The sequence below is a fragment of the Astatotilapia calliptera genome, chromosome 9 (assembly GCF_900246225.1).
Source record: "Astatotilapia calliptera chromosome 9, fAstCal1.2, whole genome shotgun sequence".
NCBI classification, from domain to species: domain Eukaryota; kingdom Metazoa; phylum Chordata; class Actinopteri; order Cichliformes; family Cichlidae; genus Astatotilapia; species Astatotilapia calliptera.
The window spans coordinates 20,929,726-21,166,912 of NC_039310.1; the positions used below are offsets into that span (position 1 = coordinate 20,929,726).

Below are 237,187 nucleotides of genomic sequence, written 5' to 3' on the forward strand. Positions count from 1 at the left end.
GCTGCTACACACCCTCTTAAACCAGTAAGGCTGTAATTAGTTTTCAAACGCTGCTTATGAATTTTGGTTTTATTTTGTTGAAAATAAATAACAACAGGGTATAAAATGTCATGTGTTGTTGTTCATCTGAAGTTGTATTTACCTTATTTTAAAAACTGCTAGTGCTAGCTCACTACATCAAGGTATGTAAAACCTTAGACGTGACAGAGGGCGTACTCTCTTTTCAACATGACTGTAGAGTTGATTAGCTTTATAATCTGGTCAGAAACAAAAGGCATGAATCTGGGCTGCAAAATCAGTGTTAATGCTAGTAAATGCAATATTTTCTGCTTTGATCACAACTTTGCTTGACTAATCTGACCACGTAGGTGTCAGAATAACTGCAAAGTGTGGAAAGTTTTCTTTGCAAATATTAGCAGGAAAAAGCTGATTCAACACCCAGAGGCTGGTGAGATGAAGATAAGTCTGAGACAAAATACGTACAAGACAAGCCCAGCATGTCAGAAAAGTGGTCTTGATTCGGGCTTCAGCTCTGGCAGGTAACTCCGAGTAAACAGTTTTCGGTTTGATTGGCAGGTTATTGTTGAGTCTGCGGGGGTGCTGAGGAAGGCCGAGCCTTCTCTCAGGACGTAGCCTCACTTCCCTCGCTCAGAGGCGCTCAGGAGGAGAGCAGCACGCCTTTTAACTTTTTTTTAAATTTGTGCTGTGTTTGTAAAGGCCACATTCCCTGTGCTGGGCTGTGACTTGTGTTATTCTTCCTGTGCTGTTTGCCCTACTCTCAGCTGGAAGGACAGGAAAACCTGATCTGGAAAACTACTTCATGTATGTCATCGGTGATTACAGGACGGCAGCATCCGCCTGTGCCTGGTACTGGCAGCCTCATGCCCAGGTCTTCGGGACCGGGTCAGGCCTGAATAATACCGTCCCATGGGGACGATACTGCGCAACCTTCCTTGCTCAAGGCCTCACTTGTCCTTTCATGCAAGGAACTCTATGTGACCATGCAGCCCTGTTGGCGCTCTTCCTGTGGAGAAACTGGAAAGGAAGCTCCACCAGGCCACCTGAGGTGGCAAGAAACCTCTCCAACTTTCAATTTCTTGCTTTTTTCCGTTTAGTTAAAGCAAGCAGTTACACAAGATAACAGACTCTGCTCAAGCACAAGTCGTGCATTTATAACCTGACTTTGTCAGAGCATTTAACTTCTAAGTAGCAGATCATTTAGGTGCAAATGGCAGCTATGCAAGCAACCAAAACTTAAAAATGACAATTTAATTTCAACAGTAAATTTCATAAAAGCTGATGACTGCAACTAAAAGCAAAGACTGGTTGCTTTACCCCGTTATGCATCATAGCTATCACCATGTGTGCTAATGCTAGCTACCGTGGTTAGCAAAGTGAATCCACACGTGCTACTTCAGTGGTAAAAAAGTCTACAATAGTACTCATTAACTCACTCAAATAAACTAAACCACAGAATTTTCTGGAAAGCGTTAGCACTGTTAGCACAACAAACTGTACAAAAAGCCACTAACTTTGCATACAGCATTAAGAGGTTCCTTTTAGTGACTCACATCAGTCAAAGTTACCATTCCTCTGTTTAATGTCAAAGGGATGACTGTTAAAGAAAAAATAGCCTTCATATAATGAAGAGCTAATAGAGCTCAAAATATTTTTTAAAAATGCACTGTTAAAATAATTAATTTCTACCAGTTTCTAAAAGGTCTTCTTTGCTTATTTTATCCTTCTAGCACGCACTGCCCAAACATACAAGAGTGTTTGCTATCAGATTGGGGCAGTGTCCAAAGCATTTGACACAACTGGTGTATGGATTAATGAGTCAGCTGCAGACAAAAGTGAAGTGAACATAAAAACCCGTGTCGTTCATTGCCTGACAGTGAAACTGCCAACAAGTCATTAGTCAGCAAGTGGAAAATATGTCTGCTAATTCTTTGTCTTGAGACAGCACAACCAAAATGTATAAAATACATTATTTAGTCTAAATGACCCAAAACTCAACAGCAAAGTGTTTACAGAGGTCAGAGGAGAAAGTTTCATATAGATTTCTACAGCACCACAAGTCTTTTTGCACCCAGAGTTATTTCCATCTGGAAAGCTGTCAGACAAACTAATTCTTACTATCACATTGAGAATGTTAACATTGGAGTCTATGGAGTTTGACCCCCTTTGGAGATGGCCTCGACTGGACACTATAATGAAGGTTAACACTTGATTAAACCAAGTGAAATTTATGTGATATTTTTTAGGGTTAACCCTAAAACCTAACCCCCCTAACCTAACCTCTAAAACCATGTTAATGAAAGAGAGGATTGCTTGATAGCTGATAAAATACAATAAAACATGTAACACTCGCTTAAAAAAGTATCAGACGTCAACACCTACCTCAAAACTGTACTTAGGAGCATTGCTTTAGTCAACATGCTTACTTATGTTGCATGAAAAACAACAATAGGATAATGCTTTTAGTTCGTATTACTTTTCACATGAGATCAGGTGGTGTTTCCTTTGATGTTGCAGGGTAAAAAAAAGGAAAAGCACCTTTAGATCAGCCTTATTTCTGGCATGAGACACATATTCTAATGTCTGATCCCCTTTTCATTGCTTCCTCTTTCCTCCGCTGCCGCTTTCCCAGGCAGCGGACCCAGAAGAGCAATGCAGGGGGGATCAGGAATGACAAGGCAGTCCGGCCTCCCATTGTACATGAGCGTTTACTCAGCATGGGAGAGCAAGGACAGTGAGCCTACAGGAATACAATAGCCTCATATTTATTTACTGCTTAGTGGCAGCCTGGGAGACTCCTCCCAACCCCCACAAGTTGCTGATAGCAACTTTACAGTAATAGACCACTAATAAATACATCAGAGGGCAAGTAGAGGCTAGACTCTCTGGCTCTGCCCTGAATGTGGAAGACTTCAGAGTTATAAAATACAGAGTTGTGAAGAAAACTGAGGCATATTTCTCATTGAATTATCTTCTCATTGAATAAATTGTGACTCAAAAAAAGCATGTGTTGGTCTTTGTACTTTTGGAAAGATGATGATGCTGCCGCCTCCACCGCCTTTGTGCGCTTTTTACTGCTGAAAATATGGTAATATAGTCTTAACTTGATTAACCAGTTTATCGTTTGAGGAAGTTTCTTATTTATGCACTTAAACGGACAAAAGGCCTCTGCATGTGCATTTTACTGCAATAGATAGAGAGATATATAGATAGATGTCTTTTATGTATTTAGTTATGTGCATTTGAAAAAAAGAAGAAAGATTAAAAGGGTTTAAGCTCAATCTAACCTGAAGTGTAATGCATGTGAGTTCCAGGAGAGGGCTCCCCTCTGTTGTGCTGACCTTCCCAATAGGACTCAACAAACCAAATGTAAAACAGAGAAGCAGAGCTGCTGATCTCAGAGAACAAAAAGACATTTTACTTAAATGTGTTTTCCATGAAAACTCTGCATAATTGTGCTGATGTGAATCCAATCCATCATCTTTGGACCGAAGGTGAAAAATCAAAGATCACATTCAGCCGAGCTGCTGTTTTCAAACACAGCCTGACAGATGCTTGACCCTCGCTTACATTTGTCTCATCCCGTGTTTTAATCTGACTGAAAAATGCCTGTAAATCGACCAAACCGGCTTCCACTATCTGACCTACATGACCGCGACCCGAGCCTAAAAAAAAATTAATTTTGTGAGAGGCATTATGAGAGTGTGATTTATTGGTTGCCTTGTGGGTGTAATTGTGAGAGCAGAGCTGATGCTGAGTGGCTTTGATGCCACGTCCGCTCCCCTCCTCCAATCCCTTAGCTTCAGAGATTAACTCAGTCACTGGATTAAAATCTCAAAATAGAGAAATCCTTTTTAGATGAACAGGTTGATTAAAAATGAGAAAAGATGAGCGCGTGGTTGACCTGTACGGCCGATATTCTCACCTGGGAGTTCTCAAATTAAAGCTTAGCAAGTTTGCTGATTTAAAACCCAAACGTTTCAAGACGCGTCGTTTTTACTTGCAGGTGAAATCCTGTTTGACCTGAAGGCAAATGAAAGGTTTTCTCTTTATCTTTAGGTTAGCCTTATTTATCTCTCACTCAGAGCTGATAATGAATTATGTGCAGAGTTCTGTGGTATCACAACTTTTACTCAAAATAACCGTTTAACCTTTTGAGAAATACACTGGTGAGCTTTCTTTCTAAGAGTAAAATGAACACAAAGCTACATTCACCAGTAGCTTAGCACCAAGGCCAGAAACAAGCAGAAAATTCTTGTCTCTGTCCAAAGGTAGCAAAATGCACCTACGAGCACCTCTAAAGCTCTCGAACAGTGAAAACCATATTTAAAAAAATAGAAGTGAAAGATGAAGTCACGCATTGCTTTGTGAAATCCTGTTTTAATGATATGGCCTTTGAAATTTCACTTTTTCTGGTGCTACAGTGCTGTCTTGAAGTCTTGAACTACCTCTTATGTCTTTATATTTTGCAAAGAAAATGGGAAATAATTGCAATTTATAGAAATATGTGCAAACATTCATGGAAATACAATATAACAGGCAAAAGCTGTGTTTGTACAATTCTAATTAGCTGGAAAGTTAATATGTGGTATGACCAGCTTTATTCTTCAACACAGTCTGAACTCTCTTAGTCAGCTTTCTTGTTATTTATTTAGGTAGTCTTCAGGAATAGTTCTCCAGGCTTTTTAAAGGACATTCAAAGCTCTTCTTTGGATGTTGGCTCCTTTTTGTTCTGTTCTCTGTCAAGATGATTCCAGACTACTGCTTCAATAATGTTGAGGTCTGGAGTCTGAGTCTTTTTTTAATCCAGGTATGCTTTTACTGCAGGGTCAGTTTGTTTGGGATCATTGTCATGCTGAAAAATGACACTGATATTGCATAGCAGATCAAAATCTAACTATTTTCACAAAATCTGCAACACTGCTGGCTTAAATACAGACGTAAACCATGACAGAGCCTCCTCCGTGTTCTGCAGACGGCTGTACAGACTCATGTTGTGCCTCTCTCCTGACCTCCTTCTTGCATTTTAATGGTGGTTTAAAACTAACAAAAATTCAAATTTGGATTCATCACGCCATAACCTGCTGCAGCTGATTTTCAGTCCAGTTCTTGTGTAATTTGGCATACCTCAGCCTTTTCTTCCTGTTTCCTTTCTTAAGAATGGGCTTCTTGACAGCCACCCTTCCACTGAAGGGTGTAGAGAAATCCACCAAAGTGCCAGATGCGTCTCACGTGGCCCGCTCTTTTCTGAATTTTTTTCATATTTCTCCAGAGCATGACATTCAGATACTGTTCATATGCTGTAAATAGTTTTTATGCCTACCACTTTTTCCTTCCTTGGTCCTCTTCTTGTCCAGTTTCCACAATTTTCTTAACACCAGACTTGACACCATTCTGAGATATGTCAAGTGTTCGACTCTCAGCTCTTTGAGAATCATTTGTTTGTACAAAAATACAGTTTTATGCCTCTCAAACTGGGTTATCTTTGGCATTTTTCATAGAGTCAACTAAAGAAATTTTTCTTTGCTAAGTTGTGTTAAAATGAAATGAAAAAAAAAGAGTGATTACAGTAAAAGGACATGTTCATGCTGCACATATTTTGAAGCATGATCATGCATATAATACAAACTGCATGCCTGCTCAAGCACATTTCAGTTTCAGAAACACTTGAGAGCTCTGATTTTAGGAAAAGCTGCAGGATAACATTGTATGTTTTCATATTGCTGGGTCTGGTGCTAACAGACAAAAGCCTGATGCTTGATATCGTCATCATTGTGTGGCCTGTTTGATTGCGGGAAGCAGGTGTATGTTAACGTGGCCTTTCAGACCAAATTTAGTCATCCACTCACTTCCCCCTGGACCCCAGGTTCCCTTTGCATTTCCTAGCAGAGCACAGCTCAGAGAAACAGTGCAGAGAAAATACACCACATAGCACTGTTTCTTTTTCTTTCTTTACTTTTTCCCCACTGCTCTGCTCCCTTTTCCTACATCTCTCATTGCCCTCATCCTCCATCTCCACAGCTCCCCTCTCTCCTTCCAGACCTAAGCTCTCTTCCTTCCTGCCCTCTCACAGCTTCCTGCTCCGGCTCTTATCACTCCAGAAAACGTGACACAGTCTCAGCCCAGTCAAACCAACGCTAACCTCTGTAATCCCCCTTTTTCCTTGGCCATCACTGCCTTAAATGGAAGTGATCCAGCCCTGGTGGGGACTAGCTGCTTACAAGGGGGTGATAGGATGTCATAGAGGCCCCTTTCACCCACCTGGGCCAAATCTGTTAATGGACTTAATTACTATAAACAATATAGTCCCTACTTCACAGCCTACAGAGGAACAATAAATCTGAAGTGGCCAGGCGTGTTTTTATTTATGTATTTATTTATCTGAGAGGAAGCCGTGGGCACGCAGGGACATTATCAACTCATTCTCCTCCAAGGGGTTTTCCTCTGAGCTGAGGAAATTCTCCGCTTTGATTTACTTTGAGACAAAATCTGGGACGTGGAAGTCAGGGACAGAAGATCTTCCAAGGCCATGGAGTCCACTTTTGGAGGGAAAAATACGAAAAAACATATTTGAGATGACGCATATTTAAATTTGTTTGAAAAACAACATTAATTCGTAGCATTCATCAAAGTAAAAGATTGCACTAACTAACCTATGTATCAGACTAGGTTTGGTATATTTCCTGCATTAAATCTCAGATTCAAGCAGCCTATCCCAGTTTATAGGAGCATCTTGAGTAATCTTATGTGAATTGCTGCATTTGTTATTATTCTGTGACAGTGCTGCCAGATAGGGGCCTGCTAAGGCATGATAGAGTCCTTGTTTTTGTAAGGCCACAAGGCCATCTGATAAGCCTTCATGCTGCACAGCCTGCGACGATAACACATGTTTTGGATGGTATCAGGCCAAAAGAGCTGAACCTGCTGCTGCACAGAATGCAACAATAACTGCAAAGTTCAAAGTCCACTTCATGAGTACTGATCAGAATATGTGGATGCAATTTTTCAACTGCAAATAGAGTCCTCTTGGGTCTCCATTGTTCCACGCGCTGCAGCATGTCAGCGCAGGTAGCAGGCTTTTGTTCGAATGCAGTCAGTGATGATATCAGGAGGGACTTTCCCCGAGTTTCCTGATGCAACTTTTTCCCAGGTTATCTAATCGAAGTATTCACAGGGAGGCTAATCGGCTGACATGCAATGCTAAAATGTGCTTTAGCTTTGTTTTTATGTAACAGCATCTACCACATAGCATCACTGTTAACCTTATGGCGAGTCTTAGCTTACAGATGACGCACATCGGGGCGGTAAATATGACGCTGGTGCATGCAACCGGTTAGCTTAGCTATGCAACTATAAACAAGTGGAACCAGCTAGCCCGATGCTGTATAAAGGTAATAAAATGCATAGTGTGTTTATATGATGTTTCCTTCGCCCACACCAAACCACAGCAAGCTGTGGTTTTAAGTTGACTGGCTGCTGGCTGTGCATGTTACAAATCAATGTGAAGTGTTCACAGGTTGCTCTTCAGTAGGCTACGTAACCCACCGCAAAACCTCGCATTGTGCACACTATCATGTTAAGTTACTGATCTTTAGAGGTCCTAACAGGTGGGTTGTGTTACCTTTGGACCAAGCTAGGGTAGCTGTTTTCTGCCACCAGATGCTGCCAGTGGTTTCATACTCTCTGCACAAGTCTAACCTTTTAACATTCACCAATTTAGGATAGAAAGTGAAGTTTTCAAAGGCTCGCCCAACTGGATGAGTGAACTGGATAGTCAAGGCCAATGTCCACTCCTGTGTTTCCCTCAAATGTTTAAATAAGAGATTAAGAACGTCTGACTCATAGGTTCAAAGTCTAAGATTAAAATGTAGAAAACAGTTTTAGCATCAACTGTTTTTTGGGTTGGTTTTTTTTTTTACTTGAGAATAACTCCTAATCCTCTGGTTTGGCTGTAAATCCAGTTTGATTTGGGTTTAAGCATTTAAATCAAGTGGTTAGAGTTAGGATAATCCAGTGGCTCATATTTGGGTCTAATTTTGAGTGAATTTTGCTTAAAGATGACATTCGAGTTAAGTGTTTGGCACAAAGACGGCTAGTCCTTTGAAATCATTGGTCGAGAGTAGAACAGTTCACTTGGGGTGAGGTTAAAGTCAGATTTTGATAGTCATTTTAAACTCCAGGTTGTCAGGTTTAGCCATTAAAACATAACTTTAGGTTCAGGTTAACTTTCACCCTTTTACATAATTAGGCATAACCAAATTAAAAAGTTAAGAAAGGGTGTTATCTTTTATTTAAAAGATAAGATCTTGTAATTTCTGAAAACAGTGTTTATTTAGTGTGTGGCTAAAGCTTAACTTAACCTCAAATGGGTCAGAGGGCAAACTGGGGCTGCAGCTCCTCTTTGGTGCCTTATAACCTCAGTGAGCAGATATTGATGATCCAGACCATTGTGTGTAAATGAACAGAGGAGATAATCTTGATCAGGTGATTTCAGACTCTGAGAGGTTTAGTCAAACACCGGAGCTCCTTGAAGTTTAAGATAGGCCAGATATGTGAGATAATGAGCTGGTAAAGTGATCTCATGACGTAGTTTTCACAGTGACGTGCGTGGGTAAAACAGACAGGTTTCACTGTGAAGATGCGTTCCTGGAACATGTTAATATCAGCCCTCTCGATAAGGAACATTTTTAAAAAGGTGAAGGCAAAGTTTTCACACCTGAGGCTGATTTTTATTCCACTGACACCCATCCATCTGCCTCGTGATTGTTAATTAGGAAGACAGGGCATTAATTTGACAGGAGGATTGAGCTTGAGAAGAGAGGGTGGGTGGGTACGCTTTCAACCCGAAGAAACAATTTCACAGAAAATATGTGTGAATCCGATTAAAAGGTGGGCAGACTCTTCCTCTCAGTGACACTTGTTTCTATACAGCGTTAGTGTAAAGGGAACAACGCAGGGAGGAAGCACTCACACACACAGTGCATTTCCTCCATAAAACCACAGCTGTGCAAAAACAACACGAGGCGCATTCCTCTGCCATTTCTGTCGCTTTTGCACAATAAAACACAACAAGGTCTGCACATTATTGTAGCTTCTGGTATGTCTGAAGTAAAGCTGATTGGGAGCTCATTTCTGTGCATAAAATCTGCATCATTGACCGTTCAGCGACAGCATGCTTACATCAGTAACGGACATTTAAAGATCAAAGCTGATGTGGGAAAGCAGTTTCAAGGAGCTCTCAACCGCGGTCCATTAAAGGAGAAGTTGCAAAGTCTGTGAGGAAGTTCCAGGCATGACTTTTGGAGTATTTGTTCTGTAATCTCCAGAAATGTCATTATTATTTCACAGCAAGAGACACACTATGAAAAGTCCCCCATTAAAAAAAAAGTCTTATGATTTTGTTTCCACCACAGCTCAGGATTTTCTCTTATCTTCTGTTTCTGAAGTTCCCTGCGTACCTCTATTGATCCAGATTCCTACTGGCTGCGATGCCACTGATCACACATGCTATTATTGATTGACTTTGGCCACGCTGGACCAACATGGCGTCCTGTTAGCACCTCGGGGGTATCAGCATTGTTGTTCCGCGGTGACGCTTTAGCGCCTCAACAAGGCAAAGGCCACACATGAAAGGATCGGGAGTGTTTGAGCGACTGAGGAATCAATTCACGCTCTGATTGTCATGTACAAAGGCCTCACTGTCTCCTTTCTTCCCTCATTTCCAAAATCTGGAGAGTCTAGAGAGTCCGATCAGTAATTAACTAATCAGCTTTCATTATAAAGACGCTGATTTCAGAGTTTCGATGATATTCTTATTTAGATTTATCGGAGAATGAAAGAGCAGCGTCTTCAAACTGCATCGTCACGTCTCTGCAAAACAGATTAGATGAATTGAGGGACTTCTACTGGCGGTGGGGTCAAATGCAGGTCAAGTTGCAGGGAGTAGTATTTATGTGGCCGGTGGCTGTCAGGAAAACAATAATGTGGCCTGAACATAATCTATCATTTGTTTTTTCACCAATAGTTACAAAGCAGTTCCTTATTTTGCCACACAAAGACTACAGTCAGTGTGGGGTTTATGTAAGTGTTGAAAATGACAAACAGCTCTTTGGGTGTTTGGGTATTGTTGGCACAGGAGTGGACTAGTTATTGTTTCGGAGCATTTCTAGATTCAATTAATCCGGAAAAATTCTTTATTATACAGCTAAACTTCTTTTTATCGTGTGGTTCAAGTTTGTAATAAGTGGATGAAAAATAAAGGTTATTTCAGGTACACGGTCATGTGCCAAGGACAAAAAGAAAAGACGGACCCAAAATAGACGAATCTTATCAGTTTGGGAATGGTCATAGCACCAGTGGAAACAATGCAGTGGCAAGATGGGAGCTGAGCTTGACCCTAATAATGCGACTGGTCTGTCATGAAAACCTGGAGAACAGGAAGCCCGCCGTACCCCCTGTCTTCTTGGATAAAGTCATAAAAATGATAAACACTGGTTTCAATTAGACTCGGTCGGGACAATGAGCTGCACCGCTGGTGGGGAGGATTTGGGCTGGGCCAGTAAAAGTGAAGAGATGAAAGCGTCCGCTCTCCCGTGTGCCTGACCCAGCTTTTTCGTCTCAGTGAGGAAACCTGGGTTTTCCCTTTCCCCTCTTGCTAATTGTAATTCATCCATCAATCATGACATTTTATTAATAGATTTTTCTGGGATAACAAAGTGGGAATGCAGTACTTTAAAAATAAGGAAACGTCACCCGGAGAGCAAAGGGTGCCTTGAAGTTAAATGTATGTAAGTACAATAAACTGCTTGCTAGGGCATGCTTAAGTGTCTGGTTTTAATAGAAAATACAGGAGAACTTTATAATAATCAGCTCGCCGGGTTAATGATGTGTCGATCTTCAGATAAAAGTGTTTCTTCAAGAGCTGTAACATCAGTTACAGCTTTTATATTTGTACTGTTCACATGTTGGAAACCAGTTAGATCGTCATGCTGTGCATTACAGCAATGAATCGCTGTGGCTTCCTAAGATGTCGGCATGGAGATTCACCTTAGCATCCTGACTTTTTGGTGTTAGTAGTGTGGATGAGGTCATCACTGACACGTTCTTGTCTGCAGTTAAGGCTCTGTCCACAAGTACATGGCGCAGGTATTTCTGAAAACTCTGTGTTTTTTGGCCTTTCGTCCACATTTTCAGAAACTCACAGAAAACAAGAGGGTTTTCTCTCACAATGTCAACGGTTTGTGCTATGTTTAAGGAGTTCTCTTTCCAACATGTATTTGTTTCAAGCGATGGATGGATGAACCACGATTAAAACACTATAAATGAACTGCAAGTATTTCTAGATGCAGTTCAACAAGATGTTTTTATTCCTGGGGAGAAGATCAGGTAAGGAGACCAAATATGAAACTAACAATACAATTAACAATATATGTAAGGGTGTGTCTTGGTTAAAAGAGCAATAATTAAGGAAATGTTGTTGATAAATTGTAAGAAAATGGACTGTAGTTTAGCTTAGCTTCTATGTTTGAACAGAGAAGCTAGTTCAGAAGCAAAGGATAACTCCTCTGGTTACAGAAATATTTTTTAGAAGCCAACAGGAAACTGAGTCTTTGGCTTCTTTTACTTGTGTCTTTGGTAAACATTTTCCTGGTGCATTTATGGTCTCAAGTCTTTTGAAACAACGCATGATGTTTATTTTGTCAAATTACAGTTAAACTGAAGATTTAGAAGATAAACCGTCCACTACGTGATTGACAAGTCACTCCATTATGACTGTGCAGTGTCCCTCAGTCCCTTGCTTGTCAAATTTGATGACAGCCAACATGAAACCCATTGATATAAAGTTCATCAACCTTGATGCTAAAGGATATCCAGTGAGTTAAAGTGATGCACGGGTCTGCGTGTGGTAAGAGTTACAGTATTTTTCCCTTTTCTTTGCGTGTAAAGGTACCATGTAGAAAGGTGAATTTTACCACTTTTGCCAGGATGATGCATTCATTTACTAGTCTTCCCACGTTTGCAGCCCCTCCTCCAAAGACTCATAAAATATCCTTGATATTACAGCGTTGCATTGCTGCATCCTCTAAGTGGCCTGAGTGAAACTTCAGCTCTATGGATGTTCTCAGGAAAGAGACTTTGATTATTTTACTTGTTGCTTCCGCTTTATTGTTGGCTGACCCCTGGCAGTGCGCAAACCCAGAGGTCACCTCAACTTGTGGCGAACAGTTTCCAAACATCCTCGTGTTAGCATGACTAAAAGCATATTTAAGATTTGTCTTGGACGCAGACTTCAGTTTTGTAAAACATACAGAGAAAGAGGGCGAGACGAGAAGATAAGGCGGATGTGCTCATCTCCAAACTGAGCGGCAGAGACAAACAAGAAATAGTTTTATCATTAGAGCATCTTCATGAGGCAGGAGGTGGGTGGAGGCAGGGTGGCGAAGATATCAAAATGTCCCCTTTTCTAAACGTGGAATGAACTGGCCAATAAACACAAAAAGGGGCTGAGTAGATTCCCACCTGATTCCCAGCAGATCCCTGACAGATTAACGCCTCCAGAACAATGAGACGAGAGCGTAGACGGCTTCCTCTGTGTCCCCCCTCTTGTCTGGGGCAGACAACATCCCTGCGCTACCCTTTCAGTGTGGTTAGAGTGTGTGCTCACGGGCAAGGAAACTTTCCCAGCAATCCCCAGAGGGAGGGGGAAGACTATACCACCAATAACACACAAAACATCTGTGTGTGCATGTGACAGAGACGCAACATTTAAGACAACGTGATCGTTTTCTCTCTCTCTCTTTTTTTGCGTCATTTGCCATAATTTCAAGTCCCCAATTTCTGTAACCAACAGTCTTGCTTAGCGGATTCTGGAAAAAACATGAACCAACACAGACTCTCACATCCTTCATGTGCGCATAATTTAACCACCATAGCCTGTGGATGATCTCTCATATCTACTATCTCACATGCGGGGTGATTTTCAGGCTACTACAGAGCAACCAGCAGCACAGCACGAGCTTTGAATAAGTGGAACTGCGCTTTTTATTGACACAGTCCCGTGTCTGGTCCTCAGCAGGCTTCTGTAGTTTGACAGGTGACAAGAGGAAGGACTAAAGTTGAAATGTTCCAGCTTCAGGAAAAAGTGTGATTTCTATTTACAGATTCAATCTCTGACTTTTGTCTCCACCTTTCTCCCTCACACACCTGTTACGTGCTTGCTTCCTTAACCCCCACACTCCCTCTTTAGCTAAAGAGCTCTTCCCCCCCCCCATCCTGAAACACCTCCTGCACCCCCGAGCAGGTGTTGGAGGAAGTCATAGCCTAATCAGACAATCTAAACAGTCGCTATCACGCAGCTGATAACAACAGGTGTCTGTACACTAGTGAAGAGGTCCAACGCTGAATGGCTTCCAATTTATTTTCTATCTTTAACAAAGCTTCAATAACCAGACACTAAACATTTACAGCCCGAAAGTGTGATACACGATCGAAACCAACTCTAATTTCAGTATTATTTATTTCCTGTTACATGATCTATTACATTGTTTAATCACTGGACAGAAATTTAAATTAGAACAACATTTTTAAAGCCGGTCCACAATAATGAAAATAATTTGTTGTTTTGCTGGTGGAGACTAAACTCCTGAGTGTAAAGGACTGCTTTTCCCTTAAACTCACACTTTATTACATCCCAATAAAGTAATGCATAATTCCTGAAACCAAAGAAAATCTAAAAAATTAAAATAAAGAATATAAACAGATTAGAGGCATAGACTGTATATAAAAGATGGCCATATCCACCTACACTACCAGCTGGTTAGTGAAATAATTTCTGTGATTTCTTGAATATTTTGGCCATGACCATCTTTCTCGTTTGTGACACTGTATGGTAGTACTCACATTAAACACACCCTCCATTATCATCTATTTTAGATGGGATTCTAACCCTAACCATAATTTACAACCTCAACATCATGTGGTGATTAATAAGACTTGAAACTAGTGGTTGAAACCATTAGCACATCAGGACAGTGTTTACTGGTGCCCAATTTTTTTCTTTCTTTTGTCTCACCCAACTTAGCCATTAAGCTCAATCCAAGTCCACATGCATAAGGGTATTTTATAAAATACCTTATGATATTTATAAAATATCTTTGTCTAAATGAAAACACAAAACATCATGTTAACTGCCCAGAGCATGCTAACGCAACAGGTGGTGATACATACCTAACAACATAAAAAAGTCTACACTGTTTTATGCAGTTAGGCCAAAATGTATATAAAACGCTATGACTACCAAAATAGCTGTGTACGTGTGAACAGGGAATCAGTCCCAAAAGCTACTGCCATCTTTTCTATACAGTCTGTGATAAAATACAAACTTCACAAGCAGCATGTCAGTTGTTTGTTTCGTTGTTGTTTTTTTAAGAAAGCACATTCATTATGATAACTTCCATTCATCCATCCGTTGTCTTCCACTCATAAGTGTTGCAGTGGGCTGGACCCTATCCCAGGTACCACAGGGCAAGAGGCAGTGTACACCCTGGACAGGTGGCCAGGTAACTTTAAAAAAGGTAATGATTCCTCCTTCGTACATTCATCCAACACTCTGCGCATGGATGAATGGATTTAAAACTCCCATTTCAGGGATTTTTTTTAGTTATATTATATTCTTATAAACTTTTAGGCGTAAGCTATGAGTTGTGAATATCTCCAGTCCCCGAGCAACAAGACAGCATCCCAGCTTTACAAACCAGCTCGAGTTTCCCACTCTTTCTAAGTACAAAATAGGTAACCAATAATCCCGTCTCCTCTTTGCTTGCTTCTCCCTGTTAATTTAAGTATCATAGCATGCTGCTAATACATATGCTAAACATACAGCTGTGGTGACTCTGAAACAGACCCTAAGAAGCAGCTCCACACAGGGGTATACAGGTAAGGCGGAGAAGATCATCTGTATTTTGAGGTCAGACTTAATATATGGTACACTCTGGAGATGTGTGACGTGTGAGACTAGCATATGTCTTAAAGTAAAACATCTGATTCAAAAGAGTTTGCATAATGATCTGAATTGCCTGGTAAAACTGCCCTCTATGTAACTATCTATCTATATAATTAGTTAAGTTAAGTTAAGTTAATTAAGTGGTAATGTGGTTTTATACGGAGGCAATATGTCCTTCTTTTTTTACAGCTTTTTGCCTTTATTTGCTAAAAATGTTTTTTTGTTTTTTTTAAGTTAATGCAAGTTTAAGTTTACATATGCAACAATGGATGACAAGCCATATATATATGTCTATGTTCTTAGGCATCATAAATGAATGATTTAATTGTATTCATCCCACTAGTGGAATAGGCAGAACCCGGACAAAGCTGTTTTTTCTTTCTTTATAAACTTTCTTGTAGGCAGACATTTTTCACATTTGAAGAGCTTAAAGTAGTCAATGTTTGGCACATTTTGTGCAATATGTGTGTTAAGCAGGTTTCAAAACCATTGTCAATCAGTTGATGTAGTTTTCCAGTCCACTCACCCATTTATGGCCATATTCTTTATAAGGATAGGGCAGAATATCTAGAACACTTGCTGCTAATTACCAGAGCATTGTTTAAACTTTGTGGCCTGTGCAGCTCCAGCGGCTCAGGGGATCAGCGTGGAGTGCTAACATATATATACCTTCCGTTCCTGTGATTTAAACTAACACTCCTGCCTCGCCGCTCAGCACAAAGGAGCCAGCAAACACATTGTGCAATTCCCAAGAAAGCCACCCACAGACATTTATACAGCAAGACTGGCGACCAGCAGCTCAACTGCGTTTCAGAACTCACTTGGAAGGCGGACAGTTTGTGCTGCTACGCCAAGGACAGGAAGTGCTTGCAGAGGGACAGGAAGTGCTCACCGCTGCAGTAGCCGAGGCTGGAACTGAGATAATGCCATTGTGTAAGCAAGCCAAGTGACCTCTCCCTGAGCGCAGAGTCCAGAGGCTGGCGTCGAGAGCCCTGGCCCCCACCCAGCCCCAGACTCCCCAGGCACGGGGTGGGGGACTTGGTGGAGGGACTGGGGGAGGAATGGAAGGAGGAGGGGGGGGTATGAGGCGTGTCACCTCCACATTCCCCCCCCACCATCCCAACACCGACAACACCACCTCCCCTCCTCTGGGTTGACTCTGAACCTCACCTTGTAGAGGAAATGTGGCTACGACTCCAGACTTTATGACTTCTCCCATCAAAAGCCAGGATTTTTCACTCCCACACAGAGAGAGAGGCCGTCAGGGCACACTCATACCCCACGCCCATATCAACACACGCATTCACAGAGACACACAGGCAACCACCACACACACAGCGTCCCTCTTTCTCTTTTCTCTTAGGAACGGAGGGGGAAAACCCTATCAGGTCATCAGCGGTAAAATAGACGATGACAGTATTATAGTCCAGATCCTGTCCCATGCAGCTCCCAGCTGGACCTCCATCCAAAACACCCTCCTACTAACCCCTAGAGGGTCACCCAGCATGCTCCGGAGTACTACTGGTGTCTGCTCGGGGCATGAAAAGGTTGCATAAGCATCTGTCATATTTCTGTCAGCCCCTTTTGACATGTCAGAGAGGCCGTAGACCACAACAAGATGGGAATGGTCTGAGAAAAGACGGAGCTGACAGTTTGGGGTCTGCTGGCTCTGATAAGAAATCCCGTGGCCTGGGGGTGATGTTTGGATTTCTGACCACAAACATGGGCTTCATTCTCTGAGAGATAAACACACCATGTCTGGATATTTCAGGTGCAACAGGTTGCTTTAACCTTTGCCTCTGCACCATTACCCAGGTCTGAGTCGGTTGCACCAAAAAACAACAAAAAAACATTTTTGCACAATTCAATAGCGTCTGTGTGTGTGTGTGTGTGTGTGTGTGTGTGTGTGTGTGTGTGTGTGTGTGTGTGTGTGTGTGTGTGTGTGTGTGTGTGTGTGTGTGTGTGTGCATGTCATGCGAGTTTATAAAGTTTATATTTGACTACTGGCTGATGTCATCTCCATATCCGAAGAGAAGCTTGCCAAAGGTTTAACCTCCAGCTCAGTATGAGACTTCAAGTCACAAGGAAAGGGCAAATATAGAAAGCAAAAATATTCTTTGCATAGTAAAATCAGGTTTATCTTTAATTTTAAAACTCATACAAAGTATAATAGAGAGCAAAATGACAGGAATGAGCACCTAATGAGATGAAAGTAATTATTAGACGTGATATTTGAGATATTGCAGATTAAAAGTTCCTTGCGATGTTGAAAAGGGTGCAGTATAATCGCTGGGAATGAAATTAAAAAGCCCTTTAATAAGGCTGCCAAGCAAGCACGTTCTCAAGTGGATGGATCGAAGGGATGTGATTAAGAGAGTTTTGAGACCTCAGTTTAATCAATCAGCTGTTTGCTGACATCGAAGCCCAGACCCTCGGTGTGTCTACAGCAGGAGAAACTTGACTTTTTGAACATCGGGGTGCTGAGAGAGAAGCTGCAGCGCTCCAGTATCACAACACTTTGTGGTTTTAATGTTTATTTCACCCCCCCCCCCCCCCCCCCCCGTCTTTTGTCCAGCGCGTCTTATTATGCTGCTCTCAAAGAAAGTTTGCATCGAGACAGCCGCGCGTAAAAGTTGCTAATGACGGAGCTATTAAGTCCATTAGATTGCAAGAGCCTCTAACGCAGTTTGGGAGCCAATACACAGATTGGTGATGAGGTATTGGTGTCTGACGCAAGAGCGAGGTGAGAATAACAACGCGACCGGCGCGCGTGGCTCTGCCTCTCCGTTTATTGTGGATTTAAAAGTTTTTTTGTTTAGTTTCAAGTCTTTTTAATCCAAACGCATAAATCCAAATGCAAAGTCTGACAATGTTGCACTAATGGCAGGATACGTGTTTAAATTCATTGCAGAATTCAACATCTAGCTGCACATGACTTTCTGCACCTATTTGAAATACCGCTGCTTCCCCCCTCCTCCCCCTTTGAAGGATGTCACCACACCAAACAAGGGTCGTGGGCGTGCTCTGAACTTTTTTACACCTTTGTAGTAGTGGGCACTCCCTCCACACGGCGATTGGCTGCTTCTGCGTTTATAGCGCACCGACATTCACGCTCTCTGCTGAGTAGTCGGTATCTTTCGGTCCATGCGGCTTCTAAGAGACGCTAATGGATGTGACTAATTATTTTTCATTCCACTCTGAAAGCAAGGCGCATTTGATTTTTCTTTGATTTGTTAAAAAAAACAAAAACTTATTATTAAGAATTTATTACTTGTCGTGTGTTGTCGCCTCTGCGAGCTGTCCGGTGGCTCTCTCCAATCCTCCCAGCTGGACAGAGATGAGTAGTCCCGATGCGGGTTACGCCAGCGACGATCAGACCCAGGGAAGGTGTACGCTGTCAGTCATGATGCCTGGAATGGGACACTGCCAGTGGGCCGACCCTCTCAGTCCTCTTGGGGACTCAAAAGTGAAAAACGAGCCGTGCGCGTCCAGCTCCGGCAGCCAGAATCGCGGGAAAAGCGAACCTCGGATCCGACGGCCCATGAATGCGTTTATGGTCTGGGCAAAGGATGAGCGCAAGAGACTGGCGCAGCAAAACCCGGACCTGCACAACGCAGAGCTGAGCAAAATGCTGGGTAAGGGCGTTCATACTTTTCTAAACAACTGTATTTGTCACATCTGTGCAGTCACGCTTTTATTTTCCACTGATTTTCAGTCTTTACGTGATTGCATTTTTACTGTTATGTCAATTTTATTCTCAGATAAATGTAAATAGTCCTTTCCCAGCAGATGACGTGACGTTTTTAAAAGTTACTCTTGTCTGAGTTGGCTGTAGGTGTAACCTCAAAAACCTGTCCCAGTCCCCTAAAATGGCAACAGGCTATTTTTGTGTGCATCACCAGACTGCACACGATATCTGCTGACATATCACTGATGTGTACTCTCTTCTTGACCTGCAGGAAAATCATGGAAATCGCTTCCTATAACAGAAAAGCAGCCTTTTGTGGAAGAGGCAGAGCGGCTGCGGGTCCAGCACATGCAGGACCACCCCAACTACAAGTACCGGCCCCGGCGGCGGAAGCAGGTGAAGAGGATTAAGAGGCTGGACTCTGGCTTTCTGGTCCATGGCGTGTCAGATCACACGGCCTCATTGATGCCCGGGGAGAACAGGGTGGGTGTGGATAGCCTTGGCATTGGCTACCATGAGCACGGCTTCCAGGTTCCTCCACAGCCGCTCAGTCACTACCGTGATGCTCAGGCTCTTGGAGGCCCCTCTTATGAAACCTACAGCCTGCCCACACCTGACACCTCTCCCCTGGACGCTGTGGAGTCAGAGTCCATGTTCTTTCCCCCCCAATCACAAGAGGATTGTCACATGATGCCTGCATACTCTTACCAGTCACAAGCTGCAGAATTTCAGCCCCAGGACCCCCTCTCCAACCACCACAGCAACGCCATCGTGCACCGACACCCAGCCTCGGCTCAAGAGCAGCCCCCTCAGCTCCCCCCTTCGTACATGGGGTGCCCCAACCCTTTAGCCATGTATTACCCTCACCACTGCAATCCCAGTCACACCAAACGGCACCCCGGTGGAGCAGGACAGCTCTCCCCACCTCCTGACGCTCACCCTCACTCAGCAGACAGCGTGGAGCAGATGCACCACTCTGACCTGATCGGTGAGGTAGACCGCAGCGAGTTCGAGCAGTATTTGAGTTCCTCTTCAGCGCGTGCGGACATGACAGGCTTGCCGTACGGGTCACACGAGGCAGGCATGCAAGGACCTGAAAGCCTCATATCATCGGTGCTGTCAGACGCCAGCACAGCTGTGTATTACTGTAGCTACAACAACTCCTAACCTCCTGCCCGGCCTGTTACCCTGCAACAAGGACACATGCTCTGACCTCAAATCTCTGTAGCTAAATCTGAACAAAAAATGTTTGGTTTTTTTACTGAAGCAGGAGGTTTAGGAGATTTAAACCCAGCTTTGTACTGTACAAGAACAGTTAATAAAGCCATTGAGGATTTTAGTAGGAACACTGGCTTGAACTTTTCTCTTCCTCTCTCGCAGGGATATGAAGTCATTTTGTGATGATAAATATTGTACAGTCACTATTTTAAAGTTTATGTATATACTGAATGTTTTTTTTATACTTTTGCACTTTTAAGAAATAAATGTTTGCAAATAGTCTTGTTCTCTCGCGTATTATTTTGTCTATATTCTTAAATTCAGAATGACATTTGATGAAATGCATCGGATTTCATATTTTAATTTTATATTGGGGTATGTTTTATTTCATAAATATGTCAATATTTAGTTATAAAAATATTATAGCACAAATTCACCTTTTTATGCAGCCCAGCCTTATTCCTTATTATGTGGTTGTTTGTTTTTCCGACTTCCACACGGAGCTGAACGCGTTCCCAGCAGAAACGGTTGCTCACCTGGAAGCAGGGCAGCGGAGGGCTGCGACCCGGCTTCCTGGCCCGGACACAGTGGAGGCAATCTCAGTGCCTGTGTTACACATGGCGCCTTGTTTTCGCAGCATGGGAGAGCAGTTTATGCTCCGGATATCCTGTCTGTAAATGATTTAGTCTTTTCTGATTAATGGTAGGGGCCATTAAAATTACGTGTGGACAACTACACGTCTTTTGAACAATGGTGACCATTTATTTTTGCGTGTTTAACAACAGAGCATTAGGTATACGCTTCAATATCCATCCTCCAGCTATGCTTAATAACATGGCAGTGACATCAGGCGTTATTTCTGTGGGTATACCGAACGGCGATGATATATTTATCCACTAATGCCCGTCTGTCGCTTTGACATGAATCAAACTTATCGGGCTAAAATCTTTAAGAGATCAACCCAGACCTTGAGGGTAATTTGATGTATTTATAACACAGCAAGAGTCCCATTTTATAAATAGAGGTTTTTCCTATTTTAAAAGGAAGAGGTTCTTCTCTCAGGGGTCAATCACCCTGACCTCACGAGCCATTTTTAGCACTTCAGAGGAAACATGGTCCTGAGGTGTGTATATGTATTCGTACACTTTGTTCCCTCTGAATGTTCTAAGTATTCTCTTATGCAGAAACAGATGTTGGGCTCAGGGTAAATACTGACGCTCTTCCCACAGTTCGCTACGTGTTTTGCTTTCCCTTCTGTCACCCAAACCCGACGTATCTACCTCCAGGCCGTGCAGGAGAATCCAGCGTAATGGCTCTGAATGTGTTTAAATTCAGTCTGCAGCTGAGTGGCAGGTTTATCCTCCCTGTCGTTACCGCTAATAGGTGCATAACAACAGGCTCAGGCCACGATCCCCGAGGCATCAGCACAGTGGGTGGGGGTCACCTGCGCGGACTTAGGGAGAGGCAGACCCCCCACGTCAACCGTGATATTATCTCATTACGATAATTGACCCGGGCTAATTGACGAGGAAGAGCTCAACAAGGAAATCTGACAATTCAGACAGATGTGGGAGGTGTTGGATAAAATTATGTACATGTTGGAGATATGATGGAAACTTTTAATCAGTTATTTGATTGATTTCTTTTGTTTATATTTCTTTTTCATTTATAATTGAATCAAATTCACTTAAAAACAGCTTGAAAAACATTCTGCTTTTTATATAAAAAAACAACATTTATAAAAACGTAAAATTTCTCAGCAGTAGAATGTAGATGTTGTAATTTTATTTCTGGTCTTATGTTTTTTGTTTTGTTGGTTTTATTGGATGTGACACAGGTGGTGATTGGTATCCTGAAAAGCACTGTATAAGTACATGTAATTACTTACTAATGTAAAAGACTTAATTATTATTTGCTTTTGTATTTAACAAGCTAGATACAGTTTATGGTGTTAAGAGGCCATTCAGTTCAAATTTATTTATATAGCCCCAAATCACAACAACAGTCACCAAAGGCATTTTATATTGTGAGGTAGACCCCACAATAACACAAACATGCATTTCTTAATATAATATTTTATACTATACAACTGGTTGTTTTCATATTGTCCCACATATAAGAAAGAAGAGCATCTATTTAATGTTTTTCAGCCTATTTATAACAGTGATGTTTGTACCTGAAATGTTTTCAGGTAAAAGCAAGAAATTCTGTCAGAGCAAAGAGAGCACAGCTCAAAGCTCAGGAAATCAGGGCTTTCATGATGTTCCCACTGCAGCAGTAGTGTGCACGTGTGTGTGTGTGTGTGTGTGTGTGTGTGTGTGTGTGTGTGTGTGTGTGTGTGTGTGTGTGTGTGTGTGTGTGTGTGTGTGAGGTTTTTTGTGTACCCGTGTGTCCTGGGGCTTCGCTGCCAGGCAGTGCGCAGGGAGCCACTCAGAGATTACAGCAGCACGACGGGCTGCATTAACACAGCAGCACTTAATCATGGCACTGCCCTAATCTCATCTCAGGTAGCTGCCTTTCGCAAACACACAGACAAATACGGCCTCGTGTAGCCGCAAAGGAGACAGCTGCAGTTTGATTCAACAAACCGGCACCGTCGGCTGTATTTGACCTCCGAGAGGTTTTAGCAGATATTATTATGTCACCACAGCAGTGCGTGATTATGCTCAATAAACAGCAAACGCACAGTATAGATAATACAGCTCACCTGAGGAGCTGGCTCCAGGTGCAAGCACTTATCCCTAATTGAGTTCTCGCTCTTAACATTATACCATTCAGTAACAAGGAGAGCAAATAAAAAGCCATGTCACGTGAATGTCCCGAATATGATTTTACTATAAAGAAAAAATAAAAAGCTAATAGTTTATCAACTATTATATAAAAGTATTTTTTCCATAAAGTTATTTTATTAAGGTTATAGTGAGAAATAATCCATTCATTGTATTTATTTTAAAACAATTTCACTGCAGCTTGGTTTGACTTTTTTCAGCAGCTTATAGAATAGACTAGAATACCTTTTATAGTAACTATACAAATATACAATGAGATTTATGCAAAAAGGCTGCAGAAGACCTGGACTTTCTGATATTTTACCAGCATTTGCAGCATAAGTATTGCCCAAGGAGACTTTTCACAACCTGCCAAATTGGTTCTCATTAAGACCTTACAAACCACCTAAAATAAATAAGTATTTGATCTTGATTTGACTGTTGTAATAGGTTTAATTCAGGTGTCAATCATCCCAAACGCTGCGACTCGGTGCTTAACAACTGCATATCCCCCATGTTGGTTTCTTTACACTGGCTACCAGGCAGTTTTAGAATTGATTTTAAGATTTCACTGTTTGCTTTTAGGGCATTGCATAGGTTGGCGCCTCCTTACTTCTCTGATCTCTTAACTTTGTACACTCCCACTAGATCCCTGAAGTCTGCTGAGCCAAAAAACATAAAGGAGATCAGGCCTTTAGGTACACCTGAACTAACTCTTCACATCAGCTTTTAAGCCAGGCACGACTTTACGTGTGTGGTTTTACTGAAGTTTTCTCGTTTTGTGCTTTGATTTTTAAAATCTCTCTCATTGTTTTGTATGAATTTATTGTTTTAGCTGTACAACACCGACAACAATAGATGCTGCTTTTTTTAAAATGCTTGTAAACAATAAAGTAATCAAGTAATTAAAGTTATTATATTCAAGTTGTGTACTAAAATACTGTCCTATTAGGTCTTAATACCATTCATACAGAAAAAAACGAAACTGTGGCTCAAAATAACGTGAGGATCTGCTGTGTTTCGCTGACATTTTTCAATGTTGGTCCAACAAAACAAGGAATTTGATTACATCAATTTGTGCTACAACTCACAATGGTACAGTCTCACTATTTCCTGGCATTTTCTATTCTAAACAGTTAATCGGTCAATTGTATGAAGACTGATCAGCATGAAAATGACGCACAAATAAATTAAATCATATATGCATATGACACGAGGTTAGATTTCAACATGGTTTTACATCTGTAACTGACTTTGAAATGGGTTCAGTTTCAACACAAGTGTGACGCAGTAACGCACATAAATCAAAACTCTGTGTGCAAACTATTGAAAGTCTGGGTTTCAGAGAGAGCGACAGATAGGGGCTGCAAACTGATTAAGTCATTGATAGTAGATTGCAAATACAGCATGCGAGACAGCTGCAGGAGAGGGTGTGTCCTTTGTCTAAAGCAGGGCTGGTTGTTCATAATCCCAGGCATATGCTATCCCTCTCAGGCCTGATCGCTTTTATGGTCTCTGCCTGTCACACCATCGTCCAGTTGTGTTCCCACTATATATAGTTTCACAGATACAGTCAATCTCCACTCAATGCTGTGACCTAAAAAGCTTTCTTTTTTTTCTCTATGACGACAAAGTCAGATGTAAGCAATTTGTTTGTGATTTAATTAATTGAACAGGTATTCTGTGATAAATAATTACTGACTTGAAGTCTTTTTAATTGCATGGTTGCAAGGCAATGTTAACATGTTTCACAGGAAGGTGTTTTGTTTTATATAAATTAGTTAAAAGTTCAACTGCATGATTTTTGCTTCGTGCAAAAAAAGCTGGACATTTAGAGAAATTAAAACAATCACAAAATGTGATGCATAATACATTCATTCATTTTATATTACATACATTATGTAATTTCAAACACCAACAGGCCAATAGAAGGAGTATAGTAATATTTACGAGACATGAAGATGCTGCATGCAGGTATAAAAGTATTGGTGCTCAACCTAGCTTCAAAGCAGAGGTGGCCTACATACGTAAAGTGTTTTGTTTTGGTTGGTTTCTTAAAAAGGTGTTTCAAAAGAGAGTAAAAAATATGCAGAAATGATAAAGTGTTGCAGCAGAAATAAGTAAGATAAGGCCAACAGAAGCTAGGTCTGATAGTGCTGATTATAAAGTTGTGGTTTGGTGCCAGAGAACATTTTTCAAACTGGCTAGCACATTTGTTTCACAGTCAGGAATTGACTCAGGGAGCTGAATCAACTCCAGGCCTCTCCTGATCAGCTCAGCACTCACTGTTCTTTTGTCTGAATCCCCTTGTGGCATTCAGGACAATTTTTAGCTCATGTCCAGGCGGGTAGTGAGTATAAGATGACTACATCAGCAGTCAGTTTCCTCTCGGCTGTGTTTTTTCTTTGGGAGGCTAAAAGGTGTTGGCAGAGTGTTCAGCCACACTTTGCTTTCTTTAAGTTTTGTGTCCTCTTGTTACAGGATTCCCTGCTGGCTCCTTTCTTGAGAAACAAGTAAGGAAAGTGAGCAATGATGAACAAAGAACATTGTGTAATATGATTAGTCATTAATGAGTAACTTCAATTTGATGCCAGCGTTGAGAAGAAGTGAATGCAAAATCCAAATAATGTGGAAAATTACAACATGAATTTCAAATACACTTTAAAAGCAAAGTGAAAAGTTGAAAGGGCAAAAATGTATGAAATGTAGATAAAATACAATGGATATCCTAAAATATCGTCATGGAAAAGCTAAATAGTGTCAGTCTTATTTATATCATACAGTTCATTAAATGTAAACTCAATGTGCTTACCATAAAAGATAAAAACACTTAAAAAAAACTGTGTAGCTCTACAAGAGCTTAAAGCTTTGAAAACAATAAAATAAAATACAAGTTAACTGACATGCGCAAACTTACACTTCTTGGCCATTCGTTTTTGCTTAAAAGCCCAGATAAAAATCATAAAGTTATGTAGCTGAAATGTACTCAGTGAACAATTTACTGAAATCATTTGCTTAATTTAAGTGGTTTAATAGCTAAAAGTATTTAACAGACAAATACTAACAAATTAGATAATTATTTGGTTAGCTTAATTAGCTAGCTACAACTAACATGTTTATGGTAAAACAGATTTTTTTTAAAACATTTAATGTAATTGCTAGCTTATGGCAATTAACAAGTGACTGAAACAATTAGCAAAAGGTAATCATAAAGTACAACATTTAATGAAATATAATTAAAAGCAGCAGGCTATGTAAATGCAGATTAATAGTTCAGGAAAAGTAACCGAAAAATGAGGACTAAATGTTTGAAACAGAATCTAAAAACTGCTGAAATAAATAATAATTTCTGAAAGAAAAACCTGAAAAAATACAAAAACTTTCAGTTGCAGATGAAATAGCAAACCTAACAGCAGAAATACTTACTTAAATATAAGAAATTAGCCCTTAGCTAAAAACAACAGAAATGGTTTAAAAATAACTTAGCTAAGGATTAATAATAGTTAGGCCTTAGCTAAACAGTTTAAGCAGATAGCTAAAAGACAATGAAGAAGTAAATAAGTAAATAAAGAAAAACTGATGAAATAGGTTAAGTAACTGATTTATAGTTAAAACCAACAGAAGCTAGGTCATGGATTGTGAGTATGAAAAGACACTTGAGTAAAAATTGAGTAAACAGCTAAAAGAAACTGAAATAAACAGTGACATGAATCTTTCAGATCCTACAACAAACTGATTTAATAACATCCAAAATACTGCAGCTCAAGATAAACGTGGGTCATTGTCTGTAGCTCTGTTTTTTTTCTTTCTTTCTTTCAATCATTGAATCTTCAGAGAGCACCTGTCCCCACTTCCTCGTTCCGATGACTTCTGTTTGCTCCATCCATGAAAGATTGGCTGGGAACATCCTCTATCCGAGAGGAAACCATGCTCTGTGAAATTCACACCACTGGACCCATTTTGGGAATCACCGGTAGGACTTCCTAAAAAATAAAAATACATAAAAATATAGTCTAAATAAAGGGAGGAGAGGGCAGAGTGTCATGACCCAGGTCACCTGCCTTTGTTGTCGCATTGTTTTTGTGTGTGAATGAGTGTGTCTTTGAGTGTATGTCTGAGCTGCTGAAACTGGGGTGTTGTACAATTTATGAGATGTTTTTGTTGTTTGTGCATTTATCTTAGATTTTACCCACATTCAAGTCAACTTTACCTTCCTAGAAAACTGAAACTTGAGCTCAGTATCTCTTTTAATCAGTTGTTTCAGTTTGATAAGTGATTACAGGACAGTTTTAATGCTAACCTCTCGATATGAAATAAAAATACTGCATTCAGAATAAGGCAGCCTGCTAAATTAGGTAATTATTTTTGATGGCTTTCCAATAGTTTTCATTATAAAGACCTAACGTCTCAAGTGAGGCCTTGGGAAACTTTTGGAAAAAAGTTTTGATATTATATTTTGAGATAAACATTTTAATAAACTGCAGCACAACATTGTCTAGACATTGTTTGGTGTTTTTCTTTCAATAACACTGTGAGTCTGAAGGTTGTCTCTTACACAGGAAGCGTATTTGCGCTAGTGATATTGGATTATGAACTTCAAACAAACATCAAACACATTTCCACTGAAATAGCAAACAGCCCACTTCCAGTTCCTCAGGAGCTCATTCCTCCACCTGAAGGCCCTGTCTCCTCCACAGCAGGCCCCATCTGTTAGTGACGATGTGCTGCGTTCATATATTTTAACATATTTTGGTATTTAAAATCTTTTTTAAAATTCAACAGGTTTTTAATATTTGAATGCTGTTAGAGAGTGGTTGGCGTTTTCTGGAGGCTGTAAAGAAGCCATCTGTGTTGTTGGTTGTAGCCACCAGGGGTCAGCTGAGTGCTGGGCTACGTGAAGCTCACTGTTCAGCCTTTACCAAGTGTGTGTCTTTAAAACACATACTCTTACAATAATGTGGCAAGTTCAATATCCAAGCACAAAAACATCTAAGATAACATTATATGATTAAAGTTTAATATTAATGTTGTGATGTAATTAGGCAGGTATAACACTGTATGTATGTAAACTAAAAATAAATGTAAAACACATTGGCATATTGATTAAAATACTATATAAAGACGCTGTATATATAGTGGGGAAAGTTTTTTTGTTATATACTATATAACAAAATACTTCAAAATACTTATCTTGCATTTATACTGATTGTTACTAAACATATATGTAATATTTTTTAAAAAAACACCATTCCTTCAAAAGACATTTACCCATGTAAGGCCTGAATGATGGTATTGGTCGTCCCATAAGAATGTAACTGGTGATAGTAGATACCAAAGCATATGATTCACATAACTTTTTTATATCCATCAAAACACTCAGTGACCCTCTGTGACTCATGTAAGCGGTCATCCTGGAATAAACCACTCCTATCCGGATAGAAGTGTTTCATAGGATAAAGTTGATCACAATTTCCAAAGCTCTTAACGCTAGGGCTAAATAATGCCGTTTTTCTTTTAATTTATCCTGTCTCTTTAAATGTATCTGATGTACTTTAAACAGTAAGTTTAACTGCACAGTATACCTGATCAAAAATGTTGTAACTCGTGAAAAAATCAAACATTTAGCGATTTCTCTGTTAACATTGTTGTAAATGCAGAACATTGTAAAGCAGGGGTCTCAACTTGTGGCCCGGGGGCCACTTGTGGCCCACGTCACCCCTACTTGGCCTGTGTATTAACGGGAATAAATATAATGCAGTTACTTTTTGTGTTAGGAAGGATTTGTTTGTTGTTGAGTGCAATTTTAAAATAAGTTCTAAAGCATTTAATATAAGGGCAGTATGTGCAGAGAGCACAAACGTGTTGAGGGATTGGCTGTGTTAGTTCAGTCAGTTATTTGTAAAGAAAACAAGTTTCACTAGCAGTCAAAAGCTAATGTGTATAGTTATGTCTGCATTTTTATTTTGTTAAATATGAACAAAATTATAGCAGAAGTGCTGCCACGTGTCTGGCCTGGAAGAGAGAGCACCAGTTTGTTTATTTGGTAGTTCAGTGAAAGGCTTCAGTTAGAAAAAAATTGTGTTCATGTTTGCAGTTTTGCCTTTTCATACAATGTTTTAAATTTTCAAAAAACAAACAAAACACTACAGTTTTGGACATGTTTGTGGGTGTTTTCTTGTTTGTTTGTTTTTGTACTACTTAAAGACTAAAGTGGCCCTCACATAAGATGACAGTGCCAGCAGTGGTCCACAGCACATTTAAGTTTGAGACCCCTGTTGTAAAGTAAAAGGCTGATAATTTAGCCAGTCAGTGTGAGATTACCGCAGAGTGCGTGGGAAAAAGCATAGTGTGTGGTTAGTTGGGAGCACGTGAGCCTGCAGTGGATGCAGGTGAGGTGGGATAGCTGGGTAATCCCGGACAGAAGCCCTGCAGTGATGATGCACGGCCTGGTATGTTAAGCTCCAGCTCTGCTTTTGCTTTCAGCATTTCTTGCAACACACCATTGAAATAACTTATTTTAACACCACGAGTCAAAATAAACGTGACAACAAAAATTATAATTACATAACTACGATATCTAGCATGCACACGATCACACGCTAAAATGTTTTGCTGCACATAAATTTTAAGTTACAGCAAATATTTTAAATTCATGAAGACACAAAGGTTACTTGAATGTTTTGATTATAGTGTAATTTTTAATATACAGATAATGTGCTGATTTTTAAAATAGATTTTTTTATGCATGCTAAACAAACAATAATATAATATAATATAATATAATATAATATAATAAATAATATATTCATAAAAATACATTATTTTAAAATCTTTAAAACACAAGGACCAGAACCTGGACATCTCAGCCTACCTGCCCACCCCATATTTTAAAAAGAAAAAAATAGACTCTGAAAATAAAAATTAAAAAAAGGCAGCATGATGTTAGACAAATGGCTTTAGTGAGTCTGCATATGTGCCCCCCTCCTGATTTCTTTGTTATTTGCATACTTGTCCATATTTTATGTTTCAGATCATCAAGCAAATTTTAACCAAATATAACAAGCGAAAATACAAAATTCAGTTATTAATGGAGAAAAACGCTATCTATAGCTACCTGATCTTATGTGAAAAAGTAAAATCCCAATCATGAATCAAGAAATCACTTAAGTAGACCCTGTCTGACAAAGTGAAGCAGGCTAAAAGATTCAAAAACCAACACATCGTGGCACATCACCGACTCATCCAGGAGGTCCCAAAAGACCTCAGAGCAACATCTAAAGACCTGCAGGCCTCTCTTGCTTCAGTTAAGGTCAGAGTTCATGATTCGACAATCAGAAAGAGACTGGGGGGAAATGGCATGACTCATCTCACATTTACCAGAAAACATCTGGATGATCTGCAAGACTTTTAGGAAAATATTCTGTGACCTGATGAGACAAAAACACATTTTTTTTGGAAGGTTTGAGTCCCGTTACATCTGGTGTAAAACTAACAGAGCATTTCATAAAAAGAACATCAAGCCAACAGTCAGACATAGTGGTGGTAAGGTAATGGTCTGGGACTGCTTTGCTGCTTCATGAATTCTGCTTATTCCCAGAAAATGCTGAAGAAGAAGTTCAGGACTCGAAGCTCAAGCACACTTTGGTTATGAACATACCAGCAAGTCCACTTCTCAATCATACACACGCACACACAAAAAATGTAATAAAAAAAAAAGGTTTCAGTGTGGCCCAGTCAAAGTCTGGACTTAAATCAGATTGGGATGCTTTGGCACAACCTTAAACAGGCTGTTCATGCTGGAAAACCCTCCAGTGTGGCTGAATTACACGCAAAATTCCCCCACAGTGAAGTGAAAAACAGGGCCAGATAAATTTGGGAATCATTTTCTTCCTTTAATAAATAAAATCACCATTTAAAAACGGCATTTTGTATTTAATTATTTATTCAGTTAGCTGGTCAGTTTGACTGTCTGAAAGGCATGATGAGGACATCTGATAAAATCTTCACATTGTATTGTGTTACATTAAATGCAATGTTGTCTGTTTCCTGTGTTCTGAAAGTATAGATTTAACGACTTGCACAATAAAATTATTCTGCATTAAATATAAAACATTTTAATTTCTGATCATACTAGAGTCAGTAATTATTTGAGAAGTCTTACCTGATTAATCATTATTCATCTTTTTTGTTACAGAGGTCTTATCGAGTGATCATAATTAGCTTTTTATAGCAACTCAGAAACATGCAGCGATGTACGTGTGTGTGTTTGTGTGCACACATGTCCAGGCTGCTTCTATTTACTACCTCATGACATACTGTGCTGGCCGCACCATGTTTTGTACAGCTAAAAGGAGGAATTAATAGGGATCCCTGACTGCATACATGGCATCACACTCTTTATTTAGTGCTACAAACAGCTCGGGCCATCTGGATGTGCTGGTCTGAGCAAATAGTTGATGGAAATGTGGAGCAAAGCCTTTTGAATATTGCATAATTTCTATATCTGACATCACCATTTCCTGGTTTTGTCCTGTTTCCTTGAGCATTGGGAAGATTGTAAAAATCAGATGGGGGGCTGCGGCTGTAAACATATGGAAAAGCAGAGGATTGTTGTATAGTGTATTGTTTCAAGTTTCAAACTGCAGTGATAATCATTTAGAGTTTCCTCTGGCAACTGTTATCTGCCTATTTGTTGTGTGAAAATGTCTGCTGCACGTTCAGATAAAAAAGACCACTGATCATTAAAAAGAAAATCTGTTAGCTCAGATTTATGTGTTTAGATTGACTAAACTCCACAATAAGACAGAGCATTTTAAACTAGCCTGACTGTCAGAGAGGACGAACCGATGGCACGCCTTGTTCTTTTGGAAATTCTGACTATGAGAACAAGCCTGTAATTTCTTTCAGTTCACCATTCAGCAGCTGAAATGAAAAGAGAAGTTGAGTTTCACGCTCAAGCAGAAGTACAGTGTGTGATTTAAATATGAGTTAACCAAATTCTGCTCAACAGCTGCTTATTTACAAGTATTCAGGGTGAAAGGACCCACAACAACCACAACATAGAAAAGGGAAACTGTCAATAGCAATGCAGAACAACCCAACTGTATAGAGGAAGATGGGCCTACTTAAGTTGCTTAGATTTAAAGATATACAGATGAAATAATGTTTCCAATTAGCACCCAATTTACTGCTTTCATACAAGAGCTTAAGAGAGAAAAACCTCATACAAATACAAATATTAAAATAATCCCCAAGTGAAGGCAAGAGCTGATTTCAAGAAACAATGAGTGCATGAAAAAGTATTTTGGGTCATTTTTCTCTCACACGCACACAATAGACACGATCTCGGCTGAAATTGATTGAGGCGGTAACCTGTTTGTGAACCCTGAACATCAGGAGCACTGATCTTTAACAGTCCACAGAGACAAGTCAAACAGTGGGCGACTTGGATTCACCACATCCTTTTGTTGTCAGGTTCAGAGAAAGTCAAGGCCAACTCAATAAGTCTTTATCTTGGTTTTGGTGTGTGTGTGTGGGTTAAAGTGTGTGTAAGTCATGCATAAAAGAGTAGAAATAATGACTACGTGCACATTCCTGTGTATATGCCCGCTGGTAATAATGTGCATAAGTGCACGTGTGTCTATTGTAGGCGTGCAGTACATGTGCCGCTCGCAGCGTCTGGAAACTCCATTTGAGTGGCGGTCAGGATGCCAGTGTCTCAAACAGGGAGGCCGCCTGTCTCGCCCTCTCCACTCAGCCCTGCCGCTCAGTGACTGACCCTTAATCAGAGGAAGGTTGTCCAATGCGAGCACAGACGGATAAATCACTCCTCACCCTGGGCTGCTATCTGGGTCGTGTGTAGCCAGGGTGTCCCGTCAGCGGACTGGCCCTCAGCCCGGGCCCTCCAAAGCTAATAGCCATGCGGCACTGAGCCCTTTGGTGAGGAGGACCCTGCCTGCCACTGTCCTCCGGGGAATAATAGTCCACATTCTGTGCATATCAGTGTTTATATTTCTGTTGAAAGGCTTGGATGCTGATATAGTGTAGCCTCACAATCTGGGGACACTGCAAAGACACTGTCCACTGAACATTTTCTTATCCGCCATTGTATATTGTCTTTATTTCCTTATTTAATACTTTTTCCCTTCACACTGGCTCCCTCTTTGTAATACTGGAAAGAAACTTTGTTTATATAGTTATATTTACACTCTGCTGCTCAGATGAAAGATAAAGTCTGAGCTATTTATGTGCTGAACCAGTGTACGTAAATTTCCCCATTCAAGTAATGTGCACCCACTGGACACTTCATTAGGTACAACTGTTTCATTTATGGAAATAGTCCAATAGATTAATCAGCTGATCACATGGCAGCAACTCAGTGTATTTAGGCATTTAGACATGCTTAAGACGAACTTCTGAAGTTGAAACTGAGCATCAGAATAGGGAAGAAAGATAATTTAGGTGATTTTGAATGTGAAATGGTTGTTGGTGCCAGACAGGCTGGTCTGAGTATCAGCCGAGATGTACCGGGATTTTCTCGCACCACCAGCTTCACGGTTTACAGAGAATGGGTTGAAAACCCAAAAATATCCAGTGAGCGGCAGTTCTCTGGATGAAAATGCCTTGTTGATGTCAGATTAGAGGCGAATGGTTAGACTGCTTTGAGCTCACAGGGAGGCAACAGTAACTCAGATAGCCACTTGTTACAACCAAGCATGCAGAAGGGCATCTTTGGACATGGAGCACATCAAACCTTGAAGCAGCAGAAGACCTCATCACTCCTGCCAGCTAATAACAGGAAACATTTTCTGGTCTGATCTATCTCAGTTTCTACTGCATCATGTGGATGGTCCGAATTGGGTGTAAACAGCAGGATACATCCTGCCTTTTGTCAGTGGTTTAGGCTGGTGGTGGTGATACAATGGTATGGGAGATATTTCTTGGCACACTTTGGGGTCCTTAATGCCAGCCAAGCATCATTTAAATGCCAAAGCCTACCTGAACACTGTTGCTGATCGTGTCCGTCCCTTTATCTCAACAGTGCGCCCATCCTCTGATGGGTGCTTCCAGGTTTCTTGAACATGACAGTGAGTTCACTGCAAAGATGTACCTAATATAGTGTCCAGTGAGCTATAAGGCTAATGCTAATCCAAAGAGCTAATCCCCTAGTTTAACAGTTAACAAGATAGGCTGTTGCATAGCACCAGTACACGCCCATATCAGCCTTATTAACTGTTATTGGCCTTTTGAATAATAAGATGAGGTTTACATGAGAGATAGAGATGCTTTGCATTAAGTCAGTTTTCCACTGGTCATGATTTCAAACCACACTGATGAAAAACTGGAAGATATAACAAGACAAAGATTTCTGCTTTCTTGTCACAATAAAAGGAAAGTAGAATTATGATGAACTGTAATATAAAAATGCACATTTTCAGTTAATAGAAACAACCTGTGCTTTTGATTTCTTACAGAAAAGCAGTGTGTTAAAAAAAATGCGTAGTTACCGCTAAATAGGATTTTTGTTTGTTTTTATAATTAAAGGTGATGCTGTTGAAAGGAAAGAAAAAGATTCCAGCCATGAAATTATCGTGCACACCCTGCAAGCTTTTTACTGTAATTACCAAGAATGTTGGTGAGTTTGAGTACAACCTAATTGAATAATGGTGATATCAGTGAACGAGGGGGGTGCGGAGTGATTTACCGCACCGAAGAGTGTGCTTATCTCTCCCTCTGTCCTATGCAGGAAACACTGGGATGTCACCAGGCAGATTAAAAGCTTGGCACAGCTGATAGGGAGTGCTCAAAATGGACGGGGTGGGGACCTCTGACTGCTGTGCGAGGGGTTTCGGAGGGGTCGGGACGGGCGGTGGTGTGACCTTACGAGTCCTGTTTGGCACGGATTCATTCAAAATCTGGGAATTCCACTGGAAGTTGGGAGGGGTGAAATAGATATAACATCATGCGGCTTGAATGGAATTTTGAATAGTAAGCACATTTTTCTGTAAACGTCTGCCAAGCCACATTTTTTTAGTTAAACCAATCGACGCCAAGAGGAGGAAAATGGAATTCATCAACTTTGTCACACATGTTTAAAACTTCTGTAGGAATAGCGCGCCCGCATGGATGCAAGAAAAGTTAAAAGAGGTCATAGTTGCGGGTTCGGTTGCACGACTTTAATTTGGAGCGAATGTTTCTGGTTAGAGTGCAGCTGTATCATTGTTAATTGAATTTCTGACAGCTGCAGTGCCGGCAGGAGTTCCACAACTTACAAAGGCTAAACAGAGAGCATCGCATTTTATTTTAAGTCATAACACAAAGCCCAAATGTGGCTCAACATCAGAGGAAAACTATTATTATTTTCTGTGTAGTAGGGCCTGATGGAGGCTGGCAGAGGCTCTTGAATTGAGGCAATATAGGCAGACTGAAGAGAGGTGTTTGATGGAAACACGGGGAGACAGATCTGGAGGAACAGCTGCACGAGAGACGCTGGGCCAAATATAGAAAGGGGACAAGGGCCAAAACATATCCCACATTTTTTCCCATTAACAGCATAGGTTTGAATCTAACTTGGCGCCAATTAGTTGCAGTATAGGCGCACGGGCTTTAAATATAGAGCATGGCAAAGGGTGGCAATACACCCGGAACGCAGAGACAGATGTCTTCGTCATGGCAGCCTGTGATTTCACGTGAAGGAAAAACAACAGTATTCATGTCACCAGCTGGTTTGTTCTGACTGTGACGTGGAAGGTTATGTGACAAATGGAGCTTCAGAGAACTGTTGCTATTACCTGCCGCGCTCCGTTAAGTGCAGAGCTTCGGCTCAAGACTATTTTCAGTCCGATTCGTGCGTGTTTGGCGGGATCCGCACTGCTCTATCAGTGTAACCAGACTGTTTTTAACCCTCGCTCTCCGTTTCAGCCTATGCTTGTCTCTTATCTCTCTGCAGTGAAGGGCTGGAATGAGGGGCATGCAGGCTTCGGGCCTACCTGTTTACGCTGAGGGCTTCCTCCATTGTTCGCCCCCTGCTTCCTTTGAAGGATTTTTCACATTTTTGTGCTCGTTGTTGTTTTGGGAACAGGTCATGGGCTGAGATCATGGGAGCCTCCTGTGGCATTCCTGAATCCCTGTCTGGTCGGGGCTCGGCAGGAATTCTTTCCTACAGCACATATCGTGTGTTTCGTACACACCTGAGATATTTTTACAGCAGTAAAGTAAACAGTGCGACAGAGTGTCATCACTTTATCCTTTTGTACTAAGCTGAAACCCGATAACTTTTGTGTATTCCTTTGATTCCTTCACTTCAGCCCCAGGTTTACTGTGGAATTAAGTCATCCTTGCACACTAATCCCTTTCACTACAGAAATAGATTCAGTTCAGCCCATTTTTGGTAACTGTTATGCAACTCGTGATCGTTCATGGTTAAGGATATTCGTGACTGGCTAATGCCTGCAGTAATACCTTTTAACCTGATCTACAACTGGAGTCCATTACCCTTCTAAACCTAATTGTATTTCTGGAACAAACACTATTTTTGTTTAGTAAAGTCCTAAAAGTCTGCGAGTGTTTGTCATTGTACTTTTATGTGTCATGTAGTGCATTTGTTCTGCTCAGAAAGGCTCAAAACAAAGACAAAACTAACCTCTATTATAAATTATAAAGCAGTCATGAGATTTCTCAAGGAAAAAAGGTGCATGTTTACCCATTTCATTAAAAACAAGTGATCGTCTCTGTGGGTCCTGAGAATGGAGAGTCCCTTAATCCTTATTACTTAAAGAGGTCTTCAATGAGATTACAACCCTGCACAAATATTGTGGACATCAGTGGACCATCTGTTGCCACTTGTGAAGAAAACCAAACATTTTAACCTGTCTAACCTCATAATTCAACTTCAAATATGAGTACAAACACTCTGAATGTTGAAATGGTGGTGGGGAAAACCAAAGTTTTTCAGATTTTCTTCAGCCGCTTGCAAAATTTTCCCAGGTGAAGACGCACATGCATGACGTGTAATTACATTTCAACTTAAAACACATAGTTAATAAACCTGAGATCTTTCTGACTACTTCTTTAACCTGTTGTGACACCCCCACGTTTCTCTGTGACACACCTTTCTGGAGAGGATTTTCGAGCGCTGCACCTGCACCTGCAGCGCAGATTAACTCTGAGCAAAGATTAAGCAAATTAACTATGATGGAGTCTCCCGAAATACACTGTTACTGTGCAGTCAGTTGAACAGCAGTTGAACAGCAGTCACAATGTAGAGCACGGAATAACATTTCATGGATCCTCTTAAAAACATTTGGGACTTTTGTGATGCCAAAGAAGGTGAGTTCCCACTGAAATCATACAATTGTTTATTTGTTTTTACTTACTGAGCTATTGTTTAACCTATTTACTTACTCAGGTGTAGTGTGTTTATGCTTGTAGTGTTTGTAACACCATAAAAATCCTAACAGATTATGTACCGATAGCATATATATACTTTGTCCATTCTGAAAATGCTTTTTTAAAAATCTATTTATAGTCTGCTCCAACTAACTTTACTATCAATAATAAATTAAATAGCTTAAATGGCACCGTAAATTTTTTAAAAAGGAAACTTGAACATTACATGTAACTGTGGCATGTTTACGTATATGCTCAAAGTAAAACTGGTAAGAGGGAATTTATTGTGAAATATTTCTGTCACTTATGCGCCGCTAAGCCAGGTAATCAGAAGCAGACGCCACGCAACTGGCTGGTTTCCCAAAAGTTAGATCATGTTACCTGATGGCAGCAGTTGAGCAAAGTAAACAACATATGCTCAGAAGACGTCATTCAGCTGTTTGCCTCGAACATGGTGTTAAGTTGTTTGTGTCGTTGCAAAAATCCCACGAGGTACAGTCATCTTTAATACAAATTCATGAAGCAGCTTTATAAAATACACCCTGAATGCAGGATAGCTGTATTTAAGATTCAGAGAAGAAAAAGGTCAAGTAGGTGTTCGCAAAGTACGAGAAAACCTGTCTAAATGGACAAAAAGCATTTGATTGTCAACGAACAATAGCTCCCAAAATTAGAGGAAGAATAATTATTAATATACTTAAATGTTAATTTAATGTACATCTGATATAAATAACTGGAAATGGTTAATTCAATGAAAAGAAAAAAAGACATATGAAGTTGATTCACAAAGAAGACCGAGTGTTGTTTGTTTGCGCGAAGATGCTTTTGACACATCAGCAGGAAACTACAGTGGGGCCTCACTCCCAGTGTCTCACATTTAGATGTGTGTTCAGGACGTATTGGAGTCATGGGTACTTAATGGTGTCATTTTTTAATGTGCAGGGTTAACTTTGTAATTGATTGTATATTAACTCTGACTGCAAACAGTCACACAGGCCTAGAGACCAGTTGGAGACCATCTGGTAACCTCCAGTCAGGAGGAGAAAATGTGTATTCACCAAATGGTTGGGAGTTGTAGACAGAGTTCATGGCAGTAAGTGGGAAATCAATTCAGGAAACCCTTTTTTCACATAGGCTTAGAGAACACTCGGTGTCCCTCCAGTAATCACTGGCTACGAGGGAAAACCAGTTGGCAAGTGGTTGCTGGGTGTCATGAAACTGGTTGCAAAGAGTTATAATCTGATTAGCTCAGAGACTAAGAGCGTTTGCAGACAAGTCAGTGTCTTCCATTCAAACTGCCAGCAACTGGGACAATTTTTCACCAACCACTCACTAAATACATATTTTTGTCTAGCACCGTAGATTGTCAGGGGGTCAATGTGGGTCTTGAGGTCTGTGTGACTGAGGTCTAACTTAACCAAGTAGTTCTGGTCCCAAAACCTAAAGAAACAGCAAGCACACAAAAAAAAGAAACCAACAAAACAAGTGAAAATTAATTAAATGCAAAAACAAAGACCAGCATCCTGTTGGCTGGCAGTTATATCCCCGCAGCCAATCCTGCTTTCATATATCGACATTGTTGCTGTATGACTATGGCAAGTGTGTCACAGCACCAGCAAAATGAATACCTTATGTCTATCTCAGAAACAGCAGCAGTGCAGTGTTTGACACCACAGAAACCACTTTAAAGAGTCCAATGGATGTTCAACATACATGGACTTTATATAGAAACTCTGAGCGGGGAGAGCCAAGGGAAGAATTCCAGTCACACTCTGCCAACATCAAAATCTAAGGTGTTTCATATTTTCATATTTCATGTGTAGTAAATTTGGGCTGCTTCTGAGCAATAACTCAACACTAGAGGAGCTTTTTGTACCAAAAGGCAACAATCAAAACCAGTCAAACACAACAGTAAAGGAAAATCCGTTGTTCTTGCTGAACTTCTGTTCCTCTCTTTCTCTCCTCTCACAGCCAATCAGCGATGATGAATGAGGCAGGACTTCGGAACGCCCTCCCTGACCAGTCATCGGGGAGTGGGCAAACTTTTGCCACCTCACGCCACCCAAGCGTCATTGACCCTGTCTTATCAAAGAGGGTCTGTTTCTACAAGAGCGGAGATCCTCAGTTCAATGGTTTGCGCCTTGTCATCAACAACCGCACCTTTAAGACCTTTGATGCACTCTTGGACAGTCTCTCCAAGAAGGTGCCCCTGCCGTTTGGGGTGAGGAACATCACCACTCCTCGGGGGATTCATGCAGTCAAATCTTTGGATGAACTTAAGGATGGGAAATCCTACATTTGCTCCGATAGCCGTAAGGTAAAGCCCATCAATCTGGCACTGGCCAGGAAGAAGCTGCCACCCTGGTACCACGCCAGACCGGTTAGCTCTCACCGTCGGACTATTCAGCAGGGTCGGTTTTTCCCAGGCCAGAGCATCCACAAACAGGAGCCAGTGCTTATTCGCACACCCAAGAGCCTACTGGTTTTCCGCAATGGGGACCCCTCTGTAAAACACACTGTGGTGCTTCACAAGAAGACTTCTCCAAGTTACGAGGCTATCCTGGAATATATCTCAGAGCTCATGCAGTTCCATGTGGTGAAATTACACACTCCTGATGGCAGACGTGTGAGTGTTCTCCTCTGTCAGTGCAACACATAGAAAAAGGATTTAAAAATTAATGAATATTCACAAAACATTTCCTCTAATTGGAAACAAATTAGTATCATTGTTGAATAGATTACACTTCCCATAAGAGACTGATTTAACCTTGGCATAAAATACCTGTCGCATGAGGAGAGAAAGTGTTAAGCTTCTTTGGCCACTCACCCTAATACCCAGAAAGGCCTTCTGGGATACTGCACTGTAAGGCTTTAGGTCAAGGAGCTAATACAATCAGAACCTGAGGGTGATTCACAAATAATAATTAGAAAATAATACTTTTTTCTAGTTATGCATGCAATTTGTGTTATTAAAATCAAGATTATTTGAAAGGACTAACTTCTTTATCTCTTGTCTGCTGCAGGTTGACGGTGTTCCAGGCTTGATATTGTGCTCTGGAACTGTGGTAGCTGTGGGCAGGGAGCCATTCAGGCCTGCAAACTACAGTGCACAGAAATCTCCATCTCCAACATGGCGGCGTACCAAGCAAATGAGTCTCAAGAGGCAAAAGGCTTTGAATCGTAAGTTTATATTCCAATAAACATTTTTTAATTAATTTTTTAAAGGTTTTTAAGACTAAATTATCGTATTTACATGAGGAGAATACATTGCAGGCACGATTCGAAGAGTAGCGTCAGTTCAGCAGACCTCTTTTCATATGACATAATCAGTGCGTCTGGAGTAATCTACCTGGCCTCATGGGATAAAGTTTGGAGAAGTGCTGAGGCAACGCTATGTACATAATACTGTAGATGACCTACATACACAGTCACTGGGTTGGCTGGCTAGTCTGCTTGATGAGCAGCACTCATATCATCTTTCTAATTTTCCTTTTGCTCTTTCTCTTCTCCCTTCATGCTTCTCGGGTGTCCTCTCGTCTTCAATCCTTGGATATTTCGACTCTTTTTTTTTTTTGCCTGACTCCTTGAAAAGGTAAAAAGAAGTCAAGGAATTTTTCCTCGTCATCTGAGAGGTACATCGTTCATCAGATCCACAACACCATCGCAGAGAGTTCCTGTGATATACGCAGCAACCCCACAAACTCTGTTGAGTTGGAGTCAAATCGCATCCTGGAGTCTGTAGCAGAGACAGATGGCAATGAAGCTGAAGGGCAGGACTACATGCTGCCCAGCGACGACAATATTGAGAAGTCCTTCCAGGTGAATCAGGACGGCAGCATGACGGTGGAGATGAAGGTGAGGTTGACAATTAAGGAAGAGGAAGCCATCCACTGGACCACCACCCTGACACGCTCAAGCGTGACCAGCCAGCATAATGCGAGCTCTTTACCGGAGACTGAGGCAGAGCTGGACATCTGCTCGCCTAAATCAAACTCACTGGATTTACAGAGTCTTGCTGCCACTGTCGACACCAAGTGGAACAAGGACAAAACTCAAGACAACAATGACGATGATCCACCATCGCTCGGTAATGGAGCTTTAAGTGAGAGCGGTAAGGAAGAGGAGATCGTCAAAAACCACTCAGATGCATTGTCCTCTGGGAGAGCTCCAACACCAGGATACAAGAAAATTAGCAAAAAGCAAGCCTCTGTGGAGAGTATCATATCAGTTACAGAAGATGGGATTCAGCAAGGAACTATTGGCTCTTATTCCTACAGTGAGCAGACAGGAAATGGAACAATGACAGAGCAGTATTGCATGGCCAAGCAGAGCAGCACTAGACCGGTGCCCAAACCAAGAAGACTCAGCTCTGTTGATGTCAACAGTAAAAATGTTTCTGGATTTAAATCTGCAGAAATGAGTGAGATCGTGCAGAGTGAATCCAGCGGAGAGGAGGTGACTGAGACAGTCATGCACATATATGAACAGCAAACATGCCAGGACAATTTCCTTGCAAATGTTTGTGCACACACTACTACGACTGTTGGAAGGCCACCTACTTCAGAAACAGGGCAGATGTCATCGAATAATAAATTTGAATCAGAACTCTGCAGACCGTCAACTGCATCCGAGTCCATTAGTATCTGGAAGAGTGAAAGTATGTCAGTAAAGTTGCAGCACAATGGTGGAGGAAAAAATAGACAGCAGCAGTTCCAAAATCCCAGAAAAATCCAAACAAAGACCCATCAAAAAGGCGCCAGCATGGATAAGAGGGCATCCTCAAAGCCCAAGGTGGTTCGGAGGCTCGCAACACCACGAAAAAGACTAAAACAGAATACTGCAGAGGCAACGGAAGCACATAAAAAAGTAAAAGCTTTCTCCAGTGCCGGATACATTAGGAGGATTTATGGAAACAAAATGAAGTCATCGAAAAACCTTAAAAAGAGACCAGCACAAAACAGGGACAGAGGTGTTACAGCAAAGAGCTCAGAAGTGTCAGATGAGACAACAAGAAGCACGGACAAAGATTCAAATGTGCAATCAGTATTAAAAAAATCCATAGAGAGAGTTTGTTTTGATACAAGCCAGATGAATGTTTCTCCCAATGAAGTCAGCCAGATACGGGGAATACTAACACGGCAGACATCGATGCATGTGGAGAAAAGGAGCGAAAACGAGCCCGATGATATTAATGGAAGCGTGTTGCCTGCTTTTAACACCTCCAGCGCTGTTACAAATGAATATGTAGAAAGCTGGCTGCAGAAAGCCCACCTCAACCACCCGTCTCACCTGCATGAGGAACGTCAAAAACTGGAAGCAGAAAATGGCAAGTATAAAGAGCCTAAAAATAAGCATGACCTGATCGATGTGGCAGAAGATGTAAAGTGTTCGGAAATACAAATGTGTCAAACTTCAGAACCTCCACCAGAGAGTTCACTGGCAACATCTGTCAAACTTAGAGTCCAGTCTTTTGAAAACAAATCGAGTCCACCCGTCGAGAAAGCTACAGCCAGGCAGCAACTTCATCATTCTCCAAGCACAAAAAACACAGGAAACCAGAAGAACGAATCCCAAAAAGAAGAAATAAACCATCCTGTGCCACCAAGTGATAAGATCTCAACAGAAACACTGTTAGACAGTGAAGTGGAAAATAAATCAAGCTCAGTCCGGATCTCGTTCCAAAAAGCAACGCCACTTAATACGCTTTCAATGGAGCTACCACCGCCACCTCCTCCTGCTGAAAGCACAGAGCTATCAAACACTGAATACTGCACGGAAGATGCGTTATTAGTGAACAGCAGCCCATTATACAGGCTCTCATCAGTGAGCAGTGAAGGGACAGATAATAATCCATTACCCATCAGTCCTACGTCATTTAAAGATGACACAACAGCATTGCTCTCAAGAACACCCTCTATTAAAAGGGCCCCTTTGGTCAGTAATCTGTCTCTTGAAAGGAAAATGTCAGTGAGAAAGGCTTCTGTTGATAAATATGCTTTAAGCAGTGAGGCCACTCCAGAGAAGACCACATCATTTACTGAGAACAACACTGTGGGAGGTGATGGCATCTGTTCAACACCATCGCAGCGATCAATCGAAGCCCAACTAGAACCGGCACACTGGTCAGGTCTGACGAGCTGCCCGTCGTGTGGTAATTCTGTGTCCCCATCTAGTTTAACATCTGATGAGAGGCTGTCATCGCCCAGTATCTCATCAAATGATGCATCAGTGCCAAGTAATACCCCATTTAAAGTGAGAGAAATGAGTAAAGAAACTCAAAAAGAGACATCAACACCTAAGATCCTGGTGAAAAAAGCAAAAGCAAAAACCAGCCCATCTCCAGAGAGGAAGTTCGAAAACCGCCCCGTGGATAAAACTCTGTCTCCAAACATCAGACCACAAAAACATGCAGCTTCAGATGGCAGCCCCTCCACTGAGAGAAAGCAGACTAATAAACCAAAACTGCAAAAGAGACTCTCTCCATATTCCCAGTCTCTGGACATGGCGTCGCCGCCTGTCAAACACAAGTCAGGTAGAAAGTTGCTCTCCAAAGATCTCTCCTCTGACAACCCATCAGAGCAAACAACTATAAGACAAACGACAACATCAATCCTAAGAAAAAATCACCAGACACCACAGTCACTAAATTCAAAAGCCGAACTGGATAAAATGCTGACCTCTGTCACTTTCATGCCACTGGAAGCGGACCAGTGTATTGAAAAGAACGAGACAGAAGGTGAAGCAGCAGATCAAGAGAACCCTGTGACAAACATGCAAATAATAAAGCCATCAAACACTGCAAAGCAGCCAAGCATGAAACCAGTCCTTGAAAAGATTTGCTACTCAATCAAGTCAATAAGACAGATGACTCAAAACAAACGTCCATCCTGTCTGGAAAAGTCCAACAGCTTGCCAGACTTCTCCTCCCACGTAGCGTCTACGTTTGGCTCCTCATCTAAAGCTCTCCTCGCTTTCTTGGCTGTCATGACCCTCCAGGAAGGGCTTACAAACTTGAATAGGAATGAGCTGAACGCAAACAGCGTCAGCTGTGCGGAGGCTTTAAAAATGATCGATTCGCTCAAAGAAATTGCCGGAATCGAGGATTCCCACAGATTACAGACGAGTTTGTCAAATTTGCAAAAAACGGCCTCAAAGCAGCTCCTGCAGAGCTGGAAGGGATTTCAGGAACTCAGTGACAAATGCAAAAGCCGCAGCTCAACGCCAAATGGTTCAGAGGCAGAACTCCTAACTGGAGAGAACCCCGAACAAGAGCGTGTCGCTGAAGAAAACATTATTGACGAGATCATGGATAACCTCGATGTACCGGAGAAGCTGAAGGAGGAACTGGCTTCTCTTTCATTAAGTCCAAAAAGTGAATCTGACATTACAGAGTCGTCACCTAAAGATAGCAGTAAAGAAATTGCTGATCATTTCTTCAAAGAGAAAGCCGCCACTGTTTTGGATTCCACACCAGATGATAAAGTGGATGTGGATGTAAGGTCCATCATTAAGCAAACACAACAATCTGGAGCAGACAAATCTCACCTGATGGCAGAGGAAGCAAAGGACAAACCGACAATCCCAACCACTAAAGACAATGATCCACCAGCTAACCCTACTGTTACTGAAGAAAAGTGGCTTCACAGTAAAGCATCGATGCTACAAGAGAACAAGGAGGACTTGCAGTCATGTCAGGACACATCAAGGGAGAATATCATCAAAGTAGAAGTCGGGAGTAAGAAAAATTTCAAGAAGGACTCAGGTGCAGATGATGAAGGGCAGAAAAAGAACTCAAGTGCCAGTAAAGAATTAGCAGAAAGAGGGAGTTGTAAGCAAAGTGTGATCAGTTCAGATGCAGGTGAGCTGAAGAGCTCAGGGGACGAGTCGGAAACTTCATGTGAGGAGATCAAACACGAGAGTATCGAGGGTGAAGACCTGTCCAAACCTGAAAGTCCCTCTGAAGAGGAAGATAGCAAGCTACCAAGCCCCAGCCAATACGTGGAACTAAATGTAAGAGAGGAGAAAAGCATAACCAGCCAAGACAGAGAAAATCGGACAAAGGTCACGTGTACCGAGATGAGCAAAGGTGACTCGTCTGCCCCTGTGTGTCAGCCCAGCTCTGAGAAGGAACACCCGAGCCAAACATACAGCATGGGACTGACGGATGAAAGCACCGGAAACTCAGACATGGATGAGCCATCTTCAGAGGAAGAGCAGCCAGAGGTTGATAGCAAGAAGCTGCAAGTTATTGTTGAAGAAAGCACTGAGGAAGAGCAGGAGGACATGGAGGCGAAACAGCTTTGTGACCTTCCAGATGATCGCGAGCAAAAGAAAAGAGCTTCATCGTCTTTAACAGCTTTGATTGAAGAGCCAAATGAAGACAAGGTTAGCTCAGAAGATGAGGACCCTTACATTGAGGAGACATATATTTATGACAGGACAAACAGTGAGAGCACGCATAGCAATTTAATAGAAAATCAGACTTTAGAAAAAGAGAGTTGTGGGTTTAATGCAGACGATGATAGCGGGAACGATCACAACAGCTTTGAAGAGCACGCAGATGAAGAGGAGCCGAAGGTCCAAGAGGAAAAAATCACCAGCTCAATTGAAGAGTTAAGTTACTATGAAAAAGAGTCCAGCTCAGAGGAGGAAAATGCTCATGTGGACAGATATAAAGGAGAAACTGTAACCGACCAAGCAGCTCCTGCACTGGCAACACAGTCTGAAGGCACTACCTCTGAAAAGTCTGTGGAGAAGGTCCAGTCTGAAGAAATGATTTCCCAGTCAGTTGCAGAGAGAGTAATTCTTCTAGAAAAGCGAGTTGCTGATGCAGAGAAAAGAAAAAGCACAACAAAAAGTTCTGCAGTCAGATTTTACTCGCAAAAAGAGGCCCCTCAGGACTCAGGCGACGAGGATTCACCCTGTGAATCACCCACATCTCAGGTGACTCTCTGCACCCGATCAGCTCCCCAGTCGTCATTATCCTTCAGCTACGACTCCAGTGGCGTTATAACCACCGAGCCCGAAGGCAGCAGGGTCAGATCCATCAGGGAGATGTTCTTAGCCAGGAGCGCCACCAACATCCAGCAAACTCGTTTCCCAATTCCTCACACATCAGAGCTGGCTGAGCTAAGAGCCGAGACCTCCGTCAGTGGTGGATATCAATCTCAGACTTCAAGCGAACTGTCGAGTGGGGAAGATGATTCGGCGCGGAAATCCATCACTAAAGGCTTCGTGAGGAGGACAATCGAAAGGCTTTACGGCAAGAAGGATGCTAATACTGCTGAGGAAGCAAGTGAAAGGCCCCCATCTGAGCCAAAGCAGGAGAAAAATGGACAGTCGGGCATCCTCGCTTCCTTCCACACAGCCCGATCCAAAGCAATGTCTGAGCTCTCATACTTCTACTCCACAAATGCCCTCGACACCTTAAGCGAAGCGACGAGATGCATCGCTTTTAATGCACAGGTCGGGCCCGGCGACAGCATTCCCATTGATAACGGACGCTGGCTGCTTAGAGACAACACCCTCATCCGAAAGTCTGTTTCAGATCCAATTGGAATCAACAAATCTTTTACAAACACTCCTGAAGGCAAAGGAGCGTTTGAGGACACAGAGGAGAAAAGTCCCTATTCTCTGTTCGCCACAAAACCTGAACCAGAAGAAGACAAGACCAAACTGCTTTCCGGGAAGTGCACCTACTTTTCTTTGCCCCACGGCAGCGAGTCGGACATATATCAGGACGAGCTGAGCACGGTGAGCAAAAGCAGCGCATATGACGACAGCATCACAGAGGAAAAGGACAGCTCAGAAGACACCAAGACGTGGGCCGAGAGGAACGGCATGCTGCCTGCTGACTTTAAGATGATGGACAACAAAGTGCACCCAATGATGGAGCCTCAACCTGAAGGCGAAGTTGTAGTGGTGGTGCAGCCTGGAAAAGCTCAGGGTGTCGTTAATAGAAGGCTCCCGGAGCAGGACGTATTAGATGTACTGTACAATTTTTGTGGACAGCATTGTCCTTTACTGTAAAAGGGGCAGCTTTTTTTCACATAATCACAGAATATGGACGAAACAAGTGTTCATTATTAGGCCACAGTGAGAAATATTTTCTTTGGTGCCTACTTTTTTGCTGTTGCCATAGCTTTGGCATAATACACTATCATATGTCAAGTCTTTTGAGCCAATGCCAAGTGTGTAACAATGCGTCACAGATGCACAAGCTAGCGGATTAACCCTTTTCAACCCTTGCATTTGCCCGTGTGTAACAAGACCTTGTGCTTCGACTTGTCTTTTTATATTGCTTGTTCAGTACACAGAAAAAACAGTTTGATACATCAAGTGTATATTTGCCATTTTACACTCCAGAGCAGCTCTTCTCACCCTATAGGTTGCCTGTCAAAACAAGCACTCAGAGCATTACTGTAATCTCGTTTTAAAACTCTAAACACTTTAAGTCCCAAGCAGATGTCAGGCAACCCCGCAGAGTGAACAGGTCAGTTTGTGGCCTGGAACTCAAATTCTGTACTATACATATTGTATCAGTTGACTACAGTGTAAATAGGACCTTTCCTGGTTTTCGCTTAGTATCCATAGCTTAATGCATATTTGCAATAACCTGGTTTCTATCATTAGGACAAACTGTGTTATGGTTTACGATGTGGCAGCTGTGATGTTTCTGTCTTTTAAAATTGACATTTAAGAATTAAAAGTATGTGTTTCCAAATGTTCGTCTTCTATTTTTCACTTCTTTTACACTAAACTGAGTCCAGATTATTTTTATAGATCCTGGGTGATTAATGTCTTGGAGATTAGCCTTTTTTGGTGAGTAAAAGTGTAAAGGCCGAGGTGGGCGTCGTGTTACAGACACCTCAAGAAGCTCAGCTCGCTTGTTTTCTCTTGCTGATTAGCATCAGCAGATTTCTGAAGAGGAGCGGAGACCTCTGTTTTCTCACTCTGTTTGAGGAAGCATTTGTGTTGTTCTAAGGCTGTTTTGTTTCTCAGAAGTTGCCATCGAGCTGGCCCGTGTTGTGACAGGAGCGTCTAGGAATGCGCTAAGAGGGGAGTGTTTACATGTGCAACTACAAAGAGAAAACACGGCAGCCAGACATTTCCCACAATTTGAGACGATTTAAGACTATCTTTTCTGCTGAAGTTGATTTTTACATCAAAGCAAAGAAGGGTAAAAATCCTTCGACTATCACCGAACACAGATGCACCAGGACGATGATCACTAGATGGCATTACTCATTAAAAAAAACAGGGTCACGGGCAATTAAAGCAGACCTAGTATGCTGATTTACAGCTACGTATATTTATTTTCAATCTTAGTATAGTAGCTTTGCATGATTCACTATTGAAAATAATCCTTGTTTATCTTATACTAAGCTCAGATCACGGTCTGTACCTCCTTAAACTTTATGTTTGAACAGCAAGTGGGTGGGGCTTCTGTGCCTGAGATGACCACATTAGGGACATCCACACTCGCTGACATCGCTGAGAGTCGAGTCAGAAAAAAACGGTCTAAAACTGAGTGATTACGACATTAAGCCTAAACTGTTGGTTCAAAGCGAGTATTTGCACATACAATCAATCAACTTGAACATGCTGTTCAACTGTTTGTTAAGCTAAATGTCTGTTAGAGGTCAGAGGAGAATGGCCAGACTGCTCTGAGCTGACAGGAAGGAAACAATAACTCAAACACTTATTACAAGCAAGTTATGCAGAAGAGCATCTCAGAAGGACTGCAGCGGCAGAAGACCACACTCTGGAAACTGACTATACAAACAGTCTAACCAAAATCAGAAAAAGGGTTTCTGGTCTTAGGAGTTTTCATTAGGATCAGAATTTGACATAAAAATAAAAGCATGGATCCACCCCGCCTTCCAGTAACATTTCAGGCTGCTGATGGTGTGAGGATGTGGGACTTTTAATAGCAACTGGGCATCACCAAATCACCACAGAATTGCTGCTGACCATGTCCATTTGACCACAGTGTTCCCATCTTCTCATGGCTGCTTCCATGTCACAAAATTCAAATGATCACAAACATATTTCTTGAACATGACTCTTAATCAAGAGCTTGCTGAATTAAAATGGACCAAAATCTCTGAGGAATGTCGTTGATTCTAAGCCACAAAGAATTGAGGCAAAAGACTGGTAAGATGTACCCAATAAAATGGCCAGCGAGTGTATACTGACCTCGTTATTTGAAACTCTTTTAATATCAGAAGCCATGACTATAACAGCATTTACATGACAGAAAATTAGGAAAAATCCATACAAGGTCAAAAGCAGCTAATCAGAAACACCAAAAATGTTTTACATTTTACTTTTATTTAAATAAATATTTACATAACAGCTTCGTATAAATCAAATGTCTTTTTCTTACACAACCACATCGTTCTAAAATCAACCGCTTTAACAAGGAGGAAGAAGAAAATAAGAGGTGGATTACGATGATACTGTTAATCTGAAGAGAGGCGGGTTAATCTAAACCCCTCATGTTGATCACTGAGCAAATATCCCTGTTTTCAATCATAAAGGCTGAACCTGGTTGATATTTACCTTCACTCAAACACCATTTAACACGTGACACTTAAGAACTTGCCCATCTTTCATTATAAATCTTGTTATACTATGCATAAATCTACATGATAATTTGATATACATTTTAATTCATTGTTACTAAGGAATAGGAAGATGATAATCTACACTATTGGAATAAAAAAAACAAAGCCAGATGCTACTTAAGAAGAACATGTGGCTAAAAAAGTAAAGAAAATAAATCAACAACTTAAGTCACACATGATTCATTCAGGCACAAACAAAGCAAAAGACAGCCTTGGTGAAATTTAAAGACACCACTCATACAGTTTAGGCTATAACGCCTCGCTAAACGGTGTACAGTATATGGCTCGGCTTGAGGGAAAAAAAGTCAGGTAATGTGATCTCAGAAGCACACAAATAATGCCCAAGCTACAGTTCTAACCCACATCTCTCTAATCAAGGTGTCGAAATTGTTTCTGAAATACTACAATAAAAACATGACAGTGAAATCAAAGTGTAGGAAACACAGCTTAACCCCTCAAAAGAAATTGTGCAGTTGTGCCCTTCAGGGATTATCGACGTCGCTTAAACACATCTGGAGACAACGGCAGCTTAACACACTCCACTACAGGAAACGGGTGTAAAAATGACAAAAACCGACTGAGGAACAAACTTGCAAATAACCATTTGTTTAATGCAGCAGGTTGATGGTTACGCTTCACGAGGATTCAAAAGATAAAACGATAAAATGCTCTTTGTTTTCTATTGCTGTCAGGTCATGCATGTAAACTCTATTCTCCTAATAAAACCAATTGTTTACTTAAAAATGTATAAAGAAAATACTCTTTTTCTTCAAAATACTATGCGGGGAAGGATTAAAGGGTGAAATATCATGTTTCAACAACACCTCGTTGTTTTCATCCTGAGATTTGAACCAATGTGTAACCCCTCCGAGGAGGTTTTTCTTTTTAAAACACACGTGAAGATTCAGTGTTTGGTGAGGATGTCCCACTGGTCGGTGAGCGTCTCAGATGAAGCCATCGTTACGGTATCCGAAGACCGTCATACTGCTTGGGTTTTGGGTTGGTGCGAGCGTGTCCCGCTCACAAAGTTATAAACCAAAAACTGGGAAGTGCCAAAATAATGCGTGGCGAAGAGTTTCCCGTCGGGAGTGGGGTCGGAGAAGGCGATCTCATCTTTGCTCAGGTATGAACCGTATATGAAATTATTCCTGTGCATAAAAACAAACAAATACGAGTTGCATTAATATGACTTTGATTGTGTGTGTGTGTGTGTGTGTGTGTGTGTGTGTGTGTGTGTGTGTGTGATGATGACGATGAAATGACTGGCGGTTTGCAGCCGTACTGACCGGAGGCACTCGAGCATGCGCGAAGCGATGCCCTGACGTCTCATCACGCTGACCACCCAGATGCGACTGATGCCGCAGATGGCAGGCTCTGGCGTTGTGGAGCAGCACCAAGCTCTCTGACGTTCAAACATCAACTTCTCTCCCTCCGAACCCTCTGGCATGGGCTCTTCAATCACCCTGTACCCCTGTGAGCATGCACAATCCTCAGTAAACGTCACAGAATAAACGGACACTTACTGATAGCAGCGGTCGAACATCTGTTTATTGTATTATATCCATTTGGTCTGTCTAAATGCTCAGATACCTTAAAACTGTTACATGAGGAAGAAAGAAAGATTAGAAACACAAAACGCAATATTTTAGTTCATATTTTAAGCTATTTTAAACATCTGTATCAGCCAAGAATTTCATTTATCCCAATTTTTACATGATGATCATTCACAAATGTGCTCATCATCATCTCTTACCTCTTGTATGTGCTCAGCTATGAGACACCCAGCCACTTTCTTGTCATTAGAGATAAAGAGGAAGGTTTTGGTCTTTGAGGGACACTTGGTCTCCACCTGCTGGAAGCCGAGGTCATTGTCCACCATCTCCCGGATCTCCTCAACCTGAGGAACAGATTATTGTACATCCAAGAATCAGTATGCTAATGCAGGGATGATAAATATTGGAGCATATCTAAGGATACAGTCCAAGTGAGACTTGAGCACTTTTTTTTTTTTTTTCAAAGGCAGGGCAGACTTGGAGTATTGGTGTCACATTTACAAATGCAAGCTGAAAAACTGAGATACCCGGTTTTAAATTTCAGGAAAATATAACGAGCTAATCCAGATCCAGGCATTCTTGTGATGTGCTTTTCAGCCTTAGCAGAGGTTATGCAGTCTGTCTGCTCACATTTCAGCTGTTTACAGCTCTTTAAATTATTAAGTGCATAAGGGTGAATTCTCTGCTCAGACTCAGACAAACGCAGCAAAGTTGGCTGCTTACGTCACACAGAGACCCACAAACATGAATGAGCATTTTACTTGCTGAAGACAAAAACTGAGCGATGAAAGACCCTACAACAGTAAATAGCTTCAGTAAAAGCTTTGAGTTTCAGACCTTAGGCCCGAGCCACACAGGCCTAGAGACTGGCAAGGGATTCCCAGGTAACTGCTCGTTGCTAGCGGAAAAAAATTACCCAATCAGTTGGCGAGTTGTTGAAGGCTATTGCTGAATGAAATGCAAACACTCACCAAAAACTCACTAAAAAAGAAAAGAAAACATCCACCTTCAAAGCAAAGCCTTCACCCTTTAAAATATATTGGTTGCACCTCGACCCAACTAGAAAGAATGGCCCAGGACAGAAATCTCTTGAGATCTACCTGTGGCACCCCATACCCTGGGAGGGGTGGCGGGCAATAGTAGTAGTAGTAAATTACGACTTTTACTTTGAAGGGGAACATTCTCTGTTTCTGGTTTGTGTCCCACTTTCTCAAGTTTAACTTCAGCTTAGTGCTCAGTTATCAATTTGCAGGCAAGTCAACGTCTTCCTGTGTGATACTGCAAATGTTGGTATTGAACCAATACTAAGTAAATACAGAGCCAATACTAGCGATACCAATACTGATACTATTAACTTAACAAAGCAGCTTATGTAAGGAACAGCAATGTGTCGCGATTTATGAGTCGAATCATCACTAATTTATAAATTCTGAACACATTTTAATGGCCACTAAATTGCTGTGATTTTTACTTTCCAAAGTACAAGCCACTTAGTAATACACACCTTTCAGTTTTTCATGCATTTTGAAACAGTTTGGTGTTTTTTTAGAAATGTAGAATTTAAATGCCTTCTGTTCTTTAAATGTGCTATAGGCTAGGGATGGGTATCGAAAACCGGTTCTTGTTGAGAACCGGTTCCACTGTTTCAATTCCTTGCAATTTTTTGCCATTTTTGCAAACGATTCCCTTATCGATTCCAGTCGCCCCAAATGACGTCACCACATTGCGGAGCGTCATTTACCTGGCAGGAAACATGGCGGCTCAAACGCTAAAAAGTTTGGTTATACTTTACGAGAACGGATTACAACAGGGCGCCTTGCAATACTTGCAAAGTAGATATTTCATTTAAGGGAGGAAACACTACGAATATGCAAAAGCATTTCCTCACAAAACACGTGATGACCTTAAATGAATGTCATGTTTTTAATTCCGCTCCGGACTCGTGAATCTCAACCCAGCAGCAGCGGTAACGTTTGCACGTCCTCTCCCTTTAATGCAGCAGGTAAATCATCAACTAACAGTGCATATTATGTTAGCGCGATCTGCCTTATTACAAAACCTGCCATTACTGTGCATTTAGGTGACCATGATGAGAGAGACAGAGTCTGGCTGGCTCAGATGCTGGCAGTTCTCGCTGCAGTCTGCCGGTAGCGTCTCCTTTCAGGCCAGGATAGACGAATGTCACCGAGCAGTGACTAAGTTTGTGGTAAAAGGCTTGCACCCATTTGCCACAGCAGATGCCCCCGATTTTCGGTAAGTGAATGTGTTTAATTGTAGGCAGGGACATTACTGGATATTCTTGTGTAATTGCCACAGAACAATTTATGTTAAACTTTGTTATTGCTACAGAAGAATATTTATTTTATTATTTTACATTTCCAACTTTTTTTCATGGGGACCCTGTGACACCCCATTGAAGAGCCATAGGCTGGATCTCTTAAGACCTCACTGTTGGGTTTGTAAGGCCATGCTACTCCTAAATTTCTATCTTGTTCAAAGAGAAGATATAAAACAAAGTTCTAAGCTAATCGACCTTAGTCGATTAGCTTAGAACTTTGTCTGAAACTCCTTTTTAAAAAAAAGAATCGATAAAGAATCGAATCGTTAAACAGAATCGAAAATGGAATCGGAATCGTGTAAATCTTGTCAATACCCATCCCTACTATAGGCTATAAATAAAATTTTAGTGCATGCTTGAGGTTTGTGTTTTTTCCATTTCCCCCAAAAATAATTTAACGCAATGCAGTGTGACACATACTGAACTTAGAGAGTGGAAACAAAATATCGATCATATCGTGCTAGTATCGATCTGATACCAATACCAGTGTTGGGATCGACACTATCAACACATTTGGATTGACCTGCCCACCTCTAGTGATCATGGGAATCTACTAGCAAGCAAAGCAATTGCAAGATTTTTGGTGCAGTACCTTCTTTGCAACACAAAGCAACCACTTGGCAACATGTCAGGGAATACACATTTTTCCCTAGTAGAGAAAAGTACCTATTGTTACCTTTTGCTAGGCCCGTGTGACTGCTACCTCAGACAGTCACTCCCTGCAAAGGATTCTCAAAAGAGTATTTTATTTAAATGTATTTATACTTATTATTCTGTTACACTTGAGGAGGTTGTTGCAACCTGTAGAATTACAGCAGTCTGTAATTCAACTGCATGCTGGCTATTTCATGTTAACTCGGTGGCAGTAAAAGACGGAGCCAAAAAATATAAAAACTGGGAACTTCTTGTTTTGGGGACCTAACTATCAATCCAGACATATAAGCCCTGAAGAGTTCACGCTAGCAAACGCTGGTGTAAACATACCTTCTTCAGAGCATATTTGGGATCATCTGGCAGGACGAGAATGATCTTGCCATCTGGAAACTCAGACAAAATCCTCTCCTTTTTCCAACCCTGACAAAAAAAAGGAAAGCAAAAAGAATAGAAAATATTTAATTATGTCATCTAAATGTCCTAAGTAGGTATTAATCCATTTTCTATATGCAGTCACTCCCAATCTTGGACAATTTTGGCAAATAGGCGCAAAACATTCCAGGTAATAAATCTTCTTATAAGCCGACAGAATCATTTGACGTAAACCAAATAAAATTACATTTTCAATTTAACTTTATTTACTGTCTCTTCTGCCACCAGAAAAGTCAGTAAGAATAAATCACACTTGAACTGAATAAACAAAGAGCTGTGCTGACCTACTTTTCTAGAGGTGGGAAGTTAGAAAATGTCCAACGGGCAATCCTAAGGAGGAATCTTATCAAATACCTGCAGTCTTGCTCACTGTAGTGCAGCATAGAGTGGAAGACGAGGGTCAAGACTCCCTTTATCAAGAATCCTCAGTTGTCCCTGCACTGCATTGTATATTTTTTGTAAACCATATCTATAAATTTGTTGGCATTTATTGCTCTGATCCAGGGAGTCAGTTTAACAGGCATAGGCATGTGACTTTCCCTCACCACATATTTGACGGCGCTGATGAACTGGTTGTGAAACAGCAAATGCTGAGATTCATCCTCGGGGTTGGCAGCAGAGTAGAGCATCCCACACACACTGCAGGCCACTGCTCCAAAATGCTTCTGTCCTGCATCCTGCGAGAACAAAGCAAAGCAATAAGCTCACTCTCAAGAATTCAATTTCACTTAGTTTTCCAGAGTGACAGAACACAGAAAGAACCCAACTTATGATCCATGTTTTCCATTGCAAAAGCGCAGGATTTAAAATGAGGTCAGAGGAAACTATCTCGTTCACTCACAATAACTGTTTGGGTGCCATCTTTGTCAGCCTCCTTTAGCTTCTTGACTTCTTTTTGCAGGCAAGCTTCGGAGAGAGGAGCCCCGCCATCCTGTGGCTTCACAGCTTTGCTGCGATTCAAAAACACATCGGGTTACTGAAGGTTTCAACCGCTAAGAAGCAAAAAACCCAAAATAAAACATGTCAAACAACTTTAGAAAAGCTTCTTACTCTTGACAAGGCTTTCCTGGTGTCTGCTCTGCTTCCTTCAAGCTTTCTGCTTTACTCTCTGGAGAAAGATCAACGTATAAAAGAAAGGATTTTACACAGCAACATAATTATACACACATTTAAGAAGGTTGTTGACAAAATACAATAAAAAAAAAAAAAACTTAAAATATAAATTCCTAATTTACTTAAACAACATATTGAGAGTAAAATAAATAAATAAATAACATTTAGCGCTGATCTTGGAAAAGTTAATGCTTTGAAACATTAGTCAAAGATCCAAGACTGGACTTATATGACAACATGTGCTGCACTCGCGGTTAACTGATGAAAGAAGCTGAAATCTGAGGTGGACATAGTTTTATTGCCGTTTTTACCCTTTAAAGGAACGTGACCTTGTGGGTAACCTGTTCAGGTCCAGTGTTCGGCGATGTGAGACATAACACTACCAGCACAAAGCTGCAGACGCAACTAAGTGCACGCTGACAGGGGTGCTTACCTTAATGTAATCAGTATTTAGAGGCCTGAATTTCAACCTAACAGCTATCCAAACACTGCATGTTGTGTTTGCTGTCCTATAAGCAGGCAGATAAGAACCACGTTTATGCAACAGTGTCGGCCTGCCAGGAAGAATAAGCTGGTTAAAGATGAGAGATGTGAATTTCACTTTTTTAAAACATTTCTATGCATTTATTTTGATTAAGGTGAAGTAAGAAACAACCTAAAAGAGCAGGATTTAAAATGTGTGTTGCTTGCCTCATTATTTTGATAAATTATTCTAGTCTATGGCCTAATTCAAATCTGAATGATAAAAATTAACTTTTTTTTCTCATAAAAAATTGTGGATCGTACACTGGTAGTGCAGCCCTCTACCATAACTGAAAATACAGACTCTCTGGATGCTTGATCCAGATTAACTGGAGGTATTTTCAAGAAACCAAGATGATGCCTCCCAACTTTTCTTTTTTCCATTTCACATGTATTTGTGAAGCTTATGTTTTCTATTTTTCCTCAAAATAATAAAGAGTCTGAATCTGAATTAATCACGTCTACGTTGGGACACTTCTGGTAGCACTTTCAGGCAAACCTCTCCATGACTTTTTGAGTAATCCTGCTAGCAGACACTGGCACAGACAGGTAGACAATCTGGACGAGCTGATGGAGGTAAATCTGAGTCAGGATTGCAATTAATATACACAGATACCTGTAAGCTTGTCAGACACTTTGGCGCTCTCTTCAGGTGGAGCTGATGAAAGTGGATGAGCTGCATTCTGTGTATGAAAGAAAAAAGGTAAGTAACATGTACAGCGCCTGTGACACTGATCATAGAATAATTTATTTCTGACTTACCTTGCACTTGTCGTTTTCTTTACATGCGGGATCTGTGGGTCTCTGAGGCACTGAAATTGCACCAGCCTTAGAGGCAGCAGGCTTCATCCCAGATGTGGCTGCAACAGCAGGCCGAGCTGCAGGTGAAGCAGATGGTTTCAGCTGTGTTAGATTTGCATCGGCACCTGCAGTCTTCAGCTGAGGTGAAACAGAAGCTGCAGGCTTGGACTGAGCTGGAGCTGAAACAACTTTAGACTGAGTTGCAGTCGGGACTGGAGACTTTAACGGAGCATTCGCTGAAGAAGCAAGTTTGGATGAAGCTGCAGTTGCAGCTGTGGCCTTAGACTGTGTTGCTGGTGCAACAGCTGGGTTTAACTGTGCGGGCTTTAACTGAGCTGGAGCTGCAACAGAGGGCTTTGACTGACCTGAGATCTGCCCAGCAGGCTTGGTCTGAGCTTTGAGTTTTGCCTGGTTGGCAAGTTGCGCTGTGAGCGTGGGCTTTGATAGTAGAGTGGGTTTAGGCTGAGCCGAAGGGTTTGACTGGAGGCCGGGTGGTTTCGGCTTTGCTGGTAATGGGTCATCATCCAGCTCAAAATCGTCAGGAGAATATTTCGGCCTGGGTCTGTATGGCTTGTACTCAACTTCCATTTTCAGTTTCTGAGCATTAAGTCCGTTGGGCATGGGAGGTGGTATTGCTGGGAGGGTTCTCTTGGTTCCTGATCTTGTGACTTTTGGCGCGGGCTCTGGAGTAGCTGCTGCTTTAGTAGTCTGAGCCTTGCTTTGCCGTGTAGTTCTACGGTTTTCAGTACTAGGAGGCTCCGTTTTAGAGGCTTCAGGTTTGCCAGTTTCAGTTTTAGGGGGTTCAGTTTTAGGAGTTTCAGTTATCGTTGGTTGTTTTTTGGAGGTTTCAGCTTTAGTGGGTTCAGTTTTAGTGGGTTCAGTTTTAGATGGTTCAGTTTTAGCCAGCTCAGCCTTAGGCTCATTCTTGGGAGCTTCTGCCTTCGGTGTAGCAGGTTTGCTAGATGCAGAAGGACTCAGTTGGGAGGTTGCTGGACTGGCTGCAGGTTGAGGAGGAGGTGTGGTAACAGGGCTCACTGGAAAAAGAGAGGCAGCAGAAAAAGGTGCCTGCCAATCCATGTCTGAGAACATCTGATTTGCTTGGTCAGACTTTAGTTTCTTCACACGTGCCCACGACATTTTCTCTCTCTGCAGCTCGACCTGTCTGAGTCTTTGATATCGAGTCAGCTTCTTTTTCTCGTGGACTTTCAGCGGCACTGAAATCTGCGTGATGAAGAAACGTCTCTTTGGAGGCTCGGCGGAAGGCTGAGTTTCAGCTGAATCAGCCGTTGAGGGCTGGGCTGGGGGGGCCTCAGGAGCAGGGGTCACCGAAGGAGGGGCGCATCCCTCTGGTCCAGCAGGAGTTGGGACATTAACCGTGTTGGCATCTTGCGTGTTAACAGGCGGGCGTTCCTTCTTGCTGGCTTCACTCTTGGCTGCTGCTGCTGCCGCTTGTTTTTCTTCTTCTATCCTCTTCAGCAGCATGCTGTCTGTGGCAATGTCCTCTGCGATCTCCTGACACAGGGCTAAGAGATTCAGCTGCTGCCTATTTGCACTTCTCTTAGCTGCCGCAGCCTTCTGCTCAGCCAGAGCTGCGAGGCGAGCTTTGGTTCTCGCTTGCGTGTTCATTTCTTGTTTCTTGGGTTTTTCTGGCTCTTGAGCTTTCTTTTCCTCTTCGGTCTTTTCAGCTGTGCTGTTTTGCTTCATGTCAGGCCCACTAGTGTTACATATGTACTTCTCATTCACCTTTTCCTCAGGCAGGCCTGCCTCGGCTGTTTCTTGTGGCTTTTCTACTACTGCAATGTCACTGTCTTCATCATTCTCTTCCTCCACCACTATAATCTCATGTCCGATCTCGATGTCCTCTAGAATCTGCACTTCTTGTATGTCCAGGTTATCTTGAGCATCCTCTATCACCACTACATTAATGTCTTCAATCAGGCTTTGGGGTTCAGAGTCATGGGAGGTATTCATGTCCACCATGTGAGATGACTGGTGGTCAGAAGGCTGAATAACCTGAACGTCTTCCTCCACAGGTGAAATGTTTGTCTCCTGCTCTGCTACCTCCCCTGAACTAGCCGCCGCTTCAGTAAACACAGTTTGCTCGGAACCATTTAAAGTCCTCTCACTCTCCGCCTTCTCCTCCATCGACTCACTTTCTGGATTCACCTGCTCTGAAAGAGAGGCCGCCAGACCTGATTCGGTTGCAGCTTGAGTGACGATATCAAAGTGAATTTCACTCTGTGGGACTGGCTCTAAAATCACATATTCCTCAGATGCACCACCTGGTACCTCAAATTCAGTGGAGGATGTAGTCGTTGTTGGTGGAGTTGTTGTTGTTACCGTGACGCCCGCAGCTTCCTGAACGCCAGCATCGTGCTGCACCTGCTCAGAAAACTCAGTGGCTCTGATGCACTCTGAAATGCCATTTCCTTCACTTTTCACTGTCATTTCACTCTTCACTTCTGCAGCATCTCCTGACCCTCCATCTGCCACGCTCATGTCACTGCCAGAACTGATCGGTGCAACTTCTTTCACATCCACGGTAGCGTTAATCTGCTCCAACTGTGCTGGCTGCGCTTGTACTTCCATTTCAACCCCTGCCTGGCTGTCTGGGACACAAATTTCCTCCTTAGCAACTTCATTTACCAGCTGCATGCCACCAATTTCTCTGTTGTCTTCATTACTGGAAAAGTTTGTTTCCATCTGTTGAGCCTCTGTGCATTGTATATCTAATATAGAAACGGCATCGTGCTTCTCTGCTGCCGCTGCAGACACATCACGATCATCATTACTCTCTGGGCTACTAATGGGCTCGTACACTATCTGGTTTTCATGGGGCCCGACCGCTGACTGATTAACCATCTCAATCTGCTCCTCAGAAGGCTGAATTACGACATTGTTGTTGTCGGTTTGCCCACAAACAAAAAGCATTACTTCGCTGCTATCCGCTCCTCCTCCTTCAATGTTACCAACAGATCCGTCAGCCTTGACCTCATTAAACATTTGGCTCCCCGTTTCCTCTTCTAACACTGAAGCTTCCCTTTCTGTTGATTCACTTGTTATATCCACGTCAGCACGAGGCCCTCTCTGTTTCTGAATTTCTAATAAGGCTGTAGTGTCTTCATTTATTTCCTCAGTAACATTACTTTGCTGTTTTGTTAGATAAGGACTCCCTTCTGCAGTAGTTTCTAAAATGTTAACACATTCAGAAGCAGGCTCTTCCTCATTTCTAGTCTCACAGCGTGCAGACATAAGATCTTCCTGAACGTCACCGACCTCCTGATTTCCATCGTTGTGTACTTCAACGTCAGATCTTTCTTCTCCTGATTCTGTTGTCTGCACTTCCATTTCTCCTTGATTCTCAACAGCGCTTAAGCTTTCCTCGTTAACCTCGACATCCTTTTCCTCGCACTCTGTCCCGGTCAAATCTTTTTCCACTTCAGTGTCTGTAGTGAGTTCGCTGACCTCTTGACCTCTCTGATTTTGTTTATTTGTCAGATAAGTAATCTTCTCTGGTGCTTCTACTGTCTGTATTTCCATTTCTCCTGGACTCTCAGTAACACTGACACATTCAGCATCGACCTTGTCATCCTTTTCTTCAGTATTAATGAAATCTTTACCTGCCTCAGTGTCTGTTTTGAGCTCAGTGGTCTCCTGATCTTTCTTACTTTGTGTTTCTGGCACATTCTTTAGATCAGAAACCTCCTCCGGTGTTTCTGTTGTCTGCACTTCCACTTTTCTTTGACTCTCAGCAGCAATGACACAGTCGGCCTTAACCTTATCATCCTCCTCTTCACTCAGAGCATTAATAAAGTCTTTCTCTACTGTAGTGTTTATAGTCAGTTCACTGACCTCCTGACCTTTCTGGTTTGGGTTATTTGTTGGCTCAGATGTCTCCTTTGGTGCTTCTGTTGCCTCCATTTCCACCTGACTCTCAGCAGCAGTGACACAATGTGCTTTGTTGGGGTGATTTGTGGGATTCCTTAATCCTTTGTGGACTTCTTTAGATATGTCTCCCGTAGGTTCAGCGGCTTCCTGTATCTCCTGGCTGTGTGCTGAAATAGAAATATCTGCTATTAATGTATCCTGCTTTTTGTTTTCATTCTCTGCACCAGTAACAGGCTCTGTATGTACGTCTGTGCTCCGTTCACAGACATCTTTGCTCGTCTGATTTTGTATTTCCGCTGCAGGTGTGCTAGAAATCTCCTCTGATGCAGCTGCAGACTCCATGTCGACTTCATTTAGGCTGTTTTCACTTTGTATTTCCACTGAAATCTCTTGTGTCGATTTAGCCTGCTCTTCCATTTCAATTTCTCTCTCTGGGACAGCGACGGGCTGCGTATATGAATCTTCTGTGTGTTCACTGACATCCTGACTCTTCTGCTTATGCGTTTCTGCTGCTGGTGGGATACAAAGCTCTTCTGATGTTGTTGTGGTCTCCATCTCCACTTCAGATAGACTTTTGCCGCATTGTACTTCCACTGAAATCTCTGCCTCTGATATCGATGGAGCCTCTTTTTCCATTTCATTTTCATTCTCCGAGACACTGATGGGCTGCATGAGTATGTCTGTGTTATGTTCAATGACATCCTGGCCCTTTATTTCCAATGCAGGTATGCTAGCAACCTCCTCTGGTGTTTTCTGCTCCGCATCCACTTCATTTTGACTTTGCACCAGCTGGATTTCCACTGAGGTGGATTCTTTAGGGGAGTCTGGTGTTGATGTCACTGACTGTGTATGTACATCTGTGCTATATTCTGTGATAACCTTGCTTATCTGACTTTGGATTTCCACTGCAGGTATCTTAGAAACCTCCTCTGAAGGTGCTGCAGACTCCATACCCACTTCACTCTGAATTTTCTCACTTTGTGCTTCCACTGAAGGGACCACTTCGGAAATCTCTGGTGTGGTTTTAGCCTTTTCTTCTTTTTTGTTTTCATTTTCTGCAACAGTCACAGAGTCGATCTGCATGCCTGCACCATCTTCACAGACATCCTGACTCGTCTGGGTTTCTGTTTCCACTGCAGATGTGTCAGAAACCTCCTCTGATGTTGTTGCAGTTTCCATCTCAACTTCATTTTGACTTTTCTCACTCTGTAATTCCATCATAGAGGCATGTCCGGTAAATTCTATTGGCGATTTAGGCTGATCTTCTGTTTTGTTTTCGTTCTTAGGGACAGTCACAGACTCTGTATAAACTGTGTCTGTAATATGTGCACCAACATCCTGATTCTCCTGGTTTTGTATTTGCGCTGCAGGTATGTTAGAAACCTCCTCTGATGTTGCTGCAGACTCCATCTCCACTACTTCTGGACTTTTCTCACTGTGCACTTCCACTGAATGAGCTGCTTCAGAAATCTCTGGAGTTAGTGTCACACATTTATCTTCATTCTGCACAGTTTGGAAATTTTCAATCATTGAGTCTTCTGTAATCTCTTTAGGGATGTCGTCTGTATTGCATTCATTGATTTCATGATTTTTGTGACTTTGTATTCCTGCTCCAGGTGCAATGTCAGAACTCGTCCCCAATGTGGTCTGTAGCTCCACTTCTGTTTGACTTCTCTGGATTTCCACTGAAGCGGATGGATATGAAACCTCCATTGTTAATTTTGTCTGCATTTCCACAGATTGCACATTTTCAACAATTTGATCCATGTGTGATTCAGCTGTGGTAGATTCACTGTCCACCTGGCTCATCTGATGCGTTTGCTCAATGTTACAGATCTCCACTGATGTGGTTTCAGCCTCTACATCGTCTGGTGTTTCCATTCGTTTTTCCACAGCAGCAACACATTCAGCTTCTTTGCTGCTCTCATAGTTTGCAGTCCTCAGATCTTCCTGAACTTTGTCACTCGTGGCTTCGCCGTCTGGCCTCTCCTGGTTTTGTACTTCCACTTTAGCTGCTGGATTACTAACCTCCAAAGCTGATAAGCTCTGTGTTTGTATTTTCTCTTGGCTCTCAGACCCATCAGCACATTCAAAGGTTTTAATGTTGTCAGATTTATCATCCATAACATGAACCTCTGTGGATTCGGCTGTAGTAGCGTTGCAGATTTCCTGGGTCTCAAGAATTTGCACTTCTGTATTAGAAACTTCTGAAATCACTATGTTCTGTGTTTCTATTTTAGTTTCAGTTTCAGCTCCACTACTATGTCCAAAGCTCACAGAGTGTTTGTCTTCCATAATTCTACAGTTTTCTCCCACATGATCCTCATGAAAGTTTGTAGATATGTCTGCAATAGGTTCAGGAGCATCCTGTTTTTCCTGTCTTTGTATTTCCACTACAGAAATCTCCTCTGATGCTGCTGCAGTCAGTATATCCATGTTGATCTGGCTGCTTGCTGCAGTGACACAAATCATGCTCGTGTCTCCTTCTGTGCTCTCAGAATCTTCTTTAACTCCATCATCAGGCTTTTCTGCAGTGTTGTCAAAAAGTCTGTGGTTCTCCTGATTTTGCAGATCTACGCTAGGTGCTATCTGACCGTCTGGAACTGTAAAACATTCGGAAATCACTTCTCTTTGAACAGCCTCGCAATCAGGAGTCAATATTTCAGTGCAGCTGTCAGTCATCACACAGTCATGGCTCAGTTGTCTCTCAACCAAACCTCCAGGACAAGAGACGACCTGAGTCAACTGGAAGTCAGCTTCTTTTCCATCGCTTTCTTGAAGATCTTCCTCAGACCTTATGACTATTGTTTCCACATCAACACACGTGTCGGTAACTGCAATTGGCACGTCATCCTGCGTGTCTACAAGATTTGATTCCCCGTCGGAAGTAGCGAGAGCTCTGACAATGTCTGCTTGAGTCTCATTCTCTGGAATACCACTTTCCACAAGCAGCTGTTCTGATGCAGAGTTGAATTCGTTACTAAGGGCTGCAGATATGGTGGCAGATTCAGTTGATCCCTTAGCTGTACACTGAACACTCAATTTATTCTCTCCAGAAACAAACTGTGTGGTTTCATTTGTTTTAGTTTCAGTTCTCAGACTCTCTGACATGCAAGACTGTTTTTCATCTTTACACTTTGGATCCACCTCTCCAGCAGCCAAACTTAGTGTTTCCATTGATGATGGTAGTGTTTTATCATCTAAATCCTTTTGAACGAACTCTTCCTCATCCTTCTTTTCAGCCTCGGATATGAGATGGTCTGAAATGTCTCTTGATGATGCTGGTGTTTCATTATCTACACCCTTTTGGCTTTCTACATTTTGTAATTCTTTATGTTTACTTTCATTAGCTGAAGACTCAAATTTGGTGTCTGTTACAGAGACCGTAGTTTCCTTTGACACCTCCTGTGGTGCAATAGCTGATATTTGTGGTCTCTCTTGCTCAGTAAAAGATTCTGCAGATTCTTTTTTAATGTTCTCATTTGCCTCATCTGTAGTTTCAAGACATGGTGAATCTGTGAATATACCATAATTGTGGTCCATCTGTATGGGGTCCTTAGGTGGAGAAGATAAACCTTGACTCGTATCCTCGGAGACAGAAGGAGACTCTTCCGTCTTTCGTTTGGCTTTGACTCGATTTGAGTATTTTCTGATGCAGCGGGCCTTGTCTTCATCATCCCTTTCTCTGAAGAAGTCAGCCTTACTACCATCACTACTCAACTCGTCAGAGTCCATGGAGGCAGTTCGCTTCAGGGAGGTTTTGGAGTTCGCTTTCGGTGAGGGAGCTTCTCCACAGGAGGCACTTGTGGCTTTCTGGAGCTTGGCTTTTTTGACAGGTGGGTCAGGGGAAGTTTTGCTGGAATCCTTCAGAGGCGAGCTCTGTTTGGGGGACTTGGCTAGTTTATGTCCCCCTTCCGGTGAAGCACAGAGTTTTTTCTTAGTCCGTGGGGCTGCTGTCTTTTCTTTCATATTTCCTGTGTTGTTATGTGACTGATTATTGGCGGCTGGTACAGTTTTGGATGGCGCAGCCTCTCCGTCCTCATCCAACTTCCTTATCTTGGACTGCGAGTCTGGAGGAGCCGATCCTCTCTTTGAGGCCGGCATTCTGCAAAATATTTCACAAAAACATGATAAAGCTGAGGCGAGGACTTACAAGGAAAATAATCCTGTAGTTACAAAGTAATTCACTTTTTTTTCCAGCATCATGGATTTTCTCAGTAAAATGGGAACACCTCCTTTCTTGGAAATGATAAGCAATGATAAGGTAATTATAAGCAAATCCATCAACTATTACCTATTTCTTCCACAAGCAACAAAGCTGGCTAACGTTTGACATAAACAGTGATAAATCGTAAACTAGGAGGCTAACGAGTCACACAATGTACGATCTACTTTCACGCACTAATTCCCCATCTACGCGCCTTATTTCATTAGCTGTCTGGCAGCCAGCAGGTTTTACTGTCACTCGGAGTTCATCAGACACTCAGAAATGGTCAGTTAGCTAGCTGAGCGTGGCTAGCGTGCTAGCTGGAAGTCCACAGTGATGGAAGCTAACAGCTAACAGCTAACAGCTAGCAGCAGCAGCAGCCAACTCGCAACAAATGAGCGAACCGAGCCTCGCTGCTCCAAATCAGCCTAAAGAGCGGCGGGACACACCGAACACAGCCCCCACACAGTAGTCCTCACGATACTAAAGTCAGCGAACAGGTAAAGCACGGCATTCGTCCATGAAACTCACTTTGATGTTTTCTTTTTCAACAACAGCTGTTTTTTTCTTTTTTTTTCCGTGAATAAAAATTAACTGTACTTCCGGAGGGAAACGGCGGATATGACGTAGAAGCACTCATTGCGCCCGCAAAATCGAGATTTGTAGTTTTTGAAGAGGAAAATTTAATCACCCAATTCAGTCACAGCTTTAAAACGGTTTCTACTGATACTGATAATTACAGTCTAATTATTATTATTATTATTACTATTATTATTTACCGAACGTACACACAACATAAATAATGACTCAAGTGCACACATATATATTTACATATATATATTTATACTGTTTACACTGTATTTGAAACTCTATTTTTGTGTTTTGCGAATATTCTTTTCGTTGGACTGAACGGGAGAGCATAATGGGAGAGCATATTCTGATGCTTGTTCAGAAATTCTTATAATGAATGATGATTTAAAAAATCTCTACTGTGGCATATAATTTCTTGAAATACGTATTTAATTCTAATGATCATTTAAATGAGAGTGGATACTAAGGAAGAAGAAAGGGACTTGTATCAATTCGAAAGGATGTGCAGCATGTTCGTGTTATTAAGGACAGAAATGGAAATATACAAACATATGAAGAAAGTGTGCAGAGAAGTAGGAAGTATTACTTTGAGGAGCTAATGAAGGAAGAAAATCAAAGAGAGAGAAGAATGGCTTGAGGACAGTTTGTGAAACAGGAAGTGCAGAAGATTAGTAGGGAGGAAGTTAGGACAGCTGAGAGGATGAAAAGTGGAAAGGCAGTTGGTCCAGATGACAAACCTGTGGCGGTATCAAGATGTCTGGGAGATAGCCCGGTGCATTTTTAATTCAGTTGTTTAATGCAATCTTGAAGAGTGAGATGAGAATTGAGAACACCTTTAGTGTGCTGGTACTGGTTTTTAAGAACAAAAGTGAAGTGCTGAAGTTTGCTAAAGTTTATGAGCCGATAACATTTTAAACTCTACTTTTCAATTCAACTCTATTTATATAGTGCCAAATCACAAAAGCACTCAGCTCAAGGCCTTTCAGCAAGCACTTGGTGACAGTGGGAAATAAAAACTCCCTTTTAATAGGAAGAAACCTCCTGTAGAATCAGGCTCGGGGAGTGGCAGCCATCTTCTACCTTTGAATACATTTCTACCCAATTAGCTTGAAGTGGATTTTAACAAAGATGTGTATAATTATCAGACACAAACCACAAACTGCTTTAATTCCATTTTAATTTTCATACAGGTTATCACACACACAACAGAAGCAAGCAGACGTAAATGTACAGAGACAGTCAAACATAAATATTTATGATTTTTGCAAGTTTAGAGTAGAGTGACTGAAGGGAAGTAATATTTATTGACCAATGCGCTGAGTTGACATGAGAGTTCAGTAATAAGACTCTAAGTACACCGTTTATTACTTTTTCATCTCAAGTATTCCGCTTCCCGGCCCTCGTCTCTTCGCACTGCAGATGTTACAAAACTGCAACCCGGGAATCTGAGACAGGAAAGAGCGAAAAGTTACAGGAAGTCATATTTGAGCTTCTCAGATAAAATACCCCAGCACCAATGTGTAAAGAGTGATACAGCATATAGAGATGTCACTTACTGTTCCTGAAGATGGCAAACACTCCTTATGAAACATGTGCCTGCAGTGGAACACCACCACGTTGAAGGTTTTGGCCATGTCTGAAACACACGTTGCAAAAATTGGCAAAGAAGAGTTTTCAAATGCAATACAACATTAAAAACAGATGAATACACCTACATTACATGACTCACCTGAGGGTAAAATTGTAGCATGACATGACTCACAAATGTTCTCCTCTGAAAAGAAAAGCAGCAACGTTCTTAAGAGTCCAGTTTAATATAGCTAATCTCAAAAGGAGCTGCACGAACACCAAAGCGCACCCACCATCAACCCTGACGCCTCTCATCTGTGTTCGATGCATCTTCTGGAGCAGGGAGAGGGAGTCGGCCACCAGGATCTTTTTGCAGCCTTCCCTTAAAAGAATCTTAGAAACAAGAAATCAAACGAGCTGTCAACAAACAGGATAAGAGGTACAGAAATCGGTGAATTGAGCAATTTAAAACCACCCTCGAATGAGGTCAAATTAAATTCTAACAGTATAGTCATATGAAAAAGAACATACATCTTTACTGAATTAAGAAGATGAGAGAGCAGCCAGGTGCTGTTAATCAAACTCACTTGATTAACTGATCATCAGTGAGTGTGAGCATATCTATAGAAGCAGAAGTTTGAGCAGTTTGCCGGTCTGGAGCATTCAGGTGTGTTAATGCTTAATGTAAGTTAATGCCAAGGAGGAAAGACATCAACAATCATGACCTTAAAGTTCAGTGTTGGAAGGTTTATAAACCAATTTCCAAAAGATTTGAGATTCATCATTCTACTGTTAGTGGAAAACATTCATCACAGCTGCTAATCTCCCCAGGACTGGACGTCCCAGCAAATTCGCTCCACAGAGCACATAGAAATAGCAAAAAACCCAATATCTACATCTTAGACTCTACGGGCCTCTGTTAGCGTGTTAAATGGGCACGCCACATGGGCACGCCACATGGGCACCTTGCAGTCATTGTTTGACCATGAACTAATCTGTAAACCAAAGTATTCCAGAGTCAAATGTGAGGCCAACTGTCTGACAGCTGAAGCTCAACTGGAACTGGGTCATGCAACACGACAATGAACCCAAGCACAGCAGCAAATCTACAAGAGAATGGCTGAAAAAGAAGAGGATCAAGGTGTTGCATTGGCCCACTCAAAGCCCAGACCTCAAGCTGACTGACATGCTGCAGTGAGTCCCTAAAAGAGCTCTACATAAACAAATGCCCACAAAATTTAATGAACTGAACAGCGCTGTAAAGAAGAGTGGGTCAAAATTCAAGCACAATGATGTGAGAGACTGGTAAAGTTAAACAGAAAACAATTACTTCAACTTATTGATGTTAAAGGTGGTTCTACAGGCTGTACTTATTCACAGCACTGCAGTCAGACAGTTTATTAAAACCTCCAATGACTACACCTGCAACTTAACTCAAACATATTTAAAATGTCTCTCTGGTTTTATATCTCTTTATACTCTGTATATGTCCCTTGATCTTAGAACCAACTATATTATTGAAAAGAACTGTCTTTTAAGCTTTAAATGATCGATAGGATCTTAAATCACGATTGCCCTACCAAGGGGTCTAATCCGGACTAGTGATTGGCTTTTGCAGAGTTTAAAGTTGAGGAGGACATACTGTAGTTTGCACCAAGAAGCATTGTGATGCGAGTTGTCAAGAATAGATTGCATTCTTTTCAGAACTACTTTCAGCTTTCCATACCACACCAAAGTAAGATGGGTAAGCCAAGGAGTTGTGGCAATGTATTTCTTTGAGAAAGCAGACTGACAAAATGTGGACAAACAGAAGAACTGTTGAAATTTCCTTCACTTATTTCTTAAGATATTAAAGCATATGTCCTTTATCTTATAAACGGCCCAGTAAATTTGAAATGGGCTGAAGGGTGTGGAAAAAATTTCAAGCTAATCTCCGGGACGCATGTCTGACCTGTAGATTGTAGTCATGAAGGATTTTCACGAGGGAATCTCTGAGGTTTGGGATCTCCATGCCTTCCTTTATGCGTCGGATGAGCAGAATAGGATCAACATGAGTGCCGATATTATTGAGGAGACCGGTGATGAATGCTGGAGTAAATAAAGTAAAAAGCAAGAGATAACTAAAGTTCAGATTTATTGATGCACAGGTTTACCATGACTGACTCGATAGGAGATTTGGTGACATACGTGGTTTGTCAATAGAGTAAGAGATGAGATCATCCCACAGCTCTGCGTCATCCTGGTCTTTAGCAAACTCTATGGCTTTGTCAACATCTGCCAGCTCCTCCATGATCATCTGCAAGGCTCGTCTACAGTTTCCCATCCTGCCTGAGAGAAACATGTCTGATTAGCTTCTTCCTTATCTTTTCAAATGAGAGTACGAATCTTAATCCTTAATCAACACTTACTGAGCAGGAAAACTGTCTCCTCCACAAAGTTTCTCTGCTGGCAAATCTCAAGAGCCTAAGGAGGTCAACAAAATGACTTATGTTACCCAACTTCACTTCTAAAGACGAGAATTTATGATTGGATGACATGTACCTTTTCAAGAGGGCAGTGGGTGCTATCTCTCAGGAAAGGTAGCAGATTTGGCCGGTCGTATTCGGCATATAGGCCTATCTGTCTCTCGTGGTACTTCTGGCCTTTGTGGTGGTCCCGTTTGAACAGTTTGTGGAGGTACTGTGGGCAAAAGGCTGGTCAAACTCCCTGCATTATAACATCTGTTTTGAATTCAGTAACCTAAGGTGCTCAAATATAACTCACCACATGCAGAAGTTCAGGTCTGTCTGCTAGTTCTTCCACCACCTTGTCTATCTGTTGGAGTCAAAACAAAATCCATCACTTAGAATCATCTGTTTAAATCAGGAAGATAAAGAAGATTCAAAGAATTCAGGGGTACTTACTGATATCTTGTCTTCATTATCGAGAAGCATGTCAACAGCTTTCTGACAACATGAAGTCATACAGTTTAAATGGTTTAAATGTATAAGAACAACATCTATAAGTAACAAATGAAGGGGAAATCAGTCGGTGATGACTTTTTACCTCTTTGTCAAAGTCCATGAGGAGTACGATCTTGTCCTCGATGGAAGAGAAAAGGTTGTGTTTGTGGATCAGCTGGTAAACATCTTTGTGCCTCAGTCTCAGGTAGATTTCTAAGGCTCTGTCGTATCGCTGGTCGTAGGTGTACCTGAAACAGCATCGAACACCAGCAACTCACAACAAATTTAACATGATATTTGAAATCCCCATATACCAGTATCATTTCCTAAATGTTGCCAATATAAACAAAGGCAGTCGAAATTTAAGCAAAGTGTTAAAGATGAAAGACATTTTTTTTTAAATTTCACCTTATTTGACCTTGAAGAAGAGGTCAGAGGTCCAAATATATCATTCTATATACTATATGTTATTAATACAAAAAGTAAGAAATATAGAATATAGTTTTAAATAGCTCTGTATAGCCTTATGATCACTTTGACCTTCAGATCAACCTTGAAGAACAGGTCAGAGGTCAAAAGTGATGTTTTAAAGACGTTTTTAAGATTTAAAATATCATGTCATGTCAAATCTTCATATGGTACTTTGTATATGTTGAGAAAACACAGCACAGGTGTAACCATAGCAGTTTCTAAGTTATATTAATGGATTGTTGACATTACCGCAATCTACACCCTTACAAAGTTTTATGAGAATTCATTGTGTTTACAGACTGAATGACACGCATGGAATCGCTCCTAAAAACTTAGCCTCCGTGCCGTAATATTCAATATTCAATATTCAAGTAATATTCAAGTTAAGACCACTCACAACTCAGCCAACGTGGTGAGCAGCGTGCTGTTGGTGGGATCCCTCTTCAGGTGATCGGTGACAGCCTGAACGATGGCCATGTTATTATAAAGATCTCCCGGCCATTCCCGGATCAGGGTGGCAAAACCCTTTACAGAAAAAAGCAGCACGCACTATCAGCCGTCGTACGTTCATCACGCCAAGACTGCACACGGGTGGGGGTGTAACTTACCTCATAGTCAGTTTTCAGGAATTCATGAAGGATCATTTCATAAATGGCCGGCCTGAGACGCAGATCTCCTCTTGGCAAATACTGACTGATGGCCTGAAACATGACAGAAGTGGCACCACATACAGCATAAGAGACACAACTTTCCACAGGGCAAGCGTCGCACTTCATTGCAACGTTATAACCACTTTAGTGATGCCTTCAAAGCACAGCCGTTAAAACCTACCTTGAGCTGTCCAATGGTCTTGAACCTGTACACTTCATTCTCCCACAGTTCCATGTTTTTCCCCAGGACCTTTTGACACTTTCTGAATAAAAGTAAATAAATAAATACATTTAAATTAAAAACAAAACACTTGAATCATTTAAATGATAAAAAGAAGATTCTGATTTTTACATTTGGTCTTTTGAAGAGAAAGCATAAGTGGTCCAATTATATGAATAAAGATACAACATTTTAGTTTGTAATACTTCAAGCTCTAAGTCAAAGGTCAGGGTCACACAAATTAGGAAAAAGCGTTATGTTCTATGGGATCACCTCCAAATTTTAGAGCAGTCACTGAGGGACTTAAGCACTTTCTTTGGTTGAGCTCCTAAAACATTATCTTGTTCTTTACATATCTCATGCCAACACTGCTCACCTGCAAACATGCAGGACTTACCTCGCAGCGCTGTCATAGTCTCTCGTGTTCACCAAGTGGTTGATGTATTCCATTCCAATCTTCTGAACGTCGTGCCTCTTAATGTTTTTGAAGCTAATCTCCGCGGCCATCAGTGCCTCCTGATGTCATGGTTAAAAGCGCAGTAACAGGACACAAAATCAAACTCTGACCTTGCAGCCGTTAACCTTTAGCAACCCTCATGAAATTCAACAACACAAACCTCGTATTTCTTCTTTTGGACCAGCCAATCAATATGGTCGTCCTGGTCTCGCTCCTTTGCCACAACGATGTCTTTGGGACTGATGATATAGAAGAGTGACTCTCCCTCTGAATGCTCTGTTGATGAAAATACATTTATTCCTCTGCGTACTCCCACATTACAGCTGACATTTGATAATCGATGCATAATGAAATCAGGCTGCAGTAAAAGGCAGCGTGACATTTCTCTGGGAGCAGATTTTACAGTCTCACCGAGGCGGTAGTCTCTGCACTCATTGTCCTGGAAGTTGCGCACCGTCAGCGCGTCTGAAGAGATCTCCTCACAGCTCTCGGGGAGAGGCTGGATGATGTCGAGACGAGGCCGCGCACATAACTCCTCATCCTGCGAACATATGTAATGATTTTATATCTGACTTAGGTTTTTGAACACCTACACATTTGTTGTGCACACTTTTGCAGACTTTCAGCTTTAATTTAAGGGTTTAACAAAAACTTTTGCATTAATTGTTTAGAAATTACAGCTATTCTTATACAATCAACAGTAATTGTAAAACAAAAATTATAATTTTAAAAATTTGGATTGTTTTTAACACCTGGGTAAAAATCCTTTGTAGTCAAAGACTAAAAAAAAAAAGAAGGGTTACTTTTGCAGTTTGCTTTGGACCGCTGTCCATTTTCAATATGAAGTTCTCTCCAATCAGTTTTGCAGCATTTGAATGAATCTGAGTATAGAGTGTTGTCCTGCACACCTCACAATTCATCCTGCTACTTCTATCAGCAGTCACATCATCAATAAACACTAGTGCCCTGGTTCCACTGGCAGTCATACATGCCTATGCCATAACACCGCCTCCACCGTGTTGGACAGATGATCTGGTATCTGGTATCATGAGTTGTTTCTCTTCCCATCATTCTGGTAAAAGTTCATTTTGATTTCATACCTCCATTTCTTTTTCATGACTCTTTTAGATATTTTCCAAAAAGTCTAATCTGGCCTTCTTCTTGAGTGTAACCAGTGGTTTGCACCTTGTTGTAAACACACTATATTTACATTCATGAAGGCATCTCTTGATGGTAGACCATGACAACGACACATTCATTGCCTTGAGAGTGTTTCCGACATGGTTACATGTCGCAAAGTTCTTTTTCATAACCATAGAAATAACTTATCATCAACGTCTTCTTTGGTCTCTCAGCCTTTTGGTGCTGCTCAGCCGGACAGTGGATTCCTTCTTTTTAAGAATGAACCAGATTGAATTTAGTTATTCCTAAGGTTTTTGCTTTTTAGCCTAATGATGACCACTTTGGCACATCTTTGGACTTCATATTGAGAATTCCACTAAAAAGATACCACATAAAAGTTCAACGCTTGGAATCAACTACAGATCTTTTATCTGCTTAATTTCTCATGGAGTGATGAGGGGTACAGGCCTCACCTGGCAATGAAACTCGCTGTCACTCTGAAAATTAGGTACTATGAATAAAACAGTAATACAACCTTTCTGGAAAACCCACTGATTTAAAGCTTAAAGTATGCACTTCCATCTTGAGTGTTGAATTTACAATCCAGTGTCATAGACAGATGCAAAGATGCACAAAAAATGCCTAACACCTTATTGACTTTCTTGTATGTTAAAAGAAAAAATATTGTTACCATTTGATCAGAGTTTTCCTTCACAAAGAACAGAGTGACCAGCTGATCTGCCAGTGGTGCCAACCCACAGATGAAAAACTCGGTCTCAAAAGCAGAAACTAAAAGAAACAAAATATCAACAATCCACATTTAAAGAAAGTGAGTGAGAACAAGGTGAAATATTTCTTCCCTTTAATGCCTCACATTTTTGTGTAGTTATACGCAAGTGTCCTTCTGTTTTCATACATCGATTGAACTTAAAAGGATACGTGCATAACGCAGCCTTTAGCTTTACAACTACTAAAGTAAGCAACTATTAAACTTTTTTGTTTCTCAGTTAAAGACTTTAGAAAGCAGAAAAAGGAGATGAAATGCATTTATTTCATTGAATTGTTTTTCCATCTTAAAAGTATGCACAGACTGAACCTGAGCGCCATTTCAATTTATCTAAAGCCATCTGAACAACAGGACCCTTTCTTCTTGCAGCACTGCCTTCTTCTGCAGTTGACGTGGTAGAAATTTCCCATAATATCATATTTACATCTATACTTTGTGCCCCGATCAGCCCCAAGCTTTAAAACCAAGCCACTCCCAAAAAGTTTTTGCAGTGTGAGCCTTTGTCTTGCCAGAGGAGCATGAACTGCAATTTAAGTTTTCAGGCCTTGGGAAACAACGTCATTCACATTCCCTGAATTTTTACAATCATCACTATATAAACTGAAACAAAAAGCCCCACAGAAGTACCTAAAATTCCATTTTCAATTCAATTAAGTTTAATTTATATAACGCTAATTCACTGCAGTCATCTCAAGGCGCTTAACATTACCAAGGACGCCAAGAGAGGGCTCTTTAATTCAGCATTTGGGCCATGTTAATAAAAAAAATTGATTTACAAAGAGATGACAAAAGAACCGAGAAGATAAAACTGAAGAGAGGCTGCTGCCATCGGAGAAGTATTGCCATGAGAGTGTTTTTGGTCTGCAACAACGCTGAGCTGAGAGGTATGTGTTAAAGTACGATGCACATAAATGCCAGAAGTTTTCCTCAGAAGCACAATCAATAATATAGGATTAACTAGGATGATCAATATCGTAACCACACGATTTCAACGATATGTAAAATTAGAGCTAAATTACGAGGCACAGAGGACGTTTGCAATCTCTAACTTATGTAAAAATATTACTCAGTGCACAGATTTCATTAACTCTGTGACTCAGAGTGTGCACATTTTTCAGTGGTCTCATATGTGGAAGACGAAATGGGGTGCTCTGTACCTATTTCCACATAGCGGCTGGGCAGGTCTCTCATTTCAGTTGGATTTCGCTCTTTCACAACACAAATCTGAAGAGAAATAAGAAGATTAGACTGAACGCACGCCACAGCCGGCGCCTGTGATTAATATTAACACGAGCAGGAAACAAAGCAAACCTTAATGGAAGAACCCCAGCCGACAATGAGAGTGGTGTTGTCCTTCCAGCACAGGCTGCACGGGTACATGTCGGGCCTCAAACTCACATTATCCCTCAACACATTGGTGATCCTCTGCTTTGTGCTGATGTCATATATTTTTACTCCCTGAAGGTAAACAAGCAGCATTTTTACATACGAAGCTGTGCATACAGAAGGATCGGGGTTTGCTTAACTGTCGCGGAGATCTCACCACATTGTTGGCCCATGCAATCAGGTTAGCTCTCCATTTGATATTAGTGATTGTTCCCTCGCCCTCATGTAGAACTGAAGTCTTCCAGCGATTCAGCCAGTTTCTCTCATACAGAAGGAGCTTGAAGGGGGGAAAAAAGTAAGGACATTTAATTCAAGGGTGCAATATTACACCCCAGCCTACAGAGGGCAGTAGATGAACAGTGTATTATACTGGAACAAGCAGTTAGGAAGCTATGTCTGATAAAATCATGAAGTAAAGCCCTATTTTCCTCCACATGTGCAGACTTAATCCCACTTTGGAGCATTTAAGCACAAAGAAAATAAAGATGGATGGCTCAACGTGAGTCAACCTGAGGGAGAAGCTTCACCAGCTCTACTGGTGGACGAAAACATTAAACATCCACATGGCCGAGATCATTTGTGAAGATGGTGTTGAAAATATGAGGCATTACAGTTTTGATTTAATACATAAGTTTTCTTCGTCCCACTCCTTTTTCAGGCAATTTTTGTTTTTTGTTTTGTACATTTTATGTTCAATATAGGTATTTGTTGTGCCTGAAAATGAACAAATAACCAAATGAATGAATGAATGAATCCTTCTCATCATAACATGGATACACGGCACTAACATAAGCTGCCGTGGATAACAATTTAAGATACACGAATAAGTAAGTTCATTACTTTTTGCGTGCACCATCTTTACTCTTGTGCCGTCTCGAAAAAGCTGTGAAAGCTCCGAGAGAGCTTTGAGTGATGTGCGTGGCTTGTGTGCTTTTAACCACAATGCAATGTGGCATTGACAGCCCTGAGAGCTATTTCATGAATTAAAGCTTAAGTTAAGTTTTCAGGCCTTGCACCGCACCTTCTGTGGAGGACAAAGTCGTTCACATTCCCTGCATTGTTGCGGTTCTCACTATATAAAGTGATACAAAAAGCCCCCCAAAAGTGCATATTATTACCAAGGCGGCCGGGAGAAATTTGTATAGGCTCTTTAATTCAACATTTGGCCTATGTTAATAAACAGTTTGCTCGACAAAAAGATGATATGACAAAAGAACTGGGGAAACAAAATTGAATTTCCTTTGACAGAATGTGGCTCCCGTTGAGGGGTATTGATTTTCATCACAGGCAACTTGTGGAGGCCTTCACAACTTGGAACTGAGAGAAATCAGTGCCAATTGAAAGAAAATAGCAAAGTAACAATAACAATGGAGTTTTGTGGTAAAAGTTTTTCCTCGCCCCTGTTGTATAAATGTCAGCACACTTTATTTATAGGTGGTTTGTGCAATGGCGCCACATCGGTGCAGCTTGTAGTAGTGTAATAGGCAAGCGCTAGTAGGTAGCTGTTTTTACCTCAAAGATGAAGAAAAAAAACAGAAAATGACAAATCTAATGTCTAATATGCTTTTCACCTTCCGCGATGACATACCCAGCGGAGGCAACTTCCAGAGAGAGATCACCATATGTGCCTGGAAATCCTAAGACTATGTACCCTCTTGATAATGACATCTATTTGCTGTGCTTGTGAAGCATTGCCTTTCAAACACTGTTGAGCGAACAGCACTTTGTGAAAATGGGCAGCTCTCCCGAGAGCACTCCAGCGAAAAGACAGAAAAGTAAGAGCCTTTCACACCAGACAAAGGCCTGCGCGTCGCCCTCAGCCGAGCCAAAGCGAGACAGTGTGCAGGATTCGGTTTCACCCGGACACAATCAGGACGCATTATTGCGGCAGGAAATGTCTTGAAAATGGCGGTTTTAAAAAAATAAAACCCCAAAAAAACAAAACAAAAGTGGGTGTAACAAGCGCACAAGCAAAAAGTACTACTCAAACCTACCTTGTTGCCCCCGGTGACAAACTGCTTATAGTTGGATCTGGTGAACTGAGGGTGTAATGCGACCACCTGTGAAGAACGTTTAACAGTTTAGAAGAGCGAAATCTATTCATTCTATTTTCCATCCTATAACACTGCAAGTCTGCAGAAAAACTTACTTTGATGGGACAGTCAAAGTTCTCGTGGAAGCCCTCTCTTGTGTAGAGGCCGAATACTTGAACCTGGAACAGAGACGGTGCAGCAGAACAGCAAGCAAAGGTGAATAACTCAAAATTTCTCCTTTAATTGCTGCCTCTGCAACTATCAGAGGCCAGCGGGGGAAAGTGTGGTCAGAAAAGACTTTTGATTGGCTCCCTACTTCTCCGCTGGGTCACCAATTAGTGGGGCCAGTTGATTCTTCGAACCCTGCAGGGTTTACAGCAGAAATCCTAATCGTGGACTGACCACAGCCTCAGTTGGCTACAGTAGCCTTTAATGTACCATTAGAGTACATGACGCCCACTTTTCCTCTACCTGAAGCCCCCCCACCACCACCAAAAAAAGATGGGGAAATAATATAAAACTCTGACGCTATCTCATCTCTTGAACCGCAGCAGTGGTTAAGGATTAAGTTAGATTTCAAAGGATTATCAGCCAGCTGAATTGGTGAGGGCAAACAATTGCTATAGCATTGATTTTAATTGTCTGCTCCACTTTTTTTGCGCGACAAGATCTTGTTTTTGCCACCAGAGTGCTGGAAGCAGGGGGAGGGCGATATCAGAAAGCATATCTTGACTGCAAAATCCATGAAGGATGGTGGTAATGATGAGAAGAGACAAGATAACAGCAAGGTGGAGAACATGGAGAGGGTATCCATAGATGGGCTGATGGCTGACTGACAGCTCAACGGATCTGAGTGCAATCCTTCCCTCCCACCCCTCCCCACGCTTCAAAATTGTTACAAGCTTTTTATAAATTCCCGCATCATGAAAAAAATATGGGGCTTATGTGTAGATATGGAGAAGATAAAACTCCAGGTTAATGCACCGAGTGCGGAGGAAGTGCCGTCTAAAAATTCGCTGCTAGTTCCAAATCATTATGATAAAGTTTCAGGCTGATAAGGCGAGTTTATATGAATCAGAGGATGAATTATGAAAGATGAGAAGCACTGATTGGTGATTTCATTTTTTGCTGCAGGCCCAGAGATCACTAGCCAGCGGTGATGAGTGGAGAGATCTCACCTTCCCATCCTCGGAGCAGATGCCCACATGCTCTCCACTTTCATCCAGACTGATCTGGTTGATCTTCACTGAACTCTGCGGAGACACAATATCACGGCATCGTTTTTTTAAAGAGGTGGGCGAGTATCATAGTGGATGGCCAAATGTTGCTAGCTGACATTTTACCCCAACTAAGTGAAATGCCAGGAAAAAGAAAAAAAGGCAATGGATGCATGGTCCCATATGTGTCAATGCATAGAGAGTGCATTAATACTGAAAATGTTAGGGGTCCCTCTGCTGCAGATGCTTTTAAATTTAGGGCTCTTAAGATAAAAGGATCAACTAAATGGCATAAATTACAGCAAATGTTACTTTAAAAACGTCCCTAAAGTGAGGACGGTGCCTCAGTGTAGACTTGAAGAGGAAAGAAGTTGTTTTGCTTATCATAGATTTCCAATTTTTCCAAAGCAGTTGCTTCAGCTATTTGGTAATCATATTAAATCCAACAGCTAGAGCACAGCTGTGTCTCTCCTGTTCTGTGAAACAACCTCACTGTTTCGGGTTATGATTTTTTTTAAAAACTGGCAGTAAGTTTCTCTGGTAAGTAGCACTTGAATCAACATGCTCAGCAGGCGCACGACATTTGGAAACACGAGTGCAGGTACAGTAATGTAAACCCACTCCTCCCTGCCTACCAAATCAGCCCTGATTACTGAGTTTTTGTTTTTTGTTTTGTTTGGGGGGGTTTTTTTGGTTTTGTTTTTTTGACTTGTAAATTAAATTATTGTTCAGAGTTCATTCCCTCCAGATCAGTGGAAGTAATGTAGTAAAATAGTAGGAGTAAATTAGAGAGAGGCAAGCTCATTTCTGGGTGTGAAATCTTCCTTCAGGGTACTACGTGAAATCTCAAAATATCTCCTTTTGCTTCCACATGGGATCTAAACTGTATTATTTTGTCTGCAGGGCCCGAGTTAACACTGTTGACTGTTAGGTATTTTTTTCAGGAATATAAAAGTTTCATCAGCCAGGAGGAGAATTGCATTTTTACAATGAAAAAACAAAAACAAAAACCTCTTTGGGTATCTGATCAGCCAGTTGTGGTTTGCGACTCAGTGTTTACCTTTATTATGATTCCATACATACTCCACTTAGACCTTTAATGATTTAACAGCAGTATCAGTCTTGACCACAGCACTGTCTGTCTCACTACTAAAGCTTTCTGCGTCATTCATATAACAAAATACAGTTTAAGAAGACAGCAGAACTAAAAACAATGGCTAAAAATGGGGTTGCAAAAATCTATGTTATCCAGTCGTAAGCTTCCTCGAGCTGTGACCTCAGTAAACACTTTCTTGATGAGTTTGTGGTCTAATTTGTCAGTTTCCTATCTTATTTGTGTAGCTTGCCATCACCAGTGTGTGAATGTGTGTGTGAGTGGGTGGATGACTGGTTGTGTAAAGCGCTTTGGGGTCCTTAGGGACTAGTAAAGCGCTATACAAATACAGGCCATTTACCATTTATTTATTAGCTAATGATGTTCTTTGGTAAACTCTGGCTCCTTTTAGAGTCAAGAATGATAACAAAGCATGACGTGCTTATTTTGTTATTAACAAGTGTGCAGGGTACTTGATTGCTCTGGAATATCCATGTTTCTTTCATGTTTTAAAAAGCTAAAGGAAAATTTATAGTGCTGCTTTGAATTACTAATGCTGATGTCTCTTACATATTGATGTGTGCTGGTGTGCATGACTCAGGAGTGAAACTGAACTGAGCATGTTGGAGCTAATACATCTTAAACAGCAGCTACTAAAATGTTGGAGCTCCAACAGGTTAGGAAATGCATGGAGGAATGAAGACTTCAGTCTAAACACATACTCTCAGAGCTCGTAATAAAACAACTGTCTACACTGGCAGGAAAGTAGCTATTTTATAAATAATAATAATGATAATAATGGATTGGATTTATATAGCACTTTTCATGGCACCTTACAATGCCACTATTCATTCACTCTCACATTCACACACTGGTGGAGGCAGCTACGGTTGTAGCCACAGCTGCCCTGGGGCAGACTGACAGAAGCGAGGCTGCCATTTTGCGCCATCGGCCCCTCTGGCCAACACCAGTAGGCGGTAGGGTACAGAGACCAGGACAGAGAGCCCGGGAATCGAACCGGCGACCTTCCGGTTACAGATACGCTTCCCAACCCCCTGAGCCACGGTCGCCCCTAGTTTTTTTTAACTTTATTTTAACATGTTTGTTTTTTGGCTCAATTCTTTATTTCATGTGTTTAATATGTCTTGGAGTAAAAGTAGAATTGAATTCCAAGTACAGCAGATGAGTATCACTTTGATTTTACAGGTATTTAGTTACACAAGAAAGTAAATTCAGATTTCTAACTGATGACATCACTGGATGAAAGGTTAAAGTTACAGAAATCTCAGCGTTATTAAAACGTTTCCTCTCGGGACCATGACTGCCAACTGATAAACAAATAGAACAACAATATAATGTAGTTAGTAACATAAACAGCAGACTCTCATTGCATCCACTGAGCTAACAAGGCTAAAAAGTGTTTTAAATTAAAGTAATTGGTTAATGTAACCCAAAGCATTTTAATGTACTCACAATCTCAAACTTCTGAGTAATATTTCCTTGGATGTCCAACAGGAAGACCTTTCCAAAATGAGTACCTAAGGCAAGAAACTGAAAGGAGACAAATGTAATGTAAATTAAACCAGAAGACACCTGAAATCAATTCCAGATTTTCCAGAAAAAAAAAAATCTTGTGTTTATGACGGCTGTGGGAGAGGATAAAAAAAATATTTCCTGGATCTGCAGTGGCATGGGCAAAGTGGGGATTGGGTGGGCTTGGAGGCAAAACTGTGAAATTGCAGGGGGTGGAAAAGCCCTATTTATTAAAGCAGACAGTGTGAAATGGCATTTTTTTCCCCTCAAATTAAAATGCTTAAGCATAATAAATGCACTGTACATCTGACTTCTTCCCATGCAACCCAATCACCTCCCTGCCCAGCACAAGGCTATTATTTCTACTGAGCAGCAACTGGTTTCCGTGTCTTGTGCTTCGGCAGAAGCGCACGTGTGCATATGTATGTGTGCGTGCGAGTGTGTACACGAGTCCACTGGGACAAAAAAATTATAGAAACCGGGGGCTTTGGCATTAGATTAAGTGTGTGTTCTTCCACCCCAGCCCCTGCTCCATGCCCTCCTCCTAATCCCCCTCCCTTCTAGACCAGCATGTGGATGTGCGGCGAGGCCAGCATGCTTCAGTGCAGTCTATAATGAAATGCTTATATTTACAGGCACAGCTGAGCATGTCAGACAGAGCCCCTGCAATCTCCCCAAATAAAATAACCAAAAATAAATAAATAAAGGGTTCAACCTTGTGAGGCGGAGCGACTTTTAAAGGGATTTATCAGAATGGAATTGTTCAAATGAAATTCCGATTCAGACACTTAAAATATGAGGCAACATAAGGCAGTATGTGCTGTCGGTGGCTTTTAGGGTTGTGGGAGTTTGCCACAGAAGAGGAGGGTGGGGGAGGGTAGTGGTGGTGTGACCACACAGGTAGCTGGATGGCAAAAAGTACATAAGCATAGAAATCCCAAGAAGAAAGACAAGTCAGATCAAATTTTAATTTTCAGCAAAGCAGTCTCTCTCTCTGTGGCACAGTTGCTGTTTTTAGGTTAAAAGAAGGAAAAAAGGGGGAACAGAATCCTCAAAGTACAAACAAATACACGAACATCAATAGTGGTTAATAAAACATCAGGTGAGGAGACATAACTGGGTATGACTTTTGCTCTGCTCAGGCGTGCAAGTGTGCCGCTGGTGCCACGATGATTAACCATCTCGCCGAGAGTGGCCCTCTTAAAAAACAAAGGGAGACGAGGAGCAAAAAATATGTAAGAGTGGGAATAAAAAGAGGAGAAGACAATGGTGCCTGATGCCTTCTGATTCACCTCCCTGAGAGGGAAAAGCAGGGGAAGGTGAGAAAATAATGGGTCTGCCTTTACAGATTCAACAGAAGGGAAGAAATCCACCTTTGAAGCTGACGTCTCTCAAATGTGTACCTAAACAATGTGAAATGTCTGCGCGAGATGGGTGAACCTGACACGGAAATGCCCCTGCGGGTGGTGGATCATAACCTCTACCTTGTCATGGACGGTCATACAGCTGGCTGCATCGTTCTGGAGAATTTCTGTCATCCCGTTGGAGAGCCTCTCATACTTCAGCTTGGGCTCCTCCTCACTGTCCTCCTCCTGGTGAAGAAAGCAGTCTCTTAATGATATTTTCCAACCGCTATTCTTGTTCCCTAAAACCCCCCAAATCATCACTGCAGTGAAAAGAAATATGCAAAATCTCCACCCAACCTGATGTTGTATATTAAAATCAGATTTTTATGAAACACGTGCTACAAAATATGACAAAAATCCCTATTTGTCCAACGTTACATCTTAAAGGTGCCTTATTTAGTTTTTGACCACTAGGGGCTCTATGGAGCAACATTTTTACACGCGAGTCCCTGATTTGCATCTTTTTTTATGCAAGCACACAAAAGGGTATAAAAAGATGTGCACCACAATACCAACAGACATAAAGACCATTTTACACCATTTTTATCCTTTTTGACAGAAAACAAATGCAGTGATGTGTGAACTAAGATAACAGAGGAGAAACACATCATTACTCTAGAAGACAAATTGAGCTTGTTTTTATGAGAAACAGTGAATGTCACTGTTACAAAAACAATCAAGAGGGCACCAAAAATGGTTAAATACTTGTTTTGGTTATAGTGATATGACTAATGTAAGCAAAATCACTTGAAGGTCAGTGAATTTACCTGTGCTTCTCAGAAGATACAAATAAAATAATAGATATCATAGTCTGTACATAGGCTGCAAGTCACCTGCCAACACAATTTGAAATGAATTTTATAAAGCAGTTTATGTTTAAGTAAATGAAATAATAATTTTGCTTTTATTTTCACCACGGTATTTAAATGGGCATTGAGAATCATTTAATACATTTGGTATTGGAACTACTCAATTTCTGGTATTGTGACATCCCTGCTTAATGTTTTTCTAAACTGATTAGAATTGGAGTTTATCACTTATCACACTTATCATAATGAAGTACTAACAGCCGATCAACAAATTGCTGCAAATTATTAGTTTTTGCATGAATTCCTAATAGCTGAACGAGACGATGATTACGTGGAAACACATTCATCTTCATTCAATTTGAAAATAATAAAATATTCATTTAAAATAGAGATGCACCGATATTCTTTCCCACACATCATTATCTCACTATAATCACATAATCATCTTATTATCATTATATGCCACTTCAAGCCAAATAGGGTTATATTAACCTAACCCTTAAAAGACACTGAGATAAAGAGTTGAATGATGTTTTTTTTTAGTTATTATAAAGAGCATTTCCTTTTATTCCTTTTCCCTTGGTACAATTGGAGGAATAAATAACAACAAAATGACACAAACACCCAAAATTTCTATTGTAGCCCAATCAGGTTTTTTTTTTTTACTTTGAATTATTATTCTGTTCATCAAAAGTGAGAAAACAGTTAAAAATATGACAACACTATAACAACAGCTATTTCAATCACTGAATTACATTATACTTAATGATGAAATGATGAATAAGATCCTCACATTGGAGAACCTAAAAGCAGACAAAATTGTCAAATGTTTGGCAGTTTTGCTTTAACCGATCTAATTTAATTCACTGCTATTTATCCATTTCTAATATGCAGGTAATGCACAAATTTACTGTATAAGCATAACTGGGATTCCTTTCAGCAGCATTTATTGCAGCTTTCAGTCTCCAATAACTGTGATTAATCCATTTTTGAAGCCTGTGTACATGAACATATGTGTATAGAGGGATGTATGCACAAAGACAAAATTTCCATCACCTTGCATGAAATGCTTGATAAAACAATAAAAGCAACATCTTTTCATGACACTGTTCATCCCCAGTGAAATACATGAATTTATAGTCTTTTCATAAAGCAAACTTAAGGTATTATACTGTGTTACACTTTCCAGCCTGAGTCAACATTTGCGGCCAGTCACAGCCTGAATATTACTCATAATTCAGTTTATAACCAATGCTGCACAGTCTGTGGCTGCCCAGAGGGTGCATCAACTCAAAACATTGTCTGCCATTATGTGCTACTGGGTTGGAGGTGGGGGACAATAGCGTGGAAAAAATGTTATTTTCAAAAACAATCCTTTCCCACTCAACAACGCCATATCTAGGCTATTTCCTGTGTATTCTGGTTGTGAGATTTCTGATGCGAGGGCATTTGTCACGGGTTTCAAAGGCGTATCAAACAACAAAGGCAAACTTCATCCCCACAGAGAAACTACCCATTTTAAAACTTTTGCCATCTCTTGTAAGTTGCTCTTTGTTTTGTCAACTACTCAGCTGGCCTTGATGTTGTAACCATTTTTGCCATTTTCTTTTAGTATTGGCTGTTAAAATAGAGCATGAAGGGAAACATTCAGCTTTAAATATACTGCACAGCGAGGACCACACTAGTTGGAGAAACGAAGGCGTGTACCCAGTATTATTAAGACAAACAACAAATCATCATGTGTCATAAACACAGTTTACACACAGGTGGCAAAGTAAGGGAAAGATCAACACATAGTATATATAAAAATTATATTAATCACATGCTGCAGCCTTTAAAGTCAACTCAACACAGCAGGCCATACACAGTGCTCTCCACCAAGATTGTCAAACCACCTCACTGAGTATTTCTGCTTCTAGGCATTGTGCTTGATCATAAATTATGATAGAAAAGACGCACTGCTACAGGTTTTTCGTTATCATTTTTTGCATGTTAACAACAATAAATAATTAATAACAGTAATCAACTGGGTATATTAAAAGATTACGTAACATATCGCTCACTTCCCACATTTCTTATTGCGAGGACTGACCTTTAATACAAAACAAATTCAATCCATTATTACAGAAAACAGCCACATGCATTATTAACACGGCTGGTTATTAGGTTCACACTGATCCACTGAATGATTCAGTTTATTTAAAATAATGCAAACAATATTCAAACCGAAGTCACTCATTTGCTGTTTGTTTTGTTTCTTTCCGGTTGATTAAGAAGGGAACGAATATCACTAAAAGAAGATTTTTGACCAAACAGTTTCAGGACAAGGTGCTTATGACACACTGTTACACAGTAATAACAGTTTTACAACTGTCATATATAAACTATCAATTTACATTTAAAAATATGATCTTCGATGAATTATGGCATTCAGAAACGTAGCATTTAGACACAAACTAATGAGCTATACATGTCACACCTGGGCATGTACAGGATAAAATACACAAAGTTAACATTATCATGTACCCTAGTTAAGCACACCTTGTATGTTTCAGTGCTTGCGTGGGTTCCTGCCTATATCAAACAAAATCAAGAGTCTGGTAATAATTTTTTTCCATCATTATATTTGCTTGTTTCAGTCCACTTGGGTGGATTAAAGCCATTTCTTTACAGCTCTGAAACCAATGTTTTCTAACTTTGCCCATTTGTTTGCAGGACTGTTCTTGTTTTTAAATAACTGGAGATCATACCTTTATCCTGATCATAACATCAGTGGCAGTTTTATACTGCCCACGATCCCAAATTCAGTAATAGACTTGTCAAATTCATACATCATCATTTCCTGTCAGTCTCGCAACCTGCAGTATATTAACAGTGGCTGTCTTGATGTCATTATCAACATCTATATTGAACTTAACTGCATTTATGAATTTCAATCCTAGCACGCATGCTGGTGGCACTCCCACCAAACTCCTGATTTGCATGGGTCGTGTCCAAAGACCTACGTTTATGAAACCAGCATATAACATGCTATAAAAACTTTGCTTAAATTGTTTTCCCAGCTGACATCAGCTTGGTCCTTTGTCCATAAAATGAAAGTGTGTTCATAATGCTGTTTAACAAATTAGCTTTTAGATTTTGGTACTCAAAGTGAACTTCTAGTGTTGAGGTTAAATTATTGAAAATTGCTAAAATGAATTTAATTAATTTGCTTTTTCTTTTCCAACAGTAGCACAAAGACATCATCAATTATTGACACTTGAGGGTGTGAATGATTATGTTGTTCCCATTTATTCTTTCTGGAATTAAAAGATCGCAGTCTAGGCTTACAGAAGCGTTGCTTCTGCCTGATTCTGTTCAGTCACTACATGGTGCAGAGATCCTGATTTATTGTGTGCTGTTTACACTGTCTGTGCAATATGTGATGACTGAATAAAACTAAACTAAGCTAAAATATGCATTAAACCATTTCATTTGCTTCTAAAGGAGTGGCAGAATCATGTAGAGCACTTAGAGCCTTATAGTGGTCCAGCAAGTTGCTAAAAATACAATGCACGATGTCTTTTCTTCCATTTATTACCCTTCATTCTCTACCTTTTATGTGCTTTCGGGACCACAAAAGTACATTTTTTGACAGGCTTTTATGGAACTCACCCTTTCGTTTTTCAGCTGCTGGGGTTTCTTTTGATTTGTAACCATTTTTGCCATATTCTCCATCTACTGACAGCTGAGCTAAATGAGACTCCTCGTGTCATCATCTAGCTTAATGTTCAAGGTTCAAGCAAGACTCGCCCATTTGTCTGCTTTTAAGGGGAACGCTGTAGCTGTTAAATCTAACCATGTTAGTCTGTTTGAGGCAGAAAGAGGGGGAAATTGGTGCAATCAGTCAACTAATATGTTGCTTAAATCTATCGTTTTAAGGGTTTGATCCGCTGAGCATACTAAAAAGCACTTACAAATCAGGCTTATTATTGTATTATGTTATTACAAATTAGACTAATCTAACCAAATCATGACGTTGATGAAGAGAATGCCTCTGACTTTCCAGAGCCACTGCTCAGACAGATTGTTACCCTGCTCATCTCTTCTGTTAGTAGAGTGTAGAGCAAACAGCCCCTCGCTGCCTTCATCTAGCGAGGCTGCTGTCAAGCTGGTAACAACAGCAGCCAGCTACAGTATATTGCAATATTGTAAGCAAATAATCACCTGTTTGCAGCAGCCACTCAGAGGAGACTTGCAATCCCACAGTCCAGTGAGTGTTTGTCCATGACTACTGAACACATGGTGCACAGACAGACCACTATTTACAAGTCTGGTTTATTTTCTTGAGAAAAAAAAGTAGTAGCTTGAGAAAGGTGCAGGTGTCCAAAATGCAGCATATATCTTATATATGATTCCATCCTCTGCTACCGATGAAGAAAAATTCTCCTTCCTGTCAGCGTGATGTGTAATGTTATATTTTATTCAGCCCATGTGAGATCCTCCGAAGCACAGGTGTACTGTAACATGCCAGAGTTCAGTCATAATATTGATGGATCTGGAAAGCTATATGTAATTCATGAGTGTTTGACACCTCTCAGAACCTGACAAAGATCCTTTAGGGATCAAGCTGTGCTGATAAAGGCTATGTTATGTATTACAGCCCCTTCAGTAGGCAGAGATTTCAAAAAGCATCCAAACCTGACAGAAATATGAACACTTCTGTCACTGACAGTATATTATTGGTGATGCATGTCTACACTGACATACTGGTGCAACTGCATGACACATTCAAGTCCATTTTTTCCAGTTATTATTATTTTTAAATATATATCAAGATTTCTTAAAATAAATTCATCTTAGATGAGCTAAAATGATGAGGTATTTTTGATTCTTACCTCAGACTCATCTGTGGTTTCCTCACTTGGATGTCTGACCTAAAAGCAGAAAAATGTTGGGTTGCTTTAAAAAAATATATTAATGTTAAAGCTTGGTTTCAAAGGCCATGACTATTTATTTAGAGATTAAATATATACCAAACAACTGCAAAGCTAAATTAGCACCTAAAATGTTAGCTTTCCAAGCAGAGAATGGCTTGATGAGAAGCTAAATCAAATGAAACCACAGCAGACAGCTCTCACAGGCACACTTTGAATGCATTTTTGATGTAAGTGCGTTTAAAACAGAAACATTTAGCTAGCTAGCTTTAGCATTTTGAGCTTACCTGCTCCTCCACTTCCGCCATTGTGATATTATTTAGCGATATATCCAAAGGTAACAGCTATAATACTTTAACAAATATTTTTTAAAATATCCGTTAAATCTCCGCTAAAGGTTCGTTTCGTCTCAGAAACACCCGCTGTTACGTGACAGCAAAGTGATGTTTGTTGTCGAAACCTGCTTCCAGTCATAAGCTAAATCACATGACTTGAATTCGAGTATCAAGGCGTTATGGGTAATGAAGTCATTCAGATAGAGAAACGACAACGCGGATACTCCGACAGAATAAAAGGAGACGATTATTTAAAAAACGATGCCAGGTGACAGTTCATATGTTTTTCGTGGCAAATACTTGTAGCAAGTTTTATTGGGTTTTAACAATCCAAGTGTCTCTTTTCTTAAGTGTCAGACGGCAAACTTGTGAAGAAAATGTCTTTTTTTTCAGTTGAAGCTAACAGTCTTGAAACTGCAGCCAAATAACCCGCAGTAAAGCTAGGTATAACCATAAAGCACATCTTCACTGACAACATTAATAGACCAACCTTAAAAATTTGAACGGTCGCCAGATACAATAAATTAACCTGGACTAAAAGTCCTCCAAACTTTCCCCAAGGGGGATGATAAAAAGGCTGATTTCTGCTGTCATTAAAAGGTATTCAAATAAGAGGCTAAAAGGAGCCAGCTAAATCCACCCCCTTGTATACAGCTGAGTATTTTAATTTGTTGTATTAATTGTCTGAAACATATCAGTGGCAAATAGTGTAGTTTTTCCCTAGAGGAGAAATTTATATCATTTATAGTAAATAATAAAAATAGCTCCAAACAGCAGAAACATGCTACTTTTGCTTAAGGTCCATCAATACTATTACTTATAATTAAGTAGTTTTTACAAAAGTAATGTCTGAAGTAATTATGAGTATCATTACAAGAATTGTTAGGCAAAAATATTTACTGTACACATTGTCCCCTTTTATATTGATTATTTACTGCCACTAGCCAGATATACAGAAGAATGTGAGGTAAAATACACAAAATGTTCTTCTAATAATTGAGCACTAAATGAAGCAATAATCTCAAAATGATAACTTACAAGACTTTAAATTCATTCACAATCTCTCTTTGTCTTAATTAAGACAATTTGAATAAAACAGGACAAACAACACTAACTGAAATGATTAAGACTATTCGATTTAAGTATGTCCAGATTTGTCTGAACGTAGTGGCTAAATTAACCCTTCAGCTATTGTTTGAGTCCCCTGGTTTCAGAAGAATATTAAATTATAATTATATATATTTTGATACTTTAAATATGCATTTTACTGCCAAGACTGCATTGAAGATTCAAGACACTTTATTATCATTAAGCAAACATAACGAAATCAGGTAATACTTGCTAAGATGGTGAAAAAAAGCTTAGATAAAATAAACATTTTACATAAATACATAATATAAATATTATAAATATAAAATACAACATTTACTGACAAGCATTAAAGAGTAAAAAGTATTGGGACTTAATATTGCATGGTTGGACTGAACATGAGTTATTTATTTACAGGCTGTGCATCTGTCTGTGTAATGTATATGCCTTAGGGTTGTAATTGTGTGAAGCTGAGCAGTACAAAAGTGCACTTTACATGAGTTATTTTACATATTATAAAATGTACACAGTGAGGTATGTCCCGAGTTATGGGATGTGGAATTGGGTAGTGGAATATTGCACATGAGGGTTGTACATAATTACTGTCACATGGTGTTTAGCAGTGTTACAGTTGTAGGAAGGAAGCTAAATATGTATATGGGTGCATCTTTACTCTTGATGGTAAAGAATATGAATACTTTGTCCACTTGGTAATAAGCAGTAATTGCATCCAGATTGTGCGTTATTATGATGAGAAATAGCAGCTGAAAGTATTTATTGTGCCTCTTTTTGAAGTAAAATCTGTGGTAGATTTATATACAATTAAAAGTACAGTACTTTTCTGAGGTTGTTTCCTATGCCTGCCTTAATAAAGGAATGTGCATTCACTAATAAAGCAAACACAGTCAGCAAGACTTCCAGTAATAATTAGGCTATTTGTTTTATATATTTGCAGACTTCTCTGAACATGGTGGCTTCGGATATTGGTCGACTCGCCCGGTCCTCCGTCACTCTGCTGACAGCTGCTTGCCTGAGTCCAGATGAATGCCAAAGGTATGATTTGCCTCTTCTTTATTGAGATTGTCTCACACCCCTGTCTTGCCTCATCCATCCTCAGGAGAATCCTAATGCACTGATACCAAGGGGGAATAATTTTTTTTTCTTTACAATCTGCTTAGCAATGATTTATTGATTGCGGCTTCCACCCTCACAGAGAATTACCGATCCTTTTTGGGAAATCAGATTTTCACACCTTTCATGAGTGTGTATGTGGCGCAGGTCTCCAGAGACAGTGTGAGGGGAAACTGACTTTGAGGAGCAGCAGTGTGTGAATCTCTGCGGTGTCGCTCCTCTGCTGCTGCCAGTGGTACGCCCAATGGATGGCCCTGTGATTCTCTGTTTCTCTCTCCATCTCTCTCTCTATAGTTTTGCATTATTTATCACTCGATAAATACAGTATCCAAGCTTGATTTGTTTTCATTCCCTTTCAAACCTCCAAAACATATGCTTTGCCCGCTCTCCCATCATGCAACATGCAAGAGCCCCATCTAAAGTTTAAGCACCTCATGGACAAAAAAGTAAAATAGTAAAAACAACCCTCGCCCTCATAGGAGGAGTCAGATTAGTGCACCGAAAGCTTTGATGCTCCAGAATGTCAGCTCGGTGGATCGATCCAGCAGAAAACACACACACACACACACACACACCTGACCAATCAGAGGCGTCTATCTGTTGTGGACCTGCTGGGCACTGTGGTTTACAAGCTTCAAAGAGCTCCTTTTAATACACTGCTTTGATAGCCCTCAGCCTTCACTGACCCGCCGACCGTCCGCTGGGGAGCGTTTTAGCTTTAGTGGAGGAGAGAGGGATAACTGTTGATCATATTAACGAGCGCGAAAAGAAAAATCATCTCAAGTCTCAGATATTTACACCCCTGACCCCACGAGTCCCGATAACAGTCTGTTAGATCAGCTGCAGATAAAATAATACAAATTGGCTGCATTTTTCCGAGAGTAATTTAACACTATTAACAGCACTTGTTGAGATTTAGATGCACAAAGGCATGAAGTGAAAGCATAGACAGAAGAACAGTTTGGTTAATAACCCTAAGGGGGAGACAAATCATCACCTAACAAACCACATTACACATCTCCATATGCTCGGCCATCACAGCACATCCACATATTCATAAAATATATAATGATCGCTTCAAAAAGTGTCGATACATTATTTCAGTGTAGACATTATATGTTTCATTTAAGGTGGAAAATAAAATGATTTACAAAATGTTAAAGAAACCTTATTTTAATCTTAAAGCAGATGAATACTCGCCGATATCAGGCGTTATTAATCTGAGCGTATGTGTCTGTTTGCATTACACAGGTCCAAAGAAAAATCAGATACTTAAAGTATTTACGTGCCTTTTACGTCACTCATAGCAGCAAATGAAGCTGTTGTGTGTGATTTCTCAGAGATTGGAGAACATTTGTCACCTCGGAAAGTCGTGTTAACTTACAGAGCGAGCTGATGGTTTGACGTTACATTAATGTTTAAGGACAAAGAAAGCATGAAAGAGAATTTTGTCTTTCGGGTGGATTATAAACCTCATTCTGTCGTGCGTTTTTCAGAGCAGGCTGGTGTGCTGCAGCCTGTCCCAGGTTGAAATCACCCTGCATATGCCTCCAGTATGTTGGAGATCATTTGAAGCTATTGAACTGTGCTTTAATTCCACACCTAATAATTACTCTAAACATGTTTTAACCTCTTGAATATTCTTCGTAATGCTGCTCAATAAAGTGTTTTGTAATTTTTTAAGTAGCGTGTGCCCATTGTTCAAACATAATATTTAGATTTTATACTTTTCTGGTTCAACTAATCCCAAATAGCTAGGAGAAATTAAAAATGCATCCCAAACAAGAGCTCGGGTCTCAGGAGGTTAAATATTTATATATGTACAAAATTAACCATAGTTGTTAAAGTTTCAACAGACTGTGTGGTTCTTTTGCACTTTTCTTCCACAATGCAACTTTTAAAAAAACAAAGAAGCTTCAGAAGATTACAGAATATTTAATCTCCAGGGTTTTTTCAGTCTCACTTCATAAGGCTGGTTTTGTGAGAGAAAAGTTTGTTTTGAGACATGTGGCTGCCACTAATGATCATTTTCATCATCAGTTTATCTCTAATATCTCTAACTTATTTCCTTTAATATTAAAATAATCATTAATTGCAAGGAAATACTGAGTGGTCCCACAGTGGGGTATATTACACGTTCACCTAATAAGTGAAAGAGACCCAGTTTAATCCCAGGAGGAGACACAAACCTCTTTGGTGTTGTGACAGGAAGAGCATCCGGCGTAAAAAGGAGCTACCTCTGTGGTGACCCCTAGCTTTTTAAATACATGCACATGTTGAACATTTGAAATGTCTCAGAATCTGTGTATAGCAAACAAAAGGATACAATTCTTACATTTAAAAATTCTGATCAGCAAATTTTTGCTGAACTAATCAAACTAATCTACCATCAGACAGCTGCTTTTCAAATGGACTTTCTACCTTTGTTTATGTCATTACACAGTAACTATGTAACATCTTTTTTGTTCAGTTTTAATTTGACACTATTCCTGTTTCTGAAACATCTTCATTTGTTGCTTTTTTCCGCTGTTGATAAGAAAATAATGCGGTTTTGGAGTCACATATAATTTGGTATACTTTAAAACTACCGGAGATCATTTATTAATATAAAATGATGCCATGACAGTTACACAGGGTGTTATTTATTGATCTTTTCTTTCTTTGTGAACCAGGAGTGTTCACCTTGAGTGTTCGATCACATGCTGAAGACCGCCACCCAGTGACGTCTCACACTGGAACGGCACTGGTAAAACCACCAGCTCTAAGCTTGGATATCTGATGACACTCGGGACGCTCTGCTAACCACCGATTCTCCACCCACTGAGGGCTTTTGGTGAGCGTGAGGCGAAGAGCAGGGCATCAAGTGCTTTTTCTTGTTTCTGCGACCTGTTCCCGAGCCGAGGCCAGACTGGGTGAGGAGACAAACCTTCTCCAGTCTGTCCATGTCTGCTCTTGCCATCAGTAGCTCACGTTATTGCTAATCACAGGTCTCAGAGCTACTTATAATAATGAAGATAATCCGTTACATCCTTAGAAGCAGCAATGCAATTTCTGATGTCAACTTTTTAAATATCCCTTTTTTTATTACGTATTATTGTAACAAGATTAGCGTTATCTCATTACTCACTCAGCTTAAACGAGTCAAAAACATGCACTTTGGTTGGAGTGACTGCAATAAAGCAAAGCTGGCTGTTTTGAAGTAATTAACAGCTGTGTGAGATGGTGAGAGATGTGTTGCCCCCTTATCCTGGAGCCTCAGAGGCCAGGGGAAGATTAGAGCTCTGATCTCATTCCCAGCACTTGTTTGGAGTCTGTCAGGAAGAGAAATGCCAGCATTAGAGAGGTAGCGCCACACTCCTGATATGATGAAATAAGGAGAAAAAGGGAAAGGGAAAAAGATGGAGGGATGGACAGAAAGGACCCTGCCCTTCTCTGAAGTGTCAGTAGCTTGTTTATTCTATTTTTCATCGTAGCTGCTGGGGCAAAGATTCCCATTTTTCCTTTTATTCCCCCCCCCCCCCCCCCCCCCCCCACCTCCTAACAAAAACCACTGCTCTCATTTTTTATAGGTCTTGCAAACTCTCATGCCCCAGTGAAAATTACATTGTGAAACGGTAGAAATTTCAGGGCTGCCTGTGCTCTCCGCTGTCCCTCTGAGCTTTCAAACAGTCAACAGACTGTGAAGAATAAATAATAAAAAACTATTGATTATTTTGATGACTGCAAGATTCAATTAGGTATTAATTTTGCCCTCCAGTGGACCTATCAAGCAACTCAAAGGAGAGGAGCTAGGAGGTGGAGGTTGGGGGGGTGGACCCACATGCATGCAGAGTGTGGCCAAGCTCAGACAGAGGGGAAAATGTGTTTACCTCGGCGGGCCGAGAGGTGCATTGATGCGCAGTGTCCCACATTTAAGTGCTGCACAAATGAAGCCCTGATGACTAGTGACATTGTTACCGGGGATATGAGTATTGACCAGTCGGCTCACGTTTTTTTAACAGCCTAAACTACCCCTATTGATTAACATTTTCATAGATTATCATGTGTCATATCAAAGAGGGCAGATTCTCGTGATGAGCACATTAAAAAGGCCCCTCTGGGTAGGAATTCATTGACCACCCTAATAGACGTTGTGGGGGTTGCTGATGGGTGCAGGGGGCGAGATAAGGCTCACCCTTCTTTTTCTTTTTTTCCTTTTCTGCGCCTGTATGAGCCGCATGGTCACCTGTCCTTTGCTCAGACGTATTTAGGTTGTACTCGATTCATAAATAAGAAAGAAGGCCGTAGTCCTGCTGCTCCGTGTCTGCGCCTCAGAGCCTGAGGTGGGATGAACGCTGTCTGAGGAGCTTTCCAGTGCGAAGACACAAGGAGGAAGGGACAGAGAGGGAGGGAGAGAGTGTGTGTGTGTGTGTGAACAAGAGAGGGAGAGAGAGGGAGGGAGGAGGTGACATCTCCAGGGTTTGTCTTAGGAAGCTACCTCAGGCTTGAACCTGTGGTGGCCATTCAAATGCAGGAAGGTTGAGGAGGCTGCTTCTGGTTCAGTAGAAAGCATGCAATAGCCAGTCCCTGTGCTGTGGTGGTTTTAGCAGGTTTTAGCTGCTGCTTTGACTCTTTTCAACATTTGGACTTTCATTAAACACTTTTTCCCATCTTTTCTGCTGGAGCTTTGTCTTGGTAAGAGAAGTTTTTCCTTTTTAAGAAAGTTTTCCATAAAATGAAAACAAAAAACAGACTTAAATAGGCGCAAGTGCTGCTGCTAAATTATGTATTTTTAGCACACTGTGTATTTTCCTCAGTTTAGGCTAATACTTTAATCGCGTCACGTTGATGCTTCTCATTCTTGTTTTGAAGTGTTGACAAAAGAAAAAGAAAAGATAATAATTGGGATAAAAATTTGGGAACATCGGCGACTTCATCTCTTGTTTAGATCAGGCCTTAAGTTCACGTTGTCCCACTCTGCTGCGCGGTGTCACCCTTAATCTCATCTGTTGTCGCAAACTATGTGAAAATTGATATAATCAGCGGTGTGTACTGTCGCTCATATGTTCCTTTTAGATGTAGAATTAGATTTATTTCATTTATTTATCAGCGCACAGTCCATGGACCTCTTTGTAGACTGCTGTCAGCTTAGTGTTTGCTGAAGATGAGGCACATGTCAGGTAGTAATGAGCCCTTGGAGATGGATGTATCACTGTTTTAGGACTGCAGGGTATAATGGCAAAGCCACGCGATCCGTAACAGTTCTTCACCAGGCAGCAGCCGGCAGTATCAGCGGGGTAGCACCAGCCTCAGATAAAAGAGAGAGCTGGAGAGGGAGGGAGCAGGAGAGAGAGGGAGAGTGATGAGTGAGCCATAGAAAGGAGAAGCTGGGTAGAGAGAGAGTGAGTAGAGGCATAGAGAAGGAGCCGGTGAGGGTGAGACCACGAAGCACATCTAACCAGGGGCATTTTCTCTTTTTTTCCCCCCCCCTCTCCTCCCTGTTTCCCACCTGGGCTTTCAGCTCCCTCCAGGATCCGATGATTACAGGGCAGCTGAGCAAGCCGCTGCTCTCCCTGCGCAGCGACATGAGCGTGGCAGAACTCCGGGCGGACGACAAAGCGGCCACCCCAGACAGCGATCTGAACGACGAGCCCCTGCTCCTGCCCTCCGAGGCCACGGACAGAGAGGGCACTCCCAACAAGCTTTACGGTAAGTCAACTTACACCTCACGTCCGTCCGTTCTCCTCCACAAAGCTGCTGGATGAGGTCTGGGTGAGAACTGGTACAAGCAGAGGGCTTCCAGTGCTGGGACAGGTGTCAGCAGCGGCAAACTAAGTGCAGCAACGAGCAAGTGCTTAGATTTGTTAATGGTTAAATTAGTGTTAATAGAATTCATTCACCTACAGACTTCAGAAAATGTGCACAAGTATTTAAGCTGCAGTATATTTTTATTTTATTGCATGTTAGTCCTGAATAAGTTATGATTGGAGGGAAAAAGTATTTAATATTGTTGTGTATTTTATGAAAGCAGCATTTTATGGGTCTCTTCTATTATAAAGTCAATTAAAAAGTTGATCTCAAACTGACTAATTTTTTCCAGTTAGAATATTTTTTGCTTTCACTCCAACTTCACATCTCTGAGAGTGTCTGATAATGTAATACAGTTCATCTTTAATCTAAATGGAGAAACTCTTGATTATTTATAATTTAAACAATGATGAATTTTATGCAACTGATCCTAATTATAACATGCATTCTTCCCAAAATTATTGTATTAATTCTTAGCACATCACATATAAAATCTAGCATCTGCATAATTGCTGAGACCTCTATTTTTTTTAATGCTGCTTGTTTTTAGTCTAGAAGTTGGGAATTGTGTTCAAAATTAGACAATTTCTCAGTCAGCATGCTCATTATTTCTGCAGTTATCTCATTAATTGAGTGTTGAGACTGTTTGGGCTGTGTTTAGATAAGTGTGTGCTTTTAAAAAAAAAACTCAATCACCAAGCCTCGTCATAAATCAATAAGCATAATGACAGAAATAATCATTTTAGCTAGTTTTCTAATTATAATTTGTAATGAAAAAATGAAAATTAGCTCTAAACGTTTGTTTTTCATCATTGCTTTTATTATCTGAATATTTGAAGATCTATTATTATTTTTTCTGTCACACAGAGGCAAATTGAGATTACAGAATTCAATGAGAATTATGTACTTTTATCCATATTTGTGAGTTTTATCCATCTTCACATATTAAATTATTATATTATGGAGTTTATTTATTCTGCTTGATTCTTTTTTTGCAAAAGACCTTTTAAAATGTTCTAGAAAGACATCTGAAGGATTTAAAAAGCTGATTATGTCATCATCTTAGCATTTGACCTTTTTATCTTTATTTTAATATTAGTTTATTATATTCTTTCTTTTTCCTTTTTCTTGATGTGGAAGAAAGCAAGTGACAAAATTCTCCTCTAATGGCTTCAGATGTTGGCACTGAATATGTATTCAAACTTCTCCTCAGCTTTTGATGGTCTGGAAGTTAGGCTGTCTCTGTATTTGTGGAAGTGGGTTTTGTGTGTGAGTGATTTTGATATGTAATTGCTTTTTCTGGTGCAGTAAACAGTGCAACTTTTTTTAATAAGAGGCGTTAATATGTTGAATATGTGCGTCTCTATCTGAATGTGTGTGTGTGAGTGTTGGAGGGGGGTGTGGAAGAAAGTATAGCAGCATGCCTATAGAGTGATGTGGCCAAATATTTGTGAATGAAGCAAAATATGAATTTAGAGGAGGGCGAGCCAAATTTTACTCTCAGACCCAATCTGAGAGAGTTCGGTTGTCTTTTAAATCCTTATTTCAAGAATAACCCGAGGCTAGTCTTCTAAACAAGGACTGCGTTCTGCAGGATTTGTCTCAAAAGTGTTGCAATTTGGTTTAATAAGCATCAAGTTTCTCCTTTTTTCTTCCTTTCTGATCAGTTCTGAGTCCTCTCACTGCTTTTTATTTGTCTTTTTCTCTCACGTGTGTACACCAAAATATAAGCAGATGCATTGCTAGTTTTTTTTTTTTTATATTTATTTGATGCTATTAATTTGCTTTGTTAATGGAGCAAATGCTTAGAAAAACATGCATAGATCCAGTAATTCCTGGAGCACTGCTTGATGTTTGCTGACGGTCTGTCATCATCGGACATGTGTCTAGTCGGAGCCGCTCTTCTTTAACTTGTGAATTTCGAGGAGACGTTTCCTCTCTGCCCGGTGGCAGAGCCCTGGGCTGTGCCAGCAGCAGGTTGAGTTTGGGAACCGCTGCCCACACGACCTGTCAGGGAATGGCGAGGAGAAGTGGCGTAGTCATGTCCTCTGCTGTGAGGGAGAAAGTGGAAAGAGTGGGGGTGAGGGTAGGGGTGAGGGGTTGGAGAGGAAGAAGAGAATCAGCATCTTTCTTTCTTGAAACGCTTCAGGACTGAAAAGGAAAGGCATGGTGTGGTGGTAATTTATGCTCCTGCAAATGTAACTTTTTGGTATTTTTTAGTTTTTAAGTAATTCTTTTTTGGTATTTGCCATTAAGATTCATAACAACATCTCTGATGCTTCTCCCAAGTCATCTTAGTCTAACACGTGTGCCCAGAAAGGTTTAAATAAACTAGACTGTTTAACTTAATTCCTTAAAAGGTGACAAATTTGACCAATTTTGAGTGGATGAATAGTTTAAAGAGAGAAAGATCTTCACCAGTAATTAACAACTACAGCTTTTGTTGTCATTATGAGCTACATTTGCTTATACCCGTGTTTGCAGGGAACTCTCGTGGCTGCAGAGAGATTGTATTATGTATTATGTATTATGATTATAAATGCTCCAACCTTGAGACAGGCCTTTAAACTCAGCCTTATATTTTCCAATGCTTTTCTTTATGTGTTTCAACTCTGTGTGGCGAGGAAGCGAGATAATGGCATACTTTCATTCCTCACATTCACAAGAAGAAAATACGACTTTGTTCTGTTTTACGCCTCTTATTTTGAAAAAATCCCTGACAGAATTGCTCCAGTTTTTTGATTGACAGACGTGCACGAATAGACGGCGCACTAATAGTTTCAAGGGAATGTAAATCATGTTGAGACTTCATTTGTTCCCCTGTAATTTAACCGAGTCTTTCGATTCATGATTCAAACAGTTTGAAATATAGTGACAGACTCCAGGTTATACAAGATATTTTTTTTTGTTTGTTTGCTGTTTTTTGGGGGGGTGGGGGGGGGGGGAGGACTGTTGATAGCAAACAGCTTTTGCTGAGTATCAATATTAATGAGCGTCTGCACTGAGATGTGGTTACATGTGCCATTTATGTGTTTTTATATTTGTAAGGACGACAAAAAGCTAACTTTTCTTTCCCGTAGGCCTCGTGTATGACTTTTTCATTGTAGCCTTAATAGTGTTTAAAAGAGTTTGTGCCAGAAGAAGTCAGGGGGAGACAATGACAGTAGCGGTCATGTTTGTCTACAGTAAATTGTCCATCTTCTACACCCACCACATGCTTACTGCAGTTGTGAAAGGGTCGTTCTCCTCCTAAAAGCTTGCCTGTGCAAATAGTCTTCCACTTCAGGTAACAGGGGCTACGAGGCACCACAAACATCCTGCTGCCTTGTATTTATTCCAAGTAGAAGTGGACATTAGGTGGGAAAGCTGTGGTTAGTAGGGCAAGCAATCTTTTTTTTTTTTCCAGAGGACGAGATGGTGTTGGATGCGTACAGTTTCTGTCTTCTCTTCTCAAGCAAATCTCCCCCTTTCAGACATCAACAGACAAGATAATAAGACACTCAGAGCACAATTCGGTATTATATTCAGCAACCAAAGGCTCATCTCTTGTCAGTTTGCATTTACTCTCCCAAGGATGTGACGCTTCTATCATCATGCTGTCAAAGAGAGCCAGGCTGGAACGACAGGAGCACTCATTTCATACACTTACTGTCTACATGAAATGGTCTGCACTTATACGGATTCTGGCAAAATGGTGGAACATTTTCACAAAGGTCACCTAGAGGCACGCCCCCCTCCCCAAAAGAACAAAACGAATCTTCATTGATTCCCAGCGCTGGAGGTCATTCGGAACAGAAAGTCCAACCCGAACGGTACGTCTGCTGTAACGCTCCAGCGTGCTGTTGGGTGTTTTCGTTCCCATCTATAATCAGATTGGACTCTGGATTACTGATGCTAATTTCATCTGGACTAAAGTCCGACCACTAGTGGACTTTTGAAAAATGTGATTTTCATAGAAACATTTCTTTAAATGTATATTGAGAAAGGAAAATCATAGTATACTTCAGTATACTTTAGTTAGACAGTGGCATTGTTGGATAACTAGAATCAGCAAATCTGTGATAAATCACTTGGGCTCTATTCTGTACAGTTTAACACTTATACTCAAAAACATCAACCAAAACAAAACAGTCTCAGCTAACTGAAAGAGGTCCAATCTGCTCGATTAACAACACTGGCCATCATAACTGAGGGTAACCTTCTTATGTTAAAAAAGACTTTAATAAGGTCAGTGTGAAGCAGCCTATAGTCAAGTGTTGATCCCAGCAAGGGATGATTTAGGAATAATCCCAAACTAGAGTAGGGAATTCACATCCAGCTTGGTTATGGTTGCAGCTGTTGCTGCTACTTGCAGACACAGGAAACACAGGAAGTTGTTACTTTGTCTTATAAAACATACTGAACGGTGCCATTTCTGATATGTTCACTTTTAAAGTAAAAAGGAAGAACATCGTAATTTCTCCTTGAGATGTTTTCCCATTCTAGTCGCTGAGCTGTAATTTGGACGCCTATTTCCAAAAATAACATTTACACTTTAAAAAAAAATGAAGCCACACTCGAAGCTTCTTTGACAGGGCGTCAAGTCAGGTAGGAGGCAAATATGAGTAAACATTTAGTAAATGCAATGAAATTAAATTAAGCATGAAAATATTTTAAAAAGGATGTTTTTCTTCCGGAACACTTTTTCTGCTTATTTACAGCATCACGGGTAAACATATCGATTTGATGTAATTTCATTTTAACTACTTTTTAAAGAATTTTAATGTATCTGTTATCTCCAAGAAACTCAAAGAAAGCATCTCACAGTTCTCTGATTCATGTTTTCCATCCATAGAGCCCCTCAGACAAATCTAATTTGAATCCAGGAAAGAAATCATATCCACTGATTATTGATTTGTGTCATTACAGATATTGTAGTACTCCTATTTTAATCACATTTTGCAAACCAAAGGTTTCATCAGATTTTCTCTTTAACCTTTTCATGATGTTAGCTTCACATATTTTGAGTTTGACGATATTTTACCCCAAATTCATAATTTTACTTGATTGTTAAATGCTTGTAATTGTCACTGAAATTGAAGTTGGCATTTTGAAATGTATTTTAGGTCCTTTTGATGGAAAAGTGTTTCTCAGTGTAGTGGACATGTGAAAATATGACAATTAAAACGAATAAATAGCGAGCAGAGGTGAATCCTCTTCAAGAATTCTTAGAAAACAACCCAGAATAATGTTTTCAACTGGATTTGTAGATTGGACCTTGTTTCTCTGAATGCTTCCATACTTGGTGATAGATATATTTTGCAGCTATGAGACAAAACAACTGTGTTGTGTAAAAAAATCTCTTTCATGCACACATATAATCACACAAAGGGGCGTGCACAAGCGCACACTGCTCGAGGCACGGGTTCTTATTATTTTTGTGTAATCAGCTTAGCGAGCGGGATGCATGGTGTGAAAGGCAGCTTGCTGATGCAGAGAGCCTCGTAACGTTGTGTGGTGAGGTTAAGTAATAAAGTGGCGCAAACCCGCCGTTGAATGGGCCACGCTGAGTAAATAAGAGTGGATAAAGGAGGCCGACAGGGAACAAGTCTCTCCCCGGGAGGTGGATCTCATTATGGGGATTTCAGCTGTCTGCGCAAACTCTAAAACAAGCTTAATGCATGCCTGTAAAGCAGGTGTAATACATTGGCTAATGTGCCCGCAGAGCCCGTGGCTAGCGCAACACAATCAGTGCATGGCGAGGAGGACAGGGAGGGAGGATGAGCGCAAGGCGGACTTCTTGTTTTTGCTACGAGCAGCAGCAAAGGTCATCACGTTTCTGATGCTTGTTTATGCAGAAATGACTTTGAGCAAAATGTAGAACTTCAAAATATCTGCCAGTTTAATTCTTCCCCATTCTTTGTTGGCTTAAAGTTGAGAAGATTGACTAGATTACAAGATCTATAGGTGGGCATCTGGGGAGAAAACAAATTGAATTTGAGTATGCATTTATTTTAGTTATCCACGTTCTTTAAGTTGGCAAATAATTTTCAAAAAAACAAAACAAACCATGCATGTGTTGCATCCACTCCATAACCAATATCTCTAAGCCTTTCATGTAGAGCTAACAAAGAGGCATCACATCTCCTGGCACGGACACGGTTTGTGTTGTTGAGATGTAATTGAAGCTGCAAGGGTCACATTTTCGGAATAGAAATTACAGTCTTGTCTTTGACTTGTGTGGCGTGAACTAGAGATGCATCCCAGAGCCCCTGTGTCCTTCACAAGCCTTTATTATTTATAACGCTCGCTCTTTGAGCAATGACCAGTACTAATGCATAACCTTCTGTCCTTCTGGCTGATTCGCTTCCTTTGAAACCAAAGATTGAGGCAGGAGAAGTGGGTGTATGGTGGATGAGGCAGGGGTGTGGGCGGGCGAAGGGGGAGAGCTAGTATAGGGCAGTGGAGATCCAGGCTATCGAGAAGTTATTATGTTTTTTTTCCTTTATATCTGAGGATGAGGAATAACACTGTGATGCTTCTTTCCTCCAGAACAGAGTTATGGACTTCAAAGCAATACTATTTCCTGACGTCCCTCCTTCCACTATTTGTCTGCTCCACCAGAATAATGTGCTGGGAGTGGTGGGCTGGGGTGGGGTGCCTTTTAGCTGTATGATTATTTGCTTGTTTCCACCTGTACCCACTCAGCTCTGTAAATATGGCCACAACAGGGCAATACAGTAAGAACTAATACTTTGGCCAGATAAACTCATTTCTAGATAAACTCCGTTTAGCTCAGGTTCAGTGGAGGTAAGATATACTTTTGTGCAGCCCGTATCACCTGATGTTATCCTGTGGTGATTGAGCCTGTGCTGCAGCGCTGCTGTGATCCATTGTTATTATACCTCTATGACAGAAGAAACGGGTGAGGAGTGGGGGAGGAGGAGAGGAGGCATTGAGGGGCAAGGGGTAGAAAGTGGGACATAGGCAGCATTAGCGCCAGATAGCCTGGGGGGCCGAGGCTGATGTGTCAGGCATGACATGTGGGTGTCTAGCCCCCCACACGTGCACACACAACTCATACACACCACGCTGGATTGGGCTCGCACCCCACCGGCTACTTCTATATGTCCTGCAGTTTACCAGATGCAGGTTTAAAAAAACAAAAGCCTCCTCTTAACCCGATCGTAGTGTGAAGATACAAGTTTGAAGCTCTTTAAGTGGGATGCATCAAAGTTTTTGTTATTTACTGCCCTCAGTTTACTTTAAAGTCAAAGACAAGGCTGCAGCTAAAAGTTGCTTCCAGTTGCTAATTTATTGGTGTAAAATCATCAGCAAATAGTAAAAAAGGAGTCATCACAGAAATTAAGGTTTAAATCTCTTGTTTTGTTCAACCAGTGACTTAAAATCCAGATTTATTCGTTTCACATGATAAAAAAAACAAAGAGAAGCTGAAATAGTTCGCAATAAACAGCTCAAGTCTCTATTTATTTATTGCAATTTTTTTGCTTTAAAATGTTTTTAGCTTTACTTTAAGAGCTGTAGGTTTACTATGTGGGTTTGTCTATAAAAACAAAGTAGAGTGGTATGATACTGAGTGCAAGGAAGGCCTTTTTTCATCACTGGCTTGCAGGCTGCAGGCGGGAGAATCCTATTTACAGCAAATATCATTTAAGTAATTTAAGAGGAGGAGCAATAGTGAAGCAGGCATCTCCTAAAAGGCTTACAGCTCTCTAAGACTAGTCTTCATCGCAGCGTCCCTCCTTTACTGATGGCCTTAAAAGGATGAAGAATAATTTAGATTGTTATTTGCCTCTTTCAACCCTGAGCTAATCAGGTTGACATTGCTTTGGGAATGAGGAGGACGCTCCATAACAGATGTGCTCATGTGCAAAGTGTCCCAAGTCCCCTGTGAGGATGCAACACAAAAGCCCTCTTTTCCCCTTCTTTTTCTTCTCCTCCTCCTCCTCCTCTTCCCTTCTCCTGCTTCCTCTCGTCATCACACCATCTCTCCTTCTTGACCTTTGAAATGGGCATTGCCTCTTCTCACCAATTTACCTCCCTCTGGTCCCTCTTGTGCTTGTGCCGCTTCCATCCCCACTCCAGCATCAAGGAAGAGACAGGTAAGAGCCGAAGCAGAGCACTCTCATGTCAGAGAGCCTTTTGGTGAAGACCTGTGGCCATGAGTGAGAGCGTAAGTGTTGGCGCACATGACCCTCGCTGCTTTAAGCATTGTTTACATGCATATTCCTCACCCGTTCATCACAAACTGCAGGCTTTCTTCTACAAACTGAAGTGCACTGTTTTCTGTTGTTTTCATACATAACCTGTCGCCTTCGTTTTTCATCCACTTCCTCTTTGTCTGTCCTTCGAGATCTTCCTCATCTGCTTCTGGCTTAAACATGGCCTCAGAACAAGTCGCAGAACTGCTGAGGTGTAAAATCCTTTCTGTTTGGCACCACCTCCGACGTAATTCCCTAACTCCATAATTCCACTTTGTGCCAGAATAACGAATGAGGTAGATTTTTTTTCTCCCCTGTAAGGTCTCCGCCCTTGCGCGATGAGGAATCAGGCTTTAATGCGGGAGGCCCGGAGAGATTGCCGTGGCCTCTTCTCCCTCTTGCCCCTCGCTGTGCTCTTAATTAAGGAAATGACAGCTCTCCTAGCGGCAGCAGTAGCCATAATGTAGCTAATAGTGTTACCGGCAGACACTCAAAAGTCAGTCCCTGGTGATTTTCTATCCCCAGAAACACTATTGACCTATCCCTTGCAGCTTCTCCACCCCAGCCTCTAAACAGAGTATTACTTCCCTGCAGGTCCAGAGGGAGCCATCTGACTAAGAGCACCTGGAGTTATTGGCAGAAGATTATGCCCTGTGTTATTGTTGAGGGCTTTGGTGGGAGTAATGAAACACTGAGCTAAATCACTGGTGATTTTGGCTCTCTTGCATTCTACAAGGAGTTAAGTAAATCACTATAAAGCTCGCACTGCATATTACAGGCTGCTCTCTTCTATAAAGCACTGTGCCTTGGGTGTAACATTACTTTTTAGACTTTATTCCACGCTGCTTGAGATAGAAAAATGAAAGTGAAATGGTCTGTCTCTCTCGGCTCTCAGCGCAATGCCACATCAACTTTCCAAGTGGTATTAACAAAATCAATGGTCAAACAATCTGGGACAATTGGTTGTGTATTGATGGAATTAAACCTTGTGTATGATGTGGCTTGTTGTCTATTCGCGCTCATCCTTTACGCTCCGACAGCCCGCATATCCCCGTCCAACATAAATGCTCCAAGTCAGCAGCGCAACACACTTTTGATGATGAAAACCGTATTATAGTGTCGCGTGTTGTCGCAGCGCCGCAGCAGCTCCGCTCAGCAAACAATTAAGGACATAATTAACTTTTAATCTTCACTCTTTTTTTTTTTTTTTTTTTTAAATGTGAAATTATTTTCCATGGATTAGATTTCAGTGGAAAAATGATTGACAACATCTTAATAGCAAACACACGCACTCAGCCAGACATTTTCAAAAGGACCATTATAAAAATGGGGGCCGGCTATTCATTCTGAAGAGCCTGAATCGTTACCGGGCTTCTCGTACATTTGACAACTTACATAATGCATTTCCACTAAAATAGCTTAAGTGTTAAAGCTTCTTTTATGGGCAAAAATTGATTCATAAATGCACTGAGGCGAAAGCTAACGTGAACACAAAGCTTTCAATAACACCCACTTTATACAGACTGTCAATGTGTGAAGCGGTTGCATTAGACAAGGTGGCGTGCTGATTGCTTTATGAAATCCAGGCTAATTGTTTTGTGGTGCAGTCCTTGGGGCTCGCTGCATTAAGACAGGCCGAATGAAGTCAAATAAATATAGCTCTTTGCCCCCCTGCCACCCTCCCTCCCTCAGCACCCACGTAGCCCTGAGAGGCCTTCTGCCTTGTGTGGCATTGAAAGTCACTCTCCAGTGGCCACTTTGGTGATCAATGAGAGAGAATTTATATAGTGGTGGATATTGGCAATATTTCCATGGCATAACTCACATCCAGCTGCACTCAGTGCTCTGTAAGAAACATAATTATTCCGCTTACATTTTTTTAAAAGAGCGAATTTGCTCTGATGTTCCCGTCATGTCACCGTCAGAAAGAGTTTGAATTTAATAAAGACTGCTTCGTGTAAGCAGTCAAGGCCACGAAGCCATGCATGTATGTACATTTGTGGGCTAAAGGGTGCTTTTGTTCCTCCAGATGAAGCTGTATTTTAAAGGCACTTTGCGCAGTTACAACGGCAATTAAAGCTGCTTAGGAATTCATAAAGTAAAAAAGGAGATGTACCCTGAATGTCCTAGATAAATGTAAAGCTATGCTGAATGCACGACGCTTGTTCTTTCATCCGTTTGGCCTCTTCTTTCATCTCTCCTCACATCAATACATCCATTCATTCCATTTTATCCATTGTGTGACCTGTGTATAATCACGGCATCAAAGGCGTTTCTTTTCAGTAAAGGTTTGATCGAGATATACTCTATTTTTCCTCTTCTGTATGCAGCATTAGTCTCCATCTGGAAATACATTTAAGAATCATTCACGTTGGACAAGAAGATTTTTTAAATTTATTTATTTATTTATTTTAGGGAAAGAAAAGCCAAACGTGTACGTGAGATTTTAGTAATAAAGAAGAATTGAAGATTGACTCCCCGGGTATTTCTTCTGTCAGCTATTTAATTTAGTTAAAGAAATTACACAAATCCTTTGGGGGGAGATGTGCATGTGTATTTATTTATTATCGATTTCTTCCCCAGCGATAAACATGTTAACGTTACAGATATTTGCAAGGGGGATGAAGCTTTCTAAGTTATTGTGAAATGATGCAATGAAAGGCATCAACGAATCGTTATTCATTAAGTCTCCCGCACTGTTTATCAGATAGAATCTATTATTCACAACCAGTATCTTAACTACAGTCATCAGCCCCACTCTCTGGAGCTTATAGGTGATTTTATAAAGTGTTGTTCTTTCATTATTAGATGAATATCCTCATTTTGCTAATTGACTTTGTTATGATGGTAATTGGATAATTCACTGGCGGAGAAGTTGCTCAGTAGCACTACTGGGTGTGTTATTGTTATCACAGCGTGGCAGCTGCATTTAGAGAATTGCTTTGAGATGCTTGGAAAGTTTGAGTTGCAGTAAATGAAAATAAGGCCGTTTCAAGTCTAGAGGAAGGAAAATTGCTTTCATTTGATAAGGTTCAAACTGAGAATTAACTGCTTGGAGACAATACGGCTAATGACATCCAGTGCAACAATTTATGGTCCTGTAATATTTATTCTCTGCTTTTCCAAATAAATAACAGCAGATTATGACGGCTTTTGTAGTATCTCTGCTTTTTATTGACTGTAATACAGCCACAAAGTATTTCCTGTATGTTCAGACTGATCTTAATTCCAGATACTGAGTGCACAGGGTGGGGCCGGGCACGGCATGATCTGTAATGGGTGAAATAATTGGTGAAAAGAGACTGGCTTGTCAAAAAAGCCACTGCGTCGCGAGGTTGATAAGCGAGAGGATGTGGACCTTTATCGGGAAGCAGGGCCAGCCAGCCAGAGGTAGAAACCAGCTAGAAAAGCAGGCTCCCCCTTGGGCTTTCACATCAACCATCAAATGCTTGAGGTTCATTTGTTGGGTCATGCCATTCACCAATTATTTGGATTTTATGCAAAGATGAAATGATTTTAGTTGGCGGAGGAGAGTTTTAAAATGTACTGCATAAATATACTTGACAGGCAATAAGATCTTGCTGGCAAGGCTATTGAATAGTACGTTTTGTATGAGGCTTTTATAAAAGTACTAGAAACCACTGCATGCCCAGTATATTTAACAAAAAACGAAAGGCCGTGAATAAAAAGACACAATGCATCAGGGATGTATTCTTTATTTAAAAGCTGTGATATTCCATTGAAGAAAATCAATTTTTGGAGTGGAAATGTGATTAATTTTTTTTTTTCAATTCATTGCCGACATTGTGCAGTTTAGCAAGGTTTTGTGGCCTTCAAAACCATTTCCACATGATTGGTTTGATTTCATCTACCATTATATTCAGGGGAAGACTTGTTTTATGAGGAATAAAGTGCATTTAAAGAGATGTGTTAACTTTTTGGGAGGCCTTTTGTATCTTACATTCAAAACATGGTCGGGTTTATTAAATTCCACATGACATGTAACCTCTTTTTGTGTACATCTGAAATAAGTAAGTCAGTTTTATTGTGCCTGTAAATTTACTTGGTAACTATGAGTAATAGAAGTATGAAAACCTTTCAATTTTAAAGCTCATCAAAAAAACAGGAACATTTTAGTCTATTGAGAGTCTACAAAAAAAAGTATTTTTCTTTCTTTCCACCACAGGTTGTCCAGTCCAGTAGCATTGCAACATATTCAACACATAGTTCAGCTTTCAGATGTTGGTTAAATTATGCAGACACACAGCTCTTAAGTCTGTTTAAGGATCAGCAGAATAGCAAGACTCATTCAGTTTTCTCATAACAAACAACAGCTGCTAGCAGGGCAATATCAGAATATCAGATTTTCTCTTGTAGCCAAAAGACTGCATGAAAACAACATTTTCCTCAGATGAGTCACCTTTAATGTTGTTTATTGTCTATTTGCTTTCATTTCTGCAAGTGATTCACACTCATAATACGAGTGTAGGGAGAGATTCTGTGAGTATAACAGTGCATAAGAGCAATAATTATCATAACTGTATTGTTAACATCAAATCACCATTTAATTTTCTAATATCATGGTTATTGTCACTTCTGGTATAACACAAGCCCGCTGACTGATGCCTGTCCAGAGAAATATGACACATTTGTGGACAAATTGACAAAGTGTCTACGACCCTCAAAGTTAAACGGTCTCTTTTGGGGTGGAGATACAAGTTTTATATTGTCTAGCCAATAAAAAGAGGCAAAACTGGAAGTGACAGATTTTAAAATGTTTAGATTTTCTTTGGGAGAGGATTAGATGCTCAGGTTAAGTGTTTTGGAGACAAAGTTAGAGACAGAGGATTCATGGATGTAGGGAAGGAGTACATGCAGAGAGTTGATGTGACCGAAGGCGATGCTTGGGATATAGAGAGATGGAGGCAAAGGGAAAGGGAGCAGCCAAATGAAGAAGAAGATCCAATGAGATGTCAAGATGAGGAAAAATATCATTTTCACAGGAAACATGAAGCAGGTGGTCAATGTTTGGTTTGCGGGGCTCTAAATGACCTTCAAACCAGCCAGCTAGCAAAACCTGGTTGCTTTGGAAGCATGGTAACTGTCTCTCATGGTACCATGGCTGCTGGCTCGGTCCAGGATTTGTTCAAAAAACAGCAGTTTACCCGCAACATCCTGAGTGCAAATGAAATATATAAAATCAAAAGTTTATTTATTCAAAAGATTATTCTTTAAGAAAAATATACTTCCATATACTTCCAGATTCCATATTTTTGGCATAAATATGTTTTTGAGTGTAGAAAAATAAAGTACTGCTTATACAAAGTAAATATTTTCTTCATGCTCAGCATATAATTGTAAGCACAAGACTGGATTTTATTATGAATTAGCCACAAAACTTAAAATGCATAGCGTTAGCGAGCACTTACACCTAAGTTCATCCAAAAAGAAAACATCAAACATAACATCAACATTATCTTTTTTTGTATTTCTCCACTGTGGACAATGTGAAATATTGCAGGAAGTGACACAGCCACAGTGCAACAAAGGGCAATTATTGCCACATGTCTTTATTTTTAAAAAAAAAGACACCGTCTTTGACATAATGTGACATATTTGTGACTAAAAATAAGCAGCTGTCAGTTCACGGTGAAGCTTTTTCAGGCCTTTATTTAGAAAAATCAGACTTGAAAAGAAGTGAGCCATTTCGCCTCATTGAGATAGGGTGGGTACAGTTGTTCAGATCTAATGAGAAACCTAAGCAGACATCAGTTTTGAATCAAATATTGCTGAACCCTAACTGATGCATGATAGCATGAGGCATCTAGTTTGTCCCAAAAGTGTCTGCTTCAACTCAAAAAGATGAGCAGAAAAAAATAATATGAATACAGAAATCTCTCAGGTGAAATCCACAGAGCTGATTTAACTTTGGCAGAGAAAGGAAGTTCTCACATACACTCCAACCCGTAAGTTGCAAAATAAGAAAATTCATGACATGGTTTTCATGACCTGTAGACTAATTTATAAGACACTTTTAATTTTAAAAAATCATGTATTAATTATCTGCACACATGGTACTCAGAGGAAGCGCGCACATTTTCCATAGTTTTTAGAAACTACTAAACTAAACTTTGTAAAAAGAGACAAAAAAAAAATGTCCTTTACATACAAATCAATCAGAGCTGAAAAGGAAAGGACAGGATGTCACGCTGATGACATTTTTTTCTTCAAATTATTATACAATGTAAAAAAGAAAAAGAAAAATCCTCTAAGAAACCATCACTTGATCACTCTCCAAATAGAACTCGCAAATACCTCGAATAAGAGCTTGAAGGTCAATCAGAGGCAGCTTTGTTCACTCAGGTTAAGGTTAATATAATAAAACGTGCCATCAATAAGATTAATCTATGAGTAGAAATCTACTGTATTGACAGGAAGACTGTAAAAAAGTGAGGGACCTTGTTTGTAATAGTTTTGCAAGATTACATTTCTGCAGCGCTACACGTTCACTTTAACCAACTTATTCAAAACACATTAATCCTCTGAACCATGAAACTGCTTCTTTTCAACTCTCATATTTGAAGTCTTCTCATGAAAATCAATAGAAGGTTACTGTGTGTGTTGGGCCTTGTTTATCAGGTGTTTGTCAGCTTCTTTGATGTTTTTTTTAAGATCGTGTAATTGTAAAATCCGCACTTCTTGCTGCACTTTATCCTGATTTTTACTGCAGAGTCTTTCGTTCGTTTTTTTTTTCTTTTTAAATCACCAGAGTCGGATAGTAAATATTTAGGATCATTTAAGATTTTTCAAGAAGTGCCCTTAAGACTTTGTGTCAATATTAAGGCATCACATGATCTCCATATCATCAGGGTCAAAGGGTGAGGGTCAAATCAGCCTTTTGGACCTTTTAGAGCAGTCCACACTCAGAGGACTGCTGGGAGATTCTCTCAGATAGGGATTGCTTTGATAACCAATCATCGGTGCCCTTTATTTTCCCTGCAGCCATCAGCAAGCTTATTATCATGTCCCTGTCTGCTCCGCTCCACTCTGCCCTCATAGCAAACAGGTCTAATTGTGTCTCATGGCTGCAGGCCCAGAGCAGGGGGGGTGGTGGTGGGTTTAGATGAGTGATACTCAGTGATGTAAATGGCTGAATAATGTGGCCCCTGCATTTGTGGTGGAGCTCTATCTCTCAGCGGTAATCTAGGCCATCGGGGACCCGCCAGTATGCATCATCCCCCATCAATGAGCCTCTCCGCTGGTTGGTAATTTATTCAGTGCTACAGCGGTTATTGATAAAGCACTTAAATACAAATTCCACCCCCCCTCTTTCCCCAGCTGCCCTCTTCTGTTCTGTACGAGACTCTATGTTGTAACATCGCAGTGCACCGTGTGCTGTGCATTTATCTACTTATCCAGCCTGCCTCTATCTCAGGTGGATTTCATTTTTGTTTCTTTGTTTTGTTCCCTTTTTCTTTGGACTCTGCTACATGGCTCTCTCTGCCTGTTGCTCTTTCAGGAGCTCGTGACGGATCGGTTCAATCTGACGCCAGCAGCAGTCCCTCCGAGCAGAGTCAGCTGGGCCAGACTCACCCAGCATACCCAATGGGTCCACAGGTGAGTGAGAAGATACACAAAAATCTGAACACAGGCTTGATGAAAACCTTTATTATCTTAAAAGTTAAAGACATTTACACAGTGCAAGCTGGGATACTCAGCTAAAAAAGTTGGATTTCTCATAAAGCTGACAGACTGTAGGTAAGATTTAATTAAAGGAAAACTAATAAGATATTAGACAAATAAAAGTAAAGGCATTTGCACTTTTCTGGCATTTGGTGAAGTAGTATCAGGAAATACGCTGACAAAAATAAAGGTAAACGAGGCTCTTCAAATGCACAAAGAACATATAAACCCCCCCCCCCCCCCCCCGAGAACCTTCCTTCAAATGTTAATTGTTCTTGAAATCATCCAGTTTAATTAAATAATCCAGACACAATGCCTTAAAAAAATAGAGATCTTTAGTTATTGTTTGCTAAGAATTAAACGCTCAAATGTCTCCCCCATCTTGACTGTTTCATTAGTTTTCACTGACTGACTGCACTTTAATTAAATATTATAAAGAATTAGGCATGAAGCATATGTATGGTACCTTAGATAACTTACAGAAGTACAGAAAAAAAACTCCCCATTTCTTCTAGTTAGATGCTGAAGGCTTTATTTTTGCTGTATTTACAACTGCGGTGCCAAATTTCCAACCAGTTCTATACATTTCCACTCATTTTTTTTTTGCCACTGGTGCTGATGATGTCAGAGGCTGTAGGAGGAGCTGCTGCAAGAAATTCATTAACAGTTTGAAAGATGAAGCCTAAAACTTCTGCTACATAATGCTGTGTACTGTTCAGTTCTCAAGCCTGTTCTCAAAAGGAACCATCTCAGTGGATAAGAGATAACTCTACGTCCTTGACAGCTTTAATTAGACTCAGAGTCTCTAAAAATGATCCTTTTTTAAATTAATTGATCTATTTTCTTTGTATTTTTAGTAAGCGGGACAATTTCCGTGGCCCAATAATGTCTTTCTATCTATTTTATAAGGCACGCTTTTATTTTCTTAAGTATACCAACTTTCATCAGAGTCACGGGTCTTCTAGTTATGTGTACTCGGATTACACACCCAGATTGAGATTGAGTCTTAGGCTACGTTCACACTGCAGGTCTTAATGCTCAATTCCGATTTTTTGATCAAATCCGATTTTTTTGTCTGCTCGTTCACACTACAAATAAAATGCGACAGCAAACGCGCTCTAGTGTGAACGCTCAAAGCGGCCCGCATGCGCAAAAGAAGATGTCACACACAACGCGCTCTGTTTAGACCCAGAGCAAACTATATTGTTTGACTGATGGCCCTTAATATAAAGACTTTGGACTTTACGTTTCCCAATTTTTGCTTTAAGTTATTTTGTTATCTACATAATAATGTAGATAACCTAATAATGATCCTTATTGCTGTTTTAGAGAGGAGCGGTGCTTCAAAGGATAGTTGCAGATTTCTGTAAGAGTCTGCAGATTATGCAGTACAAATAAAATGTTCACGTTTCTCCAACGTTGTCTTCCCAACAGTTTCACTGACATCTACACGGGATGGCCAGGAAGCGTTCGCGATGTCTTCTCAGGCGCTTCTCCAGCGCTGATAATTGACGTCTGTCTTGTATCAGTGACGTAAAAGACGGATTTAATGCGACTTGACCATTCACACAGCAGTCGCTTTCTGAAACATCGGATATATATCGGATTCAGTACCACATACAAAAGTGACCCAGATCGGATTTGAAAATATCGAATTTGTGCCGTTCACACTGTCATAGCATGATCGGATATGGGTCACATAGGGTCAAAAAAATCGGATTTGATGCGCTTTCGCCTGCAGTGTGAACGTAGCCTTATTATCTCAATGCATGTGATGACTGAAACACGCCTGAGCTGAATCCTCTGAATTCTTTTCAGCAAAATTATGAAATTGTGAAGTATTTAATCAGCACACATCATCTTCAAATGTTATTGAGTTGTGGCACTAATGAGCTGACAATACAGGGCCTGTCAAAACAACGTTGGGAGCAAAGAGCCTGAGCCTGCAGCCTTGTTAATAGCTCAATCAGGCATTGTCCTATTTGATTGGATTTATTGGCCTGGTGGCTCTGCGATGTTTAATGAACATCTATCTCATTAGCGTTGCTCAATGTCACCGCTCAACACACATGCACACTCGCAGAGTGTCAGGTTTCCTCCACCAGCTTTAATAAGGCCATTCTCCCTGCACTCAGTGTTAGTCAATGACAGTCAGTCCTCATCAGGAGAGACAAAAGAGGAAACATGAGACATTGGGAGAGCAATTCAGGTCTGTTGGGAAGGTTTGCAGGGTGAGGAATCTCGAGTGAAAGACTCAGTCTGCGTAAGTGGCGATAAAAAATGTCCTTAATTAAAAGCGCCGTTCTGATAACATACCCTCCCTGGTCAAATCTGCTGTTTTACTATTAGATAAGAAATAAACAGAAGAATAAACAGGGGAAAGAAAGCTTCTCAAGCAGGCAGCAGTTACAGTCTGAGCCTCAGCAGGCGGCTCTCAACAGTCACCATCTAATATATTAATGCTGTCAGTACAGTCTCTGTGAAGCTAACACTTTTCAGAAACAAAGGCGCTCCGCATGCCATACCCAATTCTCTTGTTCCAGGATCAATATGTTTTGATAGATTCTCGCTCCAGAGCCGGATATTGTTCGAACAACCATTATCCGATGGTAGTTTACCCAACATGAATCTACCTTCCTTCTGTTTCCCACTCGCAGTTAGGATGACAAAAGTCTGCTATCTGGGTGATTATGGGCAATTTCTCAGTGCCAGAGCTGCCAAGCAGATAGAAGGGCCTATTCTCCCCTGATGGGCAGAGAGGCTGGGTACCACATCGAGTCCTGAGTGGGGCTGCTTCCCCTTCCAGAGCTGAACACACACACCCGGTCCGTGCGCCTGTGCGGCCCCTGGGAGACCACTTCTCAACACTCAGCTGTCAGGTCTGCCAAGCACTGTACAGCAGCTTTCCAGCAGCACCTATGGAGAAGACGAGTGAGAGGATCAGGTGAAAAGGCAGAGGGTGAACTGCCTGTAAAATCCGGATAAGCGACGCAGGGGATTCGCTCGCTGCGTGGCTGCAAAGCTGAGCTAATTATGTTCTCGCTAACTTCTTTCTCATCTCAGATTTTGACACGCACATATGCAGCCCTCGCACGGCAGATGAAGATCATAATCAGGCTTAAACTGGCGCAACAAACAGCCTAAACACCCAGAGCTCACTCGTGCTTTAAAGAATCTCCACAGTGCTTTCTCTTCAGCGCTGCCTCTGTGCCTAACAGCTGTCTGCTTCTCCAGAGCTGCCAGTAATGATAAATAAATCAGGGCTACATCTGATAATTGCAGAATTGTCTTTTAATGTTATTCCCTTCCATGTGAGGCTGTCTTTACTGTCAAGCCTGGCAATCTCATTTTGTTTGATTCAGAGATGAAATGTTCAAAGAGCGTCTTTGATTATGCGCCGCTTCGATTTGAGATTAAATTGAGTTAAAAAACTGAGATTAAACACGTGTCACTTGCAGCTAACAAACGCGTCGCCTTTGTTAGTGTCCTTTGAGGATTCTTTGAGCTCCCGAATTATTAATTCATTTTTTAAAGTTAATGGCAAATGTCATTTCGAATGCTGTCAGAAGCGTCAGTTTGTCATATGCTATGCACTGTTGCTGCGTATCAAAGCAAATGTTGAGAAAGAGGAATCCTTTACAGCGTGCGTGTGAAAACTCCTGCCAGCAGCGTTCACCTCTACAAGCTTTTCTCTTTTTTTTTATCCTTTTAACGGCTCAGAAACACAAACTGGTGTTCATTTGTCTCTTAGTGCGGATATTTTAGCCATGCTTTTTGGCTTTAAACCAACGTGACCTTGTACCTCTTAAACTGCGATCACATGTACGTCGGAGTGGGAGCGGGCGTTATGCACCACACAAGGTTATCACAGTGACACGCCTGTCACCTATGAGCACCAGGCTCGAGAGCAGGGTGGGCCCGCTTCACACCAGTCAGCTCGTTCTGCATCCTGTGCAAGCTGCAGACACACCATGCAAAACACAAGCAGATAGCTGACAATTGGAGTTAAAGCTTTGTGAACTTAAAGTCGCACCACAGCGCGCCCAGACTCACCTACTAATGTCCAAAGCAGCCTGCTTTGTTGGGGACACAACACAAAGTGACAACGCGCTTTTATTATTTGACTCCCAAACAACTCAAATTCCACGTTTAAATGTTCTCAGTCCAATTTTAATCAATGATTAATGACAATAAATGCAAATTAATGTGTAATTTTGTGTGTATTCGTAGAGCCATGGCACAAACCTTCCTACTTTGGGCTCAAAACTCTCAACGATAAATGTGTAGGTGTATTTTTCCCAGCCCCACTTCCTCGGAAAATACATGAAGAGAGCTTCAAGTGTGCAAAATATCTCAGAGCGATACTTGTGATAACTTATCTTTTCTTCTATGGGTATGACTGCAGCGATTCCACTTTAACTAATATGAATGAATGGATACATGAAGAGACGAGAGTGATGTGTTATAGCACTCATCAAAAGGGCAAAGTACTGCTACGTTATAAAAAAAAAAGACTGTGTATTTCAAGCACATTATTCCGTGGTACCAGGGATTTGTTCAGTGGGATGAAACATGAATCACTGCATTTCTGTGAAAGGAAAAAAATCACAGCTCTTTCACAAAGATGGGGTTTGATTTCTGTCAGTACCAACAGCAGTGTGTTTTGACTGTCAGTCTGTGACACAGCAGAGCAGCACAGCTTTCAGCTGCAAAACAGCTGCATTCATCAGAACACACTGATTGGTTATGAAGTCAAGAAACATCTGCTGCACTTGTCTCCATTAAGCATGTCAGGATTTTAAAATAGCCCGTATGTTCAGCACTTAATATGCAGAGTCTTTATTTTCTGGGAAATAGGTGCAGTAATATATTGAAACACCTTCAAATATACATGGAAAAGTCGCATATAAGGTAAAAACAGAGTCAAGCTTAAAACTGCATATTTGGTGTGACCAACACAGTCTGAACTCTCTTAGGCAGCTGTTATTGTAATTTCTAAATAGGCTTCAAAGCTCTACTTGGGATTTTAGCTCCAGTTTGTTCTCTGTAAAGATCCCACGCTGCTTCAATAACCTTAAAGTCCGAGCTCTGGGGAGGCCGGTCCATGACTCTTTGGGGTCATTGTCGTGCTGAAAAACAAATTTGTTGCCAATCAGATGCTTTCCAGATAGTACTGGATAGTATATCAAAATGAGATGATACTTTTCATTGTTCATAATTCTATCGGTTTAGACAAGATCTCCAACACCACCGCAGCCTCAAACCATGACAGAGCCTCCACCATGTTTTACAGATAGCTATAGACACTCTGTGCTTTTCTCCTGACATCCTTTCATTGATTTCAAAGGATGACATGATGACATGGAAGTCTGACACCTTGAAAGCGAAATCTAAAGAAACAAGGGCCTCAAGATTTTAGCACAGTCCTGTGTCTTAACAATACGTTTAACCATATCACACTAAATGTTTTACTGTTTGCTTTATGAAATCATTTTTGGCATTAGTGTCTTCTAAAGTGGGTCTAAATAAAAAACTATAGCTTAAAGTTGCAACTTTAATCAAAATACTGATGTAAATTTATAATATTCATGCAGACTTTGATTGGTGTGTGTGTGTGTGTGTGTGTGTGTGTGTGTGTGTGTGTGTGTGTGTGTGTGTGTGTGTGTGTGTCGGTGTGGGTGTGTGTGTGTAAAATCTGAAATAACTGCAAGTAATAAGATCATAAACACAATTTATTTCGCACAAACATAGAAATATATCGAATGATGTATTAAACCTTACTTTTATAACATTTTAAAGAAAAGCATCCGCGATTATCTGACCTATGATGTTATGCGTGTGTGTGTGTGTGTTTTTATGTGTGCCCTCTTCAGTCTCTCCTGGTGGCGCAGCAACTGGCTAACGCGGTAGGTGGCGTGATGTCCGGGGCGGCGCCAGGCCTGAACCAGCCCATCCTCATTCCTTTCAACGCAGGCGGGCACCTGGGCGGGCAGCAGGGCCTGGTGCTCTCCCTGCCCACCGCCAACATCCAGAGCCTGGTGGCTGCTGCTGCTGCGGGGGGCATCATGACGCTCCCCCTCCAGAACCTGCAAGGTGAGAAAAAGGGAGCTGTAGACAAGAAGCTGCAGAAAAATGACCCAGCTACTCTCAGGAATTGTTATTGCCTCGTATTCGTGTAGAGCAGACGATTCGGGAATTATTAGTAATACATAAAACAAGTAAGAGTTTTGTGCGCATTCATTTTAAGCCACTGAACAATGTTTTTTCCCCAACAAAATGCTTTAGAGGTCTCGGCCAGGTAAGAGTCCTTGAGGGGTTTAGATCCCAAAAAGCAGCTATCCTCGACTTGCCCAGAGGAACCAACCATATTAATTACAGGTCAGCGTTTTGCAGTGCAGCACAGAAGCACTTTATGCCTCTTTCCTGTGCATAAGAGTGCACTGTACTTCACTTTTTTATCTCTTTTCCACCTCATCTGTCCATCCACATGGCTGTACTTATCCTTGCCTTTTAAACTTTAATGCCCAAGTGTTCTCTTTTGATCATAGTTGTAAATGGTTTTCATTTTAATGTTTAAAACATTGTCTCTTTTATACCATTAGATTGAGGGATGGATGGGGAAACCGTCAGCCATAAATCTTAGATGAGAGAGCCGCACTAATGTAAAAAGATGCCAGGCTACATGTAAAGCAGTGTGTTTTTAGGAGGGAGATTACAATAATGCCAGTGCAGCACAAAGTGCAGGGAAGTCTCCCTTCATGTGGGGGAAATGGATGGACAGATGCCCTGAGTGAGGAAATGTGGAGGTAGAGGCCTAATGGACACAAACATGCATAAATAACAGCAGCCATCGCTGTGGGCAGAGCTTTTAATAAACCCGCATCTATCCAGCGAGCCCTTCAATGTATCCGTCAGTAGTGGACGATAATGGGCCCAGCAGGCCCGTCTGACTCACACTTCAACACATCTTCCTCGTGGTGCGTGAGGGACAACCCAGAGGCTTCAGCGATCCGATGAACTGATCGACAAACACATTGTCAGGGTGTCAGAACACCAAAACAAACACCTCTCAGTCATCCATATTGTCCACTGCCAAACAAACCAACAAAGAATCTGAGTCCAATGTCCTGATAAAATTCTACAGCCATCAGAGACACAAAGAGAGAGACAGAGGGGAAAAAAACTGTTGTGGAGAAATGCCTCTGTGGCAGATCTTTTTTTAAGCGTGCAGACTGACAGACTGCCTGTTCGCACGTCCTCTTATCTGAAGGGGATTCATTGAAGGGACCTCCGTGGAGAGAAAGTGACACAAGTCACGAGTGAAGCTAAATGTCTTGACTGTGTCCGGGCCCCTCTAGCCACGCTGCGCTCCTCCACTCTCCCCTGTCTGAGTTCATCACAGCTCCGCTGAATGAGGCCTGCTGGCACAGCACCTCTGTCAGACAACTGCAGCTCTGGCCTCTGCCCCCGTGTCCCCCTCGCTCCCCCTCCCAGACCCTCCAGGCCTGATTAATCACACATATAATACGATGCCGCACTGTCGCCAGGGAGCAGTCAGCTCATTTCACGACTTTGGGAGCGAGTGTAGTTTACAGCGTTCACACTGCTCGCTAATTAGTGTCAGATCAGACAGAAGACAACAGTGAGGCACAGTAATGAGACTCTGGGAGGAGCCCAGCCAATGGCTGTATTTAAATGTAATGAGGCAGCTAATGACCAACTAATAAGGCTGTTTGTCTTGTGGAGTGGGCGGTGTAGGACAGAGGATATTAGATACATTAAATCTCTGTACATTGTCAGGATGTCATGTTTCACTAGCTATATTAGATGAAATGAGGGATTTCAGTGCATGCACTTTTTGCATTTTTATATTAACCTTTAATGAGGGAAATGAAGTAAAAAGAGAAACAGTAACCGCAGCGTTTTTGATCAGGCTAATCAAAGCTGGCTCTGTGAGAATAAATGTTGACAGAAGGGAACCGACTGGACTTGTACTAGCTTTAGGAGGGCAGCTCTCTCAGACTGTGATGAATAACTATCACTGTAATGGGGTTGTGCTATAAAGTTGGAGCAGTTGCTTAAATAAAACTGAGCAGCATCTTGTGGCAGACTCAGTAAACACAAGCACCAGTGTAACTGGTTATTTGTCAGAATGATTTATGCCTGCAAACATGCAGTAAAAACAAATCCCCAATGAAACTAAACAAGGGAGAAAGTTATCTTTTGTGACAGAGTGCACACAATTCTAGCTGACTTCACAGAGGCAAAAACTAGGTTGGGTCATGCTAGAGGTCTGTAAATATGACGGCTGATAGGAATAAAAAGAAAAGAAAATCATACATGATTTTCACAATTTCAGATCTAAGTATGCACGACTGATGCAGACATCTGCAGATTTCTGGTCTTGAATATGACGCTACCTTTCTGCTGCATTTTTAATAGGCCTTTACTTCATAACAAGCAAAGCATGATTACCATACTTGTAAAACTAGTTGTTTCAAAGCTCTATACATGTAATGCTCATTGGGAGGAAGCAGAACAAAGTCTCATCTGTCTACTCCTCTCCTCTACGACTCACTCAAAGGTAATGCAAGAAGCTAGTTTACCGGAGCGCTTTCATATTAATAAGCATATCCCATCTTATTTGCTCTCAGCAGAAAGCCAGGGAGCACATCACATCAGAGAGCCGAGTTCTAATGGTGAGGTGAGAGCATTGTTCCTCTGTACTCGTCCGCAGGAAACACAAAACAGCACTCAAGCTTCCTGATAAAGGTCGGCATCCCACTCACCTGCAGTAATGAGACCCCGTGTCAGTGCCAATCAAAGGCATGTCTGCCGTTTTGATGAAAACGCTCAGCGGTGTCGTTCGCAGGTTGTGGGTTTTGCCGTGATACAAATTAGGGAAATCACTCTGCTCATTACACCACCAAAGGGTGGGCTCCTGGGGGGGAAGAGCCAAATGTTTCCACACTAGTTAGACATGTCAGATTGCATCTCTTCTGCCTCAGCTGACTGCTGCTCCTTTAAGAGGTTAGCTCACCGGGCCAGGCCGCTGACTACCTCTGCCTCCTCTGTCCTCTGTGGGAATGCCTCCGTGTCCCTTTAGCCATTACATTAGCAGAGCCGGAGAGTTTCAGATATTCTTTTTGGGCTTGTTACAAACACAGCAGCCGTTCATTGTGCGGCTGCTTTTCTCTTGTGTATGTTTCAAATCATTTTGGGGGGTAGAAGAGAAAAGAAACGAGCCGCTGCTGTTTGTGGGCACATTCAGCCAGTAGAAGAGTGCATTAGGAAGCGCCACACGCAAGCGGTTCACACTTCCTCACCCGCATCTGCCATCTTAACACAATAGAGGCTAAACCCATCCCTTCTCCCTTATCACTGTTTAATTTGAAGTGTTCTCGAGCAGTATGTATTCCACGTCGTCCTTTAATGATTTAACTTTGCTGTGGTTGTAAGATGACTCGCAGGGGAGAGAGCCGCATTAAATAAATAACAGTGATAAAATGTAGACCTCATACATTTCAAAGCTAATGCAACTAGCGGTGCAATAGGAGCAGCTGCACACAGTCCTGGAGCGGTAATTTGATTGATTTGTTGTGACAGCAGCCAAATAATTGAGAGTGAGAGGTGCTGCTGGAGATGAAGCGCAGGCAGAGGCAGGTTCGCCAGCCAGTCCCAGCAGATATGGCACCCGAGTTCTCATCTCTGCCATTGATATCTGCCAGTGGTTTATTGTTTGTCTTCAATAAGAAGCTCCGAAACGTGCCGGGTTAGTGCCTTCGTGACAGTTTGGCGACAGAAAGGAGAAAAGAGGGGGAAAAATCGCCAATCAGAACAAACAGCAGAGCATTAAGAGGGTTAGGATCAACCACACGGGTTTGATGCACATATAAACACACACACTCGCTCTCTCCCATGAGGCTCATTTATACTCTGATGTCTGTTTTCAAGCTGAGATGTAAGTAAATTTCACCTCCTGCTGCTTCACTTGTTGCAGCCATGCTAATCATTTGTTCTGTATTCAAGTTACATATTTTCCATAATTGCTTAAAAAAACAACGATCCTCTGTGTTTCTTGAATATACAGTATGATTTTTTTTTATGTATGCATCCCCAGACATTTCTGTGTTTTGTGTCTGGTAAGAAACCGTTGTTTTGTGTGTGTGTGTGTGTGTGTGTGTGTGTGTGTGTGTGTGTGTGTGTGTGTGTGTCTGTTAACCTTCTGGCTCTTGGCTCGTTTTTTGTTTCTATGGATGGTGGCGGTGTCACTCTGGTTCAGCCATGCCACAGGACAGCACGCTGCCAGAGCCCGAAATAGAAAGAAAGGAAAGAAAAAAGGGGGAGGCTTGGAGAGGAGGGGAGAGGGGAGGGGATGAGTCTTTATGGCGGTGTGGAGGAGGACAATAATATTGTTAATCAGATGTGGCTGTGTCTGCTCCTCCACAGCAAACCCTGACATCTGCCCTCACTGGTAAACACTGAGGGAGGCTCTTTGCAAAACCACCTGCCATAAACACACAGTCTACAAGGCGGTCGCTCACCATCGCACAGTGTCCGTCAGGCAGTGTGATGCATTCATTTTAATGGATTTTACTCAGGGTGGCAATAAAGCAGCGTGGATTAGGAGAGGATCGTTTTCCGAATTAGGAGGCGGAATTTCTAGATGGCAAATTCTGAAATTAGCTTCCAGTTATGTGAATAATCAAAAACACGTGGAGCAATCCGGCTATACGCTATTCCCCGAGCTCCGGAGCTAAAAGAGATTACCCTCTAGCTGCTGTAATTAAGTGTCTAAATGTGAAACAGCCACACTGCTGGCTTCATTTAGCCAAATTAACCATTTTTGAATAAAATCTCAATTATCTAATCCTAACACTCTCAATGAAATCATCTTACACCATGATAGCTGTGCATGTTGATTAATATTCTAAACAATTATGCACAATCAATAGAGTTCATCTGTTTTAATCGTTCCCGTCGAGTGGACCAGTTAAATGAGGGAATATTGAATGGGGTATAAATTACAATACATTGTTTTCGTGGCATTTCAGCACTTGTAAAGTCTTTCCAGTAAATGCCTTGACCACTCGGCCCCAGAGTTGTTTTGTGGAAATTACATCTCACTTTTAGCCTCCCTCCTCTGACCACACCGCTTCCGAAAGATTTGCTAAAGGTCTGCCATATTGCTGAGGCGCAATTCAGGAGCTTTCAGCAACAATCTGTAGTCAAGCATTTTAAATGAAAATTGATTTGTGATTTACATGGTCAGTGAGGGGAAAATGAACTTATGAAATGTTGTAAATGAAATATTAGACAAGGTGCAGTGGGAGAGAGCAGACAGAGATGGTAATCTTGTGGAACTGGAAGTCCTGCCTGGCAGAACTGGGTGACATTTTACATTTATCTGTGTTCTGCATGAGTTGTAATGTTAATGGTAATTTTATGGGACTGAACTGGAATGAAAATGGTGTTATCACCGATTGCTTCAAATGTGGAATTGTGTAAAGCAGCACAGCGGCATCCTTTATTTCCCATTCCCCAATAATGTGAGTTATTGCGTGATGTGTCCTCTGAGGTTGAACTTGTGTGTTCAGCCTGTTTTTTATCAGTCAGGGTGCCTTATATCACATACCTGTGCCACCGGATGAAGCGTGCACGCTGCTGTGTTTTGATATTAGTAGAAAGGGCACAAATGTTTCTCCCAGATTTATTCAGCAGGTCTATTCTGCTTTTTCTTAATGATTTCCAAAGGTATTTGTGTTGTCACTGTTATGTTTTATACCTATCTGCATAATTGACTCACAGTAAGTACATATGTACATAACATTATAATATAAAGTAAAATGTTATCAAAACAGATCTATAATGGACTTAATAATACTAGCAAATCAATGTAGCATTACGCGCTGATCAATACTCCTTACACTGGGCCCAGACGTTTTAATTTTGTTCAATAACTTGTGCAGTGAACGTTTCCTGTTCCCGCTCTGACCGTGTACAACATGTATGGATTTTCATAGAGCTCGCTCTTTCGTGTTTGAAAGAGAAAAGAAGCAAAAAACCTGAGAGAAGAACAAACAAAGTGATCCTGCAGCAGCGGCGGCGGCAGTAGAGGAGCTGTGGGAGTCTGGATCACACAGAGGTCACTTTTAAACACAGCTCTCCGGTTCCCCGCGTGTGAAACCAAAGAGTCCGTGGTGACATTTGTCAGCAGATGGTGTGGAACCAAACCCCTCACCAGCTAAAAGCTATCTGTGGTTACTAATTGCTGACCAGGGCCTAATTACCTTAATTAATGGCTGAGGTATCTTGGGGCCAGATTTGTGGGGGCTTTTATCAGTATCAATGCAGCTTAAAAGGTCCCGCAGGAGGCCTGAGGAGTGCGCAAGTCCCGCGGGTGCTATTCCTGGACTAACTGCAGACACATCACAGATGGATCCCGTGGCATCAGTACAGGACGGCATGTTTGGAGAGAGGTATCTGATACTTACAGATCATAAGAAAGACTCACTAAGTACATGTGAGGGTATAGAGGGGAGGGGAAAAAAAGGCTTTTCTTGCATTTTTTTTCTTTTTCCTCTGGACATTTTTTCCTACTCTTGTCTGTCATACACAAGGCTGTTTCCTGAATTACACTGCCGTAATTCACAATGACAAAGTAGACTTAGCACCTTTTGCCACAGACCGTGGGGGGTTTTGTTCAGTGAGCTCTCACTGTGAAATTAGCCCTGGTACTTTCATTTTCCAGCTGCAGTGAAATGGTTAAAAGACACAGATCAGCCAGTATGGAAATAGAACTGATTCAACAAAATCTGCTGCTGCTGCTTCCCATTGCTTTGCTCTTCACCCATCCAGGAAAAAAAGAAGAAGGAAAAAAAAAAGGAAAACCCTCCCCTCTTTTCTCTCCAGCCACCCCCCTCTCTTTTTCTCCTTACTATCCCCTCCGCCTCTCCCTTCCCCCAACCCCGTCAGGCACCTTGTCCGCATCCGAAGAAGGCTTGTAAGTTTCGGGTGCATACATTTCTTTTGATGATATATTGTCCTGGTGCGGAATTTCATTTACTGCCGCTGCCCTTTGCTGAACCTGTTGCTAGTCAGTGAGCACGATAAGCGTATAAGTAGCATGCTACTTCATTCATCATACATCGTTCTGGGCTCTCAAATATCTCATATGCGATTCAGGAAGAAACTACTAAACCGGCACAAAGGATCCCACCAGGATCAGCTGTGGTTCCATTAAATGCTGTGTGCAAAAATAAAGCACACTGGGCCGCTTGTTATCGTTGCATCTACAAAACATTAGCCTTCATTTTGCGGTGTACACATTGTTTATGTAGCAAGGAAAAGACAAAAAAAAGGGGGGGGGGGGGGTGTATCTCAAGTGCTCAGTGCTCATGTAGTACATAATTCCATTCACATTGCATTTTGAATGCATGCATTTTGAAATCTGTTTTTTCCCTCAGTCATAGTGGCTGCTCTGTGTTGTATTAAACAGCATTAATAATCACAAGAGGCTCAGTGTCACTCAGAAGTCTCCACATCACTAAGGCAGACAGTGTTGTGCTGCTGGGCATGTTGTGCTGTGTGAAAGTGCTTACACGCTCCCTCAGACAACCAAAGGGAATAATTAAAGACAGAAGATGGAGGCAGAAGAATGGAAAGCAAATCCCATTGTTTGGGGTTATTTCATCCCACTGAATTTCTTTTTCTCACTTTCTTTTCGCTCTCTTCTCACATTCCTCCCCAAATGCACTGTGGGTATGCGGCACGTTATCAAAAGCATATGTAAGCGAAGCAGCGCAGAACAAAAGCCCTGTGATGTCCTCCTCATACCCACATTGTCTTTTGATTATTCTACAATCATTTTTATATCTGTGTAAGTTGGGAAGGAAGGGAAGGCTTAATAACCCCGTAATATACAATACTGTAGCTGCTCAGAAGTCACAATGCAAGATGTGCTCGAGACGATTTGGAAACAATCCTGCTTAGTCCTCTTTTTAATCTAATGGAGTAATTCTTCAACCCCTCAGTATTCAAGTTGTTACCAAAATAATCCACAATGAAATTCAAATTTAAGGTGAACTAGACTATTAGGGCGACTCTACTCCACTCCATTTCTGGAGCAGTAAATGCAGCCCCTCAATCTCTCTCAGCTTTTACTGTCAGTCAGAGAGCACTCAGTCATCTCCGTGCATCAGGCCCGCAATATTGATTTTTCCACCCACTGAAACAGCCGCATGAACATAAATTTTGCATGAGGCTTTTACTCGCGGCCTCCGCTTTGGTCTGACGACACATGATGGGACCATGAACACGCTGTAATAACCCGGTCTGTCCTGCCAGGCAGACAGGCTCTTTTCAGGAAGGGGGAGCGCGGGTGGGGGGGGCTCAACACCTTCTGGACTTTGAAGGACAAAAGCAGGAGACCCCATACTGGGTTTCACTGCATTACATACTGTTTATGTGGAGTGTGTTTGAATGGAGCCTGAAAATATCTCAGAATGTGAAGGTTTGGTCATAAATGAAGCCGTTGTAGTTGCTTTAGACAAAATAAAGTATTTCTTTTATTTATTCAAAGAGATTTTAATGAGACAGCTATAAAAAATGTTTGAAACCAGGATTAGTGCAGAAAGTTTGCCACTTAATTTAAGAAACTTTCAAGCAAAGCGAGATAAACTAATTAGTCGCTTTGGTTTAATCTTTAAAAGCCCTCACCTGTAAGATCACTGCACAAAAATGAAAAAATAAAAATCTTAAGGATTGAAATCAGAGGGAAAATAAACTCGGTCTCTCTCTTTTTGCTTGGGACCTCCTGGAACTTTATCGGGACCCCCCCCCCTCCCCAGAGGTTCCCGGACCACACTTTGGAAATCAATAACAAAGCGTAAGCAACACCAAAAGGGCAACGTTATCGAGCACACGGGGATTTTCTTGTATGTGTAACAACTCCATGGAGAGGATTTGATTCTTTGAAATGCTTCCCCCAGAGTGAGAATCCTGCAACACTGCTTGATATTGCCTTGCATCACAAAGTGAAAGCATTATCTCTGGATCCCTACAAGCGATGTGGTTTACTCTCCAAAATCCTGTAACTGCGACTCCGCTCAAATCTTAACTACCTATATTTTTTTTCTCTCTCTTTCTTTTTTGTAGTCGCTGAGTTCCTCCTGCAGCTGAAATGCTGATATTGACTGCTGTGGCTCTCTGAGTAATGTTTTTATTCAGTAGTTCTCCAGCTCCTTTAACGTTTCATTTTCCACGTGTTCATTCCAGCCATTGCCAACGCAGGTATCTATTCTCCATCCCCTTAACGTGATTACCAGCTGTATGCACTCGCCGGTGAAGGAATGTAACACAAATATGTTGCAAGCTGTAAAAAAAAGAAGCTCTGAGTGAGAACGTGTGTTTGTTTTTCTAAGCCTTTTTCTTTCTAACTCTAGCTAAACTTTTATTTCAGGGATTTAGGCACAAATATGAGATACTTCACTTGATTATTTGCATTTTTTTGCCAAAATACCAAACTAGATTGTTGCGTTTCATGGCCTTTAAGACTAAATGGGCCACTCGATGATTCGTAATTTCTTTACTCAAGGAAAGAGACGTTATTAATGCCAGCTGGTTGCTGCATGGAAAAATCGTAGTGTTTTCTGAAAGAAAAACCTTCACTTTAGCAGCAACATGTACAAACGCACTGAACAACTTTGACAAGCAGTTTGCAGCAAATAGATCAAACTAAATAGAAGCAAGCCTGAACAGGTGGGTCTAAAGTTTATTATTAAAGGTATCAACGGTGTCCACCGGGATCCGCAAACTCAAAAGCACCATCACCTTTGTCTTTAAGTTGGATCTAAGTACAGCCAACAAGTATTGATCAGCAGACATTAGAGATGTAGACAACAACAATGAATTAATATATAAAACTTTAATTAGCATTGTTATCATAGTTTCCACTGTATGAGGTGTAAACTATGAAGTATTAAGTATTTCATACTTTTACTTTTTAATACAGAGCTAGTATTGAAGTATTTTCAGTATTGCTGCCTTTATTTGACAGTCTAAATCAAGGGTATCAAACATAAAGTCCAGGGGCCAGAACTGGCCTTCCTAAGACTCTAATTCAGCCCACTGGATGTGCTTTAGAACAAGTGAAGGAAGGTACTGAATGAATTTTTGAAGTTTTAACTGTATTTTCATAAGTTTTACAGCTTTTCCCACCAATAAAGACCTTCCCAATGGTCGTTCATACTAAACCAAAGCAATTAAATGATTGATAAATAATTCAATGACATAAAAATTCATTTTCACTATTTACTATATACATTTCATATTTTTACAATGAGACTACAGTGGGAAAAAGAAATAGGAGGTTTTATGGCTAATGAACTCTTCCTGTAATTTTACATGTGGATTTCTAACTATTTAAGTCCAAAGAGTCATGCTGGCAGATTTCTTTCTTTACTACAGCAGCATTTCTTGATCATGTAGAAAAACGGAGACACACTGCTGAAAGTGCACTGCTAAACTAAACGTTTACCTAAACATCTATACACAAAGGGGAGTTTAGCTGGTTCGGCACATTTAAGATCAGAGTTTATGGGTGTATGTGGCCCACGGTTTAAACACTGACACTCCTGGTCTAAGTGTTTCTACCAAAACTGAACCAGATATGCTGCAAACCACACACGGGCAAAATACAGCCTGCGGGCCATCTCAGTCCAGCCTGCAGTGTCTTAAAAAACTGATTAAAACCAACCATTGTGTTAATAAATTTTAAGGTGAATGATTGTAATGAGTCTGTGCTACTTATTAAAAAAGGAAGCAATGATCCTCAGAAATGATCCATTATTCCTTTATTCATAAATAGTAAATGTAAGTCTAATTTCTACTTGATTCAGCGATGCAGGTCTGTATATTAAAGCTCAAGTCAGAGTAAAACAGTTGACGCAATATTTATAATGTATCGTGTTTCATGCAAGCAGTGGTCCATTGTCAGAAAATTAGATAGATGTAGGTGAATTTAAATGTTAGCATGATAGTTATGATAAGTGGATTGTTTTATGCAAGTCAGATTTTCATTTTGAACTCAGTGGGCACCAAATGAATGCTTTATGAAACATAAAGTATTTCCAGACTCTGAAAAAGCTATAAAATATTCTAGCATTTGTATTAAATGCAGGAAGTTTAAGATAACTGACCTCTATTGTTTGCTTATCTCACCAGTATGGCCTTTAGGAAACAAAAATAAATGTTTCCTGTGCTAAACTGTGTCAATTTACACAAATTCATGCCTTTTGTCATTTATCAGGTTAATACTAAATGCTCCACCTCTGATGCCACTTTCTTTCTTTCTTTTCATCTTTCTGTGTTTTAATAAATCACTTTTGAATTAAAAAAAAGACAGACAGAATGACCAGTGATAGAAATAATTACCTTGACGCGTAATCAGTGTTATGAAAGTGAACTAAAAGTTAACATTTCACAAAGGAAATGAGAGCAGAAACAGTGATGTTATCCCCTTCATCAGTGTGCGAGCGCGCCGATCTAATCCACAGAGTAAAAAATGACCTTCCCTTGACCACCTTCATAATTACCAGATCTCATAGAGTCTAAATCTCCTTACCTCCAGTGGAGTAATTATCAGTGTGACTCACTGAAAAGGCAATTGAGACAGTGGTTTATGGACTCCCATAGAGGAACGTGAGGCAGAGCAGTAATGGGGAGCTTGTTTGTCCCCCCCTCACCTCTCTCGTCGGAGAATGACAGCCGTGTTTAGAGACGAGAGCAGTTCCTAAAGATACAGGGTGGGTCACATAGGACAATTTCATCAACCTGGAAAGGCTCCTCTGTAGCTTCTGATTAGCTCTTAATTTACTGCACTCCTCTCCTAAGTGAGGCTAAAGACATCCAGATAGTGCAGCAGTGTATAAGCAGCTAGATGAAAAACTTTTTCTTGGCTTTAAAGGAAGAGATGCATATGAAAGCCAGTGTGCATGCATGAATATACAAAAGGTACCATTAGATTTTATTCAGTCCTGAAACTCAGTACATTCTGTCCAAGCTTTGTGAACTATCGTTTCCTTTTTAACGGCTAGAAATACTGAATGCCTCCAACATGAGATCATCGTCTCCGACTCCTGTCCATACTTTATGCAACACAGATCACGTGCGGTTTGATAGAACGAATGATAGTCAAAGTCCCTTTGTGTAGATGTGATTGCTATGACCCTGCAATCACTCTTCATGCTGGCCTTGCCCGGGTCTTTTCTAAGCGCTATAACATGACGACCACCTATTTTTTGCTTTTCAGAAAGGCTAAATGCATCAACAGATGTTTTCATATTTCATTTAACTCGAAAAATGCACTGTGGATGTTAGGATGACACGATACCAACAGGTAGCCAGACTCATTTACATATGCACAAACAAGCACACAGGCAAAGGGTGTATAAGGCAATTCAAGGGAAATAGTTACAAAGGCAGGTGTTGTACATCGGGAGGAAAACAAGGAGCTTGAATCAGCCCCAGAGAGAAAAGTGCTGTAATAGGTGGGTTGGCAGTGACTACTGAGATAGCGCTGGTAATGAGAGAGCAGACTGCCCGCCCTCCCACCCCACTACTCAACCGCACAGGAAACAAAAATAGCATTTTGTCTGACGAACGAGCCGGCTTTGACCTAGCCTTTCGACCTCTGACAATCAGTCTCGCTTCGTCCTCCACTACTTCACAAGCCTGGGCCAGGACAGTCAGAGATAACAGTTGATTTCTACTGTGGCACTAAAGCGAAAAAAAAGAAAAAGAAGAAGAAGCTCTGAAAGAGAGATGGCAGACAGTTTCTCAAAGCGCTGAGGTTGAAGGCCTGAGACTTCTCAGCGCTGGTGTCTCGGAGTCCCAAATGATTGTTGTTAAAAGTTTAAAATTGAGTTTCGTTTGCATCTGATCATTGCGCCGCATGATCTGGCTCATTCCTCATTAGAAACATTAACATAGGCAAGTTGTGACAACACTGAAAGTGAGACCCTTGCTCTTCCACCCCTCAGGCGCGATGACTAAGTGGGAGCGCTGACTGCATCGCAGCAGACGAGAACTAGTGAATATGAAACACAACAAAGAGACAGTGGGAGATATAATGAGCTCTATAGGATCCCGGCACCCTTTTGCCCTCTCTCCATCACAAGTGAAGCTCCCGCTCTCATCCTCGGCCCTGTGTCTGCTGGAGGAAGGAGCACAAACAATTAGCTGAGACAAGCTGTTTGGATTATGTGCTCAACCAAAGCAATCAGACAGCTGTGGTTAAAAGAATGAGCTTCAAAATGCCAGTTGCCCAGTTAGAGAGGAAGGGAGGGTCAGTGGTCCTGACAGTCTTAACAAGATGACAGAATTTATAAAGCACTGCTGTTAAAGAATATAGTTACCTGCAGTGTAGCCCTTATAATAAGGCCACATGGGGCTTCTTCCATATTCCCTCTGTATTTGTTTTCTTCTGCTTCATATTCTTTTGTTGTGCCTCGTGTTCCTTGGCGTAATGGTTGGCGCTGGAGGAAATTCTTCAATCGTCTTTGATCTTCGCCTGGTTTCGATAATTTTTTGACAGAAATCTCATTTTGCCCCCCTTTTGTTTTCTCCGTCTTTGTTCCCTTTTATTCCATCTTTAAATGGGGCTCAACATTTTGTCGTTGTGAAGTTGCAAAGGAAAAGAGCCGGTCCTGTCAGGGGCTCAGCGCTTGCTAGACAACTTGCCCCAACATTTCAAGTGCGAATTGGACTCTTGCCGTTTGCACAGATGATATATAATTCATGGTGGGGGTGTGAGAGAGGTGTCAATGTGTCAGGAGGTAGAAGAAATGTAAAAGTGTGCTGTTTACTGGCCGAGAGATGCCGGCTCTCTTTGGCTGGGCTTCTGCAGAGTGAGGAAAGAGGAGGATGATCTGATCTTCATCAAATGTTCATCTGTGCCTGTCCTGGAGACGAAGTGACCACGCTAATCAAAGACTTGTCTGCCCTGATGTTTTATTCATCTTTTATGAGACAAGCATACTTAAATAATTTAAGTGCATTGATTCGGTGTGTGTACAAGCTTGTCTACGATGTGTTCACAATTGCTGGGCCGTATTATCAATAGATGTTCACAAGTCATTTTCCAGTGTTTGTTATCAGGGCCTTTGTGTTATAGACACTGTAAATATTTAGCTTAGCTTAGTTCGGCCGTTATCTGCGACACTTTATATGTTTTTCAGAATGACATCACAGTTTACACCCTAGTTTGTGGATTTTTAGTTTTAAAGCATGAACATTTGACTTAAAAGAGGCAAACGTAGTTAATTTAGTTATTAATAGAAGTTTAATTGAAGTATTTATTTAGTCTTTATTTTCCTAATTCTAAAAACAGGAAGTGTATTTTTCGCAAAACTTGTTAATTTAGCTTGTTTAGACAGCATATGCTTTACTCAGCATAATTACCTTGCTTTTTAGTATATGAGATTTTAAAGACCGATACCGATATTTGGTGATTTAAAAATCCGAAATTTTTTTAATTCAGACACACAACGCAGAATTATATGGAGTAATTTAATAGTGTAGTCTAAGATAACGAAAGTGATGTTTAAAAAGTAATTTTGCTGTTACAACAACTCGTGGATTATTCGTTTACCACCGCCCGATAGTTCTTGAATCAACTGCCTGTTGTGGTTGTTGCAACCCAGAGACATATTGTAGAGTGCCCTCTGGTGGGCAAACTATGCAACATCAACACTCATAGCATGATTGAAGGGTGTTTTTCTGTGTTTACATTTTCATTTTTCTGGATGTTTTAAGCACTTTGAGGCGACTGTTGATGGGATTTGTAAATAAACTGAATTGAATGGAATTGAAATGCTAGTACTGAAAGATCAGAGTCTACTTTCCATCCAAAGAAGTTGTAGGTTTTAAGATTATTTTTTGACTTTTTTTAAGAACTGAAGCGGCTCTATAGTGCAGTAGTTTACACTTTTGCCTAACAAGCAAATGAGGCTGAATTCAATTTTAGGAGGAGAAACAAACTCTTTTGTGGGTTGTGTTAAGAAGGGCAAATCAAACATGCAGAGCTACCTGCTGTGGTCACCCTCTTCTGAATAAGTGAGCAGCTGAAAGTAACTTTAACTGTGGAAACAATTACATAGGGCAGAAATGTCTTTTTATTGTGCACTACACTGTAAAAAGCTAGATGAAATATCTCCATACAGATCAGTCCTGTCTCCACTAAACCCAAATTATCTTTTGCAGCACAGAAACAGTCAAATGTTGATTTCACTCTTTTCTTTTCTGTCTAAGGCTGTGTAGCATCACCGAGCAGTCCACAGCAGTCTGCTGGAAGTCAAGCGTAGCAATGATATGTTCTGATATGTAAAGTTGTTTTTAAGCGGTTGAACTGTCAACATGTTAAGACATACACCGGTTTTAAAAAGTCTCTTCTATCCATCACATCTGTGTGTAAACTCAGTTTGTCCTTTCTTCTGTTTAGGGTGTGAAGGTCAGCTTAGATGTTGTTGTTTTTAGCCCATTTCGCACATATGGTGTTACGGTTGATTCCTTTAGTAGAAATCATTCGTTGTCTGTGTTGTGCTGTGGCTTTCGTCTGACATTCAAACATAAAGTGTGTGTTTGTGTGTGTGAAATGACAGAAGATCCACCAAGTTGTGTATTCGGGTGTTTGGAGTGAACTGCACAGCGGTCACACCAACATGTTTTTACATTTGTTTTATGTCAGGTGTGCTCTCTGGGTACTTGGTAGTATCTGCATGTCTGGTGTGGCTGCAGCTTGAGTGTTAACTGATTTTTTTTTTAAACAGCATAAAAATTTATAAGCATTTAAATGTTGGAATTACTTTCTAATGGCACGCTATTATTGGATCCAATTAGTTAATGGGTTTATTTCTGAACTCTTACAGAGAAGATGGATGTCTCTTTCTTATGAGATTTTGAGCCATTAAACCAAAGATTCTTTCTTTCTCCGAGTGACAATGACGACTTTTGGCTCCGGAGAGCAATTATATCAGTCAGGCTTGATAGCTTTGTCCTCCAACTAGCTAAATTGAATTCAGTGACTCCATCATGCAGGCTAAAAACCCAGGAGGACCTTGTTGTGGCTCCATGCAATTTACATCTGTCTTTCACTGTTTACCCTATGCATCCCACACTCTATGTGTGCATGTGTTTCTGTCTTTGGTGTGAAAATATTCTTCAGATAATGAAGGCCTCTTGTTTATGTGCTGAAACACTTCTGCAGCGTGTGGCTCAGACACTACGAAGAATCAAACTCCTGTCCTTTCATCAACAGCTACCTCATCACTGAACTCCCAGCTCCAGCACCTGCAGCAGCTCCAACAGATGCAGCAGCACCACCAGCAGCAGCAGCAACAACAGCAGCAGCAGCAACAGCAACATCAGCAGCAGCAACAGCAGCACCACCATCACCAACAGTCTCACTCCCATAACCAGAACCAGCTGTCATCCCAGCATCACATGACCCCACCCAGCCAGCAGCAGCAGCAGACCTCCGTCCCGTCTCCAGCCTCCACCTGCTCCTCCACCTCCGGGCAGCCGCAGCAGTCCCCGCCGCACCGACCCAACCAGTCTCCAGCCCGCAGCCTCCCGTCACCCGTCACTCCACCCATGCCTTTGCCCGTGAGTCCACAAACTAACATGTATTTGTAGATAAGCACAGGTCCAGCTTCTCCTCTCTCTAAAACAACTTCTAATTCAGCACACTCTATTTGGATTTTTGGCTGGAGGTTGCTGGAAAATTAATTGCTAAGCCCCAGATACGTAAAAAATGTGTACTCCCTGACAAGTTAATGAGTGATTGGTGGAGGCCACTTGGTGTCACTAGGCAAAATCGGTCTTAAAGACATATGCAGTGTCAAAGACATAGGCGAGTGATTGGTGTCGTTAGATTAAATAAATCGCAAAGAAGGTGCAGCACCAAAATCCTCCTTGTGATTGCTTTGGCTGCTAGCAGATTCACATGTAAGATGATGACTTGTCTGCAAAGTCTCTCTAACAAACTGGAAATGGAAAACCACTTAAACTAGCATGTTTTAAAAAACCGAGCTTTTACTTTGAAGGCGAAGTTGGCAAGTTGGCATCTTCCTTGCAAACTACATCAATCTTCTAGTAACCAAAACAATCATGAGGAGGTTTTTGGTGCCGCACACTTTGAGATCTATCTATTCCAGCAACAGCAACCACTTGCCAACCATTCAGGGAATATACATTTGTCCTTGTCTCTAGAGGTTGCCAGGGGGTTGCCAACTGGTATGAGTGAGGGTAGATCTAAAGAGGATTTGGCACTTCTGATTGGTTTTAATCCAACCTGTTCACCTACATCAGTACTCTTATATTTACGTGGATTGAGGTTTCATTTTTGGTCTTTATTAGTTCTGTTTTGGTTTAGAATGTAAATATTTAAAGGCTATTTTAAATTACATCAGAACAGAGTTAAAACGTATTTATCATCATGTCACTGCCGTTGCCCATTAATTTGTTCTTTTTATTAATACAGATTATCTACGTCAACCATAGTAACAATAGCTCTGCTCACTGATCTTGCAGTAAGGCCAAGAAGTGTTTCTTTTTAAAAAGAAAAGTGCTTCATGAGCTGACATGTGGATGGGAATCGCATCATTGTGGCCTTTACCAGCAGCTGTATACTCTGCGCTCGATTGTTTGTCTGCAGATGATCTTTATCAAGTGGTGTCCATGTGGACCTATTAGAATATGCATGTTTTTATTGAAGCCTTGACGCACTTGAGCACATCCAACCTCACAGCCAGGCGAGACGCATTAATCGTATCCTGCTGCTGCAGATCGAGGAGGGATTCTGAGGTTATCTATCCTTAGGCTTTCCAGTCGTAATCAGTCCTTTAATCTTTGCTGCTCTTCCCACTCAACCTCCTTTTTAGTCACTTTGTCTGTCCATCCATCTCTGCCCTTCTGTCCGTCTGCCTGTCACTGTGTGACGATAATAACCTATTTTATATCCCTGTGGTTTCATTTCTGGTGGAGACTGGCCAGGGTCGCCTTTCTGTCCCTGGTCACATTCATCAGCGTCAGACCCTTATTGGGTTGTGGTGCAAGCTTCTTTATGGCCAGGATGAGTTGGGCTATTTGTTTCCCCTCGCAGCCCTCTCCGGCCCTGTCACGGCCTAGTGAGACTCAGCAGGAAAAACAGCCTCTGGATTTAATGGGCTCCAAAGGCTGGCCGCTACATCGCGCCAAACAGGCTGTCCGGTCTGACTGTGGATACAAGAGCTCCTGACCAACATACAGATCCACACATTAAGCTTGCATCAGACAGTGTGTAAATACCTTAAGTAACAGATACTCTCTTAAGCTTTAATATGCTAGGAAACCACCACTTGGTTAAATTTCCAAGAATCTAAACAAAAGCAGCAGAACCATTGTTATTTCGAAACAAGCTCACTGCGTGTCTGAGTTCCCGAGCTTTATCGAGGTGGTGTTTCTGTGAAGGAAGCAGGGTTGCTGATTACGATGGCTGAGGACAGACCTTCTTTGAGGGGGCCAGAGGGGCCACATCGGGTATCATTAAGATATTGCCTCATCAAATAGGATTATAGTGTGTGTGTGTGTGTGTGTGTGTGTGTGTGTGTGTGTGTGTGTGTGTGTGTGTGTGTGTGTGTGTGTAGAAGAAGAAGCAAAATGGCCATAAAAGGTTTAGTTTCTCTGGGTCATTGCTGGGATTTTCAAGGGGTGAGTTACACAGGGAGGGGCTCTCTGAAGGACAGGCCGCGGCCTCAGCACCCTCTCATGGCTGCAATAGGATTTAAACAGCAGCTCCGCCTCCCTCCGCCGCTTGGGTCAGTGATTGGATTTTCAGTCCCACGTCTCTGGTTCATTTACAGAAGTTTTTAAATTCAAAGCACTTCCCCGAGTGGAGACTTTCTCGTGCGCACGTGAGCACCGTCACCCCGATCGTGCTTTTGTATGTTTTAATGAACAGCACAGAAGGGCATTTCTGGTGTTTCTGTGTTTTACCCAGAGGAACCAGTGTGTGCAGTAAAGTGGAGTCATAATTACCATAATACAATGAGCATTTTGCAGATAACACCCCTATTTCCTACCGTCATTATTCAAACAAGTAGAATCACTCAGCCATTCAACTATTTGCAGAAAAGACTGCACAGCGCCGCAGAGAGACAAACACTCATTATGTTCCAATTAATGTCCCATTGTAATTCTCTTCTCATGGGAGGTGTGTGATATTCTTTGTAAACTCACAGAGAAGAAATCCTAAGCCTTCATTACATCCCTGGTGTTTTTGAGGGTTTGGCATTTTTTAATTTGTGAGTCAAATTTCATTAATTAGCTCATTAATACTCGTATTAGACTACAAATCGTACGGCAGCAGACCGAACCCCCTCGAGTCGGTGTTTTAAACTTATATTAGTGAAGCTAATGTGGTTAAATGAAGGGAGAATTTACCTTCCTACACCTTTCACACACTCTGTCTGCAGCTCCCCAACATGCAGAGTGCAGTCAGAGGCAGCCTGGAGCTGCCTGAAATAGCCACCACAGTGATGACAAATAGACAGAGGAAGATTATGAAATTTGCTTAAGTGCGTTAATGGGCTGATTGTGGGAGCCCGCTGGATTTTGCTGGAAGTTGATTGATTAGAGCTGCGGGTTTTCTCCACGCCCGGAGAGCTCAGGGATTTGACGGGGTAAAGGCGCGCCAAGTCTGTTACACCGGAATTGATCTTAATTAGATCTGAAAGACCTGCCACAGCAGAATGGTCTCGGCGATTAAAATGAAAAACAGGAGAAATTACTGATCAAATTAATCATAATGTCGGGCTACAGCTGTAGGTCTGGTGTAATTTGCCACTCCAGTGAGTTACATCAGCCCAGGCAGGGGAAAGGAGAGGCAGTACATACTGATCCATGGCAGCGGGAAGCTTAGGCCAGCCTATCAAATGTCTTATTCCAGTTCGTCTGCCCGGACCCTCCTGACCCTGCTGCGCCATCCAGCGGAGGCCCGGCATCCGTCTCTTTGTGCCTCTAATCTAATTAGTTGCTTTTTATTGCCCCTTTTTTCCCCCTTCTACATTATGTCTTCCTCCATCCAGAAACTGCACCCTTTACAGTGCTGCTGTTCTTGTCATGGCTGTCTTGTCACCAGCGTGTTGTGTGTTCACTAATAGCTTCTGACCTTGGTCCAGTGTCTGGCTGGCTGGTTTTCGGGGGGCCTGGCGGAGGTGGAGGCGTCCTGTCTTCCTCCTCCGTCAGACTCCCGCCGTCTGTCTCTCTCCCCTTCGTAGTCGTCTCCTTGATCGCTGTCAGAGCCCCACACTGGGCCTGTCCACTCTCCATCCACACACTCATAGGGGTAATTACAGCCTAGGGGCCTGCCTCCTATCCCTGTGCTCCACAATTTACCACCAAAGCGTCCACAGACATCTCTCTTCTTCCCCACTGCACCCCGACATCACAAGACTGCAGGGCCTCAACCCACAAGTGCTGCAATTACCTGAGTCTCTCCTCAATCCTTTTCTCTCTCCCTCTCCTCTCTCTCTCCCCCCTCCACGCTCTCCTCTCCACCCCTTTGGCTCCCTCACTATTCCCTGGCAATCAGCCTTCATTAGAAGCCTCTGGTGAAAACCCATCGTCACCAAGGTCAGCCGCTGCCAACCACAACGGCCTTTCAGAGGCCTGGCTGTCTGCACTCTCCATCTTTCCTCACCTCCTTGCCATCCTCCCATTCCTCCTCCTCCTCCTTTTCCTCCCCATTCCTGCTCACTCCACCATCCTCCTCAAATCTCGGGCCCATCACTGCTGCTTTTGTCTCCAGCTGAGGCCCCTTCAGACACTCATGTCACTGTTTTCCGCTGCAGTGCACTTTTACTTATGTCAACCACTGTTAAAATCACCACTGTCCAATTTGCTCCAAATGTCTCCCTTTTTTTTTTTGTAGGGGGGGGGGGGGGGGGGGGGACATTTTTCCCATTATATTATCATGTGTATTAAATGAGTCTTGCACATCGATTAATTGATTTTCCAGATCAGCTCCGTGCTCATTGAATTTAGCAAAGAGGGAGCCGCCGTCATTCTGCAGGATATTAACTCAAAATTAAAATGACATGCTTAAATGTGGGCCCAGTGGCGCACGCTGGGCAGCGTTTACGTTAAAAGGGAAAAGTCGCTCTTAAATGTTGAAATAAAAAGAATTACAAAAACACATTATTTGAAATGATTTCTTCCAGTAAAAAGTGTTTTGAGTGTCTTTTTTCTGCCAGTTTTGGCGAGGAAGATACAATTAATGGAAATGACAATTAAAAAGACCATTTAAAAATATTTATGCATGAGAATAAAAGTTGGGCGTTCTTCTCTTATAATTTTACTTTCATGTAGAAGCTTTAAAGTGTCCTCACGTCCTGGCATTATCCGCAATAACACCTGCTTTAAATCCCCAGATTTCAAATAAAACTTTTAAATATATACTCGCGGTATATGATGGCAGGCTGTGTGTTTAAATGGCTGCTGGTAGCTGCGTGGTTTTAGAGCATGAGCGGGCCCTCGGCTCTCCAGCAGCTCAGCCTAGCCTCTTATTAATGCACAGGAGATCCGGCTCTTAAGAAGGCAGAAAATTGCCTTACATAACAAGCGCTCCACAATTTAGAAATACAAATGTGCACTGTTGACTGAAGCAGAAAATAAGACTGTTGCCCATCAACAGCACCACATTTCATATGAATAATTATAAAGCATGGGAGCTAGATGAGGAAAACAACCTGACCATGACAGCTCTACTACTTTTATTTACTTCAAATGAGGGATTAGGCAGGGAGAAAATCTAGAGACTTAAGGAGCGACGATGAGCCTTGAATTTCTAAATAAGGCGAAAGTTAAATTTATCATATTTCGCAAGGATCCTCTGGAAAACTGTGAGGGCACTTTCACTTTTAAAACTGCACCCACATTGCACCTTGCACTTACTTTTTGGCTTTTCTGGTTTTGTTGAGTTTTCAGAGCTCGCCAAGTTGATATTTCCGTCACTTTTTCTTTTTTTTCTTTTTTTAAATCTGCAATCCTTCTAAGCCTGGCCCCATTACTCTCGAGGTGGGCAGAGGGCTTGCAGCTCAGACACCCAGCAGAAAGGCACAGCTCCCTGATCAGCCCACATGGACACTGGGGGCAACACGCATTAGACGCCCACAGGGGAGCCCTCAGATGGAGCACCGAGCTAGGGCTCACCTAACAGTGGAAAAGGAATAGGGTTTCTTTAATTATGAGGCAGGGCTGTGACATTGAGTTCCCCCCTTTCTCCTCCAGCAGCCTCCCAGACACCGTCTAAGTGCTCCGCTCTGCTGAGGAGGCCAGTCCCCCCGCGGGGCGCGATTCCACTGCCTGTAATTTCTGATGCCCATTAGTGACCGCAAACAGAGCACCGGGCTCGCACGAGGAATACAGCTGCGCGGCTCTGCCACGCTGTAAAAAGGCCCTTTTAATGCAATGTTATTGCATTATACCCTCCTCATAGAGCAAGTCAAAAGTCCCATTTGTGGTCTCTGCAGAATATTATCAGAAATTCTTCTCTGCAGTGTTTCCAGTCGTAGTAAGCCGAGGCTGGATTTGGTGTATATTTTTGTAATATGAAGTGGGCTGTGTGGGTTTAAATTCCTTTCATTTGCACCTGCACTCTCTGAGGAGCTTTTTTGCATTTTCTCCCAACCCCAACCCCCACCTCCTCTGTCTACCTGCCCTTTTTCATTATTAGCGGGAATGTACAATTGATGGGTTTTGTAAATAGACTCAACTGGAATCCAAGAAAAGTGCACTTCCTTGAGTCAACTCCTCAAAGGTGGGGGGAAACCTTTGAAGTCGAAACTGAGATAATCAATACAAATACGGCGGCATATTTCATCAATTCACTTCTCCACTTATGCTGATTTAGCTCATGCCAACAACTCTGTATTTGTTTCTTTTTCTTTTTTTTCTTTTTTGGGGGGGAGGGATGCGGGGGGAGCGAAGGAGACATGGACGGAGGGGAGGGAGGGTGGTGGATTTATTGATCAAGAGTGACCACATCTTAGCCACAGAGCCCCTCTCTCGTGATTAATCTTAGGGCTCAGAGTTGGCCAATGACACATGACAGGCCTCCTCCTCAAACTCCTCCATTTCTCTTCATTACTGGCCGTATTTTTGGACACCACTGTGGAGAGTAATCATTTACCTTTATTGTGTTTATAAAGCTGCGGCATGGATGACCCTTCCTATATTGAATTGAGGACATCAAAAGATCACTGGACATTGATTAGGAAGATATTAAAGTCATTCAAATGCTATATTTATATGTCAAACAACAGCAGAGTGAAAAGAGATGCCATTTCCACCTAAACGAAAAGCAATGGGATGTAATCAGTCCAGTGGAAATACAACTCAAGAATCAAGAAATATGGTTTATTAAACATTGAATATTTGAGGTAATGCTCATCTAAAGGCTGCAAAGAGTCTTTGTTGATTCTCCACAGTCGGATCGCCTAATGATTTGATTTTTCATTTTCTCCCGTGGCCAGGTACCCACTTTAAGAAATCATAGCCGGAGCAGCAGTATATTTTCCCGCAACGCTGGTCGCGGCTGTGATTTCCAGCCCAGCGCTAGTATGGTACAGAAATAACTGCACCAAATATGTCACATCATGAGCTGAAATGGTCAGCACTTTCCTGTAGATACTTAATCACCAAGTAGTTTCAAATTTAATACATCTGGAAACAGCTAAATATTATAGATCATTCTCCAGGAAGAGGAATAGTGTTGGAGGACTGTAGTATAACTTATATTTTTACTCTCCGAGTGTCCCCTAACCAGTGGAAATATACTGCTGCGGTGATTAATGACAAGGAACCCGCTCTGAACCGCCATGCCTCACAATTATCAACAAATGGGCTGGAGCAGATTTTATGTAATGATTAAAGCTGCTGTTAATTTCACATGAAGGTAATGAGCGGGGAGATTGACGGCCACTGTCCGACACTCCATCATCCCTTTATAGTTAGTTTAAACGTTTTCACGACTCTTTTCCTCCCTCATTTGCATTTCGCCTCATTAGATATGGCCATTTCTGAGACCGCCCGCGATATCCATTTCCTGGAGTTAATGCATTTTATTTGATCAGCCAAACCGCCTCAGTTAACTAGCTGTCATTCTGGTCTTCCATATGACATCACTCCATTAGCACCCGCCATGCCACCTCGGCCACCTCCACGTCCACACCCGCTGCCACCACCATCCCTACGCTGCCTTAAGCAATTACAATGCCCGACTGTCACCGGATGCAGCGTTATTGTATTTTGCCGGGTGTTATCTGCCCCAGTTGTTCTATCTGTCTTTCACGTTCCAATATTTCTCCTCAAAAATGGCTCTTTTTGGGGTTTATTTTTCACAACGGCTGGAGCTGAGGCCCAGTGGTGAGCAATATTTGGCGCTGGGAGGGCTCAGAGTGCACAACCACGGCGCGAGGCCCCCGCCAACCAAGGGACTAGAGGTGTTTTGGAGGGCCTAATGGCATTTTGATGTTCATAAGCACAGCAGATGTGAGGAAGGGGAGACAGGGAGGTGGGCGAGAGGCTTTTTTGGGGGAGGAGGGGAGTCAGCAGAGGACTGTCAGCGGAAGACTTGCAGAGTCCTGACAGACACAGAACGTGTTTTCTCATGTCACAGCTGATTACATTCACTCCGGAGTGGGAAAAGAGGAGGGAGGAGACAGAGATGTGGGGCGAGGACGGACGAGGGAAGCTTCCATGTTGCTCCAGATAAAGGACATTCTCCTCATACAGAAACAATAGTGGTATTGACTGATGATTTACCCTGCTGGGTCCACTTTGATTCAGCTGTGGCTGGATGATTGAGGGTAAAACTTTCCGATATTTTTGTAGATGATTGTTTCTACCTGTAAAAAGTTTGTATGTAACCACTTTCAGCATCAGGTCAATTCTCTTTGAAATTTCCCTGTTAGGTTAAACGCACGTTTGATTCTTTTCTTGACTCACAGATGAGCAGAAAATACGCTTCGCACAAATCCCCGAGCCCGAGCGTAGACAAATCTGCCCCCCCTTCTTGCTTGCACCTCCACCACTTGTCCATTTATCTTTGCTCTTTTTTTGTCTAGTGCAGGCCCCAAAAAGGGGGGGGGAAAGCAATTAAGTTTAAAACGGCCACATGAAAAGAGCAAAAACCAAGAATAAACTCCAGTTGTTCGTGTCAGACGATTTTATTTTCAGGGGTCTCTCCACGGTTTGCGGGGACACTATTTTTCCCTCTATTCCTGAGATTACACGGGTTGCTGCACCAGGTGACCCTCATGGTCAAACAAGGCGACGGAGAGCCCGGCGGAGTTTAAAGACTCCCCCCTTCATACCGAAAAAGATGCATTTTTAACAATTTGCAGGCTTTTTTTTTCCTCCCCGCCAGACACATTTATTTTGTGTGTGTTTATCCCCGTGTATCCTTGCAAGTTTGCCTATATTAAACCAGGACAGCGAAGCAGCTAGAGGGGGCTAAAGGTGACAAAATGTTGTCACATGATATAATGGAGGCTTTGAATTTGCTGGCTTGAATTTTACCTTAAAACTGTTAGTTGTTTTTTTTTTTTAAATAAACACACCGACGTGAGCTTATTTCAACACTTGCGTTAAACCGGAGCATCCCGATCTGCCAAAAATCTTCTCAGACGCCCTTTTTCGTAGCGAATGAAAAGAATAAACCACAATGGTTAACATGCAGGCTCTACAAACTGGATGATCACTGTTTATCTCTTCCAACACATGCAATCAGTACAAATGCTAGGCCAGCTCTGTCATTTTGTGCCTCCCGCCGAGGTGTTGAGAGGAGTCACCGTGGCGGAAAATCACCTGTTTAGGTGTTGAACACAGCCTCGCCTCTCCTTATTCCTTGCTCTCCTTCCAACTGCTATCCATATTATCCCGTGCCAGAGACGCGGCAATAAAGCCTGCTCTCTTTTCACCTAGATTTACCCGAATAACATAGCATCTGAAAGGCCTATCATCGAATGAGGCTCAATGATAATATTTCAGATAAGTCTGAAAGCTTCTCCAACAACCCATCACTCACACAATGACGCCGAGCGCAGCAGATTTTCAGGCAGACTCTGGGCGTGCTCGCCTGAGCAGATCACATTATCTGTGTGTTGATCTGTAGCCTCTGTTTAACTCTGTTTAACTGACCGTGTTGGCTCTTCTCTGTGTCCCCATTCACAATCGCAGCACCCTCAGTGCTGTGTTTTCACCCAAACGGCTCAAAGAACTCTCAAGTCAGCATTTTACATTCACAGCCTGTCTCACCTGGGCTACCACAGCGGCCGGAGCAGCTTTTATTTCTTCTTCAGGTAGACGAGGGGAGGAGATCGTCTGCCTCTCAGTTTCTCAGTCTCGCTACAAGTCGCTTCATACTTGTGGTATTTTTCAGGATTAGCAGTTTTTAGGCTTTGCTGCTGATGATAACGTGGGCGATAATGCCGCTTTATGTGCGTTCTGTGTGAAAGACAAAGCTGGTCAAATAGATCACGCCCTGTGATCTCCATTTCTTTTCTTTTTTTTTTGCTTTTCTTTTTTTGTTTTTGTTTTTGAAAAGACATTTTAAAAGCCAAGAAAGCACTACTGGGAGCAGCATGCCAGAGGAGGATGTGGAGCCGTTTCAGCTTTCATGTGTCACCGACTTTTCAAAACATTCTCGACTGATTCTCAAAGTTTTTCCACAACAATCATCAATTCACATTCGCCTTTGAGCGTATACGAAGTCAGCGGTGATGACTCCTTTTTATCCCTCTTCCAGGAAAGCATTACTGCTGTTATTTTTTCATCACAATAAAGGTACTTTTGCTACGAATCTCTCTACAATTTTTGCTTTTGTATAATGATAGTAATAAAGGTAAAAGTATAATCAAAGCTTTTCCAGACACAAAATTGGGCTCCATACGGCACAGTTATTTTTTTGGCTATATAATTAATAAAATTTCATCTTATCCTATCGAGACTCTTCATCCTCTTATGGGAACATTACATTTTGGCTTTTCTGCCTCTTATACTTCCTTCTAATCAATAAATACAGTTTTTAAACAACGGTGACAGAGCTGTGCTATGCTGTAAAATAAACCCACTGTCCCCATCTGTGTCTGTTTAAATTTGATGCTCAGTTTTTATCTTTATAAGGTCTAATGCCAAATAGCTAGAGGAAATTATAAATGCACCCCAAACAAGAGCTCAGGCCTCCGGAGGATAAGCTTGAGTAAATTAAACCCCACTTAAAAGTTGCATCTGGAAAGCCAAAACCTGTTTAGTGGGAGCCAAAGTTTTCTGTACATAGAAAAAAATCCATGTGTAATATAACCACTTACACTTTTATCAGGATATGCCATTTGTCAGTACAGTCACCGTTATAAATCAGGTTTTTCCTGGGTTATCTAGGAGCCTCTGGGGGGCTACTTTGTACCTAAGCACAATCGGTGTGTATGCAGTAAAGGCAGTGAGTCTGTGTTACTTGAAAGAAAACTGTGTTTCCCTGTTATTTATGACTGTCTGACAAAATGAAACCCAATTAACAAAGCTGGTTAAATAACAATAATGTTGGTTTTATTTAAAACCGCTGCAAAAAATTAAACATTTTTGCATGAAAAATCCTTTAAATATGTCACTGATAAGTAGTCACGTATAAAACCTAATTAATTGCTTACAGTGCCAAATGCTTCCAGCCCCTTGAGATTATTAATGTGCACATGAAATTTGAATTATAATTTATCAGTGTTTAGCAAGGATGTGGGTCAAAGGGCAGTTTAGTAAAAGCAAATGCATCTTTTAGAGAAAATATAAGAGTAAAGTCTTACTCTTGTTTTTTATCTTCTAATGGGGACATAATGGAGATTCAAACATACTAAAAATGACACATTGTGTAAGAAATACTGGCTGCCATATGATACGTACATGCATCTCCCATTGTTGCTTCTGTACATTGATGCTCTTTAATGTAGCAGCACTGTAAACTCAGATAATCCTGCCTGTAGTCGATGTGCTGTAGCTGTGCTGCTTAGGTTAGTCTTTATTTCAGCTTGAATTCTCTTATGCTACATATATACAGCTAAAAGTAGGCGCGCAGTTTTTCAGCGTTTTGAGATGTTCAGATATCCAAAGGACAACTGCTGGACACATAAAAGACAATCTTGCGATTATCGAGGAAAAACTGGATGACTTTCAGACGAGAGGAGGCAATATCAATCACGGCCAATTTGAGGCCACCAACATGAAATATGATTTCATAAGACAAATGCAGTGTCATTCTTAATGTGCTTAACCTTTACTGTCAATGAAAAAGTATCGATCGCTCGGTGGCATTTTTTCATCATTTGATTTCGAAAAGTGTAATAATATATATATGGTGGTGGGGTACGGTAAAAGATGAATGGCGACTGGGTGATCTCAGATGAACAGAGCTGAATTCGCTGCAGAGAAAGTGTGGAAAAGTTGATGTTTCTGGGGAGACTTTTTGTCGCAGCATGCTGTATTTTAAATCTTGTAAATAAACCCTGCTTTTAATTTAAGCATGTACCCGACCAGCATTAGCAGCGGGGAGCGGGCAGCCTGCTTCTTAAGCAGTGTTTCTATTATTTCTCTATTCTGTTGAGTAATTGGGAGGTCTCCTATCTCTTCTTGGTCTTTGATCTACTTACTCAACCTAATAAGACTTTGCTCTGCTGCACTACAACCAAATCAGCAGTGCATTTTCAGCCCCCTAATAAGTGGTTAGCTTGATTTATATGGGTAATCTCAGCAATGTGGCAGAGCTCTACAACCTCTCCCTGATGCACCGAGCCTCTTTTCACAACCACAGGCCAGACCAGATGAGTCCATTACAGCGAGGGCAAAGGCGGTCATTTTAACCCTCCTTTGCTTCAGCTGTAACAGTGAGTCAGAGGATTTCTGAGTCGAAGCATATTGAAGCGGTTTTACGATACAGTGATGCATGGCCACGCCGCCTGGCTCTATTGTGAGAGCGGGAAGCTGTTGGGTCATTGCTGCGGGTGGAAAGACTCGGCTCGGCCCGTGGGGAGCCCCGGGGGCCAGAGAAAGCACTTAGAGTGGTAAAATGGCCACTTATTCACAGCCGCCCTCCTGTTTTCGCTGCTCCTCCCTACCCTCGAGCCTCCCACTGGGTCCAGGAGCACAGACCTCTGGGAACTATATGATGGACTGTGCAGCCCTCACTGCAGTTGGCCTATTCTGGCCCCACAAACAATAAACAAAAGTGTGACGCCTGTAAACCTGCATCTGTAGGAATCTGTATTGTGCTGTAAACATCTGCACTGGTGCCATCAAACAATGTCTTCGCCCTCTCCAGATGAATCCTCTGGCCAGCCAGGCGGCGGTAGCGGCAGCAGCAGCCATGGGATCCATCGCCGGCTCACAGGTGTTTGGCAACGCCCTGTCAAACCTGCAAGGGGCCACCGGGCAGCTGGTCACCAACGCACAAGGACAGGTGAGTGCAACGAGCTTAAATATAGGGCTGAATAAAAACTCCAGAGAGCTCTAGAAGATGCTGGGAGTTCATCTATCACGTATAAAAAAGTGCAGCTCAGAATAAACACTCTGATCTTTCCACGCAGACTTCTAGTAGCTAGTCTTAAAGTTGTTTGTCTACAATCCAGTAGCCGCCCCACATCATGTTAAGCATTTTGGGAATAAACAAAGCCCTTCCTTCTTTTATCCTCACGCGCAGCAAAACGCTGACCTTGTCATATTCACAGGGTGGCTGCAGAATTGTTCCATCAGTAGCCAGAGGCTTGAACGATGATGCTTGTCATTGCAGGGCCTTATCTAATGAATCATCTTATCTCAGGTGCACACAGCACATATTAAAGGAAGATTGTATGGACCGCGTGCCCTTTCGTGCCACATCGTGTTATTTACTTTAACCCCTGTTTAATCGCTGTTTCACACTTGCACTGTATGCTGATGTTGAAGCATTTCTTAGCACAAAAACATGCTGGATTTTAAAATTAACCGACTGCAGGAGCATTTCAGAGCCACCAGTTCGACCGCGCTTCACTGCGTATAGTAAAGTGTGTCCGAACTCTTGATGCTAAACGTTGCTAATGAGACAGTATGGACTTCCCTGGCTCACAAGGTGCCTGGAGCACTGGGAACAGATCACTGTGGATATGGACTTGACGGGATGCTCTGTGCTTTTGTAGTGTCTTGGTGGCTGACACTCCCTGACATAATCAGGTCACAGAGACGGTCAAAGCCTTAGGCTACATCCTTTGCTCCCCACCTCATTATTCCTCAGCATTATTCAGACGGAGGGCTCTGAAACATGCACTGCCCTATCAGAAGGTCCTGCCCCTCCTCCCCCCAACCACAGAAAATATTATACAGGCTAATGCGTACCTCAAACAAGGCTGGAGGTCTAACAAACACACACAGCGGCTTTATTTTGTCTTTACTAGAGAGCAGCTATTATCTTTAAGATGTGTCTTAAACCGAATTTAGGGACAAGTTATGTGTCATGTCTGTAATACATGAGTAAAAAGTTACCTTTCCTTGAATTTAAATTGTGCCTCTGTGCCGCTTCCTCTGCCAACTCTCCCAAAAGACCTTTTCATAAGCAAGCGTTCTGAGAACCTTGAGAAGTGTCAGACCTGGTGGATGTTTGGAGTTCAGTATGTTTTTAAATCTTAATTATATTGGCCCAAGCTTTTTTTTATTCTCCAAGGGAAATCAATGAGGCTCTTTTATCCTCACTGCCTCTGCAACAGTGATTAACAGTTGCGGATAAAAGGCACAATTATTAAGTCACTGTCACTCCTGAGATCTTTTTTTTTCTTTTTAAACAAATCTCTGGCCGTTTTTGAACCTCTTCTCTTCGGTGCAAATTCTTTTCTCACTGTTTTAAAATGCAGTTAAAACTGCATTGAGCACTGGGGACATTAAGGGCTGTTTCCTGACTTAAATCCCTGAAACGATCCTGGTATGGTTAGGACAGATTCCTTGGCTTTGTGCATGAACATCACATCTCTCCCAGCATCTTCTACCTTTCACGACATGTGCTGACGCAACAGGTAAGAGTTGCACTTGCTGTTAACCTGCAAAGTTAGTTAAAACAGGTGAAGCTGAGCCACAATACCATATAGGGTTAATTGTATATGAATACAGGAAATAGTGATAGAATAGAGGCAGATAGGAAACAGGAAATATCTTCTGTGGTGCACCATTATTAGTCTGCTGTTTGAAGCTTTAATTTGCTGTAAGCGCTAGCTTTCTTTAGACTTGTATGTTGACACAAGTCCAAACTTCCCAAACATTTTCCTTCCCGAGTTTCAATTCACTGCATGAACAGTGGTGGAGAGAAAATGGGCAGAGATATTGCCTGGCCACCATGGCTAAAGACACAGATTGCCCTGGCCGGAGAGATGAGATGGCATTTCTGCGGAAACAAGAGCAGCATAATCTTAATGAGTTCTGCTGGGTGGATAGAGGCACGTTTCTCACATGTCATTCCACGAACTGGAAAGGGAAGCAAACATGGGAAGCCAAATAAAGGCGAGAAAACGGAAAGGCATGCGAGGAGAGGGAGTTAGCAGTGAATGGGAGGAGTACCTGAAGGCTGCGTATTTATGTCTGTGAAGGTTCTCAGTCATCCAGGTCATCATAGTCAAAGGAGCTTGCAAAGAAAAGCGTCTGGACTTCTTTAAGTTGCTTGAAGACGTTTCACCTCTCATCCGAGAAGCTTCTTCAGTTCTAAGGTCAAATGGTGGAGAGTCCCAGATATAAACCTAGTGGGAGTGACCCCCCACAGAGGGACAAAAGGACCCCCTGATGATCCTCTAATCGCCTGTGGGGGGTCTCTCCCACTAGGTTTATATCTGGGACTCTCCACCATTTGACCTTAGAACTGAAGAAGCTTCTCGGATGAGAGGTGAAACGTCTTCAAGCAACTTAAAGAAGTCCAGACGCTTTTCTTTGCAAGCTCCTTTGGCTGCGTATTTATGAAATGGTTGTGTGATGAAAGAAACCGACAGCTGGACATTTTCAAATAGGAAATGATTTTATTTATCCATGAAATTCAGGCTAGCTGTAGAGTAAGAGAATTCACTTCTGGTTGCTTCAGGGGACTGCAGGTTTGGAAGTACACAGTCAGAAAACATGAGCAGAGTAGCTTCATATATAAATATATTATCATAATAGCTTTAGCAATTGCTAAAAAAGACTCAAAAACAGGACTTTAACTGTGCTGTTAACTAGATAAATTAGTTTGTCACATAAAAACATTTTCTAGCTTCACTACTAGAGTACCTTTGGTTGAATCATAGTTCAGCTCCCTCCCCCTGCTCTTTAAGCCGCCTTTCTTCTGATTGGCTGTCCCTTACAAACAGAAGATCTGAAGTGCTGGTGGGTGGGGCTTCTATGCTCACTGCCAGAGATAACGTCATTCACTCATTCACTAACTCGTGTGTAGAAGTATGTTTTGGAAAAATGTAGCTTTCAATTTGTAAAACGTGCACCACTCAGTTTTGTTCACAACCAATTAACTTATGCTTGCTACCTGCAGTCTGCACGATGCCATCCCCACATTTTGTTATATATGGAAAAAGTTGTTCCAATAACCAAGCCTAAGGCAAAAACGCAGGAGAACTGAAGAAACGAAAACAACTGTGTCTGAGGAGAAAGACAGAAAAGGTGCATATTTTCCAGGTGTTTCCTGAGGAGTGATAATGATTAGAAGGAAAAAAGTTGCTTTGACTGACAGAGATCACTCACACATAAACTGACCTAATTGTTTGGGACTCTTGTTTTTTAAGGTAAATAAGGAAAAAGAGAGGTTCCTTTTCCTCTACTACAACAAAGTGTCTCTTGCATTACGGTTAAATGATGGCCTTTGACCAAAGCGTTCTGCTCAACACTCACTGCTAAAAGATTAATTGTGGTCATAAAAAAATCATTGAGGCTCAGTGCTCAGAAATGAAAAATAAATAGGATTAGTTGATTCAGGACTTCCCATAAGCTTATACAACAAAGCCCTCCCTCCTGACCATAAGTTAACACCGAGGTACTTCACTACACTGTCACATCCCTGCCCTGCCCTTCCAGCCTGAGTGAAGAGTTGTGACAGCGCCACGAAACATCTGCCTGAGATATGCAGATGGTGAAGGATGGCATAGCGGGACGGGGATGAGAGCTAAGCTGTCAGTCGCCTGCTCTTTTATTATGCTTATAGAACAACCACTTAGTCCAATGACGATGAATAATTGAGCGGAACAAGTTCCCTGCCACCGTGGCATGCAAAGCGGGATCAGTGGGACTCAGGAGACACAAGCGTCAGGCAGGGCAATAAAATATGCTAAGTGGCAGAAGAGCATTGCAGAGAATTTGTAAAGCCAGCGCAGAGAGAGAGATAAATTATCTCTCCCCTAATGCGAAGCAACGTAAGCAAATGAGCCGTGGCAGGGATGAATTACAGATTGTCGGCCCACCTTTCTCTCGCTGATCCCTCCCTATTATGTCAAAGAGACGGGGGTAGGGGGAAGGGGGAGGCGGACCGTGCGCTAAAACACATTAGCGGTGGTGGAAACAGGAGCTAGGGACCAGAGAAGCCTGTGCCTCTGCTTTGCTCTGGGCTGAGGTGCAGAAGCTCGGACTGAAATATAAACATAAAAAGAAAGCGTCCAAGACAGTGCAATCTTAGCAAAAGTAGCTCTTTGCCCGGTTGCCAAATAACAGAATTTAGAATGATGGGCGTCTCATCCGTGTTGAGCTGCTCTCTGGTGTAATGAGGCTTGGTGGAGGAGGGCGGCCAGCGGGGGGGCCAGGGCGACTGCTGCTCAGGAGCTGCCCAGAACCAGTCCCCAGATGACATTAACCTTCATCATGGTGAAGAGGCGCTAAGTCCCCCCTAAAGCGCCACTCTTGGCCACACTCTGGCAGCTCTGAGAGCTAAAATGTTGCAGTGACACTCTGCTGCCCCCTTTGATCTGCCCTTCCTGATTACAGCCACAGAGGAGAGGAGAGCAGGGGATGGAGGGAGGGAGGAGGAGGGGTGAAGTACCCCTGGGACCCTGAGAGTTGAATTAGAGACACGGGGTCCTGTCTCACTCTCTGCTGCTCCTCTTCTCTCCTCTTATTGTTTCTTTTCTTACTTGTTCTCTCCACTTCTTCCTCCCTGGCCTGGTGTGTGTGTGAGTGGGTGAAATGGGGGTCTCTGTCTCTCAGCAGCCTCACTGCTTCTCACCAGAGACAGACAAAGACACTTAAGCACAAACACACACACACACACACACACACACACACACACACACACACACACACACACACACACACACACACACACACTCACAATCATCCCAGTCTTGGCCTGGTGATGGATAATACACTCAGTGGTGTGCACCATCACACACACAGGTATTCAGCGCTGACCTTTGCAGTGCGCTCCCAGCAGTCTGCTTTGGCTTCACTTGCTCTAGGCTGTAAAACCACCTCAGTGACAGATGATCAGTGGACACTTCTGCATGTTTTTTCCTCCCCGAATCACAAACAGACCAGCTCAAAAGCAGAGCGCTCTCATTAACCACAGAACATGAGATATGACCAGTTTAAACTTCATTTCCAATCAGAAACACATAAAAAAAAAGCCTAAAGACTCACAGCAGTAGATATCATTACAACTGATACCTCCAGTAGCATTTAGCCTCTCCGCTCTTTCTACTTTTTAAAACCACCCAGCTGATTTTGTCTCCTCTCTTACCCCCTTTGTAGATAATTGGAACAATCCCACTGATGCCCAACTCTGCAGGGCCCTCCAGCCAATCAGGGGGTGGCAACCCAGCACTGCAGGTACAGCCAATTACACCTCAGCTTCTGACCAACGCTCAAGGCCAGATCATCGCCACAGTGATCGGCAATCAGATCCTGCCTGTCATCAACACCCAGGGAATCACGCTGTCACCAATCAAGCCTGGACAGCAGGTAACATATATGCTCATGTACAAACACACTCTCACACACACGTATAAAAAGGAGGAAGGCTTGCAGAGCAGCTTATTACATTCTTAAACTCGTACTCCTCAAGTGATCACGAGCTGTGTTTTAAAAACTGTCGAATGAGCAACACCTAGTGGAGTCAAACTAGAGTTAGCCTGTTTATTCATGAAAGCAAAAGCCAAGGCAGCTCTGTTTTATGATAAACACCTCATATTTTTCCCGCTTCAACACTCATAATGCTCATTTGCATCACTCCACTTGGAAAATTGTAGCTCCTGGTACAATTTTCACAATGCATGCATGTGTGTGTGTGTGTGTGTGTGCTTGTCAACCAACCTTTCAGCTTCAGTCTCAGCGAGACTGCTAAACCCCTGCAGAGCCCAACATAAGAAAAAAAAACACACCACTTTTCATCACCCCACTTAAAACTGAAACACTCCTCGCTCTGTTTTCCACCTGCTTTCCGTTTCACTCACCCTCCTCCTCCTGCCTCAGTCACACTCTCCATCCTTACGATTTGTCCTTTCTGACCTGAACATGAAACATTTTGTTTTATTTAAAGAGAGACACACAAAAAACCCCAGCTCTGTTTTTTCCTTTTTGTTTGAGTTCACACTGTAAGTAGGAACACTCGAGCAAACACCTCCTCCCAATTTCGGCGAACGCGTGCAGCACCAGATGCATTCACGCCGACAGTGAAAAGTTATTGACTTGATAATGATGATGTCAGGGCTGAATTATAGGGTAAAAGTTCACATTGAAGGCCTCTACAGTCCAGGATGGATGAACTCTTAGCGGGCGGACACCTAATTGTGGGTCCCCCCCCCCCCCCCCCCCCCCCGAGAACGGCAGATCATACTCTTGAATGAATTAATGCATTTGTAATAATGTTTATGCTTTTGTCTCCACTTCAAAGCCCCGCATGTACACATTGTTCCGCGGGCATAATTTACGGTTGTCACAGCCTGCAGTCTCGAATATTTCCAGTGAAGCTAGATAATTCTCTGAGCCTGTCAACAGTCCTGACAGTGTGTGCATTGCTGTTGACACCCCCCACCATCCAAACAAACACATGCCACAGAGAAAATAATTAATAGCACAGAAGGAGAAGAAGAAGCCTGCCCAGTTTATGGCGGAGACAGCTTTTAAGAGTGGAGACACACCATCTTGATCTTGTAAAAGCAATTCAAATGTGCATAAAACATGAAAATACACTGTTTCTTTTTTTTTTTCATCCTAGCACGTAGCCTGCAGATCATGAATTATGTTTGATATGGGGACTGCTGTGTCCACATGTTTTTATTTAGGATTCAGGCTGCCGTTATTAGTATCAAGATACAGAGCAGAAGAAGATTCTTAATTGTTTTTCTGCAGATAGGCGATTATAAAGCTCACAGAGACAGTGGAGTGCCTGAGCTGAACAAGCTTCCTTTTAGACCCTCACTGCCAAATACAGTGGTAAACTACTGCTCTAGTCTATTGAGCAGACTATTGGCACTATTGTCTGCTCTGTCAGTGCAAATACTGCAGGCAGTAATCATCAGGTACAAGGTAAATCTAATTATATTCACCTTCTAAGTGGCTAATTTAATAGCTGCTGATTAATTGATTAGATTTGATATTGTGGCCCAATCACCATAATGACATGATTACTGTAAATTCTGATTATTGTGACGATGTGCACAGAGAGTAAAACATGCTGTCAGTATATCGTGTCAGCTCTCTCTCTCTCTGTGTGTTTGTGTCCAGCTGCCTCAGGCTCAGCAGGGTCAGACAGGCCCCGCATCATCTCAGCCCAACCTGCTCCACATGCCCCACAGACAGAGTCCTCTCCACCAGGCCTCTTCTTCCTCCTCCACCTCCTCCTCTTCCTCGGCTCTCAGCGTGGGGCAGCTGGTCAGCAGTAAGTGTCCAACACAGCTCAGCTCACAGCATTTTATAATGTGATTTATAACGAGAGGAATTACACAACTAGCAGAACGTAGCCATGGAAATATTTTTCTGTCATTCAATACAGCCGAGGTGGAAGGTTGTCGATCGCTGAAAGAGCAATGTGTTGTCATTATCCCCGGTGTTTCATGCCACATAACACTGCGGATTTCTCCAATTGTCAGAGATGTTTTTATTTCAAGTTGAGGCATGCTCTTATTTTCTTAAAGAATAAAAGTAACAACATTCCGTGTGTTAGTTCACATCTCAGCACTTTGTGACAAAGGTCTCTACAAAGGTCTATATCAAATGCTTTGTGTGGTTGCATTACATTATTGCATCGTTCTATACCTACAATCTTTATTTATTATATGTTTATTTAACTTTTTTGCTCAATATAAGTCCATTTATAAGGAAATAAAAGTAGAAATAATATATTTAGATGTCGACAGAATTTAGTGAAACTGAGAGAAGATAAGCACGTCACAATGATAAAATGAAATAAAGAAAAACAGAAAATGAAGTCAGCATCTAAGCGAAGGCAAGAACTAAAAAACAACCTTAAATATGCATAAATATGATTAAAAACAGGGAATAGTGCCATTATTGAACTATATATAAAAAAGTTAACCATAAGAGTTTGACTATGCTCTGAACTTGCAGTTTAAGAAATACCAACCGTAACGTACTGTAATACACAAAATCTCTGTCTGCAAACTAAGCAACCTGATGTGGTAAACAGGTACATCTGAAGGTTCTCATCTATACTATACATCAATACTATGGCAGTACATTGCCTAGCAACACAGCCTATGAACTACCTAACAACAGGCTAACATGACTCATTTTTAGCATTTATGCACATATAATACCTATAAACATTGTAGAGTTTTCATTTTGTTACAGTAAAATCAAAAACAACTACCTAACAATAGGCTAAAAACACAGGGCAAACAAAACCATAAAGTGGGCGTGTACCAGTCGCAATAACACACAACTACTGAAAACTGATCTAAAGCAGCATTTTTAAACAATCAAAACCAAACCAAAACAAGGAAATCCAATACAGAAACCAAAATTGAGGACCAAATTTAAAGCTGCAGATTAAAACATTTGGTGTTCTAGTTGGAATTTAAAGCAGCTGGATTTATATATGAATAACCAATAATAAAAAGATTTAACGATCAGGAGTTAACATAAACTGACACAAACTCAAACTTGTAAACTGTTGCAATCTAATATGAACAGAATAAATATATATAATAGAAAACTATTTAACAAATAGTCCCTTTCAAATAAATAGAATCACTGAAAGAGATGTTAATTTAAATTTTTTGCCCAATACTGCAACATCAATGACAGAAATCTCAGAAACAAATATATTAAAACCAGAGAAAATAAAAACAAAATCTGCGTTGCTGCATTAACTACATGTTTCTCCTTTTTTTCTAATTCTAATAAACAAACCTTTAGCATCGCTACTTCACATCTTCATTACTCTCAGTGTAGACAGCTTTTGACTGATCCCTGCCTGCTAGGATTGTTTTATTTTTTCCTTTACTGTCATTTCTTTGGTTTATTAGACAATCTAAACTGGCGTCTGTTATGTAAAATGAGCATAAGTTTCATTCTGCCAGCGCGTGGGCTTTGGCAGGGCCTTATAAATCACTGGTCCACAGCCTGTCAGCGTGCAGCTATTGCCTTTAAAAACTCTGTTTTATTCAGATAAATTTCATTTGTCAGAGTCGATTCTCTTAAGCTCCATGTAAACTCATTTCAAAGGCAGCTACAATGCCACTGAATCTAATTTAAAAAAAAAGTCGCCATTGATCAACTTGTTGTGGACTTTGTGTTTAGTTTATGTTTACTTGCAGCTCAGAAAATATCTTATGAGGACAAAAATCATAGCGGGCCACTTGTATGGTAAATGAAATTAATGTTTTATGCTGAGTGCGAGCCATATCACTTCCTCTCAATATCACTTACAGCATTCATAGGCAAAGCAAAATCCCGTGACAGAATCAGAGCGACAGAAGCATTCGCTGGCCAAAAACAAAGTGCCAGAAACAGATTGAAAACCTCAGGATTTCTGTTAATAGAAGGACTAACGCCAGCAATATTTTTTATTGAGTTTGTTTTAATTTTTTTTATTTGGAGTGGAGAAGGACAGCTAAGCTATTGAAGCAGAAAAAAGTGCTCTCCTTAATATAATCTGGAAGAGTGTTAGGATTCATTTAAGCTAATGCAGGTGTGGATGCATATATTGCGATCAGACAGCTATTTGGAGGAGTAATGATCATTGATCACCTTCCTAATTTGAAGTAGACATTATTGGGTTTTGTGAACAAGAAACAGTTAATCAGAGTACTATTAAGCAGATACTGTAGATTCATCATCGTAAGCAACAACAATAACATTGTTTTTACATCATATCCATACAGCTGCTTCCAGAACAAAGATGCTTAAATAGCTTAAACCTTTTTGCGATTGCAGAGGCCCGTGGGATCAAATCACGTGTTCGGATAAATAGGATGTCTGATCATCAGGTTTGCCTGGTGTTTGCACTTTTCTGAGTCATGTTTTCCAAATTTCTACACTACAAACTTCATCATCAGTTATTAGCACTTCAAGTAAAAATAAAAGCATAAAAGAAGTATTTTTCTGCTAAACTGAAAGACAAACATTGGCACATAATAGCACAAGTCTAGCCTGTAATTTATGGAGGCAGCATTTTCTTCCTAATTTTCCTTTCAAGCAGATACATTGATTGCTTCACTTGTTTTTGTCCTGTCGTAATTATTAAGAGTAAAAAGTGTATTACTGTTGTAAAGAAAAGTCAGCCTCCTTTTCTTTGTTTCAGTGCTTTTAAAACTGAGCCTTTTGTCCACTAATCTGTCTGTTTTTGTGAGGCCTCTCATTATTGCGAGGTAAATGAGAAGGTCTTTAATCTTAAATCGTGTTTGGGTAAAGAAAAATATGGATCCGGCTGCCGCTAGTCTTTCAAACCGCTACGCAAATAGGCTCCAGTGGGAATGATGGGAGGATGCTCATCACTGTGAAGATGATAGGAAGCTGCGAGTCCTCTGTGTGTTCACACGTATGGAGCACGGCGCATACGCTACACGTCACTTATGAGGCACAGCGAGATGGCAGGCCCATAGATTTTTGCTTAAATACGCTTGGAGGATTCCTTTAATAATTCATTGATAATGACCAGGATGAATAATTCAGAGGCACAAACTTTGCTTTAGTAAGCAGGATGCCAGGGCACCTGACATTGATGTACAACGTGAAATCACTTTTTATTAGCGGAGAAATTCTTCAGTGAAGTTTTCAAATGTGGAGCTTCGCAAACAGCCTCTCTTTGTGTAAAAGCAGGGTATCGTTTGTGAGCGAGGCTCGCCGCTGCTTTGTAGGCTTGAACTGTGTTGACTTGGGGGGTCAGATGGGTGAAATAATTTCTTTATACATTCTTTAATGTTTTTCTGAGAAAGCCAGCTTCAAAATATATGTGTATTCATACAGAGAGCTATAGTAGCACAGCACCTATCTGTCTTTCCTTTGAATTAACAAGCCATGTGTCGTCTGTTTTTTGTCCATATGCTTTTATATGTGAGATTAAAGATTTACACTTGCCAAAGCCGAAGCCACAACACGCCTGTATTCAAACCTCAGATGAGTTTATTCTTCAAAACATTTCTCAGATATGTGTAGAGAGAAATAATAAGTTCTGACCCAGAGCAGGACTATTTTTTTTAAAGTTGTTTAGAGGCATCATGATCGCATATGGTTGGATGTTTGCCTCATTCACTCTGAAAAATAAGGTGAGCAGAGGGCTAATAAAATGAGATGTGTGTGCTGTATTGTAGACCCGCAAACCGCCCCCAGCGAGGTGGACGGGGTCAACCTGGAGGAGATTCGTGAATTTGCCAAAGCATTCAAGATCCGCCGGCTGTCCCTGGGCCTGACACAGACTCAGGTGGGCCAGGCGCTCAGCGCAGCCGAGGGGCCGGCTTACAGCCAGTCTGCCATCTGCAGGTAAGGACAAACGCAGGGGGAAAAAATAAAAACAACTCGACTACTATTGTCTACCTGTATTTCTAATCAGTGAAAGCAGCGCAGCTGCAATGAGCTGTCGGGTGCTCTCATCCGTGTTTTAACAGGCATCGTTAACATATTAAAATATATAATTGGCTGACAAACGAAGCTCTCATGTCTCTACTTAAACTCCTTCCCCTGACATGACAGCTGGCCGTCACTTATGCAAAATACATACACAAGTATTACACGGAGCACTTAAAGCATTTAATAATTACTAAGGCCCGGTGCTGTTCACTCTGGCTGAACATGAGGGAGCTTGACGGCGATGATGTATTAATAAGACTGCCGTGTCTTACTGCTTCCACGAGGACAGTTTAGTCATAAATGGGACATTATACATTCATGAGACTATCAGACAATCAGTGTTTCATTCCTCCTGTTGTTCCACTTGACTAACGTTTTGCATGCAGATACCAAATGAGCCACGTTTCCATTTCGAGACAGAATAATTGGGCCACATGGTGTCCAAATATTGCTTTCAAAAGAGAACTAAACGGTGTAAAATAGAAAACAAAAGTATTTTAAGTGTCCAGATTAGATATGGAAGTTAACGCTAACTGGGTTTTGTTTTCCTCAAATCTAATCTTCTCTTGTTTTGCATCCATCTCTTTCAATAAAAGTCCCTAATCTTGTTTCTGTATTAAATTTAATGTCCCTTCAAAGTGCATGTGCATTTGCTGATGACCTGTACTGTTTATGTGACACGGCACTGCCACGCACCTTTAAAAATTTCATCACATCAACATCAAACAGCCGATAAAATGTGAAACACTACAGGAGCGGGGGGTTCTTATGAGGCCCGCACTAATGTTTAAAGTCGTCAAATCACACATGAAATATTTACAGCCAGACATAATTCAAATATTTATAACACACATTAAAAGCCATTAGCTTCAAAAATAAACACTCTGTGGGCTGTTATTCATGCCGTTAAGACAATTTTTTTGTTGTTTGTATGACACTGGACATGATGTCCTGATGTTTTAAGTAGTGGGGCTAACTTCACATGCTTTAGTTTAGTTAACATCAACATAGACATGAAGTTTGAGGAGGAAACGGGACGTCACAGTAGCTCTGGGGCTGCGGCTCCCGACGTAGACAGTGAACAGACACTGACAGATGCTTCCATCTTGTCTGCTTTCATTGCTCACAATGTTTCCAGGCACTTTATTAGTTTATCTAAACAGGCACAGGCTTTACATGAGGGTAACATCAAGCCAGGGATGTGCCTGAGTGGCCCCTTTTGGGAAAATACGCTAAATGAAAACTTAAAGTAAATAAAATCGCTATCTTTTGTTTTTATTACAGGGTTTAAGATGGATATTTTGAATTGTTTCAAACTGCTGAGCTCAGGTTTAAAATATTTGATGGTTTAAACATATTTTTTATCCAGATATGAACAAACAGTTAATAAAAATAACAAGCTTAGGAAAGAAGAACACCAGTCATATATATAGTTTTATATGGCTCATATGAGAGCTATAAACTAAATTCAGATTTCCGTAATGGTTCAACAAACGTAGCCAAACATTTTAACATCAACATAATGCAGCCTTAACAACGACACAATCGAAATCAATCTAAACAAGCCGAGCAACATGAGCAGTGTTAGTCTTTGAATAATTATGATGGTAACTGTCAAGATACATCATTTTGCAACAATTTTGCATTTAGAGTTTAAAAGGAAACAAGAACACAAAGTCTGGACTTGTAATAAACCTGACGTAAAATGAGAGTAGAGTGAGGCGAGCCTGATTGTATGTATGTCCCACTCAGATAGCTCTCTGTGGGTATTGAATGTAAACCCTGCAGCAAACTGTAACTCAGTCCAAACATGCAGCATGTCTAAGCAGAGCTCCTTAGGTACTTTTAAGAAGAGCCAGAGAGGCTCGCTCCCTCGTGCTGATGCACTAGAGGAGGGGAGTGCATACCCCAGCTGAGCAGCTCTCAACTCATTTTAGTATCCGCGGTTCCTGTTGATCCATGAAATGTCCTGTCTCTGGTGACTCTTCATATTTACTAATGTATTCCCCTCAGTATGGAGCCCTCCTCTTTTTCCTGTGTTTAGGAGGAGGACGGGGTTATAAATAATACCGCCTGTCGACAAAGAGGAATGCACCAACGAGGTGTAGAAACAGAGAAAGTTCATGCATGCATGGGCATCTGGGCCTCTGTTTCCCTCGCTTTTAAAAACCGTCTCTTTTTGCATTGTTTGCTCCACAGAGAGCAGTGCTTCAGTGTAGCTTTCTTTCTAGAGTTATTTCACTGAAAAACATTTGAAACCAACACTTTCTGTCCCCATTTATCCAATAATGTTTGGAAGTGATGCTTTTAAGAGTTGATGTTGTTAGTACCAAATCATCTGTAGACCTTATTTATTGGGTATGTAGTTAAATTTAAGGTTAACTAAAACCATAACCACAGCATCTCTGGTTTGAGACTAAATTTTGGTATGTTTCATCTTGCTACCTAAATTTTTGCTGCTTTCTGTAATCTGCTATCAAATAAAAGCAAAAATCCTGAGATAATCCAGAGAATGCTCAAATCACCAGTGCAAAGATTAATGGAAAGAGGTAAAAGTGATAAAGATTTTTATTTTCCTGGAACAGAGAAATAAAAATATTGTAATTAAACATCCTGATTTTCTCCTTGAATAAAAACTGCTGATACTGGACTACTTTAAATGGACATGCATTTGGAAACATGGTGAAAGTGTCGTGTCCGTGACTTTCTTTCTTGTCAAAATGAGAAATAGCCACAAAACCGCACTACAACTTTTTTGGTACAGTTAACCTTTGTAGGTTTTTAGACTAAAAAACATTTGAAAATAACACTTGTGTCTATCATGTTCCCATAATGTTTGGGAATAAGGCCTTTAAGAGTAACTGTTATTAGAACTGAATCATGTGTCGTTATGTCTCATCTCACTATCTAAATTTCTGCCACTTTCCATAACCTGCTATTAAAAAAATTATGACATACTTTGAAGAAATAAATGGAAATTACCATGCTAATATCACTAGTGCAAGGAACTGCTCATAGCGGTGTACTGTAATTGGACACTTGTTGGAAACTTATTAAAACTGCAGCGTCTGCCGTTTCTTCTCATGTTTTTTTGTCAACGTGACAAATAGCCACAAAACATTGTCACTTCAGCTTTGTTGATCAAGTTTTTATGTCCAAATAATATCTTCGGCAAATATTAGCCGCCCGGTTTGTGGTTTCTTTTATTAGAAATATGTACATTTTCGTACGATCACCTTTGTAATGATTACAGAACACAAACTGTCGTAAGGCTCGCAAAGTCCACAGTCATGGATATTTCTTTCAAAAACTTGTTAAAGTACTAGTGTCTTTAACAAAAAGGCAAATGTGCTGTTAGTTTATTAACAGATTTTCCAAACTCTGTCATGTCTTTCTTATCAAATACTTACCTCAAACTGCACTGTTGTTATTCAGTTCCATACAAGGAAAAAAGCAGTGAACACACTGATATTTGGGCTGTTGCCATTCAAACTCCTGAACAAAATGACATGATGTTGAATCCTAAATAGTTGTTCTTCCATTCTTAGTAAACATCATCTAATTCAGACTTCATATCATGTCCAAACTGCACCCGACAGTCGCTGAGCTGCCAGCTAGCATTGCTTTTTAAAACTCTGCCTTCCTCTCGTCTTACTTCCTGTGACTTGAGAAATGCAGAGAAATGGCTGAATTATGAGTAAAGTTGCAGGACTTGTAAATGTATTCTTATTAAATATAAAATGAGAGGTTGTTAGAAGATGAAAGAAAGGTTAAAAATGTATTAAATGTACATTTTGATGAATAATTCAAGCTCTTTTTGTAAATAAATGATGGTGCCATATTTAACTGCATGCATAAGTGGATTTTTGGGGGGAAGATGGGGTGGGGGTTTATTTCACCTGAGCAGAAGATTTTTGTGATTTTGGTTCATGAGAAATATTTAAAAGAGCAAATATTTCGATTGCTAGCCATTGGCAATATCTCCTTGTTCCACTATTGCCAGTTTGGGACAGAGAACCAGAGCCTCGTCCAGAAAATTAACACATCACTGGCAAAGCATCGCCTCGAGCTGCTGCAGCTCAGGTGTGTCCAGGTGCAGGATGCAGAGTTTGTTCACCTGGATGTTAGTCTCAGTCCCTGTGGCATTCTGGTTGAGGAGACTTAAAGGCAGGCAGCTTATCCCTTGTTCTGGCAGGGCACCTAAGTAAGATTGTTTTTTCTCAATTCTCCCCAGACACACCATCCTGAGAAGCCACTTTTTCCTACCACAGGAAGCCCAAGAGAACACTATAGGTAACAGTCTTACAGGCAAACTGAACCCTGGCCTTTTATATCCTGCCAGGTTTGAGAAGTTGGACATCACCCCTAAAAGCGCCCAGAAGATTAAGCCCGTTCTGGAGCGCTGGATGGCCGAGGCTGAAGCCCGCCACCGATCCGGCATGCAGAACCTGACTGAGTTTATCGGCAGCGAACCTTCGAAAAAACGCAAGCGGAGGACCTCTTTCACCCCACAGGCGCTCGAGATCCTCAACAGCCACTTTGAGAAGAACACGCACCCCTCCGGACAGGAAATGACGGAAATAGCGGAGAAACTGAACTATGACAGGGAGGTGGTGCGTGTCTGGTTCTGCAACAAGAGGCAAGCCTTGAAAAACACAATAAAGCGTTTGAAACAGCCCGACCTCGGCGCTGCCGCACCAATGGACCCTCTCACTGATTCTCTAGAGGAGCTCCCGAAATGAACGAGCTCTCTGACCAAACAGTGGAGTGGAAAAGTGGCAGCCATTAAAAACAACAAAAGGTGGATGAACTCCTCTCGAAATGAGAACTGACAAAATGTTGCCCAAGTCACCCGGATGGACAGTCATGAGTTTGCAAACGAAAAACTATGTGTTGTCAGTGTGATTACCACAATTATGTAAATTACCTTGGCGAAACCAAAAACATGAAAAAAGAGATTAATATCTGAGAATTATGTAAAAAACATACGGTGTGCTGTTTCAAAGAGTTTTTAGATTCTGGCCTTACAGACCAGACTGTCGCCCAAATTTTGGTTCCCACCAGGAGGGATTTAGTAGAGAGATCATACCAAATCGAAACACTATTTACCAAAGTCTGTTGCATCTGAATAATTTTGTAATGTAAATGTGCTCTAAATTTTTACATTTGTACTGGCAGAATCTAAGCTATATCTGTGAGGTTGAGTATACATTTTATCTTTGTCTCGCTTACTTTTTTCTTCATTGTTTGTATGTAAATACTTAAAAAAGGGAAAAAAGAAAAATGCTGTCTTCAAATTGAAATCACGCTGATTAAAAAAAAAAATCTCTTTTTGGACATAAAAAAAATTTAACCGTTGCTGTTAAACAATTGCATAATAATGTTGTTTGCCTCCGACTTGTGTTTCATCTGCAAATATTTTCAGTCACGGTGTAACTTTGTACAACTTTTACAGGTATTTATTAATAAGTTAATGAGATGGATTCGAAGGATGGACTTAAGAAACTATGGATTGTCACATGATAACTATGACGATGATGAGGAGGAGGGGTTTCGGTGTCTGTCAAGTCTACTGCAGCTTTGTTTCGAGCTACTGTGTCATTCTATTGCCAAAGCCTGATAGCCAAAGAACACACACAACTTCAGCTCAAGGACTGGGGGAAAATGTTACCTTTTTATTTATCTGTTCCCACGACTTTCTCTCCCCTTTTTCTAAAGTGTTTTATTCTGTGGGTCAAGTTGAACGAAACAACAAAAAAAGAGTCAAAACTGTCATGTCAAACAGCTCCAAAAAGTGTCTGCCGTGATGAAAATGTATTTTCTTTTTGAGCCGATTTGCTACTGCATGCTTCAAATCGCACCACATGATAAGATAGTGTATATGAATTTCACCAGGAAGGCCAAAATTAACATTAAAAATCGGAATTTTCATAATTATTTTACATGAAATGAGCCAAACGTGTGGTTGAAGCATTTTTTGTTGCCACTGACTAAACATCAGTGTGTTCTTTTGCAAAGATAAATTGCTCTTTTTCCACTGTATTTTGCATTCCTTTCAACTAAGTCAATGTCATGCTCATAAAATCAAAAAATACACCATCCTTTATCTTACACCTTTTAATTTAAGAGGTTAACTTGAAGAGTTCAATTTCAGTCCACTGATTTTTTGAGTAATTCACACTCCATTCCTGCGCGCTCTTACTTTGTCAGAAACGTCAATAATCCAGGGGGGAAAAAAGAAAAGAGAAAGAAAACCCTCTTAAACCGTCACTGCAAATATTTGGCTCCTGCAAAAACCCTCATATGAAAAAAAAAATAGGTGAATGCTGAGAATAAGTGTCACATGTCAGAGTGAGTGAACTTAATTTGAAGTGAGGTGAAATTTGATGCAATTTATTCAGAATCATGTGTCTGCTCGATATATGTCCTTTCATGTCACATTGGTTATCTCAGTTTTTCACTCCTTTTTGTGAACTGCCAGGTTCTTCTGCGCTGCCTGGAAAACACACACCCACTGTAAATGGTAGAAAAACACTTGGAAAAGCTTTACATGTCTGTGTTTTTAAAGAAATCACTGAGGTTGTCTTGAAAAGGCAGAAAAGGCAATTGCAGACTGTGGAGAATTTCACTAAATTTTCATCTGCACATCCACAGCAGCTCCTGCTGTACTTCTTTTCACAGATATTTGTTTTGTTTTTCTTTTCGATGCATTCACACTTACAGATTTTGTGCATTTTTATTTTGCTTCTAGAAGAAGAAAAAACACTTAACTTCAGGCAAACCTTTGGCCGAGAAATAAACCTCTGCACAGATGTTAGAAAGCAGCAGTGGATCCGTTGTGACGCTTAACAATAAAAGCTGTAACCAAAACAAAAAAAATAAAGGACGACACAGAAAGGAGTCATGCCTTTGCTCAACTTTTCAATGCTGGACCAAAGCTCTATAGTTATGCACATTGTACAGAGAAATAGATTCATGATGTTGACAATCTTTAAAATCTGAGAAGAAAAGGATTGAAGAGTAGAATTGTACATTAGTTCATCCAAGGTTTACCTCAGTACTGTTCTTGTGAGAATCATAAAAATGCCATACAAGCATCCGCAGGTCAGTAGAAAAGATGAAAAAGATGACAACTCTGCACTGTGTGTGTCCATGTTCACCTTCAATGGGAAGGAGACGCTTGTGGGTTTTCTTTTTATTACGTGACACATGATTGTTTTATTTTTGTGAAGTGGTCTCCTGAGCCACATGTGACTCATCTTTTATATTGTTGTAGTATTATTTCTTTTTTTTTGTGCCATACGTTCACCTCTCAGTTTCCACAGCTCTGTAGACCTACATAGAGGGAAAAGGAGATTACAGTAATGTTGCTCTTAGCTCAATTAGGATTATTTGTTTACCACCCTTAAATACGTTTGTGAAATTTTACTAACACAGACAAACTGGCTTGAAATTTTGTTCATAGTCAAAGAACTAGAAACCAAAGCTGAAGAGCCTGCAGAGGTTGATTTATTTTATTTTCGTTTTTATATATAGACTGAAAACTGTAATCTATAGAGCAATATCTGTTTGGTCAGTTAAGCAGCACTTTGTGTATTTCTAAAAAACAAAAATAAAAAAAAAAGCTTCAAGTCTGTCACATTGATTTGTACCATAATTAGTAATAAACAATTGTTTGACATGACTTTTGTGTTTGTGTGTTATGATAGAATCTGTCATTTAAGGCCAGAACATAGTAACGTGTGGGAACCTGTGATTGTTTTAGCTAATATAGTTATGCTTTTTCTATGAAACGACGTCCAAAATAGCCACTAGAAATATGATTGGCAGGAACTGACATTGCTAATGTGCTCAATTAATTCATAAAAATTTATTTTGCGCCACACTCTAACTTCTCTACATCACATTTTGACCAAGGTCGTTAGTAAGAGAAAACTCATCTGTTGAGATGATGATGCTGTTTGCACACAAAGCAGAGATGCTAACAGATCTCAGAACAGTGAAAGCAGCTAGTGGCAGCTTGCCAAGCAGCTAGTGGCAGCTTGGCTAGCATGCTGGTCTCTCATCAGTTTCCAATCAAATACAAGAGGTTTATCCACAATGCATATGTGCAAACAAGCCTCTCAGCTTGAATAGCTCAAGCCTTTTTTAACAGGACTCAGACACTAACATAAGATTTCTGTTGTTGGATGTCAAGCAGAGTCAATCCTGCTTCCAGAGACCACAGGCAACAGCAGCCACAAGGTGACAGGAAAAACACCCAATAAGCACTATAACAGAACAATGTTTGAGAACAAAGGAGAGAGAACATGTTCACAGTGGTAAAATTGTCTACTTTTAGATTTCACTAGGCAAGTGCCTTGCTTGCCTCAATGGAAATTGCACTGATGTTTTTAAAATGTGCCTTTCTGACTAGAGAAATGTTTTCAATTTCACAAAACAGCTATCCGACGCACAATTATGTGCAAACCCTGCCTGTAATAAATCTGTAGTAGGACAGGAGGCTGAGCATGAGCCTGAAAATTATGCTCAGTGTTTTTTTTTTATGGGAATTTTCTTTTGTATACATACTGTAATTTCCTGTCACCACCTGTTTTGTTCTTGGTCTCCCCCTGTGCCATACTATTAAAAAACACTCTGGAAGTCCCCCTTATGGCAGATAAATTTTCTTATGATGTAGAAAAAAAACGTTCACCTAACTAGCTTAGTAATGCTGATTATGCCAGCTCTAAATATTGCTTTATATTTAAATTGGCTGGGGATTAAAATAGAAATAGGACAGCAATATTGAAGTTTAATGCATTATTTAGTTCAGTCTAGGCAAGTAAGTGTTTTATTACACATTAATACAAAACATACCACTTTCTTTAAAAGCACTTTAAAAACCAACAACGAGACTGTTCAAAGAGCTATGCAGTGAAACCAAACATTAAGGACAAACACAGGCCAAGATAAAATATATGGGGCTGCAAAGAAGCTAAATAAAAGAGTACATAAAAACTGAATTAAATTCACAGTCAGCACTGGGTCAAAAGTCAGGAAGTAATTTATAACTTTATTTAATACACTATTATATCTACATGGCAGAAACTCAATTCATTTAGGCTTGTAAAAACGGTAAATAAGATCTGCTGAAGTTCACACTGTGTATCAGAAATGTTCAGGGGATGAAAGGTGATTTAAGCGAGTTGGTTGTTGGTGCTGGCCGTTCTGACTATTCCCACACAACCATCTCAGGGTTTAAAGAGGATGGTATAAGAGAAAATATCCAGTGAGCGTAGGTTCTCTGGACAAAAACCTTTCACTGACATCACAGGTCAATTTCAATTTCACAACCTTAAAACAGCTGCTAAATTATCTGCGGGGGGGCGGGGCTGGAGCCTATCATATCGCTACCATAGGGCGAGAGGCAGGGTACACCCTGAACAGGTCACCAGTCTGTCGCAGGGCTAACACAGAGAGGCAGACAACCATTTGCACTCACATTCACACCTACGGGCAATTTAGAATCACCAGCTAACCTAACCCCACTTACTGCATGTCTTTTGGACTGTACCAGGAGAAAACCCACGCAAACACATGCAAAGTCCACATAAAACAGCTCAGGCCTGATGGTGGAATTAAATTCAGGAGCTTCTTGCTGTAAGGCAACAGTATTAACCACCGTGGCACTGTGCTGCTCTGCTGCTAAATTAAAAATTCTAGCTAACCTCCAGCTAACGGCAACTAGCATAGGCGAGTAGCAGTTATAAGCCACATTAGCTTATGTCTCTAGTGCAATTTATGCAGTTTAGATTGATTTTGATAGATTGCCTATTTATTTCCCTGTTGGTTAACCTGTTTGTTATTGTACATCTTTTAATTGAAATTAGGTCATTATGGAGGAAAAAATGTAACAAGCTAGCAGAGGGTAGTAACATCAGCAACCATTTTGGCTTTGTAGCTACAGTTTGCTCTATTTATACACAAAATATTTAAACGATACTAATCATTGACAGTAAATACTCTGAATAAATGTAATCAAGTTGAAACAAATTTTTTTGTTACACTATATTTTCTCCCAAATACCGTTGAGCTATTTTGTGTTTCAGGGCACAAGGTGCTGTCGAGTTCAAAGTTTTGAGCAACATACAAATATTTTTTTTTAAAAACATCTCTGATTCTCCTTTCATCTTTTCAAAGTCGGAGTTATTGAGAGTGCCAAATAAAATCACTTGTCCTGACTCTCTCTCTTTGGGAGGTCATGGTCAAGTGCATCTTGAATCACCCCGAACAAACTTCCACATCAGAGGTGATGTAGAGTTATTTGACCCGTTTGACCTATTGTTAATGGAAGGGTGGGTGAATGCATGTAACTGGCCATTTAAAGTGTTTTGATGAGAGAAGACGCTGTAAAAAAAAAAAGAGGCGCGTATTTTAATACTTACCTCTTTATTTGCATTTGCTTGGGGTCACCAGAGAAGAATACGTGTCAGGTTTGCTTCTCATCAAAGCTTCATGTGTTCGCCTCACCAAATAACAACAAGACAAGTGTAAAGAAGGAGAAATATATAAATAAACAGGGAGAAAGCCTTTTGAAACTAAACTCAAAAGTTTGATACAGCTTCCCTGTCCATGATGCCTTTGAAAAATGGGCAGGCTGCTGAAAAGAAAGTAGTAAATAAATAAATAATAATAATAAAAAGCACAGACAACATAAATTATTAACATTAGACTGAAAACTGATGTTCAAGATGCTTTTTCGTCTTCCTTTCAGCCCTCTCTCTCACTCCCTCTCCGCCCTTCATTTCAAAACGCTGGATGTATTTTTGAGTAGCGATGGCTGAGGTGTACGCAGCTCGAGCGAGTTATTTGATATTCTTTTGTTTTCCATCCGCGCCATTTTCATTGTCTTTGCCATTAACAATGTAATTGTGCAGATGCAGCTCCTGACCCATATCTGTTTTCTCGAGCTGTTTGTATTCTGCTGCTGATAAAAGTTTACTTTCCATCCTCTCTCTGCAGCAGTACCGCACGGCTTTTGATTGAAGTCTAACGGCTCAGTTAAAAGGAGCTCTCATCATATATTATGGAGTAAATGTCGAGCTTTTTATCAGTCATGAATCGGTCGTGAATAGGGTATGAATGTGTCACGCTGACAGGTTTTGTTCGTATTTGTGCGCAATTTTTAAGTTTTAACCACTTAAATCTTGTTGAATCAAGAACGCTGAATCCTATTGCTAAAGCCTGTCTGTTGTTGATGCTCTTCATCCTTTTTGTAAAGGGACTCAAACTATGTTGAGACATCACAAACATTTGAAAGCGTTTTTTTTATTTATTAGCTGATCAAAGGAATGTATACAAAGGAATCTCCTCACACTCACAAAACTTTTCAAAAAATGATACGAATGCACTTAGAGCACCTTTATTAATGCTCTTTCAGTTTCAGCTTAGGATACTGTATGTCAGAATAAGACAAAACAGACGATAAAAAGAAAAAGAAAAGAGCAAAATCAAAGGTTAAAATGTACAAAGCTGATCATCTTCACAAGACAACCTCTTCTTCTACGCTTGCCAGCCAATTTTACCTGTTCAACTGCTCATTTATGTAAAAATTTAATCAGCCAGTCACATGGCATCAGTTAAATGCATTTAGGCATGTGGACATGATCAAGATGACTTGCTAAATTTCAAACTGAGCATCAGAAAGGGAAGGAAAGGTCATTTAAGTGCTTTTGAACGTGATGTGCTCCAGTGAAAAATATCCAGTGAGTTGCATCTCTCTGGATGAACATGCCTGTTGATGTCAGAGGAGAAGAGGTCAAACTGTTTCAAGCTGATAGGTTGGTAGGTCAAATTACCACTCTTTGTAACCAGAGTAACAAATAGCTATTTGAGTTTGTTACAAAAGTAACAAGTGGCATCTGGTGTGGTGTTCTGCTGCTGCTGCAGAACACCACACCAGATGACACTCCAGTTAACTAAGAACAGGGAACTGAGGTTACAATTCATTATGGGTCACCAAACTGGAGAGTAACACATTGGAAAATCTTTCCTGGCGTAATGAGTCTTGATTTCTGCTGTCACATTCAGATGGTAGGGAATTTAGTGTAAGCACGAAAGCATGGATGCATCCTGCTTTATATCATCGGTGTAGGGGATATTTTCTTGGCACATTTTGGGCCCCTTAGCACCAACTAAGCATTTTTAAAACTCTACGGCACATTGGATATGAAGCCAACCTATCTGCAGCAACTGTGTGATGCTCTAATGTCAATATGGACCAAAATCTCTGACAAATGTTGTCCAGCACCTTGTTGAATCTAAACAAGGTTTAGAAATTAAGACAGATCTAAAAAAAAAAAACAAAAGTGCCTGACCAGGTACTAGAATGGTGAAAAATAAGGTAGGTTTGTTGCCCCTGGTAACTGAGTATGCAATAAAGCTGAAACAGTTAGTCAAAAAACTAATAAATAAGTTATTGTAAAATGATTTTTGTAGATTTTTAAAAAAACAAAAACTCCCATAATCTAACCTTTTTTTCCAGCTTCCTTTCTAACTTTAGATTTTAGAAAAAGACCAAAGACCTAACTGATTACATGGATTAGTAATGTCTTCATTAAAAGTATATTAAAATAATACTTAAAAATTAAATTTGAACATGCTTACTTTAGTGTGGGTCAAGATTCTGACATCTTTTATATTTTAAACTTCCCAAACCTAACAAATATAATTCTGTACCGTATTTATGTTTTTCATCAACAAACACTTCTGAGCGTTTAGGATTTTATAGTAGATTGAGTTATAAGCGAACTCCTCTGAGTGTCTAATGAAGGATATTACGCATAATAAGTGAAAATGCTTTTACAGTGTTTCACAAACTCTCTCTCACATGCCCAAATTCATAAGCCAAAAAAAGTTCACACTCTCCAATTTTTAGCATTTGTTAACAATAAAAAAATCAAATAAGTTGTGTTTTTTGGTGAAATATCATTTTGTTTTCTCTTCGTGTTTTACCCCCCCGGTCATCCACGCCCCACCAGTGGGGCCCCTGCACCCCACAGTTTGAGAACCACTGGCTTGGAGAAATACACAGTAAAACAAAAGGAAGACTCAACACGTATTTTGAAGAAAACTCTTGGAAAACCTACATTTGATTCTTTTCTTCTTTCTTTGCTAAGATCTAAGTGCAGAATACAGTAGTCAGAGGCCTTTGTGGTGTGTGATGTTTCTAGTAAAGACAGTCGCCCAGTAAAGACGAGTTTTGATCTCGGAATCTTTGTGAATGATTGTTTTTTATATATAAATATATATATATATATTTATTTCTGAACCTGCAGAAGCTAGCAGGAGCAGCTGAGGTCTCCTTAAGAAGAATTTAAAGTAAAACTGTAAGTCCTGTTTTTGTATCTCAGTTTTTTGGGGAGTTTCTTTTTTTTGTCTTCTGAGCAGATTCAAAGTGAAGACTCTTGACTGTCTGACTGGTTGAAATAAAACATTCCTGTTCAACCTGCAGCCACCTGAAATTGTCCTGAATGGGGAGAGGGAGCAGAAATATAATGACACGTCGGCGCTCCAAATGGATTATGTTTCAATATCAGTCAGGACACAGAAACAGAAAGGTGGAGGGAGAGAGTGCATGTGTTGGATGCAGATGGTTTTAAATTGCTGCCTTTGTTTTCCATCAGGCATGATGCATTCACTTTCCTTATCTTTCAGACAATGCGCGGTGGGCTGATGTTCTGGGTAAATGAACTGTCTGTATATCCCTCACCCTCCGCTCCTCCGCCTTCTTGTTTTCACTTCCTCCTCGGGGTTGAGATGTTGGTACACTGACTGTGAAGCCCGAGCTGCTCAGGCGTCTCCCACTTTGCTACTCTGCACACCCAGATGCCTCTGGGGGTGCAATTACCAATCCTCACATGCAATCGAGGTTGGCCATGCATATGATCCCTTTTGCTTTCACTCTTGTTTCTGTTTTGGGTTTTTTTCCCCCTGCCCTTTTTTTCAGCATTATTAGCAATGACACAATGCAAGGTATTTGCAGGTAGAGGAGTTAATAGCCTGGTCTTTACAGAGACACCTGTCTGACTTGAGCAGCTGATTGCATCGGCCCATTTAACTTTCTAGCAGCCCGGGTTTTGAATGCATGTCTATAGGCTGTGATGTCTCTGTTTTAGAGCGGGAGCGTGTTTGCAAAGTACCACGAGCAAACCTGGGGAGAAGCTGCAGCTGCGCGCCTGCTCACTCTGCTTCCCACCTGCTTCACACAAACACGATCTATAAAGAAAATGGTCAATAACGCTTCAATGAATAGTTCACATCCAGCTCTTTAATACAAGCTTTTAGCCGTAAAAATACAAATACTGAATGCATCACTTTGAACAGAGTAAGCAGCCAGACACTTGGATATTTGGCAAAAATAAAATAAAATAAAACCTTTATGTGTAATATAGCTAAAGGCCCCATCACGAACTCGTTTTTGCTCCTGATTAAATACATAATGTTACTTTGACCTTGCGTTATATTTTATTATACCTTTACAAACATTTGTGAAAGAATAGGTTAGTGTAAAGAGCTCACAATTCAAGTGTGGAGCTGTAACAGGATGCTGCTCTTGGAACAAGTCAGTTTGTGAAATTTCTTCCCTTCAGCTGTAAGTGGTGTTATTGCAAAGTGGAAGTGTTTAGGAACCACAGCAAATGGACACGAAACTGCAGATCACATAAAGTTACACAGCGGGATATGAGAGTGCTGAGGTGCATAGTGCATAAGTTTTTGTGCATTAACATCAGCACAAAAACTGTGTGCAGCGAGCTTCATGGCGTGGTCAGGCAGCTCCTGTAGGTGTAACAAGTAGGTGATGCAGTACTTTTGAAAACAGAGTAATACATTTAACAGTGTGCAACAAAAAGAAAGTGGACTTACACCAATCAGGCATAAGATTATGAAGCGAGTAGGATATATTAGGGAGCAAGTGATCGATGAAAAGTGGTCCAAGAAGGAAAAGTGATTAACCAGAGACAAAGGTCATGGGCAGTCGAAGCTTAGTGGTGCAAGTGGTGAGCGAAGGATGGCCCGTCCGGTCCGATCCAACAAATTGTTCTGATAGAAACAATAGAAAGGTGTCAGAATAGACAGTGCATCAAAGTTTTTTGTGTATGAGGATGCACAGCTGGAGACCAGTCAGAGCGCCCATGCTGACCGCTGGGCAGCGCCAAAAATACCAACAATGGTCATGTGAGCATTAGAATTGGAACAGGGAGTAATCCGGTCGTTAAGTCTGACGTCACTAGCCATGTCTGGACCTAAACTCCGCTGCAGGTCCATATATCAAACGATCACTATGGTATTACTGCGTGTTGAAAAACTGTCTAAAGTCTTTCATCTTTAATAAAATGATCAGCGTTCTGCTCTACCAGGTGTAACAATTGAGTTTAACATCCAGGCATCCATGAAAACGGAATTTATGACATTTAACGGAGTTAGAAGTTAGCAGGAAGTTAGCTCGCTAGCTTCTATCTAAATACAATATAGCATGTCCTGACTGCGGGGTTTTGGAAACAAATTAAAACGTACAGCTCTGTTATCACTTCCAACATAAATGAAGACAGAAAACTAAACAGCAGTGACGTTTGTAGGGTTACTGAAGTTGGGCTAGCTGGTATATAATGATGTGCTACGTGACCGCTAGCGACACAGCTATGTTAGCATAATATAAACAAGCTAACTTTTTTTCCACTCGATAAGCGTTAACGTGAGTGTTCTCGGTGGTCAGGAACAAATGTAATCGCATGGCAGGATGCTGTAAAAGGACCAAACTTCAGCCAGGAGAACAACTGAGATAATCCATCCACCAGTGGCGGCTGGCCCATAGGGGGCGCTCGGGCTCCGCCCCCCCAAATGTGGAGGAGTAAAAATATATATTTTTAAAAAATTCATCAATGATAGTTTTACTATGTGTGTGCCCATATACAGCCAGGCGTATTTTAACATTTTCACCAGCTGACTCATTAAAGTTCAACCAACAAACGGTGTTTTTCTTCTTCTGGGGCGCTCGTCAAAGCGCCCTTGATATGCAGCGAAATAGCCTATCATTAAATGGTTGCCAGGGGAAAATAATAAATATTTGACCTATCAGCGTCGCTGAATTAAATGGTTTGGGGGCGCTTAAAATTGCGCCCCTGCAGAAAACGCGCGAAGATTTGCTGTTCTAGAATTTTACCTCAGTCAGTAGCCTAAGTGAGCTATAAGGTCAGAGAGAGACGATGGCAGCGGTATTGTTAACGGTTGAGGCACAGCCTCCCCCAAATTCGGTTAGATCGCTTCTAACCTACCCTTTTGCCAGAAGGACAATGGCAGAAAAACTGCAAGTTAAAGAGTTGGGACCTGACAAGCCCGAAATTCAACTAACCCAGGCAACGAAGGAGAAGTCAAAAGCATACAACAGGACTTTTTGTCGGAGTTGGTTCCAGCGCAAGTCGTGGCTGACAGGCTGTGGAACAGCTAATGCACTTTTTTGTTTCCCGTGCATACTGTTCAAAAGTGACAAGTGTGATTTGACGTGGACACAATCTGGACAAACCGACTTAAAGCACCTCTCCGAACGAATCAAGAAACATGAAAGCTCACGAGTTCATATGGACAACAGTGTAAAGCTAGCTGTGCTAGGGAAAACTAGCATAGCGGCGCAGCTAGATGATGGACATCGGATTGCTTTAAGAAGGCACAACGAAGAGGTAGATAAAAACCGTCATATTTTATCTAAAATCATCGATTGTATTAAGTTTTGTGGTGCTTTTGAGCTAGCAATGCGGGGACGCATTTAGCCCACCCCCCCAATCAGTTTACAGTTGTTGTTTTCAATAGTTATTTTTCATTCATTCAAAAAAAAAAAAAAAAAAATCTGTTCATGTTCATTTTTACAAATCTATACAAATGGCCAGAATATGGTTGTTCATTTTAAATTTAAATTAAAATTGTGTTGTTTGATGTACTCATTAAATGGGTCATTTTAGTCGATATCATAAAAATTGCCCCCCCTGAGATTTTTTTCAGGAGCCGCCACTGCCATCCACAATACGAGGTTAGTCATTCATATACTGCTGCATGGGCTGGGCTGTAGTTACATCCTAAGGTTTTAAAAACTGAGCTTAAATAAATGATTAGCGGTAATAAAAGCCGAGGGAGGTCAACAGTGATCACTGACTGTTTTTGGAGCTTTTTGAGATTAAATAGAAGAAAATACATAACATTAAACATGTTAACAACACAAAAGCCATATTAAACGCAGACTACTTTAGGCCCGGAAGTAGGATTCGTCGTGTCATCCCTGAACAACCGGATGACACGGTTGTTCAGCAGGTCAGTGCTGTTCTGGCAGCAAAAGGGGCACCAACACAATACAATACACAACACAATATTTGGCAGGTGGTCAAAATGTTGTGCCTGATTGATTAAATCCTCCAAACTTCAAACAAATATATCCAATTTTCTTTGTTTGAAAAGTGAAGTTAATGTGCCAGCAGGGGACGACTTCTGTAGGTGCAAAAAGAAGTTTGATTGATGAGAAGACACACTCGGCTTATGACTTTAGTAAATACTAGTTTCACGTCTTTCAGAACATAACATGTTATCTATTTTTTTTTAAATATGGACCCCACCAGAGTCTAAAAAAACAATAAAAACAATAAAGTTGGCTATGCTTTAAGATGAGACTACAAAACAAAAGGTGAGTCTAAGGCTTCATGACATGACTTCACTAACTGGCGGATGATGTCACAGTGGCCATGTCCATCTCTCGTATACAGACTGTAGCTCATATGCTTTGCTTCAAAAAATTCACTCATAATTTTACAGTTTTAATGACACAGGTGATGTCTTTGAAAATGCTGTTACTCTGAATCCGGTGGCATTCATTTAGAAGTTGCTGGCATAAGTAGTAAGACCGATATTAAAGTGGACAAGTAACACTTTTTCTGAGCAGGTTTAATTGTGTAATAAGTCAAAATCAAATGAAATAAAACATTTTGTCACAAATTTAAATTGCTGTATCAGTATATCTCTTATCTCAATGGGTTAGGATTATTTATATATATACTGTATGTAAATAAAACACTTAAGAACTTTGCACCTTAATTATGTCTGTACAATCTCTTAGAGCAGAAGCCATAGCAACGCTGAGGAAACACTGGTGATTTGGATAACACGTATACCATATTTATGCATAAAGAGTTTGGGGACTCATCGTATCCATTTAGCACTAGGAAATGTGCTGCAAACTTGTGACCTAATCTCATGACCAAACAGAAACGCCGCTCCATATGTTGCTTGAAATGGACGACCATGAGCTACACGCGGCAGATTAAAAAGTGAAACAGTTTCCCTTCTGTCAGGTAGTTTATACGCAGCACGTGAAAAGGCCCTCTGGCAAAGTGCAACTCTTCTGCGCATGGGTCATCGCAGCTTTAAGAGCTAGAGGAAAATGACTGGCCCTGCCCTCCATCATCCTCTCATCCCACTGACCTCTACGTAGGGTATAGTATACTTACAGCACACACAGAGGGGGAGAGGGAGAGAAAAGAGAATGATTGCATATCTAAAGGCATCAAGAGAGCGGATATGGATGGGAGAGGAGTGTGACATGGTCGGACACGTCTTTGCTTTCTTATTAGTGAAGGCCTGCGCGGACACTTTGGGCCTTTTTTATGGGGCCATGATGAAACCCCTCTTCGTGCATCTGCAGAAAATGACCAGGGGAAATCACAGATGAGAATCACTCAAAGACAGGCAGATGTCAACAGGCCCATAATGATAGCTGATGGCCCCAGAACACTTTCCCTTCTTCCCCTCTCAGCCTCACCTGCCCAAGTTGCACTATCCTAGAAAACATAATTAGAGGTAAAACAGAGAGACGGAAGCTTTAGCTCTCTGTTTTCTGTAACCAGTGCTCTTTGTTTTATACATCAGGGAGTCCTTTTTTTTCTCCCCCATTCCCAATCTCTCTTTCACTTCGTGGAGAAAAGGAGGAGGAGGAGGAGGAGGAGGAGGAGGAGAGCTCCCTCTGTGAGACGCCAAGGTGCTCCCAGTCCATTGTGCTGCTGGCTGTCAGGTTAAATTAGGGAGTACAGGCTCTGTGAGTGTAAAAAAATCAATACTTGATGGAAGATTGCTCCCCGGAAAATCTGTTTTGATTCCAGGATTAATTCTTGACCAAAGGCTCCTGCAAAATGACATGCCATTAGCCTGAAAATGAACACATTCTGCAGTGGAAATTGGATGGAAATGTGTCAGGTGATTGCCCCGGCTGGTTGTTTTGACTCTTTGAGCGAGGGGGACTGAAGGTGTGGCTGCCGCGAATGAGGCCTCCGGGCCGACTCCATTTCCAGAACAGAGACAACTCCACCGTGGCCTCAGAGTATTCTCAAGGCCATTGTTGTCCACGGCTGCAAATGCACTCCACCAAGGTGAAATGCATTTACCCGCTGTCCACTCTCTCCTGTGTTTTCCATAAAGCGTGGCATGAAGAATGAGAAAATCTGAAAATAAAACAAGGGGCTTGTTTTATTTTTTCCCCATTTCTCCCACTCTCTCTTCTCAACAGTGGGAAAAAGGGAGGTGAGATGCATTATGGATGAGTGAATAATGTGTTTGTCATGACAGATGACATTTCTTTCTTTGAAAACTTAAACAGGAAGCTGTAAAGATGCACCAGACTGTGATTCAAGCAGCAGCGTCTGAGCAGTTTCTCGCACTGAAATTATGTTTTATTGTGAAATACACAAGATTCATTTATTTTGCATTTATATTGTTCCACATTTTGCTAATCAGCTGTTTTTTAAATGAAAAAAAAGAATAAGAGGTGGGCAGATCAATACAAATAATGATAGTATCGATACCAGTGCTGATATTGGTATTAGTTCGATACTAACATGATAAGATCGATACTTTGTTTCTATCCTTGAAGATCTTTTTTAATAAAAATAAACCTTAAACAGACACTATGAAAAATGTCTGAACCGTTTTGTGTTGAATGTCAGGTCTACTTTATTTATAGTATGTAGCACATTTACATTCACAGTTTTAAAAAGCATGGATGGCTGAAAGGTGTGTTTGTGTTAAATAATTATTGTGAAAATTTTAAATCACAGGGAATTAGTGGTCAATCAAATGTGTTCACAATTTGCAAATGAATGATGATTCATCTGATAAATCATAACACACTGCTCTCACCTACATAAGCTGGTTTCCTAAGTCAAAAGTGTCAATATTGGTACTGGTATTGGCAATAGTGCTCGGTATCAGATCGATACCAAAATTTGCAGTAATGCACAGCACTAATAAAAAGTCCTTTACAACATGTCCTAAAGAGCTACATGGAAAATTACATTATTGTTTATTTTTCCTTCTTTGTGTTGTTCTGGTTTTTATATGATCTTGCTATATGCCACATATAAGCATATGCCACACCCAAGCCATGTTTTGACTTATTATTTGATTTAATTGGGATGCTGTAAGAATTTTCGCTAATCACTGCCTCTCCAAATAATCCTCTCGACAGTGCATAATTACAAACACTAAAGAAACGCCCAAACCCATATTTTTAATCCTTCCATTTTATCTTAAAAACCTTGCAATCAAACGTGATGATGGTTTACATACTCAAATATTTATAAGTATGTTGCAGTTATTAAGTAATAAAACAAAATAAGCAGTACTGACAGATGAAGCATCCTCTGTGTAATTATGATGATTTAAAAAAAACCACACAGATAAAATATAAAAAGAATTAGAAGACGAGAATAAAGCAAACAGACTGCAGGAAACCTTCTGAGCTGAACCACAGTGATGATGGTGATGATGATGGTGTTGATGTAGCGTGTGGACCACACTCAGTTTTAAAGTAGGTCTTCAGCGCCCTCTGCAGGCTCAAACTGTCAGTGCCTGCTGGGTAAAATAACTAGGTGGCAGTGCGCAGCCTAGGATGTCATTTTACACATCAATACCACCGAAGAAGAGTGTTCTTTAAAGGGAAATTCCTCCCTTAAAATAAGACCTTCCTGAATTGACTTTTGGTTCAGGTGTATGCATACAAACCATCACAGACAGGCTGTCAGTGAAGCAGAAGCTCAGAATGTTCCTTTGCACAAATTGTTTCCTTCAAGTAAAGCAAAGATGTAACTATGCAGAGCGTGAATGTGAGATCAGAATAATTCATCTTATCTGTAATTTGGCTCGGGATAGACTGGTGACCTATCCAAGGTGTGGAAGCTGTACTTTTCCTTTCTTTGTTTTTTGTTTACATTTATTAATTATTAGTTTTCATTATCTTGGAATTTTGTGTGTTTTGTTGTTTTTGTTTTTTTAACTTTTAGTTCTTAATTTTAAGATCACGCCCAGTTTGATCAATATACTTTAACTTTTTACTTTATGTCACAATCACCTGTGTCACTTTCTGACATGACATTTTATTGCAAGATGGACAAATAAACTTTTTCCTATTAATACATATACAAAGACTTCTTTTTTTATTGTTTTCTTACAGGTTATTGTGGTGTTTTTTGTTTTTGTTTTTTGTTTTAATTTCCTCCCGCAGCTCCTGAATTTGGACACACATTGGCCCATGAACTAAAATTAGTTTGGCACTCCCAGAAGAGGCGGGCGGATTAATCCAGATATTGATAGCATTGATACCAACACTGGTATTGGTATTAGATTAGTGTGAAAGGATTGATATTTTTTTTCTATCCTGTAAGCTTACTATTTAGCTCATTGAATTATGTTAAATTATTTCTTTTGGAAAAATATACATATACCGCAAAGACAAACTATGAAAGTTGTCTGAACCTTTCTATGTTGATCTTCATGTGTATTTTGTTTATAGCCTATAGTAGATAATCTATACAAGCTGAACCAAGGTGCTTCAGGGATGGGTACATTTACATTCTAGGTCTCCAAATAACCCAGCTTCAAGATACACGAAAATCTGACAAGTGTGTTTTACTATGTTAAGTAAGTACTGTAGAAAGTAAAAATCACAATGATTTAGCAGTCATTAAAATGATGATGATTATCTCATCATAAATCATGACACACTGCTCTCCCATAAGCCGCTTTTATAGATTAAAAGTATCGGCATTGGTATCGGTAGCACTGCCGTTGACTAACGGCTTTTTGTACTCCAGGCCAGAGGGTGGCGCGCACGCACATACAGTTTTCCATCGAGGATAAAGCGCGCTTGCCGTAGAAGAAGAAGCAGGAGATAGCTTCCATGCTAGTGCGTTTAAAACGGTGTTTTTGCTTTTAAATCGTCATGTCCTGGGTTAAAGCTCTGCCTGTGAGCGGAGACGATGTCTTCGACGAGAGTGCGGACGAGCTTAGCTTACAGAGTAAGGAGTGGACCTCCAACATGAAAAAGCGACTGAGGGTAAAGTTAGCTCACATCAAAAACGGATCCTGAAATGTTAACTCACACCGGCTCTGCGTGCTAAACGTCCTGTGTGTTTGTTTTTGTGATGTGGTGTGCTGTCCTGTGTTTAACTCGCTCATGTTTTCTCTCAGGACGGGTATGTGGACGGAGTTGATACCGCTGAGGATGCCTCGCTTTCAGGTGGGATTCAGCCTGGGCTTCAAGGAGGGAGCAGCTCAGACTGTGGCTGTGGGACGACTCAGAGGAATCGTCAGGTAAACCATCAATAACGTCATACATCTGCCCCACACGTGACTTGTCACGTGATATTGTTTTCCTTACAATAACATGATAACATCTAATAAGATGTCACATATTAAAGTGACATCATTTTAAAGGGGTTATACACATGTCTATTTAAAACTTCATGATATACATGGTTTGGGCTCCTTGATTGCACATGTATCTCATCCAGCCATTGTCTTCTTCTTATCCGAAGTTGAGTTGCAATGAGAGTAGGTAGGTAGGCTAAGCAGGGTATCCCAGAGCTCCTAGTCCCCAGCCACAATTCACAGATCCTCCTGGGGGAATCTAAGGCATTCCTAGGTCAGACAGATATGTAATCTGTCCAGCCCAATGTATTCTGGGTCTACCCTGGAGTCTGCAGACTTTAAATTTTTTTTTTTTTTTTTTAATTTGTTGCCTTATTTTATAATTCGTGGAAACGAATTATACTTTGGTTAAAAGTTTGATTAACTGTATTGTCCCATACACAGTGGCTTGAAGTTGTGATCATATGTCACTGTCACACCACTTACTGGTGACCTCCTGAAGTCAAGTATCGGTATCAGTAGCTGTCCACACACAATTAAAAAGGATTTCTTTTTTTTTCTTTTTTTTAATAATTGGGTGGTTTACACACCTGATCAAACGATAGAGACCATACCTCCAGGTTCTCTTCCACCATCTCCCTCCTCTCATTACAGAGACTCCTGCCTGACCTCATCTATCAGTCCATCCACCAGTATTGCACAAATAAACATTAAATTAAAATGACAAAAATTGGCAGAGACTGGCTTGACGATCTCACGAAAATATCAAAAGAACAGGGACTCAATTCATGAATTCTGTGGAGGGAATTTTCACCCTAAACTCACTGTTACATTCAAGAAAAAAAAAGAGTTGAGGTGATTTGAGCTTTGTGGCATGGTGTGTTATCCTGCTGGGTAAACACAACAATTTAAATGTTGCTGGTATTAAGAGGCCCAAAGTGTGCCAAGAAACTGACCCACGCTGTTACACCAGCAGCAGCCTGAACACTTGATAAAAGGTGGGCTTGACTCAAATAGGATGTGTATAAAGTAGCCAATAAGGCATCAACAGGAATGGACTCTGCCTATAATCATGTAGTTTAGAGTCAGTCATTGTCCCTGTCAATAGAAACTGTCCAATGAGAAATTTTTACAAAGTGTTATTTATGTTTTTTCCCCCTCAGTTTCTAAAAAATCACGAGATTGTAATAATTGCTCAATGAAGGATATATTAAGGATAAACAATCAAATATAACAGACAGCATCCACAGTGAAATCTCTGTAATTGAGAAGTCCTCGTTCATGCCACATGGAAATCCTCTCAGAGGTTTCAGCCTCATTCTTGCACAGAAACATCCCGAGTCTCTTTTGTACCAACTGTCATTGAAGTGTCCTTTGTGTGCCATTGAATGTGACTCTGTTGTTTCTTTGTGTCTCGCAGCGCTATATGGTGCTGGTGCCAGATCCAGCATCCGGAAAAGCCCGTCCCATCCTCTGTGACTGACCTTCTGCACAGGGTCACGCAGCATGAAGACAGAATAGCGAACGGTATCAAGAACGCTCTGGAGAATCCTCCGCCCAGTGTGAGCGACGTCTCCGAGAGCATGGAGGACCTGGAGGTGGAACGGGCAGACCGGGGCTGCTGCGAGCAGCACTGTGAAGAGTCGGACTGCTGTAGGAAGGGAGAGACAATGGACTCGGACTTTCCTCACAGGCCACAAAGGATCTGCTCGGGGTCCACTGAGGAGCTGCACCTCCTCCTGCAGTGCTGCGTTGACGTGGTGTCAGAACTGGGAATGCCACAGGAGCTCATCGGCCACATAGAGGAACTGAGGAAGCTGTAGTGACTGAAAGGGTTCGAGTGATGACTGAAACTGTGACGCTAAATAGGCTTGGTGTGAAGATCTTTCTCACAAAAAAACCATGAAGATGTATATAATGTTTTATATACTTATGGATTTTTGTATTTTAAAGTGTTTGGAAATAAACTGAAATTTCCTGCTGCATGTTTGGATCGTTGCCTCTAAAATGAGAATAGTCTATAGCAGTAGTCCCCAACCTTTTTTGCACCACGGACCGGTTTATGCCCGACAATATTTTCATGGACCGGCCTTTAAGGTGTTGCGGATAAATACAACAAAATAAAACTAGTACCGGTACCGAAAAAATGAAGATTTATTCATAACACGCGTGAAAAGACCCAGGAAAACCGAGTTAACGATAAAAACGATGACAAAATAATGCTGAAAACCGATAAAAACCATGCATTTCACACCTGAGCCTTAACTCTCGTGGCCCGGTACCGGTCCGAGGCCCGGGGGTTGGGGACCGCTGGTCTATAGAACTCAGTTTTTAGGAAATAATTCAGTTAACTTTCAGTATCCTAAAATGTCTTAGCAAATGAAATGACAGCGATAGAGCCATCAGTATTGACTTCCATTTTTGTTGGAGGTCTACATATATATATATATATATATATATGTATATGTGTATATGTGTGTGTATATATATATATATGTGTGTGTGTGTGTCTGTATGTATGAGTTAAAAAAAAGGTTTTTGTCTTATAAAACGTTTTCAAACAATTAAAGACTGAAGTGAAATTTAAATCAATTAAAAACAAAAAGCCAAAAGGAAATAAACATAAAAACTAATAAGATATAAAGCATAGCAACTCTGGTCCTGAGAGCTGTCGGCGATGCCTTTAATTGCATCTGCCTCTGTAGTTCGAAAGCATAACCTTATCAAATCGACTTTGATATGAAAAAATAAAAGCAGCACGTACTCCCATTTAAACACGATGAACGGTAAATGTTTGGCCTTTCTGCTTGAAAGACTTAAAACGTTAATTTTCTGTCAAACGTTTTGATGAGTGAAGACTAAAAAACCGATTTGCACAAGTGTTCCGAAATTGCTACTTTCACCTGAATGCATCAAAAAAGAACTCTCGGCGCACACGAGCATGACGTCATGCGCTCGGACCAAGCCGTGACCCGCTGCTCCTGCTAAGCTAAGGTGGTTCGTACCAACAGATGGTCCGCGTCAAACGCTCCGAAAACCCGCTTTCCTATGAAATGTGCCGCATTAAGCGATAACGGCGCAGTCGTAGGAAGAGCTACCCACCGCGGCAGCAGCGTTTTCAGTGAGCGCCAGTTACTCTCCGGGAACGCATGCTTGTATTTTAAGTTTACCGCAGCTAGCTGGCTAGCTCGTCAGCTCACCAAAAGTGAAACAGGAACGAGACTGAAAGCTCCAGGAGTTTGACTTCAGCACAGCCAAAACAAGGTGTGTTTTCACGACCTGACCTTGTCTTTTATTTGTACCAGCTAAGAAGTGTGCAGCCGTTATTATTAATGTTACTTTGCCGTGTTTGACAGGTGTAGCTGTGTTCATTTAATAAAGTCGTGTGGTTTAAAAAAAAAAGAAGAAGAGGGAAATGCCCTCGCGACAGGAGTTTTTAGCCATACTGCCACTGCATTGTTTTACTGTGCTTCATCACAGGCTGCCAAAAGGTGTTTTTGTATGAGGATCACACGTTTCCATACTGTAATGTATTCAGTCTGTAGTCCGAATGATTTTCAGTCGGACTGAATTATATACTGAATGATATTCAATCTCTAGTGAGTATAGAGAATCCCACATCAATATGTGTGTTATTCTTTTATGTTATATGTTATTGATTAGCTTGAAGACATGCCATGACTGTGCACCCCAGCTGTGGACATTGGTCTTAGGGGCACACTGTTGGATCACATCACTTCTAAATGATAACAAACATCTATTTCTGCAAGAAAAGAAAGTGTTTACACATACTGGACAACACGGAGTTATGGTCAGAGGTTTGCATGCCCTCATCATGTGCATAAATGTCACGTTAAATCTGAGCTTTTAATGATTTCTTTTTCCAAGGTGGAATGATTGTGCAAAAAAAAACACAACAACCCAAGAATCGGGTGCTCAAAAGTATACATTCAGCCTCAAATATATGCATTGATATTTGGTAAACTGTCCCTTAACAAGTGGCACCTTAAGCAGATCTTTTTGGTGGCCACGAACAATCGTTTGACTTAATTCTGGCTTGATTTGTGAACTCTGCTCTTGCCAGAATTTGTAGAGTTCTTTTAAATTTGTTGGTTTCCTGGCATAGACCTGTTGTAGTCCACAAATAGGATGGAGATGAGGGATTTGGGAAGCCCGTTCAGGAAGTTTAATGTTAGCCTGCTTTTTCCTATCTAAATGTATGTTTGGGATCATTGTCCTGCTGGAGCATCCGACTTGTGTCCAAGTTTCAACCATCTAGTTTTTGATCTGAGGTAGAGTTGAAGAATTTGGAGGTAGTCATCCTACTTCATAATTCCATTCAGTTTGTGCAATTGACCACTGACACGAAAACAGCCCAGAGCGTGATACTATCACTGCCATGCTTGACAGCTGGAAGCTTCGCTTTTACTCCTCCACACATACCTCTTGTCATTGTGGAGAAATACTCAATCCCTAGCTCGCCTGGCCATCAAACATGTATCCAGAAGGCTTTTGGCTTGTCTACGTGGCAGTTGCAAATTTCATTCAAGCTTGAAGGTGTCAATTTTGGAGCAGGAGCTTCTTTCTTGGACGGCAACATCTTAGTCCATGGCGATTTAAAACTCTTCACGGTGGAGAGTGATGCTGGTATTTCAGCAATTTCCAGTTCATGACAGGCTTGAGCCTTCGTGGTTCCTGAACATCCAAATCAATTCCCCCTCATCCGAGGGAGTCTGTTTGGGTCGTCTTCCAGATCTTGGCAAAATGGTGACATATCTGAATAACTGGTACTTATGTACAACTGGTTGAAGTGATGATCTTGGAATCTGCGGTTGTTTAGAAATGGCTTCAAGAGACCTTCAGTTCCTTGGACTTTCCTGTTGTTCAGCGTATAGGTCAGCTCAATGAGTGCTGTCAAACAAATCCTCTTTATGATGACAAAGAGAAACTACTGATTGTAGTCAGTCATGATCATTAACCAGAAGTTAATGGGCTTTGGCCTTGCCAATTTAAAAGAAAAAAAAGAAAGAAAATCCCAAATAAATTCAAACTTGTACATCCAATTCTTGTTTGTATTTTTTTAAGTCATAAAGATCATTAAAAGCCAAAAATCATCATGACATTTGTGCTCATGATGAATTTATTTTAACTTCTTTATGCGACGTAACAATATAGCTGCGATTGACCTAATAATATCTGTCAACAAATTCATCAGTCAGGGGATAATTCTGGGTCTTTTTCTTGGCTCAGTGGGGGCCTTTAGGAGCACACTCATTGGTTCAGATATAATTAGCAAATAGTCTGTTACCTTAGGAAAGACTGGCTTATTCATTTTCCTAATATCTTTGGTGATTTTATAAACAACAGTAAATTAAACCTCACTTAAAAAAATAAGAGTTGTTGTTCATTTATTTATTTTTATCACAGTCTGGCTGGGTGCTGTCTTTTTTGCCTCATTGGGCAACATTTAAGGAGTCTTGAGCTTTTCCATATAGTTTATGCATGTAAACATGAATACTGTGGGTAATCATGTTTGGTTATATCTCAGGGTTTTTCCATGTTGGATGTGACCTTTCAGGTCCACCTACAGTAAATACAATAAGTCTTTGTTGCCTTATTCAACAGAAATCTGTGTGTTGTTGTGTTTCCTGGATGTTTGAAAAACAAAATATTTATCGTGTTTGAGAAAATGAATCCCCGTTGAACATAAAAGCTTTATCCTTCATAATGGACAAAATCTGCATGTACCAAAATATTGTATTTTATTAAATACAACACATTGTGTAATTACAGTAGCAGGAACTTGTTACATAACAAACTGTAACGTGTTAGATCACAGTCAGTGTGTTGATCACTCATTCTGTGCTTTTAGCTGTCAACACACTTTTTATAGGACATAAACATGGTTTCTCCCTTGCGTTAGCAGCAGCTTATCCCTCCGTCGTCATCATGGAGTCCTGAAATCTTCAGGCTTCGGCGACTCGCCAGGTCGCTTGTGGTTGCTTTGGACCAGAGGCCTCTTCAGCCTACAGCCTGTCCGACCTCCCAGGCTGAGGGAGCGAGCAGATGGGGAACTGGTGCTGTTGTCGCCATGAAAGTCCCTGCGGCAGTTTGGAGGAAAGAAGCGGTTTGCTGACCAGTGACTCGAAGGCCACCCAGTTCACAGGCTGTAAAGCTGTGGCTGGCAATTGCGGTCCTGAAGGAGATGATTGCATGAGGTGAGATGACTGGGAAAACACAGACAAGGAAACTCAAAGTGAGTGTGTGAAGGGTGCTGGGTGCTAATAAGACTTGGTGACCTAATCTGGTACAACAGACACACTTTCACAGGATTTCCCAGCAGTGTTTCGTTTCTCAGGTTCCTCCATAAGCAGCAGACCACAAACAATTTTAGAGCTGACTCAGAACACTTTCAGCTGAGACTTTTAAACGCTTGAAGAAAGCTTTGGAGTTTGCGGTAATATTGGATTTAAGCATCTAAAACACGCAGACAGTACCTGCATCTGTGGTCACAAAAGCAGCATTAAATGCTGGAAAATGGGTGAAAACAAAATGATGATTAGATTTTCCCCTGTGGGTTGTGTAGGATGCACCATGTGACCCAATGACAGCACAAAACAGAGTACTGAGATCAGAAACAGGGTGAGGGGGACTTCCAAAGGTCTTAAAGTGTTTGTGGAAGTCAAAACATTTGTCATTTCATGAACTAACTGGTAATCAAAGAGATAATGTTTTGAACAAAGGTTATCTGCTTCCTCTCCACCTACAGGGTTGAAGGAATCCTGAAACATTTCAACAGTGTCTTATCTTTGGTCACAAAACATTGTTTTTCTGGGCATGAAAAGGGTGTAGCCAAGGCTCTGTTGCATTGCTAATGAATACTGTGTTGTCACTTAGGGATGAGGAGCGGAAGATGAGTCCTGAGACCGGAGAGCAGGAGCCTAATAACACTCAGGAAAATGGACCCTTGAAGCAGGAAGTCATTCAAATAGAGATGCCTCCGCCCTGCAACATGTCTGAAGAAAACGCCACCGGAGTACAAGATACAGAGGAATCTCCTGCTCACAGTCGTCAACTTCCAATGCAGTGCGCTTTGGGGTCTGTCCAGGATGAGCACGCCAAGGCGGATTCTGAGGTTTTAAAAGCACCAGAGATAGAAGAAAACCCCCCCACGCAATACAAAATCCCAGATGGCACCTCTCTGACACCTGAGGTGGTCTGCTTTGAAAAAACTCCGCATACTGAGACAAACACAACAGTAGAGCAAACTGCAGCGAGCACAACTCATCATGACAAAGAAGAAAAAGTGACTGTTGAAGCTGCAGCTAAACCATCAGGGGAGTTTTCTGAAAATCACCAAGTGTCATCAGTGTCAAACATGCTGTTGGCTGCAGCTGCCCCGGCAGCCCAGCTGTCGTCTGTGTCTGTGGGAAAGCAGGAACCTGAACCTGAGCCTCTGACATGGTGAGTTACATGAAATGAACCTGTAAGCTTAGAATTTAGCTTCCCTTTTATAATGATTTTAATATTTATTCTGAAGAGCTGGATAGAAAGTTCCAGTGCAGTTCAATGTCATATGTTGTCTGTATTTCTTTTAGAAGAAAATATGAACTTCTTAAAGCGCTTCTTTCTTTGTTGTGTGCTCGTTTTACCATGACATTTCCTGCATTAAAAATATAACGCCTTACTTAAAAGTACCACAATATCTTAGCACCTGTATAATGTCAAATACTGTAAGACTCCTTCTAACAGCTCCAGTGTCTAAAATTAAAATATTGTGACACAAATGCGACACGTTCTTCTACACGTGGTGGTTGTTTAATCAAGTTTCGGCAACACCAAACATTTATTTTGCTTTTAGTGGTTGGACACATTGATATGTGTATTGTATCACTTCCCTTTGCCATACAGGTGTTGATACATTGCTGCCAAATGTAGTTCGTTTTGCTAAAACAGGAAGCTGCTCTAAACGGTCTGTCAACAACTTGACTTACCGGAGGATCTGCTTTATGACTCTGGGTTCAAGATGATATAGCTCTGCCAATGCTGTAAATTCCTCTCATACCAAGCAGATTAGTTTGTTTATTCTTTTTTAAATTTTTAGTTTGATATGAATTGTGATGTCAAGTGTCCAATTTTGTCCCACCTAGCAGTGGTGAAATCCCTGGATCGAGATTGGGATCAGTTCCAAAAGTTAATCGCTTCCAAGTTGGGGGGCAAAAAAACACCTCTGTTTATATTTTCTTTCAAATACGCCAAAGTCTTTTTGAGTAATCCTGCAACAGAAAGACAAACTGAACTGCTCCTTTGGAGGTAACGATTGAGGGTAAACTAAGTGACTGGTTTTTATATAGCCCTTTTCTACTTGAGTACTAAGAAAGCAGTTTATACAACATGTCTCATAACCCATTCATGCACATTCACACTCCAGAAGATGTATCAGGATCAACGTGTGGTTGAGTGTTTTGCCCAAGGATACTTTAGCATGCAGTCCACAAACCTCCCAATTAGTAGTACTGTACTACCACCTGAACACAGCCTCCAAGTGATTAGGAGTTGTAGTGAAGAAGAAGGCAGACAAAGTACAAAGCTCTTTACTTGAATTAACACACTGTTTAGAGTGAATATTATCATTATATATATTACAGTGAATAAACAGATGGTTACTCCTCTCAGCTCTGAAAAGCTGATGGGGTATTGAGATCACCCTGCCAGGCAGGCAGGTAGCTGTGAAGTGTGGACACGAAAGTTTATGAATGCAATAACTGGAGAACGAGGCAACATAGTATTTCAAAACTGATACCACAGATGCTACTTAAATCTCAGACGAGTGTGAATCCCGGACATCGGAGTCAGAGATCAACTTTTCAGATTTTTCAAATTTATACCATAGGTGCATTTACTAGGAGGCTGAGGGTAGCATATGGAACGCCAGGACTGCCATAATGAATTAATTAAATACACCATTAAATAATTAATTAAATGTGGCAATAATTAATTAAAATTGGAATTAATTAATTAAATAAATAGTTATGATATATGTAATTAATTAATTATTGACACATTTAATTAATTATTTATGTATTTCACATTTTAATTAATTATTGACACATTTAATTAATTAATTATTGACACATTTAATTAATTATTTATGTATTTCACATTTTAATTAATTATTGACACATTTAATTAATTATTGACACATTTAATTAATTATTTAATGGTGTATTTAATTAATTCATTATGGCAGTCCTGGCGTTCCATAGTAGCACAGACAACCGCTGGTATTTTTTTCTTCTGATGTATTGTTACACATATGTCTTGCAATATATAAAGTATTGTAGAATCACTGGGGATCAAAGTACTGTGATAGTATTGTGAGTTACTCTGTGACTCCCAATGCTGCTTGCTGCAGTCTTACTTTGGTGGTTTACTCAATTATAATAATCCAGATGAAACAGCTTGGCCTCCTTAAAAATGGTTTAAAGACAGAAGACTGTCTTATTGTTTCTAGAGGATTGTAACATTTTCTAATCACATCTGTGTCTGGTTTGGACAGCTGCTAAATTCTTTTCTTTCTTTTTTGTCGTTCAAGTTTTTATTTGTTTTATAACAACCAAAGGAATAACAAATCTTAAACGTAAAGCAGCCAAGTCGGCGCTTACCATACCATTCATGAATCTGATCGTCCCGGTGGTACAAGAGCAGTCCCAGGATTTCTTGAAGTTCTCTGTATTGTTATTTAGCTTGGCCAGCAGGTGTTCATATGACACTTTCTCCAGCATGAATTCCAACCAGTTTTTAATGTCCGGAGCAGAAGTTGTATTACATAATCTGTATAATCTGTGACCACTCCCAACTGTATCACTGTATTTTGGTGTTTTAATATTAGGTATTATTGTCCGATTCCCCCAATAGGCATAGTCTTGGTGACATGGGTATCACCATGCACATTCTTATGTGTTATAATTCTATTTTCCAAAATGGGGAAACGTATTTACAGTCCCAGATCGCATGTATAAAGGTTCCTGGTTCTGCTTGACATTTCCAACATAAATAATTGGTAAGTAGACCCGTTCTACAAAGGCTAGATGGAGTAAAAAAACTGTACTATCTAGAGCAGGGCGATATGGCCAAAAATATTTATCACGATATATATTTGAAAATTTGCAATAACGATATAACCGACGATATAATTGATGCGAGACAAAATACAACTTCACAACATTACTAGCGCAAAAAGACAACCTTCCATTTATTTTCACTTAAACAAGAAGCTGGTTTTTATGTACATTAAAGCTTTATAAAAATGTAACAGTGCAAATACAAATTCCTTGCTGAAAGTTTAACCAAAAGGCATTTCCAGTAGAAATGGGCTGACATATCCTGAGCATAACCATGTATAATATCCACTGAAGTTAAAAAGAGGTGCTTTGCAACATTAAACTGCAGTGTACAGTACGTATTTTTCGGACCATAAGGTGCACAGGATTATAAGGCACATTAAGCGAAACAAAGCAGTCAGATAAATCAAACTTTATTAAACTCATTCTTCTTGCTTCCTCCACTTCTGTACCATTGATTCATTAATGTTGAATTCTCTGGCAGCTGCTCTATTCCCATGTTGTTGCAGTATATTAATGACTAACCTCGTATTGTGGATGGATTATCTCAGTTGTTCTCCTGACTGAAGTTTGGTCCGTTTACAGCATCCTGCCATGCGATTGCATTTGTCTCTAACCATGAAGAACCTTCACGTTAACTTTTATAAGTGGAAAAGTGTTAGTGTTCGTCCTCCAGCTTCACTGTTTATGTTATGCTAACATAGCTGTGTCGCTAGCAATCACGTAGCACATCATTATATACCAGCTAGCCAAACTTCAGTAACCCTACAAACGTCACTGCTGTTTAGTTTCCTGTCTTCATTTATGTTGGAAGTGATAGCAGAGCTGTACGTTTGATTTTTTTCAGAAATCTCTCAGTCAGAACATGCTATATCATGCTTAGGTAACTAGCGAAACTAGCGAGCTAACTTCCGCTAGCTTCCTGCTAACTTCTAACTCCGTTAAATATAATAACTTTTGTTTTCATGGATGCCTGGAAGTTAAACTTTATAGTTACACCTGGTAAAGCAGCAATGCTGATCGTTTTATTAAAGATGAAAGAATTTAGACAGTTTTTAACTCTAAGTGATGCTGCAGTGTTGTTTGACCTGAAGCATACGGAGTTTAGGACCCAGATTACTCCCAGATTTAAGAGCATCTTAGTCCGACAAATACGACAATAACAACGGCCGCTTGCATGTTCTGCAAAAAAATGTGCTTTGTTGTGTATCTGACGGACAAACACCAAACCAGTTCCACATCACGGAAGTTGCACCATTTTTACAAACCAATTCTGGTTCATCTGTTTCACTCAACAATCGGCCATGTGCGTATGAAAACAAAGGCACTGCGCATGCGCGTTTTACTCCCATTCTATCGCGATATTTCATTTTCCTATCGTTGCCTAACATTATACCGGTATTACCGTGAACGGTATAATATGGCCCAGCCCTAGTACTATCTTATAATGACTCTTTAATGTTTCCTATTATGTGACAGTATCTTTAACCATCCATCATCATTATTTGGACAGCCAAGGTCCCTCTGCCATCTGTTTGTATGCTATTAAATAATTTGTGAAATGCGGATGCCTTGTGTTTGATACTGAGTAGATCCATACATTTTTGTATGTATGAAATTATCTTTAACAATGCAGAATCTAATCTATAAGTATTTCCAAAAGTTATCTTTTTGTTTTTTAACATTATATCTAAGCATGAAAACCCAAAAAAACACCCCGCCTGTGTATATACATCACCTATATTGTGTGTCCCCTCCATAAGTCACTTTCCAGTATGCAATTTATTCCCAACACAGATAAAAAGGTTGAACCATAATGAGGAGTACAGCTGTTTAAAATGTGACATGGCATGCATCCCGTGTCTCTTTTCTTTCTTTGTTTGCTTCTTGTCCCAAGTTCACCATCCCTTTAAATCATTAACCTCCGTTTTTTCTTTTTAGATCTGTGGTTGCATTAGACCATCAAACTGTTGCAGAATCACTGATCAGGGCCGTTTTATGACCATGCTGTTAACGCTCTATAGGCCTTGACTTACTACTTTTGGTTTTTCAAGTATGACATGAGGTGATAAGGGCTTCTATGGATAGCTTTATTACTGAACATTATTACACATGTACGACTGTTGTGTAATCACTTGCTTTTACATTTGTGCAAGCAATAGTCTATTTATTTTTTTTACCTTTCTTATTGCTATCTGCTCAGTGCCGGGACAGATGATTCAAATAGCAGGGAGCCCAGGCCTGAAGACCCAAAAAGCCATGATGTCTCCCAGTTGTCTTCTGGATTGGAGCCCACGGAACTCGACCACAGCGGTGAGGGACAAGACTCTGCCAGCTCAGTGAAGGAGCCAGAAACCACAGCTCCAGCAGACGCCAGAGAGAGGCCAGTGGGTTCAGAGTTTGCAATAACAAAACAAACAAGGTATTTGTTTACGTGAACTCTGGACTTGTGGCGGCAGAGTGGCACTGTGGCCACTAGGGGGCGAACTCTTACCATTGCATCTTCTATGACAGTCAGCCCTCCTCATACCTGCAGTTTTCCTACAGCTAAATGTGTGCTTTACATTTCTAAATACAACTTAAGTTGCACATTTGCAAGTTTGAGTTTAAGACATGAATGGTAAACTTGGCTTTATACACAAAACATGCATTTTCTTTTCAGCTTGCCGTTAGATGAAGATAAAAGGTCAGATGCGGAGCATACACCTACAATGTCAGAGGAGGTCGTGTCTGTGGAGAAAACCAAGCAGGAACCAATGTTAGTGCAGGATAACGATGAAGATCTCCCCAAGGTCAAGCGGAACGATGAAGAGATAAAAGAGGAGAGGCCAACTGAGGCCGAGACTGAACCTGTGAAAGATGCTGAAAGCGAGGAGGTTACAGGAAAAAAGGAGCAGCTGGCAGAGAGCGCAACCAAGAATGTTATGGCTGACACCACAGAGAAGGAAGACAGGTCTGTAAAGATCCCCTCTGTTCACTTTATAGTCCTGAATTGAATCACTGCATCTGTTGAAAGAATAAAGGAGGTAAAACCACTTTTACCCAAGAAACAGATGGGATTATGAGACAAAAATGTAGCAAAATACACACAAATTATGTGTTTATTATTTATAGTCAAGTTTATGTTTATTTATTTTTTATTTTTTTGCAAATGTCACAGAAAAATGAAATCTGGACTTACACATTTGAAGTGTGAGTATTTTTAGTGAGATTAAGTTGTCCCTGTCCCAGTTGGCATTGACTTAAAATTGCTCGATATGGAGATCCAGGACCAGGCTTTGGATACACAAAAATAACTTGTTGTTTGATTAAAAATAAGTGTTTTTGTTTTATCATAGTGAAGAAGATTTGTACAGAGGCGAAGAGGAGCTGTCTGTGTCACAGCCCGAGCTGGAGACAAAACGTCAGTACATCCTCCGCTTCTATTGCATCAGTGATTTTCAACAAGTGCAGCTTTTGTCTGTCATTTGAAATCTGGACAATAGTCTTTTTGTTCTGCCCATCGTCTCACCTTTCTCTGCTATCCCTCGCTCAGTTTTAAAGGTGGAGGACAGATGCAGTTTGTCACCGGTGGTGAATATTCTGTTGTACAGTGAGAGGGAGTGGAAGGGAAATACTCTTAAAAGCGCTCTCATTAAAAAGGTTGGTGCCTGAAGTTTCTCAGAAGAATCATTTCAGGTTAAAGCCAGTTCTTATTTATTTATTTTTACATTAATGGCTAGGATGTTTCCTCTAATGTCCCCGTGTGTTGGTGCAGGGTTATAAGGAGATGTCCCAGAGCTTTGCCAGCGTACGAAGAGTCAGGGGGGACAACTACTGTGCCCTCAGAGCCACGCTGTTCCAAGTGTTGTCCCACAGCACCCAGTTGCCTGCGTGGCTGCAGAATGAGGACGTCATCATGGTAAATTTTCACTTCTGCATCTTATCGTTCAGAGCTCATGCTGAAACCAGCCCCAGCATTGCCAAGAGTTGAAACCACTGCTGTCAGCAATTGCTGTAAGAAATTGCAGCTTCCACATTTTGTCCACCCGCCATGCTCTGTGCAACTGTTCAGACCTGTTTGTGTGAGAGGCCGTTCTCCAAAGGCAACAAAGCAGAACTGACTTTACACTGGGCACAGCAGCAGTGGAAAAGAGGAACTAGAAAAGTACCATGTACCGTAAACCTCAGTCACACAGGCGCAGGTTGGCGACTCCATGACAACCATTGGTTGCTAAGGAAAAATTGCTATTCCCCAATAAAAACCAAATGACAATCTGAATTTCAGTCATTTAGCAGTTCCTGGAAGTCACAAGGATTTACCAGGGGATCCCATGTGACTGGGGTACTATGTTAGTGCTGATTACGGTGATAATTGGCTGCTTTGAGATTCAACATGTTGTGCGTTCAGAGATACACTTTCACATCTCATGCTTGTAACGAGTGGTTATTAAAGTTACTGTTCGAAGGAGTCTGGCCATTTTCCTCTGACATCAACAAAGCATTTTTCACCCAGCGATCAGTGTCTGTTAATCCAAGAGATGGTTCTGTGAGAAAATCCCAACAGATCATCAGTTTCTGAAATACTTACACCAGCCTGTGGGCGATCGTGGCTCAAGAGTTGGGAGTTCATCATCGCCAGTGTGTGAATGTGTGTGTGAATGGGTGGATGACTGGATGTGTAAAGTGCTTTGGGGTCCTTAGGGACTAGTAAAGCGCTATATAAATACAGGCCATTTACCATTTTACCAGAAACTATGCCACCTTCAAAGTTTGTTAAATCTTCCCCATTCTGATGCCTATTTTGGACTTCAGCAGGTCGTCTTGATCATGTCTAAGTGGATTGAGTTGCTTTCATGTGATTGGCTGATGAGATATTTTTCTAAACAAGCAGCTGTACCTCATGAAATGGCAGGTAAGCGTATGTAGTTTGCCTGCCATGTCACTTACCTGCTAATTAGTGCTAAAGACTTGTAATAAACCGCACAATTTCACTCACAAAGAATAGCAACAGAGTTCTTAGTCATGGCATGGTATTTGCTAGATAAATATCTTAAGTCCTCCAGACTGTACCTCAAAGCAGCCAGTCCTAATAATACATAACTTTAACTGCTGATGAAGTTTAGATTAATTACTTATCAAATTTGCCCCTCATAAAAGTAAAGGGGAAATTGGCTATAGACCAAAACTAGGTTTCCTTATGCGCAATACTGAGATTGTGATTATGTAAAATGCAGCAGCAGAATGGGTTTTTGGGGTGTGACTACTCCTGCAAGCTTGACTGGCACACATATAGTTAAAGGTATGTTATTTAAAAGAAAAAAAGGATACTGTACTGTACTAGAACTGTGTGTAAATACACCTTCCAACAACTTGATGCGTTCTCATAAACATATAATTAATCAATAAAAAATACATAAAAGTGGGCATTTCCCGTATGACATTTTCCTTCTTACCCACGGTGTTTTACATTTGGGGCTAGAGACCGGCCACATAAGTATTGTGTCAAAAGCAGAGAAGTAGAGACGTCTCAGGCCTTAGTGTGCCCTGAAAGGACATTAATATTTGTTCCTGGATCTTCAGACTCAAGACATGAAGCATCATACCTGTTTTATTTTCAGAGAAGGGCCTTCTACAGATGGGGAAAACCTCCAAGGTGGCTCTGCATCCAGTGTTTTGTTTTGTTGTTGTTTTTGCCTGTTTTTATTACAAAGGACTTTGTGGTTTTTGACCTGTGAAAGGTGCCGTATAAATAAAGTTTACTTACTTACTAGTAGAAACAGGCTGGCTGGCCGTGCCCGTTACCGGGTACAGTCTATGTAATTTTATTTTTTTTAACCTGTCTTGCTAACTAAAACTTATTTGTCCTACAGCAGCCACCGTAGCTAGGAGTATGCACTGTAGTTATTCTGTGTGCCTTCTCTCTCCCCAAGCGGTCGCAGCAAATGGCCGCCCCACCCTGAGCCTGGTTCTGCCGGAGGTTTCTTCCTGTTAAAAGGGAGTTTTTCCTTCCCACTGTCGCCAAAGTGCTTGCTCATAGGGCGTTATATGATTGTTGGGTTTTTGTCTGTATGTATTATTGTAGGGTGCACCTTACAATATAAGAATAAGATTAATAAGAATAAGAATAACTTTATTTATCCCGAGGGAAATTCTTTTGTCATGTACATGCTCAAAGCAGCAGGAGAGACAGAGGAACAGATGAATAAGATATACAATATATACAATAAGAGCAGTAATATACAGTAATAATGCACCTTGAGGCCACTGTTGATGTAATTTGGCGCTATATAAATAAAATTGAATTAATTTGAATTGGGAGGAATAAGAAAACAAACCTCGGTTGACTGCAATCTGCAATATACCTAATCCAACAGTGAAAATTTTACACAGCGTAACTTTAAGAATGTATTATCTTAGTTAACAGTTTTCAATTTTCCTGCGACTTGTGTCCATTTTATAAACAAAAAATGTGTTTTATGCTGACAACATAGTCACTAACTCCTTGGTCTGAGAAGTCACGTTGCTAATATCGAATGGTTAATTATATACAGCTGTTGGTAGAAAAGAACCAAAAATTTACTGCAGAAGTGATCATTGCCCCGTCTTGTAAACACTGTTAATGTTACATAATGTAATTCTTTGTGTTTACAGCTGCCAAAACAACTGGAGGCTCAGGATGGGCTGATAAGTCAGTGGACATTTCCTGGAGAGTGCCTGCAGAGAGATGGGACAGGAGATGCCGTCCAGCAGCTTAAAGGCTACATGGAGCTTCTCCGTAACACGGTACTGGCTGCAGACCTTCACAGAAACTCTCACACAGCAAGAAAGTATTTCAAAAACACAACAAGCGTAAACCACAGCGCTATTTTTATGCCATTTGTGGACACTCGAGGGTATTGATATTCACCCATGAAGGGTTGGCTGATTGCTACCATATGTTAAAGGGAGGTAGTTTTCTAAAGGATGTGTGGCTTCTTTTTTCCTGTGTGTCATTAAAGCAGCCTGGTAATGCTCTGAGGGGATTTAGAGGAATAGCAGGAACTGAACTGATAAAAGCACTTTACCAGTCTGAGGCTTGGTGTTGAATTTATATTCAGTCGCTGCCTGGTAGGATGAGGAATTCTGGTGTTTACATACCTCTGTTGTGTTACGAGATGTAGCTGTGTATCTGACAGTATAATCTGTGGTCTGTCTCGTAGTCTGCGCAGTTTGTGTCATGTACATTTAAGTGTATAGGGGAAAGACACTCAATACAGCAGCTTTGCAATAGATAAAAATGGTGATATCTGATTCTGTAGTGTGTATCATCATAAAGGAAATAACCAACAAAAGATCCTTTTTGACCAGATCAGCCTGGGGACCAACGTCAAGAACAGATCAGTAACTACAAGCGTCATTTTCACACCTTTGAAAACTATAAAGTGGTGTATTTACAACAACAACAAAAAAATCTCCCCGCAACAACAACCTTGGGGTCGTAATTTGTTGCTGATGCTTCCATCCATACCAAAAATTATTGAAACCATCAGTGCTTCCATTAATCTCTATACCATAAGGTTTCAATTTAGCGCAAGAATCCATGTGCCAAATAGCATTTGGCCCTTTATTGCTTAATAATCTGTTGGATTGACCCGCTGCACCACATATCCCATTTGAATAGCTCAAAGGTGTCCAGCGTTATCCTTGACTCTGTCCATTGTGCTGTAGTTCTTTATGCACAAATGACATCACCTCATCTAAATCGGTGTGTTGTCTTCTGGATAGACCCATTTCCTAACATCGTTTCTTCAAAGTCTGGATGCTTATGATAATGTGCTGATTCTGAGGTAAAATCATGAGTAGTTATTTGGTGCCACTATAAAAGTAAAATTTACTTGGGTCATCTAATGTTGGCAAAGCAAACCTGTTGTGCAAGGAGACGGGTTTGCTTGAACCCGCCTCTTTGCACAAAGAGACGGGCTGTATTTAAATACACCTGCCCTGTATTTTTTTTTTTTTCTACCTTCAGCGGCCCGTCGTAAACAAATGAATGTGTCATTATGCAAACAAATAAATGTTTTCAGCCAAGATATGTCAAGTGACCGAGTGCGTGCAACACAGTAGTCAATTTGCTCATTGACAAAGACTCATTCAGACTGATGGTGGCTACATGCTGGCAATCTGCCTGCATTTATGAATTAGAAAGCAGTTATTTGCAAACCTGCAAAAATCTCTCTGAGAGCGACTGCAGTCAGTCCAAGTCAGACTGTGACTGTTTGCACAAAGGTTGCATTCCCTTTAGGTGCAATCAGCTTGTGATCAAGGATGCTCGTGAGTGTGCAACACCCTCAAGCTCTGAGCAACCATTTAGTCACCACAAGTTGCAGTCAGCTACAGAATGTGAAAAAAATTCAATACACTCACCAATCAGAGGCAAGGAGGATGCTTTTTACCCATGTTACTGAGCTGTTGGCGTGCTCTGAATTAATATGTAGTATTTGAGTTTAACTTAATTCAACTTTAGCTATCCAGTGTTGGATTGCTTTTTGGTTGAGTTGAAGTTTGCTTAGCTAATGTTTTCTGCTCGAGATGAGTCCTCTTCTTCATTGTTTCCCCAGAGTTTTTTTTATTATCATTATTTTTATTTTATTTTATTTTTTATAAAATATTGACATTGTGGTGCCAGTTTAGCTTAATGGATGAGCAAGTGATCATCTGCCACATGACCAGAGTGCAGCAGTGTGTTCGCTGCTCCACTATCCAATAAAGGTGAAAATGCCCCAAATTTTTCAGGTCTGTACGTGACTTACTCAACCTTCTGAGCCACAGCCACCCTGATACAGAAACCTGAAGGACATACACACATTTTAATAAATGTGAAACTGCAGGGGAAAAGGGATTCCTAGTGCAATTTGGAGAAAAATCAAAGATCAGATTGTTTGAAGTCCAACTACAAGTGACAGGCTCATCGGGTGTGTCTGTGTTACCCAGAGATCATTACTAACATGCTGAACATTTGCATTAAGAACCGTTCTCCTTGGCAGGTGCAGACAGCAAGTGTTAAATAGTAACAGTAATTATATGAAGTGGAAAAATGTTGAGTGTAAAGTAATGCATTGTCATAAAGGGCATCAAGCTTTTTTATCCTTATCACTTAACATCCAGGTCCCGGACTGTCGTCAGCTTACACTTTGGTGACTAAGTGTGCCTTTGTTCCACTGACTGTCAATGCTTTCTTCTTGCTGGTTGTCAGATTGACTGTTGATATTTGACCTGTTGCCTACTGACAGGTGATGTAATCTCCTTTGTAACAAAACATTCAAACAGCTGTCTCCTGATGGCTTCAGGGCACTAGACACGTTCCCACTATTCTTGTGCAATAAACCCTCTATTGTTGTGTCGGGTTTGGAAACACAATCACACAATCCGACCAAAGATGTACGTCATATTTCTTGGCGATTTCCAGTGGGGAAAAAGGGACAGTAAAACGTCAACAAGCAAGTCCAACTGAAGTATTTGTATGATACTGTCTGACTGTTGTTCCTTCATTCCATAGTTTCACCCAACTATACTGGCACCATGATTCTCGTTTGCTTTGTTTACAGCTGTACACTGCTGACTGGTTTTATTAAAAAAAGAGAAAGAAAGAAAAGAAAAAAAAAGAAGAAGAAGAAGCAAACAAAAAAACCCCACTCAAAACAGAACCATTGTAGAAACCTCAAAAGAAAGAAAATGTCCCAATATTCCTGTCAGGAAATCATGACTGGTCCTAGATTTAGTGTTCTATTGATCAGCCATCATGCATGACATCTGTGTTTGTTCTTGAGTCATAATCGCATTGATATTAGGTTCTGTCTGAACAAAAAGGATTACATAATATTATGGGAAGTGATAAGAGAAAGAGGAATTTTTGCCTTAAAGAAAATTCGATTAAAATAAACAAATAAGACTTACAGTACTTTTCTGCTCTAGCACTTGAAGTCAATTAAATTATGTGTTATTGATCTGGTCAGTGAAGTGGCAGAGGGGGTTGTTAATTAGTTTCAGCTGCTTTAGAGTTCGTGAAATTACCAAGAGGCATTACCAGTGGGGCAACAATTAGACAACCCCCAAAACAATTTTTCCCCTCCTCATCTTCTCTTAGTTTTTTTCCATTTGTTTTGCATTTTTCAAGGTGTCACTACTGGTACTATGAGGCGATACCTGGACCCTACAGTGGTTGCACTGCAGTTCTAACTCTTGCAGGATGGCACATCAATACGTGCCATTGCCAGATGTTTTTTTTGTCTCCCAGCACAGTGTCAAGAGCATGAAAGAGATTCTATGAGACAGACAGTTACTCTAGGAGAGGTGGACCGGGCTGTAGAAGGCCCTTAACCCATCAGCAGGATCTGTTTCTTCTTGTTTATGCAAGGACAAGTAGAATTAGCCTTGCCAGAGCAATGACCTCCAGCAGGCCACCCATGTGGGTTTCTGACCACGTGGCTGAAACAGACTTCATGAGGGCCCAACATCATCTAGTGGGCCCTGAGCTTACTGCCTAGCACCGTAAAGCACGATTGGCATTGGCCATAGAATACCAAAATTGGCACACTGGCCTGCTGTGCTTTTCACAGATGAGTGCTGGTTCACCCTGAGCACATGTGACAGACGTGAAAGAGTTTGGAGAATCCCAGGCATGCATGCAAACCCATGGGGGCCACACAAATTACTCAGTACCATTTTAAGCTACAGCAATGAAATTTTGGCAAAACCGACTAGCTTGACACATCATTTTTTCACTTCAGTTTTCGGGGACTCTTTGAACTTAGCGCTCTGTAGCTTGATACTTCTTATTTCTATCAAACAACATGGCATCCTTTTCTTCCTAACACATTACCCAGTCTGTACAAGTGTAGATTTTCCCCATGGACGTTTGATGTGTTTTCAAAGTATTCCTTTAACATTTTTGAGCAGTGCATTTTCATCTTACACACACTCTCTGATTGGCAGTTTTGAGGTTCAGCATCCTGACCAGCAGCACTTCGACTGACTGGAGGATCTAGTTACCCCCAACCTTCCAATTAGCAAACACATCCCTGTACCTCCTTAACCACAGCTGCCCCATCCCAACAACTAGGGATGGACCGATCCGATATTACGTATCGGTCCGATACTGACCTAAATTACTGGATTGGATATCGGAGAGAGATGAAAAATGTAATCAGATTCATTAAATATCTCAAAAGCACCTCACAAAACTTGCAACCAATGACTGTAGAAAAGGTCATTGCTTGCGACACGGCGTAACTCAGCTCATGACCCTAGCATGTTGGGGCAGTATCTGTCACGTGATAGAGCAGCTGTGGCGTGCGAGACCTCTCGGCAGTCGCTACCAAACCGGCATTTCATCTCCGAGAAAGTTAACCCAGAGAGAAGTAAAGCAAGTGTGTAAGTTCATCTTTGAATGTTTGTAAAGCATTTTAGCCTTCTCTCCCCCTCCCTCTCCTGTTGCTACTTCAATCATGAAACTGATCAATGATCAGCTGATCGGCTTTTCTGTTGCCACTCCTGTCTCTTGTTTGTTTTTGGCCCACTTCGCGCCAGAAAGAGGAAACCAGCAGCTAAAGAACAGCAGCACGTTTAAGCTTGATAAGCTGTTGTTAGAATTTATTTAATATTACTTTTTACACCAGGATCTTTTTCTATGCAGCTGACGGCTGGTAACTGTGCAGGGGCGGATCTAGCAAAGTTTAGCCACGGGGGCCGATAGGGCATGAACAGGGAAAAGGGGGCACAAAGACATACTTTTCTTTCTTATTCTCATTTAAAATGTCTAGCTTTAATTAAATAATTATCTGAATCTTACACCCAAAGTTTTAATCCGACGTAAAATGAATAGAAGTCCATTACTGTATATAGTAACTATTAAGTCTAATATATACCCTGGTAAGCTATACTACTTTTTCCTTTGGGAACCATCTGTGCGGTCTGCAATTCTGTTGAAGAAAGATGTTGAATCTATTTAATTATTGTAGAAAAATAATTTATTTCTGTGCATTTATTTATTTATTTTTACACGTGCATTAAATTAAAGTTGATTACATCGATTAAGCATCACGAGGTGGAGGGTGGTTCCCTATTTTTTTTGTTGGCAACCCTATTAGTTAGGTTGTTTAATATTTCTGCTAAGTACCCTTTAAAATACCAGAATAGGGAGGATGGTGTGGGTTTAACTTTATTAGCTCAGTGTTGCTGAACTATGAAATATTTTGGGTGCAGTGTATTTTTTGCATACAGGTTTATCAGAATAGCTTTAGTGTTTTGTTTTTTTTTGTTTGTTTGTTTTTTAAATGTATGAACCTATACAAAATGCAGCAAGATATTAAAAAAACAGTTTTATTGATTAAAAAAAATACACTATATCGGATTCATATCGGTATCGGCAGATATACAAATTTATGATATCTGTATCGGACATAAAAAAGTGGTATCGTGCCATCTCTACCAACAACCTGCCCTCATTATCTGAGCTTTAAGTTCCATAACCTGAAATTATGTCTGAAAAAAGCAGTAAATTCTCATGTATAGCCAGCTGTTTTAGACCTCTTCAGTGACTGATACACTTTGTTTGTCTCCAGTGGCAGGCAGCGGTGGACTGTGCCACCGACGCTGAGCGTCAGCAGCTCTGTGAGCGAGTGTTTCAGGGTGGAGAAGAGGAGCTCGGTCTGCTGGAGGCTCTCAAGCTGCTGATGCTGAGCAGAGCGGCAGAGCTGCACAGCTGCATGCAGGGCGGTGAAGACGTCCCCCTCTTCTGCTGGCTGCTGTTCGCGCGGGACTCCTCCGACTGTCCACGCTCTTTCCTCTCCAACCACCTCAGCCACGTGGGCCTGACCGCAGGTCTGGAGCAGGTGGGAAGCGTCTCTGTTGTTTTTGACAACTTTATGGTAAAAGGTTGCTGGGAATTTTCTTTCCCACTGAGTAAACATCTGTCGCACTCAGTAACAAAAACAACAATTCGGGCTGAACATCACGAGGTGGGTGTGTTAACATTTTTGTCATGTGAGAGCCGAATAGTAAAACATGCCGGCGCTTGCTCTGTTTTTTGTTTTCCGCTTGTTTTGAGTGATCCACCATTGACCCCGGGGGCAGAGGTAGTTCTCAACTGCTGAGCGTTTTAATTGTTATTTTCATTTTTTGAATAACAGATTTTACAAGCTCTGCTTCTAAAGAGAGACTCCACCCGTAAATGTTTTGTGCTGAAGCAGCTGATCAAACATGGAGCTGTTTGAGAAGTCTGCTGGAGTTCCTCTGTAACTGTGCAATTATCCCCTCCCCCCTCCCTTTGCGTTTTCTCTCTTGGGCAGGTGGAGATGTTCCTGCTGGGCTACGCCCTGCAGTGTACCATTCAAGTTTACAGACTGTACAAGGCAGACACAGAGGAGTTTGTCACCTACTACCCGGACGACCATAGGGACGACTGGGAATCTGTGTGCCTCGTCACAGAGGATGATCGCCACTACAATGTGCCCGTTGTAGAAGCTGCAGAAACACAAAAGGAGCTCCCCTCCAGCTGATTGCCACTGCAGAAAAACCTCCTGCCATACAAACACCCCTCAGGTTGATCAAGATTTATCAATTAAAGGTATAGTTTTGGGAAGTGTGCTTATTAATTGACAGCCAGCAGTAAGTTTGCTTAGCTTAGTACAAAGAATGGAAGTAAAGGGTACAAACATACAACCACCAGCACTTTTGATTGTTTGTTTTTGTTTGTTTGCTTTTACTTTAATCCACACAGAAATCAATGACACATGATTTTCTTCTTCCCTGGACAGAGGTGCCTCGCTAACCTTTCTCTATTTCCTTTATTATCTATTAACCTGTGCCGAGCATGGGTCACATCTGTCTGGACTGTTAGATGAAAAAGGGATCACAGATCTGTTGCTTTAAATTATGAGCGATCTTTATCACTGTGCACACACTCCACCAGAAGTAGAGGTGAATGCACGTTAAGAGCCTGGTCTCAGTTTTAATCTCCATCATAAAAAAGCTGTTTAAATATCAGCAGGAAAGCGAAACAAGACAAACTCTTCTGTTGTGATCGCTAGTTGGCTTAAATTAAGATACTTCTGAAGGAAAGGTGCTGGTGGGAGGATGTTCTTACCTTTGGAATGAGTGGTAACCTGAAACCTGCAGACCTCCACAAGAGACTGATGATTTTTGTTTTGGGCCTTTTATTAGAGATGTTCCTGGCTAGTCATCATTTCTAAAAGGCAAAATAATAACTCAGAAAACCTTTAGAATTGAGCAGACCTTAAATCAGGGATGTCAAACTCATTTTAAGTGGGCCGGACAGATGAAAATCTCCTTTGTGTCAGCGTGAAGAAGTTTAACTACACATTTAATCTCAATATAAGAAGAAGTGCGATTTCAACACTACGTCTCAAAAGAAATGCTGCTGCAGCAGACAAAAGAATTCTGGGATTTCATTACAAGAAATAAATGTTACAAATTACAGAAAAGTTCTGGTAGCTCATTGCCCAGACTGTCCTGCAATTATGAAGCATACTTTTTTTTATTTTTAATTCATATAAAATGCTCTGTTATTTATCAATTTTGCTGTGGACACACTGTAAAAAAGGAGAAACTTCTCTAGTAGATGGTGCAGCTTTTCTGTCATTTAATTGGTTATCCAGTACACAATTACTATGGTGCAGTATGTGTGGCTGTGGAGGCGATCTTAATTAGTAGGAAAAACAGTAAAACACACAGAAAACAGTCCAATATAAGTCCACGATTTCTTACATTGTCTAAAGATATCCAGTCGGCCAGATTTGAGTCTTTGCCAGGCCGATTCCAGCCCCCGGGACTTACGTTTTAAATTTGTCAAGTTAAAAATTTGACATTCTGCAAACACATTCCATGTTAATGAAAAGGTCCTTTTTTCATTCATGCAAGCACACCCCGGTGCAGAATGTGGTTAAACCTGGCTTTAGCTGCTTGTTTAACCAGCTATTTCAGCAGCTGACTAGCAGGGAGGCAACATTTAAATAACTAGTCAACTGGTACTGTTTGACAAATATTATGGTCTGCTGTGTAGTAGGGCCCATTCTATAAGTTTTTGCTTCAGTTGTAGTGAGTTACTGCCTGAATGTTGCACTGATTACGGAGCGTATCCCTCTATGCACTGCACCCATACAGTCTGTATGTGGAGCTTTCTGGATAACCTTGCGAGCATTAGCTGACACGTTGACACATCTGGCCCCAAAAACCAAAGTGCTTAAGGCCATTAAGCAAACATAACGTCACAGTGACTGTGTCCATCTTCGGTATACAGTTTATGTTTTTGGCAGAGAACAGCTAGCTGTCTCCCCCCGCTTACAGTCCTTATGCTAAGCTAAGCTGACTGCCTCCTGCTTCACATGTCTAACTCAGCAAATAAGCACACGTCCCAAAAATCTTGACCTATTCCTTTAAAAAAAAACAACAACAAAAAAAACCAACACACAACAAAATGCTGATTCAAGACCACGTACAAGGTTTGGTTTACATGTTCTTGTACACACTGTACTGTATACACAGTTTTCTATTTGGATATGTGTACATATCGGATATCCTGTGATTTTCTCAGATAGACGCAGATTCCTTTGCAGGGTGTCATTTTGGAAGGAAAAAAAGCCCAAATTTTCTCAGAAGTCTTTTTTTTTTTTTTAAATGTAAAATTTTGAGTGAAGCTGCCAACGGCGCCAAAAACTTTAGGTGATGGTATTTACACTGGATGTTGGGCACTTTGAGTGTTAATTTATTGTTTTGTTTTTTAAAACAAGTGTGACCGTCTAAATTCATTAAGTGAAGCAACTGAATTAGTCAATGAAGGGTTGGACGATTTATCAGGTTCAACACCAGATGACGATCAGAAGATTACTCGCATCCTCTGTGTCAGAGGTGTGATTTGTGGCAGTCTGTGTGTGCATGTGTGTTTGACTTTGTGTGTATGTGTGTGTTAAACTCAATGTGTAACATGCTGCCTTTTAACCAAGCTGTTCTGAAGGGAAGAAATGTGCCAATGTTGCTGCTAACACTGGCAACAGACCCAACCACCAGCCGCTGGACTCAGAAAAGGCTCGCTTGGTCCTCCGTGTTGCCTTAGAAATAATGCACAGTAAGAATGAATGTTGGATATTGGTGATAAGAGGCCATTTATGTCTTAATTCCAGAGCAGGTAAAGGTGATTAAAGAAAATGTTATGCCATTTGCAGGAATGTTCTTGCACTGTCAAAAGTTTTGGACAGCATTTAAATAAAATGATTTTTTTGGGGTGGTGGGGGTAAAGTTCTGGATTGAGGTCTGTAGACAAAATAAAACAGTGTAAAAACGTTCTTAAAGTGGATCTTTCCTCTTTGTCTTATGTATACTATTACAATAGTGGATGCTCATTTAAAATAGGGCCAGTGTGCTCGGCATATGCACAAGTAATCGTTTTCATCCCATTTAAGAGTTTTCCTTTTTCTAATCTTGGCTCTGCACGAGGTCAGTGAGGGAGAGGATATCTCTAATATGGTCATCTCACAAGCTCCACCCACAAGTTTGCAAGGGGCAGCCAATTAGAATAAAGTTGTGTTAAACAGGATGAGGATGAGTTTAAAAGCATCTTAAACTGGGTCTTTATGCAGCTCATCCTCTGTGCGAAACAAGCCATCTCTTTAAGACTTGCATATTTTAATTCTTCACCCTCGGATACCTTCTTCTGGTCACCCTTGTTTCTCTTTCCCGAACTGGTGTCTGACCTGCTTCCAGAACAAAATGACTGGCTACGCATCAGGTCTAGGTATACCCTTGGAAAAACCTGGAAATTACTCCAGATAGATGTGTAGATAGCCACATCTATATACTGAATTGTCAACCCTGACGATCTAGGGTACTGGGGGAGGTTGTCAGATGTCTTTATGGCAGAAAAGAGTAAAAGCCCACTTTCTTCTGATTGGTTGCCCCTCGCCTGACATCTGAACCTGGTGCTTGTGAGCACCGCTTCCTTCGCTTGCCAGCGTTTTTATTTTGTTAATACCAAATTCAGATGTTGAAAAGAACAAAAACATTAGTTTGTAATCACAAAAGTTTTGCAAGATTCAAATTTGTCAACAGAGCCCCCCCAGATTTATGAAAACAGTGTTTGTATTTTAATAGATGTTTTAAACTTATTAAATCTCACCCCTGACACAAATGTCATAATGAATAAAAAAAAAAAAACTAAGCTGAAAGAGTCCAAAATCCACTATAAATTCAGTTCCCTTTAGCTTTCAAAGCCAAAAATAAAACAATACAGGCCTAAAAAAATTCTGCCGTAACCAAACTTGTAACCAGTAAATTACATTATCTCAGATCCATTCATGCACGCTCTCTGACTGAGTATAATGCAGATTTAACAATGGTTACCTGCTTATTGGAGAGAACAGTAGGTTTAACTTTCACTCACTGGTTGTGTGAAACTGCTTTCATATTTCTGTTAGCAGGCATTCATGTGGGGGAAAAAGGCTGAAACGTCAGCTTAGTTTGAAAAATTTCGTTCTCTGAAAATACCGACGGCAATCTAGTGAAACTTTACTCTGTCACCGTCTGGACTCTGGTCAATGAAAACAGAGCTCTGAAGTTTTATTCTGCTACTGAATAAAAACATTTTCCATCGACAAGTTAAAATTTCAGGTCAATTATCTCAAAATATAGATATTTGAATCAAAATCTTTCCTGGGAATTATTGTTCAAATGTGTTTCTGTGGCAGAAATGAGCTTCCATACAAAACAGTCTGTTTGGCTTTCCTGAAGGAATAAACACAAGATTAAAATTTATTTCACAACCAAAATGGCATTTTTAATTAAAACCCTCCAAACTTGCAGAGTAGTGGGAATATTTTACAAAACCAAATTTTCTGACCACATAACATGGACTTGTTTACACATTTAACAAGTGAAAGGCTGCTGGTTTGATTCCAGCTGAAGACAACCCCAAGGGGATTTGTATCAGGAGGGGCATCTGGTGCAAAACCGTCAATTTAAACTTGCGGAGCGACCCTGCTCCCGAGGAAGCAGCAAAAAGGTTGCTTTTATATGAAAACCCCCTTTATTAAACTTTAGCAACACACAAGAGAAGGAAAAAATAATTTTTGAAGTTATTAAACCTTCATTGATTACTTGTACATAGCCCAAGCTTCAAATAAGTACAGTGTATCGATACTGTGAGCACCCACCACTGTACATGACAGAAATGTATAACAGATCCACTTCAGGGGGAGAAAAATAAACATGATTTTGCAGTGGTATCTGTTAGACTCAAAGAAACAAGAAGGTAAAGCCAGTTCCAGGTAAGCATGAAGATTATTAATAAAGCAATTTATTTGCCAAATAAGAATGCCTTTACAGTATATACAGTACATATGACAGCCTGAATACCACCAGGAAAATGCTGGGCAAAACAAAAGTTGACTCCCAGACTGCATGGAAAGAGAACAATCATGACTATTTTTTTGGCATTTTGGTTCGTTTTGAAACACGCAGTGATATATAACGAGGGATTCCTGACCCCCCTGGGCAATTAAATATACACGATGCATTACCTATATAAAACAACAAGAATCTGTACACCGTTGTATGGAAAATACGATTGCACAACCCAACAAGTCCCACAGTATGTCTATATCTGAATCCAAGCAAGGCCTTGCTGCTTAATCGTCGATTAAAGAACATAAAGAACTCTTTTGGCAACTCCACCACCACTCGACAGATGCTTCCATTCTCGCCGCTGAGGAGGAAGAGCTCTCCCGTGTCGATTTCCCTTGTTTACCAACACATGAAAATGATTATTACGCCCCGCAGATTATGAGCACTGAAGATCGGAAGACGCTAACGGTATTTACATTGATGGATGAACACGTGGAGGTGCATGGCTTTCTTTACAGTGTGCGCATTAATGGTGAGGTGGTCGAGGTGAAGAAGAAGACCTCAGTTCTGTCGAGGGGACCTCTGAAACCAAAACCATACTCGGGAGGTCCCCTCTCTCTTCCAGCACCGTATGTCCCACATTGAGCTCGGCTTTACCTTCCTCCTCCGCTCCCTCGGATCTCACTCCTGTTCCTCCTCGTCCTCCTCCTGGAGCTCCTCGATGGCATCCATCTGATTCCTGGAGCACACCTCGCTCATGGGGGCAGAGTTCTCGCCCTCCACCACCAGCTCGTTGGACATCTCGTTTTTCTGTGGACAAAGCAGACGGGGGAAATGGAAACAAAATCGTTGCTGTGCTGAATCAAATGAGTAAAAATGAAGCCACTGTGAGTCCAGAGGTTACAAAATCCATCCAGCAGCACCTCTAAAGTCACTAATTAACACCTTACATCTCTGTTTAATCTGGATAAAAACCGTGTAAAAAAGCAGTTTGCAGGTTTGTGCCTGATTATTTCTTGGCTGAGCACAATGATTTCACCATGAAGCTGCCTGGCTCAAACACCAGGAGGGCACAGCGTTTTAGCCAAGAAACACCACGGCCTTCTGGCTATGATCTCAGCCTGTTATGTTATCCAATTAGGTGTTTTTGTGCGGATTAATGAGCTGTAAGGTGTTAATCAGAGAGCTTTAGCCTTACTTGTAGGCAGATTTAGTTTCCTTTAAACAGGGAAAGACCAACTTTCCTTTATGTCTTCATGCAAAGCCAGGCTGACTACTGATTCATATTGAGTAGAAAAATACGATGCACCATTCATGAAACACAAACATAAATATTCCTTTAAAATAAAAAGCAAAGCTGGAGATTGTTTATTTGCCTAAAATGGAAGAAACGCCATGTTTTCAGATACTTTTTTTTTTTAAATACAACATGAACACTGTGCAGCTTGCTGCTTCAACAGGATGCCGGGAGTAACAAGGTTGTTCATCTGAAACCGGCTGTCCTTACAAATTAACATTTTCCTAAAATAAACAAAGAGAATGTTATATTTCTGACAATCAGAGAGGTGTGGTCACAGAATAGCAAGTACAAGTTTATTAAAGCTGTACCGTTTTCAATTTTACTTTTTTTTTTTTTTAAAGGCAAACAGAACATTAAAGGTGACACTTTATGATGATGTCAACTTGATATATATATTTTTTAATTCTAGAATTCTGCTAGAGGAGCTTTGCATAACTTACAGCTCAAAATAATCCTTCATAATAATCATGCTGTTAGTTCGACTTGTCTGTCGTTTTAGCTCCTCCTCCTTTGTGCAAGCTTTCTACTGGTTGGCTGCTCCTTGTAAACAGAAACATTAAACAGTGGCCGGGAGTTCTGTACCTGAGGTGACTGTATTAGACTCGGTCACAAAGGCCTACAAACCGTGACCCTCGGTGACCTTCGTTGCTATGGAAAAAAAATTCCCTGACAGGTCACAAATCACAAAGAGTGCTTCTGCACTAAAAACCTCCTTGGACTGCTTTGGTAGTGAAACCATTCACCTTCAAATTAAAAGCTGAGCTTGACCTGAAACCAGTAAACTTTTATTTTGAAAGCAAACTTTGTTTCCAATTTGTATTGGACTTCACAGTTTCAATTTAATTTGTTGCTTTAAAGTAAAAAAAAAAAAATTTATATTTTGAGGAAATGCAATTTTCAAAATTAGAGATAAAATCCAAACAATCCGATGATCTCTTATGACCAATCACTCATCATCCTGTTAATACTCCGGTTTAACAGGAGGGCAGTGCGTTTGCAGACGTGTTGCTATCTTCCCAACAAACCACGGGCCACTCTGGTGTTTTAGTGACCAAAGCAATGACAAGGAGGATATATATTTTTTTGTGTAGCGCCGTCTTTGCCAGAAGCCACTTGCCAACTGGTCTGGGAATTCAACCTGTGGTTGCTAACTAATCTCTAGGAGTGCAAGACTGAAGCCTGAGGGATGGCCACTGTCACTGACCTCACAGAGATCAGTCTGAAGCCTGAGCTTGTGGTTCACCAACATGTTATTTCAAACTTTGGCCAAGTTTCACGTGAGCATCCACCAGTAATCCAACAGTAATGAGAGAAAGCTAGGAGAAGCATAGCAGGTACACTTTATGCCCATGCACAGGGATAAATAAAAATGCCCAAGCCTTCTCCTCGCATGTGTGCTTTGATGGAAGGATAATGACTAAACAGGAAAATTATAATTAGTGAGGCACACGCCGTCTGTTCACAGACCCATAAAGAGCGAAAAGAAAAAAAAAGAAAACGCAAAAAGAGGTGTGTACTCATGTTTAGAATGACCTCAGTCCAGGTGTTCTCACCTGTTGTCGATAAACATAGCAGGCTGCTATAGCAACCATTGTGGACTCCCCTATGAAACCAGCGAGGAGGGATCCGACCCCGAGTGTGGCCCCGTGAACCCTGAAACACACACAAAAAAGGAGCAGATCAAGTTTTGAACACCGTGAACTAAACATGGACCGGTGCGGACGTGAATTTGCCCGTCAGGAGTAAAAAGTGAGAAACCGCAACTACGTATTGCATAACTGTAATCCTGACTCACAGCGCTGACCTCTGTGAACCTCTCAGTGCTCTCTGAAGTGGCAGCTTACCCCATATAAGGCAGCACAACTAGACTGGTGATGAGGACAATGATGCGCAGAACCGAGCTGGGGGCCAGCACAAAGGTCTTTTTCAGGGTCATGAGCCATCCAGTCAAATGAGCCCGAACAGTCACTGCAAACACACAGAAAACAGAAACACTGCCTCACTTGTCCGAACGAAACACCAGTACAAACCACAGCTGGAAGCAAAAGTGAAGCTGAAAGAGAAAAAAAAGGTACGTCTTACCTGGCAGGGGAAAAAAGGAGAAAATCCTGAGTGGAACCACGCACAGCTTAGCGAAACTATCCTCCACTCCAATTACATCAACCAGGATCTTCTCTGACACATGAGGACTCCAAAACACCACAAAGCAAAGCTGTGCAGGAAACGAACAAAGACTAAATTAATTTATCCCCCGCTATGCCTCATTAGATTTCATTAGTTCATTATCTCGAGGGGCTTCGGACCGGACGCAGGCCCCTTTGAAGCTCCTACAAAACAAGCGAGCGAGCGAACGCATGATGGACGGCGTTATTGTTCCTAGAAGGCGTTTCCGAAGCACGTGCAACATTACTGTAGCCATCTCAAAGCAATTACCCTGCGAGCGGAGCATTAATAGTGTTAAACAGGACAGCAAACTGATCTGAACATGAATAATACATCGCTTTGTTTCGAATTGTAAAAACAGTTTCTCTGCACGCCGCACTTGGACTTAGATCAGAGGGGCTCTTCTATAAAGAGAGATTAATGAGTGAGGGAGGTATGTTGAGCCTAAAGCTAGAGTATTCAGTGTCACAACACAAGCGCTCTCTTTAATGTGGCAGGTCATCACAGCTAATGCTGAACACATACCGTGGTCTGGGAACAGGTCGTGTGCGTTCAGTGATTCTTTCAGCTTAAAGCATGCCTTAAAGGTCATGCAGATTGCAACGTGCAACCGGTTGAGCTGAATCCAAGTCACGCCAGAAGGATGCTGCACAGTGCAGAAAAATGCACTGCACAGTCAAATGAATTCACATGCAGAAAATAAAGATTTTTTATGCTCAGTTCCTCCCCTTTTATGTGAGCGTGCTCAGAGCCCGAAACAGGAAGACTGGGTTAACAGAGAAAGCTGATAACAGGTTATCACGCCCGTAGTTATCGCTGACTGGGTTTTTTTATGTTTTGTCTAAAAAGTCTGACCTTGTCAAATTTGCTTCATAGCTCATCCCTCTGGAGTTCCCGGAGATGCATTCATGTTTTGACTAACCAACAGCCACTCTCCATTTGTTACCAACTACAAGTACTTGCCGTCCTCCAGCTGTTTTTCAGGATTCCTGAAATGTCTCAACTTGGAACAAAACACTGATGATCTGATCATCTGACAACTAGCATGTAAATAAAATGCACTCGATCACCTGGTGTCATATTTAATCATCCTCACTTGCTGAGTCTACTCTCAGCCTTATGTAAAGCACCCAGACCTTCCAGGAGTCCTCGCTCACCTCTACTTGCTTTCCTGCTGCTTTGTGTAACTACTTCCTGTCACATGCTGTCACCCTAGCCCTCTCTGAAACCTGAATAAGCAGAGAACAGACTATTAATTCTGCTGGGCATTCCAGCTTCCTCGTACACAAATTTGGCCTTGCTGGGTGAGGCGGTGATCCACACTTTGAAACAGTTGACAAATGGAAAGCAGAATGATATAATCACACACAATAAATATCTCCAGTAGGGCTCAATCCCCACAGAGTTCACCAACAGGTGAAAACTGTAATCTAATTCAGGGTCATGAGAAGTCCTGATATGAGGTGCCCTCTGAACAGGCTGCCAGATTGTCACAGACCTAACACACCATCTTATCACTCTAAACTAGTCTCAACAGATAAATGTAAAATGCAACACCAGCTGAAAAAACCCCCCCACCTGTTACTGCTCTAGTTTTCATCGCACTGTAAACCTGCCTCTAGCTCAGCACCCATCGACCCAGATTCTCTCGTTCAGGTCTCTCTTATGCCATCTAATCTGAAAATGAATGATGACTAATCCCACCGTCACAGAGATGCAGCGAACTCTGGGTTTAAACTCCAGTCCTGTGTGGTGCACTCTGTGGTGGAACCAGAAGTTTACATATTACATTATTAATACTACATAGCCAGGATGTTAAACATGCAGTGCAGCGGATGGCTGTGAAAACTGAAGAAGGAGGGAGGATGACTCTTTTTTTCCCCTTCTAACTTAGTGAATAAAAAAAAGGTACTCATTGTTACTTCTTCTTACCAAAACTAGTGTTTACTCTTTTTAGGCACTGAAAATTACACCTCCAGATTCAGAAGAATTACACAGTAAATGTTGTGTAATTATACCCCAAGTTGCCGACTGGATTATAAAGTCCTAACTTTTTACACGCGAAAGGCGCTCAGTCTGGAGGCTTTTAAATTAAAGTTATAAGGCAACAATTTTATAATTTAGTTCAGTTCTGTGGTTGATGATAATTGCTCTCAATCGGCAGCATTTGACTCAGCTCATTTATGGCAAGGAACGAGTAAAAAGTCACTTTTCTGTTCACTGGCATGTTGAATGGAGCCTTTCAGAGTCAGTCATGATATTTGTCCCTACACACCTTCACAAAAATTAAAAACTGTCAAAAGTGCAAGATTGAATTGATTTTCTTGCCCAGTAAAAACACTTCAAATAGTAAAAAAACAACAACACCTGATGTTCCAGCAGTTGTGATCGCTCAAACCTGCCACTAGCTCAGCACCCACCTACACAGATTCTCCCACTCAGGTCTTTCTCATGCAGGCTAATCTGAAAATGAATGACGACTAATCCCACCATCACTGCAACCAGACCACTTTATTTAAATCACTGTTTATCTATGCATCACTTTAAGCCTGTGGCTCACCATCATGGTGCTTTTCTTTGATTAATGGTCGTTTGGGTTGGAGACATAGTAAGACACAATGCTCTGCAGTAGGGCTGCCACGATTAGTCGACTAGTCACGATTATGTCGACTATTAAAATCGTCGACGACTAATTTAATAGTCGACGCATCGTTTGAAGCTTTGTAAGATCACAAAGGACGCAGGAATAATAGCAGGATTTAAGAGTGTAATAACGGACTGAAACAGAAGATGGCAGCACTGCATGTCCAAAGATGCCAGCTGCCGTTAAACCCCGAAGAAGAAGAAGCTGTGTCCCAGAATTCATAGCGCAGCTGTCAACAATGGCGGCAGCTAGTTAGTTTTAACTTTACTCTTATTATTCTTTCTGGGTCACAAAATAAACGTTTAACATATTTTCAGGCGAGAATGTAGCTGTGTAAACCTCAAATATCTGCTCAGTTTATCAAGACACCACATATTTTCAAAAGCGCTCCGACGTTTTCGGAGACGTCTGTTACCCACTAGCTCGTTAGCTAGGCGGGGTCAAGGCTAACTAGCGCCGTGAGAACACCGGACTCCCGGCAAATCGTTTTCAAACCCACCGCCGTCTTTCGCTAGTCAGGTTAAACATATATATAAGTCACTTAGATAACTTAAATGTTATTGTTTGGCTTTTTTCAGTATTTTATTTGTTCCTGAGTAAATCGGTTTGGCTGAGATTAAAGGTATAGTTTTTGCACAGCTAAAACTGTCAAGCAGACAGCTGATTATCAGAAGTGTGAGACGCTGGAGAATATACTCCGGTGTCCTGTTATATTTTAGAAAGCAAGGAGTTTATTAAACTTCACCGAAACAATCTGCAAATTTCATTAAAAATTAATAAACTACCATCTTGTCTATATTTTTAGTTAGCACAAACACTTCAAGCTGTAAGCTAATGATAGTTATACAAGACCAGATGATGCTGGTGCAATAAGCTGTACGTCCAATGGATGATGATCTGATTAGTCGACTAATCGCAAAAATAATCGGTGACTAGTCGACTATCAAAATAATCGTTTGTGGCAGCCCTACTCTGCAGTATTTTCAACATCGCAGGAAGTTTCAGATTTCTGATCCTCTGAACCAAAGTTTGGGTGAGGATTACTTCTTTTGATGATTTCACCTGGCGTCGCCTCACCAGTTATCATTACTTTAGCTAAAAAATTTTGAGGCGAGCAATTTATCTGGCCCGAGCGAAGCCGCCAATCTCCCCTGACTCAACCGTGGTTACTCTAAACAAGGTGAGACACCCCAGCAAGGTCTGTTTGCATAAGATTTAATTATCCGTTACGTAAGGTTAGTCACTCCCCTCCTCAGATACGCCTCGTCTACCTCCTCCAGTTGTTTTCACTCTGCTGCATTTCCTGCATGCGTAATTAATACAAGTCAGAGCATGAGGGCTTGTTTTCGACACAGCACCTATCTGCCTGTGGTGCTTTGCCGAACACACACCCTCACATAGAGGTTTACAGCTCTGGGATTCCACATCTGGTGTGGCATTCTTCTCCTCCTCTTTCTCCTCCTTAAAAAAGACCCAACCTTTGCCACAAACTTCCTGTTTTTCTTATTCAAGCTGTTAGGACAGCTAACTGAAGAAAAAGCTCATTCTCACTCGTCGCATTAATACCAAACAGAAGGCGAATATGATCAGGAAGAGCGTTTTTGCCGATTTAAAGGCATAACTGTCCAAACATTTAGCAGAGAAACAAAAACAGTGCGCAGCAGCGTGCATAATGACGCAGGAGCACTCATTATTTAGCAGAAAAGCATACCTGCAAGGGGCTTTTGAAATGTGTTAAATGACATGTTTTATGTGAATGCCCATTTTGTGATGCTCTTAAAACTTGGGTGGGACTGGGACAAAAAAATAAATAAATATAGGCCCTTAGCCTGCTCACAAATTCCACCCTAATGTGTCTCCCTGCAACCTGAAACCAAGACGGCACAGCGAAGGAAGAGTACATATGAGTCATTAAAAAGTCGATCACTTAGAACCTTAGTACAGAGCAAACAGGGTTAGAGACATGCAAAAGCCATGTTGAACATGTTTGTGCAGAACACTGAACCAGTTTTGTTGGTCATGTTGGTCTGACTGACAGCATCTTTAACCTGTGATGAGGCAAGATTAAAAGTAGGCAAACAAGGCAGGCGGCTGCCAAAAAAACAAAAACGCAAAGGTTAGTGATGTTTGCACTCTCACATTCAAGATTAGTCTTTGAAAGACAAACATCAGGAAATGCTGCCAAACAGATTTGCATGTTTTCCATGTGTGAAACAGGAATACCTGGCTTGGGCTAGGAGCTTTTTTTGTCAGATGTCAGATCAGCAAACAGCACCTCACACACTGGAACTCAATACAAGCTATCAGTTAGAAATGTGAGGCAACACGTTTAAGTAATAGTGGGGCTAAATTACAGCAACCTGACACAAAAGTTGTGTCAGGTCTTTACTAGACTTTTTTCCCCACATTAGACGACACTTCCTTTGTCCTTCATGTGTCCAATTTTCTCAAATTTTGGCACAACACACCAACACATGCAGAGCTTTCAGCTTATAGCTCTTTGTAAACCTTCCTGTTGGTGGAAAAAAAAATTCTGTCTTACTGTGTCATCTTTGCCATTTTTCATATATTTAAGTTAAAGCACCGGAATAAATGATGTTTCGTGAAAAGCTGCTAGTAACAAAATCTAGCATTGGTTGTTTGCCAAGCGGTCTGTTATGTCTAGACACAACAAGTTTGTGGAGTTTGGTGCCTTTTCCTGCTTGACTGATTTATAGCTAAGTGTCAAGTGGCTTAACATTCCTGTGAAAATGGTCAGGTACAAGGACTGGACTGAAAATGATTTTTTTTAAAAAATAAAAAAATTGCAGCCAATGTCCAAAAAAAAAAAACAAACAAAAAACCTTCTGGCAAAATTACAAGTCTGGCTCCTTGGAAGCAAATTACGATGAAGTGAGGGGTGGCTCAAGACTCTGCACTGTGCCCCCCGCATAAAAAAAAGAAAGAAAGATCTTACCGTGAGTGACAGCGCCAGACAGCAGAATGTAAACTTCTTAATATGCGACTTGGTGACAAGGCTGCCAGCGTTCAGCTTGTTGCTGGGATTATTCTACAAGTGAGAGAAGCTCATTAGTGTTCTAGACAAAAAGCAGACTTATTTCTACTGTAAACACTAGCAGGGACAGTCTGAGAATACCTTGTCAAAGGCTGGGTATACTGCTCTCAGTTCAGTCAGCCAACCGTAGGGCATGTGGCCTACCGGGTATGTGGCTGTGAGCACAGCAACGGCCTGGAATGACAAAGACACGACAGCTAGAAGTCATCAGCACATCGGCGCTAGTGCTGAAAATACCACCCGCGCCACACAAGCGGCTAAATTAATGATAGAGGCCTAACAATAGCCGACGCGAGAGGAGCACATGCGTCTCTCACTTTCCCAGCAGCGTTCGGGTTTTGAAAAAGTTTGCGACCGGCCTTGAGCTTGTTATTGTGTCCCGAACAACAATGGGCAGCGAACAGTACAGCCATGGAGGAATGTTTTCACTCAGTGTTATGAAGCCCTCAGTTTCACATGTACATGGTGAATCACCCAAACCACTGGCAGCCAGTGTTGTCAATGATTTCCAGTTCATTCTGGTAAACAGCTTTGTATTGTCTCTAGTAGTTGGGGATCTCTGTAAGCCAGAAAGCTCCAGAGGGAGTTTGTTAGCTTTACATCTGCAGTAACTTGAGGGGGGGGGGGGGATTAGACTGCGAAAGTCTCTCTTTACGATCCTGTGAAAGCATCGCAACAATTAGCATAGAATAGCATATGAAGCAGTTTGCAGCAAGTTCGTAATTAAAAGAAATACAATAAACACGAGTGATACGCTCACCTCTGTGGCATCACTGGTGCCCTTGAGGTCACGAGACACAAAGAGGTTGACGATGGGTCGACTGATGCGCTGAGTGGCCAGGATGAGGGCGAGAGGCCACCAGAAACTCAGCATCTTTTTGATGGTGGCGTCGCCCTGCAGGGACAGAGAGAGGAGACGTGCTTGAGACTAGTTTTATTATTACGAAACATGCAAAAAAAAAAAAAAAGTCAGCACATACCCCCACGTCAAGCCCGCTGGAGTCCGGGATGTTGTCGTGGATGTTGCAGTAGTAACCCAGCCCGACGATGCTGAAACGAACCAAAGCACCCATATACAGCGAAAGTATCGGGATGAGTAAGGGCTCCACACATTCCAGGTTACTGTGCAGGAGAATGGCCACGAAGACGATCTGCGGGAGAGGAGAGCGATCACGTAACACGCTCACGGGTGAATTAAAGTTTGATTGAAAGCGAACGCGGGTGTGTCTCGTCACCTGAGCCACCACGTCAGAGATGGATGCAGAGCCGACGATAACGCTGTACTTGTGCTTCAGAAGGATCCCTGCGTGAATCCATGCCTTCAAACAATAAAGAGAGGTCAGCTCGAGACGCAAAGCGGCATTTTGCCCATTTTTCTGATCGCAGCCGGGCCGTATATTGGTGTGTTGTAGAAAACAAAACAGAGTTGATTAAAACCCGCCTGGTACGTTTAAACCAATGCTTACCATTGCATCCAACAAAGGGAACGCAGCCAGGTACAAGAAGGCCTTCCTTGTCTTGTGCCCCACAGATTCATCCACATGGTGGAGCTTATTAATAATGTAGTATCCTAAATCTGTGTATGCTGCAGGAGAAAAGGGGAAGGGGGCCACAGGTGGGTGAGAAGAGGTTAATGAGAAGATTTCTTCCCACGCTCGATTGTTTTGTGAAAGCTGCAGTAATGAACTCTTTAGGTCTGGCGCGTACAGACACACAAACACCAAAACGTTGCATTTTTAGGATGCGGTTTAAACACTGTCATCAGGCGTTCACAAACAACCCTTAAACACACCTATCAAGATATGCAGGATGAATGCGATGGCCCCGGCCGCCACCATGCAGAACACAGCCTTCCTCCGGTCCCGCTTGCTGTTGACAAACACCAAGCCCACATTCTTAAAGTCGCTCATTGGGCCGGTGAAGAACTTCATCAGGGAGTAGGCCAGACCGTAGCTGGCCAGCATTTCCACTGCATCCTCTTTGACTGTGGCTATGCCCCTGTTGAGGGCCTGGAAAAGATATGGCATGGAGGGAGGGAGGGGAGAGGAGAGGAAGAGGTGAGACAGCACGTGAGGCATGACCAGCCCGCATGAGCGTGACTTGGTCTAACTTTATCTCTAGCCAGACAGCACCACAGCCCTTAACAGTCCTTCAATAAAAAAAATTTTTTTTTTAAAAAGTAAAACACACAGAGGAATATGTGCCTGTCCTTTACAAGCGATCACACACAGTCACCCTGAGAAAACACAACTACAGCTGCTTTCTCTTTTTGCAGGACTCTGTGCTATTTACAGAGCCATTACATAAGCTTAATCCTGACATCTCCAAGCCTCTATGTGCGTGTGTGTGTGTTTTTAATTCTCACACTTGCACAGGCTCTCTGGGGTAAAAAGCAGCCATGAGATCACTCATTTGGCTAAGAAAGGACAGGAAATGTCCAGACAGGAAATATGACAATTAAAGGAAAATGTTGGGTGCGTTTTAATCCGTTCTCTATCATCTGCAAGTGGATCAGATTGACTGATAAATGACAGGAAAGAGGCGTGCTGTTAATAACACTGACAGCTCAGTGCGTTTCACGGCAGCAATGGCGACATTGTTTGTTTTTTTCCAGAATAAAAAAAGGAAGAAGAAAAAAAACATCAGGCCCTTCGTGTGGGTGAGAGATCCGCCTCTTTTGCTAAATAATGTACATAAACCTAATGGATGTCTCGACAGTCACATACACGACACCCCTCACGGCTAAGCTAGCCGCAGTTGAAGCCCCAAACCAGGGGGACTAAACGAGACTCGAAATGACTGGTGTCAGCTCGGGGAAGCGGTCGGTGTTTTCTGGGGCCATTTAAAAAAAAACGCTAAATAAATAAAAGATGCTAGTTGACACACCGAAGCACTCTCCCCGTCACAGCGGCGGAGTAATAAAACGGCCGTTAGCCGCCGCTAGCGAAGCCAAAGCTGCGGTGCCGTGAGTCTTCCTACCCCCCTCCCCTCCCGTAACCTGAAAACAAGCCAGCCGGAGCCGTTACCTGTTCTCCGAGGTCGATGGCAACATTGGTGATAGCCAAAGGCACCAAAAAGCGGATGAGAGGCCAGTAAGGGCTGAGAGATGGAAACTCCACCATAGTACAAGCCGGGATGACAGAGCGAGGGGCATCTGCCTCGGTCTTGATTGATGAGGAGGAAAAAGCAGAAGATTAGCGGCGAGGAGAGGCAGTCGGAGCACCTGTGTTTCTGCCGTCGGAGGGGGGGTTAAGTGGGGCAGCGGCGGCGGGAGGAGCCGGGGCGCTCCGGTAGCGGCTGCGCTTCACGAGGTTGTGGTGCTGCTAAGAGGATCCGAAGGTCAATGGAAATCTCACACCGGCGCATCTTCCTTGCAAATCGTCATCATCAAGGGGGTGGAGAGGAGAGGGGAGACGCGAGGTGACATCAAACAAAAAAAGGAGGGGACTGGGACGAACCGAGGTGGAGATTCGGATTTTTTTTATTTTTTTTTTTTAAAGAAGGACACGCGATAATCCGGAGCAGCTCGGCTGGATTATCAATTTCCGACAGCGTCGTGTTTGATTTCACTGCGCCTGTGCTGGGGCAGTCCGGCTGCTTTTCGACCCTCCCAAAGGCTGGAACCCACTGCTGCCCGCACGTGGGCCTGGCATCCCGGCCGTGACGTCACCGCCAAGTATAAATCTGGCTTTTTATGACAGCGGAGCACGCGACACACAGGAGAGCTAGCAGCAGGGGGTGGTTCGGTAGAGATGAATAATCAGTTCACAACCGTAAAAGAAAGTAAATCTAACTGGACTCTGGAGGGCAATCACATAGTAAAGCAATCATATACACCTACGCATGTCAGGTGTATCTCCACGAGGAGAGTTTGGTCTCATAAATCCTTCTATGTTGCACATTAAACCTGCTTTGAAGACACTTAGGTTTACGCAGCATAAACGGGTAAACGTACAAAGACATACACTGCCACCTGCTGGACAAAGACATTTTAATGTGCAACTGGATGAACAGGGGTGTACCAACAGCATTCTCATGGGGTGCCACTGGCTCACTGTGTAATATATGGGATGATAATATTAATCGAATATGGTGTTTGCAAACGTAGTCAACATTTGATTCTATTTAATGCACTATCCAGTAGCTAATTAGCAATTTGTTAGTTGTATGATCTGTTGTAGTGTCTAAATATGATTCAAAACAAATAATCACATATAAATTCAATATAATACACTCACTTTCAGAGTGGACCCTTTAGTTACCAAACGTGAGTCCAAGCTTGATCATGTTCAGCAGAATTTTACATACAAGTTAATGAGCAATTTGTGACAAAACTGATAAGAGGGGAAACATTCCTCTAAACCAGGGGTGTGAAACTTAAGGCTCAGGGACCAGAATAGACTCAGCTAATGGTCCAATTCAGCCCACTGGATCGCTCTGGAAAATGTGAAGAAGAACCCGTCTCGAATGCCAGTCGTACTATACCAAAGTCATTAACTGATTATTTCTTTATAACAACAAAAACTATATATATTCTCTGCTCAGTCTGAACAATGAACTTTCATGAATTTTATCTGTAGTTTTAAATAAAAAATAATCTCTCACTGCAGGATTAAAGCAATAAAAATATGAATGAATCAATATTTGTTATCCAGTAAAATACTGCATATGGTTCTGTGTAAGGAATACCTTTACACACACACTCTCTCTCTCTCTCTCTCTCTCTCTCTCAGATAAAACTGAGGTTATTGTATTCGGCCCTGAAAATCTTAGAAATATGGTATCTAACCAGATTCTTACTCTGGATGGCATTACCTTGGCCTCCAGTAACACTGTGAGGAACCTTGGAGTCATTTTTGACCAGCATATGTCCTTCAATGCAGCTATTAAAGAAATGTGTAGGACTGCTTTCTTCCATTTGCGCAACATCTCTAAAATTTGAAAAATCCTGTCTCAGAGTGATGCTGAAAAACTAGTTCATGCATTTATTACTTCAAGGCTGGATTATTGCAATTCATTATTATCAGGATGTCCTAAAAACTCCCTGAAAAGTCTTCAGTTAATCCAAAATGCTGCAGCAAGAGTGCTGACAAGGACTAGAAAGAGAGAGCAGATTTCTCCTGTTTTGGCTTCCCTTCATTGGCTTCCTGTTAAATCCAGAATTGAATTCAAAATCCTGCTCCTCACATACAAGGTCTTAAATAATCAGGCCCCATCTTATCATAATGACCTTGTAGTACCATATCACCCTATTAGAGCACTTTGCTCTCACACTGCAAGCCTACTTGTTGTTCCTAGAGTATTTAAAAGTAGAATGGGAGGGAGAGCCTTCAGTTTTCAGTGGAACCATCTTCCAGTTTGGATTTAGGAGACAGACACTATCTGTACTTTTAAGATTAGGCTTAAAAAATTCCTTTTTGCTAAAGCATATAGTTAGGGCTGGATCAGATGACCCTGAATCCTCCCTTAGTTATGCTGCAATAGATGTAGGCTGCCGGGGGATTCCCATGATGCATTGAGTTTTTCCTTTCCAGTCACCTTTCTCACTCACTATGTGTTAATAGACCTCTCTGCATTGAATCATATCTGTTATTAACCTCTGTCTCTCTTCCACAGCATGTCTTTATCCTGTCTTCCTTCTGTCGCCCCAACCGGTCGCAGCAGATGGCCCCGCCCCTCCCTGAGCCTGGTTCTGCCGGAGGTTTCTTCCTGTTAAAAGGGAGTTTTTCCTTCCCACTGTCGCCAAAGTACTTGCTCATGGGGTGTCACATGATTGTTGGGTTTTTCTCTGTGTGTATTATTGTAGGGTGCACCTTACAATATAAAGCGCCTTGAGGCGACTGTTGTTGTGATTTGGCGCCATATAAATAAAATTGAATTGAATTGTGTGATAGGCCTCAGCCTCTATTGATCTTGTGCTCGGGGCATGTTCCTGTGCTGCCATGATTAGTACCTCTGAGCTGTCTTTTTTCAGTCCAGCTTTGTCCAGCCACTGGTTGGATTTCTGGATGCCAGCCACTTACTCTATCTACCAGTGGTACATACCGTGCAGGGGCCTGTCCTTCCATCATGGTTCTTCTCATTGTTCCTCTTCTTTCTCAGGTTTCTGCTCCCTGAAGTATTCTCTAAGCAGGCGGTCTGTTGTGGCCATCTTCGTGATGTACTCAAGTATGTTCGGGTGTTCGTCTCATCCTGGACGGTCGTTTTGACACTGACTAATCCTTGGCCACCTTACTTCCGCTAAGTTTACAGTCTCAGGGAGGTGGACTTGGGCTGAAACCCTCCATGCATGGTCAGGAGCTTCCTTGTCTTGATATCAGCGGCTTCTATCTCCTCGTTTGGTCAGGTTATTATCCCAGCAGGGCATCTAATCACCGACAGGACTTGGTCTTCCCATTCAGCTGACTCTTCAGGAGGCTTTGGTGGTTCACACACATGTGATCTTTCTTTTTAAACCTAATCCAATAGTGAGAGGTGCTATGATGTACGGATTGATGACAGTGACAAAAACACAGGGCAGACAGTCTCTGCAATCCCTTTAAAACTAAAGGCTCCTGATAAGGGGGAAACATTTCATTTTATCATATTAATATATTACTCCATATTAAGCTGTCAAATTTGGTTACTTTTTATTTAAACACAGTGTCTTAGTATTTATATTAACAGACTCAGCTTCACTATAATCAGTCCTTTAATTAACTGTGAAAACCTGTAACACAAAGAAAAAAAAATCTATTTTTGCCACTTTAGTCCAGGACATATGCAGTTAAAAGGAACAGGGCTGTGCGATGTGATGCTTTTTTTTCCGCATGGAAACAGAACCAAACCTTGAGGTCACTTTACTGGCTTTGGTTTAAGGTTTTCAATCATAGTTAATTAGACTTGCTCTCATTGTCTTTTTAAATTCCTCAGTTTTCTTGCTTACTTTGTTTAACCTGTAATGTCAAGACTCGTGACTGCAGCCCTGCCTGAGTAATCCTCAGTCAAAGAACACAAAAGTTGTTTGTGCCTTTGATTGGTGCCTGAGGGAGGCTCTGCGGTGGTTCTAAGAGTTGACACAGCCATTTACAAGCAGACATGCCATTCCCATGCAGCTGTAACTAGAGTCAGATGTTTGCTCATATCTGCAAGTGCACTTTGTATTTGGATTGTCATTACGTCCAGTTGTGTCCACGTGATTCTTCATGATGATAAAACAACTCTGTGGGTTTTTATTTGATAAAACAGTAAAGAAATGTATTCCCAACTTTGTACTCTGACTCATTAAGTGGGTGGGGTAACAAAGGACAGAGTGGTCACCAGGTAAGTCTGAGAATGTGTTTGAGTGTTACTTTGTGAATGCTGCAACCAGGCCTGGACTGAGACAAAAAAATCGGCCCTGGCATTTCTGGTCCAGGTGGCCCACCATGATCAGTCAAAAAGAAAAAAAATTTACTACCTAGCAACAACACCTTTTTGTGACTGCCAGGGCTTTATATGAGCTGTTCCTGGTACTACTATTAACAGTGCAGCAGCTAAGATGATGATTCATTTGACACATTTTGCTCAATCTATTTCTAGTTTCTTCTTCTATTTCTCTGTCAGCTCCACATTTTCACTTTTGTTTGTCCATCTTTATCAGCCACTTCTCCCACACTAAACTCTGTTCAACAAGGTGCATGACCGCACAGGGATAGTGGGGGAGGGGCTGGACAAGTTAAGAGATTTGACTGGGCAACCATACTCTGATTAGTAACTCTATAGTACTGTGGTAAACTCTAGGTGCACCGATTTATTGAACTGTGCAAACACACATGGAAATACAGTATGTAAGGTAAGAAAAACAGCGTTTTTACCATTTTAAGGTGTGTGAAAGTCAATATTTTGTTTGTCCACCTTTATTCTTCAACACAGCCTGAACTCTCTAGGTCAAACTTTCTTGTCATTTCTTTAAGTAGGCTTCAGGAATAGTTCTCCAGGCTTCTTGAAGGGCATACAAGGCTCTTATTTTTGGATGTTTGTTGCCTTTTATTCTGTTCTCTGTCAACATGATCCCACACTGCTTCAATAATGTTGAGGTCCGGGCTCTAGGGAGGTCAATCAGTGACTGATAGTGTCTCATTGTATGTTTTTCTATGCGTTCACTGTATTGGCAGTGTATTTGGGATTATCAGCTGTTGTCAACCAGCTGTTTGCCAGATGGTTTTGCATGGTGGCTCAAAATCTGATGGTACTTTCTTGCTTTCATAATTCTTGGTGTTGGATCAGATCTCCAAACCATGACAGAGCCTCCACTGTGTTTTACAGATGGCCGTAGACACTCACCATTTGACCTCTTTTACTTTATCTGAGTCATTGCTCTTCCATTGAGATCATTTGTGATGAGGCTTTGTTGAACAGTAGAATAATCAAATAAAGGGCCAGATAACAATTTCTAAAAGACATACCTTTCATATACTGACTTTCATTAGGCCTGCCACCTTTTCACTTGTCCTCCATTTGTTTAGTTTCCTCAAACCTTTTAAGGACTTACTGCACTACATGCTGATATATGCTAAGTTTTTACTTATACTGTATCTTTTTGGGAATCACCATGTTGGTGCAGAACATGTCAAACTGTGTTTTCTTTTTCATTTTTCCATATATTCAACTAAAGAAAATGGAAGAAACTGTGTGTTTCATGACAGGCTGTTAGTAACAAAGTGCCTAAAGAGACAATGCATACATACACAATAAATAGGTTCTTTCCTAAGTTGCCTGTTATGTGTTGACACAATACTGGTTCATCTCTTGAGTTAGGTGGTTCTTTTTATGCTTGAATGATTCAGAGGTCTGTGTGCAGTGGTTTTACAAACAAGAAAAACACTCCTGTGAAACTGGCCGAGTACAAGGGCTGAAAATGAGTGAAAAAGCAACCATTGTCCAAAGAAAACCTTTGAAGGATCTTCAGAAAGCTGGAGAACTAAAAGTCTGGCTCACTGAAAAATGAACTATAAATAAATAATGGGTGACTCGAGACTTTTGCACATTACTGTGTATGAAAATACTGGACCTGGTTTCATTTAGTTCAGGCTGTGGTTTGTTGCTGAACAATTTGGTGACTTTTGATGTGATCTCTGATATAGACATGAAGACAGTCCTTTGACATTTATGTACCTCCTGCGACATTAATTCTGTTACTTGGTAGCTCCTGGGTACATATAAGGGTGATAAAATGTATTTATATAGCACTTTTCAAAACACACATTATAAAAAAGCTTTACACCCACACACAGTGCAACAAAGTACATAGTCATGTTTAAAAAAGGCAGGCATGGGAAGTGCAAAGGAAAATAAATAAATGTAAAATTATGGGTGCACTGTAAACATAATAGAACTATGCAAGAATTAAAAGAAATGCATTTTCCATACTTAACACTCATTGGTTTTTGAGATTTTGTGCAGTACAATGCTGCAGTTTAGAGACGCTCAAAGCACAAGTGACTAATACACTTTTATGGGCTCTTTTCACACATAAACCTTATATTTCTTTGCTATCAAACCAAATCAAAGTCACCTAAGATGAATTTTAATGTATATTTACAGGAACGAATTTAGTTGTGGTGCATTGAATCGATGTGTCTGGGTTTTAACCTCCCAATGAGCTTAGATCAGTTAGGAAGAGGAGTAAATGAATGGACGGATGGATGGTAAAGTTAAAGTTCGCCCTCTAGTGGCCACATTTGGAGCAGACGAACAGTTCTGAACACTGACCTGACTGAAATAGTTTAAGTCTTGGTCCCAAACTCAACTTATTTTATTGTTTTGCATATATTAGTTTAATAACTTTTATTATTTATTATTATTATCTTTTATTTTAGTCTTTATAACTTATTTTGAATTCGCTAAACTCTCTGTAATTGGGTTTAAACTACCTTACTGTACCTTGGTATTTGCTAGGAAAATATGAAATGGGTGCAGCAATTCGCTATGGCCACCTATATTATTCAATACAGCTTGAACTCGCTTAGATAAGCTTTCTTGTCTTGATTATACTTTTCTGCTTTCATATTTCCATCAATTTTGACAAATTTTTCATGTAAAATTGTCCCTTTGTCTGTGTTAATGCTGACCTGGCTGAATGGAAAGATCCATAGTATCGTATTTTGTCTCCATATAATCTTTTAATACAAGATATCCTTAACTACATGAGCTATCTTGTGCATGTGATGTTCTGATTGTGATTCTGTAACTGTGGCAGGTCTCTGTAAATGACTCTGTGCTTGTTACTCTTTATTAAAAGTTACACAGACTGGTGTTGCTCTCTTTTGTTAAAACTTAAAGACACATGAGCACAAGCTGTTGTTGTTGTTTTTTTAAAATAGTTTTTCAGCTAATAGCTTTTTGGGAACCACCTTGCTGGTGAGGAAATTCTTTTAGTGCCTAAAGATTCAGTTTGAAACTTTGAAACAAGAAAAACATTCCTCAGAAAATGTCCGGTACAAGGACTGGACTGAAAATGAGTGAAAAAGAAGCCAATGTCCAAAGAAAAAGAAGGCCCAGAGAACTATTTCTCACAACAACCTTTAAAAAACAAACAAGAAAGTCCAGCTTCACAGCAGCAAAATATAAATGAGGTTTAGAGGGGTGGCTCAAGACTTTTACACAGTACTGTATACAGCATGAAAAATGTAGCTTCAAATCTACGATAAAGTCTAAGCGAGGCAATGGAAACCTGAGCTTCATCCAACTTCACCAAAATATCTAAATTTAGTATGGAAAAAAATCAGCTGCTGTTGAATGTACAGCGGTCATTAACGTCACTGCATGTTAGTCATGTACTGAAATACACAGAGGGGAACTACATGTTTGACAAAGATAACTGAGAAATGGCTAAACAGTGTCAAATAAAGGTTCATCACTCACCTCTCTCTTCCTCCTCCCCTGTGTTTACATGCCTTTAATCTTTCTTGCAATTCATCACATTCTGACTTTTGTGTGTGTGTGAAAACTAAACCGAACAAGCGAAATGTGATAGCTGGGATCTTTATCACACCTTTATTCACCAGCCACATGAACAACAACTTCACCTCCTTCCAGAGAAGAATTTAAAGCTCCATATGAGGAATTTTGTCAAGCTAGCAGACCCAGTTGTCACTAAAGGTTGCGCACTCACTGAAATGCAGAAATGACCCATTGTCATGTATGCTGCATCCACCTTGCCTAGAGGTAAAAAAAAAAAAAAGCCATAAAGTGCAAAGAGCAGGGAAGCTTGCATTATTCAGACCTTTATAGCTGTAGAAAATGTCATGCTTTTATAAAACCTATCACACAAGAAAGCTAAAGCTGCTGCAATGATTTGCAAGAATGTTACTGAGGTGCAACTTGCACAATCCGGTTTCGGGCGCCATCTGATTGCGCCAGTCTTGTTCGTCAGACAAGAGAGTGAGCGGTCATGAATGCTCACTAGTGTTTCACTCACTATAATTAAAGAACGCTGGCATCAGTTTTGATTTTAGATCATTTAGCAGGAGTCTAAGGAGCTTGGAAAGAAAGCAACTGGACTTCTTTAAGTTTCGTGAAGTTGCCTCACCCCAAGAGGCTTCCTCAGTTCTAAAACCCAAAGGTTGAGAGTCGCAGATATTTAAACTCTGGTGGGAGCCAATAAGTTTCTAGTGAAACCACTGCAATGCCTCCATTAGCATCAACGCTAATGGAGATTTGCCGCGTTAATGCGGTTATGGCGTTAACGTCATTTTAATCGAGATTAATGCTGACAGCACTATTTTAATTAGATAACACCAAATCCCAACAACAGTCACCTCAAGGTGCTTTATTGTAAGGTAAAGGCTGTACAATAACACAGAGAAAACCCCAGCATTCACATGTCCCCCTACGAACAAGCACTTTGGCGACAGTGGGAAGGAAAAACTCCCTTTTAACAGGAAGAAACCTTCAGCAGAACCAGGATGTATAAAAATCCCTCAGATAAACACACTGCCATCCTACATGGTGGTATGATTTATCTATTATTTATTTGCTTCTCGATTACTTTGTATTCATCTGTTGTCTGGGTTTGTTTGAAAATGTCCATGTGAGGAAGGATGGCTCACCTACCTGCACAGCAAATCCACCTTCAGGTTACAAATAAAGTAACCTGAACCTGCACAGGAGTTTGGGTCGTCATTTTTTCCAGTGCAAAAGAAAGAAACAACGACTAAGCCACAAAAACACTGTGGTTTAGCTCTCGCAAGCTACGTCAATAACCATCCGCTGTCACTGTTAATAATTGATGACACAATTAGCTCTCTAGCTGTCTGACACATCTGCTGTCAACTCATTGTTGACTGCTTGGCTGGCAACCTGCTCTCGCCAGCTAAGCTGCACGGATATCGATTTCCCGCCTCGTTCCGAATCATCCTGCTGAATGGCATCCCGGCTGCACGAGAAGAGAAACACATGCTGGATTTATCAGCGCGTCTGCTGTTGGGTTTCTCCAGTTATTTGTGTCAGCCCGTCTCTTTTTAAATCTCTTAGTGCAGTTTTATGCGTCGCGCCGATCAGACTCCATCGGTGTTTCACATCTGTGGATTTTCCTTAGTTTAGAATACAGGATTTTTGGTTTCCTGCAAAGTGACGATGACTTTTCTGTATTATACTACGTCACACAACCCCAAGATCCGATATAAAAGAGAGAACAGAACTGCTGTTAGATCCACATTGTGGACATTTTAGACTATGTCTTCACAGCCAATGTTAAACACACCAAGTGACCTTAAATTGTACGATGGTGTGAGTAGCTTTCTGTGTTAGCTCTGCAGTAGACTGATGACCTGCCCGGAATAGGCTCCGGTCTGTGTGATCCCAAACTGGATAAATGGAAGAAGATGGATGGATGGATAATGAACAAATTGCATTCATTAACTTTACAACCATTTACTGTGCCAGCGTTTTGAACTGAGCTAGCTGTATTAAATTTTTTTTATTGATTTTCAGCATGAATCATGTAACCAAAACTGTAAAATGTAGGCAAGTGAAGTGAAGTCCAGGTAAAGGTTTATACTAAAGGAAATGCTCCAAGTTTCCATCAAAGCTTAAACTCCACACAGATGTCAACATCCCCGCCTCTGCTGAACGCGCTGCACGTGAGAGTGAGCAGATCAGAAATGAGGTAAGCCCAGAAGAGCAGGATGTGGGTCACAAGAAGGAGACCAGTTCTCACGATTAATTCAACAGTTAGAGTAAATGAGGCGTCTGTGGCTAGCACCTGAGCCGCAGACACCTCCACTTATACTAGACTGTATATCTAATAGACCCAGGGCTCCCCAGCTTTAAAAACAGACTGAAATATTTGCTCAAAGACTCACAGACTCGTAAACATCGATGGCTGTTTTTTGTTGTTCGAGGCTTATGGCCGTGCGGTTGTTCTATCATTGACTTTCCGTGCGTTATTTTTGTGATCTTTTGCATGTAACCTCCCAAGGGACTGTAGGTGCAAATTAGCTTTATGCTAACTCTGATACAATAGATCAAATATAACCAGATAGATGAATAAATAAATAACCTGGCCACTGGAAGAATTGAAGAAGCATATTTTTTTTCACTCTGAGTACATAAAAGAGAAATCATATGAAAATATGAGAAATTTCTGGGAGGGCAGCAATGGACTGAATAAATTCATCAGGGAGGCTGGCTCTGTGACTGGCTGCACAACGGGCACTTTTGGAGATGAGGTTACTGAACAAACTGTCATCCATCATGGATAATCCTGACCACCCACTGTCCCACTTACTGGACAGGTCACCAGAAAGCACCTTGGCTAACAGATACGAGGACAGATAGAGGAAAGCTTTCATACCTCATGCAGTAACTCTATAATGCGACACAGAGTCATCTTGTATGTCAGCCCTGCACTCTCACAACATGTGAACACACATTATGATTCCTTACTGCACTGTCCACTACGCTTCACACTGTTTTATAGAGAGCCACTTAATGCCATCTAATGTTTGCTATTCTATTTTTTTTTTGTTGTTGCTATATTTATTAAGCTATTAAGATTTTTAAGATCAGGTAACACCGTCTAAGGTCGTACCTTTAAAACGCGTGGGGATTGGGCTTGTGGACATCTCTTCCACGGTCTCCACACTGTAAAGACACCAGTGACTCTTGTAAAAAGCAGCTGAAGACATTTTTTATAGACAAGCGTTTAATTAAATTGTTGTTTAAGTAGCATTTTGCTTTACACTGTTGTGATATCTTTTATTTGTTGTTTTATTGGGGAGAACTTTGTGATTTTTTTCTAAAGGAGTACAACTTCTGTGCTGTTGCAGTGTATTTCCTGGCTTAAGGTGACCTCTATAAATTCTGCTTGATGTTTGCTCACAGATAATAGATACTAGTAAACACAATTCAGGATCTAAAGGCAGTGATTCCCCAGATATTAGCCATTATATTGCAGAGATGATACCCCAAGAAACCAACATTTATACAAAGACAGATGCACAAAATAACCCATATTTATACCACATCTAAAGTGCTTACCTGAGAATTTAGGTTTGGATTTATGTAATATCTGTGAAGTGAGGTGACAAACTATTACAGCATAAATCATGCAAGCATTCAGGCCCACATCCACACCTATGGCCAGTCACCATAATGTGCATGTGTTTGGTCTGTGTGAGCAAGCTGGAGACAAACGGTGCAGGCACAGGGATGATGATGAGCTGTTAGCACTTCATCTGCAGTGTTATGGCTCCATTTCCTTAAGTTTAGTTTCTTTGTAACGTAGAAAAACTGAGATGCATTATTGTCCTTAAGCCACTTAAGGTTATAGTCACCAGTTTGACCAGTTTAGTCCACTTAAGCTCAAAATGGGCTGATGTTGTTTACATTACATCTATTTTGTTTTATGGTGACATTACAATAACTTATTAGTTTTTTATACTAAAAATAGGCAGATTTCTTAGTATTAAAGTAATAGTATGAGATGTTAAGGCTAAAAAATACTCCAGATTCAGATTAACATAACCACCTCACTTTCAGAAAACTAGGCCTGGACCTGGACCTGGCAGACCTGCCATCCTCAAATTCAGACTCTTTTTGGGGAAAAGCGATTTTTTTATATCAACCTTTTGCAGCTGGAGATGATGAAGAAGTAGTTTATTAGTTTTTATGTGTTTCTTTGTATACTTTGATTGAGTTTAAAAATGAGTTACTGCTAGCTTAATTCACATGGTGTCAATAAAAGCCCCTGGTCATGTTACTGTTGGTAGGATTTTGATGCGATATCAATGAGAAAGCATTAAGCGGCATTGCTGTAAGCGTAGTATTTATTGGTATAATAAACAAGAACCGTCAGGCATTGTTTTTGTATTTAAGGTAGCAGAGTGGTAGTACGACCGTAAATGACTTGAAGTGTTGGAGTAAGCTATAGCTAAGAGCCTCACTGTAATTTCCCCTAGGCAGACAACCTTTTCGGTTATTTGAAACACGTAACGCTTGTGTTGCAGGTTCTTGCCAGTTGTGCTAGTTTGAAGGGATTCAGGTGTAGCTCAGAAGGTAGAGCAGGTCATCTACAATGGGAAGGATAGTGGTTGGTGGTTTTGTGTGAATGTTAGAGATGCAGTAGTTAGGCATAGAAAAAAGTTGCATAGATGGAATTAAGGTAGAGCAGAAAAACGCTATTTAAGAATCGGTCTATTTACCATTTTAGTTATGTGTCTGATTTAAGCGTTTAATATTTAAACCTGATATTCAGGTTTAGAAAAGGATATTTAAAAAAGAATGACATAAGGTGAATTTAAACATTTTCAATTGAACATGACCTTCTGCATAATCTTCGTTTGTGTTTAAGCTGAACTTAATCATGTCCTCTTAAAGCAATGGGACTACCTGCGTTGGCTTTTTTTTTTTAAACATATAATTATAATTAATTGTATTTTACTTTTAAGATTTAAACAGCTGAGTTTGTGAGTTGCCATTTCATTTTTTAGAGTAGACAATGAAAAATTGTGCATATCTCTAAAAACTCATGTCAGATGTTTGAGTCTGTTTATCAGTTTACCAAAGCCAAACTAGATTGGATTCTCTGCCCTCGATCCTCTGCAGGTTATTCCATGTCAGTCAGAGTCCATGGAGGAAGTTTAACCAGAAAGAAAACACACACACGCACACACACACAATCAAAACCTCTCCTGAGCTTTCACTTATCACAGGAAACCATTCCAGCCGCTCTCAAAGCTTCCCTCTGTGTCTCCATGCAGGCGCTCTCAAACACGGTAACACAAGAAACATCCGGAGCCGATAAACGCCACGACCATAACGCCTGAACCTGGTGGTTATGATCGCTATCCTCCACAAGCATCCCACAGCGGGGAAAGGAGAGGCGTGAGAGAACGGATGAAGGAATGAGTATGAAGGGAAGGACGGAGGGTGTAGTTTCAACTTGGGGATTTTCTTTGCTTTCCCCCTCCTCTTGTCTCCTTTGTCTTTGCTTATGTGGTTTCTTATACATTATTTAATGAAAAAGGAAAAAGTATACTCGTGTAAGTGATGCTGCGGGGTTATCTATTCATTTAAATGTAAGGCCTCACAGTGACACAGCGTCCATGGCGAAGTGTTTAATTAGTTAAGTGTAACTTAGATCAAAACGAAACGCTCAGAATTCAGTCCAGACGTTTCAGCTCCACGGCCCCGACTGATTTCAAACAAACTGAAAATAATTTGTTATGAAGGGGAAAAAGCTGCAGTGATGATGTCACTAAACACATAATCACAGATCGTTTTCATTAAAGAGGTCTTTTATGTTATAACCAACAGGACTCTGTTATATAAGAAGTGTTTAAAAAAGAGTAAAAGGGCCGTTTGCAGCAGTAACACACTCAGAGCTGCTGTCCTGGATTGATAAAAGTGTGTTTTTAAAAAGTGCAAATTGCACCATGTAATTCAATTTAAATGATTGAATTTTCAAGCACAAAACTCCTTCACCGTTTATGCTTTTGTCGTTTCCTATAATTGCTGCTTGTGTCCACAGCCTCGTGTTTTAAAAATGCTTCTTAATGTCTGTCATGCGTAATGAAATACACACTCTGCTTGAGTCCAACTCATTGCTTT

General features: G+C 41.1%; 8 protein-coding genes across 17 annotated transcripts; 5 read left to right on the plus strand and 3 right to left on the minus strand.

Annotated features, from left to right (window-relative positions):
- The first annotated feature begins 18,137 nt into the window (after positions 1–18,137).
- Positions 18,138–20,053, plus strand: sox17 (SRY-box transcription factor 17). The gene is made up of 2 exons (XM_026179673.1): positions 18,138–18,654; positions 18,979–20,053. Exons 1-2 carry the CDS (start codon positions 18,357–18,359, stop codon positions 19,872–19,874), a joined length of 1,194 nt encoding a protein of 397 aa, XP_026035458.1. The 5' UTR covers positions 18,138–18,356; the 3' UTR covers positions 19,875–20,053.
- A 16,731-nt stretch (positions 20,054–36,784) lies between these two features.
- Positions 36,785–47,804, plus strand: LOC113029763 (oxygen-regulated protein 1-like). The gene is made up of 4 exons (XM_026180759.1): positions 36,785–37,021; positions 39,053–39,707; positions 40,105–40,261; positions 40,674–47,804. Exons 2-4 carry the CDS (start codon positions 39,063–39,065, stop codon positions 47,108–47,110), a joined length of 7,239 nt encoding a protein of 2,412 aa, XP_026036544.1. The 5' UTR covers positions 36,785–37,021; positions 39,053–39,062; the 3' UTR covers positions 47,111–47,804.
- Positions 47,805–49,393: 1,589 nt separating this feature from the next.
- LOC113029175 (uncharacterized) lies at positions 49,394–65,875 on the minus strand. Of its 3 annotated transcripts, none has more exons than XM_026179868.1 (10): positions 65,750–65,875; positions 57,085–65,116; positions 56,939–57,005; positions 55,738–55,795; positions 55,529–55,637; positions 55,233–55,364; positions 54,586–54,675; positions 51,464–51,607; positions 50,997–51,181; positions 49,394–50,858 (listed from the first exon to the last, which is right to left on the minus strand). In XM_026179868.1, the coding sequence occupies exons 2-10, from the start codon at positions 65,113–65,115 to the stop codon at positions 50,690–50,692; spliced, it is 8,985 nt and encodes a 2,994-aa protein (XP_026035653.1). In that variant the 5' UTR covers position 65,116; positions 65,750–65,875; the 3' UTR covers positions 49,394–50,689. The 3 variants fall into 3 exon arrangements, with proteins under 3 accessions (XP_026035653.1, XP_026035655.1, XP_026035654.1); XM_026179870.1 differs by lacking the exon at positions 65,750–65,875 and adding an exon at positions 65,668–65,720; XM_026179869.1 differs by lacking the exon at positions 65,750–65,875 and adding an exon at positions 65,306–65,586.
- Positions 65,876–66,977: 1,102 nt separating this feature from the next.
- Positions 66,978–88,911, minus strand: vps41 (VPS41 subunit of HOPS complex). 2 transcript variants are annotated; one of them, XM_026179871.1, is made up of 28 exons: positions 88,708–88,911; positions 88,382–88,420; positions 82,774–82,881; positions 81,230–81,307; positions 78,625–78,699; positions 77,563–77,625; positions 77,408–77,473; positions 75,571–75,690; positions 75,339–75,485; positions 75,185–75,251; positions 73,932–74,029; positions 72,530–72,659; positions 72,279–72,394; positions 72,059–72,177; positions 71,623–71,704; positions 71,400–71,492; positions 71,189–71,316; positions 70,424–70,568; positions 70,282–70,323; positions 70,142–70,192; positions 69,920–70,057; positions 69,787–69,841; positions 69,566–69,706; positions 69,330–69,466; positions 67,672–67,771; positions 67,539–67,583; positions 67,366–67,445; positions 66,978–67,254 (listed from the first exon to the last, which is right to left on the minus strand). In XM_026179871.1, exons 1-28 carry the CDS (start codon positions 88,726–88,728, stop codon positions 67,174–67,176), a joined length of 2,565 nt encoding a protein of 854 aa, XP_026035656.1. In that variant the 5' UTR covers positions 88,729–88,911; the 3' UTR covers positions 66,978–67,173. The 2 variants fall into 2 exon arrangements, with proteins under 2 accessions (XP_026035656.1, XP_026035657.1); XM_026179872.1 differs by lacking the exon at positions 88,382–88,420.
- Positions 78,715–164,980, plus strand: pou6f2 (POU class 6 homeobox 2). 6 transcript variants are annotated; one of them, XM_026179874.1, is made up of 11 exons: positions 78,715–78,739; positions 90,800–90,897; positions 96,476–96,663; positions 112,483–112,580; positions 118,520–118,739; positions 134,962–135,308; positions 148,048–148,185; positions 153,459–153,668; positions 155,433–155,586; positions 159,482–159,650; positions 163,972–164,980. In XM_026179874.1, the coding sequence occupies exons 2-11, from the start codon at positions 90,812–90,814 to the stop codon at positions 164,477–164,479; spliced, it is 2,118 nt and encodes a 705-aa protein (XP_026035659.1). In that variant the 5' UTR covers positions 78,715–78,739; positions 90,800–90,811; the 3' UTR covers positions 164,480–164,980. The 6 variants fall into 6 exon arrangements, with proteins under 6 accessions (XP_026035659.1, XP_026035658.1, XP_026035664.1 ...); XM_026179873.1 differs by lacking the exon at positions 78,715–78,739 and adding an exon at positions 88,969–89,023; XM_026179879.1 differs by lacking the exon at positions 78,715–78,739 and adding an exon at positions 88,969–89,023 and having other exon boundaries at positions 164,080–164,980.
- A 16,927-nt stretch (positions 164,981–181,907) lies between these two features.
- Positions 181,908–184,439, plus strand: otulina (OTU deubiquitinase with linear linkage specificity a). The gene is given in 4 exon segments (XM_026179861.1): positions 181,908–182,142; positions 182,277–182,321; positions 182,323–182,399; positions 183,877–184,439. Coding segments are annotated over 4 exon segments (639 nt in total). The 5' UTR covers positions 181,908–182,028; the 3' UTR covers positions 184,280–184,439.
- A 939-nt stretch (positions 184,440–185,378) lies between these two features.
- Positions 185,379–208,899, plus strand: LOC113029179 (uncharacterized). Of its 2 annotated transcripts, XM_026179880.1 has the most exons (11): positions 185,379–185,720; positions 188,383–188,674; positions 189,354–189,920; positions 194,784–195,002; positions 195,243–195,533; positions 195,919–195,983; positions 196,116–196,222; positions 196,338–196,481; positions 199,214–199,345; positions 205,162–205,431; positions 205,888–208,899. In XM_026179880.1, the coding sequence occupies exons 2-11, from the start codon at positions 188,523–188,525 to the stop codon at positions 206,095–206,097; spliced, it is 2,157 nt and encodes a 718-aa protein (XP_026035665.1). In that variant the 5' UTR covers positions 185,379–185,720; positions 188,383–188,522; the 3' UTR covers positions 206,098–208,899. The 2 variants fall into 2 exon arrangements, with proteins under 2 accessions (XP_026035665.1, XP_026035666.1); XM_026179881.1 differs by lacking the exon at positions 185,379–185,720 and having other exon boundaries at positions 187,962–188,674.
- A 1,971-nt stretch (positions 208,900–210,870) lies between these two features.
- Positions 210,871–224,221, minus strand: ankha (ANKH inorganic pyrophosphate transport regulator a). Its single transcript, XM_026179882.1, has 12 exons — positions 223,141–224,221; positions 221,907–222,123; positions 221,581–221,699; positions 221,350–221,433; positions 221,095–221,265; positions 220,875–221,009; positions 220,196–220,288; positions 220,016–220,108; positions 214,335–214,464; positions 214,097–214,220; positions 213,806–213,905; positions 210,871–211,762 (listed from the first exon to the last, which is right to left on the minus strand). The coding sequence occupies exons 1-12, from the start codon at positions 223,234–223,236 to the stop codon at positions 211,634–211,636; spliced, it is 1,491 nt and encodes a 496-aa protein (XP_026035667.1). The 5' UTR covers positions 223,237–224,221; the 3' UTR covers positions 210,871–211,633.
- Between the last annotated feature and the right edge of the window lie 12,966 nt (positions 224,222–237,187).

Coding starts and splice junctions, on each gene's coding strand:
- sox17 (XM_026179673.1), top strand. CDS start 18,357: ATGAGTAGTCCCGATGCGGGTTACGCCAGCGACGATCAGACCCAGGGA. Junction 18,655..18,978: donor AGAGCTGAGCAAAATGCTGG/GTAAGGGCGTTC, acceptor CTTGACCTGCAG/GAAAATCATGGAAATCGCTT.
- ankha (XM_026179882.1), bottom strand. CDS start 223,236: ATGGTGGAGTTTCCATCTCTCAGCCCTTACTGGCCTCTCATCCGCTTT. Junction 220,289..220,874: donor GCACCAGTGATGCCACAGAG/GTGAGCGTATCA, acceptor TTGTCATTCCAG/GCCGTTGCTGTGCTCACAGC. Junction 220,109..220,195: donor TATACCCAGCCTTTGACAAG/GTATTCTCAGAC, acceptor TCTCACTTGTAG/AATAATCCCAGCAACAAGCT.
- LOC113029179 (XM_026179880.1), top strand. CDS start 188,523: ATGGGGAACTGGTGCTGTTGTCGCCATGAAAGTCCCTGCGGCAGTTTG. Junction 189,921..194,783: donor GAACCTGAGCCTCTGACATG/GTGAGTTACATG, acceptor CTATCTGCTCAG/TGCCGGGACAGATGATTCAA. Junction 195,534..195,918: donor ACCACAGAGAAGGAAGACAG/GTCTGTAAAGAT, acceptor GTTTTATCATAG/TGAAGAAGATTTGTACAGAG.
- pou6f2 (XM_026179874.1), top strand. CDS start 90,812: ATGGTGGCTTCGGATATTGGTCGACTCGCCCGGTCCTCCGTCACTCTG. Junction 96,664..112,482: donor CACTCCCAACAAGCTTTACG/GTAAGTCAACTT, acceptor TTGCTCTTTCAG/GAGCTCGTGACGGATCGGTT. Junction 135,309..148,047: donor CTCCACCCATGCCTTTGCCC/GTGAGTCCACAA, acceptor CGCCCTCTCCAG/ATGAATCCTCTGGCCAGCCA.
- vps41 (XM_026179871.1), bottom strand. CDS start 88,728: ATGGCGGAAGTGGAGGAGCAG. Junction 71,705..72,058: donor GACTATGACAGCGCTGCGAG/GTAAGTCCTGCA, acceptor ACTTTTATTCAG/AAAGTGTCAAAAGGTCCTGG. Junction 69,842..69,919: donor CCCACTGCCCTCTTGAAAAG/GTACATGTCATC, acceptor TGACCTCCTTAG/GCTCTTGAGATTTGCCAGCA.
- LOC113029763 (XM_026180759.1), top strand. CDS start 39,063: ATGATGAATGAGGCAGGACTTCGGAACGCCCTCCCTGACCAGTCATCG. Junction 39,708..40,104: donor ACACTCCTGATGGCAGACGT/GTGAGTGTTCTC, acceptor TGTCTGCTGCAG/GTTGACGGTGTTCCAGGCTT. Junction 40,262..40,673: donor GAGGCAAAAGGCTTTGAATC/GTAAGTTTATAT, acceptor CTCCTTGAAAAG/GTAAAAAGAAGTCAAGGAAT.
- LOC113029175 (XM_026179868.1), bottom strand. CDS start 65,115: ATGCCGGCCTCAAAGAGAGGATCGGCTCCTCCAGACTCGCAGTCCAAG. Junction 51,608..54,585: donor CCAAATATGCTCTGAAGAAG/GTATGTTTACAC, acceptor TCTGTTCCTCAG/GTTGAGGAGATCCGGGAGAT. Junction 50,859..50,996: donor CGCATGCTCGAGTGCCTCCG/GTCAGTACGGCT, acceptor TTTTATGCACAG/GAATAATTTCATATACGGTT.